Source organism: Acomys russatus, chromosome 7 (assembly GCF_903995435.1).
Source record: "Acomys russatus chromosome 7, mAcoRus1.1, whole genome shotgun sequence".
Taxonomy (NCBI): Eukaryota; Metazoa; Chordata; class Mammalia; order Rodentia; family Muridae; genus Acomys; species Acomys russatus.
In genome coordinates, this window is record NC_067143.1 from 4895056 (window position 1) to 5104124 (window position 209069).

General features: G+C 52.9%; 15 protein-coding genes, 7 non-coding genes and 2 pseudogenes across 28 annotated transcripts; 7 read left to right on the forward strand and 17 right to left on the reverse strand.

Moving 5' to 3' along the window:
• Window positions 1-13105: 13105 nt before the first annotated feature.
• LOC127191403 (40S ribosomal protein S11-like) lies at window positions 13106-15049 on the reverse strand. The gene is made up of 5 exons (XM_051148501.1): window positions 15003-15049; window positions 14112-14243; window positions 13875-13950; window positions 13460-13589; window positions 13106-13142 (listed from the first exon to the last, which is right to left on the reverse strand). The coding sequence occupies exons 1-5, from the start codon at window positions 15015-15017 to the stop codon at window positions 13106-13108; spliced, it is 390 nt and encodes a 129-aa protein (XP_051004458.1). The 5' UTR covers window positions 15018-15049.
• A 2320-nt stretch (window positions 15050-17369) lies between these two features.
• Window positions 17370-48018, reverse strand: Rpl13a (ribosomal protein L13a). Of its 6 annotated transcripts, none has more exons than XM_051148492.1 (8): window positions 47794-48018; window positions 46757-46829; window positions 46489-46554; window positions 18523-18624; window positions 18248-18333; window positions 18022-18081; window positions 17654-17777; window positions 17370-17566 (listed from the first exon to the last, which is right to left on the reverse strand). In XM_051148492.1, exons 1-8 carry the CDS (start codon window positions 48001-48003, stop codon window positions 17394-17396), a joined length of 894 nt encoding a protein of 297 aa, XP_051004449.1. In that variant the 5' UTR covers window positions 48004-48018; the 3' UTR covers window positions 17370-17393. The 6 variants fall into 6 exon arrangements, with proteins under 6 accessions (XP_051004449.1, XP_051004448.1, XP_051004452.1 ...); XM_051148491.1 differs by lacking the exon at window positions 46489-46554 and adding an exon at window positions 18744-18809 and having other exon boundaries at window positions 17371-17566; XM_051148495.1 differs by having other exon boundaries at window positions 17371-17566; window positions 47831-47894.
• Window positions 17890-17978, reverse strand: LOC127192483 (small nucleolar RNA SNORD35). Its single transcript, XR_007830970.1, has one exon. It is a non-coding gene; the product is annotated as a small nucleolar RNA SNORD35 (small nucleolar RNA).
• On the reverse strand, window positions 18146-18210 carry LOC127192478 (small nucleolar RNA SNORD34). The gene has a single exon (XR_007830965.1). It is a non-coding gene; the product is annotated as a small nucleolar RNA SNORD34 (small nucleolar RNA).
• Window positions 18404-18488, reverse strand: LOC127192474 (small nucleolar RNA Z195/SNORD33/SNORD32 family). The gene has a single exon (XR_007830961.1). It is a non-coding gene; the product is annotated as a small nucleolar RNA Z195/SNORD33/SNORD32 family (small nucleolar RNA).
• Window positions 26851-28998, reverse strand: LOC127192332 (40S ribosomal protein S11-like; annotated as a pseudogene).
• LOC127191402 (40S ribosomal protein S11) lies at window positions 40760-42858 on the reverse strand. Its single transcript, XM_051148500.1, has 5 exons — window positions 42751-42858; window positions 41861-41992; window positions 41624-41699; window positions 41209-41338; window positions 40760-40890 (listed from the first exon to the last, which is right to left on the reverse strand). The coding sequence occupies exons 1-5, from the start codon at window positions 42763-42765 to the stop codon at window positions 40767-40769; spliced, it is 477 nt and encodes a 158-aa protein (XP_051004457.1). The 5' UTR covers window positions 42766-42858; the 3' UTR covers window positions 40760-40766.
• LOC127192482 (small nucleolar RNA SNORD35) lies at window positions 45634-45721 on the reverse strand. The gene has a single exon (XR_007830969.1). It is a non-coding gene; the product is annotated as a small nucleolar RNA SNORD35 (small nucleolar RNA).
• LOC127192477 (small nucleolar RNA SNORD34) lies at window positions 45889-45955 on the reverse strand. The gene has a single exon (XR_007830964.1). It is a non-coding gene; the product is annotated as a small nucleolar RNA SNORD34 (small nucleolar RNA).
• Window positions 46149-46233, reverse strand: LOC127192475 (small nucleolar RNA Z195/SNORD33/SNORD32 family). The gene has a single exon (XR_007830962.1). It is a non-coding gene; the product is annotated as a small nucleolar RNA Z195/SNORD33/SNORD32 family (small nucleolar RNA).
• Window positions 46639-46721, reverse strand: LOC127192476 (small nucleolar RNA Z195/SNORD33/SNORD32 family). Its single transcript, XR_007830963.1, has one exon. It is a non-coding gene; the product is annotated as a small nucleolar RNA Z195/SNORD33/SNORD32 family (small nucleolar RNA).
• Window positions 48019-50764: 2746 nt separating the features above from the next.
• On the reverse strand, window positions 50765-55312 carry Flt3lg (fms related receptor tyrosine kinase 3 ligand). 2 transcript variants are annotated; one of them, XM_051148509.1, is made up of 7 exons: window positions 54983-55312; window positions 54615-54681; window positions 54233-54346; window positions 53808-53861; window positions 53094-53237; window positions 52643-52787; window positions 50766-51153 (listed from the first exon to the last, which is right to left on the reverse strand). In XM_051148509.1, the coding sequence occupies exons 2-7, from the start codon at window positions 54645-54647 to the stop codon at window positions 50849-50851; spliced, it is 795 nt and encodes a 264-aa protein (XP_051004466.1). In that variant the 5' UTR covers window positions 54648-54681; window positions 54983-55312; the 3' UTR covers window positions 50766-50848. The 2 variants fall into 2 exon arrangements, with proteins under 2 accessions (XP_051004465.1, XP_051004466.1); XM_051148508.1 differs by lacking the exon at window positions 54983-55312 and having other exon boundaries at window positions 50765-51153; window positions 54615-54699.
• Window positions 55313-62683: 7371 nt separating this feature from the next.
• Window positions 62684-77423, reverse strand: Aldh16a1 (aldehyde dehydrogenase 16 family member A1). Its single transcript, XM_051148511.1, has 17 exons — window positions 77241-77423; window positions 71257-71359; window positions 69386-69512; window positions 68719-68897; window positions 68558-68635; window positions 68228-68409; window positions 67985-68137; window positions 67438-67623; window positions 67027-67122; window positions 66691-66827; window positions 66465-66570; window positions 66239-66369; window positions 65638-65805; window positions 65271-65472; window positions 63712-63897; window positions 63411-63533; window positions 62684-62939 (listed from the first exon to the last, which is right to left on the reverse strand). Exons 1-17 carry the CDS (start codon window positions 77328-77330, stop codon window positions 62778-62780), a joined length of 2409 nt encoding a protein of 802 aa, XP_051004468.1. The 5' UTR covers window positions 77331-77423; the 3' UTR covers window positions 62684-62777.
• Window positions 77424-79517: 2094 nt separating this feature from the next.
• Window positions 79518-83493, forward strand: Pih1d1 (PIH1 domain containing 1). The gene is made up of 9 exons (XM_051148512.1): window positions 79518-79852; window positions 80301-80367; window positions 81145-81324; window positions 81850-81911; window positions 81996-82077; window positions 82410-82539; window positions 82685-82760; window positions 83089-83232; window positions 83334-83493. Exons 1-9 carry the CDS (start codon window positions 79763-79765, stop codon window positions 83373-83375), a joined length of 873 nt encoding a protein of 290 aa, XP_051004469.1. The 5' UTR covers window positions 79518-79762; the 3' UTR covers window positions 83376-83493.
• Window positions 83494-88825: 5332 nt separating this feature from the next.
• Window positions 88826-101346, forward strand: Slc17a7 (solute carrier family 17 member 7). Its single transcript, XM_051148513.1, is given in 13 exon segments — window positions 88826-88992; window positions 93871-94123; window positions 94988-95106; window positions 95374-95488; window positions 95566-95653; window positions 95807-95893; window positions 95986-96128; window positions 97110-97259; window positions 97394-97526; window positions 98228-98338; window positions 98872-98999; window positions 100330-100467; window positions 100469-101346. Coding segments are annotated over 13 exon segments (1683 nt in total). The 5' UTR covers window positions 88826-88930; the 3' UTR covers window positions 100625-101346.
• Window positions 101347-101952: 606 nt separating this feature from the next.
• On the reverse strand, window positions 101953-104517 carry Gfy (golgi associated olfactory signaling regulator). Its single transcript, XM_051149426.1, has 3 exons — window positions 103389-104517; window positions 102692-102865; window positions 101953-102146 (listed from the first exon to the last, which is right to left on the reverse strand). The coding sequence occupies exons 1-3, from the start codon at window positions 104515-104517 to the stop codon at window positions 101953-101955; spliced, it is 1497 nt and encodes a 498-aa protein (XP_051005383.1).
• Window positions 104518-107163: 2646 nt separating this feature from the next.
• On the forward strand, window positions 107164-107628 carry Pth2 (parathyroid hormone 2). Its single transcript, XM_051149427.1, has 2 exons — window positions 107164-107291; window positions 107454-107628. Exons 1-2 carry the CDS (start codon window positions 107164-107166, stop codon window positions 107626-107628), a joined length of 303 nt encoding a protein of 100 aa, XP_051005384.1.
• A 1739-nt stretch (window positions 107629-109367) lies between these two features.
• Window positions 109368-130316, reverse strand: Kash5 (KASH domain containing 5; the record flags this gene model as incomplete). Its single annotated transcript, XM_051149428.1, has 19 exons — window positions 109368-109671; window positions 109760-109879; window positions 109956-110008; window positions 110930-110975; window positions 112388-112446; window positions 114263-114373; window positions 114754-114841; window positions 115004-115068; window positions 115608-115667; window positions 115915-115971; window positions 116262-116339; window positions 122218-122268; window positions 122517-122634; window positions 123036-123197; window positions 123463-123529; window positions 125257-125324; window positions 125702-125888; window positions 126170-126274; window positions 130127-130316. Coding segments are annotated over 19 exons (1827 nt in total), but the record flags the coding sequence as incomplete, so codon positions are not given.
• A 5710-nt stretch (window positions 130317-136026) lies between these two features.
• Window positions 136027-141063, reverse strand: Dkkl1 (dickkopf like acrosomal protein 1). Its single transcript, XM_051149429.1, has 5 exons — window positions 140964-141063; window positions 140583-140751; window positions 139933-140073; window positions 139740-139829; window positions 136027-136376 (listed from the first exon to the last, which is right to left on the reverse strand). The coding sequence occupies exons 2-5, from the start codon at window positions 140733-140735 to the stop codon at window positions 136068-136070; spliced, it is 693 nt and encodes a 230-aa protein (XP_051005386.1). The 5' UTR covers window positions 140736-140751; window positions 140964-141063; the 3' UTR covers window positions 136027-136067.
• A 3419-nt stretch (window positions 141064-144482) lies between these two features.
• Tead2 (TEA domain transcription factor 2) lies at window positions 144483-162526 on the forward strand. Its single transcript, XM_051148514.1, has 12 exons — window positions 144483-144544; window positions 146030-146267; window positions 147235-147299; window positions 148626-148688; window positions 149779-149886; window positions 149982-150040; window positions 153432-153496; window positions 155583-155725; window positions 157378-157551; window positions 160628-160789; window positions 161589-161741; window positions 162207-162526. Exons 2-12 carry the CDS (start codon window positions 146036-146038, stop codon window positions 162318-162320), a joined length of 1338 nt encoding a protein of 445 aa, XP_051004471.1. The 5' UTR covers window positions 144483-144544; window positions 146030-146035; the 3' UTR covers window positions 162321-162526.
• A 552-nt stretch (window positions 162527-163078) lies between these two features.
• On the reverse strand, window positions 163079-168534 carry Cd37 (CD37 molecule). Its single transcript, XM_051148515.1, has 7 exons — window positions 168255-168534; window positions 168094-168166; window positions 166766-167055; window positions 165606-165710; window positions 164920-165153; window positions 164123-164206; window positions 163079-163448 (listed from the first exon to the last, which is right to left on the reverse strand). The coding sequence occupies exons 1-7, from the start codon at window positions 168321-168323 to the stop codon at window positions 163371-163373; spliced, it is 933 nt and encodes a 310-aa protein (XP_051004472.1). The 5' UTR covers window positions 168324-168534; the 3' UTR covers window positions 163079-163370.
• A 14930-nt stretch (window positions 168535-183464) lies between these two features.
• LOC127192395 (orphan sodium- and chloride-dependent neurotransmitter transporter NTT5-like) lies at window positions 183465-194989 on the forward strand (annotated as a pseudogene).
• A 6211-nt stretch (window positions 194990-201200) lies between these two features.
• On the forward strand, window positions 201201-206371 carry LOC127192396 (orphan sodium- and chloride-dependent neurotransmitter transporter NTT5-like). The gene is made up of 7 exons (XM_051149678.1): window positions 201201-201381; window positions 201473-201714; window positions 204348-204534; window positions 204828-205029; window positions 205150-205309; window positions 205634-205799; window positions 206003-206371. The coding sequence occupies exons 1-7, from the start codon at window positions 201271-201273 to the stop codon at window positions 206369-206371; spliced, it is 1437 nt and encodes a 478-aa protein (XP_051005635.1). The 5' UTR covers window positions 201201-201270.
• Window positions 206372-207984: 1613 nt separating this feature from the next.
• Window positions 207985-208424, forward strand: LOC127192093 (NHP2-like protein 1). The gene has a single exon (XM_051149430.1). The coding sequence runs from the start codon at window positions 208018-208020 to the stop codon at window positions 208402-208404; it is 387 nt and encodes a 128-aa protein (XP_051005387.1). The 5' UTR covers window positions 207985-208017; the 3' UTR covers window positions 208405-208424.
• Window positions 208425-209069: the final 645 nt, after the last annotated feature.

Here is a 209069-nt window from a genome sequence, read left to right on the forward strand (position 1 = left end):
ACACACCCTCCACACACACACACACCCTCCACACACACACACACCCTCCACACACACACACACCCTCCACACACACACACACCCTCCACACACACACACACCTTCCACACTCACACACACCCTCCACACACACACACCCTCCAAACACACATACCCTCCACACACACACACACCCTCCATACATACACACACACACCCCCTCCACACACACACACACCCTCCATACATACACACACACACACACACACCCTCCACACACACACACACCCTCCATACATACACGCACACACACACACACACACACACCCTCCACACACACACACACACCCTCTACATATCCCCTCCACACACACACACACACATCCTAAGCATACATTTATACTTGACAGTTATGAAAACTTTTTAATTTAATTTTACTTGTGCACACACGTATGTGAACCCAAGGGGTTGGAGGCTGAGGACAGGAGTCCATTTGCTCCACTGTGGACCCCAGGAGCGAGCTCAAGTCGTAAGGTCTGTGTAGCAAGCGGCTTTCCTAGCCGAGCCTTTCCACTGTCCTCCAAAGGCTTACTTGTTAATTTAATAACTGTATTTGCATTTGTTATTGTGTGTTTATGAAATGGGTGAACTTGTACACACTTCGTGGCAAATGTGTGGAGGTCAGAGGTCAGCTTCATGGGCTTGCTTCTTTCCTCTGTGAGCTCCTGAGAGAAAACTTGACTCACCAGGCTCGTTCAGAAGACTTTTTCCCTGCTGAGCCAATTTTGGGCCCCGTCATCTTTTGTTTTTTGGCTTTTTGGTTTTTCAAGACAGGGTTTCTGTGTAGCCTTGGCTGTCCTTGACTCACTTTGTAGACCAGGCTGGCCTCGAACTCAAAGATTCACCTGCCTCTGCCTTCCGAGGGCTGGGATTAAAGGTGTGCGCCACCACAGCCCGGCAGCCTTCATCTTCTTTATCCCATTCTATCTATCTATCCATCCATCCCTTATCTGTCTATCTGTCTGTCCATCCCTCCGTCAATCCATCTATCTATCTCTCTATCTATCCATCTATCTATCATCTATCTGTTTGTCCATCCGTCCATCTGTCTGTGTGTCTGTCTGTCTTTCAATCTTTCTATCTACATTTTTGTAGACAAGATATCACTATGTATCCTTGGATGGCTTGGAGCTCTCTTTGCAGGCCAGGCCTCTCTTGTACTGGGGTTAATGTTGCACACCACCATACCTGACCACACCTTACTCCTTCAACGAACATCTCTCCCCTACACAAAGTGGGGCAGGGGTTACTGTTGGGTATGTGTCCCCTTCTTTGTGGCTGACTCATTCCAAATACAAACTCATTATGCAATTTAACTGGTGTGGGGAGCGTACTTACCAAGACACAACTGTATAGCGGCCAGTTGGACCTTGGGGCTCATCCTCAGACCAGCAGGCTTAACAGCAAGCACTTTTACCCACCGAGTCTTCTTGCCAGTCTCCTCTTCCTCATCCCCTTAAAGAACAACTTGTTGGGCTGGAGGTTAAGAGGTTAAGAGCACTGACTGGTCTTCCAGAGGTCCTGAGTTCAATTCCCAGCAACCACATGGTGGCTCACAACCATCTAAACTGGGGTCTGATACCCTCTTCTGGCAGGCAGGTGTACGTGCAGATAGAGTACTCAGACATAAAATAAATAAATAAAATATTTTTCAAATGTATATTTGGTAAACTTTCAGGTAATACTACAGGAACAAAAATGTTTGAAACTAAGCGTTTCTGCTCTACTGTGGTAAAGCTAGGCAGAGAGAGTGAGGCATCCAACGCTTTTGGCAGGGGCAGTGACAATACAATGCTTCAGTTATATTATAATAAAAATGTTTTTAAAAAAAGAAAGAGCACTTGGGAGACAGAGGCAGGCCGATCGCTGTGAGTTCAAGGCCAGCCTGGTCTACAAAGTGAGTACATACAGGACAGTCGAGGATACACAGAGAAACCTGTCTCAAAAAACCCAAATTAAATAAATAAATGAATATTTCAAAAAATAATGTTTAGGGGGCTGGAGAGATGGCTCAGAGGTTAAGAGCACCGGCTACTCCTCCAAAGGTCCTGAGTTCAATTCCCAGCAACCACATGGTAGCTTACAACCATCCATGATGAGATTTGGTGTCCTCTTCTGGCCTGCACGTGTTACATGCAGGCAGAACACTGCATAAATACATAAATAAATATATTTTAAAGGCTTATTTATTTATTATGTATACAATGTTGTATCTGCATATACAACTACATTGCCAGTAGAGGACACAGATCTTGTTATAGATGGTTCTGAGCCACCATGTGGTTGCTGGGGATTGAACTCAGGACCTTGGAAGAGCAGCCAATGCTCTTTACTTCTGAGCTATCTCTCCAGCCCCAAATAAATTTTTTTTTTTTTTTTTTTTTTTTTTTTGGTTTTTCGAGACAGGGTTTCGCTGTGTAGCCTTGGCTGTCCTGCACTCACTTTGTAGACCAGGCTGGTCTCAAACGCACAGAGATCTGCCAGCCTCTGCCTCCTGAGTGCAGGGATTAAAGGCATACGCAACATGTCCGACCATAATTTCTTAAAATAAATTATAATAATGTTTGTTTGTTTATTTATTTATTTATTTATTTATTTATTTATTTGAGACAGGGTCTCTCTGTGTAGCTTTTTGTTTTTGTTTTTTGTTTTCGAGACAGGGTTTCTCTGTGTAGCCTTGGCCATCCTGGACTCCCTTTGTAGACCAGGCTGGCCTCGAACTCACAGCGATCTGCTTGGCTCTGCCTCTCGAGTGCTGGGATTAAAGGCGTGCGCCACCATGCCCCAGCCCTATAATAATGTTTATAGTCAGACTTACACTTAAATCCTAGCACTCAGGAGGCAGAGCCAAGCAGATTGCTGTGAGCTCGAGGCCAGCCTGGTGTCCAGAATAGACAGGGCTACACAGAAAACAAAACCAAAACCAAAACAAAACAAAAACCAAGAAACCCAACAACAACAACAATGGTATCTGCATGTGGGACATCAATGTGTGGAGGTCAGAGGTCAGTCTCCCGTCCTCTGTGTGGGTCTTAGCGCTGAGTTGATGCCACCAGGAACAAGGACCTTCACTCGCTGAGACATTTTACAGCCCTTTCCTGCTGCTTTAAGTTGGGGGTCCTTATATCCTGGCTCAGACCCCTGATTCTTCTGTGTCCCCTTCTCTGGTGCTGAGGTACAGGCAGGCGGCCTCCGTGCTCCTGATAAGAATGCGGGGGAGAATCTGTGGACTCGGTTCTTTTTCTGCCTTCATGTGCAGTGTGGGGACCAAATTATTCAAGTGCTAAGGTCCTGCCAGCCAGAGCGCCTCATTACACTAGAGAAGTGTCTTTTTTCTTTTAGTTTACTTACTCTGTGTGTTTGTGATTAGCTATGATTAGTGCAGATATTTATTCCAAAACAGGGTTTCTCTGTGTAGCCCTCGCTGTCCTGGACTCGCGTTGAAGACCAGGCTGGCCTTGAACTCAGAGATCTACCTGGGTTATCTTAGGCTCTTGGTGGACAAATTCCTGGAGGAGATGGGCCTTTAATTGCTGGCTGAGGGGACCTCATCCCTGGGTGGGGAGCGTAACTGTAGGTGTCTCTTGAGGAAGGGGAAGGCCAATTGGTGGCCCATGGGTGGCCCCGTGCAAGGCACCTCTGACTATGGGTGGGGTGAGGCTCCCTACTTGGGCGGACAAGCAACCACAGCAGTTGGGGAGTGCCTCTTCCTCTTTCTTTTGGGGCTGGGGATTTAGCTCAGTGGTGTAGGACCGCTCACCTGGGTTTGGTCCCTCAGCTCTGGGGAAAAATCCTCTTTCTTTTTGGGGGGGGGGCTTTATAGAGACAAGGCTTCTCTGTGTAGCCTTGGCTGTCCTGGAACTCACTCTGTAGACCAGGCTGGCTTCACACTCGGAGATCTGCCTGCTTCTGCCTCCATCGGGCTTTTTTTTCTTTTGTTTTGTTTTTTGTTTTTTGAGACAGGGTCTCACTGTGTGGGTGCTAAGGCCTGTAACATGCTGTGTAGATACGCCAGCACTTGGTAGGCAAGGCAGGACGATTTCTGTGAGTTCAAGGCCAGCCTGGTCTACAGACTGAGTTTCAGGATAGCCAAGGCTACAAAACAAAACAAAGAAATAAATCAAAATAAGTAAATAGCTGGGTGTGGGTGGCGCACGTCTTTAATCTCAGCACTCGGGAGGCAGAAGCAGGCAGATCGCTGTGAGTTTGAGGCCAGCCTGGTCTACAAAGTGAATTCAGGACAGCCAAGGATACACAGAGAGACCCTGTCTCGAAAAACCAAAAAAAGAAAAAAAAGAAAAAAAGGGAGAAATTAAATAATAAATTAATTAATTAAAAAAAATTCACAAGCCGGGTGTGTGTCGCACACACCTTTAGTCCCAGCACTCGGGAGGCAGAGGCAGGTGAATTGCTTGTGAGTTCAAGGCCAGCCTGGTTTACAGAGTGAGTTTGAGGACAGCCAGGACTATACAGAGAAACCTTGTCTCAGAAAAAAAAAATTCCACTATTTCCTCTTCAAGACTGGGAACCTAGCCAGGCTTGGCGGCGCACGCCTTTAATCCATCACTCCGGAGGCAGAGGCAGGTGCCTCTGTCTCGGAAAACCAAAAAAAAAAAAAACAGACAGATTGGGGAACCTACCCACTGGTATTCAACAGAATTTAGGGATCTGAGAAAGTCAGTACAGAAAGACAAGGACTTCCAGCCAGTCTTTCGCCCTTGGCCTCTCAAGGCATCCAAGACTCAGAGCAATGGGTCCCCATGGAAGGCCCCCACAGCTCTGATAAGCCACCTGTCTTCTAGACATTGTCCATGTGACACGTCCCTTCTGATTTCACGGAAGCCACGCTGTCAGCAAGACCCTGAGCCAGCCCAGCAGGTGGACACCCGGGTAGAGGAAAAGTTAAAGAAGACAAGGTTCCTCCTGGCTCTCACAGACTGGCTCCTAAGCAGTCTCAACCCGTCTTCATAGCTCAGACAGTAGTAAGTGGCTGGGGTACGGTCGGTTGTTGGCAAAGTGCTTGCAGCACCAGCCACCACACCTGACGGCCGGGACCCAACTGAAAAGGCAGGTGTTGTGTACACCTACAATCCCAGCACTTGGGAGGCAGAAGGACAGCAGGTTACAAGAGATCGCGTGTCAAAATAAAAAAAGAATAAACTGAGCTGGAAAGGCGGGCACACGCCTGTAATCCCAGCAGGGGCAGGCAGACCTCTGTAAGGTTTTGGTTTGTTTGTTTGTTTTTTAGATATTGTTTATAGACTTCTGTAGGTTTGAAGGCAGCCTAGTCTACACAGCTAGCTCCAGGACTAAATAGTAAGACTCTGTCTCAAAAATCAAACCAAGCCCCCTATTCAGATCCAGCTGATGGACAGTGCATCGTCCACAGCTGAGTGGAGAGTGGGGACTGACTCTGACATGGAACTCTGGTGCCCCCTATTGATCATTCCCCTTGGTGGGGAGACCTGGTGGCACTCAGAGGAAGGGTAAGCAGGCTACCAGGATGAGACCTGATAGGCTGTGATCATATGGTGGGGGAGGAGGTCCCCCTCTGTCACACACCTAGGGGAGGGGAATAGGGAGAAAGAGGGAGGGAGGGGGAACGGGAAGATTACAAGTGAGGAGATAACAATTGAGTTGTAATCTGAATAAATATTTAAATAAAAAATAAGAATAAAACAAAAATAAAATAAAACCAAAGGCTGCTCACGTGGACCCACACCCTAAAAGAGAGAAGTGTCGCCGAGTGGTGGCCTCTGGCTTCCATTCCTGGGCTGTGATACTTGTGCCTGCCACCAGTATCACCACACACAAAATAAATAATGTAATCAAATAAATACACCTGCCTTTGCCTCCCCAGTGCAAGGATTCTAAGTATATACCACCATGCCTGACCTCCCAATAATACTTTTAAGACAATACTAAGAGTCTGGAGAAATGGCTCAGTGGTTAAAAGCACTGGCTACTCTTCCTGAGAGCCTTGGTTCAATCCCCAGCATGCACATAACACCTCACAGCCATCTGAAACTGTCCAGTTCCCGGGAAAGCCAGCTTGATTGCTGTAAGTTCGAGGCCAGCCTGGTCTACAAAATGAGTCTAGGACAGTCAAAGCTACACAGAGAAACCCTGTTCTCGGGGGTGGAAAAAAGGGGGAAAAAAAAAGAAAAAAACCCCACAGAAAACAGATAAATAAGTGCGCGCACACACACACACACACACACACACTCTGTATTACTGTCGAGTGTTCAGTCCCCTTTGGCCTCTCGCGTCCCTTGCAGTACACCTCCACACAGACTGAGCCCCAGACGCCTTATCTGTCTCCATGGGAACACCCCATCAAGTCCCTGAGGCCAGGATAATGACAGCCCCAGGAGTACTGGGGAGACTGGATTTATCTGAACCCCTCCTCTAGGATAAGAAGCCAGTAGATGCTGTCTGGACTGACCTTACCCAGGCTTGCCAACTCCTCTACTGTAGTCAAGGTACAAGAAAGTCGACCTGTCACCTGGACTCAGTTAACGTGTCCCACTCACGGAAGGTCAAACAGCAGCTTCCTCCAAAGGCCTGGTGGGCACCACTGTCTCGTGTTCTGGTGACACTCAAGGGAAACTCACCCATAAACGCCTCCGAACTGTAATGCATCTCCAAGGTTCTTTCTCTCACCTCAGTTGTTTTCTTTGTTTTGTTTTGAGACAGAGTTTCTCATGGAACCTAGAGCTCCAAGGTCAGCTAGACTGGCTGGCCAATAAGCTTCTGGCATCTTCCTGTATCCTTTGTCCCTCCCCGCAGTACTGACTGATCTGCTCAGGCCCCAGCAGCCCCCTTCAAAGATACCACACACCCTCTACTGAATGATCATAGTTGGACGCCCTAGCCAACCGACATCCAGCCTGGGGGTGCGCGGAGGGTGGGTGCAGGACTTGAGAAGTAAGTTTACACCAAAGTGGGTATTGGTGGCCACACAGGCTGCTCCACTCTTCCTACCAGGGTCTTGCTGTGAACCTTTCTCACTCTCACAAAGGTGCAAAAAAGATCCTACTTCAGCCACTTGGGCTCTGTCTGTCTCCTTGGAGCCCATCCATGCTGTTGTCTGTCTGTCTGTCTGCCTGTCTCTCTGTGGCATTAATAACTCTACTAATAAACTCTTTACCCCCCTCCCTTCCAGCCAGTAATCCACCTCATGTCCCTCTTGAACCTTCTGAAACCTTCAGTGTGATCACAGTGTGCCAGTCGTGTGTGTGTGTGTGTGTGTGTGTGTATTAGGGTCTCTCTGTGTAGCCCTGGCTATCCTGGACTCACTCTGTAGACCAGGCTGGCTCGAACTCACAGAGATCCACATGTCTCTGCCTCCTGAGTGCTGGGATTAAAGGCGGCACCACCCACCGCCCGGCTTTATTTATTTTTATTTTGTGTGCCTGTGTACTTCGTGCATGCCTGTTGCCCATGATGTGAGAGTCCTGTCACTGTAGTAAAGATGGTGTGAGCTCCCATGTGAGTTCTAGGAAAGGAATCCAGAACCTCTGCCATGCAGCGAGTGCTCTAAACAGCCGAGCCATCTCTTCAGCCCCAGTTCCACCTTCTCCCCAAAAGTTCAGTGTGGTATGTGTGTGTGCGTGCATGTATGTGTGTGTGCGTGCATGTATGTGTGTGTTTGTCTGTGGTGTATGTATGTATGTAAGTAGTGTGTGTGTGTGTGGTGTTTGTGTTATTGTGTGTGTATGTATGTGTATATATATATGTGGTGTGTGTGTGTGTGTGTGTGTGTGTGTGTGTGTGTGTGTGCATGTAGAACTCATAGGCTAGCTCTTTGGAATTGTTTCTTTTTTTTTTGTTTTTTTTTGTTTTTTTTTTTGTTTTTTTTTGTTTTTTTGTTTTGTTTTTTTTTTTTGAGACAGGGTTTCTCTGTGTAGCCTTGGTCATCCTGGACTCACTTTGTAGACCAGGCTGGCCTCGAACCTCACAGCGATCCACCTGCCTCTGCCTCCCGAGTGCTGGGATTAAAGGCGTGCGCCACCACGCCCGGCTCTGGAATTGTTTCTTTCCTCCCCCACATGGTCTTGGGGATCAAGGTTTGCATGGATAGCACTGTCCCTGCTGAGGAGCCACCTCATGGGCCGGATGCGGCTCTAATGGCCACACTCAGAGCATTGGAATTTGACCCTGTGACCCATGCTTGCAGATAGCCAGTCCCACACTGTCAAACTTATTTCTCAGCAAACTGAGATGTCCACGTGGGCATGCCACGAGCCTCACAGGGTGTCCCCCCTGATAAGACATAAGTAACAAGCAGGGCACAGTGACACAGAAGCACTGCTCCAGAGTGGCCCCAGGGCGCCTCTGATGACAGCGCCTCTCACTTTTCAGCCCCTGTCACTCCATCTCAGTGCAGCTAATAAACTCTCCTCTGTCTTGGTGAATGCAGTCAGGGGCCTGCCTGTCAGAACCATCCTAGAGGCAGGAGAAATGTTTCTTAAATTTTGAAGGAGAAAAAAAGGACCAAAATACACCACAAAGATCTGGCAAAACGTTCATTAGCCAGAGGGGCTTGCTGCTAACCAATCCTGACATCCAAGTTCAATCCCCAGACTAGCAAACGTTGTCCTCTAGCCTTCACATGTACACTATGACACATACACACAATAAATACACGTAATAAAAATGTTCTGGGGATAGAGAGGAGGCTCAGGCTCATTAGCTAAGAATACTTACCATTTTTTTCTTTTTTTTTTTTTTTTTTTTTTTTTTGGTTTATTTTATTTTTTTTATTTTTTATTTTTTTGGGGTTTTTTTCGAGACAGGGTTTCTCTGTGTAGCCTTGGCCATCCTGGACTCACTTTGTAGACCAGGCTGGCCTCGAACTCACAGCGATCCACCTGCCTCTGCCTCCCGAGTGCTGGGATTAAAGGCGTGCGCAACCATGCCCGACTTTCTTTTTTTTTTTTTTTTTTTTTTTTTTTTTTTTGAGACAGGGTTTCTCTATGTAGCCTTGGCTGTCCTGAACTCCCTTTGTAGACCAGGCTGGCCTCGAACTCACAGGCGTGCGGCACCACGCCGGCTGTACTTGCCATTCTTAAAGAGGACCAGTGTTCAGGTCTCAGCATGCAGTGATGCTCTTTAACTTCAGTTCCAGGGCTCTGATGCATCTTCTGCTTTCTTTGGGCATAGACATAAGTGCAGGCAACATGCCCCCACACAGAAAAAAACATTTTTAAAAGAAAAAAAGGCCAGGCAGTGGTGGCACGTGCATTTAGTCCCAGCACTTGGAGGCAGAGGCAGGTGGATCTCTGTGAGTTCAAGGCCAGCCTGGTCTACAGAGAAAGTTATAGGACAGCAAGGCTACACAGAGAAACCCTGTCTTGAAACCCCTCTACCCCCCCAAAAAGAAAAAAAGAATAAAAAGATAGCTATGAGAATTAGCCACATTCATGGTGATAGTTACTAACAAAGGGGCAACATTCCTTCTTTGTAGCGATATTTCAAAGAAGACTATAGAGCTGCAACAAGCTGTAGTTTTAGGCCAAGCAAACATGACCCCTGAATTTTATCTTACTGAGTTCCCTGCTGTCAGCCTGCGATTTTCTGGGAATTTCACAAACAAGACTATGAACTTTGTGTTCTGTATAGAAGTGTCTTAAGTCCTCTGTGTCGCCCTGGGACCTGTGTCCTCCCCCGAGCCTCTCAGCAAACACACTCTGAATTATTTACCAAAAAGGGATGTCAAAATCCCTTGGGAAAATGTTTGCCCAGGGCTGAGGAGATGGCTCACGGCGTAGAAGTGTTTACGTGCAAGCCCCAGGACCTGGGTTCAATCCCTGGGAAGCATGTGGGGGAAGGAAGGGCTCACCTCTGACCACAGAAGCAGACTAAACTTTGGGCAGCGACTGCAGAAGCCTTCAACACCGTTTATACAGCTACTTGGGGACCAGGCTGGCCTTGAACTCACAGCAATCTGCCTGCTTGTATAGCTGTTGTTAAGACACCTCTTGGGAAGCCTGACAGTGGTAGCGCACGCCTTTAATCCTAGCACCCGGGAGGCAGAGGCAGGCGGATTGCTGTGAGTTCAAGGCCAGCCTGGTCTACAAAGTGAGTCCAGGACAGTCAAGACTACACAGAGAGACCCTATCTCAAAAAAACAAAAACAAAAACAAAAAAACAACCCAGGAACCAGCTGAGAGGTTTTGCCTGGGGGCAGTGTCTCTATGGTTTCCGCCATCAAACATGCCATGCCACAGAATCTTCTAGGCACATACTAAAACGACTCCATAGGGCTTGTTCTAGAAGACCCAGTCCCACAACCATATATAATCTCTGTGTCGACCTGCCAAAGGTCACTGTCCTTGGGCTGGAGTGTCCTACCTGCACAGCTGCTGCTGGTATGGACACCCCTTAGAGGAGAGGAGACTCTGAGTCTGTGCTTGAGAGGCCACCAAGTGCTGGGGCTCAGTCACAGGGCACTGGGATCTGGGGTGCCTGCTCATGTTACCGGGGACCTGGGCTGCAGGCAGACAGTCATATGGTCTTTGCAAGAAACAGGCAGGAAGTAGATTTGATTTGACTCACTGTACAGGAGAATTGAGGAGGAAGTGCGGGCTAGTGAGATGGCTCAGTGGGTAGAGGTACTGACTACCAGCACTATGGTCTACGGTTAACTTCTGGGGCCCTACATGATGAGGAGAATTGAACACCTCCACACGGGGGCTGCGCCAGGCACACATTCACGCAAACAGTATCTTCAAGTTTGGAAAAGGTTCTCGCTCTGAAGACAGGCTGGCCCCAAACTCCGAGTTGCTGGGATTAAAGATATGCATCAGCCGGGAGTGGTGGCGCACGCCTTTAATCCCAGCACTTGGGAGGCAGAAGCAGGCGGATCGCTGTGAGTTCAGGCCAGCCTGTTCTACAAAGTTAGTCCAGGACAGCCAAGGCTACACAGAGAAACCCTGTCTTGAAAAACAAACAAAAAATGTGCATCAGTGCCAGGTGGGGTGGCTCGTCCCTTTAATTCCAGCCTGGACTACAGAGCCAGTCCAGGACAGCCGGGCCTGCACAGAAGAAACCTTGTCTGGAAAACCAAAAAAAAAAAAAAAAAAAAAAAGATGTGCACCACCATGCAGGACCTTGTTTTTTTTTTTTTTTTTTTTTTTTTTTTCCCCAGTTTTTTGAGACAGGGTTTCTCTGTGTAGCCCTGGCTGTCCTGGACTCACTTTGTAGACCAGGCTGGCCTCGAACACACAGAGATCCACCTGCCTCTGCCTCTGCCTCTGAGTGCTGGGATGAGGGATGAAAGTTGTTCGCCACCAGGCCCGGCTCTCCTTTGCTTATTTTTGAACCAGGGTCTTTTGTGGCCTGAATTTTCTGGTCCTCCCAAGTGCTGGAATCACAGCTGCCTGCTGTTGGTTGTGTACGCTAGACAGACACTCTTTCACAGACCCCAGCCCCTCACTGGTAGGCTCTGGGACGGCACTCTACCTCGGAGCCACATCCCAAGACAGGGTCCAAATTGCCCAAACTTCTGACAACCTCCTGGTAGCTGGATTACAGACAGTATCTACAGGTGACTGCAGCTGGACAGTTCCCCACCGGAAATAGGTGCCTATGATTAAAGACCAAACTGGGCTTGGTGTCGCTGGGAATCTCAGCATTCCAGAAGACAAGAGGTAAGAAGACGTGCCAGTCTGAGGCCAACCTAGTTCACAGAGAGAGTGCCCCATGCCATCTAGGGACACACAGCAAGACCCTGTCAAAATAATGTGAAAGCCAGGGAGGAGACTTCCACCTGGAGTGGAGGTGCCAGGTCTGCCTGGTACTGGGGGTTTGAGCAAGCCAGAGCGCAGAGCAAGCCTGTGCTGGGCTCTGTCGGGAACGTGGCTCTTAGCTTAGGAAACTGGTATAAGGGGTCAATCAGGGGTCTTTCTCCTCACTGATGCCATCTCTTTTAACAGGTTCTTGAAATTCTGAAAGACAAAGATTGCCCCCAACCACCAGTGGGAGGAAACAAGGGAAATGGGCTGTTGTTGTAAACACAGGGCCCCACCCGGAACGGAAGCACCTGCGGGTGGAGGAGGCCACACCTCTCAACAATTGGCCTCAGATTCCTCAGGGTCTGTGTCCCCCGTAGCTGTGGAGCTGGTCCCTCCCTCTGCTTGGTCTCTCCCTTGGGTGACTGGCAGGCGCCCAGCTTGGGCGGCGGCCCCTCTGACCTGTCCCTGCCGCTTCCTGCTCGCTTTGATGCGGGCCCACTTCCTTTGACAGGAACCCCCTCCCTCACCCGGCTGGTAAAAAGGCAGAAGGCAGCCGAGCAGAGCAGCATCTCTTGCAGGCAGAGGACTCTCCTCAAGGCCCTGTCTCCCAACCCTTGTACCAGTGCTGTACCTCAGACCCTGGTGCAGGCCTGGGGGACAGGGACCTGGGGACCCTGCAGCAGCAGCTTCGGTATTTTCCCCAGGTCTATCCTCTGCCCACTCATTGGGGATGCCTTGGGGCCTTTTGCTGAGTGGGTGTCCTCACCACTCCCACACCTGGCAAACCGGGGCCCTCTTCCCATCCTCTAACAGCAGCCTGTCCTTGTCCACCTTGTCCCTGGACACAAGCTCTCTCAGAGTGGGCACAAGAAGCCGACTGTGACACTCAAGGTGAAGAACTTGCCCCTCCCTGGGTGTCTTCACCTGCAAGGTGAGTGTGGGACCCTGCTGTGGAAGATCAGCTGGAAAGCAGCATGCTGCTCCCTGGGGCTTAGACCAGAGCAGAGCCAGGGGCTCCACCCTCACTTACTTCCTCCCTGGAGGCTTGTGGGGAGAAGAGGGGTGGCTGCACCAGGTAACTGACCATGTCTACTTTGACACCCGCCCCCCTCCGGCTCAGGAAGCCCCTCAAGGCGAAAGCCCTGACAACACCCACCCTGGCCCAGGATACAAAAGAAACCAAGCCTGTTCTGTTAAGTTGGAAAATAACTTTATTTGCTCTGAGGAGGCCTGTGCCCCCTCAGAACTTCTGAAACTGCTTCTTGGTGCCGGCAGCCTTGGTAAACCTTGAGCACATTGAACCGAACGGTCTTGCTCAGGGGCCTGCACTATCCCACGGTGACGATGTCGCCGATCTGCACATCCCTGTGGGGTTAGACAAGGAGGGGTCGTCAGGAGCGGCCTCCCCAGCAATTCCTTATCCCCACAGACAGGCTGAGGGTGGCCATCTTGGCTCCACCCACCAGTGGTCACTCAGATGGTTGTTAAGACTAACACAAGATGTCATTTCTATTGCCCAGACATTTAGTACTGGCTATCCCGGAGGCTCTGCCCCTGCAGTCACCACCTGCACTGCCACAGGACACCCTACTTTCATCACCTCTCCCGTCTGGGGCCCCGCCTGGTCAGTGGTCCACTGTCCTGTCCAGGGCTGGCCCTGGCTGTCAGAGAACCATGATCACCTGAAGCAGGGCGACAGGTGCACAGACATGTTCTTGTGGCGCTTCTCAAAGCGATTGTACTTCCGGATGTAATGGAGGTAGTCCCTGCGGATGACAATGGTCCTCTGCATCTTCATCTTTGTCACCACACCTGGGGGCAAGGGGGAAGTGTCACATGCCAGAGACCAGGATGGGGCTCCCTGGAAGCTCCACTCATGACATCTCCATTGTTCCTCCCCACCCTCCAAATTTCTGAGATTGCAAAAGCAATGATTTCCAGGCTTCTCGATCCTTGTGATTAACCATAGGGGACCCTGGGAACCGAACTCGGGCTGTTGTGTTCTCTTCACTCATGACATCTCAACAGCGCCCTTGGGGACATCACCTGCCCGCGTTCCTGGACGCCCCTAGAACTAACCATTTATTTGTCACTCACCAGACAGGATCCGACCTCGGATGGAGACGTTACCCGTGAAGGGGCATTTCTTGTCTATATAGGTGCCCTCGATGGCCTGAAAGGGTAAGAAAGTACAGTCTGGACTACCACGTCTAAAACAGAACCAAGGATGTAGGCTCAGGGACCCAAACTACAATTCCCAGGAGCCCTAGAGGCAACCACTCGGAAGAGGGCGGGGTGGCTGAGCTTCCACACGTGCAGGGAAGGGTCCTGTACCTCCTTGGGCGTCTTGAAGCCTAGACCGATGTTTTTGTAGTACCGAGGGAGTTTTTCCTTGCCGGTTTCTCCCAGCAAAACACGTTTCTTGTTTTGAAAGATTGTAGGTTGCTTTTGGTAAGCACGCTCCGTCTGTAGGGAATAATAATTTGGTGAGGTTACAGATAAAATTTCAAGGAGACCAAGGATATGTATGGCCCTTTTCTTTTTTCAATCTCTTGCAAGATTCGCCCCTAAACGCCGGCCCCAGAGGGCCAATGCCCCACAAACACCCCAAATGTAGATTAGCTTACACGTTAGGTCCTAACACCGCCCACAGCTTGCAGAAATTCACGTCCAAGGCTGGAATCCCGGCCTTTTCAGCAACGCTGACTCCCGAAACACCCAAGTCCACATCTTACGCATTGCGTAGCCGAGCCGGGTGGGCCAGGCCTGTCCACCCAGGCATTTGGAAGGCAGGAGGATGGCACGTGCAAGACCTGCCCGAGCCCCGTAAGCCCAAACCCTGCGCCACGATGTAAAACCACAGCAAGAGGCCGGGCTGCAGCTCCACGGCAGAGCGCTTGCCTAGGGCGCAGGACGGGATATACGGGATGTATCCCATTACGGGATATAAATCGCTAAGCCAGTCTTCCAGTGTTTGCCCTCAAGCCTCCGCTTACCCGGGATAAGTCCTCTCCCCGCACCCCATCATCTGTTACGCCCGGAGTTTTAAGGACCGACTCCCAGAGCGCCTGAGACCCCAGGACTTAGGAAACGCCCATCAGATGAAAGCATATGCAGGCATCCTCGCTTCAGCTAATTCGTACGATAACGAAGACCTCAAGGAATAAGCTCCCCACTGAAGCGCGGAACACACAGACCCGCCGCCAGGCCACACACAGCTCTAACCTGAATGTCCGCCATCTTCCCGGCAGCCTGAGAAAAAAGAGAGCTAGGCTAGGCCACCTCCCGGGCTTCCTTATTCTCTACGCGAGGTCTAAAGCGGACGTGACGTCAGGACCAGCCCTTACGGACCTAGGAGGTACTTCCGTTGCAGAGCACGCGACGCTGGGGCTGTCCGTACGCCGCCATGATGGTGGAGGACTAAGGGGAGGGAAGCCCGCCCTCGGAGCCTATCATCTCGCGAGATCCAGGCGTCCGTTGCTGGGAGTGGTTCGTTCCGGCGAGGAAAGCGCGTCGTGTGGTATCGCGAGAGTCGTAGGTTCCGTCGTAGTCCAGGTTTTTTTCAGGAATTGGATTCACGTGGAATTTGAGAACCGGGTGGTGGCGGCGGTTTTTCAGCCGGGCACGGCTGCCAGTGGGGCTGTGCAAAGTGGGTGAACTGGGGTGTACCCTTGGATGTCATGGGCAGCCGCTGAGGTTTTAAATGTGCCTTATCTGACAGCGTTTTTTGGATTTCCTTTCACTACACTTAAGGATATGCATGCCCGCGTGGCTATGGCAGTCAGGGTGACTAGCACCGGGTTTCTGTGTCCCGACCTCCGCCGCTCGGGTGGCTGGAGCCACAGGTTAAGCCACGCAGATAGGTTTACTCGTTTGTGTTAGGACAGGGCGCGCGCATGCCAGGCTGTCCAGACCTGAGCAGGAGACCCTCAAGAGTCTCGTACATTCCATCGCCACACCCTGCTGGGCTTACGCTCTTACAACTTTCGGCTGAACATGGGACTTTTGCTTTACACATAGAAGAGCCAGGGCGAGGATTTGTGAATGGTGCTGGATGCCTTTAATCCCTGCGTTCAGGAGGCAGCTCATGGACATCTATTGAGCCTAAAATCAGCTGTAAGTCAACTAGCGCCCCATAGTGAGCCTGCTTCCTGAAAGACTCCATTGCAGTTGTGCATACCAAGCGTAGGTGGGAAGAGGGCTGGCTTCCTCCAGTTTTACAATTTAGAGGGTTAACATGGGAAGGATTCAAAGTAAAAACCCACCTTGCCTGGTAGCACTCGCCTTTAATTGCTGCACTCTGGAGGCAGAGGATGGCTGAGTTTGAGGCCAGCCTGGTCTAAAAAGTCAAGGTCAGCCAAGGATACAGAGAAACCGTCTCAAAAAAAACCAGAAAGGGGGGGGGGGGGGGGAAGCCACTAGGAAGACTCAGTCCCATCTGTTATATGGTAGGTAAACCGTAAGTGTTTATGGAAGGTGTGGGGGCTAGAGATGGCTCAGTGGTTATGAACCCTGGTCCTGGGTTCAATTCTCAGCACCCATCTATAGTGGGATCCGATGCCCTCTCCTGCCATGTGGGCCTATTTGCAAAATAGAGCACTCATGTGAGTCTTGAAAAAAGGCAGGTGTTACTGTTCATCTCCTCTAATTCCCCAACACTTAATTAAGCTGACTTAGAACAAAGATTACCAATTCTAAGACAAGATGGTTGTGAGATGTCTGTTCTGTATCCTTTACCGGCTCAAGCAGTTTCTGTAGTTCTGCCTGTTCTAGAATAAACCAGGCTGACCTACAACTCAGGTATCCAGCAGGCTTTGCCTCCAGCCTGCCAGGTGCAGCCTAAACTGGCAAGTGTACATTACATCATGGCTTTTTTTTCCGGTTTTGAGATAAGGTTTGTGTATCCTTGGCTGTCCTGGACTCACTTTATAGATCCGCCTGGGATTAAAGGCGAGCACCACCAGAGCGTGGCTTACCTCATGTTTTTCTAGGATTCAATGACAATCTTCTGAAGTGATCTAGCTTAGGGAGCCATTCATGCGTAAATACTATCATAACTTTGCATTTAAGAGTTGAGCACAGGAGAATTGCTCAGTTGGAGAGCAGGCTGGTCTAGTGTCCAGACAGCAGAGACTAAATGAGGGGGAAAAGGCAATCCAAAACTAACCCTGAGGCAAGTTCCTTCCGGATCTGCTGGCCCAACTCGGCACCTTTGTGGCCCTCTTATTCTAGTCTGAACTCCTTTGTGGTGTCGGGCCCACACGTTGCAGCTGAGTTAGAGGCAGCCTACGCAGGATCGTCCCCTCGCTCCTGATGGTGCCCTCTGCCCCTGCCTACAAACAGCATAGTGCAATGACACCGGGTTTAACAGTCAAATAATTTATTATTATCACAGACCCCTGCAGCAGTAGGGAAGGAGCAAAGGCAGCACACGTGCTCGGCCGTCAGCCCAGCCCAGGTGTGCAGGCCCCATGCTCACAGCTGCAGAGTGTGGCACCGGGGCAGATGGGCAGGGCGGCCCAGCTACTCTCTTCATTTTAAACTCTGAAGCCCAAGTAAATCCACTTTAATACAACTCAAGAGCTGTCTAAGTCTCCTCTACCCATAGGATAGTGACTAAGGCATCCTTTGTCCCCACTTCCCTGAGCGGCGGTGAGGAAGTGCAGGCCAGGCAGGCATTAGGCAAACAGTCTTTATTGGGCTCACAGCAGGAGTCCGTTGGCCTTGAGGACATCTGTGAACTTGCTGATTTTGCTCTCCACATTCTTCTCTGCCTGTTTCCGTAGCCTCTGTGGGTGAAGACAAGTGACCGTGAGAGGCGGCTCCTCACCATGGCCTCCCTAGCCCTAACCCTGGGGTGCAGAACCTGTCCTCACCAAGAGCTGCTTCTTTCTTCCGATAGTGGATCTTGGCTTTTTCCTTCCGTTTCTCTTCCAGAGTGGCTGTCACTGCTTGGTACTTCCACCCGACCTCATGAGCCAGTCGACCCAGGTAAGCAAACTGCAGGGGCACAAAGCTGTAAGGACATGGAAGGGGGCCCCGGCAGCACAGGGGTGAGCTCGAGAGCCCTAGAGAATGCATTTTAAAGGACACTCAGCCCCCAACACCAGCCCTCCTGGCATCAGCTTTGCCTGTGGCATTATCGGCACTGCCCGGTGAGTGGCATCCGCAGACCATCGTGAGAAAAAAACATCATTTGCCAGTCTGAGATCCCAGTTAGTTCACTAGGTAACCTGGAGCTTACCTTTCTGGTAGGCTTCAGCCGCACAACCTTGAGGGCAGCAGGGACCACCATCCGCTTTTTCTGTTAAGAGGAGGAGAGAGCTCAAGAGACCTGCTGTGATACCCGGGAAAGAGACTGGTGGGGCAGGCGTCTCAGCCAGTAGCGTTCTCATGAGGCTCAAACAATGTAGGTAATAACATCACAGACGCTGGAGGCATGGACTGTGAGGCTAGGCTGCAAGGCTCACCTTGTCATAGGGTGGAGGGATCCCATCCAACACCTTGAGGCGCTCGAGGGCAGCCTGGCCTCTCTTGGTCTTGTGGGGCAGCATGCCTGTGGGCATAACAGCAGGCCTACTCTTCAGAGGGGAAAACCCCTTCTTACCCCAGAGCAGGGAGAGGGGGCAGCCTCAGATGGTAGTGCATGGAGTGTCGTCTCATAGTTGGGAAACTCGAACGTAAGTGGGAGATGTTCTCATCATAGGCTGCCACCCATCCTCTGTCACCCACAGACCCAGCTCACCTCGCACAGTTCGCCAGAAAATACGGCTCGGGGCTCGGAAGTGGTAGGGGCCTCGAGAGGGGTTGGTGTTCATCCGCTTTCGGAGGAAGGCCAAATACTTTACTGTTAGGAGGGAAAGCGTGTGAGGCCTCCTTGGTCCCAGAAAAAGCTCCTAAAGACCTGTCTGTCCAGGACTTAGGGAATCAGCCTCCACCTCAAGACATCCCTCAGCTCTAACTCACACTTGTTTCGGTAGAAATTCCCAGAAATGTTGATGCCCTCACAGCGTACAACCACCACCTTGCGGCCTAGAGAGAAAATGGATTGGGGAGGGTCAGATTAGAGGAAAAGTTAAGAAGAAAGGTTCCTCCTTGGCTCTACAGACTGGCTCCTAAGCAGTCTCAACCCGTCTTCATAGCTAGACATAGTAAGTGGCTGGGGGTACGGTCGGTTGTTGGCAAAAGTGCTTGCAGCACCAGCCCCCACCACCTGACGGCCGGGACCCAACTGAAAAGGCAGGGTTGTGTACACCTACATCTCCAGCACTTGGGAGCAGAAGAAGCAGTTACAAGAGATCGCGTGTCAAAAATAAAAAAAGAATAAACTGAGCTGGAAAGGCGGCACACGCCTGTAATCCAGCAGGGGCAGGCAGACCTCTGTAAGGTTTTGGTTTGTTGTTTTTTTTTAGATAATTGTTTATCGACTTCTGTAGGTTTGAAGGCAGCCTAGTCTAACAGCTAGCTCAGGACTACATAGTAAGACTCGTCTCAAAAAATCAACCAAAGCCCCTATTCAGATCCAGCTGATGGACGTGCATCTCCACAGCTGAGTGGAGAGTGGGGACTGACTCTGACATGAACTCTGGTGCCCCCTATTGATCACTTCCCCTTGGTGGGGAGACCTTGTGGCACTCAGAGGAAGGGTAAGGAGGCTACCGGATGAGACCTGATAGGCTGTGATCATATGGTGGGGGAGGAGGTCCCCTCTGTCACACCTAGGGAGGGGAATAGGGAGAAGAGGGAGGGGAGGGGGAGAACGGGAAGATAAGATACAAGTGAGGAGATAACAATTGAGTTGTATCTGAATAAATTATTTAAAAAAAAAATAAGAATAAAACAAAAATAAAATAAAACCAAAGGCTGCTCACGTGGACCCACACCCTAAAAGAAGAGAGTGTCGCGAGTGGTGGCTCTGGCTTCCATTCCTGGGCTGTATACTTGTGCCTGCACCAGTATCACCCACCACAAAATAAATAATGTAATCAAATAAATACACCTGCCTTTGCCTCCCCAGTGCAAGGATTATAAGTATATACCCCCTGCTGACCCTCCCAACTAATACTTTTAAGGACAATACTAAGAGTCTGGAGAAATGGCTCAGTGGTTAAAAGCACTGGCTACTCTTCCTGAGAGCCTTGGTTCAATCCCCAGCATGCACATAACACCTCACAGCCATCGAAACGTCCAGTTCCCGGAGACGCCAGCTGATTGCTGTAAGTTCGAGGCCAGCTGGTCTACAAATGAGTCTAGGACAGTCAAAGCTACCAGAGAAACCCTGTCTCGGGGGTGGAAAAAAAGGGGGAAAAAAAAAAGAAAAAACCCCACAGGAAACCCAGATAAATAAGTGCGCGCACACACACACCACACACCACACACACTTGTATTACTGTCGAGTGTTCAGTCCCCTTTGGCCTCTCGCGTCCCTTGCAGTACACCTCCACACAGACTGAGCCCCAGAGGCCTTATCTGTCTCCATGGGACACCCCATCAAGTCCCTGAGGCCAGGATAATGACAGCCCCAGGGTACTGGGGAGACTGGATTTATCTGAACCCCTCCTTAGGATAAGAAGCCAGTAGATGCTGTCTGGACTGACCTTACCCAGGCTTGCCCAACTTCCTCTTATGTATCAAGGGACAAGAAAGTCGACCTGTCACCTGTACTCAGTTACACGTGTCCCACTCACGGAAGGTCAAACAGCAGCTTCCTCCAAAGGCCTGGTGGGCACACTGTCTCGTGTTCTGGTGACACTCAAGGGAAAACTCACCATAAACGCCTCCGAACTGTAATGCATCTCCAAGGTTCTTCTCTTCACCTAGTTGTTTTCTTTGTTTGTTTTGAGACAGGTTTTCATGGAACCTAGAGCTCCAAGGCAGCTACGACTGGCTGGCCAATAAGCTTCTGGCATCTTCCTGTATCTTGTCCCTCCCCGCAGTACTGATGATCTGTCAGGCCCCAGCAGCCCCCTTCAAAGAGACCCCACCCCCTCTACTCGAATGATCATAGTTGGACGCCCTAGCCAACGACATCCAGCCTGGGGTGCGCGAGGGTGGGTGCAGGATGAGAAGTAAGTTTACACCAAAGTGGGTATTGGTGGCCACACAGGCTGCTCCACTCTTCCTACCAGGGTCTTGCTGTGAAACCTTTTCACTCTCACAAAGGTGCAAAAAAGTCCTACTTCAGCCATTGGGCTCTGTCTGTTCTCCTTGGAGCCCATCCATGCTGTTGTCTGTCTGTCTGTCTGCCTGTTCTCTGTGGCATTAATAACTCTACTAATAAACTCTTTACCCCCCTCCCTTCCTGCCAGTTAATCCACCTCATGTCCCTCTTGAACTTCTGAAACCTTCAGTGTGATCACGTGTGCCAGTCGTGTGTGTGTGTGTGTGTGTGTGTGTGTGTGTGTGTGTATTAGGTCTCTCTGTATAGCCCTGGCTATCCTGGACTCACTCTGTAGACCAGGCTGGCTCGAACTCACAGAGATCCACATGTCTTGCCTCCTGAGTGCTGGATTAAAGGCGTGCACCCACCACCGCCCCGGCTTTATTTTTTTTTTTGTGGCTGTGTACTTCGTGCATGCCTGTTGCCCATGATGTGAGAGTCCCTGTCACTGTAGTTAAAGATGGTTGTGAGCTCCCATGTGAGTTCTAGGAAAGGAATCCAGAACCTCTGCCATGGCGAGCTGCTCTAAAACAGCCGAGCCATCTCTTCAGCCCCAGTTCCACCTTCTCCCCAAAAGTTCAGGTGGTATGTGTGGTGCGTGCCTGTATGTGGTGTGCGTGCATTTATGGTGTGTGTTTGTCTGTGGTGTATGTATGTAGTAAGTAGTGTTTGTGTGTGTGGTGTTTGTGTTATTGTGTTTTATGTATGTGTATATTTATGTGGTGTGTGTGTGTGTGTGTGTGTTGTGTGTGTGTGTGTGATGTAGAAATCATAGGCTAGCTCTTTGGAATTGTTTCTTTTTTTTTGTTTTTTTTTTTGTTTTTTTTGTTTTTTTTTGTTTTTTTGTTTTGTTTTTGTTTTGAGACAGGGTTTCTCTGTGTAGCCTTGGTCATCCTGGACTCACTTTGTAGACCCAGGCTGGCCTCGAAACTCCACAGCATCCACCTGCCTCTGGCCTCCCGAGTGCTGGGATTAAAGGCGTGCGCCACCACGCCCGGCTCGGAATTGTTTCTTTCCCCCCCCACATGGTCTTGGGGATCAAGGTTGCATGGCTCGCACTGTTTCCTGCTGAGGAGCCACCTCAGGGCCGGATGCGGCTCTAATGGCCACACTCAGGCATTGAATTTTGACCCTGTGACCCATGCTTGCAGATAGCCGTCCCACACTGTCCAAACTTATTTCTCAGCAAACTGAGATGTCCACGTGGGCATGCCACGCGCCTCACAGGTGTCCCCCTGACTAAGACATAAGTAACAGCAGGGCATCAGTGACACAGAAGCACTGCTCCAGAGTGGCCACCAGGGCGCCTCTGATGAGCAGGCCTCTCACTTTTCAGCCCCTGTCACTCATCTCAGTGCAGCTACTAACTCTCCTCTGTCTTGTGAATGCAGCAGGGGCCTGCCTGTCAGAAACCATCCAGCGGCAGGAGAAATGTTTCTTTAATTTGAAGGAGAAAAAAAGGACCAAAATACACCACAAGATCTGGCAACAACGTTCATTAGCCAGAGGGGCTTGCTGTAACCAATCCTGACAATCCCACGTTCAATCCCCAGACTAGCAAAACGTTGTCCTCTAGCCTTCACATGTACACTATGACACATACACAATAAATACACGTAATAAAAATGTTCTGGGGATCAGAGGGAGGTCAGGCCATTAGCTAAGAATACCTTACATTTTTCTTTTTTTTTTTTTTTTTTTTTTGGTTTATTTTATTTTTTTATTTTTATTTTTTTGGGGTTTTTTTTCGAGACAGGTTTCTCTGTGTAGCCTTGGCATCCTGGACTCACTTTGTAGACCGGCTGGCCTCGAACTCACAGCGATCCACCTGCCTCTGCCTCCCGAGTGCTGGGATTAAAGGCGTGCGCAACCATGCCCGACTTTCTTTTTTTTTTTTTTTTTTTTTTTTTTTTTGAGACAGGTTTCTCTATGTAGCCTTGGCTGTCCTGAACTCCCTTTGTAGACCAGGCTGGCCTCGAACTCACAGGCGTGCGGCACCCCGCCGGCTGTATTGCCATTCTTAAAGAGGACCAGTGTTCAGGTCTCAGCTGCAGATGCTGGCCTTTAACTTCAGTTCCAGGGCTCTGATGCATTTCTGCTTTCTTTGGGCCTAGCATAAGTGCAGGCAACATGCCCCCACACAGAAAAAAAACATTTTTAAAAAGAAAAAAAGGCCAGGCAGTGGTGGCACGTGCATTTAGTCCCAGCACTTGGGAGGCAGAGGCAGGTGGATCTCTGTGAGTTCAAGGCCCAGCCTGGTCTACAGAGAAAGTTATAGGGACAGCAAGGCTACAAGAGAAACCCTGTCTTGAAACCCCTCTACCCCCCCAAAAAGAAAAAAAAGCATTATAAAAAGAAAAGCTATGAGAATTAGCCCATTCATGGTGATTTACTAACAAAGGGGCCACATACCTTCTTTGTAGCGATATTTCAAAGAAGACTTATAGAGCTGCCAACAAGCTGTAGTTTTAGGCCAAGCAAACATGACCCCTGAATTTATCTTACTGAGTTCCTGCTGTCAGCCTGCGATTTTCTGGGAATTTCCAACAAGTACTATGAACTTTGTGTTCTGTATAGACGTGTCTTAAGTCCTCTGTGTCGCCCTGGGACCTGTGTCCTCCCCGAGCCTCTCAGCAAACACACTCTGAATTATTTACCCAAAAAGGGATGTCAAAAATCCCCTTGGGAAAATGTTTGCCCGGGCTGAGGAGATGGCTCACGGCGTAGAAGTGTTTACGTGCAAGCCCCAGGAACCGGGTCAATCCTGGGAAGATGTGGGGGAGGAAGGGCTCACCTCTGACCACAGAAGCAGACTAAACTTTGGCAGCGACTGCAGAAGCCTCAACACCATTTATACAGCTACTGGGGACCAGGTGGCCTTGAACTCACACATCTGCCGTTTGTATAGCTGTTGTTAGACACCTCTTGGGAGCCTGACAGTGGTAGCGCACCGCCTTTAATCCTAGCACCCGGGAGGCAGAGGCAGCGGATTGCTGTGAGTCAAGGCCAGCCTGGTCTACAAAGTGAGTCCAGACAGTCAAAATACACAGAGAGACCCTATCTCAAACAAACAAAAACAAAAACAAAAAAACAACCCAGGAACCAGCTGAGAGGTTTGCCTGGGGGCAGTGTCTCTATGGGTTTCGCCATCAAACATGCCCATGCCACAGAATCTTCTAGGCACATACTAAAACGACTCCTAGGGCTTGTTCTAGAAGACCCACTCCCACAACCATATATAATCTCTGTGTCGACCTGCCAAAGGTCACTGTCCTGGGCTGGAGTGTCCTCCTGCACAGCTGCTGCTGGTATGGACACCCCTTAGAGGAGAGGTAGACTCTGAGTCTGTGCTTGAGAGGCCACCAAGTGCTGGGGCTCAGTCACAGGGAATGGGATCTGGGGGCCTGCTCATGTACCAGGGACCTGGGCTGCAGGGCAGACAGTCATATGTCTTTGCAAGAAACAGGCAGGAAGTGGATTTGATTGACTCACTGTACAGGCGAATTGAGGAGGAAGTGCGGGCTAGTGAGATGGCTCAGTGGGTAGAGGTACTGACTACCAGCACTATGGTCTACGGTTAACTTCTGGGGCCCTACATGATGAGGAGAATTGAACACCTCCACACGGGGGCTGCGCAGGCACACATTACACGCAAACAGTATCTTCAAGTTTGCGAAACAGGTGCTTTGACGTCTGAGAGACAGGCTGGCCCCAAACTCCGAGTTGCTGGTTAACTTAAAGAATGCTATTCAGCCGGGAGTGGTGGCGCACGCCTTTAATCCCAGCACTTGGGAGGCAGAAGAAGCAGGCGTATCGCTGTGAGTTCAGGCCAGCCTGTTCTACAAAAGTTAGTCCAGGACAGCCAAGGTACACAGAGAACCCTGTCTTGAAAAACAAACAAAAAATGTGCATCAGTGCCAGGTGGGGTGGCTCGTCCCTTTAATTCAGCCTGGACTACAGAGCCAGTCCAGGACAGCGGGCCTGCACAGAGAAAACCTTGTCTGGCAAAAAAAAAAAAAAAAAAAAAAAAAAAAGTATGGCACCACCATGCAGGGACTTGTTTTTTTTTTTTTTTTTTTTTTTTTTCCCCAGTTTTTTTGAGGACAGGGTTTCTCTGTGTAGCCCTGGCTGTCCTGGACTCACTTTGTAGACCAGGCTGGCTCGAACCACAGAGATCCACCTGCCTCTGCCTTCTGCCTATGAGTGCTGGGATGAGTGGATGAAAGTTGTCGCCACCAGGCCCGGCTCTACTTTGCTTTATTTTTGAACAGGGTTTTTGTGGCCTGATTTCTGGTCCTCCCAAGTGCTGGAATCAAGCTGCCTGCTGTTGGTTGTGTAGCTAGGACAGACACTCTTTCACAGACCCCAGCCCCTCACTGGTAGGCTCTGGGACGGCACTCTACCTCGGAGCCACATCCCAAAGACAGGGTCCAAACTGCCCAAACTTCTGACAACCTCCTGGTAGCTGGATTACAGACGCGTATCTACAGGTGACTGCAGCTGGACAGTTCCCCACCGGAAATAGGTGCCTATGATTAAAGAACAAACTGGGCTTGGTGTCGCTGGGATCTCGCATTCCAGAAGACAAGATGTAAGGAAGACGTGCCAGTCTTGAGGCCAACCTAGTTCACAGAGAGGTGCCCCATGCCATCTAGGACACACAGCAAGACCCTGTCAAATATGTGACAACGCCAGGGAGGAGGGACTTCACTGGAGTGGATGTGCCAGGTCTGCCTGGTACTGGGGGTTTGAGCAAGCCAGAGCGCAGAGCAAGCCTGTGCTGGGCTCTGTCGGGCACGTGGCTTTTAGCTTAGGAACCTGGTATAAGGGGTCATAGGGGTCTTTCTCCTCACTGCTGCCATCTCTTTTAACAGGTTTTGAAATTCTGAAAGACAAGATGCCCCAACCACCAGTGGGAGGAAACAAGGAGAACTGGGCTGTTGTTGTAAACACAGGGCCCCACCCGGAACGGAAGCACCTGCGGGTGGAGGAGGCCACACTCTCAACAATTGGCCTCAGATTCCTCAGGGTCTGTGTCCCCGTAGCTGTGGAGCTGGTCCCTCCCTCTGCCTTGGTCTCTACCTTGGGTGACTGGCAGGCGCCCAGCTTGGGCGGCGGCCCCTTCTGACCTGTCCTGCCGCTTCCTGCTCGCTTTGTGCGGGCCCACTTCCTTTGACAGGGAACCCCCTCCCTCACCCGGCTGGTAAATAACAAAGCAGCAGGCAGCCGAGAGAAGCATCTCTTGCAGGCAGAGGACTCTCCTCAGGCCTGTCTCCCAACCTTTGTACCAGTGCTGTACCTCAGACCCTGGTGCAGGCTGGGGGACAGGGACCTGGGGCCCTGAGCAGCAGCTTCAAACCGGTATTTTCCCCAGGTCTATCCCTGCCCACTCATGGGGATGCCTTGGGGCCTTTTGCTGCAGTGGGTGTCCTCACCACTCCCACACCTGGCAAACCGGGGCCCTCTTCCCATCCTCTAACAGCCGCCTGTCCTTGTCCACCTTGTACCTGGACACAAGCTCTCTCAGCGTGGGCACAAGAAGCCGACTGTGACACTCAAGGTGAAGAACTTGCCCCTCCCTGGGTGTCTTCACCTGCAAGGTGAGGTGGGACCCTGCTGGGAAGATCAGCTTGGAAAGCAGCATGCGCTCCCTGGGGCTTAGACCAGCGAGCAGCGCCAGGGGCTCCACCCTCACTTACTTCCCCCCCTGGAGGCTTTGTGGGAGAAGAGGGGTGGCTGCACCAGGTAACTGACCATCATGTCTACTTTGACACCCGCCCCCTCCGGCTCAGGAAGCCCCTCAAGGCGAAAGCCCCTGACCACACCCACACCTGGGCCCAGGATACAAAAGAAACCAAGCCTGTTCTGTTAAGTTGGAAAATAACTTTTTTGCTCTGGGATGCCTGTGCCCCCTCAGAACTTCTGAAACTGCTTCTTGGTGCCGGCAGCCTTGGTAACCTTGAGCACATTGAACCGAACGGTCTTGTCTCAGGGCCTGCCATCTCCCACGGTGGACGATGTCGCCGATCTGCACATCCCTGTGGGGTTAGACAAGGAGGGGTCGTCAGGGGAGCGCCTCCCCAGCAATTCCTTCATCCCCACAGAGAGGCTGGGGTGGCCATCTTGGCTCCACCCACCAGGGTTCACTCAGATGGTTGTTAAGACTAAACAAGATGTCATTTCTATTGCCCAGACATTTAGTACTGGCTATCCCCGCGGCGGCTCTGCCCGAGTCACCACCCTGCACTACCACAGGACACCCTACTTTCATCACCTCTCCCGTCTGGGGCCCGCCTGGTCCAGTGGTCCCCTGTCCTGTCCAGGGCTGGCCCTGGCTGTCAGAGAACCATGATCACCTGAAGCAGGGCGACAGGTGCACCAGACATTGTTCTTGTGGCGCTCTCAAAGCGATTGTACTTCCGGTGTGTATGGAGGTAGTCCCTGCGGATGACAATGGTCCTCTGCATTTCATCTTGTCACCACACTGGGGGAAAGGGGGAAGTGTCACATGCCAGAGACCCGGTGGGGCTCCTGGAAGCTCCACTCATGACATCTCCATTGGTTCCTCCCCACCCTCCAAATTCTGAGATTGCAAAGCATGATTCCAGGTCTTTCTCGATCCTTGTGATTAACCATAGGGGACCCTGGGAACCGAACTCCGGCTGTTGTGTTCTCTTCCACTCATGACATCTCCACAGCGCCCTTGGGGACATCACCTGGCCCGCGTTCCTGGACGCCCCTAGAACTAACCATTTTTGTCACTCACCAGACAGGATCGACCTCGGATGGAGACGTACCGTGAAGGGCATTTCTTGTCTATATAGGTGCCCTCGATGGCCTGAAAGGGTAAGAAAGTACAGTTCTGACTACCACGTCTAAAACAGAACCAAGGATGTAGCTCAGGGACCCAAACTACAATTCCCAGGAGCCCTAGAGGCAACCACTCGGAAGAGGGCGGGGTGGCTGAGCTTCCACCCGTGCAGGGCAGGGTCCTTACCTCCTTGGGCGTCTGATAGCCTAGACCGATGTTTTTGTCGCTACGAGGGAGTTTTCCTTGCGGTTTCTCCCAGCAAAACACGTTTCTTGTTTTGAAAGATTGTAGGTTGCTTTTGTAAGCACGCTCCGTCTGTAGGGAATAATAATTTGGTGAGGTTACAGATAAAATTTCAAGGAGACCAAGGATATGTATGGCCCCTTTCCTTTTTTTTTTCAATCTCTTGCAAGATTCGCCCCTAAACGCCGGCCGCAGAGGGCCAATGCCCCACAAACACCCCAAATGTAGATTAGCTTACACGTTAGGTCCTAACACCGCCCACAGCTTGCAGAACTTACGTCCAAGGCTGGAATCCCGCGCCTTTCAGCAACGCTGACTCCCCGAAACACCCAAGTCCACATCTTACGCATGCGTAGCCGAGCCGGGTGGGCAGGCCTGTCACCCAGGCATTTGGAGGCAGGAGGATGGACGTGCAAGACCTGCCCGAGCCCCGTAAGCCCAAACCCTGCGCCACGATGGTTAAAACCACAGCAAGAGGCCGGGCTGCAGGCTCCACGGCACGAGCGCTTGCCTAGGGCGCAGGCGGGATATACGGGTGTATCCCATTACGGGATATAATCGCTAAGCCAGTCTTCCAGTGTTTGCCCTCAAGCCTCCGCTACCGGGATAAGTCCTCTCCCCGCACCCCATCATCTGTTACGCCCGGAGTTTTAAGGCACCGACTCCCAGAGCGCCTGAGACCCCAGGGACTTAGGAAAGCCATCAGATGAAAGCATATGCAGGCATCCTCGCTTCAGCTAATTCGTACGATAACGAAGACCTCAAGGAATAAGCTCCCCACTGAAGCGCGGGAACACACGGACCCGCCGCCGCCAGGCACCACACAGCTCTAACCTGAATGTCCGCCATCTTCCCGGCAGCCTGAGAAAAAAGAGAGTAGGCCACTCCCGGGCTTCCTCTTCTCTACGCGAGGTTCTAAAGCGGACGTGACGTCAGGACCAGCCCTTACGACCTGGGGGGTACTTCCGTTGCAGAGCACGCGACGCTGGGCTGTCGTACGCCGCCATGATGGTGTGAGGACTAAGGGGAGGGAAGCCCGCCCTCGGAGCTATCAATCTCGCGAGATCCAGGCGTCCGTTGCTGGGAGTGGTTCGTTCCGGCGAGGAAAGCGCGGTCGTGTGGTATCGCGAGAGGTCGTAGGTTCCGTCGTATAGTCCAGGTTTTTTGGAATTGATTCACGTGGAAAAATTGCAGAACCGGTGGTGGCGGCGGTTTTTTCAGCCGGGCACGGCTGCCAGTGGGGCTGTGCAAAGGGGTGAATGGGGTGTTACCTTGGTGTCTATGGGCAGCGTCTGAGGTTTAAATGTGCCTTATTGACAGCGTTTTTGGATTTCCTTTCACTACACTTAAGCATATACATGGCCGCGTGGCTATGGCAGTCAGGGTGACTAGCACGGGTTTTCTGTGTCCCGACCTCCGCCGCTCTGGTGGCTGGCGCCACAGGTTTAAGCCAGCAGATAGGTTTACTCGTTTGTGTTAGGACAGGGCGCGCGCATGCCGGCTGTCCGACCTGAGCCAGGAGACCTCAAGCGTCTCTTACATTCCATCGCCACACCCTGCTGGCTTACGCTCTTAAACTTTCGGCTGAACATGGGACTTTTGCTTTACACATAGAAGAGCCAGGGCGAGGATTTGTGAATTGGTGCTGGATGCCTTTAATCCCTGCGTTCAGGAGGCAGCTCATGACATCTATTGAGCCTAAAATCAGCTGTAAGTCAACTAGCGCCCCTAGTGAGCCTGCTTCCTGAAAGACTCCATGCAGTTGTGCATACCCACGCGTAGGTGGGAAGAGGGCTGGCTTCCTCCAGTTTTACAATTTGAGGGTTAACATGGGAAGGATTCAAAGTAAAAAACCCACCTTGCCTGGTTAGCACTCGCCTTTAATTGCTGCACTCTGGAGGCAGAGGATGGCTGAGTTTGAGGCCAGCCTGGTCTAAAAAGTCAATGTCAGCCAAAGGATACAGAGAACCCGTCTCAAAAAAAACCCGAAAGGGGGGGGGGGGGGGGAAAGCCACTAGGAAGACTCAGTCCCATCTGTTTATGGTAGGTAAACCGTAAGTGTTTATGGAAGGTGTGGGGGCTTAGAGATGGCTCAGTGGTTATTAACCCTGCGTCCGGGTTCAATTTCAGACCCATTATAGTTTTTGGGATCGCTGCCTCTCCTGCCCCCCCCCATTGTGCGAGACAGGGTTTCGCTGTGTAGCCTTGGCTGTCCTGCACTCACTTTGTAGACCAGGCTGGTCTCAAACGCACAGAGATCTGCCAGCCTCTGCCTCCTGAGTGCAGGGATTAAAGGCATACGCCAACATGTCCGACCCATAATTTCTTTAAAAATAAATTATAATAATGTTTGTTTGTTTATTTATTTATTTATTTGAGACAGGGTCTCTCTGTGTAGCTTTTGTTTTTGTTTTTTGTTTTCGAGACAGGGTTTCTCTGTGTAGCCTTGGCCATCCTGGACTCACTTTGTAGACCAGGCTGGCCTCGAACTCACAGCGATCTGCTTGGCTCTGCCTCTCGAGTGCTGGGATTAAAGGCGTGCGCCACCACTGCCCAGCCCTATAATAATGTTTATAGTCAGACTTACACTTAAATCCTAGCACTCAGGAGGCAGAGCCAAGCAGATTGCTGTGAGCTCGAGGCCAGCCTGGTGTCCAGAATAGACAGGGCTACACAGAAAACAAAACCAAAACCAAAACAAAACAAAAACCAAGAAACCCAACAACAACAACAATGGTATCTGCATGTGGGACATCACATGTGTGGAGGTCAGAGGTCAGTCTCCCGTCCTCTGTGTGGGTCTTAGCGCTGAGTTGATGCCACCAGGAACAAGGACCTTCACTCGCTGAGACATTTTACAGCCCTTTCCTGCTGCTTTAAGTTGGGGTGTCTTATATCCTGGCTCAGACCCCTGATTCTTCTGTGTCCCCTTCTCTGGTGCTGAGGTTACAGGCAGGCGCCTCCGTGCTCCTGATAAGAATGCCGGGGGAGAATCTGTGGACTCGGTTCTTTTTCTGCCTTCATGTGCAGTGTGGGGACCAAATTATTCAAGTGCTAAGGTCCTGCCAGCCAGAGCGCCTCATTACACTAGAGAAGTGTCTTTTTTCTTTTAGTTTACTTACTCTGTGTGTTTGTGATTAGCTATGATTAGTGCAGATATTTATTCCAAAACAGGGTTTCTCTGTGTAGCCCCTCGCTGTCCTGGACTCGCTTTGTAGACCAGGCTGGCCTTGAACTCAGAGATCTACCTGGGTTATCTTAGGCTCTTGGTGGACAAATTCCTGGAGGAGATGGGCCTTTAATTGCTGGCTGAGGGGACCTCATCCCTGGGTGGGGAGCGTAACTGTAGGTGTCTCTTGAGGAAGGGGAAGGCCAATTGGTGGCCCATGGGTGGCCCCGTGCAAGGCACTCTGACTATGGGTGGGGTGAGGCTCCCTACTTGGGCGGAACAGCAACCACAGCAGTTGGGGAGTGCCTCTTCCTCTTTCTTTTTGGGGCTGGGGATTTAGCTCAGTGGTAGACCGCTCACCTGGGTTTGGTCCTCAGCTCTGGGGGAAAAATCCTCTTTCTTTTTTGGGGGGGGGCTTTATAGAGACAAGGCTTCTCTGTGTAGCCTTGGCTGTCCTGGAACTCACTCTGTAGACCAGGCTGGCTTCACACTCGGAGATCTGCCTGCTTCTGCCTCCATCGGGCTTTTTTTTCTTTTGTTTTGTTTTTTGTTTTTTGAGACAGGGTCTCACTGTGTGGTGCTAAGGCCTGTAACATGCTGTGTAGATCACGCCAGCACTTGGTAGGCAAGGCAGGACGATTTCTGTGAGTTCAAGGCCAGCCTGGTCTACAGACTGAGTTTCAGGATAGCCAAGGCTACAAAACAAAACAAAGAAAATAAATCAAAATAAGTAAATAGCTGGGTGTGGTGGCGCACGTCTTTAATCTCAGCACTCGGGAGGCAGAAGCAGGCAGATCGCTGTGAGTTTGAGGCCAGCCTGGTCTACAAAGTGAATTCAGGACAGCCAAGGATACACAGAGAGACCCTGTCTCGAAAAACCAAAAAAGAAAAAAAAAGAAAAAAAGGGAGAAATTAAATAAATAAATTAATTAATTAAAAAAAATTCACAAGCCGGGTGTGGTCGCACACACCTTTAGTCCCAGCACTCGGGAGGCAGAGGCAGGTGAATTGCTGTGAGTTCAAGGCCAGCCTGGTTTACAGAGTGAGTTTGAGGACAGCCAGGACTATACAGAGAAACCTTGTCTCAGAAAAAAAAAATTCACTATTTCCTCTTCAAGACTGGGGAACCTAGCCAGGCTTGGCGGCGCACGCCTTTAATCCCATCACTCCGGAGGCAGAGGCAGGGGCCTCTGTCTCGGAAAACCAAAAAAAAAAAAAAAAAAGACAGATTGGGGAACCTACCCACTGGGTATTCAACAGAATTTAGGGATCTGAGAAAGTCAGTACAGAAAGACAAGGACTTCCAGCCAGTCTTTCAGCCCTTGGCCTCTCAAGGCATCCAAGACTCAGGAGCAATGGGTCCCCATGGAAGGCCCCACAGCTCTGATAAGCCACCTGTCTTCTAGACATTGTCCATGTGACACGTCCCTTCTGATTTCACGGAAGCCACACTGTCAGCAAGACCCTGAGCCAGCCCAGCAGGTGACACCCGGGTAGAGGAAAAGTTAAAGAAGACAAGGTTCCTCCTGGCTCTCACAGACTGGCTCCTAAGCAGTCTCAAGCCGTCTTCATAGCTCAGACAGTAGTAAGTGGCTGGGGGTACGGTCGGTTGTTTGGCAAAGTGCTTGCAGCACCAGCCACCACCACCTGACGGCCGGGACCCAACTGAAAAGGCAGGTGTTGTGTACACCTACAATCCCAGCACTTGGGAGGCAGAAGGACCAGCAGTTACAAGAGATCGCGTGTCAAAAATAAAAAAAAGAAATAAACTGAGCTGGGAAAGGCGGCACACGCCTGTAATCCCAGCAGGGGCAGGCAGACCTCTGTAAGGTTTTGTTTGTTTGTTTGTTTTTTAGATATTGTTTATAGACTTCTGTAGGTTTGAAGGCAGCCTAGTCTACACAGCTAGCTCCAGGACTACATAGTAAGACTCTGTCTCAAAAATCAAACCAAAGCCCCCTATTCAGATCCAGCTGATGGACAGTGCATCGTCCACAGCTGAGTGGAGAGTGGGGACTGACTCTGACATGAACTCTGGTGCCCCCTATTTGATCACTTCCCCTTGGTGGGGAGACCTGGTGGCACTCAGAGGAAGGGTAAGCAGGCTACCAGGATGAGACCTGATAGGCTGTGATCATATGGTGGGGGAGGAGGTCCCCCTCTGTCACACACCTAGGGGAGGGGAATAGGGAGAAAGAGGGAGGGAGGGGGGAACGGGAAGATACAAGTGAGGAGATAACAATTGAGTTGTAATCTGAATAAATTATTTAAATAAAAAATAAGAATAAAACAAAAATAAAATAAAACCAAAGGCTGCTCAGTGGACCCACACCCTAAAAGAAGAGAAGTGTCGCCGAGTGGTGGCCTCTGGCTTCCATTCCTGGGCTGTGATACTTGTGCCTGCCACCAGTATCACCACACACAAAATAAATAATGTAATCAAATAAATACACCTGCCTTTGCCTCCCCAGTGCAAGGATTATAAGTATATACCACCATGCCTGACCTCCCAATAATACTTTTAAGACAATACTAAGAGTCTGGAGAAATGGCTCAGTGGTTAAAAGCACTGGCTACTCTTCCTGAGAGCCTTGGTTCAATCCCCAGCATGCACATAACACCTCACAGCCATCTGAAACTGTCCAGTTCCCGGGAAGCCAGCTTGATTGCTGTAAGTTCGAGGCCAGCCTGGTCTACAAAATGAGTCTAGGACAGTCAAAGCTACACAGAGAAACCCTGTCTCGGGGGTGGAAAAAAGGGGGAAAAAAAAAAGAAAAAAACCCCACAGAAAACCAGATAAATAAGTGCGCGCACACACACACACACACACACACACTCTGTATTACTGTCGAGTGTTCAGTCCCCTTTGGCCTCTCGCGTCCCTTGCAGTACACCTCCACACAGACTGAGCCCCAGACGCCTTATCTGTCTCCATGGGAACACCCCATCAAGTCCCTGAGGCCAGGATAATGACAGCCCCAGGAGTACTGGGGAGACTGGATTTATCTGAACCCCTCCTCTAGGATAAGAAGCCAGTAGATGCTGTCTGGACCTGACCTTACCCAGGCTTGCCAACTCCTCTACTGTAGTCAAGGTACAAGAAAGTCGACCTGTCACCTGGACTCAGTTAACGTGTCCCACTCACGGAAGGTCAAACAGCAGCTTCCTCCAAAGGCCTGGTGGGCACCACTGTCTCGTGTTCTGGTGACACTCAAGGGAAACTCACCCATAAACGCCTCCGAACTGTAATGCATCTCCAAGGTTCTTTCTCTCACCTCAGTTGTTTTCTTTGTTTTGTTTTGAGACAGAGTTTCTCATGGAACCTAGAGCTCCAAGGTCAGCTAGACTGGCTGGCCAATAAGCTTCTGGCATCTTCCTGTATCCTTGTCCCTCCCCGCAGTACTGACTGATCTGCTCAGGCCCCAGCAGCCCCCTTCAAAGATACCCACACACCCTCTACTGAATGATCATAGTTGGACGCCCTAGCCAACCGACATCCAGCCTGGGGGTGCGCGAGGGTGGGTGCAGGACTTGAGAAGTAAGTTTACACCAAAGTGGGTATTGGTGGCCACACAGGCTGCTCCACTCTTCCTACCAGGGTCTTGCTGTGAAACCTTTCTCACTCTCACAAAGGTGCAAAAAAGATCCTACTTCAGCCACTTGGGCTCTGTCTGTCTCCTTGGAGCCCATCCATGCTGTTGTCTGTCTGTCTGTCTGCCTGTCTCTCTGTGGCATTAATAACTCTACTAATAAACTCTTTACCCCCCTCCCTTCCAGCCAGTAATCCACCTCATGTCCCTCTTGAACCTTCTGAAACCTTCAGTGTGATCACAGTGTGCCAGTCGTGTGTGTGTGTGTGTGTGTGTGTGTGTGTGTGTGTGTATTAGGGTCTCTCTGTGTAGCCCTGGCTATCCTGGACTCACTCTGTAGACCAGGCTGGCTCGAACTCACAGAGATCCACATGTCTCTGCCTCCTGAGTGCTGGGATTAAAGGCGTGCACCACCACCGCCCGGCTTTATTTATTTTTATTTTGTGTGCCTGTGTACTTCGTGCATGCCTGTTGCCCATGATGTGAGAGTCCCTGTCACTGTAGTTAAAGATGGTTGTGAGCTCCCATGTGAGTTCTAGGAAAGGAATCCAGAACCTCTGCCATGGCAGCGAGTGCTCTAAACAGCCGAGCCATCTCTTCAGCCCCAGTTCCACCTTCTCCCCAAAAGTTCAGTGTGTGTGTGTGTGTGCGTGCATGTATGTGTGTGTGCGTGCATGTATGTGTGTGTTTGTCTGTGGTGTATGTATGTATGTAAGTAGTGTGTGTGTGTGTGGTGTTTGTGTTATTGTGTGTGTATGTATGTGTATATATATGTGTGTGTGTGTGTGTGTGTGTGTGTGTGTGTGTGTGTGTGTGTGTGTGTGCATGTAGAACTCATAGGCTAGCTCTTTGGAATTGTTTCTTTTTTTTTTGTTTTTTTTTTTGTTTTTTTTTTTGTTTTTTTTTGTTTTTTTTTTTTTTTTTTTGTTTTGAGACAGGGGTTTCTCTGTGTAGCCTTGGTCATCCTGGACTCACTTTGTAGACCAGGCTGGCCTCGAACTCACAGCGATCCACCTGCCTCTGCCTCCCGAGTGCTGGGATTAAAGGCGTGCGCCACCACGCCCGGCTCTGGAATTGTTTCTTTCCTCCCCCACATGGTTCTTGGGGATCAAGGTTTGCATGGCTAGCACTGTTCCCTGCTGAGGAGCCACCTCATGGGCCGGATGCGGCTCTAATGACCACACTCAGAGCATTGGAATTTTGACCCTGTGACCCATGCTTGCAGATAGCCAGTCCCACACTGTCAAACTTATTTCTCAGCAAACTGAGATGTCCACGTGGGCATGCCACGAGCCTCACAGGTGTCCCCCCTGATAAGACATAAGTAACAAGCAGGGCACAGTGACACAGAAGCACTGCTCCAGAGTGGCCCCAGGGCGCCTCTGATGACAGCGCCTCTCACTTTTCAGCCCCTGTCACTCCATCTCAGTGCAGCTAATAAACTCTCCTCTGTCTTGGTGAATGCAGTCAGGGGCCTGCCTGTCAGAACCATCCTAGAGGCAGGAGAAATGTTTCTTAAATTTTGAAGGAGAAAAGAAGGACCAAAATACACCACAAAGATCTGGGAAAACGTTCATTAGCCAGAGGGGCTTGCTGCTAACCAATCCTGACATCCCAAGTTCAATCCCCAGACTAGCAAACGTTGTCCTCTAGCCTTCACATGTACACTATGACACATACACACAATAAATACACGTAATAAAAATGTTCTGGGGATAGAGAGGAGGCTCAGGCTCATTAGCTAAGAATACTTACCATTTTTTTCTTTTTCTTTTTTTTTTTTTTTTTTTTGGTTTATTTTATTTTTTTATTTTTTATTTTTTTGGGGTTTTTTTTCGAGACAGGGTTTCTCTGTGTAGCCTTGGCCATCCTGGACTCACTTTGTAGACCAGGCTGGCCTCGAACTCACAGCGATCCACCTGCCTCTGCCTCCCGAGTGCTGGGATTAAAGGCGTGCGCAACCATGCCCGACTTTCTTTTTTTTTTTTTTTTTTTTTTTTTTTTTTGAGACAGGGTTTCTCTATGTAGCCTTGGCTGTCCTGAACTCCCTTTGTAGACCAGGCTGGCCTCGAACTCACAGGCGTGTGGCACCACGCCCGGCTGTACTTGCCATTCTTAAAGAGGACCAGTGTTCAGGTCTCAGCATGCAGTGATGGCTCTTTAACTTCAGTTCCAGGGCTCTGATGCATCTTCTGCTTTCTTTGGGCATAGACATAAGTGCAGGCAACATGCCCCCACACAGGAAAAAACATTTTTAAAAGAAAAAAAGGCCAGGCAGTGGTGGCACGTGCATTTAGTCCCAGCACTTGGGAGGCAGAGGCAGGTGGATCTCTGTGAGTTCAAGGCCAGCCTGGTCTACAGAGAAAGTTATAGGACAGCCAAGGCTACACAGAGAAACCCTGTCTTGAAACCCCTCTACCCCCCAAAAAGAAAAAAAAGAATAAAAAGATAGCTATGAGAATTAGCCACATTCATGGTGATAGTTACTAACAAAGGGGCAACATTCCTTCTTTGTAGCGATATTTCAAAGAAGACTATAGAGCTGCAACAAGCTGTAGTTTTAGGCCAAGCAAACATGACCCCTGAATTTATCTTACTCAGTTCCCTGCTGTCAGCCTGCGATTTTCTGGGAATTTCACAAACAAGACTATGAACTTTGTGTTCTGTATAGAAGTGTCTTAAGTCCTCTGTGTCGCCCTGGGACCTGTGTCCTCCCCCGAGCCTCTCAGCAAACACACTCTGAATTATTTACCAAAAAGGGATGTCAAAATCCCTTGGGAAAATGTTTGCCCAGGGCTGAGGAGATGGCTCACGGCGTAGAAGTGTTTACGTGCAAGCCCCAGGACCTGGGTTCAATCCCTGGGAAGCATGTGGGGGAAGGAAGGGCTCACCTCTGACCACAGAAGCAGACTAAACTTTGGGCAGCGACTGCAGAAGCCTTCAACACCGTTTATACAGCTACTTGGGGACCAGGCTGGCCTTGAACTCACAGCAATCTGCCTGCTTGTATAGCTGTTGTTAAGACACCTCTTGGGAAGCCGGACAGTGGTAGCGCACGCCTTTAATCCTAGCACTCGGGAGGCAGAGGCAGGCGGATTGCTGTGAGTTCAAGGCCAGCCTGGTCTACAAAGTGAGTCCAGGACAGTCAAGACTACACAGAGAGACCCTATCTCAAAAAACAAAAACAAAAAACAAAAAAACACCCAGGAACCAGCTGAGAGGTTTGCCTGGGGGCAGTGTCTCTATGGTTTCCGCCATCAAACATGCCATGCCACAGAATCTTCTAGGCACATACTAAAACGACTCCATAGGGCTTGTTCTAGAAGACCCAGTCCCACAACCATATATAATCTCTGTGTCGACCTGCCAAAGGTCACTGTCCTTGGGCTGGAGTGTCCTACCTGCACAGCTGCTGCTGGTATGGACACCCCTTAGAGGAGAGGAGACTCTGAGTCTGTGCTTGAGAGGCCACCAAGTGCTGGGGCTCAGTCACAGGGCACTGGGATCTGGGGTGCCTGCTCATGTTACCGGGGACCTGGGCTGCAGGCAGACAGTCATATGGTCTTTGCAAGAAACAGGCAGGAAGTAGATTTGATTTGACTCACTGTACAGGAGAATTGAGGAGGAAGTGCGGGCTAGTGAGATGGCTCAGTGGGTAGAGGTACTGACTACCAGCACTATGGTCTACGGTTAACTTCTGGGGCCCTACATGATGAGGAGAATTGAACACCTCCACACGGGGGCTGCGCCAGGCACACATTCACGCAAACAGTATCTTCAAGTTTGGAAAAGGTTCTCGCTCTGAAGACAGGCTGGCCCCAAACTCCGAGTGCTGGGATTAAAGATATGCATCAGCCGGGAGTGGTGGCGCACGCCTTTAATCCCAGCACTTGGGAGGCAGAAGCAGGCGGATCGCTGTGAGTTCAAGGCCAGCCTGTTCTACAAAGTTAGTCCAGGACAGCCAAGGCTACACAGAGAAACCCTGTCTTGAAAAACAAACAAAAAAATGTGCATCAGTGCCAGGTGGGGTGGCTCGTCCCTTTAATTCCAGCCTGGACTACAGAGCCAGTCCAGGACAGCCGGGCCTGCACAGAGAAACCTTGTCTGGAAAAACCAAAAAAAAAAAAAAAGATGTGCACCACCATGCAGGACCTTGTTTTTTTTTTTTTTTTTTTTTTTTTTTCCCCCAGTTTTTTGAGACAGGGTTTCTCTGTGTAGCCCTGGCTGTCCTGGACTCACTTTGTAGACCAGGCTGGCCTCGAACACACAGAGATCCACCTGCCTCTGCCTCTGCCTCTGAGTGCTGGGATGAGGGATGAAAGTTGTTCGCCACCAGGCCCGGCTCTCCTTTGCTTATTTTTGAACCAGGGTCTTTTGTGGCCTGAATTTTCTGGTCCTCCCAAGTGCTGGAATCACAGCTGCCTGCTGTTGGTTGTGTACGCTAGACAGACACTCTTTCACAGACCCCAGCCCCTCACTGGTAGGCTCTGGGACGGCACTCTACCTCGGAGCCACATCCCAAAGACAGGGTCCAAATTGCCCAAACTTCTGACAACCTCCCTGGTAGCTGGATTACAGACAGTATCTACAGGTGATTGCAGCTGGACAGTTCCCCACCGGAAATAGGTGCCTATGATTAAAGACCAAACTGGGCTTGGTGTCGCTGGGAATCTCAGCATTCCAGAAGACAAGAGGTAAGAAGACGTGCCAGTCTGAGGCCAACTAGTTCACAGAGAGAGTGCCCCATGCCATCTAGGGACACACAGCAAGACCCTGTCAAAATAATGTGAAAGCCAGGGAGGAGACTTCCACCTGGAGTGGAGGTGCCAGGTCTGCCTGGTACTGGGGGTTTGAGCAAGCCAGAGCGCAGAGCAAGCCTGTGCTGGGCTCTGTCGGGAACGTGGCTCTTTAGCTTAGGAAACTGGTATAAGGGGTCATCAGGGGTCTTTCTCCTCACTGCTGCCATCTCTTTTAACAGGTTCTTGAAATTCTGAAAGACAAAGATGCCCCAACCACCAGTGGGAGGAAACAAGGGAACTGGGCTGTTGTTGTAAACACAGGGCCCCACCCGGAACGGAAGCACCTGCGGGTGGAGGAGGCCACACCTCTCAACAATTGGCCTCAGATTCCTCAGGGTCTGTGTCCCCCGTAGCTGTGGAGCTGGTCCCTCCCTCTGCTTGGTCTCTCCCTTGGGTGACTGGCAGGCGCCCAGCTTGGGCGGCGGCCCCTCTGACCTGTCCCTGCCGCTTCCTGCTCGCTTTGATGCGGGCCCACTTCCTTTGACAGGAACCCCCTCCCTCACCCGGCTGGTAAAAAGGCAGAAGGCAGCCGAGCAGAGCAGCATCTCTTGCAGGCAGAGGACTCTCCTCAAGGCCCTGTCTCCCAACCCTTGTACCAGTGCTGTACCTCAGACCCTGGTGCAGGCCTGGGGGACAGGGACCTGGGGACCCTGCAGCAGCAGCTTCGGTATTTTCCCCAGGTCTATCCTCTGCCCACTCATTGGGGATGCCTTGGGGCCTTTTGCTGAGTGGGTGTCCTCACCACTCCCACACCTGGCAAACCGGGGCCCTCTTCCCATCCTCTAACAGCAGCCTGTCCTTGTCCACCTTGTCCCTGGACACAAGCTCTCTCAGAGTGGGCACAAGAAGCCGACTGTGACACTCAAGGTGAAGAACTTGCCCCTCCCTGGGTGTCTTCACCTGCAAGGTGAGTGTGGGACCCTGCTGTGGGAAGATCAGCTGGAAAGCAGCATGCTGCTCCCTGGGGCTTAGACCAGAGCAGAGCCAGGGGCTCCACCCTCACTTACTTCCTCCCTGGAGGCTTGTGGGGAGAAGAGGGGTGGCTGCACCAGGTAACTGACCATGTCTACTTTGACACCCGCCCCCCTCCGGCTCAGGAAGCCCCTCAAGGCGAAAGCCCTGACAACACCCACCCTGGCCCAGGATACAAAAGAAACCAAGCCTGTTCTGTTAAGTTGGAAAATAACTTTATTTGCTCTGAGGAGGCCTGTGCCCCCTCAGAACTTCTGAAACTGCTTCTTGGTGCCGGCAGCCTTGGTAACCTTGAGCACATTGAACCGAACGGTCTTGCTCAGGGGCCTGCACTCTCCCACGGTGACGATGTCGCCGATCTGCACATCCCTGTGGGGTTAGACAAGGAGGGGTCGTCAGGAGCGGCCTCCCCAGCAATTCCTTCATCCCCACAGACAGGCTGAGGGTGGCCATCTTGGCTCCACCCACCAGTGGTCACTCAGATGGTTGTTAAGACTAACACAAGATGTCATTTCTATTGCCCAGACATTTAGTACTGGCTATCCCGGAGGCTCTGCCCCTGCAGTCACCACCTGCACTGCCCACAGGACACCCTACTTTCATCACCTCTCCCGTCTGGGGCCCGCCTGGTCAGTGGTCCCCTGTCCTGTCCAGGGCTGGCCCTGGCTGTCAGAGAACCATGATCACCTGAAGCAGGGCGACAGGTGCACAGACATGTTCTTGTGGCGCTTCTCAAAGCGATTGTACTTCCGGATGTAATGGAGGTAGTCCCTGCGGATGACAATGGTCCTCTGCATCTTCATCTTTGTCACCACACCTGGGGGAAAGGGGGAAGTGTCACATGCCAGAGACCAGGATGGGGCTCCCTGGAAGCTCCACTCATGACATCTCCATTGGTTCCTCCCCACCCTCCAAATTTCTGAGATTGCAAAGCACTGATTCCAGGCTTCTCGATCCTTGTGATTAACCATAGGGGACCCTGGGAACCGAACTCGGGCTGTTGTGTTCTCTTCCACTCATGACATCTCAACAGCGCCCTTGGGGACATCACCTGCCCGCGTTCCTGGACGCCCCTAGAACTAACCATTTATTTGTCACTCACCAGACAGGATCCGACCTCGGATGGAGACGTTACCCGTGAAGGGGCATTTCTTGTCTATATAGGTGCCCTCGATGGCCTGAAAGGGTAAGAAAGTACAGTCTGGACTACCACGTCTAAAACAGAACCAAGGATGTAGGCTCAGGGACCCAAACTACAATTCCCAGGAGCCCTAGAGGCAACCACTCGGAAGAGGGCGGGGTGGCTGAGCTTCCACACGTGCAGGGAAGGGTCCTGTACCTCCTTGGGCGTCTTGAAGCCTAGACCGATGTTTTTGTAGTACCGAGGGAGTTTTTCCTTGCCGGTTTCTCCCAGCAAAACACGTTTCTTGTTTTGAAAGATTGTAGGTTGCTTTTGGTAAGCACGCTCCGTCTGTAGGGAATAATAATTTGGTGAGGTTACAGATAAAATTCAAGGAGACCAAGGATATGTATGGCCCTTTCTCTTTTTTCAATCTCTTGCAAGATTCGCCCCTAAACGCCGGCCCCAGAGGGCCAATGCCCCACAAACACCCCAAATGTAGATTAGCTTACACGTTAGGTCCTAACACCGCCCACAGCTTGCAGAATTCACGTCCAAGGCTGGAATCCCGGCCTTTCAGCAACGCTGACTCCCCGAAACACCCAAGTCCACATCTTACGCATGCGTAGCCGAGCCGGGTGGGCCAGGCCTGTCACCCAGGCATTTGGAAGGCAGGAGGATGGCACGTGCAAGACCTGCCCGAGCCCCGTAAGCCCAAACCCTGCGCCACGATGTAAAACCACAGCAAGAGGCCGGGCTGCAGCTCCACGGCAGAGCGCTTGCCTAGGGCGCAGGACGGGATATACGGGATGTATCCCATTACGGGATATAAATCGCTAAGCCAGTCTTCCAGTGTTTGCCCTCAAGCCTCCGCTTACCCGGGATAAGTCCTCTCCCCCGCACCCCATCATCTGTTACGCCCGGAGTTTTTAAGGACCGACTCCCAGAGCGCCTGAGACCCCAGGACTTAGGAAACGCCCATCAGATGAAAGCATATGCAGGCATCCTCGCTTCAGCTAATTCGTACGATAACGAAGACCTCAAGGAATAAGCTCCCCACTGAAGCGCGGAACACACAGACCCGCCGCCAGGCCACACACAGCTCTAACCTGAATGTCCGCCATCTTCCCGGCAGCCTGAGAAAAAAGAGAGCTAGGCCACCTCCCGGGCTTCCTTATTCTCTACGCGAGGTCTAAAGCGGACGTGACGTCAGGACCAGCCCTTACGGACCTAGGAGGTACTTCCGTTGCAGAGCACGCGACGCTGGGGCTGTCCGTACGCCGCCATGATGGTGGAGGACTAAGGGGAGGGAAGCCCGCCCTCGGAGCCTATCATCTCGCGAGATCCAGGCGTCCGTTGCTGGGAGTGGTTCGTTCCGGCGAGGAAAGCGCGTCGTGTGGTATCGCGAGAGTCGTAGGTTCCGTCGTAGTCCAGGTTTTTTTCAGGAATTGGATTCACGTGGAATTTGAGAACCGGGTGGTGGCGGCGGTTTTTCAGCCGGGCACGGCTGCCAGTGGGGCTGTGCAAAGTGGGTGAACTGGGGTGTACCCTTGGATGTCATGGGCAGCCGCTCAGGTTTTAAATGTGCCTTATCTGACAGCGTTTTTTGGATTTCCTTTCACTACACTTAAGCATATACATGCCCGCGTGGCTATGGCAGTCAGGGTGACTAGCACCGGGTTTCTGTGTCCCGACCTCCGCCGCTCGGGTGGCTGGAGCCATAGGTTAAGCCACGCAGATAGGTTTACTCGTTTGTGTTAGGACAGGGCGCGCGCATGCCAGGCTGTCCAGACCTGAGCAGGAGACCCTCAAGAGTCTCGTACATTCCATCGCCACACCCTGCTGGGCTTACGCTCTTACAACTTTCGGCTGAACATGGGACTTTTGCTTTACACATAGAAGAGCCAGGGCGAGGATTTGTGAATGGTGCTGGATGCCTTTAATCCCTGCGTTCAGGAGGCAGCTCATGGACATCTATTGAGCCTAAAATCAGCTGTAAGTCAACTAGCGCCCCATAGTGAGCCTGCTTCCTGAAAGACTCCATTGCAGTTGTGCATACCAAGCGTAGGTGGGAAGAGGGCTGGCTTCCTCCAGTTTTACAATTTAGAGGGTTAACATGGGAAGGATTCAAAGTAAAAACCCACCTTGCCTGGTAGCACTCGCCTTTAATTGCTGCACTCTGGAGGCAGAGGATGGCTGAGTTTGAGGCCAGCCTGGTCTAAAAAGTCAAGGTCAGCCAAGGATACAGAGAAACCGTCTCAAAAAAAACCAGAAAGGGGGGGGGGGGGGGAAAGCCACTAGGAAGACTCAGTCCCATCTGTTATATGGTAGGTAAACCGTAAGTGTTTATGGAAGGTGTGGGGGCTAGAGATGGCTCAGTGGTTATGAACCCTGGTCCTGGGTTCAATTCTCAGCACCCATCTATAGTGGGATCCGATGCCCTCTCCTGCCATGTGGGCCTATTTGCAAAATAGAGCACTCATGTGAGTCTTGAAAAAAGGCAGGTGTTACTGTTCATCTCCTCTAATTCCCCAACACTTAATTAAGCTGACTTAGAACAAAGATTACCAATTCTAAGACAAGATGGTTGTGAGATGTCTGTTCTGTATCCTTTACCGGCTCAAGCAGTTTCTGTAGTTCTGCCTGTTCTAGAATAAACCAGGCTGACCTACAACTCAGGTATCCAGCAGGCTTTGCCTCCAGCCTGCCAGGTGCAGCCTAAACTGGCAAGTGTACATTACATCATGGCTTTTTTTTCCGGTTTTGAGATAAGGTTTGTGTATCCTTGGCTGTCCTGGACTCACTTTATAGATCCGCCTGGGATTAAAGGCGAGCACCACCAGAGCGTGGCTTACCTCATGTTTTTCTAGGATTCAATGACAATCTTCTGAAGTGATCTAGCTTAGGGAGCCATTCATGCGTAAATACTATCATAACTTTGCATTTAAGAGTTGAGCACAGGAGAATTGCTCAGTTGGAGAGCAGGCTGGTCTAGTGTCCAGACAGCAGAGACTAAATGAGGGGGAAAAGGCAATCCAAAACTAACCCTGAGGCAAGTTCCTTCCGGATCTGCTGGCCCAACTCGGCACCTTTGTGGCCCTCTTATTCTAGTCTGAACTCCTTTGTGGTGTCGGGCCCACACGTTGCAGCTGAGTTAGAGGCAGCCTACGCAGGATCGTCCCCTCGCTCCTGATGGTGCCCTCTGCCCCTGCCTACAAACAGCATAGTGCAATGACACCGGGTTTAACAGTCAAATAATTTATTATTATCACACAGACCCCTGCAGCAGTAGGGAAGGAGCAAAGGCAGCACACGTGCTCGGCCGTCAGCCCAGCCCAGGTGTGCAGGCCCCATGCTCACAGCTGCAGAGTGTGGCACCGGGGCAGATGGGCAGGGCGGCCCAGCTACTCTCTTCATTTTAAACTCTGAAGCCCAAGTAAATCCACTTTAATACAACTCAAGAGCTGTCTAAGTCTCCTCTACCCATAGGATAGTGACTAAGGCATCCTTTGTCCCCACTTCCCTGAGCGGCGGTGAGGAAGTGCAGGCCAGGCAGGCATTAGGCAAACAGTCTTTATTGGGCTCACAGCAGGAGTCCGTTGGCCTTGAGGACATCTGTGAACTTGCTGATTTTGCTCTCCACATTCTTCTCTGCCTGTTTCCGTAGCCTCTGTGGGTGAAGACAAGTGACCGTGAGAGGCGGCTCCTCACCATGGCCTCCCTAGCCCTAACCCTGGGGTGCAGAACCTGTCCTCACCAAGAGCTGCTTCTTCTTCCGATAGTGGATCTTGGCTTTTTCCTTCCGTTTCTCTTCCAGAGTGGCTGTCACTGCTTGGTACTTCCACCCGACCTCATGAGCCAGTCGACCCAGGTAAGCAAACTGCAGGGGCACAAAGCTGTAAGGACATGGAAGGGGGCCCCGGCAGCACAGGGGTGAGCTCGAGAGCCCTAGAGAATGCATTTTAAAGGACACTCAGCCCCCAACACCAGCCCTCCTGGCATCAGCTTTGCCTGTGGCATTATCGGCACTGCCCGGTGAGTGGCATCCGCAGACCATCGTGAGAAAAAACATCATTTGCCAGTCTGAGATCCCAGTTAGTTCACTAGGTAACCTGGAGCTTACCTTTCTGGTAGGCTTCAGCCGCACAACCTTGAGGGCAGCAGGGACCACCATCCGCTTTTTCTGTTAAGAGGAGGAGAGAGCTCAAGAGACCTGCTGTGATACCCGGGAAAGAGACTGGTGGGGCAGGCGTCTCAGCCAGTAGCGTTCTCATGAGGCTCAAACAATGTAGGTAATATAACATCACAGACGCTGGAGGCATGGACTGTGAGGCTAGGCTGCAAGGCTCACCTTGTCATAGGGTGGAGGGATCCCATCCAACACCTTGAGGCGCTCGAGGGCAGCCTGGCCTCTCTTGGTCTTGTGGGGCAGCATGCCTGTGGGCATAACAGCAGGCCTACTCTTCAGAGGGGAAAACCCCTTCTTACCCCAGAGCAGGGAGAGGGGGCAGCCTCAGATGGTAGTGCATGGAGTGTCGTCTCATAGTTGGGAAACTCGAACGTAAGTGGGAGATGTTCTCATCATAGGCTGCCACCCATCCTCTGTCACCCACAGACCCAGCTCACCTCGCACAGTTCGCCAGAAAATACGGCTCGGGGCTCGGAAGTGGTAGGGGCCTCGAGAGGGGTTGGTGTTCATCCGCTTTCGGAGGAAGGCCAAATACTTTACTGTTAGGAGGGAAAGCGTGTGAGGCCTCCTTGGTCCCAGAAAAAGCTCCTAAAGACCTGTCTGTCCAGGACTTAGGGAATCAGCCTCCACCTCAAGACATCCCTCAGCTCTAACTCACACTTGTTTCGGTAGAAATTCCCAGAAATGTTGATGCCCTCACAGCGTACAACCACCACCTTGCGGCCTAGAGAGAAAATGGATTGGGGAGGGTCAGAAACGTCCTAATACCCAGTAAAGCCAAACCCCATGCCAGCGGGAGGAGGGCCGGCAAGTCTCAGAGCGGTGCATGGGTTGATCTCACGGTCGTGAGACTCAAACGAAAGATGGTGATTGTTACTCATCACTGACTTCCAGGCAGCAAACAGGGAGACCCCAGTGACACTCACCCAGCAGCACCTGCTTGGCCACGATGGCCGCCAGGCGGCCCAGAAGATGGCCTCGGCCATCCAGCACCAAAACCTGTGGGAGACAGAGGGCTTAGGAAATCCTGACTCCTTCCTCAGCGCCTACAAACCAGACGAAACCAAGAGAACCGCCGGCTGACCAAGCCTTAGGCCAGTGAGCCACCTCCCAATTGTTTGCAACCCTTCAGCATTCCTGGTGTGGATTCTTTAAAATCTGCTACCTTCCCAGGCCTCACACTCCCAGCCAGCTGCGACCTGGCACTCGTAGGCACATCCAGCACAACAACAGAACTCCACACTAAAGCCTGTGGTTCTGGGAGGCAGTGCAGACGCTAGACTTCCTTGACAGTATAGCCTTAGCGTCTTCAACTCCCACCGGTGGCACGTGCCGGAAGCCCACCCCACCCACGGGAGACAGAAGCACAAGATGCCACTGCAGCCGCCCTCCTCACTAACGCTCCTGAGCTGCTCCGGGTACTTTTAAGGGTAACTAGCCCTCCCCAACAGCAGCCTGCATTTAAAGTAGCTGAAGGAACAGCAGAGGGTCAGTTCCAACTTCCCACTAGCCTCAAGCTCACGAGGCTCCTGCCTCACCAATTCATCCCGTAATACTTAACATCTTTTAAACACCTTCAAATGGATTGTAAGGCAAAACATCAAAAATACAGAAGCTCACACCATAAGGTCGCGAAAATGAGCGTCCATTCCAACAACCTCCCTTAACCTAGGACCACCCAAACATACACGAGCGACCCCACGCTCCCCCTGCCCCACTGCCTCTTCGAGGAATCCTGCCTAAGTTCTCCCGGGTGTTGGGACACCCAGCACCACTCCCGGGTACCCCAGGAGGCACGCCGCGTTTACGTCGCCCATACCTAAAGGCAGCGCGGCTTGCTATGCCCACGTTACACACTCCCTCGCGTTAAAGCGTCTCTATTTTGCTTAACTGCTGTCCTTAGGTCCCATCGCACACGCAGAGTGGAGCGGAGACCCCCATTCCAATCCCGCCAGGAGCCCACCCGACCCCACACCGCCCAGCGCGCGCAGAGCCCAAACCTGCCCCTCCGCCATCTTCGGCAGCCGCCTGGGAAAGAAGGAGGTCTTGGCGCAGGGTTTCTTATCCTTTGCTGCAGGGGCGGAGGAAGTGACGCATGTCGAATCGAACAGGAGAGTTTCTGTCTTCTCATAGGTCGAAATGGTGTGCGCGCGCCCACTGGGAGGCGGGCCATCTTTATATTGTCCAATCAGAGACTCGTGTGAGTTGGACCTCGGCAGCCATGGTTGTGCGGGGCGAGAGGTCACGTGGTTCAGGAGGCGGCTTCAGCGGGACAAGGCCGTCCTGCCCCGGCGGCCATATTTTGGAGGGAGTGCTGTTCTCCATTCATACATCCGTTCTGTAGAGCGCCATTACTACCGTCAAGCCGTCGTTGCAGAACACGTGGTGGCCATAAGGGGGCGAGCATGCGTCCTGCCGGCCCGTCAGCACCCGAGCTCCTCAACCTCATGGTGTGCATAACAATTGCTGGCCTTGCAAACCGGTGGAAGTGCCCTCCAAGATGGAAGAGTAGGGGCGAAGGAAGGACTTCCAGGTTCCCGAGACGCAGACGCACTCACTTGCTTCCCCCCCAACCCACGAAAGGAAAACAACAAGAAAACGTAGATTGGACAGTCTCAGTGATCATTTTCTCAGAAACAAAACAAAACCTCCCCAATATCCCAGCCTGAGCCCTGGAGGCTCCAACAGCGGCTTGCTTTCCTGCCACACTTCGGGGCCACGGTCATGGGGAATTAGGCTGTTTCTGCCTCACGTCAGGCTCCTCTGGATTGCTGACGCTGGACCACTGGGGGCCTCGGAAGCCGGCCTGTTGGGGCTTGTGATACGGGATTCCTGCCGTCCAGGCCAGCCTTAAACTTGAGGCCCTGCTTCAGCTTCCGGGGAGCTGGGATGACGTCAAGCACCCCACAACCAAGATTCCGAAACTTAAACAACCCACCCACCCCTTGTCCCACCCACAGATAGGGCCGGAAGATCTGGTAAAGAACAATTATTTATATACAAATTCATAGAGGCGAAGACTTGGTACAGAATGGGGTGAGTGGGGCTTTTGTTGGGTTCTGATGTTGAGTCCATCCTGGCGCGAGATCTGCCGGGCCAGCGCGGTCCAAGAGGGAGCCAGGCTCCACACAACTCTCCCTGTGTCCAGGCCGTGTACTTCTGCTTGGCCTCAGAATCCTCTGTAAAACCGGATCACCAATGGTCTGTGTCTGTCTGAAGCCTGGAGTCCCCAGCCTGCGCTCCACCACTGAGCAGCGCCCCCAGCCCCTTTCAGGAGAGACAGGCAAGTCCTCCACTACTGAGCTAGGCCCTCCCTGCCCGCCTCCCCCCCTTAGGTTAGCCTCAAACATCTCTGTACCAGCAGATAACCCAGAGTTCCTGATCCCGCTGCCTCTTCTCCAGAGTGCGGGGACTACAGACTTGCACCACAGAATCTGCTCCAAGTCTTTTCCTTTTCTTTTTTAAAGGAGGTCTTACAGCCAGGCCTCGTGGCTCAAGCCTTTAGTCCTATCAAGGAGGAGGCAGAGGCAGGTGGATCTCTTGAGTTCCAAGCCAGCCTGGGCTACACAGCAAGTCCCAGGTCAGATAGGCCTACAGGAGACCCTGTTTCAAAACAAACAAACATATCATGCCCTCCAAGCTGGCATAATGGGTTGACAGGCCTCTGCCATGACGTCTGACAGCCTGAGATCCACCCCTGGGGCCCACATGGTGAAAGGAGAAAATCAGCTCCCCACAAGCTGTCCTCTGACTTGTGCACAGGTGCCATGATACACTATGTCCCTGTCCCCCCATATGTGATTTTTATTTATTTATTTATTTTTTTGGTTTTTCGAGACAGGGTCTCTCTCTGTAGCCCTGGCTGTCCTGGACTCACTTTGTTGTAGACCAGGCTGGCCTCGAACTCACAGTGATCTCCCTGCCTCTGCCTCCCAAGTGCTGGGCTTAAAGGCGTGCACCATCACGCCCGGCTTCCTTTTTTGTTTTTCTTAAAGTCAGTGTCCCCCAGTTTCAGCATCTGCAGAAGCCCTGGAATCCAGATGTCCATCGCCATGCCTGGACACTGTGTCCCCAGGGCTGGGGATGTGGCTGAGGAGCACAGCGTGGCTAGTTTGCTCCATGTTTTGGCTCCCCAGCACCTCAAGCCCCGAGGAAAAGAGAAGAGAAAAGCCTCCCTGTGTGCAGCATGCCCATCAGCCTGGGTGGGGACAGTCTTCAAGGTACTCAAAGACAGTTTGGTCAACATAGTGAGACCTCGTCTGAAAAAAATAAGTGTCACTGAATTGAGTTGTTTTTTTTGTTTGTTTGTTTATTTTTTGTATTTGAGACAGGAGACTAGGGTTCACTGTGTGTCTCACAGTGGCCTTGAACTCACCATGTAGCCAAGGGTGGCCAGACCTTGGGGCAATCCTCCTGCTCTGGCCTCCCAAGTGCTGGGATTACAGGTGTCACCTCCATATGAGGGCGTTATGAGTGTAAAGCACACAATGAACAGCCAGGCGTGGTGGCGCACGCCTTTAATCCCAGCACTCGAGAGGCAGAGGCAGGTGGATCGCTGTGAGTTTGAGGCTAGCCTGGTCTACAAAGTGAGTCCAGGACAGCCAAGGCTACACGGAGAAACCCTATCTCAAAAAACCAAAACAAGAAACAAATTCCACACAACGAATTCTAAAATACGGATGCTTGCTGGGGAGGGGGGCGCTTCTTGCCTTCTTTCTCCTCCTTGTTCATTTTCCTCATACCAGACTCTTCCCTCACAAGCCCTCCATGGCTCTCTACTGCTTTGTGATGGTTGGAAGCTGTAGAAACCCCCTGAGCTTTGTCACACTGACAGCTTAGCAACCACTGTTCCTCCCCAGACACACAAACCACTCCCCAAGCCCCTTTCCCTCCCGTGAGACAGAGTGATACAGCCCCCCAAATCTTGGGCTGACTCCTCACCCTGGCCAGTCCAGTGTAAGTAGAGGACTCACCGAGATAGAAGCCTGGCTGAGTCAACGACGCAGAAGTGTCACCTCCTAGGGATGGGAGGTGAGGGGCACCTGAGGCCCCCACAAGATCAGCCTCAGCACACTTGCAAGGCCACCCGCCACCCTCTTCCCTTGCCACCCGCTCCATCCAACTGGCCCGGAGGCTGGGCTCACCCTGGGACGGAGCGCCGCCCTCCTTCTTGCCCTCTGCCAGCGAAGGCCCCAGGCAGCGGCCAGCAGCACAAGGGTGACAGGCAGCAACAGCAGGGGCAACAGCTGGCTGTGCTGAGGCACTGGATGCTTGGTGGCTTCTAGGGCTACAGGACTCCTGGGGGGCAGCAGGGTGGAGGATTCTGGGGAGAGAAGAACCAGGTGACTGAGGGGTTCATCAGAATACACCCCAAAAGTCCAGGAGGGCCATGGGTGATGGTGCTTGTGGCGCCTACAAACAACAGAACCAAAACCTAGGGGGGTAGGATAAACCTGGCAGCCGGGCATGGTGGCGCATGCCTTTAATCCCAGCAGAGGCAGGAGGATCTCTGTGAGTTCAAGGCCAACCTGGTCTACAAGTCTAGGACAGCTAAGGCTACACAGAGAAATCCTATCTTCAAAAACAAAAACAAACAAAGAATATAATCTGTGAGCCTGGCTGGGTATATGGTCCGCACAACTCAGAAGACAGAGGCAGGGGCATCTCAGCCTGGGCTATATAGCAAGTCACAGGCAGCCAGGACTATACAGAGAGACTCTCTCTCAAAAACAATACAGCAGGGCTGGAGAGATGGCTCAGAGGTTAAGAGCCCTGGCTGCTCTTCCAGAGGTCCCGAGTTCAATTCCCAGCAACCAGATGGTTGTGATCTGGTGCCCTCTTCTGGCTGGCAGGTCCACAGGCAGGCAGGATGGTGTATGAATAATAAATCTTTTTTTGTTTGTTTTTCAAGACAGGGTTTCTCTGTGTAGTCCTGGCTGTACTGGACTCATCTTGTAGACCAGGCTGGCCTTGAACTCACAGCGATCCTCCTGCCTCTGCCTCCCAAGTGCTGGGATTAAAGGCCTGGGCTACCGCACCTGGCTAACTACATAAATCTTACCTGAGGTCATAAAAAGGAATGTCCCATCCCTCCCTGAGCATATATGGCAGTTAAGCCTACTAGGCAGGAAGAGATGTTTTCTTCAGTAGTGGAGCCATTGGTAAGGTGCCCTGCAAATTACTTCTCAAGCACGGGTTTTACAGCCAACCGGACCTCATTGGCTTAACAAATACAAAGAAAGAAAGAAAGAGGGACTAGTTGGAGAGACAGGGAGGAGACAAGAGTCCAGGGCAGCAGGCTACATAGAGAAACCCTGTCTCAAAGCAAAAAACCATGAGGCACAGTACAATAGATAATTAACATATGATGATTAAAAATATGAAAAAAAAAAGTGAATGAAGCCAGATGTAGTGGCTTCACACCTGTAATCCCAGTACTCAAGGCAGGTACACTGAGGCAGGAGGATTGCTTTGAGTTCAAGGCCAGCCTAGTCTACATAATTAGACTCTATCTCAAAAGATAAGAAAAAGGGCTAGAGAGATGGCTCAGCAGTTATGAACACTTGATGAGCCCTTCAGCGGTGGTGGCACACGCCTTTAATCCCAGCACTCAGGAGGCAGAGGCAGGCGGATCGCTGTGAGCTCGAGGCCAGCCTGGTCTACAAAGCAAGTCCAGGACAGCCAGGGCTACACAGAGAAACCCTGTCTCAAAAAACCAAAACCAAACCAAAACAAAACAAAAAAAGTCTCACATCCCAGCTAGGGGGAACAGAAGCCTCAGGGATACAGTGAGCAAGGCTGTGGGCTGTTACCCGGCTGGCACTGCACCTCCAGGCACCGAGAGAAATTCTGGCAGGCCTTCCCCATACAGGGCTTGAGAGCGAACAGCTGCGTGCAGGTGTCCTGCAGGAGGTGGGAGATGTTGGTCTGGACGAATCGAAGACATTTTGGGAGGGGCTGGAAACAGGGAGGGACAGGTCATCACCAGGTCACATCACCGTCTCCACTAACCCTGACCTTCAGAGGACACAGAGCCAGTGGGCCCAGGTCTCAGAGACTCCAAGGCGCTGTTAAGGGAGAACCCCTTAATTGCAGCTACTGAGGCACAGACCCAGTCAAACAATGTCTAGCTGACCTCAGGGCTTGGACCACTGTGCTGTGTGCTGTGGGCAAAAGAGCTCCCTGCAAAAAGACCTGGCAGAGCTGTACTTTAGGGCCTCGGGAGGGACTTGCCTCCATTTGTCACCAAGTTCCAATGCTAACCTGGAAGGCACACGAAGTGACAAAATATATCTCCGTGTTGACAGCCTCCAGCAAGTTTTGCATTTCAGAGCCTGCCACGGTCTTCAGCTGCTCCATCCAGCGCTGGGCCAGGAAGAGACTCCACAGGGCCTTGCAGTGTTTCTCCTGCAGATCAAGAGCCCCAGAAGGTCTCAGGGAGGAGGGGCGGAGCCGGATGATCAGCGGGGCGTGGGGCGGGCTAGGTGGCTGAAGGTGATGGGCGTGGTCAGGTGCCTGGGGTTGGGCGGGCTGGGCGAGGGACCTGAAAGAGGTGGCGCCTTGCTAGAGGCCAGCTGTGGAAAGAAGGGTGGGCTTGCCGGTAAGGTGACGGAGGCAGGACAGGATCAAATGCTTGAGACAGGACCCGGCCAGACACCCGGTCAGAGGTGGTAAGGCTACAATTCTGAAGACCCGTGGAGGAGGGGCGGGGCCAGGTGCCTGAGAGGGCGGGGCCTCCTACACCGACGGGAGAAAGGAACTGTCAGGCCAGTCCTGAGAGCTTGAGTGCGAGGGTGGCAGGGGCAGACTTCTAAAAGATGGAGCTAGGATGCCGGAGTCTGGGGCGGGAGTAGGGCTGGGGAGAGCTTCCCAGGTCTGAGAGAGCAGGAGGTGGCCCACTAGCCTTGTCCCTGACGGGTGGCGCCTCTTGAGTCTGGTTCCCACCTCCATCCCAGGGCCCTCCCGACTGTGACTCACGTCCTGGAGGTTGATGGCCACAGTGACTGGGTAATCCTTAAGCAGGTGGTCAGTCTGTGGGAGAAAACACGGTGAAACAAATTACAGGAGCCGGGGCGGGGGTTGGAAACAGACCCTGAGGCAAGCTTCAAGGACACAGAAAAATGATAGGGCCCACATAGAGGGGAAGGGACCCCGAGAGAGACACCAAGAGATAGTAGGAAAGAGGCAGGGAGAGCGGTCGAGAGAGACCGAGGGAAACACGGACCTAGAGTGGAGGGCAGAAATCAAAAGACCTACAGAGGAACAATAAGAGACAGTAGGACAGGGACGGGCTGGGGGTACAGTGCGAGCACAGAGATAGAGACACTGAGAGACGGTGTGGTGGCAGCGATGCTGGCTAGGGACCCACCCCAGTGGCTTTGACTGGGTGGGAACCGGCTCACCAACTTGTTGATCTTCTTGGGGAAATCAGTAGAGATGGGACTGTGGCTGAAGTAACAGTCAGGTGTCCCCCGCAGGCAAGGGCTCAGCAGCAGCAGCAGCAGCAGCAGGGAGGACTGCAGGAGGGTGGTGTCAGCACCTGACTTCCACGCAAGAGCTCCCTTTATCTTGCTCCCTTCCTTAGCTGGGTGTGCCCGGCCCTGTCTCTGCCTGTCCTGCACCTTAACCGGTGTGACAAACCTGTGCTCATCTTTGTCTATCTCATCACCCATCATCCTGTCCCCTTTCTTCTTCTGACCCTGTGCAGTGTCTGTCTCCCCATGCGTCCATCCCCTGGTCATCTCCCTTCTCCTCCCTGCTCCATCACCCCTCAGGTATACGCACATTTGGGCTCCAGGCTGGCGCCAGCACTGTCATCTCTGCCAGGGACCCCTCATGCCTATGGCAGGGTCTTGGAAGCAACAGAAGGTCAGGCCTGGGACTCATACCCTGCAGCCCCTTCCCCACTCGCCCCGGTACCCCGGCGCCCCGCCCCACCGCCCTTGATGTGGGTGCCTTTCCGCCGCCTGCCCCCACAGGCTTCCTGCATGAGCCCCAATGACGGTGAAAAGTCATCAGCTCTTCTAAGAATCCCCGACCAACGTCCTGTCCCCAGAATCCTCCCCAGGCCTCGCACCCTGCTCCCTCGGCCCAGGAGTGGGGACCTCGGGGCCACCCCCTCGGGGACCTGGAAAGCCATTCACCCCACGCACCAGGCTTGCCCCAGCTGGGTGTGGAACGACTGAGCTGGGTGACAGCCAAAGACCGAAAGTGAAAGGAATGCTTTAGGGTAGACAGAGCCAGGGGTGAGTTTGTGCCCGGGCGTGACGCGCCATCTAGTGGTGACAAGCGACGCGGCCCCAGGCCTCAGCTTGGACGGCGAACCGACAGCCACAGGGTGCAACCACGCCTTCCAGCTTCAAAGTGCATAGAGTCCGACCCGTACCAGTCACGTCAGCTGCCACCATACTGGCCTTGCCTCCACCCTCTCCCACAAGGAATGTCACAGTGGCCTCCTTTCTGAGTTCCCAACTTCCTAGCTCCCATCTTTTCCCAGGGGCACAGGACGCGTAAACCTGTCAGCTGAGTCCCTCCAGACTGCGTTCCTGATTCATTTCGGATAAAAGTCTAATCTTCCAGCGAGGACCGATGGTGCAGACCTGTCATCACCCCAGTTACCAAGGAGCCGGAGGCAGGAGGACTGAAGGTTGGAGACTGGCCTTGGTTCAATGCTGGCCTGAGCAGTTTACTAAGACCCTGTGTCTCAAAAAGTAGAAAGAGGGAGAGGCGGGCAGCTCAGCTGGCCGTGCTCCAGGCCCATGACTCACCCATGCCAGAAAGGTGGCCACACGAGCCGCAGTACCTAAGTCCGTGCTACCCTAACCCTCCCTGCTCACCTTATGCTATGAGCCTTTCCAACCTAGTCATCCTCAGTGGATCTGAGGTGGGCATCCTCCTGCCCAAGGGCCTCCGCTCTAGCTGTTTCCTCAGATACCAGATACCTGTGCCCTCCCCCACCTCATCCAAGTCTTAAAGGCACAAGGTGAAGGCTTCATGACACCCTTTTCCAAGTTGCACCCTTGCAGCACCAGACTCACCCTGCTTTGTTCTTATCACCGTTTAGCACACCCTGCGGTCTTCTTATCGCCCTCATTATCTTGGCCTCTTCAGTGGCTGTTTCCACCCTGCAAAGTCCTTGCACCCAGAACTCCGCTGGCCAAAGCAGCCGCCGCAGGACTTTATTCAATGCATGCACTGGCAGGTGCTAACCTCTTCCTAGCTCATCACTGCTGTGTAGCACAGGATGTGTCTGGGGTTTGGTTTGGTTCCTTAGGAGATAAATCCTTGGGATTTTCCCAGTATGGGGAGTGCCTGTGTTGATCAGGGCTGGCACCTGGACTGTACCTGAATTCACACTGAGGAATTCAGAAAGGACCTGGTTGTGCCTGAAACACCAAAAATGAAGACTGGTATAGTGGAGGCAGGAGGACCAGGAGTTCAAGGTTAGCCTTGGCTACATAAGACGCCGTCTCATAAAATAGCCAGGATATGGTAATGCTACCCGCCCCCACCCAACAGGGTTTCTCTGTGTAGCCCTGGCTGTCCTGGATTTGCTTTATTGACCAGGCTGGCCTCGAACTCACAGAGATCCACCTGCCTCTGCCTCCCGAGTGCTGGGATTACAGGTGTGAGCCACTGTGCCTGGCATGATGCTACCTTTAATCCCAGCACTTAGAAGAGGCAGAGGCAAATGGATTTCTGTAAATCCAAGGCCAGCCTAGTCTACACAGTAAGCTGCAGGCCAACTGGGGCTACATGGTAAGACCCTGTCTCAAAAACATAAAACAAAAGAAAACCCAACCAACCAACCATATCCAAGGCTGGCTGGCAAGATGGCTCAGCAGGTAAAGGCACCAACTTTGAAGCCTGATAATCTGAATTAAATCCTTGGGACACAGGGCTGAGAGATGGCTCAGAGGTCAGGAGCACTGTCTGCTCTTCCAGAGGTCCTGAGTTCAATTCCCAGCAACCACATGGTGGCTCACAGCCATCTATAATGAGATCTGGTGCCCTCTTCTGGCGGGCAGGTGTATGTGCAGATAGAGCACTGTATACATAATAGGTAAGTCTTTTAATTTAAAAAAAAAAAAAAAATCCTTGGCTGGGCGTGGTGGTGCACACCTTTAATCCCAGCAGTTAGGAGGCAGAGGCAAACTCTGTGAGTTTGAAGCCAGCCTGGTCTACAAAGTGAGTCCAGGACAGCCAGGGCTACACAGAGAAACCCTGTTTCGGGAGGGGGGGTTATCTCCATTAGGTCTAAATGTTGGAGTCCAACTGGCTTTTCATCTCTACAAGACCCAGGGGAGGCAAGCCTTAGTACTGTCAACTCCTAGGGGCTTCTGGTAGTCTTTTTTTTTTTTTTTAAGGTTTATTTATTTACTAAGCACACAGTGTTCTGCCTGCGTGTGAGCCTGCAGGCCCAAAGAGGGCACCAGATCTTATTATAGATGGCTGTGAGCCACCATGTGGTTGCTGGGAATTGAACTCAGGACCTTTGGAAGAACAGCCCGCGCTCTTAACCTCTGAGCCATCTCTCCAGCCCAGCGTCTGGCATTCTTGGTTTTGTGCCAGCTCCCTCAGTCTGATCTCTAGTCTCCCCGCCCCTTGCACATCGCCTCTGCTGTGTCTTCTCTGTCACAGGCTGCTTGTTCTTGGGTTTAGGGTCAACTTGGATAATGTATGGCGACCTCATGTCAAGCTCCCAGGGCTGCAGGCAGTACAGTGCTCGGCTCCCATGTATGGAACCCTAGATTGCATCCCAATGTGGCAGGAACCAGGCTGGGCTGCGCACACTCCAACCGCAGCAGGACAAGGCTGAAGCCAGCCTGGATCACAGTGGACGTCGTCTTCCAAAACAATCCCCCCATATATGCTCCTCTGTGCTCTGCACCCCAGAACAGCCGTGGCATAGACTGTGGGGTGCACAGGCCACGGTTAGCTTGCTGAGCAGTATTGGTCTTAGAGCACCAAAGCGCCTCAGGGGCTTGTCACATCCAGTCAACAGGTGTCCACTAGTGCTGGCTTTGTCACTGTGGGAGCTGGCCCCTTGTCCTCTAGAAGCTGAGGGGTTTATTTTTGTTTTCCTCTACTCTGAGCTGGGAGATGAGGAAGTGCACTGGACGGGAGTACAAGGGATCTTATCTTCTTCTTGTACAGTTCTGGGGATTGAGCCCAGGATTTCACACATGCTAGGCAGGTGCTCTCTACTGCTGAGTCATGCCCCAGGCTCTCACTAGGGGGTTCTAGGCAAGGGCTCCATTGCTGACTCACACCTCCAAACGTGTAGTTCTCTGTCTCTTCCTGGGTCCAGCTAAATCTCTAGCTTGCCCCCAGCCTTTCCCGCAGAACCTGAGGTCCCCTCAGGGAACTCGGGCTTGCTTATGTTCTTGCTTTGGCCAATGGCTTGAGTGGAGACCGAAGGCTTGGGAATGGGTGTGAGGCGTGGGTCTGTGAGTGGAGACCGCGTGCTCATTTTCTTCCTGGTTAGAAGCTTAACCTCCACACTCACACTGTTGTTAGAGCTTTAATGGAGTCATGCATTGTGCCTGGTATCTCAGCACTTGACGGGCTGGGGCAGGAGAATCCCAGAAAGCTCTGGAACAGCTTGGGATAGTGAGTTCCAATCCCTCCAGGCTTAGGGAGACTCTCTCTTTTTGAGAGTCTTACTAAGAACGCTGTGTAGCCCAGCCTGGGACAGGACATATAGACAAGGATGCCCTCAGACTCAGGGAGACCCTCCTGAGGCACCTCCGGAGTAAAGGTGTGTGCTACCACATCCAGCAAGGTGTATCTCAAAAACCTTTAAAACATGGGACTTGAGGGCTGGTGAGATGGCTCAGAGGTTAAGAGCACTGGCTGTTGTTCCAAAGGTCCTGAGTTCAATTCCTAGCAACCACATGGTGGCTCATAACAGTCTATAATGAGATCTGGTGCCCTCTTCTGGCCTGCGGGTGTATGTGCAGACTGACATTGTATACATGATAAATAAATGAACTTAAAAAACAAACAAACAACACAAACAAACAAACAAAACACGGGACTTGAAAGATGACCGAGATTAAAATTATATACTATCGCGTAGGACCTGAATTCAGCTCCTGGCACCCACAGTGAGTGCAACTCCATGGCATCCAATGCTCTCTTCTGACACCATGTGCCCACACTTACTTACATAATTAAAAAAACAAAAACAAAAGAACCCAACCAACAAAACATGGGGCTGGAGAAATGGCCCAATGGTTAAGAGCACTGACTACTTTTCAGAAGACCCAGGTTCAGTTCCCAGCTCCCACATAGTGGTGCACAGCTGTCTGTAACTTCAGTTCCAGGGGACCAGACACTCTCACACAGACACACATACAGGCAGAACACCAATGCACATAAAACTGAAAAAAAAAAATCAGCTGGGTGTGGTGGTGCACGCCTTTAATCCCAGCACACAGGAGGCAGAGGCAGGTGGATCGCTGTGAGCTCGAGGCCAGCCTAGTCTACAAAGTGAGTCTAGGACAGCCACAGAGAAACTGTCTTGAAAAATAAAAAAACCCAAACAAATCAAGAACAACCAACCAACCAACATGGGGCAGCTGGCTCAGAGGTTAAGAGCACTGTCTGCTCTCCCAGAGGTCCTGAGTTCAATTTCCAGCAACCACATGGTGGCTCACAACCATCTATAATGAGATCTGGTGCCCTCTTCTGGCTGGCAGGGGTACATGCATGTAGGGTACTCATATAGAATAAATAAAATACAAAAAACATGGAGCTGAAGAGATGGCTTAGCAGTTAAGAGCACTGGCTGCTCTTCTAGAAGACCCCGGTTCAATTCCCAGCACCCACATGGCAGCTCACAACTTCTGTGACTGCAGAGGATCTGACACTCTCATATATAAATAAAGCTAAATAGATACTTTTATTAATTACTATTATGACTACTACAACCATCTGTAATGAGATCAAGTGCCTTCTTGTGGTAGGCAGGTGCACATGCAGGCAGAATACTGTATAAATAATAAATCTTTATAAAGAAAAATAAATAAAAAATAAAAATAAAGATAAAACCATACTGTGCTGGCTAGTCCCTGCATCCTCCTCCACCTTGAGACGGGGTTACCCTATGTAGCCCTCCCTGGCTATGCAAAAAAGCTCCTGTAGACCTCGAACTCAGAGATGCTGCCCCCACTGCCCTGGCTGTGTTGGCTAGTGTTGTCATGTGACACAAGCTATAGTCATCTGAGGGGAGGGAAACTCACCTGTCAAATGGCCTCCATTGGATCTGGCCAGAGACAAGCCTGTAGGGCATTCTCTTAGTGCCATGGGGGTGGGGTGGGGTACAGCCCTGGTGAGTGGTGTCACCCCTGGTGGTCATGGGTACTACATAAAAACCACGGGAAGCAAGGCAGTGGGCAGCACTCATCCGTAGCCCCAGCATCCTCAGCTCCTGCCTCCAGGTTCCTGCCAGGTTTAGGTTCCTGCCTTGGCTTTCTTCAGTGGCTTCTGACTCTCTGTCATGGTGCTGCAGCGCAGCAACAGCAGTCCTAACAAACACACAACGTGTGGGCAGAGGCTCTGCCCTCAAAGCTCTCAGAAAACCTGTCCTGCCACGAGGTACCCTCGATCCCATTATCCCGCCAGGAAGCACCTGCAGATGTCACAGACACAGCCCCTCCCAGCTTCAACAGCCACGCGCTGGAACCTTTGTTTTTGGCAAGTGACAGTGTCTGGTAATCAGTTACAGCCACAGGAGATGGACTACGCACCTACCATCCCATGGCAGAAGCATCAGGATTTCAAATTTATCTCTGGTGCCATAGGATGCTCTGGTCCAAACCGGGGGTGTATAAACCCTGTCTCAAAAGCAAACCAAATAAACAGACAAACCCCCAACAAACAGAAGGTCAGCATCAAACGTAACGGACAAGAAAAGAACTGGCCTCCATCCGCTGTGTTCCCGGGCAGCATTAGTGAGCAGAGAGGGGGGAGAGACAGAGAGAGAGACAGAGACAGAGACAGAGAGAGAGACAGACAGAGACAGACAGAGACAGAGACAGAGAGAGAGAGAGAGACAGAGACAGAGAGAGAGAGAGAGACAGAGACAGAGAGAGAGACAGAGACAGAGAGAGAGACAGACAGAGACAGAGAGAGACAGAGACAGAGAGATAGAGACAGAGAGATAGAGACAGAGAGAGAGACAGAGACAGAGAGACAGAGACAGAGAGAGAGACAGAGAGACAGACAGAGACAGAGACAGAGAGACAGAGGGAGGGAGGGAAGGAAACCTGGCCTTATGGGACCAGTCAGTCCCAGCTGGCTGTAGCCCACAAGCGGGGTCGCTGCAGCACAGCTGAGGCACCCTGACTGCTCTTCCTCCTACTTCCCTGCCCTGTGGCCCTTATGTTCAGCCTCCCTGGGCAGCATCATTTGTCTTGTTTTGTGACTCTGCGTGGTAAAACCAACTTGGCAGAGACGCAGGGTGGACATGTCCACACATGCAAACAATCCGAGCACTCGGGAGGCAAATGCCACAGGCAGATCACAGGGACTCCAGATCAGGATGTGAGATGGCTCAGCTGATAAGATGAGAAAGGCTTATGAGTACCAACCTAAGCTCTTGAGCTTGATCCCTGGAACCGACACGGCGATGAAGTTGTACATACACACATGCGCGCGCACGCACGCACACATGTATTATTTTGAGACTACACCAAGTCTTCCCGTTCTCTGTGTAGCCCCAGCTGCCCTAGAACTCATTCTACAGACCAGGCTAGTCTCAAACCCAGAGATCCACCTGCTTCCGTCTTCCAAGTGCTGGCACTAAAGGTGTTTGCCGCAACAGCACAGCATTAAACACTTTTTTTTTTGGAGGGGAGTTTCAAGACAGGGTCTCTGTGTGTAGCCCTGGCTGTCCTGGACTCGCTTTGTAGACCAGGCTGGCCACGAACTCACAGTGATCTGCCTGCCTCTGCCTCTCGAGTGCTGGGATTAAAGGAGTGTGCCACCATACCCGGCTGCATTAAACACTTTTTAAAAATGAAACGTAAGTAAATAAAGGAAGGAAGAAAAAGAGAAAGAAAAAAATAGTTGCAGGTCACGCAGGACTACATAGTGAGACCTGTCTCAAAACCCTAATGCTACCCAGGCGATGGCTGTATGCGCCTTTAATCCCAGCACTCAGGAGGCAGAGGCAGGCAGTGAGTTCAAGGCCAGCCTGGTCTACAAATCAAGTCCAGGACAGCCAGGGCTTCACAGAGAAACCCTGTCTCGAAAAATCCAAAAACAACCCCCCCCCCCCCCGGCAAAAACCCTAATGCTTCCATTCCAAAGCCAGAGACCTGGAGGCAAATGTGGTTAACCCAGCATTCAGGTTGAGGCATGTGGAGCGTACAGATTAACTACGCCCTAAGACATTGCTGAAAAAAGACAAAAGGAGGGAAAAAAAGCAAAACCACAAACCTAAAACCTAAAGTAAAAGCTAAGTCCAAGGGGATCTGCTGTGCCAGCAGGCACTTGGTTACTTTGGGCTCCAGGAAGTCAGGCCCCATCTCGCAGCTGTGCCCTCAGGACCAGGCCAGGCCTTTGGCCTGTTGGGCATAGTGGGGCTGTGCTGGGATACAGACCTCCCAGCTCAGAGAGAGGATTTATGGGAAGGGCGTGGCCATGTGGCCCATCCAACACACACACACACACACACAAAGCATGAAGGGAAGAGCCTTCCAGGGACTTCCCTCTACCTCCCCATGACCCTGGTGCTGGATGGGCTGACTTCCTTATCCAACCCATAAACATGGTGCTCTCCCAGAGTCTACTGGGCCACACATGAAGAAGCCACTGTTGCCACACCTTCAAAAGCACAGTCAAAGTCACTGTTTATTGGAAGCCATGGGAAGTCTGAGAGAAAAGTTGCAAGCATCTGTCGTCTCTGGGCATGCAAGATAGAGTGGGCAACTTCAGGTGTCAGTCACCCATCGGCAGCCACAGGGCCTTGGTTCGTGCTGCGTGCAGACTCAGCTCTGGTCCTGCCCCACCGACCTCCACATCCCAGGCTGTTGGGGAGCCGCCGCTTACCCACACAGGCTTGAGGTTGCCCGCAGAGGCCCACTCCACAAACTGGGAGCCCTGGGATGGGGAGACACGACGGTTAGTTGCTAACAGCTGCTTCCTTAGCAACGGGGACTTGTAAGAGACCCAAAGACCTGATAAGGCGGGACATTCGGATCCTGGCCAACATTCCTCCCAGATGCAGCGGAAGTCGGTCCCGGGAATCCCCTCTCCCACAGGGCTCCTGTCCAAGGCTCCTGCCAATGGGGACTTCCCATGCAGCACAGGTGGCTGAGGAGGGTATACCTGGAGCTGGGGCGCAGTCCTTAGCAACAGGTCTCCAAAAACATGATGTCTTAGGGCAAGGGAGGCTTTGGGCCCTTGACAGTAAGAAGACTCTCTTTCTTACTGCTGACTGGGCTTTTACCAGGGCAGGGCCTCAGCAGCTGGTGCTGAGGAAGGTGTTCCCTTGAGCAATAGGGGTCCTCAGGAACTGAGATGTGCTCCCAGCAGGGAAGTCTGTTGGTGAAACTTAAGATCTTGAAATACCTGGGCAGAGCCGAAGTACCATAGGGCCTGGACGTCCTGATGTAAGGCCAGGCAGCGGGTCAGGTGGTCCCGATCTCCTGTCACTACGTTCACAAGGCCAGCAGGGAACAGAGTAGCCATATCCTAGGAGGTGAGTGCGGGACACCCAGGGTTGGCCAGTAACGGAGGCAGGGTGGAGAGTGGGTGTTTGGGAGTGGCTGTAGGGGCTCCTACAAGGAACAGGACCTGGGTGACAGACTGAGATGGGATGCTGGGACTCAAGTTTCCATGGAGACCCAGGAGGGGAGGCACATGATTTTACCTGACAGACCTCCAGGGCCAGCAGAGGATAGGCCCCACTGGGTACTAAGACCACAGCATTGCCGTGGGCCAGGGCAGGGGCCAGCAGTGACACAAAGGCCAGCAGCGGCCACTCATCTGGGCACACCACTGCCAGCACTCCCAGCGGCTCCCGAAGCAGCAGCACAGGGCCTTTGAACCCTGTTACCTACAGGACAGATGACACATCAGGGACAAGTTCCCAGAGCCTTCTGCACTGCCTGCCCATCCTCCCACACCTGACATGCTCACACCTCAGAATCCTGGAGCCCAGTGGCCCCCTCTCTGGGTATGTGGATGTGTACGAGTTAGTTAATCTCTCTGGCCTTCTGTGTCGTCTTACTGTGAATCTGCCATGCTCCTGCCTCAGCCTATGGAGTGGCCAGGATTTTGTGCCCGTGCCATCAGTGTGCTTTGTGGTACTGCAGAGGGCTCCAAGCAGGCTAGGACAGGCAAGTGTTCCAATACTTCAACACTTCTTTGTAGCTGGTTTGTTTTTGTTTGGGGACAGGGTCTCCCTACGTAGACCAGACTGGCTTTATACTCAGAGATCCACCTGCCTCTATCTCCTGAGAGCTGGGAATTAAACGTGTGTGTCACCACTCTCAGTTTGATTTATTTATTTATTTATTTACTTATCTTTCTTTCTTTTTTTGAGACAGGGTCTCTCTGTGTAGCCTTGGCTGTCCTGGACTGGCTTTGTAGACCAGGCTGGCCTTGAATTTACGGAGCTGAGATTAAAGGCGTGCAGCACTACCGCTTGGCTTTTTAAATTTATTTTTAAACTGTGTATATGTGTGTGTCGGGGTGGGGGGGCACAACATGTGCACTTGTGTGTGCTAGAAGGAGGCGTAGACGTCCCTGGAGCTGGAGTTACAGGAGGCTATAAGGCCTTTGGCCTGCGTGGGGAAATCAAACCATCCAATGTGCTGAGTGTGGTGGCACACACCTTTAATCCCAGCACTTGAGAGGCAGAGGCAGGTAGATTGCTGTGAGTTCGAGGTCAGCCTGGTCTACAAAGTTAATCCAGGACAGCCAAGGCTATACAGAGAAACCCTGTCTTGGAAAACCAAAAAAAGCCAGGCGGTGGTGGCGCACGCCTTTAATCCCAGCTCTCAGGAGGCAGAGGCAGGTGGATCTCTGTGAGTTTGAGGCCAGCCTGGTCTACAAGGTGAGTCCAGGACAGACAGGGCTACACAGAGAAACCCTGTCTCAAACAACAACAACAACTGAACAAAGGCTGAGATTATAGGCCTGCACCACCATGCCCACTGTGCTTGAAAGAGCCTTTTTGAATACCACCAAGCCTACAGAACATGGCCTTTCCAGTGTGCCTTCCTATAAGCACTGTGGCCCTCCGTCTGCTCTGGGTGAGCGCGCTGGGCTCTCAGCCAGGCAGTGACCGCCTCCCCTCCTACCAGACATTACCCCATTGTCTAGAATTTCTAGAGCCAGGCCTGGACTTGTGTCTGGCCCACTAGACGCTGGGTGCTGACTCCCGCCTGGCTGCCTGCCCTGACCACCTGCGGAGAGCTAGCTCACCTGCAGTGTCTGGCCTTGGTCCTGAACCCGGGTGCCCCATATCTGGAGCCGCCTCACACTCATCTCTACTTCAGTCTTGGCATCCTCAGGTGCTGCTCCGTGCCTCTCTAGCTGTGTGACCAGGGCTGGCTTCCTACGCTCCAGGGCAGCTGCTAGCGCCCACAGTAGGCTTGCTCGGGCTCGTGGGGACTGCGCCCCCCAGCTGTGGGCAAACAACGCAAGTTAGGGGTATGACTTGGCCCTAGCTGCTCCCTGAGAGCCACCTCTGGCCATAGCCTCAGCCTAGGGCTCCAGCCCCAAGGCTAGCCCCCCCCCCCTGCCCCGTCCCATCCACCCTTCCCTCTGGCCTTCCATGCACCCCTCTTACCCAGGCGCGGCCTGATGAGCAGCCTCTACAGCACCCCTGATGTCCTTGGCTCCACCCTCAGCTATATAACTGTAGACCTTGCCAGAAGAATCCAGGATGGGTCTGGAGCTCTGGGTCCCGGGAGCCTGGAAGCGTCCCCCAACAAACAGCCCGTAGGGAGGAGCCGGGCTGTAAGAGTGATGTGTGAGGGGGGCCTCTGGGTCCACATAGGCCCCATTCTCCACTATACTGGTTGGGCCATCTCAGTTCCCAGGAACCTTTGCACTCTTATTTATTTATTTATTTTTGATTTTGGTTTTTTGAGACAGGGTTTCTCTGTGTAGCCTTGCCTGTCCTGGACTCACTTTGTAGACCACGCTGACTGGCAGCAATCTGCCTGCCTCTGTCTCCCGAGTGCTGGGCTTACAGAGGTGCGCCACTTCGCCCGGCTCCGTCTAAATCCTTGCTTCTGAGAAAACTCAAACCCTTAAGTAGAACTAAGATTCTCTTCACACTTGGGGTAAAGGCTGTGAAGCTACTCTAAAAGCGAGAGACCCTAAGATTGGCTCTAAGTGACCCCTTCAAATCTTCACCCATTAGACACCAGGCCGCAACAGCTCACCTAGGTGCTGTTTCCGGCCCCGATGGCAGGCTGGAGGGCACAGCAAGGCCAAATGTGTCGTAGTTGAGACTCTCGCAAAGGAAGGGCTCCCGGGACGGTGTCCCCAAGGGACACATACACTCATACAGGCTCTGTGAGAGGAGTGCGGGTACAAGAAGTCCAGGTAAACGCAAAGGGGCTCAAGGCTACTGGGCGTCAGGAGGTACAGGTGTGGGCGGGCACTCACATCCAGGCCTCCGTGCCAGGAAGACCCGCTCTCCTTGCAGCCACCTGTGGGCACCGCAGGGTCTCGGAGGCCATGGGCGTTGATCCACACGGTGCCTACCTGGAGCCTGTGGGGTAGGTAATGACACCAGGGGGAGGGGCAGGACAGGAATCTGGGTCAAGGGATGGCGAGGGAGACAAGAGTAGGAGACAGAGGATGGGCAGGGGGGGAGCAAGTGCCAACTGACCCGTAACCCAGCTCCAGGGCTTGCCCTAGCCTCTCACTCCACACACTGGCGCTGCCTCCCCGGGGGGTTCCATTGGCCAGAGCTAGTGCCTCCTTGGCTGTGCGGAAAGGGGCGGCCACAACCACGGGCCACGGTACCTAGAAGAGGTGTCAGGTGTTAGTTGCAGAGCAAACTCCCCTGTCAACACGTCACCTGTGTCAGGTGTTAGCTGCAGAGCAAACCCTCCTCACGGCCCCAGGTCACAGGGTCACTCAGAACCATCCTAAGGTACAGTGCTGTGGCCCATGAGTAACCGGGGACTAAAGGGCAGGATGTCTGCAGTCTCCGGGGCCTCACCTCGGCCTGGGCGCATGGGGCTGCGGGAGGCAGGCCGGAGACCAAGGCAGGAGAGAAGAATGGGCCGCTGGACGGCACATCGCCAGCCTGGAACACCTGGGGAGGAGGAGAAACAGAGATGCCTGTCTTCCCAAGCCCAGGGAAGCATCTCAGCCCTCCTTCCTAAACCTAGGTATCTAGGCCCCAGCCTCCTCCCTCAGTCTGGCTACCCAGACCCTAGCCCTCCTCCCTTAGACAGTAAAGTCCAGACCCCAACTTGCTTCCTCAGACTCAGAGGAGTGTAGGCCTTAGCCCTTCTCTCAGACGCAGGGGTCCAGGGCATGTCTTTCCTTCCTGACACAGCAGGCAGGCAGTCAAGCTTCCATTGTTTGAGACAGGGTCTCTAAGATTCCATTGTTTGCTGAGGCTCACCTGTGCACCCTGGCTTTGGGCCTCGTCCACAAAGCTCTGGGCCAGGTCTCGGGCAGCAGCCCCTCGAGTCCCCATGTCCACAGCCCCATCCAGTCCTCGTCCGCTCCGCAGTTGTGCCATCCTGGCCTGGAGTCGCTTCATAGCTTCATCCCACACAGATTCCTGGATGAGGAGCCTGAGCCCCCCCTGTTGGAAAAAAAGGCATCAAAAGTGGGTACAGTCAGGGGTGGCGTTGGGAGTACAGGTTCCCACAGAGAGGTGGGCCTCAGGGATGGAGGAGCAGCAGCAGGCGAGAGGTGCAGTGCAGAAAATTGGTGCCTTGCCCAGAATGGTGACATATGCCTGTACTCCAGGAGGGTTAGGAACGCAAGGGTAGCCTTGGCTACATAATAGGTTGGAAGCCAGTCTGTCCTACGTAAGACCCTGTCCCAAATAATAAAAAGGCCCGAAGAACAGAAAGTGAAAGCAAGTTGGGAATGGACACCCCAAGTGTTTGGGGAGATCTGATGGACCCCAACCTCTGCTGACCCGTGCACATAGGTCTCACCAGGCTGCGGTCTGACCAGGCGGCGTCTACAACGCCTTCCACAGCTGAGTCCACATCCGCTGAGTCCGTCAGCAGCAACAGTGACTCTGCGCCCAGCGCCAGGCCTAGCTTGGCTCCTCTGCCTGCGAGGGTCCTTCTCAGAGCACGTCCTTCCTGAGGGAGCCCAAGCCCCATGGGTTTCAGCTGTGGCCAGAGCCTCTCGGCCCATAGCCATGTCCACCCGACTCCCAGCCCTTGAGATACCTCCACAGCTCCACAGAAGGCCACCTTCTGGACTCCAGGTTGGGAGGCCAGAACAGGCCCCAGCGAGGCAGGGCCACATACCACGTTGAGGATCCCTGGGAAAGAGCCGAGCTCCCCTGCCAGCTGAGCCAGGAGGAGAGGTGTTGCGAAGGCTGGGGGCACAAGGGCCACCACAGTGCAGCCTGGGGAAGGGAGCGACTAAGGGAGCTGAAGTGCAGACTCCCGCCGGCCTCTTGCACACCCAGGGGTTCAGGTGCTAGCCCTCCTCCTTTGGACCCCAACCACCCTCTCTGAGAGAAAAAGGTGGGGGAATGACACAGTCCCACCTACCCATGGCCAGGGCAGGGCAGGCCCTCCACATCATGTCCAGGAAAGAGTAAGCTGTCGGCAGGATGAGGCCAATGACCCCTGCAAAAACAATCCACAGTGAGGGGATGGACATGTTGGTTTACTGGGTCAGGAAGTCTCTTTGGGGGCCTACAGATTCTCACCCACAGGCTCCCAGCCTGCCAGTGCCTTCTCCTGGGCATGCGCCTGGACTGCACAGTACTGGAGCAGTTGCTGGGCCAGTGGGACATCCCCATCTCGAGCCTCTCGAACAGCCCGCCCAGTGACCAGGGACTCCAGGGTCCACAGCAGTCGCTGGTGCTTCTGGATAACCTTGGCCAGCCTTGGAAAAATACAAGGAATTAGTCCTTGCCCAGAGCAACCTGGATTACAATCCCCACAAGCCTCTGCAGGCAGACGCAACATTTATCAGGGACACCAGGTACCAAAAATATATAGGAAATGTAGTCTAGGAGTCTCAAAACCTTGGGGGGTGCTACGGAATGGTCCTGGTGGACAATTACTAGCCAGTCCCAAAGATAACTGGGGACCTGAATCTTAAGTCTCTGTCCAATTGCATTATGGGAATTGCGATCTTTATAGCTGTCCCCATAGTGTGGGACAGCAGGGAGCTCAGAGTCTAGTGAAGTGCTGAGAAACAGAGCCCAAATGATACTCTGGCCCCAGTGGTGTGTGAGGGACAGCGCGGGAAACAGGAGCCACCGACTCACGAGGATCTCGGGAAATGGAGTCATTGTTGGCAGTGCTGTGGGAATTCCGAGGGACAAGGCCTCTCTCCCTCCTCTGCAGGCCCTGCCTGGGCTTCCTCACCGGGTCAGGTGTTGAGCCCGAGCAGCTCCAGGGAGTTGGCTCCATGTCTTGAACGCTGTCCTTGCAGCTGCCACAGCTGCAGCGATGTCCTCATCTTGGGCTTGTATGCAGCTGGCCAGGTGTTCTCCTGCAGGGACAAGTCGGGGCGCACAAGGGGAGCCCGTTAGAGCCAGCAAGGGCAGTGACAACGGCCCCCAGGTCCCTTGTGGGCCTCAGGCCTTCCTTCCTTCCTCAGTCACCTGTTACTGCTCTGACCAAGCTCCTCAGAGCTGACTTTCCTTTCCTTCCTCACTGTGTCTTTTTTGTTTGTTTGTTTGTTTTGTTTTTTGAGACAAGGCTTCTCTGTGTAGCCTTGGCTGTCCTGGACTAGCTTTGTAGACCAGGCTGGCCTCGAACGCACAGTGATCTACTTGCCTCTGCCTCCTGAGTGCTGGGATTAAAGGCGTGCGCCACCATGCCCAGTCTTCACTGTGTTTCTTTCTTTCTTTTTAAAAGATTTATTATGTATACAGCATTCTGCCTGCAGGCTAGAAGAGGGCACCAGATTTCGTTATAGATGGTTGTGAGCCACCATGTGGTTGCTGGGAATTGAACTCAGGCCACTTAGAAGAGTAGTCAGTGCTCCTAATCTCTGAGCCACCTCTCCAGCCCTTCACTGTGTTTCTTAAACATTTATTTTATTTATTTGGATCTAGTTATGAGTGTTTTGCCCGCGTGTATGTATTATACCGCATGAATGCAATGGCCACTGGGGTCAGAAGGTGTCAGATCCTCCGGAATGGAGTTACAGATGGTTGGGTCACCATGCAGAGGCTGGGAACTGAACCCAGGGCCTTCTGTTGAAAGAAGCAGCTAGTGTTCTTAATCGATGAGCCATCTCTCAAGTTCCTCTCTTACTATATGGTCTGTCTGTCTGTCTGTATCTATCTGTCTATTTATCTGAGAAAGGGTTTCTCTGTGTAGCCCTGGCTGTCCCAGAACACACTCTGCAGACCAGGCTGGCTTCAAACTCACAGAGATCCACCTGCCTCTGCCTCCCGAGTGCTGGGATTAAAGGCGTGTGCCATCACCACCCAGCCTTTTTAAATAAAAAAAATTTTTATTTCATGTGTATTGGTGTTTTGCCTGCATGTTATGCCCACGTGAAGTGTCAGATCCTCTGGAGCTGGAGTTACAGACAGCTGTCAGCTGCCATGTGGGTGCTGGGAATTGAACCTGGGTCCTTTGGAAGAGCAGTCAGTGCTCTTAACCACTAAGCCATCTCCCTAGCCCCCTTTACTTTTAATGATGTGTATGTGTGTGTGTGGTTTGAACATGTTAGTGCAGGTACCCCTGGGGATCAGAAGAGGTCATAGGGTCCCCTGGAGCTGGAGCTACAGGTGGTTTGAGCAGCCTGACCCTGACATGGGTGCTGGGAACTGAGTGAACCCGGCTCTCCTGAAAGAACAGTGCAAGTGCACACTTTTAACCACCGAGCTGTTTCTTCAGCCCCGTCCTTCTTCTCTTCCTCCTCCGTCTTTTTTCAGTGCCTCACTATGAAGCCGAGGCTGGCGGCCTCAAACTCATGATCCTCCTGCTTCAGCCTCTGGGCTGCGGAACGAGAGGCGCAAGCCACCACTCTCAGCTCGAGGAGGGAATTTAGCAGCAGGGGCTTCAAAGAGCCTTTTTAGGGTGGGCAAATTAGAGGAACTATAATTATTGAGACTGTCATCAGGAGAAATGAGCCCCATGGCCTCCACCGCCACCATCAGTGGTTGCTCCTGTGCTGGAGGCTTGAGCACCGGGCATCGAGCATGGCATGGCTGCAGCTCTGAGACAGGTCCCTGTCCCTCTTCCCCGCCTCCCCCCCGAATGATGGACAATTCAAAGACCTGTGCAGGGATCCTGGCAAGGGACCGGATTCCTGTGTTCTGGCTTCAGCCACATCCCATTGACATAGTGGCCCAAGAGACGGTCGTGGGTGTCCAGCCAGGCCTGGAGGAAGACAGGAGTTGGGAAAGGGGCCTATGAGGCAGCTGGGACAGCTCAGGCCTTAGCCAGGGTTCCCTGGGAGGAGACATCTGCACCCCTTTGCCCTCAGATGACTCTTCCTCCTGGCTGCTTCTTGTTTTTGTTTTGTGCTGGGGATTGAACTCAGGGCCCTGCACTCTATCAAATTATACTCCTAGCCCATTCTGAAAACAAATTTTTTTTGGTTTTTTTGTTTTTCCGAGACAAGGTTTCTCTATGTAGCCTTGGCTGTCCTAGACTCACTTTGTAGACCAGGCTGGCCTCGAACTCACAGTGATCCACCTGCCTTTACCTCCCAAGTGCTGGGATTAAAGGCGTGTGCCACCACGCCCGGCCCCCATTCTGAAACTTTTAAAAAAGACTTATTTGTTTATTCTATGTATGAGTGTTCTATCTGCATGTACACCTACAAGCCAGAAGAGGGCATCAGATCACATTATAGATGGTTGTGAGCCATCACGTGGTTACTCGGAACTGAACTCAGGACCTCTAGAAGAGCAGTCAGTGCTCTTAACCTCTGAGCCATCGCTCCAGCCTCTGTTATTTATTTATTTTACTATAGGTAAAACATTATCTGAAACTATGTTAGCCAGTACTGCTGCTATAGCATGTATGTATATGTACATGTATGTGTACACACACACACACACACACACACACACACACACACACACACACGGCCTACATATAGCCCCAGTCCTCAGATCAGCCTAGGCTACATGGCAAGGTCTTGGACTCTTCCTTCTTTCTCTGTTTCTCTCTCTTTCTAAACTCACCGAGTGTCATGAGCGAAGGCCAGCTCCTCCCGCTTCGTCTACTGTGTGCACTACTGTGCCTGGCTTAAATAGGAAAATCTAAATTAATAAAATACTTTCATCCATGCAGAAATGACCTTAAATGAACTTTGCTTCCCTGGAAACATAACTTGGCAGTGCTGGTGTTTGTTTGTTTGTTTTTTTGGTGCTGGGGATGGAAGCCAGGGCACTGAGCATGTTAAGGAAGGGCTCCACTGCTCAGCTGCATTCCAGGAGCCAGCTCTGTTCCTAAGCAACAGCGACTTTACACTGGTCCAGGACACCTGGTGTCCAGCTAGCACTCTACAAACAATCCACCCCCCCCACCTCCACCCCTACTCCCCCTAACACCCCCCCCCCCACTGCCATGTGGCTGCTGAGCCAGCCCTGCACCCACCAGGGAACCCTGTCCCTTTCCATCTCATCCATCAGCAATGGGAAAACAGCGAGGGCTGGAGGCCCAGTGTGGTCCAGCCCTGTGGAGGCTGCCAGGCTGCGAGGTCGTTGGCGTGATGCCCGCTGCGGCACAGGCACAGTCTAGGCTGGAGGCCTGGGAGTGACTGGTCAGAGCCAGTTACTACTGGCTCTAATGCTTAGCTACCATGTAACTTTGTGTGTACGAAGGTCAAACAGTGATGTTGGCTGTCTTTCTCCATTGCTCTCAACGCTATGTTGTTGTTGTTGTTGTTTTTCCCCAAGACAGGGTTTCTCTGTGTAGCCCTGGCTGTCCTGGACTAGCTTTGTAGACCAGGTTGGCCTCGAACCATGCCTGCCTCTTATTTTTGATTTTTTTAGACAAGATTTCTCTGTGTAACAGCCCTGGCTGTCCTGTCCTTTGTAAACCAGGTTGGCCTCAAATTCAGAAATCCTCCTGCCTCTCCTCCTGAGTGCCACCGCTCTTGGCTTAGCAGGGTTCGTAAGACTCTGCTCAAGCACCCGAGCCTGGGCACGAGGGAAGGCCAGCGGAGTTGGTGTGTGGCCTTCCCTCCTTCCTCTCCTGCCTTCTCGTCCTCCTTACACTTCTGCTGCTATTAAATCGATGTTTCCCCGTGATTTTGGCAGCCGGCCCTGTTGTGTCTTAGTTATTTACGTGCTCAGTGAGGCGGCACATGTCTAGAACCCCAGCACGTGGATGGCGAACCAGGAGGACATAAGGTCAGCCTAGGCCACAGGGGGAGGCCATGACTGAAGAAAGTGGCATTGTGGGGACATCTTAGTAGTGGGCCATGGCACACACATTTGTAACCCCAGTGTTGGGAAGGTGGTGGTGGATCACTGGGGCTCACAGGACGGCCAACCTCGCCCACCCTGGGAGTTCCAGATAGTGAGAGAGAGCACACACTGCGCCAGAGTGGCGGCACACAACTTAATTCCCAGCGCTGGGGAGGCAGAGACAGGTGCATTGCTGTGAGTTGGAGGCCATGGTCTAGAAAGTCCAGGACAGTCAAGGCTACACAGAGAATGCCTTGTCTGGAAGAAAAACAACAACGACAACAAAAACCAAAAAAATAAAAGTACACACTGCTCTTCCATAATACCGTGTTTGATTTTCAGACCCCACATCAGGGAACTCACAACCACCTACAACTCCAGCTCCAGGCATCTAGAACCTTCTTCTGGCCTCCCTGAACACCAGCAAGCATGTGCACATGCATGCACACACAGACACATATCATAAGTAATAAAATATAAATCTTTGCCAGGTGTGGGACTGCACACCCTTACTCTCAGCACTTGGGAGGGAGAGGCAGGGGAACTGCTTATTAAATTCTAGGACAGACAGGAAGGGACTACACAGAGAAGCCCTGTCCCCCCCCCCCAAAAAAAAACCAAAAACGAGAAAGAAAGAAAACAACAGCAACAACAAACCCCCCAAAAATCCACCCCAAAATAAATATATAAAAATCTTTTAAAAAGAAAAATTATTGCCGAGCATGGTGGCACATGCCTCTAATGCCAGCACTCAGGAGGCAGAGGCAGGCAGATCTCTTTGAGTTTGAGGTTGTAGACTTGGTCTACAAAGCGAGTCCAGGACAGCCAAGGCTACACAGAGAAACCTTGTCTTGAAAAAACAAAAAAGAAAAAAGGAAAATTATCAAAGCTGGGCGTAGTGGTGCACACCTATAATCCTGGCAGAGGCAGGCTGACCTCTGTGAGTTCCAGGCCAGCCAAGGATGTCTCAAACAAAACAAAACAAAACAAACAAACCAACAAACCCAAAAAAACAAAAAAGGAAAAGAAAAAAAGAAAGATTGTGCCCCCAAGGTAAGTTCCAAACTGCAGTGTCCACAAGGACTGAGCCGTTTGGAAGTGGGGACGTGAGCATGAGGTAGGCATTAAATAGATGACTGAAAAAAAAAAAAATAAATAAATAAATAAATAAATAGATGACTGACAGTTGACGTTATGGGAATGACTAACAGGGTGCCAGTTGTGTAATAAGACTCTTATTTGTTAGAAATACAGACTCAAATATTTATGGGAAAGTAGCACAACATCTGGCATTTGTTTAAACTAATCTCAAAAGGAAAAAAAGCACACACAAAAAATAATTGGACTGAATGTTAGTTGTTGAAGCTGAGTGATGAGGACATGGGAGCTCCTAATAGCAATTGCTGTGGAAAAGATGGAAAACTTCCTTCCAAAACGAAAAACAAACTCCCACAAGAATGTCCGCAGAATCCTGGCAGGCCACAGGGGTGGGAGAGAGTGCCTGCTGGACACTGCGAGCTCACATGTCCCAGGAGAATTGGTTCCAGATGAGTTTTGTCAGCGAACTGGAGCCAAAGGTTGCCAAACTTTGGAATTTTATTTTCAAGAGAAATTAGGATGTTTAGATGGGATTAATTGTACAACAACTGACATTTCCAAAAACAAAGCTCAAGCCAAAGAAAACATGTTTTTTTGTTGACCTGCCCACAGACTGCAAACCTGAGACCTTTGTTGGAATAATGGGGCGGGAGGGGGGGTGGCAGCTGGTGGGGGACACCAGAATCCAAGGCCTAGCAACAGGCCCGGCTCTTTCTCTCATTGTTTGAGACTGTCTAGCTGATTTGGACTCCTGACTCTCCTGCCTTGTCCTTCCAAACACTGGGATTACTGGTGTGTGCCACCACATGCAAACTCCTTTAAGCTCTGTGGTCTACAAGCAAATTATATCCCTCATCAACTATGTGTTGTTACCAAAATAACAAGAATAATCCCCTCTCTGCTGTTCTGAGTATGACGTAAAATCATGCTTAGCAGAGGCTGACACAATTCATCTGTCCACGCCAACCTTCAGCCTCTCTGTGGCGAGTCTCTGAATTTTCTCAATCTCCCCATCTGTGTTCCTAGTTACTCCGACAGTCCAGCGCCTTTTTAACTGGCATCTCCCTGGCTTATGTCTCCACTGTAATTGTTTGTCCAGAAGAGTCAAGCCCAAGCAACACTAGAAGCCATCTCCTTATGACAGGTTCACAGATCCCACGTCACCAGAGCTCAGTGTGTACCCTGTTTTGTCCATGCAGGAACAGCTGAACAGCCCTAAAGCCAGCTCCCAGGCTCGGATCCTGCCCTCTAACCCAGCATCTTGGTGTCACTTTCCTATACCTCTTGATGAGCCAGCCTGCCTCCATCTTAGGTTTGAAGACCATCTTACAGTAAAGACAAACTAGGTTTGCTCCTCTTTATGATTAAAACCTCTATGTCAAGGATCGGGCTTTACCAGGCTTGCAATCTTAACTACACACGGTTCTGTACTGCCTGTTTCAGGAAACCTCAACCACACCTTTGTTTCAAAAAGTTGCTATAGCCACCTTGCAACCCTACCTTTGTTTGAAAAGGTTGACCACCTTTTTACAACCTTGGAATCCTGTCTTCTTTTTCCCAGGTCATTTAAACGACTTGCTATGCTAATGGTCTGCTCCTGTAACCCCAACCGTTTTGCCAGCCAAATCTATGTTTGGAAACCCCCTGCTCCTGAGCTATAAAAACCTTGTATTTGGGGCTGGAGAGGTGGCTCAGCGGTTAAGAGCAGTGACTGCTCTTCCAGAGGTCCTGAGTTCAATTCCCAACAACCACATAGTGGCTCACAACCATCTTTAATCTGATCTGATTAGGCCCTTCTGGCCTATAGGGGTACAAGCAGGTGGAGCACTGTGTGCATAATAAATTTAAAAAAAGAAAAAGCAAAAAATCTTGTCTTCTTCACATCCAAAGCGCTTGAAACCAGCCTTAAGGGAAGGTAGCCCGAGTACTCAATAAAAAAGCTTGCTTTAAATAAGTTTTTTTTTTTTTTCTTTTTTTTTTTTAAAGAGACAGGGTTTCTCTGTTGTCCTGGACCCGCTTTGTAGACCAGGCTGGCTTTGAACTCACACGCCATGCCTTGCTTTAATTCTTTTTTTTGTCCATGATGATTTGGGTCAGTGGTCTTTTTCCTCGAATCTTTGGGGTTAACGCTCTAGAATAGTATATGCTCCCCCCCCCCCCCCAAAGCTGGAAGCCTCTGCTGGTGCTGGGCGTCCCCTCGGGGTCTGAAAACTTCTACTTGACCATCCTTAACACCTGCCTGGATGACGGTGGAAGAAATTGTGGGGCCATGGGCATTGTGACTGGTGCTCGGGTTTGACAGAAAACCCAAGGAACCCCACTAAATTCTACCGGGGATCCAAGAGGGTTCTGACGCCTGAGGCCATGAGGCTCCTATAAGCGAAATGTGAAAACTCTCCCAAAGTAACTTGAGAGAGAGAGAGAGCGGGGATCGAATGGGCCCTGAAAAATCATGAGAACAAATAGGACGTCCAAAGGGGCAGGGGATCATGGGAGCAACATAAGGATAGTCAGACAGACAGAGGCAGACACTTCTGAGCAAACATCACAGTGGCGGTCAGGGCCAAGAGCGAGCATCGCCGGAAATATCCCAGGGCCGGTCCAGCGGGCGCGGGAATCACGTGACCTGGAGGCGGTGCTTCCGGAAACGCCGCTGTGCACGACGGAAGCCCGCGCGCCGAGAGCGGCAGATAGGACAGAGGGAAGGAGCAGACGGCGGCCGCCGCCAGGCAAGCCCTCACCAGTGCGCATGCGTGGCTTTCCGGCACCGGGCCGTACTCCAGCGTCGTGAAAATCTCACGAGCAGAGGGTCGTACACGCGTTGCTGCCATCGCTCGCCGAGCACCTTCCGCGAAGGACTGACTGCTGGACGCACTACCTTGGGGAACTTGGAGGTCCGAAGGGCGGCCCCGCCCACTCCAATCAAATGGTCGGGGCCAACAAGACTAGGGCGGGGCGGCAAGCTGGAGGGCGGGGCCGTCCCCATAGAGCCACGCCACGCCTATGGTCTGCGGCGGACGCTGGGAAATGTAGTTTCAAGGAGAACGGAAATGGCGGGCACAGTTCCCGTAGAAGCAGAAGGGTTTAGGCTGTTGAGGTTTTGACTCTTTAGAAAAAAACTAATTGGCTCTGTTTTGCTCTTTAGAGACGGAGTCTCACTGTCTTCCTCTGGCTCTCCTGGAGCTCACTATGTAGACCCGACTGGTTTGAACTCACAGACATCCCCCTGCCTCTGCCTCCCGAGTGCTAGGATTATAGGATTAAAGGCCACCACCCGGCTAAAAATATTTATCTTTCTTTACTTTGGGTGTTTTCCCGCAGGTATGGCTGTGCACCGCGTGTGTGCAGTGTGCCTAGGGAGGCCAGAAGAAGGCGGGGAGGCACTGAGCTGGAGTTACAGCAGTTGTGAGCCACCCTGTGGATGTTAGGGGCTGAACCCCTTGTCCGCTCAAAAAACATGTGTGTGTGTGTTTTTTTTTAAAGATTTATTTATTTATTATTATGTATACAGTGCTCTGCCTGCATGCACACCTACACCCCCAGAAGAGGGCATCAGATCACTTTATAGATAATTGTGAGCCACCATGTGGTTGCTGGGAATTGAACTCAGGACCTGTTGGAAGAGCAGTCAGTGCCCTTAACCTCTGAGCCATCTCTCCAGCTCCCACAACATGTGTTCTTAACCGCTGGGCCATCTGTCCACCCGTAGTAGTTTCTTTTCGTTAAAACCAGCAAAGAATTGCTTTTTTTGTTTGCTTTTTTTTCTCCCTCAAAACAGGGTTTCTCTGTGTAATCTGTCCTGGACTTGCTTTGTAGACCAGGCTGGCCTCGAACTCACAGAGATCTGCCTGCCTCTGCCTCCCTGAGTGCTGAGATTACAGGCGTGCCCTGGCACGCGTGGGTGAAAGACTTATTTTACTGTATGTGTGTGGGTATTTTGTCAGTGTGCATGTCTGTGCATCATGCACAGGAGGCTAGAAGAGGGTGTTGGATCCCTAAAACTGGAGTTACAGGAATTGTGTGTCATGTGGGTGTTGGAAATCAAACTCCGGACTTAGGAGCAGTCAGGACTAAACCCCGGAGCCACCTCTTTAACCCTCCTTCCCCGCCCCCCCTCCCCCGCATAATTTCTTTATAAACAAAACCCTTCATTTTGTTCAGAAGGGGCAGTTAACACTATTGAGATTAAGGGGGGGGGCTGTTGGGTGGGATCATACTGAAGTTTTTCTTTTTTTAAAAAATGGTATTAAGTATACAGTGTTTTGCCTGCATGTACATCTGTATAGCAGAAGAGGCCACCAGATCTCATTATAGATAGTTGTGAACTCCCATGTGGTTGCTGGGAATTTGAACTTTAGGAGCTTTGGAAGAGCAGCCCGTGCTCTTAACCTCTGAGCCATCTCTCCAGCCCCCAAACTAAAGTTTTCAAAGTGATAGTCCATTCTGCACTGAACCACCCTTCCTGCTCCCCCCCCCCCCACAGTGGTTATGGAACCGTGGAAATACAGGTTTTTATTGATTCAGGAAGTGATTTTTGGTCTGCCTCTGCCCTTACTTTTGACTGGTGGATTAAGGGGGTGAGACTTCAGCTCTTTAAATACAAATGGTTGGTGTTGGTGCCTGTTTGGATGATAGGGCTTTGAGGTCATCGGAAGTGTGTCTCCTTTAGTTCCTTCTTGGTACAGAGGCCATAAATGTCGCTTTTCTTTGCGCACCTGCCAAAGAGGACCGATTCTGAGACCCCTCAGACTTGAGGACGGAGCCTTCACCATAATGGAACAGTAGAACATTCCCAGGGCAGATTTTAGGATTCTGGTGGAGCACTGTGTGTTAAGAATTGACTGGCAGGGGCTGGAGAGATGGCTCAGGGGTTAAGAACACTGACTGCTCTTCCAGAGGTCCTGAGTTCAATTCCCAGCAAGCACATGGTGGCTCCCAGCCATCTAGAATGTGATCTGATCATACTGTATACGTAATAAATAAATCTTAAAAAAAAAAAAAAAAAAAAAAAAGAATTGACTGGCTGGGAGGTGGTGGCGCACGTCTTTAATCCCAGCACTCTGGAGGCAGAGGCAGGCGGACCTCTGTGAGTTCCAGGCTAGCCTGGTCTATTAAGTGAGTTCTGGGACAGCCAGAGCTACACAGAGAAACTCTCTCGAAAAACAAAACAAAAAAGAATCTTGACTGAGGCCCTGCAGTGACCTGGCTTCATTTAATTGGGAAAAGTTCACATTTTGGACACCTAGGACTTTTTCCTAGGGCCATGGCGGAGTCACAGCTTCTGGCACCAGAGCTAAGCGACGCAGAGCTGATGGGTGATGAGACCGTGCGCTTTCAGGAGCTTCTGCTGCAGGTGCGGGCTGACTGGACTTGTGGGAACCTGGGTATTTAAAGATTAATGAATTGACACTCAGCGATGCAGCTTCAGTTCCCAGAGTGCCTTATGGCAGCAAGGACACCTATGGGAATTTTAGGTTTGGGCTTAAAGTTTACTGGATTGTAAAAGAAATGGACAGCACTTGGGAGGCAGAGACAGGCAGATCTCTGTGAGTTTGAGGCCAGCCTGGTCTACAAAGAGAGTCCAGGACAGCCAGGGCTACACAGGGAAACCCTGTCTTGAAAAACAAACAACAACAACAAAAACGGGGGTTGGGGGAGGGAGAGTTGCTGGTGATCTTTAGAGTCCCCATTTTTAAAAAACAGGAGGGGGTCTAGCCATCACATCGGAGTTGTCCTATAGATGTGTGAGAAGCCCACATGGCTGGTTTGACATCCTGGTAGGTTGCTTTCTTTCTCCACAGGCTTCTAAAGAGCTCCAGCAAGCCCAGACAGCCAGGGCAGGATCTACACAGATCCAGCCCCAGCCTGGTGAGGAACGATAGATACAAGTATCTCTGTCTCTCAGGGTGTTGGGGGGGGGGGATGGGAGATGAGGCGGCGGGGGTGGGGTGGGTGGGTGGATTACAGGGACCTTGAGAGAGGGCCAGCAGAGCCTGGAGGCAGGGCACACAGAGCATGAAGGAGACAGATCATAACTGGGTACAAAGGCCTAGACACAGTTATGTGAATGGTCGGGCAGGATGATCCCGTACAACTATTGGGCCACAGAAAGCAGAATGGCAAATGGGGTAAGAAAGAGGTGCCTGAGGGAAGCAGAGGGGACCAGAAAGAGGGTCAGCAGAGGCCCCAGTGGGACAGAGCAAGATGGCTTAGCAGGAAAAGGTGCCACTGAGCCTGGTGACCTCAGAGAACTGACTGCTGAGCACCGCCCTCTGAACATCCCAGGGATGCATATCAAAATAAGTGCATGTAATAAAATTAGACGGGAGTGCTGGCCATGGTGGCACACACCTTTAATCCCAGCACTCGAGAGGCAGAGGCAGGCAGATCACTGTGAGTTCGAGGCCAGCCTGGTCTACAACAAAGTGAGTCCAGGACAGCCAGGGCTACACAGAGAAACCCTGGCTTGAAAAACAACAAAATAAATGGAAAGCAGTTGGGTGTGGGGGGTGAATGCCAGTGATCTAAGGAGGCAGGAGTACCCCAAGCCTGGGTAGAGAGTGAGAGACTGGTCTCAAAATAAGGAGAGGGTGGGTGAGACGAGGCTGGTGGGGACAGATGGCCATGAGGGATGCACTTGTTCAGGTTTCTGCGTAAAGACCAACTCATCGGAAGGAAAGGTTTTCATCAACATCTGCCACTCTCCCTCCATCCCTCCCCCGGCGGACGTGACTGAGGACGAGCTGCTTCAGATGCTGGAGGAGGACCAAGCCGGCTTCCGCATCCCCATGAGCTTGGGAGAGCCACATGCCGAGCTGGATGCCAGTCAGTGCCCTCAGAAGACACCAAGTCTGAGTGATGCCTCACAGCAGGCAGTGTGCCCTGGGCTCCCCACTGAGGTGGAAGGCTTCAGAGCAGGCTATGTGGAAGATTTGAAGAGGGTTGTAGACAGACATGACACGTGAGCTGGGCATGGTGGCTCACTCTTGTAATCTTAGCTCTTAGGATGCTGAGGCAGGAGAATTGCTAAAAGCTAGAGGCCAGCTTGGGCTACATACAAAACTGACAAGGACCCACGTCTAGAGGCTAGGGATTTGTCTGCCAGTCTCTAGATGGAAAGGAACACTTTTTAGAAGTGGGTGGGATAGAGTAAAGTGGTTCTCCGGGCTGCTGGCGAGGGCCGGGGCCTGCCTTGGGGGTGTGGTCTGTAGTCAGAGGTGAGCCTGGAAGCCAGAGGGACCGGGGCTGCCTCTCACTTCCTGTGTCTTGCGTGCCTGGTTCTCGGGTGAGTTTTCCTTATGGGTGTTCTGTGGAGGGCTGTGGAGCCTCATTCCCCCTTTCTTTCCACAGAAGGCCAGGGCTGTACTGCCTATGACGTCGCCGTCAATAGCAACTTCTACTTGAGGATGCAGGTGGGTGTGGCACAATGAGGCCTGGGCAGTGGGCTTCCTCCAGCCCCAGTCCCACCGTCACAGCTCTTCTTCCTCTCACCTTAGAACAGCGATTTCTTGCGGGAACTGGTGGTCACCATCGCCAGGGAGGGCCTTGAGGACAAGTATGGCTTACAGCTAAATCCAGGTGAGGCGCAGGGGGCAATGGGCGTGGCTTGGATGCTACACTTGAGGGAGGTGAGTCCAGTATTAGGGATTTACTTGGCTGGTTTTCAGGAGGGTAGGGCCAAGAAGGTGCTAGGCCAGGAGCCTGCACGTGTGCGTGAGTGTGTGTGTGTGTGTGTGTGTGTGTGTGTGTGTGTGTGTGTGTGTGTGTGTTGGTTTCTTGGGGCATTTCCCAGGATGGGAGGGCCTAAGGTGGACAGGGCCTCCTAGAGTCAAGTTTTGTCTAGGAAGGTGGGCTAGGAAGCACCACCCGAGGGAACCTCACCTCAGTGACCTTGGACTCTGCATCCTCAGAGTGGCGCATGTTGAAGTACCGGCCTTTCCTGGGCTCCATCTCACAGCAGAACATCCGTTCCCAGCAGCGCCCTCGGATCCAGGAGCTGGGGACCCCGGGCACAGATGACTCACTGCGAACCTGGCGCGGGTGAGCCTGCATGCATATCTGAGCTGATAACTGTCCTGGGGCTCTAAGGACTCAGATGGAGCTGCAACACAGAGCTGGGTGGAGGATGAAAGAGGCAGCAAACCAAGCAGAGGGTCACCCTCAGTCTGCCCTTGTTCCCGTACAGTCCAGAGCGGCCTCACCTGAACCTTTGGTTGGAAGCCCCAGACCTCCTCTTGGCTGAAGTTGACCTCCCTAAGCTGGTGAGCGCAGGCTCTTTAGTCTAGAGTCTGGAGACTGTGGGGCTGAGGCAGGAGGTCTAGGGGCCAAATCCCTGGATCTGAAGGCAGACACTGGGGCCTGGATTACATCTCTCATGGCAGTGATGTGGGGTTGCCTCTCCTGGGCCAGAAACCAACAGGTACAGCCACTGCTGTCCTGAGTTTGAGCTCCTTGAGAGCTGTCCTTTGATTTTCTTTTTCTTCATTGTTTTGGTGCTGGGCATTGAAGCCACAACCGTGCATGCTAGGACGTTGTGGACATAGCGTCCCAGTGCTGGGGGATGTGGGCTGATGACCGTATCATCCCCAGGATGGAGCCCAAGGGCTGACACTGGAGCTCGGAGAAAATCGGCTGGTGATGGGAGGCCCCCAGCAGCTCTACCATCTCGATGCCTCCATTCCCCTGCGGATCAACACTGAGGCAAGCAGGGCAGCGTTCCACCACAGGAGAAAGGTGCCTGAAGGGACTTCAGGGACAGGAGCCCCGGGTCTGAGGGAGGACAGCCGAGACCTGGAGCCCCAAGTTCTGAATCCTCATTCTCTTTTCTTTCTCAGCAACTGATGGTGTCCATGCCCCTCCTGTCAGTGTCTTCTTGACCAGAGTGCTCTGTATTTCCAGATGTGCCTTCTCCAAGAGAGGAATAAACAGTTCTCCATTTCTTTCCACACCACACATCTTCCGATACTGACACGGGAGGGTGGACACTGATTCAGTGTCCCCAAATCGTCTGTCTTTTTCTCAAGACTCTGGCCCCCTGAGCAGTCTCCCCAGAGCGCCAGAGCTGACTGCTCCTTTTCTGTCCTACTTCATTGTCCCAAAGAGACACCCAGGCATCATCTATCCTTCCTAGATAGGATTCTTCCCTCACTGGTGCCCGCCAGTCCCACAAAAAAGTGTCTCACCTACCACTGAGTCCTGCTTCTAGATCTAGTGCCCTCTTCTCCAGAATGTCACGTGGGGAGCTGATTAACAACTGGCTGGCCCCCAGGCAATGCATGCCCTCTTGGGACTGGAGCTTGTGCCGCCTGACCTCTAAGCAGTCAGACTCAAGCAGCGTCTAGGGTCTCCTCCATACTCCATGAACTATCCATTCCTGGTGTCAGTGTCCTGTCACAGGCCCAGCCAAGTCAGGGCCTAACCCCCCAGGCTTCACTTCCTCCTGGCTCAGCACATGTGGTTCCCTCTTTTGGGACACCCCCCCCACCACCACTCTACTTCCCATTATTCTTTCCGTGTTTGTGGTGCTGAGGATGGAACCCAGGGTCTCCAGTGCCAAGCTGGGCAGTCAGTGGTGGCGCACGCCTTTAATCACTGTGTTCAAGAGGCAGAGGCGGTGGATCTCTGAGATTGCAGATAGCCTGGTCTACAGAGTGAGTTCCTAGACAGGCAGAGCTACACAGAGAAACCCTGCCTGGGAAAACAAAATGCTAGGCATGCCACAGGGTACCCGATATTTTTTGTTTGTTTAGTTGAGCAGGCTGGTTTGAAACTTGTCATGAAGCTGAGGATTCTGATGTATAATCCAGCAGGCTCTCCTAAAGTGATGGGATTTCAGGTTTGCACCACTATACAGGGTTATGTAGCTGGGACCGCACCAGAGCTTCATGCATGTTAGGCAGGCACTCCTCCAGCTGGGGAGCGTCTCCAGCCTGCACCCCCTGCTGGAGTGTACACTGCATTGGTAAATTGTCGGGTGCTATTTGTACTTGTTGCAGCCCAACTTTTGTTTTGTTTTTAACGTTTATTTTACACTAATGAATGTTTGTCTTGCGTGTATGTTTGTGGGCCATTTGTGTGTTTGGTTCCTGTGGAGGTCAGAAGACCGTGTTGCATCCCAGAATTGGAGTTGCAGGTGGTTGTGAGCTGCCATGTTGGTGTTGGGACCTGAACCAGAGTCCTCTGTGAAAGCAACAAGTATTCTTTAAAACAAAAACAAAACCTGTGTGTGTGTATGTATACACACACACATATATGTACATATACACACACACACATATGTGCATATATATATATATATATATTCTAAAATTGTTGAATTGCCTGTGAGTATGTCTGTGTGAGGGTGTCAGATCTTGGAGTTACAAACAGTTGTGAGCTGCCACGTGGTTGCTGGGAATTGAACGCAGGTCCTCCATAAACGCAGTCAGTGCTCCTAACTGCTAAGTCACCTCTCCAGCCCACAAGTATTCTTAACCAGTGAGCCATCTCTCTAATGCCAAAAGCAGACTCTTAAAGAAATAGAAGCCACAACCTTGTCTCAGACACAAGTACATGAGACGTGTCCCGAGTCAGGCTGGCTTCGGGCCCTGTGAGGGGAAGAAGGAGAACACAAGCAACTAAAGATATAAAAACACCACACCTGGCCAGTCCAGACCACCCACTCGGTGGGTATGGCCAGTCCAGACATCTCACTGAGCATGGCCAATCCAGACGCCTCACTCAGTGGGTAAAGCCACTTGCTACTAACCCTGATGACTGGAGGTCCATTCCAGGAGCCACATGGTGGGGAACTGACTCCTCAAAGTCACCCTCTGTCCTCTACACATGCGCACACAGGATTTTAGATGTATTATGTACGAACCATTCATCTGCACGTGCACTGTCTGGTACCTGCTGAGTTCTGAAGAGGCTGTGAGCTATTGTAAGGGTGGTGGGGCCCAAACCCTGGTCCTCTGCAGGAGCAGCAAATGCTGTTAACTACTGAGCTGTCTCTCCCACCCCAAATATATATGTAATTTTAGTTTTTTGTTTCTTCTTGAAACAAGGTTTCTCTGTAGCCCTGGCTGTCCTAGAATTCACTCTGTATTTTGAGGCTGGCCCAAAACTCAGAGATCCACCTGTTTCTCTGTTTTCCAAGTGCTGGGATTAAAAACATGCGCCACCACTCCCAGTTTATATATAAATTTTAAAAATTAAAAACAAAAGCCTGGTGTGGTGGCTCATGCCTTTAATCCGGGCATTTGATCTCTGTGGGTTTAAGGCCAACTGGCCTACATAGTGAACTCCAGCACAGCTGGGACTATGCAGAGAAGACCCTGCTCAAAATCTAAAATATATAACACGGCCATACAACTGTTGGGAAAAGTTGATACCGTCTCTCCCATAATCAGACATTCTTAGGAGGTTGAGGCAGGAGAATGACAAGTTCATGCTGTACAACAGCGAAATCTATCCTGCTCCAGGATTCTAGCAAGCAAACTGTCGAGCCCTGTCCACGGGAGGGCGCAAGGAAGCCTTATAGTCTAAGACTTCTTCGCTAGAAGAACTACACATCTAGAATCGACAAATAGAAACGCGGGGTGGGAAGCGCCGGATTGACTCTCCAGCGCAAAGGCCGTTGGGGCTTGTAGTCCAGACTGAGGCTGCCCGGGCAACCCAAGGACTAGTTTCCAAGTCCTGAAAGAGCTTGAAGACTGGGTGCGTTCCTCTTTCTCCGTTGCCATGGAGATGGTGCGGGCGACCGCCCGGGATTTGGCAGCGGCGGGGCCCCCCTCCCACTCCCTCCTCCTCACCATCTGCTCCTCCCTCACACCTGGCCGCGAGCCGCGGACGCCTCCTCCGCTCGCAGCCCGGGAGACTCCACGGCCACCAGGTGGCGCGTCTGCGGCTCAGCCCGCGATCCTCCCTCCCCCGGGGACTCGTCAATCAGAGACACAACTGAGACCCTCCGTTCCGTCGGCTTCTCTATCCCCTCCTGGGCCGCGCCATGAAAAATTAATCCTTTTGTAGCCTGACACGGGGAGAGAGACGGTGAGGAAACCAGCACCCTGCTGCTGAAGCCTGGAATTGGGGGTGCAACCGTGACGTGCTGCAGGGCCAGGTGCTTTAGGAGAGTAGGGGTTCCCCCCCAGGGGAAGGGATTGGAATCTACAGGTGGGGAGAGCACTTAGTGGGCGTGGTCAAATCGTGGAGCCCAAGTGGAAGGCACCTCTGGAACAGACTTAGGGAGGAGACAGACTCAAGAGGAGGAGCCAGGCCCAAGAAGACAGGGACAGACTTAGCAAGTCTGCAGGAGTAGAGGGACATACTTGGGGGGGGGGGGGCAGTGACAGAACTCACAGGGAGGAGACAGGACTCAGCTGATGCATCGTAGAGTTTAGGAGCCCGGTATATTCTAGGGGAGTGCAGAGGGGGCCATGGGGGCACGAAGGGCAGTAATGGTAAGCCTAGTTGTAGTGAACAGAATTCAAAGGGACGAAGGAGAGGGAGTTGAAAGAAGAGGCCTGAAGTGATGGCGCACGCCTTTAATCTCAGCACTCAGGAGGCAGAGGCAAGCGGATCGCTGTGAGTTCGAGGCCAGCCTGGTCTACAAAGTGAGTCCAGGACAGCCAGGGGTACACAGAGGAACCCTGTCTCGAAAAAACAAACAAACAACAACAACAAAAGCAAAACAAGAAAGAAAGAAAAGAAGGATGGAGTGCGAATAAACCCAACGAAAGTAGAACTCAAGGGGACTAGCGGGCAAGTGCGGGAAAGCCAAGCCGGAGGCATGGCCTGTAAGCCCAGCTACTCAGGAGGCTGCAGCCAGAGGACCATAAGGCCTGCCTTAGCTACAGGGTGACTGCTGGGGATGTAGCTCAGTGGACTTGCCTAGTGTGTGGGGCTCTGGGTATCATCCACAGTATGGCCAAAAAACGAAAGAAGGGTCCGGAGAGATGGCTCAGCAGTAATAGGCTGCTCTTCCAGAGGACCTGAGTTCAGTTCCAAGCACCCATATGGCAGCTCACAACTCCAGTTCCAGGGCCTCTACGGCCGCTGAGCATACAAGTGGTCCACAGATGTGTATGCTGGCAAAACACTCATATATATGTGTGTGTATATATATTATACAATTAAATGATTTTTGAGGGGCTTCAAGACAGAGTTTTTTTGTGTGTAGCCTTGGCTGTCCTCCTGGACTTGTTTTGTAGCCCAGGCTGGTTGGTTTTTTTTTTTTTGGTTTTTCGAGACAGGGTCTCTCTGTGTTAGCCTTGACTGTCCTGGACTCGCTTTGTAGACCAGGCTGGCCTCGAACTCCCAGTGATCCACCTGCCTCTGCCTCCCGAGGGCTGGGCTTAAAGGCGTGCGCCACCACCGCCTGGCTTAGCCCAGGCTGTTTTTATTTATTTATTTTTAAAGATTTATTTATTTATTTTGTGAATATGAATGCTCTGTTTTTCATGCACACCAGAAGAGGTAATCAGATTTAGATGGTGTGAGCCACTGTGTAGTTGCTGGGAATCTAACTCAATGCTCTTAATTGCTGAGCCATCTCTCTAGCCCCCAGGCTGGTCTTGAACTCAGAGATTGCCCCCTGCCTCTGCCAACCGAGTCCTGGGATGAATAACATGTGATACCAGCTCCACAAACAAACAAGCAACCAAACAAAACCTTATCTTTTTGTTTATTTTTGAGACAGGGTTTCTCTGTGTAGCCTTGGCTGGCCTGGAACTCACTCTGTAGCCGAGGATGCCCTTGAACTCACAGAGATTCCCCTGTCTCTTCCTCCTGAATGCTGAGATTACAGGCGTGTACCGACACTGCCCAGCTCAAAAAAAAAATTTTTTTTTTAAAAAAAGAAAACAGAGAGATGATTGACCAGGCAGAGAGAGAGAGAGAGAGAGAGAGAGAGAGAGAGAGAGAGAGAGAGAGAGAGAGAGAGAGAGAGAGAGAGAGAGAAAGATCAGACGAGGAAGAGAGCTCAGGAGTAGAGAGATCTGGGAAAGAGTGACCCAAAGAGCTTGGGATGTGCAGAATAATTTGAGGACTGTATTGTAGCGGGAAGCGAGGGAATTCACAGTTCAAAGCCAGGGACGTGGCCTTGAGATGGACAGGTGGAGGCTCAAGGATGGAAGAGTTGGAGAGAGAGGGTCTAGCCTGCAAGGCAAGGGGCTTAGTAGACTGGTCTCATATCTCCAGGTAGCTGGCTGGAAGGAGAGGGCGGGTCTTGCCTGCGAGGGGTGGGGCCTCGCCGGGTGGGCGTGGATGCCCCGCCCCGCCCCCGACGCTGAGTCCCGCGACAGCCCTGGGCAGCGGGCACTTGCAGCCTGGTTCCCCCCCGAGCGGAGCTGCGGGGCCGGGCCGGGCCGGGGCGGACCCGGGGATCCCGGACGCGGCCGCCCGGGCCCGCGGGCGGGGGGATTGGCAGGGGACCCGCGTGGGCACAGCCACCATGGAGTTCCGGCAGGAGGAGTTTCGGAAGCTAGCGGGGCGCGCCCTGGGGAGGCTGCACCGGTGAGCCTGGTGGGGTTCCAGGGAGGGGAAGGGTGAGGACGCCCCTTTTGCACCCGAGAGCAGACGGACAGAAGGAGAAGAGGCGACACCCTGGCATGATATGGGGAGGCCCATCCATCTGTTCAGGATTCCGTCCTGTCGATGCTGCCCTTCCATACAGACTGGTCCATCCTCTCTCTCTCTCCTCTCTCTCTCTCTCTCTCTCTCTCTCTCTCTCTCTCTCTCTCTCTCTCCTCTCTCTCTCTCTCTCTCTCTCTCTCTCCTCTCTCTCTCTCTCTCTCTGTCCCCTACACCTTACCCCACCTTGGGCTCGAGTTTTCTTTGGGACTGTGTATCCCTTCCTATTCTCTGGGTCTCTGTCCACCTGTCTTCTCTGCCTTCTCCTCACTTATCTCTGGGCCTCTTCGCCTCCCCCCCGCCCCCCATGAGGAGCCATTGCGCTCTCTGCTCACTAGCAGTCCAGCAGTCCTGACTCTGAGCCTCTCGTACTCCCCTCCCTCTCTTCTTCCCTGGACCACTGGTCCTCACGTTGATCTCTGTCTCTCTCAGCATCTCTGTTTCCGTGGGCTGTTATCTTCCCACTCTGGCTCTCTCCATCTCTCCTCTTTCTCAGGTTCTGTCCCTCGAGGCATTTAATCTGGAGCTAAAGCGGATTGGGGCTGCTGGTTCTTGTCCTTGAGAGGGGTTAAGCTGAGAGGGAAAAGCTGGGGTATCCCAGGTTCCATCCAGGGCTGGGTTGGGGGGGCATGAAGAGAGTTTCAGGCCACAAAACCAAATTAATCTTGGGGGTAATAAGGGCTTCCCAAGGGATATAGGCTAGAACTGGGCGATATTTGTTCCCACCAAGAGCCATGATTCTGGTGACCCCAATGTCCCTTGAGGTAGCCTGGGCACCTCCCAGCCTCTCACCCCCAACCCCAGCTCTGGCTCCAAGTCAGAGAAATTACTCAGCTCTTGAGAAGCCTAAAAATATCAGTGCACAGTGCGGGGAGGAGATGGCCTCGTGGGCATGGCGCCCTCAGACCCTGCTCCCTCCACACCCAGCCCAGGTCCACCTTTACATGGTCACATCCATATGGCTGGGCCACCCGAGTCTAACGTTAGTCTGCTAGTCCAGCTCGCTGTACTCACCTCCTGGACCCAAAGTTAGCCCCACCCTCTAGTGACCTGAGAGGGATGAAGGTGGACAGAGGAAGGCAGGAAGGTGCGGTGGGGATGGCAGGGTGGGGGTGGGGGTAGCTGAGACAGCTTCACCTCTCCGTTTTCCAATTCCCAGCCCCTCCCCACCCTTTTTTCTCGCCTCCTTTCACGAGTTTCTCAAAATACACCAGCGTGAAGTCAGGGGAGCTGGAGAAAGATGTGCTGGTGGAGGGGGTGACGGCAGGAGGGAGGTGTCCCTCCGGCCCCCTCCCTCAGTCTGTTCACCTCTCCTCTGGGTCTCCAGTCTGAACCCAGAGACCCCAGAGCCAGGAGAAGTAGCAGAAAGTTGGGGAAGGGGCAAGCATTTACTTTCACACAAGAATCCAGAATTCCTGTTGACAGCGGCAGGGGGGGTGGGGTGGGGGGCAACGACTAATTGGCTGAGGACCAAACTTCACACAGGTCATTTGAACACATGTCACTTTCCTTCCCAAGCTGGAAACAAGAGCTACAGATGTTCCTGGAGATGAGGAGTGCTGGCCGTGGGGTACTGGCCTGGGGGAGCGGGGAGAAGGGGTTTCCTTGGAACAGGTGAGCCAGGTGACTTAGGACAAAGAGGAGCCAGGGGTCCTTGCTTCTTACAGCCAGGCTCTGGGTAGGGCAAGGCTGGGCCAGGAGTGGATCGGGCCCATGTTGCTTTCCTCCTGTGTGACCTTGGACCTGTGACAACTGTTTCTGGATTAGGAAGAGACCAGCAAACTGCCAAGGTTTGGGAGAGAGAGAGAGATGCAGGGGTGCATTGAGAGAGCAGCTTAGACATTGTCTTCCTTTGGGGAAAACCTATGCCTAAGGTGCATAACCCCTCACCAAATCCTTGGCCTGGTTGATGTCATCCAGAGAGGGGAGGAGGGTTCTCTGTGACTCTTCTGCTATTTTGAGACAAGGTCTCCTGTAGCCCAGGCTAGCCCTTCAACTCTTGATCCTCTTGCCCCCGTCTCTCTAGTGCTGAAGTTGTAGGCATGCACTGCACCACCAGGCCCCACTTGGACGTCCCTAGTTAGTGCCGGGCCTTTTTTCTACTCTTGTGTGATATTCAGAATGCTGTTTGAAAAGCCGGGCTTAAACTGAGCATGGTGGCACACATCTTTAATCCCAGCACTTGGGAGGCAGAGGCAGGTGGATCGCTGTGAGTTCAAGGCCAGCCTGGTCTACAAAGCGAGTCCAGGACAGCCAGGGCTACACAGAGAAACCCTGTCTCAACAAAACAAACAAACAAACAAACAAACAACACCCCCCCCAAAAGAGAAAAGAAAAACCTGGCTTAGAGAGATCTGACATCTAATGTAAATAACAACTATCAAATTTCAGGGGCGGGGGGAGGGGCTGGAGAGACGGCTCAGAGGGTAAGAGCACTGGCTGCTCTCCCAGAGGTCCTGAGTTCAATTCCCAGCAACCACATGGTGGCTTACAACCCTCTATAATGTGATCTGATGCCCTCCTCTGGTGTACATGCAGACAGAGCACTGTATACATAATAAATAAATAAATAAATATTAAAAAAAAAAATCAGTCAAGTATCAGAAACCAACCTGGGTCAAACTCTGTCTCCAGGCTAATGCTCTTTGGAGGGCAGCATGCCCTATGCTGTTTAGCCTCGGGGCTTTGATGCCCAGCTCTTAGGCTCTCTTCCCTCTTTTTCTTTCTTCTTTCCCTTGGGTACTGTCTATACCCTCTCTCTTTCTATCCTCAGCCCTCCTTCCCTTTTTAAAGACAGGCTCTGGCTGTTTAGCCCTGGCTGGCCTGGAACTCACAGAGATCCTGCCTCTGCCTTAAAGTATTGTGATTAAAAAGGGGGTGCACCATCATACAGCTTGTTTTGTTTTGTTGAGACAAAAAGTCTGGGGTAGCCCAGGATGGATTCAGATCCACTCTGGAGCCAAGGATGACCTTGAACTCAGATCCTCCTGCCTCTGCCTCCCGAGGATTGTGATTACACCTGCCTGACAGTACACCTGGCATACGCAGTGCTGGGGTCTGACCCGCAGACTTGCCTGCATGCTAAGCAGGCACTCTGCCAGCTGGCCTACAACTCTGCCCACTCTCACTTGTCTCACTCTGTCTTGAAATGGCAGCAATCCTCCTGCCTCAGCCTCACAAGTGCTGGGATTACCAGGTGTGGAACAACCGTATCTGTATCTGGCTTCCACCTCCACCCCATCTCGTCCCTGCCCCTCCCCACCTCCTTAAGTCTCAGTGTGGGGCTGTGTTCCTTGGTCCTCCGCCCCCTCCCCCCAAGCCGTCTGTCTGTTCTTTCCTCCCCCGTCCCAGGCTCCCTCCATCTGTTCTCTCCCCTTCCTGGGAACCAGCCCGATCCCCTGGCTGACTAGCCACCTCAGAGGGGCCACGCCGTAAAAAAAATGTCCCCACACGTGAGGCGCATCATGGCCCCTCAGACCATTTGTCCTCCGTGTGTCTCATTTCTCTCTCATTTCTCCATTTTCTAATGTAAGAGGCTCTCTCCCCTGCCCTCACTCCACATCTGGGTCTCTTATTTAAGTGTCAGATAATTCCTACTTTCTCACCCCTGAGTCTCTGTTTCCCTTTCTCTTAGTTTCCTCAGTCTCTGTCTCTTGGTCTCTTTCTGTCTCTGCCTCTCTCTCCATCTCTGTCTCTCTGTGTATCTCCGTCTGAGTCTTTAGCCTTTCAGTAGGCTACTCCGCGTGCTTTCTGGCCCACTCGCAATAGCTCTTTGTCTCTCCGTCTCAGCGATCTCCCCACCTCTCTGGTCCTTTCTGGTCCGGTTCCCCGGTCTCCAGCAGCCTCGCTCTGGCTGGAATACAGCCCCTCCTCGAGCTCTATCCATCATCATGGACTCAATCCTGGATGCAGATCGGGGCGGAGGCGAGAGTCACGCTGGGGAATGAATGCGCCAATCTCCCTACCAGGGCCATCTGTCCCCTGCCAGGACACCAGCTATCACTCCCCCGTCCTGCCCCCTAGACTAACAGTCTTGAACCCCAGATTCCCCAGGGGTGCCTAAGCCAGACTGCTGGATTCGGCACCCCCTGAGGGGCTCCCCCAAACCGCGCCTGTGGGAATGGGCTTCAGGCAGCGTCAGCTGGACTTCAGCCCTTCATCTGGGGCCTGGAAGCAGGGCAGGGCTACCACAGAGGGGGTGGGGAGAGGGGGAGGGGTCGATATGTATAGCGGAGATGGCTCGGAAGCATCTGCTCTGTTGACACCTTTGCGCAGGCCTCTCCTTTGTACCTTTGCTGACTCAAATAGACTCGGATCTGCATCTGCTGGAGGGGGTTGGGGACAGTCTTGGAGCCTTGCGGTGGGGGCTTGCAGGAACCTGCCCTTTGATTTCAAAGGGCACTGTAGGGTCTATAGCTCCTTGGTGGAGAGAGATGAGAGGGCTAGGGAGAAGGTGTCTGAAGATCTTGACCCGAGAGTCGAGGCTGGTGGCTGGACTCCTGGGACTGGAAGGAATTCGGACTCTGGGTCCGGCAAAAGGATTCTGAATCTGGCAAAAGACGTGGGTTTTGCCATGTACTCCGGTGTCACAGGGAGGAGAGAGAACCAGATCTGAGCTCTTGGATGGATGGAGGGAAATACGGGTCCAGGGGTGCTTGCATCCTAGTAAGGGCAGCCAAGCAAGGTTAAACCAGGGGGCCCCCTGTGTCACCAGGAGGAGGGGCCTAGACTGCTGAGTCTTTGCTTCTCGCGGCCCCGCAGGCTCCTGGAGAAGCGGCAGGAAGGCGCGGAGACGCTGGAACTGAGCGCCGACGGGCGGCCAGTGACCACGCACACGCGGGACCCGCCTGTGCTGGACTGCACCTGCTTTGGCCTCCCTCGCCGCTACATCATCGCCATCATGAGCGGTCTGGGTTTCTGCATCAGCTTTGGCATCCGCTGCAACCTGGGCGTGGCCATCGTGTCCATGGTCAACAACAGCACGACCCACCGTGGGGGCCACGTGGTGGTGCAGGTAGCTGCTCTGGCGAGCCCTGCTCACGGCCCTTGGGCCAGGTCGCGCAATCCTGCCCAGCTACAACCCTTTGGCCCTGCCCATCTGAGCCTCCCTACAGATCAGATCTCACTCCCTGCTCCTGGCTTTCTCAGCCCCGCCCTGATATAAAGGAAGCTCCGCCTCCTTCCCATGCTCACATTACACCAGCATTAGGTTGGCTACTCACGATCCAGTTTGGACCTTCTAGCCCTTTCACTTACGGATGTACCCCACGCTTGCCTTCCCGGCTTCACTTACATAGTTTCACTGCTATCTCAAGCTCTTTTCCAAATTCACCTCTGCCTGTGTCCACCTGATTAATTCTGGCCCACACCTAAAGCCTCGCCCAAGCTTAGATTTATGCTATTTTACTTGTGTATTATATATATATATATAAAAAAAACAAAACCATGTCCCTGACTGGGAAAAGGAAAAAAATAATAATCTTGGTTTGGTCTGTGGCTTACCTGAAACCCTGTCCTTTGCTCCATTGTAATGAGGAACACCCCTAATTTAGCTGCTTCTTGGCCCTGCCTAGACCCCATACAGGTCTGTCCACAAACAGGAGGCAGTCACCCCAACACTTGGGGATATTCAGGGAGGGGATACTGAGGTAAGCAAGCAAGTAGAACCAGGCTTCTAGGCAGCAGCGCCTATAGCTAAAGTGGTAGGGTAGGCCCTAGCAACATAGAAGGGCGGAGCTCCGGAGAGCTCTAATTGGCAGGTTTGGGCAGAGGGAGGGGGGATCTTGTTGCTGATTGGCTGAGGTGCTAAGTCTGTGGGTGCTGATTGGTAGAGCTGATTCTGGAGGGCAGCTAGTTTGATGTGTATTTTAACCCGCAGAAAGCCCAGTTCAACTGGGATCCAGAGACTGTCGGCCTCATACATGGCTCCTTTTTCTGGGGCTACATTGTCACTCAGATTCCTGGAGGATTTATCTGCCAAAAATTCGCAGCCAACAGGTACAGTAGTGGAGTCTCAAGGTGGCAGAAGCTGCCGCTGTGTGTGGAGCAGCTAGAGGGAGTGGTCTTGGGTTTGGCTCCGGGAAATTGGGAGGGCCCTAGTTTGTGGGTATATCTTAGAGGTGGCCTCCAGTTCTGTGAACCACAAGGCCTGCTGTGGGCAGAAAGGGCAAAGGAACAGTGGGAAGGCTGGATGGCTAGGACCACATGCACACCTCACTACTTCTGGCATGGCTAGACTCCCTTTTTTCCAACCTTTCTCAACAGGGTCTTTGGCTTTGCCATTGTGGCTACATCCACCCTAAACATGCTGATCCCCTCAGCAGCCCGTGTCCACTATGGCTGTGTCATCTTCGTGAGGATCCTGCAGGGACTGGTGGAGGTAAAGACTGTCCCATAAGCCCCGTGTCCCCTCTCTGACCCCACCTCTTCTTGTTGACCTCGGTGCTCCCTCCCTAGGGGGTCACATACCCTGCTTGCCACGGCATCTGGAGCAAATGGGCCCCTCCCTTAGAACGGAGTCGGCTGGCGACGACAGCCTTTTGCGGTGAGAGGAAGGGGCTGGGGACCAGCTCCGGTGTGAGGGGGTGGTGGTGAGCTGTGACCTCAACTTAGGTGTGGCAGAGATTCCAGGGCTGAGGGTCTGCTCACCTAGATCTAGGGAAGACAGGTCTGTTCTATACCTTCTCGGACTCCTCAGGGTCCTACGCCGGGGCAGTGGTCGCCATGCCGCTCGCCGGGGTCCTGGTCCAGTATTCAGGGTGGAGCTCTGTCTTCTACGTCTATGGTGAGGCACTCGGAGGTGTGGTCCTGGGTGGAACCGGGGCTGCGGGAGCCTGAGTGTCACCCTACTCCCACCCCACTCCTGACTCCCCTTAGGCAGCTTTGGGATCTTTTGGTACCTCTTCTGGTTGCTCGTCTCCTATGAGTCACCTGCACTGCACCCCAGCATCTCGGAGGAGGAGCGCAAATACATCGAGGATGCCATCGGAGAGAGCGCCAAGCTCATGAACCCTGTCACGGTTGGTCTGGGTGGGGAGGAGAGAGGGTTGTGCAGGCTCAAACCTGTGCAGAAACTCAGGGAAGACAGGACTGCCGAGCAAAAGGCTGGGGCCAAGTGGGACGTGGTAAAAGCATGCCAGCCAGCTACTTGAGGAGCTGAGGCAGGAGGATTGCAAGTGCGAGGTCAGGCTATAAAAGGAGTTTCAAGGCCAGGCTAGGCAGTTTAGTGAAGCCTTGTTTCAACATTGGAATGTGGGTTAGAGGTTTAGCTCAGTAGTATGTGAGGGGCTGTGGATGTGGCACAACGGTAGAATGCTTGCCTAGCATGCATGAAGTTCTGGGAAGTTCTGGGTTCTGTTCCCACTACTAAAGAGAGAGAGAGAGAGAGAGACAGAGAGAGAGAGAGAGACAGAGAGAGACAGAGAGAGGGGGGCGGGGGGGTGGAAGAAAGGAAGGAAGAAAATAGCTGGGCTAGGTTCTGTATTAGGAGGGATGGGGTTTAGGAACGGCAGGTACAGGGTAGACTGATTTAGAGCCACTCATGAGGCCTGCTAAAAACAGTGGAGAGGTGGGGCACTGTGGCGCACGCCTGTAATCCCAGCACTCAGGGAGGCAGAGGCAGGAGGATCTCTGTGAGTTTGAGGCCAGCCTGGTCTACAAAGCGAGTCCAGGACAGCCAAGGCTACACAGAGAGACCCTGTAAAACACCAACAAACAAAAATATTGCTGTGGGTATGGCTAGACCTTGTGTAGTGATGGAATAGACATTTTACAGGGCTCACCATTTATGGGTTACCATGGGGGCAACATCTGAAATCCAAGGAACCTCTGGGGAGTCAGGACCCTAGCCTTAATCCTTTCAATGAATGGGACCTTAAAACTGGATTTTTAGAATTCCTAAGTCCTCACGAGAAAATGTATGGCTTATGGACAGGAAGTTCCCAGGCTCTGTATCTGTCTTAGCATGGTCTGCTCTCCTCTCCTGTCCACTCCGCCCACAGAAGTTTAACACGCCCTGGAGGCGCTTTTTCACGTCCATGCCGGTCTACGCCATCATCGTGGCCAACTTTTGCCGCAGCTGGACCTTCTACCTGCTCCTCATCTCCCAGCCTGCCTACTTTGAAGAAGTGTTCGGCTTTGAGATCAGCAAGGTGGGGGTGCAGGAGTACGGGACTCAGTGAGGGTGAGGGAGAGACTGCCTGCGTCCCCTAGGCTGGCATGGAGGAGGAGGTCGCGGTGGTCACCCAAAGGGAGTGGCTGGCTGCCCATTCCCCTGCTCTCACAGGTGGGCCTGGTGTCGGCGCTGCCTCACCTGGTCATGACCATCATCGTACCCATCGGGGGCCAGATCGCCGACTTTCTGCGCAGTCGCCGTATAATGTCCACCACCAACGTGCGAAAGTTGATGAACTGCGGGGGTGAGCTGGTGGGGCCAGGTGGAGCCGACCACACAGGGGTCTGGTGGGCGGGGGCGGGGCGGGGCCGAGGGCGGGGCCGACCAGACCCAACCCCAGCCACACAGGGGAGTGTCTGGTGGGCGGGGCCGAGGGCGGGGCCGACCAGACGCAACCTCAGTGAGTTAGGGCAGTGCGCTACAGTTTCACAAAGTCAGGTTTCGAGACCACCAGACCCGGTGGTGTAGAGAAGACACTGAATTTGAGGGTTGGGGCCTTCACGAGGCTAGCTGGAATCAGACTTAAACTAGGATGGGAGTGGCGGGGATTGGGGAGCACTGTGGATGGGGGACCTAAGTAGATCAGGCTATAACAGGTTTTAAGGAAACCGGTCATGGGTAGGACTGTGGGAACACCAGGCTGTGCGAGTGGCCATCAGGAGAGATGGAGTCGTGAGTGGGGTCTCAGGCCTCCTTAGGTGATAGTGACGGAGAAGTGAGTTTTGAGGGTCCAGAGGTGGGGTGTTGTGTCTAAGTGTCACCTAGTTAGAAGGTGGGACCACAGTCGGCCCTTTTGAGGCTGATCAGCCAAAGGCCATGGATGGGGTTGAGTCTTGGGGAAGCAGGACCCACTCCGGTTTGGTGGGACCAGAGTGAGGTCCACTGCAGGTCCGGGCTGGGCAGAAGGGGTCACAGTGGGCACTTGGGAGACATGGTCCTCTTCAGGTTTCGGAATGGAAGCCACACTGCTGCTGGTGGTCGGATACTCACACTCCAAGGGCGTGGCCATCTCCTTTCTAGTCCTGGCTGTGGGCTTCAGCGGCTTTGCCATCTCTGGTGAGAATCCAGACGGTCAGCTTGGGGCTATTGTAGTCAGCTCAGGTTCTGTAATAGGCGTCTCGGGACCTAGAGAGATGACTCCGGCTCTGTAGTTAAAATACTCTTGCTTGCCATGTTGGGTGTGGTGGCGCACACCTTTAATCCCAGCTCTCGGGAGGCAGAGGCAGGCGGAGCACTGTGAGTTCAAGGCCAACCTGGTCTACAAAGTGAGTATAGGACAGCCAAGGCTACACAGAGAAACCCTGTCTCAAAACAACAACTCTAAAGGACCTGAATTTGGTTCCCCGCATCTACCCTACTGCTCATGGCTCCAGCTCTAGTGGACTGGGCACCCTCTTCTGGACTCTATGGACACTGCACTCACATGTGCATACCCCCACACAGGCATACACATTAGTAAATACACATTTTTGAAAAATGAGTGTCTCAAAAAGCAAAACAAAACCAGGGGATGGGGTGGGTGTGGCACTGCAGTGGGTTACTTGAGTTGGGGACTTGATGTGACATCTGCCGACTTGATACCCCACCAGGGTTTAACGTGAACCATTTGGACATCGCCCCTCGTTATGCCAGCATCTTGATGGGTATCTCCAATGGCGTGGGCACACTGTCTGGGATGGTGTGCCCCATCATCGTGGGTGCAATGACAAAGCACAAGGTTAGCACACTTTTCCCAATGAGTGCCTGGAACCTTCCAGGTATCCCTTGTTCCTTCTCCCCCCCCCCTTTTTTTCTTTTTTTCATTTTTTGGTTTTTTGAGACAGGGTTCCTCTGTGTAGCCTTAGCTGTCCTGGACTCTTTTTGTAGACCAGGCTGGCCTCAAACTCACAGCGATCCGCCTGCTTCTGCCTCCCGAGTGCTGGGATTAAAGGCTTGCGCCACCATGAGTTTCCCTTTCATTAAAAAAAGTATTTATTTATGTATATTATTTTATTATTTATTTATTTATGTGTATGTACACCTGCTGGCCAGAAGAGGGCATCAGATCCCAGTGTAGATAGTTGTGAGCCAACATATGGTTGCTGGGAATTGAATTCAGGACCTCTGGAAGGTCAGACAGTGCTCTTAACTGCTGAGTCATCTCCCAAATTCCCTCTCCCTTTCTTTTATCTCTCCTTTCCCCCTTCCCTCCTTTTCTTTTTCCTTTTTTAAAAAAAGATTTATTTATTACATATACAATGTCTGCCTGCATGTATACCTGCAGGCACGAAGAAGGCATCAGATCTCATTCTAGATGGTTGTGTTGTGAGCCACCATGTGGTTGCTGGGAATTGAACTCAGGACCTCTGGAAAAGCAGTCAGTGCTCTTAACCTCTGAGCCATCTCTCCAGCCTGCCCCTCCCCCCCTTTTCTTTTGAGACAGGGTTTCTCTGTGTAGTCCTGGCTATTCTGGAACTCACTCTGTAGACCAGGCTGGCCTTAAACTCAGATTTTCTTTTATCTCTTTTTTAAAATCTAATTTTATTAATTTAATTTTTACTAACTTAATGTGTGTGAGCTAATTTGTGCCACGGAATGTGTGTAGAGGTCAGGGTCCAGCTGTTGGGTTCCTCTCTCCATCTCACGAGCCCCAGGGATAGAACGCAAATGTCGTCAGGCTTGGCAGCACCATCTCACCAATGCTATTTTCTAAGTCAGAATCTCACTCTGTAGACCAGGCTGGCCCTGCACTCACAGAGATCCACCTACCTCTGCTTCCTGAGCGTGCCCTCCCACATTGGCCTCCTGCTAGTGTTAACTTGTGTGTCTGTGCATGTGAATTCCCAGACCACAGAGGCCGGAGGTCACTGTGAGCCGCCTGGTGTGGGTGCTGGGATCTGAACTCGGTCCTTCTGCAAAAGCAGTCAGACCCCTTTGCCGCCGCTGCCGCCGAGCCATCTTTTCGAAGGCAGCGTCATCCCGTGCCACCCTGCACAGTCCCTGGGATGAAAGGTGTGCTTCCCTCCGTCCCTCTTTTGACCTTCTTCCTTGTCTGCCCCCCCCCCCAGACCCGGGAGGAGTGGCAGTACGTGTTCCTCATCGCCTCCCTGGTGCACTATGGGGGTGTCATCTTCTATGGGGTCTTTGCTTCGGGAGAGAAGCAGCCGTGGGCGGAGCCGGAGGAGATGAGCGAGGAGAAGTGCGGCTTTTGTCGGCCACGACCAGCTGGCTGGCAGCGACGAAAGTGACATGGAAGACGAGGCTGAGCCCCCGGGGGCGCCCCCCGCGCCTCCTCCGTCCTACGGGGCCACACACAGCACAGTCCAGCCTCCGAGGCCCCCACCCCCTGTCCGGGACTACTGACCACGTGCCTCCCACCGACAGGCAGTTTCCGGGACCTCACTGGACACACCTCCGGCCTGAGCGGCAGTGTGGGGGAACCCCAGTCCTCTCTGTCCGGCCTCAGGCTTAAGATGCAAATCTGCCCTTGTTCCCAGTGCTGTCCAGCCAGCCCCCTCTTTCCTTCTCAACTGCTCTCTCGGGGGTGAAGCTGCACACTAGGCAGCTTCGAGGATACCCAAGCACCCCTGAAAGTTGTTCTCCGCTTGTTCTGCCTGTGTGGTTTCAAATCTCTTTCAGGGCTTTATTTGGATGGACAGTTCAACCTCTGTCTTGTGGTTTTGAGGTTTCACCCCTTTTCCTAGGACCCCAGGGATGCTCAGGCTACCCTCCCCCCCCCCGTGATTATTCAGGTGGTCCCCAACTCAGAAAAATTCTAGTTCCAAGGCTCGCCTAACCATTTTGCACTTCCCAAGTTGGTTCAACCAACCATCAACCCCGCCATTCTTGGGGCCGATTCTCACCAGCGTTTCTGAGGGAAAATGGTGATTTCAAGTCTCCCCACTCCTTACTGCCCTCCTCCCCTCACCAGCACACTTTGCCGGACCTTGTCCTTAGCTTAGTACAACGTCCAGGGAAATGGCCGGAATGGCTCCGCTCACCCTGTGCTCTTTTTTCTGACTCAGTTTTCAGGTCTAAGTAGTGGCTGCTCAAGGCTATTATTAATTCAGTGGCTCAGGGCCACCGCTTCTCACCCCCCCCCCCTTGTGGTGGTTTCAGGATCTCCCCCCTCCCCCTAAATCCTTGCACTTTATTCTCCTGGGTGGTTCCACACTGCCCTCGGTTTCTCAGTGGCCATGTGTTGTGTCCCTCAGGGGCTAAATGACTCCAAATCTGGGGGTGCTCCCCCTCACAGACATCTGGGGAAGGAATGTGAGTGGAGTTATAGAATCCCAGGGAAGGGAGGGGGCTGGGAGAAGGGGGTCGTTCCTGGGCAGGGATGTGTCTTGGTGTCTGTCTGTGACGTAACTCCTGCCCTGCCCCGTCCCACTCCCAATAAACGCTTTGGTGTACGGATTAGGTCATCACCTGATGCGGGTCACAAGAGTGGGGGAGCAGGGTCCAGACCAAGCCCTCCCTCCCTCCCTCCCAGGGGGGCTGCAGATGGCGCCCTCCTGCCTGCGCCCCTCAGCCCCGCTACCTGCCGCCCACGCCCAACCAGGCCCCGGCTCTCCCCCTCCATCAAGCACTCGAGTGCAAGACTAGGGACCGAGGCCGTTTATTGGGAAGCTCTGCGTGGCTCTGGGGCCTTGAGGCGCTGAAGCTGGGTCGGCCGGGCCTGCGGTGCCATCTCAGACAAAGTTGGGGGCCAGCGCGGCGGGCGACAGGGCTTCCAGGCGCTGCGGCCCGCGGGGCGGAGGGGGCAGCTTGGGCGGCAGCGGGGGCGTGGGAGGTGGCTGCTGCGTGGCGATGTGCGAGGGCACCCACACATCCGGGGCGTAGAAGTAGAGGTCCAGCGGGTCCTTCGGGGCATCCAGGTGCAGGACTGCAAGGGCGAAGAGGAGAGGGGACGGGGTGAGCGGGTCAGGCAGCTGGCCAATGAGAGGGCGTGTAATGTCCCTGCGGGCTGGGGGGCGGCGTGAGGGTTTTGTGGGGGTGTGTGGAGAACTAGGCAGGGCTTGAGGGAGCTGAGGAGGGTTTGGAGAGGGTGTGAGGATGCGTGCGTGCGTGCATGTATGTGTGTAAGTGTGTTTGCACGTGCGCGTATGGTATGTGTATGTGTGCGTGCGTGTTTTGTGTGTGCGCACGTGCGTGTATGAATGTGTGTGCATGTATGTGTGTATGCCTGCGTGTGTAGTGTGTGTGTGTGTGTGTTGGGAATCTGGGATATGTAATGAGATCCTATCTCAGTGGAGGAAGAGGAAGTGGGGGTGAGGGCAGAGGAAGAATTCAGGTATAGGGGGCTGGACCAGCCCGTGGTGGGGTCAAGCCTTATACTTACCTCGGACAGGGATTTTTGTTCTTTAGAGGAATGTCCTAAGGCCCCTGTGAAGCCGGGATAAGGTCCGCCCACGGCAAGCAAGCACTCACCTGGTTCATCCCCACTGTCCTGGAGCCGGTGGTGTGCAAAGGACCTGTGTCTGGAGGCCCGGCGGTAGAGACACCACAACAGCAGGAAGACACCAATTAGCATCCCTGTCCCCGCGAAAAACAGGCATAGAGCCCCTCCGACCGAGCCTCTGGGGCGGCTGACCAGAGTCACACCTGAGGATGACACAGTTGGCTGAGCTGAGGGCCTCCTTCCTCAGACCTGAGGTCCAAACCCAGCCCCCTCTCTCAGATCCACAGGTCCAGACCCAGCCCTCCTCCCTCAGACCCAGAGTCCAGATCCAGCCTCCTCCCTCAGACCCAGGGGTCCACACCCAGCCTTCCTCCCTCAGACCCAGGGTCCAGACCCAGCCCTCCTCCCTCAGACCCAGGGTCCAGACCCAGCCCTCCTCCCTCAGACCCAGGGGTCCACACCCAGCCCTCCTCCCTCAGACCCAGCCCTCCTCCCTCAGACCCAGCCCTCCTCCTTCAGACCCAGGGTCCACACCCAGCCCTCCTCCCTCAGACCCAGGGTCCACACCCAGCCCTCCTCCCTCAGACCCAGGGTCCACACCCAGCCCTCCTCCCTCAGACCCAGCCCTATTCCCTCAGACCCAGCCCTCCTCCCTCAGACCCAGGGTCCAGACCCAGACCTCCTCCCTCAGACCCAGTCCTCTTCTTTGAGATCCAGGCCCCTCACCAGTCTCCTTCACATGCTCCACCACGATGATAGTATTGACCGTCTCTCCTCGGCTGTGTCTCTGAGGGGCCTGAGGCATGGCAACCTGATTGGAGGGCTCTAGAGGAGCAGGGGGCCCTGCAATCCGTGCTGAGGGAGGAGGGAGAGCTGGCCCCTTGGGGCCTGAGCTCTGGGGCACGCTCAGCTCTTTGGTCCCTAGGAAATCTGAGGTGGACAAGCCAGTGGTGGCAGCTGGGGTGGCAGCAGGGGCTTCTGGGGTGGGACTAAAGCCTGGCTCACTGGGAGTGGTGGCTTCCTCCCACAGGGTTGTTGTTTGGGTGGGAAGACTAGTGGTGACTTCCAAGGCAGCGGTCACAGCCATCCCTGTTGCGTTTTGGTTGTAGGTCGTGGGTATGTCAGTGGGGTTGGAGCTGTGGGCCATGAGAAGTGCTGACTGGGGAGGGTGTGCAGGGTCAGGGTGGGTGGGTGCTGGCAATGCAGAACTTAGGTTTCTGGTGGTGCCAGGGTCATGGGTCTCCAGGGATTTGGAGCTGAGGAGTTGGGTGGGGCTAGGACTTGGTCTCTTTGGCCCTTCACCAGGTGAGTGTTTGGGGGTATCTCCTTCAGGGATTTTAGGGGATTCGTGGTGTGCAGTTGGTGTCGGGTCAGGGGAGTCTGGGAGGGATGATTTGGAAGGATTAGGTTTTGGGGTTTCAGGCAATCCAGACTGGGAAGGTCCAGAGAGATCAGGCTTGGGGGTCTCAGGAGATTTGGGGAGTGCTGCTGTGGAAAGGCTCATCCATGAAAAGCCCTGAGACTTTGCTCCTGAGGTGGTAAGCTGCTCAGGCGTGGGAGTCTCTGGAGAATTTGAAAGGTTGGAGCCAGGGGTCTCAAGCAAGCTTTTTATGGTGATGTCAGGGGAAGCTGAGGGTGGTGTCTTGGAGGGCTCAGGAGGGGTGGGTGCAGGGTACCCTGGGGAAGGTTCATCTCTAGGAGAATTTTCTACAGCACCAGTGGGCATCCCAGAGGGCTGGGCTGTGCCCTGGAGGTCGGAGTCCACAGGTAGAGATGCTGAGGGAGCTGCCCGGGACCCCAGACTATCAAGGAGAAAGGGGAGGAGGAGGAGGAGGAGAGGGCTGAAGGGCTGCATGGCTCAGAGATGCTCGTAGCTGTGGAAGTAGGTAGGAAGAAGCATTAAGGCCAAAGCATCCCGCGGCCCTCCCCAGAAGCCACGCCCACTGGCTCCCAGAAGGACTAGGTCTGTTGGGGGACCCTGGCAAAAACCAACTTCAACTCCCTGGAGGCTGTGGGGGTGGTAACTGGTCACCAAGAACACAGGCGTTCAGAGATTCTTTTGAGTGGTGGTACATTTCCCAGTGGGGTCACTGAAAATTTGGGACATAATGACATCTTTCCAAGATCCCACAAAAGTGAGGTTCACCTTTGGAGGGTGTCAGATGGCTAAGGGGACATAGGAAAATCTGAGGCCAGGGATACACAGGCTTTGAGACGGGGTGGGGGAAGGGGTAGAGTGGTTGGGGAGGGGGGTGACGGGGGGGGGCGTTGGAGGAGCTGAGGCTCAGGCAGAGTCAGGGAGGAGGAAGACGCTGAGTCCCACAGAGTGGAGGGTAAAGGGTCCATGTCTCTGCTGCTAGCCAGAAATTAGGACATTTGGAGATTTTGATTACTGGAGCCTGGAAAGGGGCTTAAGGATCACAGGGAAAAAAAAAAAAAAAAAAAAGAATCACAGGGGAAAGGACATGGGGTTGCTAGACATAGCGATGTGAGGTGTAGACTCCTTGCCCGGCCTGATGTAGATGGAGACCTCTGGGACTGTAACCTCAGCGCCCTGTTTATAGAAGACGGAGCTAGGGATCCAGTAACTCCTGTAGTGGGTTGGAGATGGAGATGGAGGTGGGGCAGGGTCGTCTGGGGTCGTGGGGGTCTCCTACCTGTTCAGTGGTGTCCAAGACAACAGCAGACGATCAACGCTGGACAAAGAGGCAGGCAGGGAGTGCTGCTGAATGGCACTGGGAGAGGCAGCACTGGGAGTCCCAGAGGCACACAGGTGACAGGTGACGCACCTGACCCCCTCCCTGGGGGATCCTGAGAACCTAGCAACAAGCTGAGATTCTTAAAGAAACAGAGACATAGAATCTCATCGCTGGGGTAGAGAAGGAAGTTAAGTTAGGTTTTAATCAAGATATGTTCCCTTTGAAGGCAAGGTTTGGCCAGGTATGACGGCGCAGGCCTGTGATCCCTCTTCTTGGAAGGCTAAGGCACAAAAGTTATGAGTTCAAAGCCAGCTTGGGTGACACAATGAGACCCAGGCCAGACTGGGCTTCAGTGACTCTAAAACAAAAATAAAACCCAGCCGCTCAAACACACACAACCCCCCACCCCCATCCCCCCAAAAACCCACTACCAACCCAACAGACACAAACTCTCCGATGAGTCCTGGTACCACCTGGGCGGGGGGGGGGGGGGGGGGGGAGGTGGTGGTGGTGGTGGCACACAGCTGTAACCCCAGCACTCGGGAGGCAGAAGCAAGTAGATCTCTGTGAGTTCGAGGCCAGGCTGGTCTACAAAGTGAGGTCCAGGAAATACAGAGAAACCCTGTCACAGAAAACAAAAGAGTCCTAGGACCTCTCCCATCCACCAACCAAATCCAAGGATCTAAATCCCTGGTAACTTTCTTCTTTAATCCCACTAGGCTACTCTGTTCCCTTCAGGCTGAAGAATGCAGTTGTCCCCTCTTGCCAGAACCCAGGAGACTGGGGTTGACCAATGGGGTTGACCACCTTTAGGCTTGGGATTCCAAGTCTGGTCCCCTCCTGTCTGTGGAGGCAGGAGTCCAGGCCCTTGTCCACCTCCTTTGTCCATGGTATGGGAGGAGGGTGTCCCTCTTGGAGAGAGTCTTATGTAGCATACACAGGCCTCAAATTTGGAGTGATCCTCCTGTTTGTTTCCTGGGTGCTAGGATGACAGATGTGCGGCACTGTGGGGTGGCCTTGAGGGTCCCCTTTAAACGTGCTGGATATGGATTGGGCCGGATCTTCACTAGCCCCTGGCATCCCTTGTGGGGAGGGAAAGGAGTCATCCTGTGGAAGCCTCCTGAGTCCCACTCTACGGTGGTGACTTCCGGTCTGCACACTACCATCTCTGCTCTCCTTCCCCGGCTCTGATGGGCCTGCCTGCCTGTCTTTCCACACCCTCTCTTTTCAGCTCCCCCACCCCCATTTCCAGAGCCCCCAGTCTTTCTTCCTCCGTGTTATTCCTTTCACAGGCAGCCAGTCTTTCGTCCTTCTGTCTGGAGGTGATGCTCTGTGTCTTTCTCCTCCTGGATCCCTCTGCTCTCTTCCCTGCTGCTCGCTCCACTTGTTCTCTGATGGTCCCCCTCTGCCGACTCTATTTTTATTCCTCTGACACACCCCTTGTGTCCACCTCTCTGTCTGCCCCCCCACCCCCCGCTTCTTCAGTACCAGCTCCGGGTCCCAATTAGTTGGTGGCGGCCACGGCAGCGCAGGGCCCCACCAGACTTCTCATTACCGCTGGCGGCTCCTTAATGAGCTTGGGGTGGAGTGACCCCGCGCCCCCAGCCCGGCCTGCGTCACTGCCGCCGCGGGGGCTGTTGGGCTATATAAGATGGGGTGTGAGCACCGCTGCCCCGAGCCCACTGCACGGTAGGGGGCCTCTCGGGAGGCTTGGTGGCGGTGGGGGTGGAATGGGGGATGGGCGGTGGGCTCCAGGCTTCGGGGCGGGATAACAGCGAGATCCTGTCCGGTGTCCACAGGTGATGGAGACCTGCCAGGTGTCCAGGAGCCCCCGAGAGCGGCTGCTGCTGCTTTTGCTGCTGCTGCTGCTTGTGCCCTGGGGCACTGGCCCTGCCTCAGGAGTTGCATTGCCCCTTGCTGGTGTGTTCAGGTAGGTATGAGGCCCAGGATACCCAGGAAGGGAGGAGACACCCCCAAGGGAAGGTGAGGTACCGCGCGGGGAGGTGCAGAGGTGCTTGACGTCAGACTGTAGTGGGGACCCGCGGCGGCCCGTGGGGCCTGGCGCTCAGTCACCGTATCTCTCTTCCCGCAGCCTCCGCGCCAACAGCCGGGCCTGGGCGGATTTGGGTACCCCGCTGTCTCGGCGCAGCCTGGCGCTGGCAGACGACGCGGCGTTTCGGGAGCGCGCGCGTCTGCTGGCCGCTTTGGAGCGCCGCCGCTGGCTGGACTCCTACATGCAGAAGCTGTTGCTACCGGACGCGCCCTGAGCCCAATAAAGAGCCTTGCCTCGCCGCGACCTCGCCTCCTTGTTGCGCCGCCCTCGCGTGGGTGTGTGGGGAGGGGCCCCAGCGGGGGCGCACCGTCCCACTGCAACCAGCCCCCTCCGTGTCCTCGCTGGTTTCCGTTGCCTCCGTGGTTCTTCTCGGGGTGTCTATCCCGAGTCTCTGTTCTCTCCGGATTTCCTCGCCGCTCTGCTCTCCTAAAGTCACAATTGCGAGGCCCCTGATTCAGCTGTCACGGGAGGGTTTTCTTTTTCTTTTCTTTTTTGGCTGACAGTTTCTGTGTAGACCAAGCTGGCCTCGAACTCAGAGATCCACCTGCCTCTGCCTCCCAAGTGCTACGATTAAAGGCGAGCACCACCATGCCTTGCTGTATCTGGATTTAACAACTTTTCTGGGCCGTGTGTTCGGCCGAGGGAGGGCTCCAGGAGTTACGTCGCAGGGTCGGGAGCAGGAAACTGTTTAGAGCCAGGGGCTCCCGGGACCCCGCTCCACCAACACCTGTAGCTTGTGAGCCGGTGGGCGAGCGGACCGCGCCCTGATTGGTCTGCGGAGGATGGGAGGCCGCCCTCATAAATTTGCATTTTCTGGAGGCGGACCGAGTCCTCATTGGCCTTTAGGCTGTAAGGGCGGAGCCTGCATCTCGCCGCTCCAAAAGCCCGGCTACTGCACAGGAGCGGTTTATAGGCGGCGCCCACAGAAACCCGCGAGCGATACCTCACGCCCCGAAGTCCCCATTTGGACCGCTGTCTCGAGCGGACGGACCATACCAGGCCGCTTCGCCCTGACGCTCAGGGTGCGGCCAAAGAGCTCACCGTTCTCCAAACCCCTCCTCTGCAGGTCCCCTCCTACAACCCTCTTCGCGCAGCTCCCGTCCCCTGCGGGCGAGCACAGGCTTGTCTCCCCGACCCCACATCCCCCCTGCCCCGGCGGATTGGCTCAGACCTGGTTCCATCCACCGCTACACAGGCAGCCCCGGGCTTGGTTCCAAATGGCTGGGCCTGCCCTTCTCAGCGGTCTCCTGGGCACTGGGAACCTACCTCGGTGTCTTTCTTGCAGAACCCGCGCTGGCTGTCAGCAGCCTGCCTTTCCCGAATCACCTCACATGGGTCTCCTCCCAGTCGGTAACATCCTCCCCTGCTGCCACCTGTATCCCAACTACATGGCCTCTCAAAACCGAACGCAGGTGGCCCCGGGAGTTCTTTAAAAAGCTCCAGTGCCAGATCTAGAGAATTTCTCGTGCTCTCGAGCACAAGGTGGTGTGGAGGAGCGTGTTTTCAGGCTGCCCACCCCCTTCCCCTTGGTCCTGTCTTTGCTCGGAAGAGGCTCCTGGCATTCTAAGTCACCAGTGTTGACAGGGAAGGCGAGGGTGTAGGAAGATCCTGGCGTGCGGCGCTTATGGTCCCGGGCCCCTTCCTTCAGAGCAGTCTGCAATTTAAGAGCGCAGAGGCTGCAAGCTGCGTTTTGCGGAGTTGCCACTGGGGAGCTATCAGGGATGCCTCTTGCTTGCCAGCACTGGTACCGCCTCCCTTGCAGCAAAGAGTCCGACACACAGACGCAGCTCGGGACAGTGAGCTCTCTCTCCCCAGGCCCCTGCACTGTGGCGGTGCGGCAGTAGCAGCCTCTGAAGCCCTTTGGTCCCCTCTTACTCAGCTGAAGCGCAGCTGCCCTCCTCCCCCGACCTTGTTTGGTGAGGAAATCATCCTTTGCTCAAGTCATTACTACGTGATTTGCTATTGTTAAGAAGCGGGAGGAAGCAGGGTAGGTCATGGTCACATAAAACAACTTAGGGATGTCGGGGGCCCGCGTCCTGACTCTGAGTCAGCGACAGCGGGAGGCACGATGGTGGCACGGGGTAGTGGGGTGGTCTGTTTTCCGGGAAGGGCGCCTCACACCGGCGGGGGCTGAAGGTAGTAGAGCTGCACGTGCGGCCAGGTGGGTGGTGGGGACTGGCTGAGCAGCAAGGCGGAGAGCAGCAGCAGCAGCAGCAGGCCCAGAATGGGGGTGGGGAGCAGCGGGGGCTGGCTGATTCTGGAGGGGAGGCAGGAGAGGCTGAAGGTGGCCCCAAGGAGATTGGGCTCACAAATGCATGGCTTCTGGAGACATCTAAAGGGCACACCTGATCCCTGGGGAGTGCTGGGGGCGCAGACAGTGGTGGGCCGCCCGGGACCTCTCAACTGGCACCAACTCTCTCACCACAGGCACAAGGGCTCGTTGCAACTCTGGCAGGACTTGGCACCTGGAAAGATGGAAGGGCATTACTTTCAGGCTTGGTCTGTCCTCAGTCCCTTTCCAGTTCCCGTGTGTCCCTTTACCTCTCAGGACAGCTTCCCGGGGAGTGTTCATCCAGAAGGCTGGAGGGGTCAGCCTGGGTCGAGAAAGCACAGGGCACACCCACTCACGCATTTGCACAGCCTTGGTCAGCACCCCCGGTGCAGACTACACCCGAGGTTGCAGGTCAAGGCTGCCTGGCTCTGAGTGAAAGGGGAGGAGGGCAAGCTAGACCAGGCTGCACAGTGTCAGTAAGGGCGGGAGCCCTCGAGCACTCCTCTCTCTCCTGCCACCTGATCCTGTGCTGGGCTCACAGGGCCAGCCTAGGAGGCTTCATTCCTGAAGGCTCTGCCAACCTGTCGCCCTCCTGTCTCTGTGGGAGGGACAGCTGTCAGTCAGGGTTCTCCTATGCCCACATCTGCTCCAGATACAATGACCAGCCATGATAAACCAACTGCTAGGTCTCAAACCCACTGCTGGCCCTGAACCGAGAGCAGAGAGAAGAGCCAGGGGCCTGGGTGGCAGGGCAGCTGAGCGCTTCACCGCCGCCAGGCCCGACATTCCTCAGCATATGGCAGGCTCATCTCTCATCAGATTCCTTTCCCTTCCCTTAACAAGAGCTGGGCTGAGCCCACCACCTTGTCTTACCACAGAGCAGAGTGGAGGAGTCCAGGCCCAAGCAGCGCTGCCAGATCACTGCGGCCACCAGTTCCTTGTTTAGTGGGAGGGGGGGGGCGTTGTGATGCAGCTGGGGTATAGCCACATCTGTGAGGCCCCAGGCTCAGAGTGTGGGGACTACAGCCTGTACACATGTGGCTGGGGGCCCAGGGGAACATCCTGGCTGCCAATTGCCTCAGTCGCCCCTCTCCACCCCTGCCTCTCATTAGCTGCAGCGAGGGCCTTGTTATCTCCCGACCAAATGATTTTTCTGTCTGTTCCTGAGGAGTGTAAGTTGGGGGAAGAGCTGGGGTTACTTCCTCCGCTTCTGGGGACAGGAAGGGTGCTAGGGATTGCCTACCAGGATCCAGCTCTCGTCTTCCTGTTCTTCCTGTCTTCTGGACAACCTACAGCAGACAGAGTCACTGCACACCCTACCTCCCCACTCCTCTTTTCCCACTGGAAGCTGCAGATACAGAGGACCTCAGGGTCTGATGGCAGCTGCTCTGCATACTTTTCAGATATTAAGAAAAATAGAACCTTGGGAGTTTGTGATCCCCAAAAGGCTAGAAGCCCTGGACTCAGGCCTTCCTGCAAGAGATAAGCCCCTTCCAGCTGATGCCCAGACAGAACCATGGCTCCCTGCTTTATCTCCACACTAAACACCCCAGAGTATGTGAACTCTGGGTACCCACTGGGGGTCCTGTGCCATTTTTCAGCCTTGGCCCTTCAAGTCTTGTTAGAGACTGGATACCCCGCTCCCCTCTGCCAGCACTGGAACCTTACTATTTGGGCTCTCCCATGTCCAAATCACTTCTCTGGGTGTGCCAGCAGCCCCCTTCCCGGCCTATGCTTCAGGGAGGCCCTGGTCTCAAGCTTCAGAGGCTGACACCTCCACAGGGACCCAGGTGCCCCTGTCACCAGCCTGTGCCTCACTGAGGATCAGGGATCTAACCCTGCAGGTGCAGTCAAGCCAGCAGCCACAAGCACACAGCTGCTCCCAGCCCAGCCCCACTGAACACGGCAGTGTGAACCCCTGAAATGTTCATGTGATTTGTAGGCTATTGAGTCCCCATCCCTTTGAGGTCAGGCTCCAGTGTTTGTCACCCCCAGCCTGCTGTTCCCTAGAGGAAGGTGGGCTGGGTGCTGCCTGGGAATGTGTTGGTAGCAGTCCCACCCAGGAGGTTTAAATCCCTTCTTCCCTCCATCCTAATGACGTAGGAGGAGGTCATGCTGCTCAGAGCCCCAAGCCAGCCCAATCTCAGCTCTGCCCAGACAAGTCCAATTAGAGGTTGTGTAGGGGCCTCATTAGCACAGGAGTCTGGAGGAGGGGGGCACCACAGGAAGCTGACTGCACTATCATCAGACATCCAGCACTTTCCATCCTTACTCAAAGCCTGAGTAAGGCCTCAAAACACACCCCCATCAGTCACAGGGCTGGATTCTCAGAACCCATGGAGGCTCACACCAGCCCCTCAAGGTATCAGTGCCCAAGACTGGTCTGGAGCCTCCAGGGTCTTCCATGGCTGGGAGCCCCCAAGGCCCATCAGCCTTTTTCCTGCATCTCTGTCTTCCTCAAGGATGACAACTGCAAACCCAGCCCAGTCCTCGTGGTTCCCCCAAGATCCCTAAAAGCCTCCCCCCGGGTCCAGGTGCCCATCTTCTCTTGGAATTGCTAGGGCCAGGATGTGCTGAGGGCAGACCCAGGGTTCTGAGGCAGCCAGACAGGAATGGAGGGCAGCTATGTGACTCTTGCAAGGTCCCACCAGTCCCTACCCTCTAACTGTGGCAGGGGGAGGACTGTCAACCTGCTCCTTACCTCAAGGGTGGTGCTTGGCTTTCTTCTAGAGTGTGGCCTGGCTCTCTCTGGAAATTTCTCTGCAGAACATCAAGGGTTGGTCTCCTTGACTGCACCAGAAACCCTCCCTGCACTTCTGACCCAGCTCCATCAAGGTGCCCTCTACCTGAGGTCCAGACTGGGGCTCCCTCAGCACCCAGGGAAAGCTGGGTGTGCCACAGACTCTGATGATTCGACCTACCTCCTTCTGAGGACTAGAGAGACCAAGTCCCCACCCAGTGGCCTGTGCCTGTGACCTCACCTGCCAACGCCACTAACCTGACCTGTTTGTTATTGTTATTTTGAGAGTCTCTTGTACCCCAAGCTGCTGTGAACCTCGCCCTGCAGAGGACGAGGAAAACAGGAGCAGAAGGACGTGGAGACGGGACCACAGATTGGTGGGAGACATTAAGGAACATGGCTGCTGAGGAGTTTTCAGGGCTGGGGCTGAGGCAGAGCAAGCTGGAGCCGGGCAGGCGCTTGGAGCTGGGATATAGCTGTGCGGACACCTTGTCCTCTCTCTCTCTCTCTCTCTCTCTCTCTCTCTCTCTCTCTCTCTCTCTCTCTCTCTCTCTTTTTTGATAGGGTCTAACTCAGTAGCTCAGGCTGGCCTCAAACTCATAGCAAGCCTCCTGCTGCAGCGTTCCCAGGTCTAGAACTGCCGTGAGTCACCTCATTCTGTTCCTAATAATCAGTGACCTCCAGACTTGTGCATCTGGCTAAGTCTGGGAGCCCCTGGATGTCCTACGAGATGTCACCTTACCTATAAATTTAACTTCTTCCCCCACCTCCCTTCTCACTCTGCCTCCTGCCCTGTCCTTACCCTGCCATCCTTGCTCACAGCCAGAGACAGGCACAATCCCCTTTGCATGGTCATTCCTCACCCAAGTCACCTACACTTCCAAGACCATTGTGTGGTTCATGTCCCCGAGCTCCTCAGTCCTAAGAAAGCTCAGCTTCCCTTTGCTGTCTCCCACCTGAGACAGACACCCCTCTCTGCTCCAGGCTAACGGCCACCTGAACTGGCTGGACCATTTGGGGTTCATGGCTGTCTTGAGCGACTCAGCTGTGTATTGGGCCAGCACAGGGGGTCCCAGGGGCCTTGGCTCCATGTGCCTAGCTTAGAACAGACCTTGGGTTCCAGCCTTGAGGAGAAGAAATCTCATGATCTTGCTTAGCTGCTGAGCTTGCCTTCCTCAGGGGCCTCCGCGACCCTTCTTTTTTGAGACAGGGTTTCTGTGCAGCTCAGATTCAGATTCATTTCAAAGCTAAGCTTTTTTTCTCTCATTTCTTCCTTTTCCCCTTGAGACAGGGTTTCTCTGTGTAGCCCTGGCTATGCTAGAACTCACTCTGTAGACCAGGCTGGCCTCAAACTCAGAGATCCACCTGGCTCTGCCTCCCAGAGTGCTGGGATTAAAGGCGTGTGTCGCTCCCACTAGGCATATTTTCTTAAAGACACTTTATGTCTTTCACAATATGCGCAATTGTAAACAAGGGCATCCCACAGGGTTTCTCTAGAGCAATTTGAGACTGCCTGTCTCTTAAGGACAGGGGTGTGTCCTGTTGGTGGGGGCTGAAGACCCAGCACAAAGCAGGTTCTTGGTAAAGAATAGATGATAGGCTGGGGTATGGTGGCACACACCTTTAATCCGAGCACTCAGGAAGCAGAGGCAGGTGGGAGTTTGAGGCCAGCCTGGTCTACACAGCTCTAGGACAGCCTACACAGGCTACACAGAGAGACCCTGTCTTGAAAACAAAAAGAGTAGATGACACAGCAAAGGGGCAGAGAGCTTCAATGGGATCCTTAGAGCCTCTTGGGGGCCCTGGTCTCCTGTGGCTCAGAGCCTCTCTGCTCACCTGTCTTCTAGCAGGGTCCTCAGCCTCCTCATGGGGCTCACCCTCAGCCTCCTCCCACTGCCACACTCCACAGAGAGGATTGGAGAGGCCAGAACCTGCTGCATCCTGCTCCTGGAAGGAGAAGCTGTATTTGAGCCTGGGAGGGCCAGAGCAAGGTGGGGCCCCAGGCAGGACAGCGGTGAAGGGGGCCCAGGTGTGGGGCTGGGACAAGCCGACAGGTGGAAAAGGGCTGGGAAGGCATGGACAGTGCAGAGGGAACTAGTGATGGGACCAGGGACGGGTGGGAGACGATGTTAAGGAACATGGCCACAGAGTTGTCTTTAGGGCTGGGCTGGGAGGACAGGTGACTGGGGGCTGCTGCCCTGGCCATGGCGTGAGCTGAGTCACCAAGTACCCAGACCTTGAGGGCCAGAAGTGAGGGTCTACACAGGGGCATATGCACAGCTTCCGCCTCGGTGTCCTCCAGAACATTCCACGGGGGCAGAGCCTACCTGCCAGAGAGCCTGGATCTCCAAGTCCAGTGATGGGGGCAGAGTCATAACACAGCCCACTCTTCCTGCCTCAGCCCCTTCCAGCAGCCTGGCCACACAGAGGGAGACCTACCTTTGGGAACAGTCTGCAGCCTTCACCCTGTAGCCCAGCCTCCTCCTGACCCTTTCATGCCTAACCATCCACTTGATCCTCCCCTCCCCTGTGAGTCATCAGTCACTCATCTCTGTCCCATCCTGACTATACACTTACTGCTCTGGGTGCTCCTGGCTCTGACTCAACTGCTCCTCCAGGTTTGAGATTTCCTGCCTTAGTTCCTGCATAGAAAGCAGAGCATGGGCCCTGGTGGAGCCCCACGCACTCCTCTTCCCACATACAGACTGCCCATGGACCAGGATGAAGATGCAGTGGCAGAAAGTCAGACTAAGAGAGCACAAATGCCAGGTGTGGTGGCACACGCCTTTAATCCCAGCACTCGGGAGGCAGAGGCAGGCGGATCACTGTGAGTTCAAGGCCAGCCTGGTCTACAAAGTGAGTCCAGGACAGGAGAGAAGGGGCGGGGGGGGGGGGGGAGAGAGAGAGAGAGAGAGAGAGAGAGAGAGAGAGAAGAAAGCCAGAGCAAAAGGCACAGCAGGAACATCAGAAAGGCAGGGGAGACAGGAGCTCCCAGAGAGGTGAGGGCTGTGGAAAAGACACCCACAGAGAACCAGAGCTAGTAGCGGACAGGGATGAAGAATGCGGATGGAAGGGGCGGAGTGGAAAGGCAAAGAGATGCAGCAGTCTGACGGGGAGGGAAAGGCACACGTGCAAAGACCCTATAAAGATGGGCAGAAGAGGTGCCATGGGCACTAGTTACCTGGGTGGTGGCTCTGTACTCCTCCAGGGTCTGGGCCAGACTCTCTGCGTGGTGGGTACGCTGGGGTAGGGAACACAAAGCCACTTGAGCCAGGACTCAGTCCCCCGAGACATGAGGCCACTGAAGGGGAGCTGGCTGAGTTGGGAAAGCCTGGACCCTGCAGGCCACACTGTGACCTGGGAGGACCCTGCAGGCCTGTCTGGGTTGCTCGACCAGGGCCCAGAGCTGGGTGGGCTCCTGCCACACAAGACAGGGCCTAGGAAGACATGCTAAGGAAGGGCAGGCCTGTCCCCTCCCTGTCCCTCACCTCTGAGAGGGCTGCTTCACGCTGGCAAATGAGCTGTTCACACTCACAGAGCTGCCGCTGCCAAGGAAGGAGCCTGTCCATCTCTTCACGGCCTCCCACCAGGCCCCCACATCTCCCCCTCAGCCTCCTCCCGCCCCCCCCCCGAGCCTCCCCCGCCCTCCCGGCCAGGCCCGTCCAGGTCTCCCGTGACACCCATGGATGTCAGCTGCTCTGAAGGGGTCTCCAACTAGCTGCCTGGGCAGCCCTGCAGCACATGGATTCTGATGCAAGAGCCTGTTCTCAGAGGCTGCCCTGCTGACTCGCTGCGGGGAGGTGAGGAGGCCCCAGGACCCAGACAAATGCGGCACCTTCAGAGCATCTTTCTCTGTGGCCAGCTCCTCACTCCGCCTCTTCACTCCATCTCGCTCAGCTAGCAGCTTCCCGTTCTGGAGGGAGGAACAGCCATGCTCACCAGTCAGCAGCACTAACGCTAAGAGCTGTTCACTGCCATGTGTGCCCCCTCCCTGTCCCTGCCCCCCCACCCTGTCAGCCCTTTAATTCTCCTGCCACCATGCTGGGCCCTCAGCTGGGATTTCTCCATAGGTGGTCTCCCCATGACAGGGTGACATCAGGATTTCATGAGGTCCCTGTGAGTTAAATGAGTAATAACTTGCAAACACTTTGCCTGTGTGACTCCATTTCTTTTCCCGTTTTAAAAGATAAAAGCAACTCAGGCACAGAGGAGCTGAGTAATTTGCTCCAGGATATACAGCTCTCACTCATGCTAACACAGGCCAGTGAAATGTTAACGGTTACAGACATTTATAGCCATCAGCAGCACCTAGCACCCACCAGACAGAAATGTTAGACTCGAGCATTTATAGAAACTTAAAAGAAACTCATGTTTCCTAAAATACAAAAGTATCATGAGACCAGAACACACGCATGCACACATGAATGCGCGTGCGCACACGCGCGCGCACACACACACACGTACAGTCTCAATATATAGCTTGGGCTAGCTTTGAACTATGGGCGACTTTACCTAGTCCTCATGCCCAGCTGCAATGATCTATACGTTGGTTTCTTCTTCTCGCCATGTCTTTTGCTTTCCTGTCTGACCCAGTCACTTTAAAGCAAATCTCCCATTTCCCCTACTCATAACAACTTATTTCCGTTATCAAAACCGTAACTCCAGAATTAGCAGCTAAATCAGACAGTTTCCTTGTTGTCCATCCACCTGGGGTGGCCTGCGGTGACTCGCACACTTTGCCCTCTTCCCTGCCTTCAAGCAGGTGGGTAGACCCAGGGCTGGCACTGCCCATGTTACACTGGCTCCGTAAGAGAACGCCGTGAGGCAGGACAGCCATTCATAGCATCCGCATTCTTCCCCTCAGCTCCACAGGGGAGCCTGCCTAGAGAGTGAAGGGACAAGGAAGGCCACCCCATCTGTGTGATGCCCAGTCCCACCACTAACGCTCAGCCTTTTCTAGGAGGCCAGATGAAACCCTGGGTGACAAAAGGGATGTGAGAAGTGGTGGCACTCCAGGTGTACAGGGGGAGCTGGAGAGATGGCTCTGTGGTTCAGAGTACTGGCTGCTCTTCCAGAGGACCTGGGTTCAGTTCTCAGCACTCACATGGCAGCTGGCACCAATGATAGCTCCAGGTCCAGGGGACCCGACACCTTTACAAAGACATACATGCAGGCAAAACACCAATTCACGTGAAATAAAAATTAAAACAAAAACCAAGGTGCACAGGGGCCAGAAGTGGACACAAGGGAGAAGTGGATAACGCTATAGCCAAGGCTCACTGAGGAGGCCCAAGCTGGGCAGTGGGGCAGGACGTGCCTGGGCTGGGCCTTCCAAGGGGAGGCAGTGAGGTCAGGAAAAGGCATGCACAGCAGCTGCCCAGTGGGACCTAAGAATAAAATGGCCCAAAGCTGGGTGTGATGGCCTAAAACTATCTATCACCTCAGCAGCAGGGAAGCTGAGGGAGGCCAAGTGCTTAGAATAAGTACCAGGCCAGCCTGCTACACAAGACCTTATCTTAAAATCAAGAATAAGGCTCCTTTGATCCCAACTCTTGAGAGGCAGAGGCAGGTGGATCACTGTGAGTTTGAGGCCAGCCTGGCCTACAAAGCGAGTCCAGGACAGCCAAGGCTACACAGAGAGACCCTATCTCAAAAAACCAAACCAAACAAAAACCAAACAAACAAACCACCACAACAACAAAAACTCTGGATCCTCTAGAAGAGCAGCTAGTGCCTTTAACCACTGAACCATCTCCCCAATCCCCAGCGCATCGTTTTTTAAGAATGAAGGAGATGCCGGGCGTGGTGGCACACGCCTTTAATCCCAGCACTCGGGAGGCAGAGGCAGGCGGATCGCTGTGAGTTCGAAGCCAGCCTGGTCTACAAAGTGAGTCCAGGATGGCCAAGGCTACACAGAGAAACCCTGTCTCGAAAAAACAAACAAACAAACAAACAAACAAACAAAACCAACCAACCAACCAACCAACCAAAAAACTGAAACCCAAACCAAAAGACAACAAACCAAAAAACTGAATCAGACAAAAAACAAACTAAAAAAAAAAAAAAAAAAAAAGACAATTCAGTACAGAGAAACCCTGTTTTGAAAAACAAAAGAAAAGACAATTCAAAGTCCGAGGTCCTAGGCATCTTAAGTCTGGCAAGCCACATCCTCCTCCAGAGCCCAGGGTACAGAGGCCAGCTCTTCTGGTCCCCAGCCTCGTCCCTGTGCAGGTCATCAGTGCCTCACTCACCTCAGCAGCTTGGGCTGCTGGTGAAGGGCGACGAAGGACAGCTGGGAGTGCTGTGTCAACACCTGTCCACCTGGTGGGACCCAAAAGCCATCTCAGCACCCTGCAGCCTCCTGCGGAAGCACCGGCTGTGGGTCCTTGGGATCCAGCCAGCAGCCAGACCTTTGGAGACTGAGTGTCCCATTACTCCACCAGGCCCTGCTGTAACCTGAGATCTCAGTCTCCAGATCTCAGTGGGCAGCTGCGGCAGGCAGGCCGGCAGGCTGAGAATAGCTCCAGCTAGCAAGCCAACAAGTCCCTCTGCAGGGCACAGGGCCTGGGGGCAGGAGGCAGGGGTGAAGGTGGTCTGTTCACAGGGCTAACTCCTCTGTCTTCATATGACCTGGGGGCAGTGACAAGAAAACCTGGCTGCTATAGGAACAGCTGTCCCCAGCCCTGCAGGCTGGCTGTCTTAGTTCTAGGCTGAAGGTGAGACATCCTCCTGGCTCCCTCGCAGCTGTAGTTAAGGGATTCTCCCCAGCCAATGATATGGTGGAGCTGACTGCTGCACTGATATGGAGGTGGTGTGTGTGTGTGTGCGTGAGTGTGTGTGTGTGCGTGTGCGTGTGCGTGTGCGTGTGCGTGTCGGGGCGCTGGTGCCTCCCCACCTGCCTGGAGCCATCTGTAGTTATGAGGCCACAAGCAAGAAATAAATGCTGGTGAGGGCATGGAGGAATTTGCCTGAGGTTTCAGACTATACCGGTGTGAGTTTGGAGCCATCCTGTACTACACAGTGGTGGACTCTGTTACAAAAAACCCAGGGCTGGGGATGTGGCTCAGTGTTGCTTGCCGTAAAACATGCAAGACTCTGGGTTCCACTCTCAGCATACCCCCACTTAAGGAAAAAAGCTATCAAGCCACCAGACAACACAGAGACCAGAAACTGCTTTGGGCAGAACCGGCCCATGTTCACTGGGAGCTGGCACGTGGCAGCCCATGGTGCTGGGACATCAGAAGCCTGACAGCCACCAAAGCTGGGTACCTGTGCGAAGAGCCCTGCAGGGAGAGGTCTCCTCGTGTGTGTGTGTGTGTGTGTGTGTGTGTGTGTGTGTGTGTGTGTGTATGTGTGTATGTGAGAGAGAGAGAGAGAGAGAGACAGAGAGAGAGAGAGAGAGAGAGAGAGAGAGAGAGGGAGAGAGGGAAAGAGACGCAAGATAGAATGCAAGCGACCACCAAAGCAATGGGAATTATGGGAAGTTGTGCTCTTCACACACACACACACACACACACACACACACACACACACTACAAAGAGAGACAGAGAGAGAGAGTGAGAGAGAGTCTCTACATAATCCCAGTTGTCTTTGGAATCACTACTTACAGGCTAGCTTTGAACTCACAGAGATCCACCTGCCTCTCACTCTGCCTCCCAAATGCTGTGATTAGATTTCCTTAATTCTTTTCTTTGTTTGTTTGTTTGTTTTGGGTTTTTTTTGTTGTTTTGTTTTGTTTTTTAGGTTTTTTGAGACAGGGTTTCTCTGTGTAGCCCTGGCTGTCCAGGAACTCACTTTGTAGATCAGGCTGGCCTTGAACTCACAGCGATCCGCCTGCCTCTGCCTCCTGAGTGCTAGGATTGAAGGTGTGTGCCACCACATGCGGCTGAGGACCCAGGTTTAATTCCCAGCTCTCATATGGTGCCTCACAACCATCTGTTCCAGTGGATCCAACACCCTCTTCTGGTCTTCACAAGGCACTAGGCACTCACATGGTGCACAGACATTTATACAAGCAAGACATCCATAAACATAAAATTAAAAAAATTTTTTTCAAGACAGGGTTTCTCTGTGTAGCCTTGACTGTCTTAAACTCACTTTGTAGACCAGGCTGGCCTCGAACTCACAGTGAGCCACCTGCCTCTGCAGGACCTCTGCAGGGATTAAAGGCATGCGCCACCATGCCTGGCCCATAAAAAAAAAAACGTTCTGCACTTGGGGAGGCAGAGTCAGGCAGATCTCTGTGAGTTTGAAGCCAGCCTGGTCTACAAAGCGAGTCCAGGACAGCCAGGGCTACACAGAGAAACCCTGTCTCAAACAAACAAACAAACAAACTCTACAAGATATTATACCGACTGAATGCAGGCTTGGGGCAGCAGCCATCCCACCCTAGGGCTTCCATTGCCCTGAAAAAAGGACAACCATTCACAAAGGAGCCATGGAAGAGAGACTTAGGCTTTCAGTAAAAAGCCCAGTGCAGCACAGGGCAGAGACTCAGGGTAGGCCATGAGCTGTGGGCTGGGGCTGAAGACCCAGAGACTGGCTCAGAGGCCCTGAACCTGCCTGGCAAGGAGCCTTGGAAGCATAGGACCCCTGGGATTCTGAGTGAGCATCCCTCCCAGCTCCCAGCAGCAGAGGCAGGCCACACAGTGCCCTCATAGGAAAGCAGCCAGAGCCCAGGAGAACAGGCAGGCAGCAGGAGGTGGAGGCAGGGCTGAACCCTGAGTTGAAGGCAATTTTGGCCTCCCCATGGATGGCTAAGAAGGATAGCAGAAGATGGGCATCAAGTGAGGACCAGTGCTTGCTGCCTGGGATGTGAACCCCTCAGGGATCTGCCACCTTGAGGGAGGAGAGATGGAGTAATAGCATTTCATTCGATGAATTTCAATGTGGACAAGAAGCCCGAGTGAACAAGGACTTAAATAGGCCTGAGTGTAGGGCTAGTCCTCAGGTAAATCACCAGCACTTCGCCCTTCTCCGCCGCGACCGTGCAGGCTCCTGCTGGGGCCCGGAGAACATGCAGGCCAGGTGGCGGCTTGTCCAGCATGCCCAAGGCCCACAGCACCATCTCCAGCACCACCATGAAGAACAGGAGCAAAAGCTGAGACAGGGGGAAGGGTCGCAGCCCATGGTGCCGTCATACTCCCAGCGTGAGGCCAATACCTATGCTTAAAACATGCTTCAGAAGTTTTGCAGTTTCATTTGCATCGCCAGGGGCAAACCCATAAACAACATACTGCTATAAACAATGATATCTGACTTTTTTTCAGACAGTCTTGTTACATGACTAGGCTGGCCTTGAACTCATAATCCTGATTCAAACCCCCAAATACTGGGATGACAGGCACAGAGCACCATGCCAGCTTGCTGGGTTTTCCTGTGCACACCTTACAGCTCCTACCTTGAGTTAGGAGCTTTCTTTCTTTCTTTCTTTTTTTGTTTGTTTTTCAAGACAGGGTTTCTCTGTGTAGCCTTGGTTGTCCTGGACTCGCTTTGTAGACAGGGCTGGCCTCGATCTCACCGCGATCTGCCTGCCTCTGCCTCCTGAGTGCTAGGATTAAAGGCGTGCGCCACCATACCTGGCTTGAGTTAGGAGCTTTCTGAGCATCTGGTTTAAGCCTCACATTGTCCCATGAGGTGAGGCCATTGGCTTGCTCCCCTGATGGTGAGGGGATCCCAATGCAGATAAGGGAAGAACTGGCAAGGGACAATCACAGCATGTAGGATGCTGGGCCCATTTGGTCACGGGACAGGGGCAGGAACCCCTGAAGGTGGGCAGGCCTCAGCTCACCTCCTCTTGTAGCGTCTCCACCTCAGCCACCAGGTGTTGCTGCTCCTTCTCCTGGCCCACCCCAAAGAGAGGACAGGGTCAGTTCCAGTCCCTGCCCAGCACCCTCCCTGACCCAGGAATGCAGTCAGGGCCTGTGTCACTGAAGAGCTGGGCTGGGGAAGGCTCCTGACATTCTCTTGTCATGAGGATGGCAGGTAGGCTGGGGGTGTGGGGGGTGAGTAGGACCCGAAGTCAGGTAACCTTTGCCCCTTCACCTCTGTCCTTTCTCTGCGGCCAGATGTGCCCTGCCAAGCACTCACTGTGTGTCGAGCCTGGGCCATCAGGCTGCGGTTCTTCTCTTCCAGGCTCTTGGCCAGAGTCTTCAGGTCCTCTAGCTCCTCGTCCAAAGCCTTGGCCACCTGCAGGGCCTGCTGGGTACTGAGAGGTGGCACAGCCGTGAGGGGAGGCAGGCAGAGAAGCAGAACACACTATCCCAGACTGTGAGGGGAGACTGGGACCAGACACAAGGCCGACCAGGGGCACCACAGGGAACAGAGAGACAAGGACAGGGGAGCTGTGTGGGGTGGACACAGTGGTCACTGTTCACCTGAAGAGGGGAGCACAGGGCCATACAGCAAAGAAAGGAAAGGGGTTGGAGGACAGAGAGAGAGAGAGAGAGAGAGAGAGAGAGAGAGAGAGAGAGAGAGAGAGAGAGAGAGAGAGAGAGAGAGAGAGAGAGCGCCAAATCTGGAAGGGGACAGACTGAATCCAAAGGCGGGGGGGGGGGGCAAGAGCTGGCCAGAGTGAGATGGGGTCAGCAAGGAAGGCATGGTACCCACCTTCGCAGCTGCTTCCGCAGGGCTGCAATCTCCTCCCCTAGGCGTGCTGAGCCCTCCTCAGCAGTCTCCACGCTGCGCTGCAGTTTGGCGTTCTCGCCAGCCAGGCGCCGGTTGCTGAGTTCAAGGTCCTCCAGGCTGCTCAGCAGCTCGGCTGTGGCAGGCCTGAGGGCAGCAAGGGCCCCAGGTCACCACTCTTGCCCCTGCTCCCACTCCACCCAGCTCCCTAGGTGGGGCAGGCGCCTGCAGCTAGGAAAAGGGCTCCTCTGAGGACAACTAAGAATCTAACTCCAAGGCTCTCCTGAGCCAAAACCATCAGTCTCCCCGCTCCCACACCCCAGAGTGGCTGGAGAAAATGAAGAGGGGGTGGGGATGGGGAAGACAGGCACCCCTAAAATGAAGAGGGGGTGGGGACGGGGAAGATAGGCACCCCTCAGGCCTGGGGTCTTCTCCTCCAAAGCTCTCTAAGTTGGCTGGCTCCTCAGCTTCTGGGCATGCTAGAAAGAGACAGATAACAGGACGTTGGACTTTCTGGTGACTTTATTTTTTAAAAGATTTATTTATTTATTTATTTATTTATTTATTTATTTATTATGATGTATACAGTGCTCAGCTTGCATGTGAGTAAACAGGCCAGAAGAGGGCATCAGATCACATTACAGATGGTTGTGAACCACCATGTGGTTGTTGGGAATTGAACTCAGGACCTTTGGAAGAGCAGGCGGCACACTTAACCGCTGAGCCATCTCTCCAGCCCTTTCTGGTGACTTTAAATGTTGGAGTATCCAAGGACCCCGGGATTGCCCAGGACTCTGGCCTACCAGTTTCTTAATGTGCATCCCTGGGGCTCCCTGGGCTGAATCTACTCTTTTTTTTTTTTTTTTTTCGAGACAGGGTTTCTCTGTGTAGCCTTGGCTGTCCTGGACTCACTTTGTAGTCCAGGTTGGCCTCAAACTCACAGTGATCCACCTGCCTCTGCCTCCCGAGTGCTGGGATTAAAGGCGTGCGCCACCACGCCCGGCACTGAATCTACTTTTATTACACAGGCTGCGTGCTCATGCCTGGCTGGAGCGCAGCCAGGTCTCCAGAACCAGTCACCACGGACACCTCCACTCCCCAGCCCACTCCTCTCCTGCCCCCAGCTTTCTCTGTCTTACAGCGCCTCAGGCCCTCCTCACTGCCAGTCTGTCTTCTGTTGGAGTTCAGCCAGTTTGACCCTGTTCACCACATCCATGCTCGCTCTACTTTACTCTCTCCCTGGGAACGCTGCAGCCTCTGCCTCAATTCTGTCTTTCCCCATTGACCTGGAGCTGGCCCAGCCCCCTGTACAGTCTTCCCTGGCCCCGAAGGCTGAATACGGTTCAAGGTTCAAGAGAATGCTGGATGTGCTGGCACATGCCCTTAATCCCAGCAGTCAGGTGATCTCTGTGAGTTCAAGGCCAGCTAGTATTTTGAGATCCAGGACAACCAGAGCTATAGAGAGAGACCCTGTCTCAAAAAAACAAAACAAAAACAAAAACAAAAAAACAAACAACAAAAAAAAAAAAAAAAAAAAAAAGAAAGAAAAAAAAGGAAAAAGAAGGAAGGAAAGAAAGAAAGAAAGAAAGAAAAAGAGCCAGCCATGGTGCCGCATGCTTTTAATCCTAGCATTCAGGAAGCAGAGGCAGGCAGATCTCTGTGAGTTCAAGGCCAGGCTGGTCTACAAAGTGAGTCCAGGACAGCCAAGGCTACACAGAGAAACCCTATCTCGAAAAACAAAACAAAACAAAACAAAACAAACAAACAAACAAAAACCAAAAACCAAAAAGAACGAAAAAGAAAGGAAGGAAGAAAAGCAGAAAAACAGAATGCCAAGAGAACTGTGGTTCTGTAAAGCCACTTTTTAGTGGTACACTTCTGAGCTGTGAGGTGCTCGGTGCTGGGATACATCTGGGCAGATGCCTGCTCTCAAGGAAAGACGACGGGGTGTAAGAAGTGCAGAGGGGAGGGGGTGCGACAGCAGGATGGGGAATACTGGGAAGAAGGGATGGAAAACCTGACCCCAAAGTCTAGGATGAGAGGACTGCCCCAGAGGCACTAGAAAGCCACCACAGCTGCCGGTGGAGCAAAGGCCCCATTCACTTTAGCCCTTGCTGTGTGGAGTGGGTAGATGAGAAGTCCCTGCTAACACCGCCCCCCTCCCACTGACCCCTGCCCCCCCATCCCCTTCTATAAATAGTCTCACCAGATGGCAGGTGTGGAGAAGCCAGGGCTCCCCCGAAGGCGGCGGCCTCCTCTGCCCGCTCTAATCCCCTGTATCAAAGGCAAGAGGCTCAGGTCCCCTGCAGCCACCACAGCTATGACCTGTGCCTGCAGGGGGCTGGGGATGGTGGTGGGAGGGAGGGAGGGCAGTTGGATGAGAGTGGCTGTATGGGAGAAGGTGAGGCCAGATGGCAGGGCCTGGGCTGTGAAGAACAGCCCTTCCTGCTGTCAGCCCTTCTAGTCCTACCTGGACCCTGCACCATCTAAGGCATCTGGTCCCAGACTGCTTTACCCCTTCATATCTTTTCACATGCCTCTCCTTAGCTTTAAGCCAGCCAACTTGGGGGTTCCTGGGCCTAATTGGTACTGGCTGCAGAGCAGACAGGAAGGAACTTCCCAGGTGGGAGGCTGGTGCTGTAAGGACTCACCCCTGCAGTTGACAGGCAGCAATCCAGTCCCGCATGACCACCAGAAAGGTGTCCAACTCCACAGTGGCTCCAGCACCCTCCCCGTAAGGGTCCAAGCTCCGGGCCAGTGTTTGGAGGCGCACATCCTGAGGGCCTTGTCCTGTCACAGCCTCCAGGTAGGCCAGGAGGTGGGCCACAGCCACAGTGCCTGGGACAGAGCATGGTGGGGAGGGCTGCACTGGGCAACAGCCAGTGAGACAGGCCATGGCTTGGGAAGAGTGTCTGTCATCAGTGGGCTGGTGACGCGCCTGCCCATGCAAACACACCTGGGGCAAGTCCTGTGTCCCCCACCCCCACCCCGGTGAAGCTTTCCAGTCCATCTCAGAGTGGACCAAAGAGGATGAGCAGGCCAGAGGGCCCAAGCCCTTCCTACCCCACCCCCTTCCTCATGCCATTACTCTGCTCCTGTAGGGCCCCCTAAGGTCCTACCTGTCTTTTGAGGGTCACAGGCTTCAAATGTGGAGTTAAGGATTTGTTCCTCCAGGCTGAGCAGTGGCCCTGAATTCGCCTCCTCAGGTTGCTCCCAGAGGTACACTAGGGAAAAGAGGACCCTCTCTTTATGAGGAGACACCAGGATTTGCTGCCCAAGGCCCAGGCTCTGCTGAGGTGAGGGGGAGCTTATTCAAGGCTACCTGTGGTTGGGACTGGTGAAGGACAGCAGGAGGCTTCCAGTAAGGTGGCAACGTGAGGGCTGTTGGGTCACTGCCCTCAGTAGGTCCCATCTCTCAGACCAGGGGTGCCCTCCCTCCCCCGTGCCTGTCTAGTGTTTCGTATTCCGTGGGCTCAGAGCCGTTGATGAGCTCTGGGGTGACCCTCCCCTCCTCCCGTCTCCAGCCTCCCAGGCTATGGGCAGGGGGGACCAGGCTTGGGGAAAGCAAGGACGAGCCAGCATGAAGGTGGCTGAGGAGCCAGGAACAATCCGATAAGCCGTGGGCAGCCTCATCGATCCCACCACTGCAGCCCTTCCTCCAGCTGCCCCAGGGACCAAGCCTCTGCTCTCCACATCCTCAGCATGGCGTCATCAGAGCTGGGGCAGCTCAGGGCCAGCACCAGGATGAAGAGGAGGAGGAATGGGCTGGCTAAAGAGGGGCTGGCAGGGGACTGGCCGGGAGCTGAGCCCCTGCAGACTCCCCTGAGTCAGGAGCTCCACAGCATGTCTGTGGCGAGGCTCTTCTCCCGGAGATCTGTTTTCAAGCCAGTAAAATCCTCAAGAGGAATAAGCGGGTTGCTTCGTCCACATATGTAAAGATGTGTGTGCATGCACGCATGTGTGTGGAAGTCTGTGACTGTGTGATATGCTTGGGGTGTGGGTAGCGTATGTATGTGTGTCTATGTATGTGTCATATATGTGCATGTGCAAATGTGGAGTGTTTATGTGTTCATATATGTACGTGTGTGTGTGCACAGGCATGTGGCCCGTGTATGTGTATGTTGATAAGGCAGCTCTCACCTGGCTTAGATCCAGTGTGTGTGTGTGTGTGTGTGTGTGTGTGTGTGTGTGTGTGCGCGTGTGTGCGCGCGCGCGTGTATGCATGCACACTCACGCGAGTGCCTGTGTGTGTGCCTGTCTTCCAGGGTCTGTTGGCCTGCAGCTGTATTCACACTGCATGTGTACAGCAGGCACTCCGTAAGCAGAGCTTCTCCAAGCTGGAGGTGGCTTTCCTGCCTCTCACTGGCTGGCCTGCTGACATGACAGCCCACTGCACATGGCTGGCAGGGTTAGAGGCTGAGGACTCTGAGCTCCCTCCCTCCTAGGGAAGGGTAAGATGATGTGTGTGGGCCCTCTGCTTGGCACTTACAGACACGGGGACCCTGGCAGCCGCTAGTCCTACAGCTTAAGGGGTCACCAGAAGCTGCCACAGCTGCCGTCCAGCAGAGACCCCTTCTCACCCTGACACCTCCAGGATTTTCACCCTACTTTGACATGGACCTTTCTTGCTCCCAGGAGGGCATTCGGGGCCCAGGTTAGTTAGGGGAGGTGGACTTCAGCCACCTACTGCTCTCCATCCTTCCCGGTACAAAGAAGGACTCTGTTCTGTGGCCCAGCAAGGCCACTGCTACATGGTCCCTTCACAAGGTGCTCCAGAAAGACACCGTTTTTGTCCTCTCCTTCCTTCTTCATGCCCCAGCTCTGCTCCTGCCTCTAACTTTGCTTTCTTTCTTTTTTTTTTTTTTTTTTTTGGTGGTTTTTCAAGACAGGAGTTTTCTGGGTAGTGCCAGCTGTCCTGTAACTCTGTGGACCAGGCCGGCCTTGAACTCAAGAGATCTGCCTACCTCTGCCTCCGAGTGCTGGGACTAAAGGCCATTGATTGGCTGGCTCTACTTTTCTTTCTGGACCCTTCTTCCACTTTCCCCCAGCCTCTCTCACATGTCCAGCCTCTGTCCCATTTTCACCCTTCCTCCATCTTGTTACTCGGCTCCAAGCTCCTTCCCTCTCTGTTGCCACCCTGTCTTTCAGCCCTTGCTCTTCCCTTTGGGTGTATTCTTCCTTTTCCTTACGGCAGCCTCAGGAGTTGACCTGGCCGTGGGCATAGTTCCTGGTGGCCGCACGCCCTCTGCTGGTGCAGGTGAGGGTAGCTGGCAGTCACCCTCCACAAACCAGCCAGCCATCTCTAGTCTTGGCACGCTGCCCTTAACACCCTATTTGCAGAGGTTAGCCCTGAGGCTGGGGTGCAGCTCTCAGCCCACGTGTGGGGACACCCAGGAGCCTGGAAGACAGGGTGCTCCTGCACTGACTATGACAGCCTATATAAAGGCAGGAGGGGCTTCCTACCCCATTAGACTGGATCTCTCGTTTAGCAGTGTCAGGAGATGGAGACAGAGAAATCAGAGATGAGTGGAGGGAGAGTCCAAGACAGCGGAGAAAGGAGAGAGGCCTGGGGAGCAGAGCTGTTGAGATAGAGCAGAGACAGATAGGGACAAAACAGGAGTGAGGGACACGGAGCAGAGGCTGACCCATGGTCATCCTCAAGCTGATGTGTGCTGGCTCCCACACCCACATGCCTGCATCTACCCACAAAGCCGCAGACGCTGCTCTGGGGTAGCAGCGGCAGTGGGCAGCGGCTGCACTCGGTTCTCCTGCAGTTGAGCAGGCCAAGCTGGAACAGGGTGTCTGTTAGTGTACAGTGCATACTAGTTTTCAAAGATGTCTCAAAGCACAGGACTAACTCAGCAGAAAACTGCTTGGTTGGTTAGTTGGTTGGTTGGTTGGTTTTTCAAGACAGGCTTTCTCTGTGTAGCCCTGGCTGTCCTGGACTCACTTTTGTAGACCAGGCTGGCCCCGAACTCATAGTGATCCGCCTGCCCTAGGATTAAAGGTATGTGCCACCATGCCTGGGTCAGAAAACAGTTTGTATATGTACAAAATAAATAAAATCAGTTAATGTCATTTGCATCACCTGCTTGGTTTGACCTTGAACTTTTTACTGTCTTGCCTCTGCCCCTCAGTTCCAGGGTCACATTTTCTCTCTCTTTTGAGACAGGGTTTTCTGTGTAACCCTGGCTGTCCTGGAACTCTCTGCAGACAAGGCTGGCCTCGAAATCAGAGACTCACCTGCCTCTGCCTCCCAAGTGTTGGGATTACAGGTACACCACCATACCCGGCCAGCGAGTCCTGCCCCCCTCACTCTCACTCTTGTTTTTTGAGACAGGATTTCTGTGTAGACTTGGCTGTCCTAGACTCACTTTATAGACCAGGCTGACCTCAAACTCACAGCGATCCACCTGCCTCTGCCTCCCAAGTGCTGGGATTAAAGGTGTGCACCACCACGCCCGGCCAGCAGGTCTCTCTTTATTTATTTATTTATTTATTTATTTATTATTTTTTTCAGCAGGTCTCTCTTAAAGTTACATATATGAGCTGAGCATGGCGGAGCACACTCTCTGCACTTGGGAGGCTGAGGCAGGAGGAGTGAGAGCTCAAAGCCAGATCCTGTCTCAAAAACCAAAACCAAAACCCAGAGCTGGGGACACAACTTAGCACTGGTGGCTGTCCAGCACACACAAAACCCTAGATCCCATCTCCTGCACTGTGTCACTCACACACACACACACACACACACACACACACACACACACACGAGTGGAACACAGTCTGAAGCTATGCCCTAGGGGGGCAGTCTTTGACTAAGCAGGTGACAGTCAGATGCCAGTGTCAGGAAGAGAAGTGCAGCAGGAGGGACAGAGGTGACAGGGCACCTGTTTTACCCAAAATAAGAGGTGGGAAGTGTGGGTGTTACATTGTGTAGAGCCTTCTGTCCCCAACAGCCCTTCAGAGAGGAGATGGGGAAAGCCCCGTGGCCAGCACACATCATGTGATCATTTGCGCCTCTCCAGCTCCCAGCCTGACCCATGCATAGCTCCCTCCTTCTCCAGGCAGACACCTACTTTGTGCAGTGGGGCCACTAGGCTGGCCCGCGGGCAGGTCCATGGGCCACTCCAGCTGCTCTCCAGCGGCTGTCCAAGCGCTCAGCTTCCCCCCACGGCTCAGAGGGCTGGGAAAGGGACAGGCTGCCCAGATAGCTCCTACAAGGACAAGCAGAGTGATGGCGTCCCTCAGACCAGCCACAGTGGGGACTCAGACTGCTCCATCTCTGCCCCACGCCCTCAGGGCTCTCAGAACCTGTTTGCCATCCCCAGGCCAACTCCAACCTGTTTTTGTGGATTTGAGGTGTGGGACGGCAATCTGAGGACTAACGAGCAGGCAGTGAGATCAAAGTAGGAGGCGACGGGGTGGAGTCACCTCCTGCCCCTAGGGTTTGTGGCCACCTTTCTTGCCCATAACCTATTAAGTCACCATCCTGTCCTAGGGGCTCCACCTTGTGCCCTTCCTCACAGCCCTACTTCAGGCCCACCTTGCTCTCTGTGGGCTAAGGTCCCAGCTTCCTCCCAGGTTCTGGTCTGCTCCCACAGGCTGCAGACTTCACCTGCCTGGCCATGGCTTCCTTCAGCCATGCTGTATCTTCTAGCAACTCTGACCTGCATGCTATTCTGTGAACTGGCCTCTGTCTAGGACTCACCCTGCCAACCTGCCTCTTGTTCTCTATCTGGAGCTGAAGGCCTCGCGGAACAGGCTTGGAGGCAGACCATTTGGTCTGTATTAGGACTGCTGGCCTCTGAGCCACTTTTGGCCTTGCCCTCCTCTACTTCCAGCTGCTTTTCTCCAGGAACCACACCTTCAGCCTTTCACTGGGGGATTATAGGCAGGTGCTTTGCTGCTGAGCCCCACACCAGCCCTAAGATGGCCAGGTTGGCCTTGAGTTTGGGATCTCTTTTCCCTCAGCAGGAATGTGCATCACCAGGACTGCTTCGTTGTTTTTTTGCTTGTTGTTTTAAGGTTTATTTATTTATTTATTTTATGTGAGTGCTTTGTCTGCATGTGTGTCTGGTGCCTTTGAAGGCCAGAAGAGGGCATCAGATGCCCTGGAACGGGAGTTAGGAATGGTTGTGAGCTGCCCTGTGGGCTATGGGAATCAAAACTGGGTCATTTGCAAGAATTATAACTGTTTCAGTTCTCTCTCTCTCTCTCTCTCTCTCTCTCTCTCTCTCTCTCTCTCTCCAAACAGGGACTCTATGTAGTCCTGACCGGCCTGGAACTCAATGCTGGGATTAGAGCTGTGCGCCTGGTCAGCAGGCTCTCTTAACTACTGGGCCTTGTCCTCCCCATCAGCAATCTCCAAGTCCCTTACCCTCCGTGGCCCTGGGAACTGAGCATCCTCCCCAGACTTGGGTTCCCAGCTCCTGACTCTCTTTTCTCATGAAATACACTCTCACCCTGCCTTGCCTTTATTGCACTGGCTGCACGGTTTCTGGGGGATGTTATTACTTGGCTTTTGGAGACAGGGTCTTATTATTGTAGCTGTAGCTTTAGCGGGCCTTCTGAAGCCGTGGTGATCCTCCAGCCATCCATCCCAGCTCTTAGAAGGACCCGGGGAAGGGAGGTGTTTTCAGAGCAGGGACACCGTGGGAGGAAAGGCAGCTCTTGAAGCAGGACAACTTTTTTTTTTTTTTTTTTTTGGTTTTTCGAGACAGGGTTTTTCTATGTAGCCTTGGCTGTCCTGGACTCACTTTGTAGACCAGGCTGGCCTCGAACTCACAGCGATCCGCCTGCCTCTGCCTCCCGAGTGCTGGGATTAAAGGTGTGCGCCACCACGCCTGGCTAGCAGGACAGCTCTTGAGGAATGGGGGAGATCAGGTGGCTGGTGGGGGTCTGAGGGGCCTAGGATATGGGCGAGTCCTCCTATCTAAAGAGGAGGTCTTGCTGGGCGTGGTGGCGCATGCCTTTAATCCCAGCACTCGGGAGGCAGAGGCAGGTGGGTCGCTGTGAGTTCGAGGCCAGCCTGGTCTACAAAGTAAGTTCAGGATGGCCAAGGCTACACAGAGAAACCCTGTCTCGAAAAACCAAAAATAAATAAATAAATAAATAAATAAAATTAAAATTAAAATTAAAAAAAAAAAAAAGAGGAGGTCTCAAGGGGTCCTCGGATTAGAATTCCAGGGCTGTATTGCTAGGGTGTCACTAGAATTCAGAGTTCCCAGTGGAACTTGTAGGCGCTTCAGTACAGATTTCTAGGGTATCAGAAAGGACTTGAACACAGAATGTCCTCCAGGATTTCGTAGAAGTCTCACAGGTTTTGAGGGGGGGAACACAGAAGGGATAGCTGGTGGTATGTCGGTCTGCACCTCTGATACCAGCACTCAAGCTTGAGTGGAGCCTGGTCAATTTAACGAGGCCCTAGAGTGCCCCCTGAGAGGTGGCGTGCCCGTTTTTCTTCCAGATGGACCTGGGTTCGATTCCCACCACCGAAATGGCAGCTCCCAACCATCTGTAATTTTAGTACCAGGGATTACAACAACCTCTTCTGGTCTCCACAGGGACGCACCTGGTGCACATACATATATGCCGGCGAAAGACTCATATACAATAAAAATAAAAAAATAAAAAAAACCAAAATAATAAGCCAGGCGGTGGTATGGTGCACACTTTCAAACCCAGCAGTCAGGAGGCAGAGGCAGGCAGATATCTGTGAGTTCGAGGCCAGCCTGATCTACAGAGTGCCCTCGAAGACAGCCAGGAACACACAGAGAAACAAAAATAAAATAAAACAAGACTTCCCAGAGGGTTACTTCCAGCACTTCGGAGGGGATCTGGTCAAAACTTGGAGCGTTTATAAAGGCAGGTGAAGTTTTTGGGGGACCCCGGCACGAAAGTCGCCACAGGTAGGGCGTACCTGGAGACGCAACTCTCCGGACACAGCTGAGGGCCACCAACGACGAATGGCGGTTGCGAATGGCACGGAAGAGGCGTGCTCAGACGCAGCTTTCCCGCCAAAAACGCAAATGGGCGTGCCTCCTTCAAGTCCCGCCCCTCTCCGGCTCTAGGCTCCACGCAAGCGCACACCGGGTTGAAGGCGCCAACCCCGCGGTCGCGCATGCGTAGAACTTCCCGGGGAGGCCCGCCCGGACCAGAGGACCGAGCGCATGCGTACTGATGGAGCTAGCGGCGATGGCGCTAGATTGCCGGCAGCGCTCTTCTGTGGCACAGGATCCTTCCCTTCTGCTTGGCGAAGTAGGGCCAAGTAGGGGAGAGTTCTACTGAAGGATTCCCTGTTCACCCCTCTCTTGTCAGTCACTGAACGAGTCCTTTCTGTCTTTCGGGTCTTGGGCTCCTGCCCGCCACCGTCACAATGATGCCCAGCCTCACTTCCGCTCCATGCCCTCCTGTGGCATTAATACGTATCCAAGCTGCCATTTTCCAATTTATTATTTATACTCTCTTATTTATTGAGGCTGGCCTCGGACTTGAGGCGATCACCCTGTCTCTGCCCATCACGCTGGGCTTACTCATGCTTTTTCATTCACGGAGTAGAAGGGACATACAGCTTTTTATTTATTTAAATGGCAGTAGAGAGGGAGCGGGTCACCAAACTAACCCCCAAGGACACCTGGAATAGAAGACTCCAATCTCTCGTCCATTAGTCACTTCAGGAAACGTGATCCTCTTGTACATCCCATGTCACCTCTGGGTCAGCTTCCTCTGTTTGGAGGGGCGGGGCCCACCCGTACATAGTAAAATCTATTTGTGAGTGACATTTCCCAGGCTCCATCTCTGTGTGGTCTCTGGAAAGTGGGCACTAGGAGCATGGCCAGGCGCTTAGCCTTTTTTGTTTGGTCAAGTGTGGTCAGCACACAGGAGGCAGGCGCTGGAGGATGGAGGAAAGTGAGGCTAGGCGGGTCTATATGGTTCTAGACTGGCCCGGGTTACACAGTGAAATCCAGTTGGTGAGATGACTTTAAAACAAGGCCCGTGGCAGACCTGAGATGAGTTCTCAGGACCCACAAGGTGGAGGGAGGTCCCCTGAATTCTACATGCATACCATGTCATGTGTGTAAGCTTAACAATTTCACTTTATTATGCACTTATTAAACTAGTGGACCTCATCACCCAACTAATCTAAATAAGAGGGAAAGGAGATTAAGGAAAACAAGAATGAAACCTTCTGGGTATCAGTTCCTGGTAAACAATTCTCCTGGCGTAGTCAGCAGGACTTAAGCAGACCATCAATTCCACCAAAGATGCTGCTGGAACCTGGAGCAACCAGAACCTGAAGCCTCAGTCAGAGCCCAAAGCCTTGAAGCCTTCCCTGGAGCAGTTCTCTTGGGCAGCATCTCGAAGTGGAGTGATGAACAGCCAAAACCCATGTCCCCACCAAAAGCCCAGCCTCCTGGTTTGGGTATATGTGTATATATGCATAATCTCCTCTCAGTCTGTTCAAGGATACTTTTTAGCTGGCAACAACCAAACTCCCCCATGAAGTAGTTTAAGTTCTAAGTGGAAAAACATCATCCTGCTCTCACATCTAAGTGGTAAACATCCCGGTCTGTCTCCATTCCCACACTTGGGATCAAAAAAAAAAAAGGATTATCTCCCGTACACTTGTGTGCACCTTCCTGTGTCCCTTGTTGTTTAAAAATACACAAATGCTGCTAATGATAGGGAGCTGGACATGAAGCTCAGCTGGGACAGGGTCTGACTGAGGTGCCCTCCGTTCAGTCTCAGGACCTCATGAATATGGTGGTGTACCGGCACACAGGAGGCAGAGGCACATGAGGCCCTGTGTGTGTGCTGGCTGGTTTTGTGTTACCTTGATACAAGCGAGAGTCATATGGGAAAAGCCTCCACTAGGGAAATGCCTGGTCAGATGGCCCTGTAGGCCAGTCCATGGCGACATGGAGGGCCCAGCCCTGAGCTCACTGTGGGCAAAACCACCCCTAGGAAGGTAGTTCTGGGTTGTCGGAAACAGCTGAGCAAGCCCTGGTCCCCACTTCCTGCCTGACTCCCCTCAGTGATGGAATGTGCTGAGGCATGTAAGATGAGATAAGCATCACTCTTCAACTTGTGTTTGATCCTGATGTTCACTCGTCACAGCAGTGGAAAGCAAGCTAGGACACCTGGTCTTGGACAGGGAGGGAAAAAAAAAAAAATGTCAGGTGTTTTCAGGGCAGGTGTTGGCGTGTGGTGGACCCTATTAGCTTTGTCAATATTTAGCATCAAAGTCTTTTTCTGTGGCTAGAGACATAGATCAGTGGTTAAGAGCAACGGATGTCTTCCCAGAAGACCTGGGATGCCTTCCCAGCGCTGACATACAACTCCAAAGGACTGTAACTCACTCCCAGCAGATCTGATAATCCTCTTCCAGGCTCTAGAGATAATGTAGTGCACAGACATACATGCAGACGAAACAGTCATACGCAAAAATTAAAAATATTAATCTTTCAGCTGGGCGTGGTGGCACACGGCTGTAACCCCAGCACTTGGGAGGCAGAGGCAGGTGGATCTCTGTGAGTTTGAGGCCAGCCTGGTCTACAGAGTAAGTCCAGGACGGCCAAGGCTACATAGAGAAACCCTGTCTTGAAAAACAAAAACAAAGAAAAAAACAAAGAAAAGTCATCATCATCATCTTTCAATATTTGTTTTTCCTTTTGTGGGTTCTTGGGTCATTTTGTAAAACCTAACCAAATATATATATACAATGGCTGGGGTGGCTCAGCGGGTAGGGTACTTTACAACCTTGGGACTTGTAGGCCAGCCAGACAAGCTTGAGCAAAGGCTTCAGTACCCGGTGCCATAGGCGACCCAGCTGCCCAACCAAGAGATTTAAGCAAGAGCCGACACAGCCATTGTCACAGCTAAGTGTTTGCGTTGGAGGGACCTGACCTGTTTGGGAACAGATACCAAAAAGAGATAGTGCTAAATGTAAGAAAAAACTTTATTTCCATATGTGCTGGGGTAGGGTATGGGACATGCGGGGACAACCTGGTCCTCACCCTATAGCTGCTGGGACGGCCTGAGGATATAGAGAAAGTGTGTCTTTCGGATAGGCAGCTTGACGCGTTGGGGGACATGGGCCCCTTCCTGGAGGCTGTCCTCATGGGCGCCTCCACGGAGCCCATCCCGGATGGCCTGCAGGCGATGTCGCTTTTCTATGAGCCAGCGGCTCCCATCCTGGACGTCTGGCTGGGTCCTCCGCCTTGGCATCTTCATGATCCAGAATGCCACCCGCCGGGGCTCCGGGTGCAAGCTGTCTGTTGCTTTCGGCACCGGCACTGGGAGCTCTTTCTCCTCCACTTTGGGCACCTGTGAATGAGGCAAAAGGAGATCCTCAAATGCCACATGGCACATCCAAGATGCTTGGTCTGCCCTGGGCCACTTCAACCATCTCAGTGCACTTGATGTATTTGGGTTTAAAAAAACCCTTTTTTGGTGGACAGTTCTCTTTTCTGTCTGATCTGCTACATTCTTTGTGTAGCATATTTGTTATTTTTTTTTTTAAAGATTCCTTTATTTTTATGTGCATCGGTGTTGTGCCTGCATGTATGGGTGAGTGCCAGTGGCAGTGGCAGATCCTCTGGAACTGGAGCTAGAGAACTTTGTGAGTTGTCATGTAGGTGCTGGGAATTGAACCCAAATCCTCTGGAAGAGCAGTCAGCCCTCTGAACTACTGAGGTATCTTTCTAGCACCCAAATTTGGTTGTTTTTAAACTTCCACAGCTGCCCTAGGGATTTATCTTCTGTCTGTATGGGTGTGCCTGATGTTAAGTGCGTGCAGCACTTGTATGAATTACTAGTCTTCTCATGGAGGATATTAGCTGGGTCACAACACCCATGGCAAGAATCTCACAGGCATCTCTAACTCTAGCCCTAGGGGAATCTGATGCCCTCCTCTAGCCACTGTGTTCACCCGCACTCGTGTGCTCACACAATGTTTAAAAAAAGGTAAAAAAAAAAAAAAAAAAAAATCAAGCAGGGCTGGAGAGATGGCTCAGAGGTTAAGAGCACCTACTGCTCTTCCAGAGGTCCTGAGTTCAATCCCCAGCAGCCACATGGCTCACAACTATCTATAATATGATCTGATATGCACTGTATACATAATAAATAAATAAACAACAACAAAACAAATACCTTAAAAAAATCAAGCAGGCAAACATTAGCTGGGGTGACCGCACATGCCTTTACTCCCAGCTCTTAGGAGGTAGAGGCCAGCCTGGTCTACAGGGTGAGTTCCAGGCTATCCAGGGTTACACAGAAAAACTCAGTCTCCAAAAACCCCAAAACAAACAAGAAAGAAAGCATTACATTTGCTGTGGTGGTTCACATTTGGAATCCCAGCTTTCGAGGGGTGGAGGCAAGAGAATTGAGTCACCCTAACTCAAAAGCTGTATGTTATGCCGGGTGTGGTGGTGCATGCCTTTAGACCCAGCACTTGGGGAGTAGGGTGGGGTGGGGGCAGGCAGATCTAACAGATGGCAGCCAGCCTGGAATACAAAGAAAGTTCCAGGATGGCCAGGGCTACGTAGAGACGCTGTCTCAAAAAAACCAAAACCCAGAGCCAAACCAAATCAAAATACCCAAGTCAAAATAAAGCAAAACATAAATACAAAAAAACATGGTGTGTCACCATTCCTGGCTGCCTATGCCAAATTACCGGAACCTTGGATGGGCCTGATGGTGCAGGCCTGTTTGCCCAGCTACCTGTAGGTTGAGGCAGGGGCACTGAAAGTTCAGGGCCAGACTAGGCTCCAAAGTGAGATCTTGTCTCCAAAAAAGCTTTGTCAGTGAAGTGCTTGTGCCCAGCAATGAGCACTGGAGTTCAATCCCCAGCATTCAGGTAACGGCCAAGAGCTACAGCACATGTTTGTAATGGCCACACTGGGGAGGCAGACGCTGGAGTGTCCCTGGGGCTTGCTGGCCAGCCAGCCTATCTGAACGAATGACTGTCAGATACAGTGAGAATCCCTGCCGCTGCCCCACCCCCCACAGGCCCCCCATCTCAAAAAACTGAGGTAGGCACTGAGCATGGTGGCACATGCCTTTAATCCCAGCACTCAGGAGGCAGAGGCAGGTGGATCACTGTGAGTTTGAGGCCAGCCTGGCCTACAAAGCAAGCCCGGGACAGCCAAGGATACACAGAGAAACCCTGTCTCGAAAAACCAAACCAACCAACCAACCAACCAACCAACCAAACAAACAAACAAAAAACTGAGGTAGAGGCCTCTTGTGGCATCCCATACCTTCAATCCTAGCACTCAGGGGGTTCGGTTGAGAATCTCTGTGAGTTCAAGGCCAGTCAGGACTATGTAGTGAGACCCTGTCTCAGAAACAATAAGAATAAATAGGAGGCTTGAGGAAAACAGTACTTACTCGGGCACGCCCATGTGTGAACACGGGCAGACACATGAACCCCAAACAGAAGCAAACGAAACACCCCTGAGCTGTCACCTTTACTTCTGGAGTTGGTGGAGTTTTCAAACTCTGAGGTTCAGAAAGCTGTTGGGGGGCCCAAAAATTATCTGGAATGACGAAAAAACTCTATTTTACAAGAAGACTTTTCTTTTCTGAAACAGGGTTTCTCTGTGTAGCCCTGGCTATCCTGGACTCGATTTGTAGACCAGGCTGGCCTCGAACTCACAGTGATCCACCTGCCTCTGCCTCCCAAGTGCTGAGACTAAAGCACGTGCAACCACCAGTTGGCTACAAATAGGCTTTTTGCATTTGTTTTGAGACAGGATTTTTTTTTTTTTTTTTTTTTGGTTTGTTTGTTTGTTTTGGTTTTTTTGGTTTTTTCAAGGAAGAATTTCTCTGTGTAGCCTTGGCTGTCCTGGACTCTTTGTAGACCAGGCTGGCCTCGAACTCACAGAGATCCGCCTGCCCCTGCCTCCCAGAGTGCTGAGATTAAAGGCGTGTGCCACCACCACCCGGCTTTGATGGCTGATTTTTTTTTTTTTAAAAGATTTATTTATTCTTTATACAGTATTCTGCCCACATGACAGAAGAGGGCATCAGATCTCATTATAGATAGTTGTGAGCCACCATGTGGTTGCTGGGAATTGAACTCAGGACCTCTGGAAGAACAGACAGTGCTCTTAACCTCTGAGCCATCTCCCCAGCCCCTGATGGCTAATTTGCTGTTGTTGTTGCTGTTGTTTTGTTTTTTGAGACAGGGTTTCTTTGTGGTGGAGCCCTGGCTGTCCTGGACTCACTCTGTAGACCAGGCTGGCCTTGAACTCACAGTGATCCCCCTGCCTCTGCCTCCCGAGTACCACGCCCGGCTCTGATGGTTAATTTTAAATGTCAATTTGCCACAGCCTAGAGTCACCTGGAAAGAGAGCCTGAATGGGGGATTAACTAGATCAAGATTGTTAGGACATAGGAAGACCCAGCCCATTACAGGCAGAACCTTTACCTAGGTAACGGGGTCCTGAACCACCCAAGATGGGACAAGGCAAGGAAAGATGTTCCTGACAGTGGAAATGATGCTGTGAGTTCCCCTCGGTGATGGGCTGTCCACCAGATAAATCCTTCCCTTCCTTACACTGCTTTCGGCCAAATTACTTTATTATAGCTGCAAAAAGGAGACTGGAACGGTACGGCAACAGCAGACGTCCTCAACTCTAGAGAAATGCCTATTCTTTGACACCTGGGCGCAAGGTAGGTCTTTACCTTCCAGTCACCCTCCAGGTTCCCGTCTGATTCGATGGAGGCCACCACCTTCTTGGAGAAGAGCACCTCTCCTGTCTTGTTGTCAGTCGTCTGTGAGGATCGAGTGAGAGGGTCAGAGCGAACCTGCTTCCCTCCCTGCCCTTCCCCTTTCCCCGCCAGGGAACGCCAGCGCCGCCACGGCTGGTGGTGGCACCTTGTCTATCTGCAGGTGGCTCAGGACAGTGTGGTTCCCCAGTGTGTGCTCCTGGTTCTCCTCCTGATGGAAGTTCCTAGGAAGGTCTCGGAAGTCCACGGGGGAGGAGAAGAAGTTGTCTATTTCTCGCAGCAGGTCGTCCTAGGGCCGGAGGGAAACAGCGTGTGCACCTGCTGCTCTTCCACGGGGCCCTCCAGGTCAGCCCTGTCTGTCCCTCTCGCCTCCAGTCCTGTGGTTCTCAGAGCCTCTTGCCACCACACCCCATCTGTCTGTCTGTCCCAGGGGGTACGAGGGAAGCCCCGCACCCCCTAACTATACCCTCAGACCTCTGCTTGAGAGGGGGCTCTATCTCGTAGCCACTACAACCCCAGCCCTCTTTGTCATGTTTTGACTATATAGCTCTGGCTGACCTGGAACTCAATATGCAAAACAGGCCTCAGATTCACAGATGCTGCCCTGACTCTGCCTCTCAAGTCACCAGACCTGGCTCAAGGCTGGGCATCAAGCCCAGCACTTTCTCCACGCTAGACAACCACTCTACCTTCCGAGATGCAACTGCAGCTCTCTGTCTCTCTGTCGTTTAATTTTTTTTTTTATTTTTTTTTTTGTTAAAAATTTTGTTTCCTGCCTGGTCCAGTCGCATCACTCACTTTTAGGAACAGTCGGCTAAAGCTTTGGAGAAGACTCTGGAGGCCCAGAAAGCCAGAGGAGCTCTCCTGAGGGTCGGCATCATGGATCGGGGTAGCGGAGCAGGACAGGAGGACCGAGGGGAGCAGCAGCAGCAGGACACCCAGTCGACACATTGCGGGTGGCGGGAGGCTGTGATAAGGGCAGTTTCAGATCCCACAATCACTCCTCTGTGACCCCTTCCCAGGCCTTCCCCCGACCCCTCCTCGCCCCCCAGCCCCCCGACCCTCGCTCCCTGTGAAGGCCCCGCCCACCTGCCCTGCATCCCTCGGATGCTGTCTGTACCCTGTCCAGTTCAGGCGCCTCTCATCCGGGCTTGGCTTCACTCAGGCCCCATTCCTCACCTTTTCCTACATTCGCGCTTTCTCCTGGACCACAGGTCGGCCACCCGGTTCCGGACACCGCCGGACACGGACAGTTAAGATCCAGTTCTGGCCACGAGCCTGGGCAGACTATTGGAGCGTTCGTTAGGTGCCAAGGCTTCATGAGACCGGCCACGCCCCAATTGTCTCGCCACGCCCACCTCCGGCTGTGGCCCCGGGGAATCTTCACACCACCGTCTCGCCTCTGGCATATCCACATCTATATTGTTCATTAACCACATCTCTGTTAAACCAGAGCTCTAGTGAATGGCTATGCCCCCTCCTAGTGACTTCGCCGGTGACCCAGGCATTTATTCTATGTCATACCTGAGGGCCACCCTTGCTTTTTGGCTAACGACGTCCTTTTAACTCAGATTTTCCTCTCTGGCCGTGCCTCGTCAAAGGAGGCACGCTCTTTTCCTGACCACGCCTCCACCCGCTGACTTACTTAAATTCTCCTGCGTCGCTAGAAGACACACGCCAGCCACGCTCCTTAAGGCACAGCCACCCGTCTCCCTGCCCTGGTCCCCAGCTGAGAATCTCACGGACGAACCAGGCCTTCCTTCCGTGGACATGCCCTGCATACAGAGTCACACCTCCATTCTTCACTAACTGCGTCCCTTAAGCCACTAGGTCCTATCCTAAGCCTCTATTACCTGGCTTGGCTACCAGGCGCTGGCCACGCCCCTGTCTCAGGGACACACCCTTATTACTGGCTTCAGCCCTAGAACCCCCAAGTCCGGCCCACTGTGATGGCCACGCCCTTTAGACTAGAGCAATGATCCGCCCAGGCCACCCCTCTGTATCCCACAGCTCCCACTGTTTAATCTTATATTCTGGCCTAAGATCATTTACCTTTATTCAGAGTGTTATTCATAGAAATGTCAGGGTGTGGGGCTGGAGAGATGGCTCAGCAGCTTAGAGCACTGTCTGCTCTTCCAGAGGTTCTGAGTTCAATTCCCAGCAACCACATGGTGGCTCACAACCATCTAAACCCTATAATCCCCTCTTCTGGCATGCAGGTATACATGTAGATAGAGCACTCATATACATAAAAATAAATTTTAAAAAATGTCAGGGTGCAAATGTGGAGGCTAGAGAGCAGCTTTCAAGCGTGGGTTTTTGTCTACCACCGTGTAAGTCTCAGGCTCGGCTGCAAGCCCCTTCACCACTAAGCCATCTGGTTTGCCCTCCTTCCTTGACTACCTCTGAGCCTTACTGTACATATCTTCCTGTTTTCCAGCTGATTTCATGTAAGAAGCCAAACTAGCTGGGCATGGTGGCACACACCTTTAATCCCAGCACTCAAGAGGCAGAGGCAGGCGGATCGCTGTGAGTTCGAGGCCAGCCTGGTCTACAAAGTGAGTCCAGGACAGCCAAGATAACACAGAAAAACCCTGTCTCGAAAAACTATAAAAGAAAAACAAAACAAAATCCAATTACAGTCCTGTGTGTATTTCCCATTAACCCCAAATCCCCTCCCTCCCAAGACAGAGTTTCTCTGTGTAGCCTTGGCTGTCCTGGTCTTGCCTTGTAGACCAGGCTAGCCTTGAACTCATTGATCCACCTGCCTCTGTCTCCTGAAGAGTGTGCCACCATGCCCAGCATGTCAGCTACTCTTGGTTTATGAGTTTGTAAACAGCCGGCTGCCCTCCCCCCTTCTCATTTTCTTGCTTTTTAAATTTAGAAATAGAGTCTTTTTTTTTTTTAAAGATTTTATTTATTTATTTATTATCTATACAGTGCTCTGCCTGTATGCAGGCCAGAAGAGGGCACTAGATCACATTATAGATGGTTGTGAGCCACCATGTGGTTGCTGGGAACTGAACTCAGGACCTTTGGAAGAACAGCGGAACGGTCAGTGCTCTTAACCTCTGAGCCATTTCTCCAGCCCTAGAAATAGAGTCTTATGCTTCCTAGACTGGCCTTGAACCCTGTAAAGGAGGCTGACCTTGAACGTGTGTTTGTGTGTGTGTGTGTGTGTGTATGTGTGTGTGTGTGTATGTGTGTGTGTGTGTATGTGTGTGTATGTGTGTGTGTGTGTGTGTGTGTGTGTATGTGTGTGTGTGTAAACAAGCAGGTAGGGAGGGCAGATGACAACTTTCTGGAGTGTCTTCTCCTTTCCACCCTGGGGGAACTGGACAGACACTGAACTCAAGAAGTCAGGGGTGGCAGGCAGCAAGTCCCTTTTCTCTGAGCTGTCTGTGCAGCCCACAGCCCTGTTCTCTTTCTTTCTTTCCCTTTTAGAAAGGGTTGTTGGGCTGCAGAGGTGGCTCAGAGGTTAAGAGCCTGACTGCTCTTCCAGAAGTCCTGAGTTCAGTTCCCAGCAACTGCATGGTGGCTCATAACCATCTATAACGAGAACTGGTGTCCTCTTCTGGTCTGCAGGTAGAATACTGTATGCATAATAAATAAACCTTAAAAAAGAAAAAAAGAAGAAGAAAAGAGGTTCTGCCTGCCTCTGAGTCCTGGGATTAAAGGCATGCACCACCTGCTGTAATCTTTTTTTTTCTTTCAGTTTTTCAAGACAGGGTCTCTCTGTGTAGCCTTGGCGGTCCTGGACTCACTTTGTAGACCAGGCTGGCCTCGAACTCACAGCGATCCGCTTGCCTCTGCCTCCCGAATGCTGGGATTAAAGGAGTGCGCCACCACCACCCGGCAAGTCTGCTGTAATCTTAAATAAACCTTTTCCTCCCCAAGTTACTTTTCATCATGGTGTTTATCACAGCAATATAAACAACAATAACAACCACCACCAAACAAAAAACCTAGAACATTCCAGGTTAGCCTCAACCTCTCAAGAGATGGGAATATAGATACGCAGTGTCATTTCCCCTCAGACCTTCAATTTTAAGACTGCAAAACCCAGGACTCTCTGCCCTCAGGCACTGGGATAGGTGCCGCTTGCAGCCACTAGTGTATATGCAACTGTGGAGTCTGCCTTTCTGTGGACCTTCAGAGACACTGGGCCTGCAGCCCAACACACTTCACTCTGCCCAGGCCACAAGGAAGCTGTGTCCTCATCAGAAGCAAACAAACACACCCCCAAACCTTATTTATCAAACAGAAACAGAATGGACAGGATACAGCTCTGAAGGAAAATTTAAGCATCGAAAACCTGAATAAAATTAAAAACATAAAATTGACAAGGATTATTTTGTTTCTGTCAATTCCACATCCTCAGCAAACTCAAACAGGGCGGCCCAGGTCACGTGCCCTCCTCCATCTAGAACACCCGTACGCTCTCCTTTAGATGTGACCCAGGGTCCAGCTGCCAAAATTCCTCGTTCAGACCCAGAGTCACGGACCCCAGCCTATACCCCCGCAGCCAGGAACCCAGGCTCCCAGAAGCACCTCCTCTCCTAGGGGCCCCAGCATCCGCACCCAGTCCTTAGACGGACTCATCTCCCCCAAAGCAAGCACCTCGCCCCGAGTGGGATCCCCAGCCTGCCGCCGGGCCCGCCCCCCCCTGCGGTCCCTCCCACTTTTCCCAAACAAAGCTCCCGGCAACTTTCTCCCGGTCTCGCCCCGCCCGCCCGCGGCTCCCCTGCCCAGGCCGGGAGGTAGGAAGGCGCCGGCGGGAATCGGGATCCTGCTTGGGGTGTGTGAGTTGGGGTGGGAAGTTCCGCGCGATGAGGTGAGGTGCGTGCTCCTGGGACCGCTTGGGAATTGCCTGCCGCCCTCTCTTGCTGCCCTGGGGCCCGAGTTAGCGCTGGGGACGCAGCTCAAGTGTGGAGCTGGAACTTTCTCCGGAGTTAGGGGCCTGGAGATGGTCTGCGGCTCGGGGCGGAGGGTGGGGAGCGCGCGGGGTGGCCCGGGGACTTCGGACGCAGGACGTGGGAGCGAAGGGGCGGCCGCGGCTCTAATGTTTAGTGCGAGGCGCGCGCCTCCCGCGAGTGTCCGCCCTGTGGACATGTGGCCCCTCACGGAGCAGGGCAGGCTCGGGGGTGTCCGAGGGAGAGCAGTGGGGCCCCCTGGACCTTCGTCCGTGGCTATTCGGAGGACTGGGGACCGGGACAGGAGATTAGGGATGTCTGTCTAGCCCGGCTCGTCTGTCCCTTTGTCTGGCCACATGGGGGTGGGCTGGGTTGGGATTTCGGCCCGCGGGGGTCCTGAATGTCGCTGAGACATTGGGCTGGGCCTGGGGTCTTTGTTCGCCTAACCTCCACCAGGGTCAAGAGTCCAGAGGAGGAGGGGTGGGGCTCAGAACTCTGGGGTCCTGGGAAAGTTCTGGAAGACATGAAACCTCCAGGGAGGCGGTATCGGACTTTATGGGAAAACTTTTCCCTGTTCTTGGCCTCCGGAAAGACGATGGGAACTTGGGTTGGCGCCCAGCCCGAGGTTTGGGGGGGGGGGGACGGGGCGGGGCCTCGGAGGCTGCTCGCACGCAGGCCCCTCCCACAGCGGGGGTTGTGGGGAACTGGGGGGGGGAGGGGATGCCTAGGCTCTTTGTTCTGTCCACCAGATGGCTGGGCGACGAGTCCCAAGGCCTGAGGCTTGATGGGTGCCCTGCCCTCGCCCACTTCTGTGGTACTTTCTGGTCTCGGCCAGAAAGTCCTGTCTATGCCTCCTTTCTCAGTGCCTGGCTGCGTCGCTGTCCCTGGATCTTTCTGCTCCACCCTTTACCTGGATCTATCTGTCCCCTACTCTCTGGATTTTGGTCTTGGATTCAGCTTCTGTTTTTCCAGCTGCTGCTGCTGTTAATTATTAGTGGGACTGGAGGGTCTCATCCTGGCCATTAACCATACCCCGGTGTTCCCTGAAATCAGAGATGCCAGCACAGCTTTAGTCCAAACGGCCTCAAGCACCATCCTGAGGTGCTCAGGTGACTTTAACCCTATGTGAGTTCCTCAGAAAGCGCAGGGGAAGAACAACCTTCTAGATCTCAGGCTTAGCTTCCTCTCCTGTCTTAGACCCAGGGGTCCAGACCCCAGCCCTCCTCCCTTGGACGGAGGAATTCAGGCCCTAGCCTCCCTTCTTCAGCCAGGCTTCCTCCCTCAGAGCTCCTGCCCAATGCCATATGTAGCTGCTGACCTTTGTCTCTGCAGGCCCAGATGGGGGATCCCCGGACCGGGGCCCCCCTGGATGATGGAGGGGGCTGGACGGGCAGTGAGGAAGGCAGCGAGGAGGGCACCGGAGGCAGTGAGGGTGTCGGAGGAGATGGGGGCCCTGATGCGGAGGGCGTGTGGAGCCCCGGCATCGAGCAGAGCTTCCAGGAGGCGCTGGCCATCTACCCTCCCTGCGGCAGGCGCAAGATCATTCTGTCAGATGAGGGCAAGATGTACGGTGAGTGCCCGGTGGTGGCCATCCTGACCTCAGTGAGAAAAGTCACACCAACCCACATGTCCAGGGTCTCCAGCCGGCTGTGGGGGCACTCACCTCAAGAGTTCAAGGTCATTCTTAGCCACATTCTGAGCTCTACACTAGCCTGACCTATATAAGACCCTGTCTCAAAAGAATAAAAAAAAACGATGCCGGGTGTGTTGGTGGCAGAAGCAGGTGGGATGGATCTCTGTAACTTTGAGGCCAGCCTGGTCTGAGAGTAACAGGAAAGCTAGGGCTATGTAGAGAGACTTGTCTCCAAAAACCAAAAATAAGAGCCAGGCATGGTGGCACAGGCCTTTAATCCCAGTGCTTGGGAGGCAGAGGCAGGTGGATCACTGTGAGTTTGAGGCCAGCCTGGTCTACAGAGTGAGTCCAGGACAGTCAAGCTACACAGAGAAACCTTGTCTCGAAAAACCAACTGAACAAACAAACAAAGGATTATGGCCTTGAGAGATGGCTCAGTGGTTAAGAGCACTGAGGTTCTGAGTTCAATTCCCAGCAACCACAAGGTGGCTCACGACCATCTATAATGTGATCTGGTGCCCTCTTCTGGCATGTAAGTGTACATGCAGATAGAGCATTCATATACATAAAAATAAATAAATTTTTTTTTAAAAAGAAGAAAAAAAAAGATTATATCCTTCCCATGACTTAGACTGTGGCATTTTTTTTTCCTGCCCAGATGAGGGAAACTGAGGCATAGGAAGACTAAGTGATTTGTCAGAGGCCACATGGCTAGTATATGGCTGTGTGCTGGTGACCCTGTGGCTGAGGAGTCCCCGCAGCCTGGCTTGGCTGTAGTCGCGGGGGTGGGTGGGGGGGCAGGGGGGTGGGGGCATCCTTGCCTCGCTGACTCTCCCTCACCCCTGTCTCCTCCGGCCGGAAGTTCTGCTGCTGATTTTACTCTTTGCCATTTTGACTTCTCCAGGCCGGAATGAACTCATTGCCCGGTACATCAAGCTGAGGACAGGGAAGACGAGAACTCGCAAGCAGGTCTCAGGACTGATGCTCTGGGGCTTTGGTCTGGGGCAGGGCAGTTTCCTGAGGGCCATCTTTACGAGGGCAGAGATGGCTCATGGGATTGAAAGAGAACCAAGAAGCTTGTATGCGTTGGGGGTACCCATGTGTGTGTGTGCATGAGCGTGTGGGGGTCAGTGGGTGACCTTGGCTTTCCTCTCCGCAGCTGCCCACTTTGAGACTGGTCCTCTCACTGGCCTGGACCTTACGGATTGGACCAGACTGGGTAGTCAGCAGGCAAGCACCAGTTTGTGCCTCTCTGCGCCTGTCTGTACCCCCTAGTGCTGGGCTTATGGGTTCACATGGACTGAAGTAAAGTCCTCATGCAGGAAGGGCAAGCTTTACCGACTGAACCTCTTCCTGGCTTCTGGTTTGCATGGGTTTCCCTATGTTGCAGGAATGCCAGATATGTCTATAAAATGTTTATGTCAGCCGGGCGTGGTGGCGCACACCTTTAATCTCAGCACTTGGGAGGCAGAGGCAGGCAGATCTCTATGAGTTCGAGGCCAGCCTGGTCTACAAAGCGAGTCCAAGACAGCCAAGATAACATGGAGAAACCCTATCTCAAAAAACAAAACAAAACAAAAAATAAAGCCAATTAAACAAACAAACAAAAAAGAAATGGCTCAGTGGTAAAGGGGCTTACCGCAAAAGCCTGGTTACCTTAGCTCAGTCCCTGGGACCCACATAGTAGGAGAATCAACCCCCACAACTTCTCCCTGACCTCTGCATGAGCATCACGATGCACTTGAACCCACATACAAAAGATGTAAATAAAAAAAATTTTAAGTACATACATTTACATTTGTATGTGCGCGCGTATGTGCGTGCATGTGTGCGTGTGCGTGTGTGTGTCCATGTGCATGGTGTATACAGTAGAAATCAGAAGACAATATTCAGGAGTGGGTTCTCTACCATGTAGGTCCCACGGGTGGAATGGGTTCTCTACCGTGTAGGTCCCACGCGTGGAGTGGGTTCTCTACCACGTAGGTCCCACGGATGGAACTTTGGACATTAGGCTTGGTGCCAAGTGGCTTTACCTGCTGGGCCATCCTGTCAGTCTTGATATTTCTGTTCGAGGTTCTTTATAAAGAGAGGCCCAGAGAGACTGAAAACCCAACAAGGAAGGACAGGAGGGGCCTGGAGGTTCAGCCTCAGAGCCTGCAGCCAGCTGGCCGTGGTCTCAGGCTGTGTTACCTGTGGAAGGGCAACATGCGCAGCTACGGGAGGAAGGGAGGGTGAGGGAGGGGGAGGGGACAAAGGGTGGAAGACTGGACCCAAACCCGTTTCTCATCCCTCCAGGTCTCTAGTCATATCCAGGTTTTGGCTCGAAGGAAATCGAGAGAAATTCAGTCCAAGCTGAAGGTAAAGTTAAAGGCAGGAAGGCGGGCATGGGGGAGGCTGGGCAGGAAGAAAGAGATAGACACAAAGGAAGAGATCTAGAGAGACAGAGATGGGGATGGCACACAGAGACAGACACACATGGACACACGGGGAGATCTAGAAAGAGAGAGAGAGACTCAGATAGAGGAGAAGGGGACAGTGAGCTACCCAAGGGGGGCGGGGGAGAGAAACAGAGAAACACATACCTGGTGCGTGGGGCCAGACAAGACCCAGAGTCAGTGAAACAGGCAATTCACACTACCAATGGAGGGAGTGGGAGGGCAGAGACCGACCCAGAGGCGGGGGAGAGGGAGGGAGGGAGACCGATGGAGGGCAGAGACTCTGAGGGGAGCGGCCTGGCCTGCAGGTGTGCACAACATTTGTGTGGCTCCTGGAGCTGACAGGTTGGTTCCCTGCTATAGTCCTTCCCTCACTGCCTCTGCTGTCTCATTTCTTCTTCCTGTTGCTTCTCCGTTCTGTCCTCGCCTCCCTTGGCCCACGTCACAGCTTCCTGTGAGAGCATACCTTCACAGTATACCCCTGTGTCCTCCACCCTGAACGCCCATCACTGTCCCTCTCTGTGTGGTTACTTCCTGTTCTTTTACCTGGAAATGGTCCCTTTCCTTTTTGTAGGTCTGAAACCCCTAGATTCCGGTCTTCTCTGTTCTTTTTCAGTCCCCCCTGTGTTCTGTCTGGAATACGAGACACCACCCCCTTCCTGTTCCCAGGGGAGTCATTTCCTGTACCCTGTATCCGGAAACACTATGTCCAGCCCTTTCTAGACTTAGTTCCGTGCTTACTTGGGGTGATGTCTGGTGCTAAGGGAGATGGAGTGTAAGTCTGCAGTGCCCCCTGACCCTGGGTCAGACTCTTCCCACACCTGTACCTCACACACCGCCCTTCCAGAGGAGGCCAGCAGAGGCAGAAGGTTCTGGTGGGGAGCTGACCCCTCCCCGACCCTGTGTCACAGCTCCTTGTGTGTCTTCATTTCCTACCCCAAACCTGACTTTATCCCACCCTGGCTGTCTTACCTAGAACTCCACCACTAACCTGCACCTCAACCTTTCCCCAGGATCAAGTCTCCAAGGACAAGGCGTTCCAGACGATGGCCACCATGTCTTCGGCACAGCTCATCTCTGCACCTTCCCTGCAGGCCAAGCTGGGTCCTTCTGGCCCTCAGGTGGCCTGGGTTGTGGGCTGTGGAGATCTGGGATGGAAGGATGGGGCTGTAATGGCCAGCACAGGATGTCTGACCCTCATCTGTCTCCTCTCTAGGCCACGGAGCTTTTTCAGTTCTGGTCAGGGAACTCTGGACCCCCGTGGAATGTTCCAGAGTGAGTACTTTGTGTCGCCTGCACTTCCTCCTTCCCTTCCACCTACATTCATTTTGGACATAGATTCTGGAACTATACCATATGTCTTGGAAGTCTAGCACTGCCCTTTGCTGCCCAGGGTCTTGGTGTATATAACTCCTTCTGTGTTGAGGGCCCCCTTACCTCAACTCTGAAAAGAGGTGCATGAACATGGGGATAATGGCTCCTAACTGAGAACATCAGTCCCAGAGGCTCATGGGAAGGTAGATGTAATGCCCAGAGGCTACTAGAGGGACCTGTGGATTCCAAAGCATCATGGGAAGGTGGTTGTTTGACCAAGTACTCCCAGGACGATGGATGGACCCACGAAGGATTGCCTGGAAAGATGTAGGGGACCCAGAGGCTAATGGGAAGGCAGTCATAGACCCAGAAGCTCCTGCAAGGGGCAAACGGCGCCATAAAATTTTGTGGGAAGACAGTTACGGGTACAGATGGTCTGGGAGGGACAGGAAGGATTCAGGAGCTTATGGAGAGAGAGTTTTAAGGCTCCTCGGGGAGATGGGGGACTCCTAAGTATTATGGGAAAGGAGACTTAAGGCTCAGGGATGGATGAAGGGTTCCCAAGAGGCTTATGGGAAGACAGTATCTAGAGACACCTGGGCAGGATGAGAGGGTCTCAGAGGATCCTGGGAGGGCTGTTGCAGACCAGGAATCTCCTGGGAGGGGCTATGAGTGGCATTAGGGTGCCTGTGACGGCTCTTTCCAGACCCGAGGTAGCTCTGGGGTTTAAGGGTGGGGAAGGGGTTCCTTGATTCTTTCATACTTGGGAGGGAGAAAATGAGTGTCAGGGGGTGCCTGGAGTGTCAGGGGGTGCCTGGAGTGTCAGGGGGTGCCTGGAGTGTCAGGGGTGCCTGGAGTGTCAGGGGTGCCTGGAGTGTCAGGGGTGCCTCGAGTGTCAGGGGTGCCTGGAGTGTCAGGGGTGCCTCGAGTGTCAGGGGTGCCTCGAGTGTCAGGGGTGCCTGGAGTGTCAGGGGTGCCTTGAGTGTCAGGGGTGCCTCGAGTGTCAGGGGTGCCTCGAGTGTCAGGGGGTGCCTGGAGTGTCAGGGGGTGCCTGGAGTGTCAGGGGTGCCTGGAGTGTCAGGGGTGCCTGGAGTGTCAGGGGGTGCCTCGAGTGTCAGGGGTGCCTAGAGTATCAGGGGTGCCTGGAGTGGCCTCAGCTGTGAGACCCGTGGGCATTGAGGATAGTCAGATGTGTTCTAGAAAAAGGGCCCTAGCCAGGCTGGATGTGGGCAGTGCACCATGGCTGCATGAGGGCAACCTTCGGGAGTGTGTACTGTGAGAGAAGGAGAGGTTAGGCTGTGGGGCATGGTCCCCAGGGGCTGAGAGGACCGCAGGTGTGCTTGCAGAGGAGGATGGCTGGGGCGCTGGTGAACCATATCAAATGGGCAAGACCCGCCCTGGTTAAGCCGTCACTTTCGGAAATACAAAATGGAAGTGTGTGCAGTGTTGTGAGGAACCACAGTGGGTTTTTATGGCGAAGGAGAAAGTTCTGGGGTTTTCTATGAGATTGGTAGGGGCTAGCCAGGAGAAGGGTTGGGGTGAGAACACTCTAGGCAGGTAAACAACATGTGTAAGGCCATCAGGCAGGAAGTGGAGGTGACAGGCCTGTTTTAAGCTGCTGGGACACCAAATTATTTATTTATTTATTTAAAGATTTATTTATTTTATTTACTGCATATGAATGCTTTATCTGCAGAAGAGGGTATCAGATTACATTATAGTTGGTTGTGAGCCACCATGTGGTTGCTGGGAACTGAACTCAGGACCTCTGGAAGAGCAAGCAGTACTCTTAACCACTGAGCCATCTCTCCAGCCCCGACACCTGATTATTTACAGAACACCACTAAGTGTCTGGTGTGTGGTTAAGGAACAAAGTAGAAGGCTGTAATCTTCCTGGATTGTGTATGTGTAAAATCTCTGTGTGTGTGTGTGTGTGTGTGTGTGTGTGTCGGGTTCAATCCAGGCCCTCGCACATGCTAGTCAAGTGTTCCACCGCTGGGGTCTACCTCTAGCCTCAAGGGTCTGCTTTTGTTTTTATTTATTTGAGACAGGCTCTTGGCTCTGTAGCCCAGACTAGATCCTTCCACCTCAGCCCCCCATCCCCCACATCACAGACATTCTGTGATGTTGACTGGGCCACCCTACCCACTCAAGGCTCTGCTGTAGAAGGCCAAGTGGGCCTCTGTCAGGAGCTGAAATGTGAGCGATGGCCAGATAACAAGAGATCGTGGCATGATGAGGGATCCACTGAAGTGCACACTTAAGGGCTTCGAAGAGGAGACCCTGGGACCCCGATTGGAAGGTTCTTGGGTTTCTCACCTTGGTACGTTGACCCTTGACCTCTTCTGACCTCTGGCCTCTCGGTCTCCTGACCTCTGGAGTGTGAGTCTACAGTGATTATTTGTGAGTGGCCAGTTAAATTAGAATTGATTAAATTTACAGCTGGGAGGAGGGTGGGCTGGAGAGATGGTTCAGAGGTTAAGAGCACTGGCTGCTCTTCCAGAGGTCCTGAGTTCAATTCCCAGCAACCACATGGTGGCTCACAACCATCTATAATGAGATCTGGTGCCCTCTTCTGGCCTGCAGGTGGAACACTCTATACATGATAAATAAATAAATCTTTAAAAAAAAAATTATAGCAGGGCATGGTGGCACACAGCTTTAGTCCCAGCTCTTGGGGGCCAGAGGCAAGCGGGGTCTTGGTGAGTTCCAGGACAGCCAGGACTACCTAGTGAGACCCTGTTCAAAAACAAAAGAATTAAATTTACATAAAAAGTCCCATTCCTTAGGCATGTCAACCAGACTAGGGCTAAGTGGCAATGTGGGCAGTGGCTACTTCTTGGTACAGTACAGAGGTGGAACATTTCCATCACACAGTACCTTAGAGGCTGAGGCAAAAATCTTGAGTTTCAGGCTAGCCTGGGCTACACAGCAAGACCCACCAGCAAAAACCTAGGAACTGGGGTACAGCTCAGGGGTAGAGCTCCTGCCTAGAGTGTTGCAGTGAGGGGCTGGGGGTGTGGGGCCATGATAGGGCACCTTCCTACAGTCTCCCAGTATAGGGGTGGGGGGGTGATGATCTGTTGGGGCCACACTTAGCACACTTGAAGCGCTAGACTCAATCTTGGTACTGCCAAAACAACATCCTGGTCCTCGTGTTTGGGCCTGGCTGGGGTTGGAGTCCAGCTTTATGGCTGTGTGGCTTTTGGGCTGGTCAGTTGACAGCAACTTCAAGCCTTGCACGAGGAGCCGCCACTGCCGCCAATGTGTCGTCACTCGTGGAATGTTCTGGTGGGGGAGCCTGGCTTTTCACGGTCACAGGTCAGTCTGCACCGTTCCCTTTGTCGTGCAGCGTGAAGCCGTTCTCGCAGACGCCATTCTCCGTGTCACTGACTCCCCCATCCGCTGACCTCCCAGGTGAGAGCCTGCTTCCCCACCGATGTCGCCCCTCTTTCTCTGCGCCTGACCCCGGCGGGAACTCCTTGACCTTTTTGTCAACTGGGCACAGCCAAGCGGTTGAACCCAAACTGAATTAGCAGAAGCAAAAGGCAGAGGAGGGAAGGAGGCTGGGGACAGAAGGCTAGCTCCGGGCATGCTCAGTGTCAGCCTTAGGCCTTGCTTGCCTCTGCTCTGCGTCAGCTTCGTTTCCATGCTGAGCCTGCCAGCAGCCCAGAACTCCACACCGTTGCGACTGTGGAAGACTCACACCGATTGGTGAAAGAACTCCTTGCCCCCTCGGTTTTATTAGTTGCCCTTTGTTTGCCATCACATGGCTAACCCCATGGCCAAGGGAAACGGTAGGAGAGTTTATTTTGGGGTTCCAGAGGCCTGGAGTCTGTTCATGACACCAGAGTGGAGTCAGGAGTAGAAAGGTGAAAGTGCACTTTGTTTGTTTGTTTGTTTGTTTTGGGTTTTTGAGATAGGGTCTCTCTGTATAGCCTTGACTATCCTGGTTTCACTTTATAGACCAGGACGGCCTGGAACTCACAGCAATCCTCCTGCCTCTACCTCTCGAGTGCTGAGATTAAAGGCGTGCACCACCACCCCCAGACTGTTTGTTTGTTTTTTGAGACAGGTTTTTTTCTGTGTAGCTCTGGCTGTCTTGGAACTCGCTCTGTAGACCAGGCTGAGCAAGAACTCAGAGGTCCGCCTGCCTCTGCCTCCCGAGAGCTGGGATTGAAGCCGAGAGTACAGACTGGGAATGGTGTGGTGACACACCTCCTCCAGCAGGTGACAGCACTAGGAGAGGCAGCTTGTACAAGCCACCACACTCGGGGTCTTACAGACCATCAATTAGAAATAATGTCTGCCTGTAAATAGCAGACTATCCAAATTAGTACCCAAAAAAGGAAAAACCTTAATGGTTCCAGTTGGTGCACGGTCTAGAGGTGGGCTTACCAGCTCAGTCATCTCAGGCCATGTTGGCAAGGACTGTCTATGGCCACCTTAGCTGCTGGAGAGATGGTTCAGAGGTTAAGAGCATTGGCTGCTCTTCCAAAGGTCCTGAGTTCAATTCCCAGCAACCACATGGTGGCTCACAGCCATCTATAATGAGATCTGGTGCCCTCTTCTGGCCTGCAGGCACACATGTAGGCAAAACATTATATACATAAAAATTTTTTAAAAGATCTGTTTATTTACTTTATGTATATGAGTTCCCTGTTTTCATGCACACCATAAAAAGGAATCAGATTCCATTATAAATGGTTGTGAGCCACCATGTGATTGCTGGGAATTGAACTTAGGACCTCTGAGAGAACAGCCAGTGCTCTTAACTGCTGAGCCATTTCACCAGCCCCCCATAAATAAATCTTTAAGAAAAAATAGCTTCTTGGTGGGCGTGGTGCACACCTTTACTCACAGCACTCAGGAGACAGAGGCAGGTGGATCGATGTGAGTTCAAGGCCAGCCTGGTCTACAAAGTGAGTCCATGACAGCCAAGGATACACAGAGAAACTCGGGGGCCTTCTCCCTCCCCCCCCACACACAAAAAAGTCTATGGCCTCCTTTAGTTACACAGGAGCCTGGAGGAAATATTCTTTTATCTTTTATTTTTTTTTTATTAATTTTGTTTGTATGAGTGATTTGCTTACATATATGTAACTGTGCTGTGTGTGTGCCTCGTGTCCCTGGAGGCCAGAGGAGAGGGCATTAGATCCCCCCGGAACTGTAGTTAAACACTGTTGTGAATCCAGGTCTTTTCCAGAGCACCCCGTGCTCTGAACAGCTGAACAGTCTCTAGGACCTCCTCTTCCTTCATTTTCTTTTTGAGATTGCTTTGTAGCCGAGTATGACCTTGAACTCAGGTTCCTGTGTCCACCTCCCAAGTCCTAGGATGGTGTGTGCCCCTAGACCAAGTTGACGTGCTGGGCAGAACCCAGAGTTCCCTGCGTGCCAGGCCGACGAGCTGCCTCTCCACCCCTAGCCCTTAGAGTGAAGGTGGCCAAGAGGCTGCAGTGCCAGCCTAGCCCATCATTTTGAGCAGTTTTTCTTCTCTTTTAAGGATACGAGCCGCCCCCAGCCCTCTCACCCCTGCCCCCGCCCGATCCGTCTCCCCCAGCCTGGCAGGCTCGGGCCCTGGGCACTGCACGCCTGCAGCTTGTAGAGTTCTCAGCGTTTGTGGAGCCGCCGGATGCAGTGGACTCGGTGAGTGGAACCTGGAGCAGTGGCTGGGGGAAGCCGGAGTGCAGAGAGGGAAGGGAGAGACAATGGAGCTGCCGGGCCCCACAGGCTGAGGCCTCACCCTCGAGGCTCGGTCATGTGACCTGCATAAGTTCTCTTATTATGTGGAAGCCAGAGGTCGACCTGAGGTGTGTCTACCTGGTCCGCACCCCCTGCCCCCCCTCCCCACAGTCTCTCACTGAACTTGAGTTTGCCCAGGCTGCTTGAGTAAGCCTTGGGGATACATCTGTCTGCCCCTCAACAGCATGGAAATTATAGGCACAAGCGGGGAATTGAACACCCGTTTCTCATTCATCTAATGTCAAATTACCGCTGTTTGGCAGCCTTTGCCGTTAGGGAAATGTGAAAGTGTGGTAGCTCTGCTTTTTTTTCCTTCCCCCTGATTTGTTTATTGTTATGGCGAGTCTCTGTAGCTCAGGCTAGCCTTGAACTCTCAGTGACTTCTCTACCTCAGCTTTCTGGGGGCTGGGATGACTAAGCATGAACCGCGGTGTGGTGCTGAACGCATGCGTTGCCTCAGTGGTTTGGGACCTGGCGCTTTCCATCTTGTGGTGCTGCCGTTTTTTCGAGGGTTACTCTGAGTCTGGCCATCGGAGGGAGGAAGGATTGTCCGCCCACGTCCCATTGGCCAGGTGGTAGTTACATGCTCACACCCACCCGCTGAGGCCTGGGTCTCTGCAGCCACACGGAAGCCGTCCTCCAGGCTGTCAAGGTTACTGAAAAGGGTGAAGCTGGTGACGGAAGCCCTGGAGGCCGAGGGAGTATTGCTTTTAGTTCACAATGTCCATCTGAGGGCTGGGGGCTTAGCTCAGCTGGTAGAGAGCAAGCATATATGAAGCTCTGGGTCCCATCCCCAGAGTGGCAGCTGCAACACCCTGGAGGTGGAGGCAGGGAGGATCAGGAGTTCATGGCTGGGAGTTTTGAGGCAGCAGGAATACGCAAGATGCCGTCTCAACAAAACAACCCGGACATGGTGGTACAGAGGCAGAGGGAAGAGGGTCTCTGAGAGTTCAAGACCAGCCCTGGTGTACATAGACAGAGATCCAAGACAGCCAGAGATAAATAAACAAAAACAAAAACAAAAACAAAAAAACAAAAAACCCTGTCTAAAACAAACAAAAAACAAACAAAACCCAAACCAATTTGCACTATTGTAGCAAATTCAAAGCCAGCATGAGCCACACATTTCGATTATCTGTATGCTAATTTATGCTTCCATTCTCTGTGGCAGACTGACCTCCCCAAGTTTAGGGACATTTAGTTGTCTTTTTGCCACAGCATGGAGAGCAGTTCCAGCATACTGCCAGCCTGACTGGTTCTGTATCCGTAGGGTGATCTCCTGGGGGAGCTAGTGTGAGTTAGGCTTTGCAGGTCATATAGGAGTTTTCTCAGTGTAGCATTGTAAAATCCAGGAACCGAAATGGAATTTTCGAGAAACTTAATGACAAACTATGGTGGGAGCTGGTCAGGTTGCAGAGAGAAGGGCAGGCACTGGATTCTCAGGAATGGGTAGACTGCTGGGTGTGGCCCCAGCTGTGGCCATGTGCTGGCCAGTGAGTCTACTGGTGAGGGTCTGGGTCCGGCACACGTCCCCTCACCCTGTCACTCCTCTGCAGTTCCAGAGGCACCTGTTTGTCCACATCAGTCAGCAGTGTCCCAGCCCCGGAGCACCACCCCTGGAGAGCGTGGACGTGCGGCAGATCTACGACAAATTCCCTGAGAAAAAGGGCGGCCTCCGGGAGCTGTACGACCGAGGACCACCCCATGCCTTCTTCCTGGTCAAGTTCTGGGTGAGCGCTCCCGAGTCATGGCACTCTCAACCAGATCTGAGGAGGGTCTTGGGTCTGCCCGGGCCACACTTCAGGAACAGAAATCTGTAGGAGAGTGTGTAGGTGGCACACCAATGAATGCCTGCTGAGCGTGCTCTGTGATGGAGTTAAGTGTCTGCAGAGTTGGGGGACATGGAAGGTCATCCATAGCCAGCTGTGGCTAAAAAAGCACCTTCAGTTTTCCATACGCCCATCTAGTTTGGTGGCCAGGTGCATGACGGGCACTGAAGAACTCTGGGTAGTGGAAGGGTCTGGTATCTTTTTTTTTTCTCTTTAGCTTTTCAAGACTTCTCTGTGTAGTGCTGGCTGTCCTGGACTCACTTTGTAGACTAGGCTGGCCTCAAGAACTCACAGAGGTCCGCCTGTCTCTGCTTCCCGGGTGCTGGGATTAAAAGCGTGCGCCGTCATACCCGGAGGGAGTTCGGGCACTTTGTCTCCCTGGGGTGTCTGGTTATAAAAGCTTTCTGAGCCTTGTGCCTTGGTGCACGCCTGTCATCCCAGTGCTCAGGAGTCTGAAGCAGGAGATCCCAGAGTTCAAGGACACTCTGCACTACTCGAACAAAACGAAATAAAGTGGCTAGACAGATGGCTCAGTGGTTGAGAGCACTGGCTGCTCTTACATAGGACTGGGGTTCAATTCCCAGCACCCACATGGTGGCTCACAAGTATCTGTAAATGAAATCCAGAGGATCTCTTCTGGCCTCGGAGAGCACGGCATGTATGTGGTGCACAGACAGACAGACAGACAGACATGCAGAACCACCCATGTACATAAAAGTACATCTTGGCAAAGAAGATAAAAAACAACAGAGCCCCCAAGGTGTCTGGGTGGAGGAAAGGGATGAATCAGGCTGCCGCAGGCTGGGGGCCATAGGACTTCAGGCTCCCGGGCCGGGCCGGAGGGGAGGCAGCTGCTGAGGAACTCCAGGGACCCGCCTGCTTCTGCCTTCAAGTGCTGGGATTAATGGTGTGCGCAGCCACGCCTCTGTGGCTTCCCATTTTGAGGCAGATTCTCCCTCCCTCACAGTGTGGCCTCGCCTGGGCTGCTCAGGCCTCAGCCTTCCAAGTCCTGGGGTTTCCGCTGTGAGCCACCCAGGCGACAGGCACAAGGATTTGCCCTGCCCCAGAGTACCCTGTTGTTGGCGTGGTAGGAGGGGTCCCTGGCTGGGCACAGTGGTGGCGCACACCTTTAATCCCAGCACTCGGGAGGCAGAGGCAGGCGGATTGATGTGAGTTCGAGGCCAGCCTGGTCTACAAAGCGACTCCAGGATACAGAGAGAAACCCTGCCACAAAAACCTAAAAAAAAAAAAAGAGTCCTGGCCAAAGAGCTGTGGGACAGAGAACAGGCAATATCCACTCTGGAGGAAGCCACAGGCTTTGTGAGGCCTAGCCTGCCCTGCCTGCCTGCCTGCCTGTCTGCCCGCTGCCTGCCTGCCCGCTGCCTGCCTGCCTACTGCCTGCCTGCCTGCTCACTGCCTACTGCCTGCCTGCCCACTGCCTGCCTGCCCGCTGCCTGCCTGCCTGCCTGCCTGCCTGCCTGCCTGTCTGCCCACTGCCTGCCTGCTCACTGCCTGCCCACTGCCTGTCTGCCCACTGTCTGTCTGCCCACTGCCTGCCTGCTCACTGCCTGCCTGCCTACTGCCTGCCTGCCTGCCTGCCTGCCTGCCCACTGCCTGCCTGCTCACTGCCTGCCTGCCTGCCTGCCTGCCCACTGCCTGCCTGCTCACTGCCTGCCTGCCCACTGCCTGCCTGCTCACTGCCTACTGCCTGCCTGCCCACTGCCTGCCTGCCCGCTGCCTGCCTGCCTGCCTGCCTGCCTGTTTGTCTGCCCACTGCCTGCCTGCTCACTGCCTGCCCACTGCCTGTCTGCCCACTGTCTGTCTGCCCACTGTCTGTCTGCCCACTGCCTGCCTGCCTGCCTGCCTGCCTGCCCACTGCCTGCCTGCTCACTGCCTGCCTGCCTGTCTGTCTGCCCACTGCCTGCCTGCCTGCCTGCCTGCCCACTGCCTGCCTGCTCACTGCCTGCCTGCCTGTCTGTCTGCCTGTCTGTCTGCCCACTGCCTGCCTGCCTACTGCCTGCCTGCCTGCCTGCCTGCCTGCCTGCCCACTGCCTGCCTGCTCACTGCCTGCCTGCCTGTCTGTCTGCCCACTGCCTGTCTGCCCACTGTCTGTCTGCCTGTCTGTCTGCCTGTCTGTCTGCCCACTGCCTGCCTGCCTGCCTGCCTGCCCACTGCCTGCCTGCTCACTGCCTGCCTGCCTGCCTGCCTGCCTGCCTGCCTGCCCACTGCCTGGCCTGCCCACTGCCTGCCTGTTTGTCTGCCCACTGCCTGCCCACTGTCTGCCTGCCTGCCTGCCCTGCCTGCCCTGCCTACTGCCTGCCATTAGGATAATAAGCATGGCCAGAGACAGCTTCCACTTAGCTGCATAGTCATCACTTTTCCTCACAGCCGGTATGAGGAGGGTTGAGGGGGGGAATGAGACTTTAACCAGTTGCTAGAGGTAATGCCTGCTATTAACCAGGCCCTTGGGAGGGGGCTAAAGTCCCTTTCCCCCCTCCATTTTCTTAGTCTTAGCCCCCCTCCCCATCTTATAACACAGTCTCCCGCTGTGTGTAGACCATGCTGGTCTCAAACTCAGGCTCCTTCTGCTTCAGCCACCCAAGTGCTGGCACTGGAGGCTTGCACGGATACGCGTGGCTACAGCTGGGCCTTAGAGCTAGGAGAGTGGGGCGAAAAGGCTGGGTTCTGTGGCTCCTGGAGAGCGAGGGCCAGGGCTCTTCTGGGGACCCTAACCCTGCCAGTCCTCCCACAACAGTGGGTGGGGCTTCTGCAGAGCACAGCTCATGCTAACCTGGGAACTTTAGAAACTGAGACGAGGTGTGGGGGATGGGCAAGTGGGTGCAACTGGGGGCGGTGTGTGTGTGTGTGTGTGTGTATGTGTGTGCGCGCACGCACGCGCGCGTGCATGCGTGCCAGGCTCTGGGTCAGATTTTGTCAGTTTTCTCCCAGCTCACCTGTGCCTTCTATCTCGTCTCAGGCGGACCTGAATTGGGGCCCAAGTGGTGAGGAGGCGGGGAGCAGCGGAGGCAGCAGTGGTTTCTATGGAGTGAGCAGCCAGTACGAGAGCCGGGAGCTCATGACACTTACCTGCTCCTCCAAGGTCTGCTCCTTTGGCAAGCAGGTGGTGGAGAAAGTGGAGGTGAGGCCCGTGGCTAGGGTACTTACTGCATGCATCAAGCAGTCACAGGCATGTGGCTGCCTGTGAGGTAGGGCCATCCCAGCCTCTCTGGCATCTGGTATCTGCACTAATAATTAGCTCACGAGTTCAAAGAAGGCAGAGGATACAGTTTAGGTGTAGAGTGTTTGCCAGGCACCATGTAAGCCCAGTGTCCGGGATTTCAAGTCTATCCTCAGCAACGTAAGGATAGCCTGGGCTACATGAGACCCTGCCTCAAACCAAACACAGACAAGCAACTAAAAATCACAGGGTTGAGTCTGTAAGATGGAAAGGGCTCTTTTTTTTTTTTTTTTTTTAAGATTGTATTTATTTATTGTATATGAGTGCTCTACCTGCATGTACACCTGCAGGCCAGAAGAGGGCGCCAGATCTCACCATAGATGGTTGTGAGCCTCCATGTGGTTACTGGGAATTGAACTCAGGACCTCTGGAAGAGCAGACTGTTGCTCTTAACCTCTGAGCCATCTCTCCCACCCCAGAAAAGGCTCTTAAGGGTGTGGTAGGAGCCTGTGATAAGGTGACCCCGATGTTATACTTGCGGGGCTGAGGGGTCTTAGAGATGCTGTGGAGGGTGTGAAGGTTGCCGGGGTTTTCAGACTGTGACTGAAGAGATGGAGGCTTCCTTATTGGCCGGTTCAGCATCCCAGAGTTGGGTGGATACTTGGGCTCTGGTCATTAAAGGTGGGGTGCTGATGGAATGATAAAGGTGACCTTAGTTCCTAGGGTGGCCATCGTGTCTCACTGTGTTCCCCGTTCCCAGACGGAGCGGGCGCAGCTGGAGGACGGGCGCTTTGTGTACCGCCTCCTGCGGTCGCCCATGTGTGAGTACTTGGTTAACTTCCTGCACAAGCTGAGGCAGCTGCCCGAGCGCTACATGATGAACAGCGTCCTGGAGAATTTCACCATCCTCCAGGTGAGAGGTCGGGCGGGGCCGTACTCTAGGAAGGCCCTGTCAGCCCAGGGGTTGCCAGCCAGGCAGTGGGGGACCCCAAAGATGACACAGCCCCTTTCTCCAGAACACGATGAGGGTGGTGGGGGGCAGGGACAGGACTTAGCTGTCGCATGTCGGGAGACCTTCCCTGGGGCAGCTGAGAGATACCTCAGCTCCCAAGCGTCCTGCTTACCTCAGGAGTCCAGAGCTGAAGGGAGCCCCTTGGATTTGAGGGTTTGCTAATATGACCGGCTGATTCATCTGCCTGTGGCATGAGAGAGGCCCCTCCCTGCCAACTCTCAGCTTTACTTGGGGTACATATCATGACAGGTGCCCCTTTCTTGGGAGGTAGGAAGAGGCCAAAGGTTTCCTTGATAACTAGGGCTGGGTCGGGCAGTCCTCTCTACTCCCCCATCCATACCCTATAATGAAAGTCTGTTCTGGCAGGTGGTGACGAACAGGGACACTCAGGAACTGCTGCTGTGCACCGCCTATGTCTTTGAAGTCTCCACCAGTGAACGCGGAGCCCAACACCACATCTACCGCCTGGTCAGGGACTGATGGCGGCCCAGTGCTGGGTTTTTCTTGTTTTTGTTTTCTTTTCAGAATATCCCCTTCCCAGGAAGGACCCTTTGGCTCACCATGGGGTCTCTTTGGGGCCATGATTTAAAAAAAAGAAAGCCCTGATATCAGACGCATGAGCAATGGGGGGGGGGGCTGGCTCCTGTTAGAGGGGAGCCCAAAACTTGGTTATTGAGCTGAGTTTGAGGTTAGATCCCCCAATACGAATGACCTCACAGGGAACATTTGTCAGGACACATCACTCCTGAGTACCAGGGATCGGGGACAAGAGTGCACACCCACAGATACAGCACTGGCCTCTCACTTCCTCAAGGGCCTCTGCTTACTCTTCTGAAAAAGGGAGCTGGTCTGTGTTGGAGACGTTACCCACTGCCTTGTACCCTTTCTCTTTTCCAATTGTGTCTTCCCCCACCCCCCACCCTGGTGTCTGCCTCTCCCCCACACCCTTTCTCTGTGATCTGTGATGTCACAAATTGAAGATAATGGTTTCCCAGCGGGGGTGGGGGGACAGAGTGAAGTGAAACCTGAAAAATGTTTTTTTTTTTTTTTTAATATAAGGAGATATTTATACACAGCGTTAGGGATATAATCTTATCTCAGCTAGGCAAAGCAGTGGGGTGGGCCTTTTTAATCTCGTCCCCATTTTAAGTGAGCCACGGACCACCCTGCCACCTCCCTTTCCGCCAGAGTGATGGTTTATGTTTGAAGGAGAATAAAGCTATTTTTACCAAAAAAAAAAAAAAAAAAAAAAAAAAAAACCGAAGGGGATTTATTTGAGGTGTCATGTGGGAGGTGGCAGACAGATGGTGTGAGGGAGGAGGGAGTGGGGAAGGGACGGGAAGGAAGCCGAGGAATGGAAGTCCCTGGCCCTGCGGGGGAAGTGACAACTGTTGGTAGGGCAGCACCTGGGTCCCCAAGGGCATGAGGCCTGACCCACGGGGCTCCAAGCCTGTGGCCAGCCAGAAAGGAAACAAACATTTCCTGGTTGCATGGAGGTGCGTGGGTGCCGACGACGGGACAGGCTGAGGCCTAGCGGTACCGGGCCAGCCGGTTGTAGACATGGTCCAGATTTCTACACAGGAATATTGAGAGCGTCATGAAGCCGAGCTGGGAAAGAAGAAGATGCTTCAGAGTTGGAACCCGCAAGGAGAGGCGAAGAGCGAGCAAGCGTAAGCACTGGAGAGCAGACCGCTCAGCAGCAGTCTGCAACGGAGAAAGCTCAAGAGGCAAGCCCAAGATCCTTTATTCTGGAGGTTCAGTAGTCTCCCCCTGTGCCTCGACCTCCACCTCAGCGCCTATGCTCTCGGTCTCAGGTGGCTCCTCCTCCGTATCCCACATCGGCCAGGGCCCTAGAGCCATGGGTAGCTTGCTTTGTGGAGCTTTGTCCCCCCAGGTTGGGCAGGCACCCGCCATGCCCCAGGTGCCCCAAGAGGCGCCGCTGCGTCCACTGCTAATATTTAGCCCGCCCCAGCGCCCGCCGCTGCCGTCAGCACTCAGCCCTGGTGTAGGGCTCGAACCCTCGGCGCCCTGCAGCGGCAGCGCGGACTCTCGGCAGAGCGCTCTACGGTGTAGCTGCAGACACAGCGCCATCCCGCTCACCTATGGGAGAGGGGGCAGGGCACCGCGTATGGCCAATCAGAGTTTACAGAAGCCAGGTCTCCGCCCCATCCCATGCAATTGATGTGAAAGATAACGGTGGCCCACTAAGTAGGCTCGTTTCCTCGGCAACGGGAAAACATCTCTGGATAGACAAATCACTGATAGGGGCGGGGCCCAGTCACCTCAAGAAGACCGACTCCCAGACAGATTCCCACAATGGAGATGAGATTGTTGTGCAGCCACTTCCGGAGGCTCTGAGAGCAGCCCTGGGGATGCAGGGAACCGTGTAAAAGGCAGCGTTGCTCCTAGAGCTCCCCCTCAACCCGAGGGGCCCTTCAGTTCCTCTTCCAGGTATCCAACGCCCAAGTTTTATCCAAGCTTTGGCCTGGTTTAACCCAAGTCTCTGACTCTCAGAGGGATCTGCCTCTTTTGTTACTACCTTTCGGGGCCAGCTCAAGCTCCGCCCGCTTCTAGAAGCTGGGCCAAGCTTACTTATAAGGAACTGCCCTTTCTAGGAGCCTTCTCCCCCCGCCCCCCAACCCCTGCCGCCTGATGCCACGCCCCGTTATAGGGCCCCAACTCTCCTGGCCCCGCCCACCTTTCTACTCTCCTGACGCCAGTGTGGACCACAGTCAAGCTTCCCGCGTCCCTTCTGCCTCCGCCTCCGCCCTCCCCACCCCCATAGTATAAGATTTATTGTAGAAGCATGGGGAGAGAAGGAAAGGGGGCGCCACAGGGGAACAGAGAACAGACAGACAGACGGAGAGATAGACAGAGTAAGAGTTAAGAGCTCCTTTTTTTTCTCCCTAGCCTCTGTCTCACCTCCCGAGGTTACACCTCTAAAATTAACCGCACCCTTCCGAGCCTAGGCTTGTTTTCTTAAGACTCAGTTCCCCTAAAAGCCCCTCCTTCCGGACGGCCCACGTCTCCAGTGTCCCGCCCCGTCGGGTGAAGAGCTACCCGCCTCTGCTCGTCCTACCTCTCGGTAGATGTGGGCTTTGGCCGGGAGTGCGCACAGGTCTGCAGTGTGCCTCAGTTTCGCGCGCGGCCCGAGCCGGCTTAGCTGGGAGAACAGCTTATCAAAGCCTGTGGAGTCATTGGTCGCCGTGGCGTTGTAGCAGGAGCAGGGCACGAAGGGCTCCTCAGACACGTTTCCTCTCAGCATGCGGGCGCTGATCCAGTCCCGCGGAGAGTGCCAGCCGCAGCAGCGCAGCTGATGGGGTGGGGGACAGAGTCAGGGACCCGGTGTCACGGGTGTGTGCGTGCAGCCAGGCCAGGGAGCGGGGTAGGGACGATGGGCTTGTAAGTTGCAATGGGCTGGAGGTACGATGGGGGTGAACCTGAGCCTGTGGTCCATGAAATTTCTGTCTCTCGGGATGGGTGGATGCGGGAGCCGGACGACATGCTCCGAGGGGCGGGAGTCCCTCACATAGAAAATTTGGGGCTTGGGTGGAGCGACCCTAGGGTCTGGGGACTTAGTTACATGGGGGAGAAACGCTGTCATCTGGGGATGTTCTAGCACCGTGGCAGGTGTGGGGATGAAGGGGCAGGTGACCCCGCGGCTCACACGGAGGCAGCCTCTCTAAACCCAAGGCGCAGCCGAGACGGGAGAACCCGGAGGCTAAGTAGTAACCGTCTAGAGACTAGAGATGTGAGCTCACACACCTGGAACTGCGCGTAGTCCCAGCTCTCTTCCGCTGCTGTCTCGTCCGGATTCGTGCCGTAGCTTTGGATGGTTTGCAGCACCAACTCTTGCACCCTTCGCTCCAGCTGAGAGGGTGTAGATGAAGATGGGCCCAGGCGCCCCGCCCCCGCCCCACCCGCCCCAGCTCCGCCGATGGTCACCCCAGGAGAACAACTTAGAGAGCTGTGGCTCTCTTCCTCAGAATTTCAGACGTGTTCCAAAGGGTCTTTTAGGTCGCCATTACACCTTTCATCTATTTTCCTAGCCGAGTGTGGTCGGCCCACGCCTTTAATCTCAGCACTCGGGGAGGCAGAGGCAGGAGGCTCGCTGTGAGTTGGAGGCCAGCCCTGTCTACAAAGCGAGTCCAGGGCAACCAAGGCTACACAGAGGAACAACAGCAAAATATTTTCCTGTAGCACTCGTTGGTCTGGAACTCCTGGTCCTCCGAGTGCTGGGATTACAGGTACCCAGTGTTGGAGATGAAACTAACTACCTCTTAAGTACTAGACAAGCCAACTGAATAAATGCTACCGAGTCAGTTTGTGGCTGTCTCCACCCCCCCGCCCCCATCTCTCACCAGGGTCTCTCTATGTAACCATGGCTGTCCTGGAGTTTGATGTACTGACCTAACCGGTCTCACAGAGATCGGCCTGCCTCTTCATTCAGGGCACTGGGGCTAAAGGTGTGTGCCATGACATGTGACCTTTCTTTCTTTCTTTTTTTAATTTTCAAGACAGGGTTTCTCTGTGTAGCCCTGGCTGTCCTGGACTCACTTTGTAGACCAGGCTGGCCTCAAACTCACAGTGATCCGCCTGCCTCCGCCTCCCAAGTGCTAGGATTAAAGGCGTGCGCCACCACAACTGGCAGACCCTTCTTTTTTTAATAGATGTGGCTTCACCATGTTGCCCAAGCTGGCCTTGATCTCCACCTTAGCCTGCGAGTTGCTAGGACCACATACAACAGTTCACCAGCTTTCTCTTTCTATGTCTGTGTCCCTCTGTCCCTCTGTGACCATCTCTCCGTCTCTGTGCATGTGCAATGCCCTGTGGCCCAGCTGCCCGGTTGGTGACAGTGCCCACATGCCTTTTTCCCCCCTCTCGCCACCCTTGACCCTCAACCTCCGTGGCTGAGGTAAACTCACCCGGATACGCTGGGTGGAGATCAGGATCCCCAGCGTGATCTGTGTGGTAAACAGGAGCAGCAGCATCCCGAAGTACTGGGGACAGACAGAGGGGAGAGGTGGGCTTACCCTCTCAGGCCTTTGAGGGGCAGGACAACAGGAACGGTGATAGAGAAGATCACTCACCAGGCCCAGAAGACAACGCAGCTCCTTCAGGGCCCCCACGCAACCAAGGAGGGCCAGGGCCATGGTGAGGACACCCGAGACGGCCAGGACCTTGGACCAGGTCTGCAGCGGCACAAAGGACAAACCTGGGGCGGTGACACGGGTCAGTGAGGGTGGGCTCAGCCACCCAGGCAGGGCGGCCTTGTGTGCATTGGGCCTCTGTGCCCCTTACTCTGCATCTGCCTGGGTAGGCCTCTGACCCCACCCTCAGTTGGTTTTTCTCCCTCTGAGATTCTCCTCTGGTTTCTGAGATGAAGTTTCCTCTCTGGGCCCCTGTCCCCTCACATCTGGACCTTGGCTAGTGACACCGAACCCATTTCTTAAACTTTTTGAAGGCAAGGAAGTAAAGGATCAATTTCCTAAAAAGTTTTTTTTTTTTTCTTTTCTTTTTCTGAGACAGAGTCTCATGTAACTCAGGCTGGTCTCAAACTCACTTTGTAGCCAGGGTTGACCTGGAACGTCTCATCTTCCTGTCTACACCTCCTATGTGCTGGGACGACAGGTGAAAACCATCACGTCACACCCTAAAATTGTTCGGAGGTCCGCACGAGAACATTGTTCAAACCAGGAGTCAATGTGGTAAAAACATGAGTTGCTATGGTTTTGATGTCCACCCCATGAGTGGTTTCCTTGTTAGTAATTACTGTTTTATGTCTGCTCTTCCCTGCCGCGTGACGCCCAACAAGAGATCTCTCTCCTCTGAAACTCGACAAGGGAGGCTCTCTGAGCCGCAGTCCAGGATGTAACACAGGAAGTATTTGAGAAATGTTTACCATTTCTGTCATTATTGTCTGTTTGTAATCATGACCTCATTTTGCTGTGGTTGTTTTTGCAGCAGGCTCTCATAGTCTCCAACCCACTGTGGAGCCGAGGGTGGCTTTGAACTCCTAACCTCCCACCTCCTGGGATGATAGGCATCCACCGCTACATCCAGTTTACATATCCTAGTTGCCAGAGAAGGTACAGCATCCTAGAGGCACACTGGCGGTGGCCAGTGGGGTGCCACTACTAAGGAACCCCCCCCTTGGGCCAAGGAAGATAGGTACCAGGAGACGCCTTAGGGTGGGGTTCTGGGAGTAGATCCACCCCAGCAAGACCCTCCCCTGCTGCCCAGCCCCCCTCACCCACAAAGGACACGAAGCTGGTCTTGTCAATGAGGATCCAGGTGCCGAAGCAGAAAATCAGGCCACCTAGTACCTAAAGTAAGAGAGGAGCATGAAGCTAGGGCAGATCCAGGGACACTGGGGCCCTGGGGCGCAGGCTGGGCAGCCGCGAGGAGACTCACAAAGAAGAAGAGGTTGAAAACGAACAGGAAGTACTTGATGAGGCTGAGGCAGCTTTCTTGGGCCGACATCTTCGCCTGGATGGGGAGCGACCCACTCGAGGAACCCAGACAAAGGAGGTGTGGGCCCACAGGGGACAAGAGGGATAATGGGCAGAGAAGGAGAGACCGCTGAGAGGCACAAAGGAAGAGGGCAGACAAAGAGGAAGTTCCGGGGTGGAGCTCCACCCAGCCCTCTTCACTTAAGTGACTGTCAGCTGGGGCCCCAAATTCTCCATGGGTTCCAGAGGGCCCACAGTGGTACCTGAGGGTCCTTGGAACATGTGGGTACCACGGACATAACGGGGGTTTCCTCGCCGGTGTCCATGCCTCAGGCAGGGCACTCAGGGGTTCCTGATGGACTTCTACCCACTTTGGTCCTGGGACCTCAGGGCTGTCTCTGCAGAGGCCAACCTCACAGACACTCTGACCTCACTGCCCACTGGCTCCGCCCCCTGCATCCTCTGGTCTTCTGCTTAGAACCTTGAGCCAGCTTGTTCGGTCTCTGTCTCTGTCTCTAGGTCTCTTTCTTTCTCTGGGTCTTTGTCCCTCTCTGCCTGTCCTGTGTGCCTCTTTCTCTGGGTCTTCCCCTTTCCCCTCCCCCCTCTTTCTGGAGCAGGTGCTCCCATGTGCTTGGGGCTAGGGTTGGACACCTGGGGAAGTGAAAGCGCCACCCAGGGAGGTATGACAGTCCCTGGGGTAAGGAGGGCAGCTAGGCAGTGCCTGAACATCCGGTGGAGGAAGTGAACCTCAGGTGGCACTTTCTGCCTCTGTGGAGAAGTCTGAGGGGAGGAGGCCCCAGAAGAGGCAGGAGCCAGTAGTGGGGGGTCACTTGGGCATATCCAGAATCTCTATGGTTTCCTATGGAGTACCCAGGGGTTCCTCACACTTATCAAGTCCCCAGTTCATCACAGATTTCTAGTGGGGTGTGGGTGTGGGTGGGGCGGGGAGGGGGCTTCCATCACCCAGCTACCTATCACTCCCTAGGTCTCTGAAGGCGCTCTCTCTCTCTCTCTCTCTCTCTCTCTCTCTCTCTCTCTCTCTTTCTCAATAATGGAAATGAAAATATACCTAAAAGTGAAGCTTCTGGAAAAACCATTTGTTCTTTCCTGTCTTGTTTCGTTCCTCAAACTTGACCTTGGCCTCCCATCTGGCCTTGCATTTCAGAGCTGGGACTCTAAAGGCATCCTTGTTGACAGCAGTCTTGTCCAAGGGGATAGCCACCTTGTGGGCATGAGGCGACTGTGGTTAGAAAACTTTCACAAAGGACTTGACCTGTGACCTCTTGGCGATTTTTTCTCTTGCCCGTGGCAGCTGTCACTTTTCCGAAATAGCGGTCAATTCCAGCCACCAGGGCATGGCTGTCAGGGCGGTCTGAGGTACCGTCATTAATGTTCTTCATGATGACGGCTTTGTGTCCAGAGTAGCGTCCAGCTGGGAGCAGCAGCATTTTCTGGGTTTCATGAGCTTGCCCATTTCGACCTCAAGCAGGCCGGCACTTAGTAGAAAAGAAAGGACACTTCCGCTAACCTTTCACCAGCTCTCTGTCTTCTGAGACACATCTCATCTATTTCCTTTCTTTTTCATTTCTTTTGTTTGGTTGGGTTTCTTTTTCTTTCTTTCTTTCTTTCTTTCTTTCTTTCTTTCTTTCTTTCTTTCTTTCTTTCTGAGACAGGGTTTCTCTTATAGTCCAGGCTATCCTGGACTCTTTGTAGACCAGGCTGGCCTCAAACTCACAGAGATCCGCCTGCCTCTGCCTTCCGATTTCTGGGATGAAAGGCGTCCACCACTGCCTTTGTATGTGGTCATATACAGGGGTGAAGATGTGCATTTGAGGCCAGACAATATCATGTGTCATCTCTCAGAAGTTGTCTACCTTATTTTTAGTGGGGTGTGTGTGTGTGTTTGCGCGGGCAGAAGATAACTTTTGGGGGGGTCGAGTCTCTCCTGTCACAAGTTGTGCCCCAAACCACATTCAGCCATCCATCCTCAATAAGCCAATTAAAAGAACCAAATGAATAGTGGAAAGCAGAAAAAGATCGATGCGGCCACACTGGGAAGGAGACAAAGGCATCCGGTGACCCCTCCACTCCTTCTACGGGGTCCCGAAGTGAGACCGAGGTGTAAATGGAGGCTAATGATATGCCTGTCTAAGGAGGATGTGGTCCTAACCCACCATCCACCCAGCCTTGTCTGGGCTTCAGTCTCAACCTGTAAGGTGGTCTGGCAAGCTCCCAGAACTGTGTGAAATCTCTTTCTGGGGGACCCTGCTGGTTGGCACCTTTTCCTTCTCCCAGCGTGAGGTTCCTAGGAGGGAGATTCCCATTTCGTTGGGGTCCACTGTTCCAAAAGTCTGATGTTGAGACGCTTGGAACATCTTCCCTTCCTCCATGTGGGATCTGCATGGGACACACAATCAGGTTTGGTGTCTCATCTGACCGTTTCAGCGACTGTCCTTAACGTGCCGAATCAGCCTTTGTGGCGTGCAGGTTGATTTTGCTACTGAAAGGGAGCTTTGAGTAAATATCAATGGTTTGAAACCCACGCGGAATAACTGTGAAGATCAAGTCTTCCACCGCCTAAGAAACAAAACACAGTGTATCACACAGGGTACTAGGCTGAGCAGAGGGCGAAGGGAGTACTGCGCATGCGCGGTCAGAAGCTGAGTGCCCGAGCATGTGGTGAGTTTCTCCGCATTGGTAGAAGAGGCTGGGGGCGAGCAATGGCGTACAGGCACGGAAAGCAGCGTGGGCTCCTGATGTGAGGAGGCTGGAAGGCCAGGGGAGGAGGTTGCTGGGCTTTCACCTGAACAACCTCTGCAGAGCTTAGCAGGTATCTCGAGGCCCTGTGAGTCCTGAGGCCTGCAGGTGGGTAGGGGCGTGGGCGTGGGAGTGGGACGGCCATTATGCAGCGGTCCCCCCACCCCACCCCACCCTCGCCTGGTCACCGCAGAACACAGGGAGGGAGTCACAAGGTCAAGGGTCAGGGTTCCCTCCTCCCTCAGAAGCAGGGAAAATTGCCCCCTCTGCCCCACGCCTCCCTGAGGCCAGGCTCCCACAGCCCACCCCCCCCAACCCCGAGGGCTGCTCTTTGGGGTAAGGCGCACACATGGTGGGGACCCAGCCCAGCTTCATTTCCTGCCGGTTCCTGTTTTGGAGGAGCCAGGACACCAGCGTGCTTTCTTTTCCGAGGCCATAGTTCCAAGGAAGGAGGTAAAAATAAGGGCAGGGGGTGCTCCTGAGGAGGCTCCTAAGGGTCTGTGGCCAGGGGGTCAGCCGTGGAGATCAGGACTGGAGCTCAGCTGGAGAGCACTCGCCTAGCAAGTAGGAGGCCTAAGTCCAAGCACTGAATAGAGAAATGAGTAAGTAGGATAAACCAGGAATCAAATCTAAAGCTCAGTTCTGCGGCTGAGAGTTCCAGTTGACTAAATTTTCCAGAAAACTCATTTTCGGTTCTGCTAGTTTCGAATGTCTTCAAAAAGGGCAAATCTGTCTCTCACACAACTTGACTATTATTAAATTATTACTATTATCAGATGGATTACCAAGACAGGGTCAGTGCTAACAGTATGAATTTTGAGATTCCAATCTTTTTTATTTGGAGGTATGTCTTATTTTTGATAAGGGCAAAATATCTGCCAGTAGTGAAAATGTGTGTGGGTAAGTAAGTCTCTAGCTTCGCCAACATGCCTAACTTTTAAAAATTATTGCATTTATTAATTGACTGTTCGTGTGCGTGGATGTAACTCTGTGTAGCGTGTGCCCTGGCACGTGTGTGGCAGTCAGAGGACAACTTGTGGGAGTGAATTCTCTCCTGTCTTCATGTGGAATACAAGGATTGAACTTGGATCATAAGGCTTGCCAGCAAGTACATTTGCTTATTGAGCCATCTTGTTGCCCCCAAATTGTTGAGCTTTTGAGACTGGGCCTAGCTGGCCTAGAACTTATTGTGTGGTCAAAGAAAATAAATCCATCTCCACCTTCCAAGTACTGTGATTTCTGGCACAGGCCATCACACTTGCTCTCATGCAACGCTGGAGATGACTTTGTGCGTGCTGGGCAAGCCCTCTATTAATTGAGCCCTTAACTTGGTTAGTTTCTGAATGCATCCACACTCTTGTCCTCAAAGAAAAAGTAAAACCAAATTAAAGAAGTAATGGTAGATAATTTTTAAAGATTTATTCTCCTCTCAAGTGCTAAATTAAAAAAAATAATTTGTTTACTTATTTAAGATACAGTGTTCTGCCTGCATGTGCGCCTGCCCGCCAGAAGAGGGCGCCAGATCTCATTATAGATGGCTGTGAGCCACCATGTGGTTGCTGGGAATTGAACTCAGGACCTCTGGAAGAGCAGCCAGTGCTCTTAACCTCTGAGCCATCTCTCCAGCCCTTAGATAGCGCATTCTGACCACAGTTTCTTCTCCCTCCGCTCTTGCGGTTTCCTCCACCTCTCTTCTCCCCCAGATCCATTCCAACACACACACACACACACACACACACACACACACACACACACCCCTGTCCTGGTTTCCCCTCAGACTATAGCAGGCCTTCCAGGGACATCAACCAAACATGGCTCAAGATACAATAAGGCCAGACAAGACCCCCAAGGCTGGGTGAGGCAACCTAGTAAAAGGAAATGGGCCCGAGGAGAAGGCAAAAAGGCCAGAGACACCCCCACTCCCATTGGCAGGAGTCCCCCCCCCCAAACTTCAATCCAACAACCATAAAACACACTCTGAGGACCTAGCATAGACCGCTTCAGGCTCTGTGAGCCCCCGCGAGCCCTGCTTAGCTGAGTCTGTGGGCAGTGCTCTCTAGTGCCCTCAGCCCCACAATTCCTCCTCCTCCTCTGACTCTTTCACAGGGTTCCCCAAGCTCTGAGGGTAGGGACCCTATGGAGACCTCCAACTTGGGTTCTCTCTTCACCTAAGGTTTGCTTGGGGGGGGGGGTCTCTGCATTCTCTGCCATCAGCTGCTGGAGAGAGCCTCTCTGATGACAGCTGACCTAGGCACTGATCTGTGAGTAGAACAGAACAGCACTAGCAATCATTTCATTGTTTTTGTTTGTTTGCTTATTTGTTACTGTTGACTTCCCACAGAGATCCGCGTGTCCCCCTCAGCCCTGTTACCCAGCCTCTCTGGGTCTGGGTCGTAGCATGATTGCCGTTTACTTAACAGCTAATATCCACTTACAAGCGAGTACATACCTTGTGCGTCTGTCTTTCTGAGTCTGGGTTACCTTACTCAGGATGATTTTTTTGCTAGTTCTGCCCATTTGCCTGCAAGTTTCATGATGTCATTTTGTTAACAGCTGAGAAATACTCTGTTGTGTAGATGTACTACATTTTGTTTATTCATTCTTTGGTCGAGGGACATCTGAGTTGTTTCCAGTTTCTGGCTATTTTGAGTAAAATTGCTATGAACATAGTTGAGCAAATGCTCCTGTGGTAGAATGGAGCGTCCTTTGGGCACAAGCCTAAGAGCAGTAATAGGTGGGTCTCCAGGTAGATTGATTTCCAATTTTATGAGAAACCAACATGTTGATTTCTAAAGTGGCTGTACAAGTTTGCACTCCCACTAGCAATGGAGGAGTGTTCCTCTTGCTCCACATCCTCGCCAGCATGTTCTGTCTCTTGAGTTTTTGATCTGAGCTCTTCTGACAGGTGGAAGATGGAATCTCAAAGTTACAGGGTATTTGATCCCGTTGTGAAACTGGAGATTGTGAACTGTAAAAGCCTGTTTCTTGTTTGGTGTGGTTCAGCCCTAACACACACCTAAATCCAAAAACTTTCTGTTTATTGTAAACCAGTGACTATGGTGTGGCTCAGCCCTAGCACACACCTTTAATCCAAGAGCTTTCTGTACACAGGACTTAATAAAGTTAACCCTGGGTAAAGAGGCAGAGCAAGAAACCAGATGACAAGGATTAAACAGGAAGGAGGGACATTGAGTAAAGGGGTATGTAAGACATTGTGCAGAAGAAGAAAGAGCTTTTGGCTTTTTCCTTTTGGACTTGGACTGAATAGAAAGATCAGCTGAGTGCTTTCTCTGCCTCTCTCAGCTAGCAGCTTTTCACTCTAGCATCTGGACCCTGAGTCTTCATTGGTAAAATCGAACAGTTTGGGGTTTTATTTTTTTATAACAACATTTTGGCACTCCACTTTTTGGAATGACTCCCTTACAAGGATCACTCCAGCTTTGGGAAAGCTGAGAAGCCATCAGACTTGGCAAGGCACCTGGGAGCGCAGAGGACGGGCTCTACTCTAACAGGAGGCTTTAGGGCCCTGCTTAGTATGACTCTAGATGGCTTGAAAAAAGAGGCAGGAAATGAAAAGCCAGAGAGCTTAGCTGAAATTGTCCCAATGCCAATTATGATTATTATTTTTTTTATTTTACACTTTATTCTTCTTTAAATGATTTGTTTGTTTATATTTCATATGCATTGGTGTTTTGCCTGCATGTATGTCTATGTGAGGGTGTCAGATCCCCTAGAACTGGATTTACAGACAGTGGTGAGCTACCTTGTGGATGCTGGGAATTGAACCCAGGTCCTCTGGAAGAGCAGCCAGTGCTCTTACCCACTGAACCATGCATCTCTCCAGCCCCTGTGCTTTATTCTTAATAGCTAAAATGGCTCTCTGTACTCTTTCAAAGAAAGAGTTGATCGATAAAATACAAGCCTTAGAAGAAAAATTAGAGACTTATAAACAAGAATGAGAAAAAAAAATACTCAGACCCAGGCGAGGAATTTAGACAAGAACCTACCATGCCACTGCATAATGAAACTGAAAGGGGGTGACCCAAGATTGTTAACCCAACAACAACAACAACAACAAACAACCAAACCTTAGTTTATCCAGTTACTACATGAGACACACCAGGAGAAGATAAACACCCCTCAGGTTATAATGAAATAAATGGAATCCTATAGACATATTAGATTTGAGGAGATTTAAGGAAGTAGTTGTCACCTATGGTATGCATTAATCCTTTAGGAAGCAGATTCTAAGTTCATGGGCAACTCAGAACGGGATTATTCCCCAAGACTGGGAAGGTTTGCCTACAGCAACACTGGGACTTGGGCCTCAGTTACAACGGAAAGAGGAAGTGAAGGCCACAGAACAACGACATCAGGCCAGAGGGATTGATATTTCCTGGGATCTGTTGCTAGGTGGAGGTCAGTATGCTCATTTGCAAAGGCAGTTTGAGTTTGGTGATCACGCCTTAGCATTATGTCATCTAGCAGCTTTAAAAGTTTGAGACAAGGTTGAAGACTCAGGAAAGAGCTGGGTGCGATGGTGCACATCTGTAATCCCAGCACTTAGGGAGGCAGAGGCAGGGGAACTCTTGAATTTGAGGCCAGCCTGATCTACAAAGCAAGTTTAGCACAGCCAAGGCTATACAGAGAAACCCTGGCTCAAAAAACAAGAACAAAACAAAACAAAAAAAAACCCACAAACAACAACACCAAAAAAGAATCAGGAAAGAGACCTGAGTCATTTGCTAAAATTATACATGGTCCAAAAGAGGCCTCTGATTTTTTTTACCCCCAAAGATTAACCTCAACTGTAAAATAGAATGGTATCAGATTCAGAATTCAGAAAGATATTAGTTGAGTCTTTGGCTTTTGAAAATGCTAATTCAGAATTCAAAAGAGTGATTAGAACTTTAAAGGCCAGATCAGCACCAGCAGAGGAGTGGATTAGACATAAGGCTGATATTGGATCTGATAGAAGTAATTACTAAAAATCTTAGGAAAAATCAAAATGGCAAAGGTTTTCATTGTAGTGAGCAAGGCCATTTGAAAAGGGATTGTAGGCAAGGTGTTTCTAGAAACAGTGGTTTTTCTCCAGACAATCCCCCCAAAAGGCCCTAGCTTTCTGGAGTATACAGAAGGCATGGCAAAGGCTGGCATTGAACTAATGAGTGCAGATCAACAAAAGACAGGCAAGGTAACCCTTCAAAGCTGGAAAATGCCTCAGGGGGCCTCCTGCATGCAGGCCCCAGCATCACATTCAACCATTCAATCAGCGAATGAATGAGAAATTAATCCATAGGGTAATTTAAAGATTTAATGCTTGTTTTGTTTGTTTGTTTTTTTGAGACAGGGTTTCTCTGTGCAGCCCTGGCTGTCCTGGACTCACTTTGTAGACCAGGCTGGCCTTGAACTCAGAGATATCAGCCTGCCTCTGCCTCCCGAGTGCTGGGATTGAAGGCGTGCGCCCCCATCCCTGGCTAATGCCTGTTGTTAAAAACAACACAACACTGCTCTGGATATAATCAAGGACAGAAGAGCTTCAATAGATAAAGCAAAAGATTCAGGAAAGACCACAAAACTAATATTTTGGCAAACTTCTATAAATCATCAGAGACCTAGGCTAAAAATGCTAATAAATGGCACTGCAATTGAAGGTTTAGTAGACACAAAAGCAGATGTAACAATCATCTCACCAAAATGTTGGCATTCAGATTGACCTCTTCAGGAAGTAAATACCACGCTTCTAGGAACTGGAACTTTATCTCAGGTAAAACAAAGCCCAAGATAGCCCAGTGATGGTGGCTCATGCCTTTAATCCCAGGACAGCCAAGGCTAACACAGAGAAACCCTGTCTCAAACAACAACAACAACAACATTATCAAGAACAGTTGCCGGGCTGTGGTGGCACACGCCTTTAATCCCAGCACTCGGGAGGCAGAGGCAGGTGGATCCCTGTGAGTTTGAGGCCAGCCTGCTCTACAGTGAGAGTCTGGGACAGCCAGGGATACACAGAGAAACCATGTCTTGAAAAACCAACAAAACAAAACAAAACAAAACAAAAAAGAACAGTCATAGTCAGTCCAGGTTGTCCATAAGCAGGACATGACTGGTATTGGTCTTTCAAAGGTATCAACTGTCCTACCTGTAAAATGGTTAACTAGATGTTTTTTAAAAAGATAATATTTTCAAATGATAATTTACCTTACTGGTGTGAAATGAAAAATGGGTTTTCTTAAACCACCTGTCTTAATTCCATGAGACTAGATTTTCACATGGCCCATGCCATCTTGGACATCAGTTTTTGAGTTTTCTTCTTAAATAAAAAGAATATTTGCCAGGCGTGGTGGCGTATGCCTCTAATCCCAGCACTCGGGAGGCAGAGGCAGGCGGATCATAGTTGTTGTTGCTTGGTAGTAAAATCACAGTTAAGAGACTTAAAATTAAAGGATTACTACAGCTCAGACTTGTCCTCTAAAGCTCTAAGAGTTGGAGTAATTTGGAGCTAAAATAAAGATTTGAGCTTGGCGGTGGTAGCCAACTCCTTTAATTCCAGCAGAGACAGGTGATCTCCATAAATTAATTATTTCCTAAATTTTAGAGTCACAATGTACAGGATGATGGTAAGTCACACTTTTAATCCCAGCGCTTGAGAGACAGAAGGAAGTAGATCTCTGCGTTCAAGCCCAGCCTGAATCAGAGCAAGTTCCCAGTAGAGGAAAACTTAGGTCCAGGTGTAGTGGTTCACACCTTTCATCCCAGCATGTGGGAGGCTCACGCCTTGGACTCCAGTACTTGAGGGGCAGAGGCAGGTACATAAGAATTACAGTGGTTAAACTTAAAAGCCACTTGCAAAAGGCAGGCTGAAATCAAAGTGAATGTCCTTTGTGACCTAAAAATAAATACACTTTAAATTATATTTAGTTTCAAAAGGATTTTTAAGAATCCCATATGAAAGATAATACTTCTACTGCCAAAAAACATTTTTCCCAAGGGGAAAATAAGAAACCCCCAGAGTTAGGGGGCAGGAAGAGTTTGTTTTTACCTTTCCAGGAGACTAAAAACATCTAACAGGGGAATTCAGAGACCACTGGACAATGAAACATCTGAAGACAAATGACAGATTATCAAGAGGAAATGTCACAAGGAAAGGAATAAACCAGCCAGTGGCATTGCCCACCTCCAACTTGTGTCTTCTGCCCTCTACAGGCACAAGTGGCAAGTGGTCTTTCTGTGGTCCCAATTGAATTAAATATTAAAGCTGGCTTTGGGCTTGGAGCGTGGCTCTCTCCTTCTCTAAACCCACGTGTGCTTGTTAAAGGAAAACCCAGAATCTTTGTCTCCTATCAGAAGAGCCGCCTGGTATGGGACAGAGGAAAACCAAAGACAAGAGACTGCGCTATTGCCACTGATCTCACAGTGTTTTGGTTTTCATTTGACTCTAACTTTCTAAAGGTATAAATGTTATCTCTAAGTCTATAAGATCATTATGTATATACAAACTTTCTGTTGTCTGTGTCTAAATAAAAGGCTTTTCTCTAACCTCAATAAACTGTATACTATCAGGTAAAAACAAAACAAAGCAAAACAAAACAAACAAACAAAAAAACAAAACACATTCATACTGTCCATTAGCATTTGGTAGCCTTGGAGACGATCTATTCTATCTTGGTGAGTCCCAAAGTTAAATCCCTTTGAATCATAACTTGCATTACATTTTCTTAAATACTAAACATCTTTTTTTCAAAAAAGATTTATTTATTTATTTTAAAGATTTATTTATTATTATGTATACATTGCTCTGCCCCCATGCCAGAAAAGGGCATCAGATCACATTATAGATGGTTGCAAGCCACCATGTGGTTGTTGGGAATTGAACTCAGGACCTCTTGAGGCGCAGTCAGTGCTCTTAACCTCTGAGCCATCTGTCCAGCCCCAATACTAAACATCTTAAGCTTAATTTTAATACTATAACTATTTAGTCTTCAACCCCATCAGAGACCTGAGAATTTGTTTTTGTTTTTGCTTTTCGAGACAGGGTTTCTCTGTGTAGCCCTTGCTGTCCTGACTCACAGTCTGGCCTCAAACTCACAGTGATCCGCCTGCCTCTGCCTCCTGAGTCATGTGCCACCATGCCCACCCTGAGAAGGATAAATATTTCTGAATAAACAGGAAGTGCAGAGCAAGCAGCTTCCAAAGCCATATAAATGACAGGGACTGCTGGACACCTAGACAGTCACCCAAGACTGATCTATGACGTTGGAGCATTGTCTTCAGCCGTCTGGCTCAGAGCATCTGACAGACTGTCCTGTGAGGCAGGCAGGTGTATGAAGGACTCACCTACCTTGTTCCTGAAAAGCTCGGCAGTCAACTTTACTGCATCCAGTTTGTCCAGTATTCTGTCTGCAGTAGAAGCAAGGACATTTTCTTGTTCAGTGGCTAACTTGTTACATAGGAAGCCATTTCCTAAAGGTGATTTTTAAAAATATTTATTTATTTTTATGTATACAGTGCTCTTTCTTCGTGTACACCTGAACTCTAGAAGAGGGCATCAGATCACATTATAGATGGTTGTGAGCCACCATGTGGCTGCTGGGAATTGAACTCAGGACTTTTTGAAGAGCAGCCAGGGCTCTTAACCTCTAAGCCATCTTTCCAGACATAAAGGAGAATTTTTGATGCTCATCATCTTTGAAGCTGAAAGGAGGTGCATCCAGGATCTGACATGTCTCATTGTCTAGAAATTCTCAAATTAATAAAACATCTTTAAATGCCATATTCTATATATTTCTGAGGTGTTTGTTTGTTTGGTTGGTTTTTGGTTTTTTCAAGACAGGGTTTTCTGTGTGTAGCCTTGGCTGTCCTGGACTCATTTTGTAGACCAGGCTGCCCTCGAACTCACAGCGATCCGCCTGCCTCTGCCTCCCAAGTGCTGGGATTAAAGGCATGTGCCACCACCGCCCGGCATCTCTGAGGTTTTTGAAGACCATATATCTCTAGTTCATCTGAATTACTTGTTTCTAGCTATATACTGACTGGCTAACTTAGAAAACATCTGTAATTAACCCAAGAAAACCACAGGTTTGATTGACTATTAGTTTGCATTTCTTAATTATCCTAAACAGTTTGTGATAGTAGCTTTCAAAAGGACTAGAACTTCACATTGCATCTTTAAGAATTACATAAGCACAATACCTTAAAAAGAGTCGACACATAGTATGTTGTAACCAAAATAAAACCTTAAATTTGAATCAATAAACAAAAGATCTATAGCAATGTAACCAATTATAACCTTGATTTAGTATCAATGTACAAAGATTTATGAGGGTAGATTCACTAGTCTACCTTTTTTATTCCTATTGAGTTTTTTGAGAGTCAATCCTGAGCCATGAGCATGCTAGGCAAGAGCTATTGAACCTGTCTATACCTCTAGCCCTTGACTTAATTACTTGGCACCAGCTGCCTCCTCTTGAAGGTTCCTCCCCCTCTTAGGATTGTCTCCTTGTAAAACTCAGTCCTTAGGGGACAACCCACATTCAAACAGTAGCACAGCTGCTAACTCAAAGAAGAAATCCCAGCATTCAGGAGGCTGAGGCAGGAAGAGCAGGCAGATCGCTGTGAGTTCGAGGCCAGCCTGGTCTACAAAGCAAGTCCAGGACAGCCAAGGTTACACAGGGAAACTCTGTCTAGAAAAACTCAAAAAAAAAAAAAAAAAAAAAAATCAAGAAAGAGCCAGCCGAGCCGGGTGGTGGTGGCGCACGCCTTTAATCTCAGCACTCGGGAGGCAGAGGCAGGCGGATCGTTGTGAGTTCAAGGCCAGCCTGGTCTACAAAGCGAGTCTAGGACAGCCAAGGCTACACAGAGAAACCCTGTCTCAAAAAAAAAAAAAAAAAAAAAAAAACAAAAGAAAGAAAGAAAGAAAGAAAGAAAGAGCCAGGTATGGTTGCTCACGACTTAAATCTCAGTACTTGGGGAGGTAGGCGGATCTTTGAGTTTGGGGTCAACTTGGTCTACTAGTCTACAGAGGGAGTTCCAGGACAGAAAAGGCTACACAAGAAACCATGTCTCAAACAAACAAACAAAAGACAGACAGACTGTTATTTTGAGTCTAGAGCACTATTTTAGGTTACAGTCTGTGTTCTTTTCCTGGAATAACCCTGTGTCTGATTTTGTAATAGTCACTTTATTAGTTTTCTTTGTACTTTCCTCATAGATGTCTCTGAGGTGTTTTTTGGTTTTTTTGTTGTTGTTGTTTTGTTTTTGGATTTGGTTTTTCAAGACAGGATCTTTCTGTCCTGGACTCGCTTTGTAGACCAGGCTGGCCTTGAACTCACAGCCATCCACCTGCCTCTACTTCCTGAGTGCTGGGATTTAAGGCGTGTGCTACCATACCCAGCACGATATGAACACAACTTAATGATGATATCATTTAACTTTGCTTCTTTTTTAATTTAGATATATAGACTTAGTCTATTTGGAATTTATTTTATGGGCGTGCGTGTGCGTGGTGTGTGTGTGTGTGTGTGTGTGTGTGTGTGTGTGTGTGTGTGTGTGTGTGTCTATGTAAGCAAGCCAGAGGATCACCTCCTGTGTGTTCCCTCAGGAGTTGTCTGCCTTGTCTCATGAAACAGTGTTCCCTTGCTGTAGAGCTGGCTGGCTGGGCTGGCTTCTGTCTCCTCCCTGCTGGGGTTACACACATGCCACTATGCCCAGCCTTCACAGACCTTTCTCTTTTTCCTTTTCAGCACACTCCTTGCCCTGTCTCCTGGAACACTGGAAGACCCAACAAAGGTCAGGGTGGGGGGAGCACAGCGATCAAGGACAAAGAGACGCAGACAGGAGGTGCGGGCAGTTTTCTGGCTCGGGAGCTGGGGAGGGGGTAGAGCAGGAGGCAGGGAAGACAAGATTGTGAGGGACACCATGAGGAAGAACAAAAGTGGGTGGAGAGAGGTAGGAGATGGCTGTCTGTGAGACTTGTATGAGCTGAGCTGAGCTGGAATGTTGACAAGTGGGGAGGCTTGCAGAGGTACAGGAGGCATCATGAGCTCCTGGCCAGCCTAGGTGGTACGGTAAGTTCCATTCTCAAAACAGTAAACAGTAGCCCACTTTAGAAAGAATCAGACTGGAAGAGCCGGGCGTGGTGGCGCACGCCTTTAATCCCAGCACTCGGGAGGCAGAGGCAGGCGGATCGCTGTGAGTTCGAGGCCAGCCTGGTCTACAAAGTGAGTCCAGGATGGCCAAGGCTACACAGAGAAACCCTGTCTCGAAAAAACCAAAAAACCAAAAAAACAAAAAAAAAAAAAAAAAAAAAAAAGAAAGAATCAGACTGACTCTATCTCACACACACACACTTCCCCCATCCACACAGCCCCTCTCTCTGTAGCCCAAGGCTGGCCTCAGAGCCATGGCACTCCCCCGCCCTAGGCTCTTGAAGACTGAGCTTGCTGGTAGAAGCTTTGGAGGGCGTACATCTCTGTTTGTAGAACTCCTCAGTGCCGTTCCCGCCATCCTGCCTGTCGGTGTTTGCCATCCAGACCCGGGTCTCTTGTGTTAAAACAGTTTGAAGAATTAAAAAAAATTAATGTAAGCAATGTGTGCATGGTACGAGTGCTGTGTGTGTGGGGCGAGTGTGTGGTGGATAGGTGTGGAGCATATGTGGTGAGTGTATGTATGGGTGTGCTAATTCATTCATACGTGTGCTATATGCAGGCGCTGTGTGTGTGCATGGTGCTTGTGTGTAGGGTATATGTCAGTCTGGTCTGGGTGTGGTGTGTGGTACATGTGTGTTTATCTTGGTGAGTGTTTGTGGTATGTGTGAAGATGACCATGAATATGCTACCTTGGTTTAGTGTGTGTGTGTGTGTGTGTGTGTGTGTGTGTGTGTGTGTGTGTGTTATGATACCTTTATGTGGTATGTGTGATGCAAACATGTGTGGTGTAACTATGTACTTGGTTTTTGTTTGTTTGTTTGTTTTGGTGTTTGTTTTGTTTTTCGAGACAAGGTTTCTCTGTGTAGCCTTGGCTGTCCTGGACTAACTTTGTAGACCAGGCTGGCCTTGAACTCACACAGATCCGCCTGCCTCAGCCTCCTGAGTGCTGGGATTAAAGGCGTGCGCCACCACTGCCCGGCTAAGTGTGGTACTTATATGCGTGGCATACGTGGTGTTTGTGTTTGAATGTCAGTAAGTGTAGGGTATAGAAATGATAGTCTCCTAGAGATAGTCTGAAACTCAGTGAATCCTTAAGTAACCTAAGAGTAATTTCCTCATTAGATTTCACCTAAAATCTGTAGCTTTTGATTCTAAGGTCCACTAAGGAAAGTAGAGGCACACCTTCCCCAGCCAAACCGAGAGCCTCTCTAGAGGCTGTGCCTTCAGGATCCTTGTCAAAGTTTTCAGAGTCCTCTCTGGGAGAAAACATGCCTTCACCAACAAGGCTTTCTGAGCTGGGGCCAGACCTTATGGAGTGGGAGGAGGGGGACATAAGGACCTGGTCTCTGCCAGCCTGGCTTGCACAGACCCAGGCTTCAGAGACCCAAGTAGCAAATGCTCAGACCTGGGAGACACACGCTTTGGAGGTTCAGGCAGGAGGTACCATGCAGCTGAAGGCCAGTGCCATGGAAGAAGCAACTGTAACACCCCTGAGACAGGCGTCCTCAGGAATAAGACAAAGGTGAATGAGGAAGACAAAGAACCTTCACTCCCCGTCCGCTCTGGTCCAGCAAGGCTGGGTGCATCCTGGGCCTGATGGCCGACTTGATGACACCAACTAGGGCCTGGCGCTTTGTCTTATAGTGGCGTCACCAAGGAGGCTGTAAGTCTGGGAACCAGGACATGTGGACCCAAAAGGTTCTGACTCCTGAGACAGGGTAGGCACCAGATATGTAAAGGGTCATCCGGGGTCAGGAGGTGATAGTGCAGGGTGTGAGCATAACCCAGGGGCTGGTCAGGCAGGGTGTTGGAGGGGAGGTGGGCAACCACTAGGCATCTGACACTCCTGGAAGTACTCGGCTAGTGATAGATGTGGAACAGGCGAACCTCAAGCCTGTGGCCTGAGGAAGGCCGCTGGTGGTGCCCAGTCTTCCTTGGTGCATGAAGAAGTACAGGTACCGTGAGCCCGCTGCTCTCAGCGTCCTTCCTCTCTGTGCACAGGCAGTTTCTTTATTGGGTACATCTTAATGTTGTTCTGCTTTGGGAATCCCTCTCCTCTCCATGGAGATGGCAGTTGGTCAGAGGGCACAGCAGAGAGCATGGCCCTGGGGAAGACCCTGGGCCCCTGGTTTGGCGGAGTCGGATACAGTGTGTTGGTCCCCCAGGCCTCACAAGCCTGCCTCCACTGCTGCTCTCTGCCCACCATTTCTGTGGAGAAGATCCCAACTCTGTCCTTCCATGGGCCCTACCCTTCCAGCCCTCCCCAGGGCCCTGCTCCTCCTGCCCTCCTCAGGGCCCTGCCCCTCCAGCCCTCCCTAGGTCCCTGTTCCTCCCTCCCTCCCCAAGGCCCTGCCCCTCCTGCCCTTCTCAGGGCCCTGTCCCTCCAGCCCTCCCCAGGGCCCTACCCTTCCTGCCCTCCCCAGGGCCCTTTTCCTCCTGCCCTCCTCAGGGCCCTGCCTCTCCAGCCCTCCCCAGGTCCCTGTTCCTCCTTCCTCCCTGCCTCCCCAAGGCCCTTCTCCTCTCCTGTCCTCCCCAGGGCCCTTTTCCTCCTGCCCTCCCCAGGGCCCTGCCCCTCCTGCCCTCCCCAGGGCCATGCCCCTCCTGCCCTCCCCAGGGCCCTGCCCCTCCTGCCCTCCCCAGGGCCCTGCCCCTCTGCCCTCCCCAGGGCCCTGCCCTCCTGCCCTCCCAAGGGCCTGCCCCTCCTGCCCTCCCCAGGGCCCTACCCTCCTGCCCTCCCAGGCCCTGCCCCTCCTGCCCCCTAAGGGCCCTACCCTTCCTGCCCTCGCCAGGGCCCTGCCCCTCCTGCCCCCCCAGGGCCCTTTTCCTCCTGCCCTCCCCAGGGCCCTGCCCCTTCTGCCCGCCCCATGGCCCTGCCCCCTGCCCTCCCCCAGGGCCCTGCCCCTCCTGCTTCCCAGGGCCTGCCCCTCCCTGCCTCCCAGGGGGGGGGGGGGTGCCCCCCCCCCAGGGCCTGCCCCTTGGTTTGGCTTGCCCCCCCAGGGCCCTGCCTTCCTGCCCCCACCCCCAGGGCCTGCCCTTTCCCCCTCTTGCCCGTGCCCACCCAGGCCCTGCGCCTTCCTTCCCCCCCCCGGGCCCTTCCCCTCCTGCTCCTGCCCCTCAGGGCCTGCCCTCCTGCCCTCCCCAAGTCCTGCCCCTCCTGCCCTCCTCAGGGCACTGCCCCTCCTGCCCTCCCCAAGGCCCTGCCCTCTCTGCCCTCCCCAGGGCCCTGCCCCTCCTGCCCTCCCCAGGGCCCTGCCCCTTCTGCGCCCCCCGGCCCTTCTCCTCCTGCCCTCCCCAGGGCCCTTGCCCTCCTGCCCTCCCCAGGGCCCTGCCCCTCCTGCCCCCCCTGCCCTTCTCCTCTCCTCCTGCCCCCCCCAGGGCCCTTCTCCTCCTGCCCTCCCCAGGGCCCTGCCCCTCCTGCCTCCCCAGGGCCCTGCCCCTCCTGCCCCCCCAGGGCCCTGCCCCTCCTGCCCTCCCCCCAGGGCCCTTCTCCTCCTGCCCTCCCCAGGGCCCTGCCTCTCCTGCCCTCCCCAGGACCCTGTCCCTCCTGCCCCCCCCAGGGCCCTTCTTCTCTCCTGCCCTCCCCAGGGCCCTGTCCCTTCCTTCCTCCTCCTGCCCTCCCCAGGGCCCCTTTTCCTCCCTTCCTCTGCGCCTCCCCAGGGCCCTGCCCCTCCTGCCCTCCTCATGGCCCTGCCCCTTCTGCCCTCCTCATGGCCCTGTTCCTCCTGCCCCCCAGGGCCCTGTCCCTCCTGCCCCCCCCAGGGCCCTGCCCCTCCTGCCCTCCCCAGGGCCCTGCCCCTCCTGCCCTCCCCAGGGCCCTGCCCCTCCTGCCCTCCCCAGGGCCCTGCCCCTCCTGCCCCCCCCAGGGCCCTGCCCCTCCTGCCCCCCCCCCAGGGCCCTGCCCCTCCTGCCCCCCCCCCGGCCTGCCCTTCCTGCCCTCGCCATGGCCCTGCCCCTCCTGCCCTCCCCAGGGCCCTGCCCCTCCTGTCCCCCCAGGGCCTGCCCCTCCTGCCCCCCCAGGGCCCTGCCCCTCCTGTCCCCCCCAGGGCCCTGCCCCTCCTGTCCCCCCCAGGGCCCTGCTCCTCCTGCCCTCGCCAGGGCCCTGCCCCTCCTGCCCTGGTCCCCACGCGAGCTTCATCACTAATACCTACTTCAGCATGTCCAACTCCTGGATCCTCTTCTACATGAGCCACACATTCTACTTCATTTTTCCATGGCAGAAATGTCCCCTGCAAAGGAATTCCAATACCTTCAGTGAGGACGGAGGAGTGGGCAAGTCTTCACTTGGGAGCTGGGAAGAGGAGAAAAGAGCAAGGAGGGGCAAGAAGGAGAAGACAAGGGAAAGAGCAGAGCCATGCAGGGGTGGGGTGGTTGCCTTGCCCAAAGCCGTGTCCGCCCAGATCCTGAATGTGAACAGGCAGCATCCTGCACGTGCTTTTTGTGTCCGCAGACCTTGAGAGCCTCGGACAGAACTGAGGACTGAGGGCTGCCAGCCATCAGCCTGAGCAAGCTCCTGTTTCTGCCTTGGTGCTTCATTTGTGTTTTCATGGTCAGCGGGATCAGATCCATTGGGAAGGTGAGCTGCGCGAGGCCCTTGGCACTCTAAAGTGCTGCGACCTTGCTTCTCCCTCCTGGCCAGTCACCTCTGCAAGCTCCTTGCCTGGCTGACAGCTCTTCTGCATCCTAATCCACCCCTCTGTTAACAGGAGGGCTGACATGCTGCACTGTCCGCACAGGGTCTTTCTGTCTCCGTGCCACTTCCCTGTTTCATCACCACCTGCTTCCTTTTCCTGCTCTGCTAATGGAAGGCATAGAGCATGGGCTTAAATATCTGCTAGTCCCCAAGGTAAGGTCCTTTCTCAGTTCTCTTAACTCTGAGAACGGCACAGCAGCCGGCTGTTGTCTCCTGGGCCTCCTCCCTCGAGAGGGTGCTATCTGTGTTGTGGTTTCCCCTCCCCAAATCCTGGTGTCCCTGTCGCACTTGTGGTCCCTAATGGTGTGGTCCCGGACAGGGTTGCAGGTCATGTTTGACGTCCCCAGGCTTTGGCCTCATTGTCTCCTTGTCTTCACACACGCCTCACTTCAATGTCTGCCTTGGCAATGCTTTCCTTGTGTCCCTGATCAAGACCCTCAACTTGTCTACCATGCCTCTCATCCTCTCCGTCCTGGGCTTCTGGGCCACCATAACCACACATCGCTGCTGCAGGAAGTAAGGCCAATTCCCTGGGGAGGTCACCCAGGGCAGCTTCACACCCTAATCACACACCTCAACTACAGGGAGGCCGGAAGCTGTGCTTCCTCTTGGCTGAGAACACAGGCCATTTTCTTGGAGTCCTGGGGCCTCTTTCTGACCTTAGGGAGCTCCAGAGGTGGCCAGCCGGCATCTCAGATACTAAGAATGGCAGGCATGTGAAGGCCACCCTCGCACAGAGAGCAGCATAGGAGACTACACCACACAGAGCCATCCAGAGAAGTCTGCTTCTGAGCAGCCCCTTAGCTGCGCATTCCACAGTGTTGCAGTCCTGCTCCTCTGGCACACCCCAGGCGTCTCTCCTAGCTGGGACTGTCCACCAACTCTTCATCTTATGTTGGTCTTAGTGACAAGTTCTAGTCCCCTGTGTACACGGGGTATATTATGGTATATGTGTACATTGCATGTTGGTTTCCTTGCAGTGAAACCAAAGTTCCCTCAGGTTGCTTTGCTGAGACAGAGCCTCATTATGTAGCCAGGATGGCCTTGCACTTGACCTTCCTTCCTTTGACTCCTCAGTGCTTAGCCTGCAGCTGTGTGTCATCACTCCCAGCTCCTGTCCTTTTAAAGTTTTGTTTATTCACTTATATGCACGTGTTTTGCCTGCACAGATGTATGTATGACACAGATGTATTCCTGGTGTCTGTGGAAGCCAAGTGAGGGTGTCGGATCCCTTGAAAGGAACTGCCAACACTTCTGGGCCACCACACCAGGCCCTTTAAAAAAAAAAAGAATTATTTATTTATTTATTATGTGTACATTGGGTTTGCCTGCATGTACACCTGCAGGCCAGAAGAGGGCACCAGATCACATTACAGATGGTTGTGAGCCATCATGTGGTTGCTGGGACTTGAACTCAGGACCTTTGGAAGAGCAGTCAATGCCCTTAACCTCTTAAGTCATCTCTCCAGCCCCAGTTTAATTCTTATAAGAAGATTAGAAACATCCTTCAGCTTACCTTATTCACAATGAGAATATTAGTCCAAACGTGTAACTGGCTTGTGACCAGAACAGCATCCTAGTGTCATTTTTTAGGACATGATCAATCTATACTTTCACAAAGCTGCATTTTGCTCTTGGCAAGGGCTGTGGTCAGGGTCAAGGTAACAGTTCTTTCATGTAGCACAACATGGGACTGTCATACCCTTCAGAGTCTAGGGAAGCTGTCCTCCCCCCCCCCCCCCCGGCTCTCTCTAATGTGGAACTTAGAAGGCTGGCCTTTCCCTACTAGTCTCAGAAAAGACCATGAAGACCAAGACCACAGAGTCCCCAGGAAGTCTGTAAAACATCCCTGACCCGGGTCCCCCAGGGGTACACATGCCTCATGGCCCTGAAATGGGCATCCTCGAGATCTCATCGCAGGCTTTCCTTTGCCCAGGTCAGTAATGCAGGGCTCAAGATGGCTTTCATCAGTAAGGTGAGAGAGGGAAGGCCAGTGCCAAAACGCCGGGCAGTTCTGACTCACCCTCGTCCTCAGGAACACAGAGACACTCATGATGCTGATAGCCCAGGGGAGTCTCCCTCCTGAGGTGCAGTCCCCCTGACTTGCAGGACAACCCGACCTCCACCTGCAATTCCTGGCTCAGTAGCCTCCCACCAGCCATGAAGACTGCTGTACTCAGCGAGGTGCCCGAATGCAACATCCAGAGACGCTTCTGAAGGTCAGTGGAGAAGCTCAGGGCCAACTGGGTGCTCTGCACCACACAGAGGTCAGCTTTCATCAGTCCCAGGAGGAAATGTGGGGCGCTGTCCTGGTGACGATGCAGGACGCAGCTGGCTCACAGATGCCTTCTCGGGACTGCAGGGCCGGGGTCCTTCCAGCATGCCAGGTCCGCTCCCTTCTTCCACTCAGGGTTCCAGGAAGCATCTAGAAAAGGGAAAGAGAGCACCTCCCTTTCTGTCCTTGCAGACTGAGGAGAGCCCTCACTCTGTCTTCCTGATGTCCACTGGACATCTTGACTGTCCTCTGCTTCCTGCTGCTGCTGCTGCTGCTGTGTCTGGGGCTGTGCACCAACCTAATGTTAATGCGCCAGGACACCTTCTCCCTCTGCGGGAGACAGGCAAGGATGCTTATAGGTACCTTCACCTGTGGCCCTGTTCCCCCACCCCTCAGCCCCTGATCTAATGCTTCCTCCCAGCGGGTGCTGCCATGGTGACAGTCCTGTGTGGCCTCCTCTTCGTCCAACCATCGGGCATCTACTACTTTGGGCTACTGACTGAATCCTGGGTCGGGCTGCCCACCATCAGCATCGCCCCATGTGAGAACCTTGCTGTAGCCTGGGTCTGCGGGGCTCAGAGGTGAAGAGCTGGGCCACAGTCTAGTGCTGTAGACAGACAGCGGCAGCGCTGACAGACACAAAGACCGTAAAGGACAAGTGGGGGTGGGAAGAGGAGGCTCAGCTGCTCAAGTCCTTGCTGTGCAAGCGTGTAGATCTGAGGTCTGTCCTCAGACCCCACACAGGTGGCCACAGTGGCACCTGTTCTTCCCAGGGCCTTGACAGGCAGACAGGAGAGCGTCAAGTTCGATGAGAGACCTTGTCTCAGAATGATAAGGTCGAAGCAATAGACGCCGCCACCTGCCGGCAAGCTCTAGCGTCCGTGTTCCTGTGCGTGCACACGGGACAAAGGACAAGAAGAAACAGGAGGCTCCTTTGGTTCCAAGGAGCTGTGTGTAGTTTGGACAGGGTGATAAGGAAGGTCTTTATGGTAGGGTGACACGTCAGAAGACTGCTAGGTAACATGAGGGAGGGGCCAGGGTTTGTATGTATGTGGTGTGCGTGTGCGTGTGTGTGCGTGTGTGTGTGTGTGTGTGTGTGTGTGTGTACATGAGCATGTCCTTGTGAGTGAGTGTTCCCGCATGTGTGTACACCAGAGGAATTACCTGCTGGAAGCTCTTAAGGAGCAAATAACCCATGGAGGCTGGAATAAGTTAGGAGATTTGAGGGCAGAAGATGAGTGAGACCTTGTCAGCCATGATATGACCTGGCTCCGTGTGTAGTGTGTGCAACAAAACACTGGGTGGTTTTAAGCGAGAAGCATCATCATCAGATTAAAAAAAAAAATTTTTTTTTAAGAGACATACATATCTGTATGCCCTAGAGCTTGCTACATAGGCCGGGCTGGCCTCACATAAGAATCCACCTGCCTCTGCCTCTGCCTCTGCCTCTGCCTCCCAAATGCTCTGATTAAAGGCCTGCACCCCACTCCATCCCCCCCCCCCAAGTTTAGTTTTTAAGAAGGCACCTCTGGCTCTGTGGAGGAAAAACAAACAGAAGCAAGGAGGGAGCTCGGAGGCTGTGTAAGAGTCCAGAGTAAGAGGCAGCAGCGGCTTGATGAGGGCACCAGGGATGTGGGAGGCTGGTGGGGAGCGAGCAGACTGGAGTGGAATGGGGGCCGGGCCAACATCCAGCCCAAGGCTTTTGTCCGGTTTTTTAATTAATTAATTTATTATTATTATTGTTACTATTATTATTACTACTACTACTATTGTTATTTTGTGCTTCAAATCTGAAGTGCCAGCTACAAGCTTGTGTTTTGAATATTCAGTCTGTGTGCAGCTTGTGGGGCTGTTTTGAAGCCTGCGTAGCCTGTTGGTGATTAGGGCTGGCCAATGGGAGTGATGCTCAGCCCTCTGCTCTAGCCCCAGGGGATGGGTAGCGTGGTTTATCTTCTATTCCTGGCCCTTTAAAAGATCAGCACTTGCTTGTCAACTGGCCCTTTAAGAGTTCTTAGAACTCTGGGTGGTGGCACACGCCTTTAATCCCAGCACTCAGGAGGCACAGGCCAGCCTGGTCTACAAAGCGAGCCCAGGACACCCAAGGCTACACAGAGAAAGCCTGTCTGGAAAAAAACAAAACATTAAAAAAAAGGTGGGGGGCCAAGGTGGAGGGTGGACCTAGCAGCTAAAAGGAGAAGGTAGTTGGTGGAAACTTGAAGGGGTCGGGCCGGAAACCGGGAGGAAGATCGGCAGGGAGTTAGGAGAGCTGGGTACTGTTGCACAGTAGCCAGCTGCTTTCCGTACCTCTGTAATCATTCCTTCCCATCATGGTGGGCCAAACTCCCTTTGAAATCAAGAGCCCAAGTAATAAACTTTTCCTCCCTTAAATTTCTGTTAGGCATTTCATCACAGCGACTAGGGTGAGCAGAACAGTGCAGCACACTGGAGGCAGAGACAGGCAGAGCTCAGTGAGTGCAAGGCCAGCCTTGATCCCACAGCAGCATTTGCACACGGTCTTGGGAGTCCATTCCCTCCCTCATTTTTTTATTAATTCTAGAAGGATTTTCTTCAAGGTAAATGACACAGAGACCTGTTGATTTATTTAGCAAGCTCCATAACTGGGCAGGTGTGATTTATACTGATTTTTCTAAGCTAGAACCTCTCTTCTGCCCAGATACAGGCTTTCCAGCTTTTCTTTATTAACCAACCAGAGATAACTGGGGAGCAGAGTTTACACAACACTGCGAAGTGTACGTGGGAATGCGCTCGCCTGGACTGCAGCCAGACCTTGGGACCCAGAATTTAGTGTCTAAATACACAGAGCACCAGACCAACCCCCAACACTCATTAACCCCTTGTTTGTTTGTTTGGTTGTTTGGTTGGTTTTTCAAGACAGCATCTCTCTGTGTAGCCTTGGCTGTCCTGGACTCCCTTTATAGACCAGGCTGGCCTTGAACTCACAGCGATCCGCCTGCCTCGGCCTCCGGAGTGCTAGGATTAAAGGCGTGCGCCACCACGCCCCGCTCTAACCTTTTTATTAAGTCTCCGCACATTTAAAAAGGTATTGTTTTATGTGTCTGAATGTTTTGCAGCATGTATGTCTGTGCGTGGCATGTGTGCCTGGTGCCCATGAAGGCCAGAAGAGGGCGACAGATTCCCTAAAACCGGAGTCACAGTTGTGAGCTGCCTGTGGGTGCTAGGAATCAAACCTGGATCCTCAGCAAGAGCAACAAGCGCTCTTAATTGAACCATCTCTCCAGCCCACTTAAAAAAAAAAACAACATTTATTTTGTCTAGGCAAGTGCACGTGTATGGGCATGTGTGTGACACAGTGCCTTGGTGAAGGTTTGCAGACAACTTGTGGGATTTGTTTTTGTTTTAGTTTTTTTTTTCCTTCTACCATGTTGGTCAACTCAAGTCATCAGACTTGGCAGCAAATGTCAGGTGTTGATCTCCACTTAATTTTTGAGACAGGGTCTGTGGTTGAACCTCGAGCTCACCAATTTGGCTAGACTGGCCAGCAGCAAGTCTCTGAGATCCTCTTGTCTCCGCCTCCCCGGTGCTGGGGACTCAGGGGCACACCGCTGTGCCCGGCTTTTCTGTGTATATTGGAGCCATCTCCTTAGGGCCAGGACACCTCTGTCAGGAGACCCTTGCGGTGCTGGGATGGATTCATTCTGTTGAGCTCCTCTCAAAGCACAGGCTCTGTAGGAGAGGGCCATGTGCAGCAGCCTGGGCAGCCCACGTCCACAGTGCAGATCACGTGGGCGGCCCACGTCCACAGTGCAGGTCACGTGGGCGGCCCACGTCCACAGTGCAGGTCACGTGGGCGGCCCACGTCCACAGTGCAGGTCACGTGGGCGGCCCACGTCCACAGCAGGTAAGGGTAAACACTGAGGTGAGGATGGGCTTACTGAGGAAGGTGTTCTCAAGCAGAGTCTGAATAGGACCCAGGAGTCGAGCACCCTGGATCAAAGGGCCTTGCTGGGGTGGCGCAGAAATCCCAACACTTGGGAGGCAGAGGTAGGCGGGTCGCTGTGAGTTCAAGGCCAGCCTGGTCTGCAAAGTGAGTCCAGGACAGCTAAGGCTACACAGAGAAACCCTGTCTGGGAAAAAGAAAGAAAGAAAAGAAAAAGAAATTGCGAACATGAAAGAAACCAGGATTGAGCTCCTGAGGGCCATTTGCTTGGCTTGCGTGGCTTGCTTTGGGTACCTAGAACCTAGAAGGGTCTTTACCACATCACAGATGTCACACCAGCAAGAACGAGAGCGGGTGGGACCCATGGGAGGCATTGGATGGCAGTGAAATGGATGAGAGAAGGAGAGCAGAGATAAAGCGGCCCGAGCTGCCACAGAGTAACTGAGGATTCGGAGGCAGAGGCCGGCGGGGCTGGCGGTTCCTTGCAGACATGATGGCTTTGCTGAGCCGCCCCAACTTCCCTGGCTATGGCTGGGAGTGGCGCTCTGTGTGTCTCCCGTGGTGCTGCTAGGCCTGTTCCTGGCCTTTGTCACTCATCTCTGCAGGGGGCATCATCTACAATGCCTGGGACTCAAGACTGAGTGCGCCACTCACCTCAGGCCCTTGTGAGCCCAGGACCTGGCCACTGGCTCTGGTCACAGGACACTCACCAGCTCCCCTTTCCCCCTTCCCCTTCACACATCTTCTTCCTCTTCTGGAAACTTCGCTGTGTTAATCCCACTTCCCTCTGTCTCCACAGTCCAAAGAGGTGGTCCATCGGTTGTGGGAAAGATTAAGCTTTGTCACAGGTGGAAGCAGTCTTGGCAGGCTTTACCCTTGGGGCACCCCATGAATACCTTGTGACAGACTGAGTGGAGCCATCCTGGGCCTGGAATTCAGGAAGCAGACCTGGGAACCCCAACTGGGCTATTGTTTTTCTAATTGACCCTCAACTGGAGAAGGAGACCGCCCTTCCCACGTGACTGAGGCAGGTGGGGAGGAGAGAACAACAGGTTCAGCCTGGGCTGGAGCGCGTGTGGAGCAGCAGACCGGGCCAGAGAGACACCTAAGGGCCCGTCCCGTGGAACGGATACCGGAAGGTTCACTCTTTTGTCCCTTTAACCTTTTTTCCTTCTTGCGTAAGCTAGTTGGGTTGTTTAATAAAGTTTAGTTATTAAGAAACAGAGCCAACAGTCGGTACCGCTGTTGTCCTTGGTCCTGCTCACCCGTGCATACTGCCTCACCACGGGGATTCCCTTCAGACCTATGGCAGCCCCTAAACTCTCACTGGGAAGTGGCCAGCCACTAAGAAAGGGGCCTCAACCGGTATTCTACAAGGCTACAAAACAAAGTAAAAGAAAAAAAAAAAAAAAAAGCCTGTCAGCTGAACGTCCAACTTCCCTCATCAGGCCAGACATCTTGAATCTCTTACAGCAGACTGAAGGGGCAGCTCTGAAGAGCAGTTTAAAGCTGTCACCAACCTGGATGCCCAGGGCAGAGGACCTGTGGGGCCCGCTGGCCTTGAAGCACTTTCCTGCCTGGGCCCCTGCTTTACCCCAGTGCCTCTCCAGCCCCTTGCCAGTGCGTGTGGATGTGCAGTGAGCTCCATGCTTGGCCTGCAGCCTGTGGGCCTCCCACAGGGGTAACGGAAGCACAGGGCTGCTGCTGGCCAGTAAACAAGGCATGCAGCTCCAGACTCTGAGTGTGAGGTTTTTTTTTTTTTTCTTTCCCCTCGAGTAGTCTGCCTTCTCCACAATGCTGTCCTTTTTATTTTTATTTTAGAGTGACTTGTCTAGCCCTGAGCCCCCAAGCTTTCCCTGCCCTACCAGTTCTGATGCTGGATCCACCGCCAAGTCTGCTCCTCAGCTAAGGAGACCTGGGGATGGCCTCAACCAATGGGGAGGCCAGTGCCATGCTCGCTGCTAAGAACAGTCACCCCACTGCAGGCCACAGAGTCTTAAAATTAGTCTTGTGTTTGTGTAGTGGGGCGTGTCTATGTGTGAGCATGCATGTGGAGGGCAGAGGACAGCTTGCAGGACTTGCTTCTCTCCTTCCGATATGTGGTCCTCAGTAATAAAACTCATGCCATCAGGCATAGGCCGAGCCACTGTACCACCCCCTAAAACTCATCTGCCAGCAACTCAGCCTGCTAAGTCCCTCCCTCCTCCACAACAAGGTGTTGACAGGCCCCAGAGTGTGCAGGTGAGCACAGCAAGCATGGTAACCCTGCCCTGCCCTCCCCTCCCAGCCAAGTGACACTTTCTTTTTGTTTGTTTGTTTGTTTTTGTTTTTTGAGACAGGGTTTCTCTGTGTAGCCTTGGCCATCCTGGACTCACTTTGTAGACCAGGCTGGCCTCGAACTCACAGCGATCCGCCTGCTTCTGCCTCCCAAGTGCTGGGATTAAAGGCGTGCACCACCACGCCCGGCTCAAGTGACACTTTCTAAGCTGTCTCCTGCGGCAAATGCCCTGCTCCTCACCCTGTCATCTGTCCCCCTACCTCATAGACACCCTCACTCAGATCATATGCAGTACCAATAGCCTTCATGCTTAAGCTGGAGAGAACTCAGAGAAGCCCTTTTGTACAGCTCCAGGAGAGACAAGGCACAGCAAAGAAGATGAACAAAGGGGAGATGAAACCCGGGCATGGTGGCGCCCACCTTTAATCCCAGCAGAGGCAGGCAGATCTCTGTGAGTTCGAGGCCAGCCTGGTCTACAAAGCAAGTCCAGGACAGCCAAGGCTACACAGAGAGACCCTGTCTCGAAAAACAAAACAAAACAAACAAACAAACAATAAAAAGGCCGTACCCGCCACAAACCTGACCCAGTAACAAAGAGGTGAAAGTGGAGAGAGCCACCAAATTGTCTTCTGACCTCAATGACATTCTTGCTGTACACACACACACACACACACACACCAGCCCCACCCTGCAGTGCTCCTGCCTTTCTGCTCTGGATCCGAGCCTCACGTTGGCACAGGTGATGCTGAAGGTTCGTGGGCCTCACTCTGGCATTACAAGCTGGAGTACCGTTCCTCTCGGCCCACCTGGCCCCATCCTTGGCTTATTGTCAGCACTGCTGCTATTGTGAAGGGCAGGTTAGGAATCGCTCCTCCAGAATTTCCCATGATATATTCTTACAATTCTAAATTCAAAGGCTGTCTTTCTTCATTTTTTTAAAAATAAAATTTCATTTCCTCAAGTCGTTTAAAAAAATAGTCCTCAGACCTACATTTTCCTCGTTGTTTCTAGCTTGCTATCATCCTTAATCTTTATTATCTGTTTGGTTTGTCTCCTTGTTATTCTTCCATTTTCTCTCTCTCTCAGTCTTGTTTCCAACCCAGACCTCTACCTCTCAACTGCTGGGATGATAGGTATGTGCCCTACACTTACTTGTTATTTTTCCTGGCGTTGCCCCAACCCACCCGGTGTGTAAACGTGAAATCTGTCAACTAGTGACCTCACTCAGCCTGCTCAAAGTCAAATCTGCATAGCAACCACTGACTTCACCTAGCCCTAGAACCCTAGCTACCTGGCAATAGGTGACCTAACAGTCCACACAGGGCAGAATACGCTTGGCGACCGGTGACGTCACAGACCAGCTCGCCCAGACAGAGAGCGAGGGCGAGCCGCGGGAGGCGGGTAGGGACCGCTGCTCCTGCCCCCGGCCCCCACCCCCACCCCCGCCAGCCTCGCCCACTGGGGATCCGATCCCGGGCGAGCCGCCTTTCCCTTCGGGGCTTCCCTGTAGGCGGGACTGTCTCGGTCCGCGACGACGGGCAAACGGTACCAGCAGGTTTCTGTAAAGACTCTTGATAGTGAGCAAGTGTTTGTTAAAAGTCATGTTTTCAGGCTGGGTGGAGCTGTGCACTCCAGCACCGCCAGGGCTACACAGCAAGGCGCTGCCTGCATAAGTAGGTTCACTTCTTTAATCCCCTTGGAGGCCAGAAAGGGGCACTGGGGGTCCTGGGGCTGAAGTTATAGGCTGTTGTGAGGGCCTCTTAGCTGCTAAACTTCGTCCCTCCAGTTGCCCGGTTGACATTTGAAGTTTTAGTTTATCTAGGTTCAAGGCTTGTGCGATCTTAAAGGACACCATGATTTCAGCTGATGTGATGGCACTTCCGTCAGCACAGAACTCCCAAGGCTGATCCAGGAGGACCAAAAATTTGAGGCCAGATTGGGAGCTTGTCTCAAGAGCACCTAAAAAAAAAAAAATCAAAACAAAAATCCCCACTGCCAAACCAATGATTTTAAATGTTTGCTCCTGAAGATTTTGGAAGGGGACACGGCTTATAAACTTTCATTACATGACTTTTTAAAAATTTTGTAACACTGGGAATGGAGAAACTTTTCTTGTGGAATATTACATGTGGCTATTACTATACACAGGACACAAATCTATGTATTAGTCTCTATATATGCTATATGAATTTCTTATAAATTCTATACATTTTTCTTCTATTATATCATGAATATTTTCCTATGCCATATTTATTTTGTTTCATGTGACAGGGTCTCTCTATGTAGCTCTGGCTGTCCCAGAACTGCTGTGTACACCAGCAATCTGCCTGCCTCTGCCTCCCGAGTGCTGCTGGGATTAAAGGCATGCGCCACCACACCCGGGCATGTTTATTGTGGTGTGTGTGTGTGTGTGTGTGTGTACACGCAGTACTGGGCATATATCAGGTCAGAGGACAGCTTTCGGGATTGGCTCTCTTCTCCCACCACGTGGGTGCTAAGGATTGAACTCAGGTCGTCAGGTTTGGCCACAGACACCTTTATGGGATTAGCTATTTCACCTGCTACAGGATCCATTATAAATCAAATGCTCTCTGCACTCCCCGCCCCCACACTTCCCTGTGCTTCTCTGGATGCTGGTTCTACACAAAAGTCTGTCCCCTAAAGCCTGCCGGTTTGGGTGACCCCAAGACCCCCTCAGGAGCTGAGCCAGCGAAGAGGAGGCCATGGATCAACCACCTGAAGCATCTCTCAAGGCCAAGAAGGAAAAGCCCGCATCCAGGAAGTGGAGCATCAAACCCATATCCCTGCCCTGGGGCTTCAGGACCAGAGAGATTCGCATCACCAAGATCCCGAACCGCTTCCAGGCCAAGACCACAGAGAACCTCCTGATCCTGGTGTCCTTCTCCATTGGGCTCGGCAGCATGTGGCGCTTTCCATACCTGTGCCACCAGAATGGAGGAGGTGAGGCCAGGGCCTCTGCTCCGAGGTTAAGGGAAGGGAGGAATGGGGGATGGGGCAGGGGCTCCCAGCTGCCCCAGCAAGCCTCTCCCCTGCCCCTCTCTCACCACCTCTCTGCAGGAAGCTTTGTGCTGACCTACGTCATCCTGCTGGTGCTGCTGGGAATCCCCCTCCTGTACATGGAGATGATCATAGGACAGTGGCTACAGATGGACAACATCCGGGCCTGGAAGCGGCTGGTCCCCTGGCTCAGCGGTTTGGGCTACTCCAGCATGCTGGTATGCCGGGGTGGGGGTGTGGGGGTGTGGGTGGTTGGGGTGTGGGTGTGGGGGTGTGGAGGTAGGGAGTGGGGGTGTGGGGGGTGGGGGTGTGGGGGTGTGGGGGTGTGGAGGTGGGGTGGAGGGTGGGGTGTGGGGGTGGGGGGTGAGGGGTGGGGGTGTGGGGGTGTGGGTGTGGGGGGTGTGGGGTGGGGGGTGGGGTGGGGGGATGGGGGGAGTGGGAGTGTGGGGGGTGTGGGGGTGGGGGGTGGGGGTGGGGGGTGGGTGGGGGGGTAGGAGTGGGGGGCTGGGGGGTGGTGGGGAGTGTGGGGGTGGGGGGTGGGGGGTAGGTGTGGGGGTGGTAGGGAGTGGGGAGGTGGGAGTGGGGGTAGGGAATGGGGGTGTGCACGTGGCAGAGGCACAAGTTCCCAGCATCCCCTCTCCTCCAGGACACCCCTCAGGCCCACCTTGTCTTCACCCACAGGCTTGTGTCCTGGTGAGTCTGTACAACAGTGCCCTGGTGTCTTGGAGCTTTTTCTACCTTGGCCATTCCTTTGATTACCCTCCACCCTGGGAATACTGTCACTTTCTGCATAACGTCAGTGTGACCGGTGAGGAGAAGGACAGGCAAGAGGTAGGGGAGACACCGTGTGAGGTGGCCCCCTAGGTACCTGGATTTCTTTACACACCCCTTCCACAGACACCACCTGCCTTCAGACGATACCCCACCAGCATTTCTGGTACCACAACATGCTAGAAGCCTCCAACCAAATAGAAGAAGGAATTGAGGAGCTGGTCCTGAGCCTCACCCTGTGCCTCTTTGCCACTTGGATAGTCATTTATGTTGCCATGATCACCAGGATAAAGAGTTCAGTGCTAGTAAGTACTCCAGCGGCCACCTTCCTGCCAACCCTCAGGGCCTCCAGCTGTCCCCAGGATAGGTTCGCGTGTGTAGCCACCCGCATCCCCAGCAAGGGTTCCACGAAAGAGAAACTTAGTCTCTCACAACTCCTTAGACTCATCCTGGGCCCCAGCCTCCACCTCCATCACGAGCAAGGCCGTCTGCAGAGCCATTTTCTTCTCTAGTGCCCATGGCGGCCTCTGTCGCCACATTCTGGTGTCTGTGTCCATGTGAACATCTGGGCTCCCCTACACATCCCTGGAGGCTAACACACCTAATTCTTTTTGGTTGCGTGTTTGTTTGTTTGCTTTTCGAGACAGGGTTTCTCTGTGTAGCCCTGGCTGGCCTGAAACTCACTCTGTAGACCAGGTTGGCCTCAAACTCATAAAGACCCGCCTGCCTCTGCCTCTCTGAGTGCTGAGACGAAAGGCTTGAGCCACCACAGTCCAGCTGCACTTAATTCTTGACATTACTCCTGCAAATATAGACTCCGCTCTGACTAGACCCAGTGTGAAAGGGGCCGTTTTACTCTTCCATCACTGTGACCTGAGAAGCAGCAGCTTCACAGAGCAAGGGTTTGTTTCAGCTCACGGCTTGAGGGTGTACAGACCCCTGGGGAGGGGACAGGATGCCAGCATGCAGCCCCATGGCACTCAGAACACATGGCTGGGATGTCCGGTCTCTGCAGCACAGCAAGCAGGACAAGTTGCATGATGGCACTCAGGTGGCCTTTTCCCTGTCCCTCCTTTCTTCCACTCAGGCTCAAGGGCTGTAGACAGGGACATTCAAAGTCCCTGTTCCCATATTGGTTAATCCTCTCTCGAGAGCCCACAGACATGCTCAGAGTCACGCCTCAAACTCTGGCATGGTCAGGTTGACAAATGAGGGTTAGTCATCTCATCATGGGCTGGGGAGATATATGGCTTGACACAGAAGCATGGCCAGGCCGTGGCAGCGCACGCCTTTAATCCCCACACTCCGGAGGCAGAGGCGGGCGGATCTCTGAGTTGGAGGCCAGCCCGGTCTGAGTTCCAGGACAGCCAAGGCTACACAAGGAAACCCTGTCTCAAACACGAAAAACAAACAAAAAGACCGAAAAGCATGTGGACCTGAGTTTAATGTCCAAGACCCATATTTAAGAAAGCAGGCGAATGAGCTGGGCGTGGTGGTCCACGCCTTTAATCCCAGCACTTGGGAGGCAGAGACAGGTGGATCACAGTGAGTTTGAAGCCAGCCTGGTCTACAAAGTGAGTCCAGGACAGCCAAGGCTACACAGAGAGACCATGTCTCCAAAAAGAAAAACAAGAAAAGAAAGCAGGTGTGATGACTTGATTGGAACCCAAGAACTGGGGTAGTGACGACAGGAGGACCCCAGGAGCTCACTGGCAGGTCAGCCTCTGTTTAGTCAGCATACTCCAGGGTAGTGAGACCCTGTCTCAAAGGGCAGGGTGAACAGCAAGGAGGCATGGAGCTAGCAGGGCCGGAGGCTGAGTAGAAGGATTTGTCTAAAAGGGAAAGAAGAGAAACAGAAAAGATTTTGCAAACAGGAGCATGACTACTTGTGTGATCTGGGAGCTCGGCATTGGGGTGGCTGTTGGGAGGTTCCTGTCGTGGTCTTCTGTGCAGAAACAGCGAACCTTGGGAGCCATTCCTCAGGCACCACTCGCACCCATTCGCCCCGCCCCCTGCCTCCCGCCCCGCCCCCTGCCTCCCGCCATCCTGCAGTCCCTCTCAGGCCCCGCTAAAGTCGTCTCTGTTTCCCTCTCCCCGCGGCCTCTCTTGACGGACCCGGCCAGATGCTGATCTTCTCCATATTCTTCCCCTACGTCCTCCTCATCTGCTTCTTCATCCGAAGTCTCTTCCTGCAAGGCGCGATGGCCAGCCTCAGGCGCCTGGTGACCACAGAGGTGAGGGCAGGGCTCCAGACTCTCTAGCCCTTCGCTTCCCTCAGCACCCTGGGCCTCCCACTCCATCCCTCACTGCCCTGGTCTTCCTCAGCTCCCGGTCTTGTCATCGCTGGACATGTGGCGTCAGGCTGGAGGCCATGTGCTTTATTCCCTCAGCCTTGGCATGGGCACCATCATCACTCTCTCCTCCTACCAGACTAGAGGCGACAACTACATCAAGCTGGCATCCTGTGTGGCCATAATCAACCTGGTGACCTCCTTGCTCAGCACTTCCATCAGCTTCCTCATGCTGGGCTTCTGGGCCACCACCAGCGGCTCTAGCTGTGTTGAGAAGTGAGTGACATAGCCCTGCAGTTTAGCAGCAGAGGCCTTCTCACCTCTGCCGTCCTTCAGCCCCACAGTCCGTTGGTACCCTGCTGCACCTCATCCTCAGAGCACGCAACCAGAGGGGCAATCCACCCAATGGAAGCGGAGGTCTCAGAAACTGCCAATGAAGTCGAGGAACACTTCCAAGAGGTTGTTTAACCCACAAGGCTACCGTCACAGCTTGCCGAGGCTCAGGAGGCAGCTGCTGGCATAGCCGGTTTGAGCTGCGAAGACTTGGAAAGTACTAGAGTCTGAGCTTTGTCCCAGGGCCTCTGCCTTATTGGTCGTTCCTGCAGCGAGGCACTGGGCTTTGGTTTGCTTGCTTGCTTCTCCTAGAACTTGCTCTGTAGACCAGGCTGGCCTCGAACTCCCAAATGCTGGAATTAAAGGCGTGTGCCACGACTAGAGAGACTTCTCAGCGGTTAAGAACACTGCCTGTGGACAGGTGGTGCTGGAGCACCTGTGTGCGTGTCTGAGCATGCGTGTGCAGGTCAGGACACAGCTCTGTGCAGTCTGTGTCTCCTGTGTGGTTCCAGAGGCCACACTGAGGTTTACATGGCAAGTGGTCTGTCCACTGAACTGTCACTGGCTAGATTCTCTTTCTTTTCTTTTCTTTCTTTCTTTCTTTTTTTTTTCTGCTGTAGCCAGTGCTGGCCTTGACCTCTCTGGGTAGCTGAGGGTGACCTTGAACTTTTTTTTTTTTAACTTTCCAAGACAGGGTCTCTCTGTGTAGCTTTGGCTGTCCTGGAGTCACTTTGTAGACCAGGATGGCCTCGAACTCACTGCCTCTGCCTCCCGAGTGCTGGGATTAAAGGCATGTGCCACTACGCCCGGCTTTTTTTTTTTCTTCATATTTATTTATGTATATGAGTGCTCTATTTGCATATACACCTGCAGGCCAGAAGAGGGCATCAGATTACATTATAGATGGTTGTGAGCCATCATGTGGTTGCTGGGAATTGAACTCAGGACCCCTGGAAGAGCAGACAGTGCTCTTAACCACTGAGCCATCTCTCCAGCCCCTGACCTTGAACTTCTGATCCCACCCTGTGTTGAGATTACAGGCACGCATGTCAACCCTCCTCCCCTTGCATAAGGTCACACTGCCCAGCCTGCCAGGGTTACTGTTAACTAAGCTGACTAAAAAAAAAAATTAAGAATGGAGCCAGGCATGGTGGCACACACTTTTAATCCCAGCACTGGGGAGGCAGAGGCAGGCAGATCGCTGTGAGTTCGAGGACAGCCTGGTCTACAAAGTGAGTCCAGGACAGCCAAGGCTACACAGAGAAACCCTGTCTTGAAAAACAAAAAACAAGACAACAACAACAACAACAACAACAAAATAGAACGCACCCAGATCCTATTCTTTTGACCAGGAGGAAGCAGATTCCCTTTAATCAGCCTCAGGAGAGCTCTGATAGTCCACTCTCCACCGTTTCACACGGTACTTTAAATCTTAGAGAGATGCAAGCTGATTATGAGGGAGGAGTGTATCCTCAGTGACCCTTTAGCCTGTCTGTGCTATCTACCCTCACGAAGAGTTGAGACCCTGAAAACATTTAGGAGGGTTTAGAGGTCAAGTGCTGAGGTGGGGGCTCAGGTCTCAGAGTGAGGTCAAGGAGGACCGGTTAGATGGAATTAGACAATCTTAGAATCATCTGAGGTGGACCCACTGCAGCTCCATATAAAATATCCAAAGAGCAATAGGATCGCCCTAGACTGTAATAGGTACAAATCATTTCTACCATGAAGATCCATAGATTTCACTGCAGAGCTGCTTGCCATAATCGTGGTGGGGCGGGTGAGGTGGCTCAGTCGGTTAAAGGCCCTGGTTTGCCAAGCCGGGGTACGTTCAGTCCCTGGGACCCGCATGGAGAAAGGAGGGAACCGACCCCTGCAAGGTGTCCTCTGACCTCCACACAGGCACTGACACACACTCTGGGAATCTGAGGCAGGAGGATCTCTGCGAGTTTGAGGTCAGCCTGGTCTACATAGTGTGTCTCAGACCAACCAGGGCTACATAGCGAGACCTTGTCTTAAAGGGGGGAAGAAAGGCATGGCTGTGTCTGGCCTATTCTCAGTCTGATTTTGTAGGCCTTGTAAAGCAAAGGCGAGGTAGGCGGATCTCTGTGAGTTCGAGGCCAGCCTGTTCTACAGAACAAGTTCCAGGACAGGAAGGGCCACACAGAGAAACCCTGTCTCTAAAAACAAAACAACAAAGAGGAAGTGATGGCTCAGTTAACCAGTGGTTCTCAACCTTCCTGATGCCGAGACCCTTTAATACAGCTCCTCGGGCTGGAGAGATAGCTCAGAAGTTAAGAGCACTGGGCTGTTTATCCAAAGGTCCTGAGTTCAATTCCCAGCAACCACATGGTGGCTCACAGCCATCTCTAATGGGATCTGATGCCCTCTTCTGGCCTGTAGGTGTACATGCAGGCAGAACACTGTATACATAATAAATAAATATATATATATATAAAAAAAATACAGCTCCTCATGTTGTGTTGACCTCAACCATAAAGTTATTCTCATTCCTTGGTTGGTGATGGCTGGTGAAGCAGTCCGTTCTCTCCCTGTCTTTTTTCCCCTTACCCCGTCAGGAGTGTCTCCAACCTGCTCAACCTCATTGCCAAGGGTGTGCTGTCTCAGGCGGCCAGGCCTCCCACAGACATTGTCCATCGACCCCCACCGGAGTTCCTGGACTGGATAAACCAGCTCCCCGAGCACGTCCAGCATGAGGTGGTCCATTTTTCCCTGCCGTGCAGCATCCTAGTGAAAAAGGAAAAGGTGTGTTCATCAGGGAGGCCAGGCCTGGCAGCCTCTCAGCAGGCAAGAGCACACACACCCTGACTCTGCGAGTACATCAGTGTGCCGCAGCTAGTCTGTGGCTCACATCAGGGGACCTTGGAAATGAAGGTCACCCAGGCCACACGGCCAAGGAAGGCCAGCTTTCAACGCTTTCACCTCCAACTTCCTTGCTGGGTATCTTATGGTTCCATCCGTGACAGACATTACTAATCAAGTACCGCACCATTCCCATCCCTTCCGGATGCTCCATTGAGATCCCTTCTCTCCCACAGTTCATGGAGGGCATTGGCCTGGCGTATGTGGTCTTCTCTCAGGTCATATCACTGTTTCCCGGTTCCTCTTTCTGGGCCATCATCTTCTTCCTGGCCCTGGCCACCACGAGTCTGAGCACCATGGTAACGCTCCTGGAGGGCATCGTGCTTCCTCTGCAGAAAAAGGTCCTCGTCTTGTCAAAGCATCCCAAGCTGGTGCCAGGTACAAACCCCCTACGCCGGAACCTTCCCCATACCCACCTTATCCCAAGTATCCAGCGCCCACGTGGACACCCCCCCAGCTCAGAAACCCCAGTACAGCCCAATCCACTTCCGCCCTTAGTGGTCATCTGCTTGGGAGGATTTCTGGGCAGCCTCATCTTCACCAGCCGCTCCGGCAGCTACGTGGTATTCCTGATTGATGACCACCTGGTCCCTATGGTCCTTGTCATCATTGTGGTATTCCAGAACCTTTCCCTGGCCTGGGTCTATGGAATCAGGAGGTGATTTCCAACCCCTGGGGGGTGGGATGGGGGGTGGGGCTGTGCCTGGCTATCAAGCCTATCCTAGGCCTTTGGGGGGGGGGAACACAGGCACTCCGTGGGTCCTCAGACAGCACCAGGTCAGACCCTACAGGAAGATGCAGTCTCCGGTGCTCTGAAGGCCAAGGGCGGTAGTGGTGCCATCCCAAGGGGTGACAACATGACCAGAGCCAGGGAGGGCCTGATCCCCGACCTTAAGCATCAAGAGCTTCCAAGAGAACCAGAGATGGAGGGTCTCTCCATGTCTAGGGCCCAGCGGTCCTAACAGTCCCTTCCTCCACCCAGATTCAGGGCTGAGATATTTGGCCAGCTGGGGCATCTGGTGTGGGCACCTTTCTCCTTCCTGTGGAGCTACGTGACAATGCCCACGCTGCTGGCGCTGTTCACAATCTACTTCCTGAATATCTACCACAGTGAATCTCTCTACTATATCTCTTGGAATGACAGCATGGTGCGGCTCCTGCCCATGGGGACCTGGGGGCCCAGCACCCCACCCTTGTATCTCCTACCCACCGGGACTCGGGTGACCCCATACCCATAGCACCGGGACTGAGCCCTCACCCTGTATATCCTACCACCCCCCCCCCGGGGACCCGGGGACATTGCATCTGGACTGAGCCCCCTCCCCCTGTGGCCCACTGTCCCCATCCCCAGTCCCAGGAAATGAAGCAGCCTTACCAGAAGATAGTGCTGGGCTGGGTCACCTTCCTCAGTGTCCTGGCACTCCTGCCCATCCCCATGTACCCGCTCCAGCGCTGGTGGAACCTGGATGACGACATTATCTGCGATGTCTCAAAGGAGCCCGCATCCTCCAGAAAGGTGGTCCCAGGGAGCAACAAGGCCACCCAGAGGCCTATGTACCTCCTGAAGAGAAGTCAGGAAAAAGACAAGGCTTCGTTCCAAAACAAGAGCCCCGCAGAGACCTCATTCCTTCAGCATCAGAACGTGCTGACGAAAACAGGCAGCGAAAACTACTCCACCTTCAGCTTTCCCTATGGCTCCACTTCTCTTGTCTCTCCCTGATGCACCCAAGACCCGCTGCCCTCGCCAACAGGTGGTCTGGCCTTCTGCAGCACAGGACAGAAGGGATGCCGGCCATTAGGGTTCTGGAAGAGAGGCCAGTGAGAGCCCTGTTTAGCAGTGGTGGCGTCACCCGGTTTCGGGAACTGGTGATGTGGACCCAGCAAGGAGAAGATGAGTTACTGAGAAACACAGCCCAAACTTCCCCCAGTAGCCCCTATGGGCTCTGAATGGACACGGACCACCCAGAGGCCCATGCTCGCAGTCTGGACACATGGGGGGCCCAGGGCCCTCCTCATTCTCTGTGATATGGACACAATTTTGGCGTGTTCAGGCGGGCATATGACCCAGCCCTGGTTGCTGAGAGATGCGATTGCTCCCTGTAAGCCCTGCCCGGCCATCGCGCCTGTCAGCACTGACTGACCTCCCAGGGATGGTGGCCTGAGATGGCGCCAAGACAGCAACGTTGTCTGTCAATAAATGAGGTGGTGGACAGCACATTCTAGTAGTGGGCACAGTGTTCTCTCCCCCCCCCCCCTTTCACACACACACACACACACACACACACACACACACACACACACACGTACTTCACAGGGTAGCTGGCAGGGGGATGAACCGGGGCCCCTGCTGCTCTCAGGACACAAGCAGACGCTGTGTTTTGAAGAAGTTGCAGCAGCAACAGCAGCAGCAGCAGCAGCAGCACCTTCTAAGGTATTGTTGCTAGTGTTTAAACTCTATTTCATTTGGGGTGTTGAAGCCCCTACCTCCCTTCCGCCAACCCCTTACCCTGGGTAAGAGAGAAAGGGGTGAGTGGAAAGAGGGGGCACAGACCCCTTGACACCTACCCCCCAGCTATTGAGGGCCAGTTGGGTTCTTTTGGGGCAATACCAGGCTCCATCAACAGCAAACGCAGCAAGCAGCGTCTTCCAAGCCGCTGCATTGAAACGTTTCTCTCTCCAAGCCGTCACACCGTCTGTCTCTGGACTCTCCAAACTACTCCACACCATACGCCACCATGGCACATCTTACTCTTTATCTCTCGGCTTTCCTATTTAGCTCCCTCAGAGTCCTAGACCACAACCCTCTCCTTGCCTCACGATGCAGAGGCAGGCCATTACCAGCTGGCAAAGGCCGCACCCCTCAGGAGGCACTTATCAGCTGTGGACAAACTAAGGCCCAAACTCAAATCCCTCACTTGGGGTTAAAATAAAAAAAAAAATATTTACATAACATAACTGAGTTTACAAAGAAGGCAAAGCTTCCATTATTACACTAAGGTCTAACCTGATCTTGTCCCCCATGCTATGACCCCCCAGGAATAAGTCTGCCCCCCAGTCCATGTCACTGCTTTCACCAAGAAGTCAAGAAGCAAACCCACATCTGCCAAAGAACCCTCCCTGAGCACCCAGCTCCTAGCAGGAGTAGAGCCTGGTCCTCAGCTGCTTCAGGGCCACAGACCTTCCCTAGCAACCGAAGGCCGCGGTCCCATCTCCGTCCACCAGTTTACACTTTCCAAGGAAACACATCCCTGCTTACTAGAAAACCTACTGCACAACACACCTATACTTTCACTTATAAAAAAAAAATTGGAGTCTGTCCGAGGTGGGCTGTGCTCAGGGTCGCGGCGAGGCCGGCGCAGCGCAGCCATGACGGAGGCGGATGTGAACCCGAAGGCCTATCCCCTGGCGGATGCCCACCTCACCAAGAAGCTGCTGGACCTTGTTCAGCAGTCATGCAACTACAAGCAGCTTCGGAAAGGAGCCAATGAAGCCACCAAAACACTCAACAGAGGCATCTCTGAGTTCATTGTGATGGCAGCAGACGCCGAGCCCTTGGAGAGCGTCCTGCACCTCCCACTGCTGTGTGAAGACAAGAATGTCCCCTATGTATTTGTGCGCTCCAAGCAGGCTTCAGGACGGGCCTGTGGCGTCTCCAGGCCTGTCATCGCCTGTTCTGTTACCATCAAAGAAGGCTCTCAGCTAAAGCAGCAGATCCAGTCCTTTCAGCAGTCTATTGAAAGGCTCTTGGTGTAGGCCTGTGGCCTCTGCCCTTTCCTGTCTACTCCCACCCTATTTGTGTATCACATTGTCTGTTAGCATGTAGTATTTTCAGCCAGTTTCTATTATAAATATTTTCCTACAAAAGAAAAATTGAGCTAAAATAGTGAAAAACAAGGCACCTGAATTCCGCCGCCTTCCCCCTCTTTTTTTTTTTTTTTTTTTTTTTTTTTTTTTGGTCTTTTGAGACGGGGTTCCTCTGTGTATCCTTGGCTGTCCTAGACTCTTTGTAGACCAGGCTGGCCTCGAACTCACAGCAATCCGCCTGCCTCTGCCTGCCTCCTGAGTTCTGGAATTAAAGGCGTGCACCACCACACCTGGCCCTCTCTTCTTTTTAAAAGATTGATTTTATGTCTGCACTTGGTTCCCTCAAGCAGTGTGGAATTGGGGCCAGAGAGATGGCTCAGCAGTTAAGAGCACTGGCTGCTCTTCCAAAGGTCCTGAGTTCAATTCCCAGCAACCACATGGTGGCTCATAACCATGTATAATGAGATCTGGCGCCCTCTTCTGGCCTGCAGGTGTACATGCAGGTAGAACACTGTATACATAAAATCACGTCTTTTTTTACAAAGTGTGGAGTTGAGACAGGTCCTGGCGTTGCCCCTGGAACTGCAGTTACAGGTGTTTGTATGCTGGGAGAC

What these genes read in the sequence shown, in the direction of transcription:
- LOC127191403 (XM_051148501.1), bottom strand. An exon ending in GCTTCAAGACGCCCAAGGAG is followed by an intron (nt 13,951 to 14,111) that starts GTACAGGACCCT and finishes TTACCCTTTCAG; the next exon opens with GCCATCGAGGGCACCTATAT. An exon ending in CCGAGGTCGGATCCTGTCTG is followed by an intron (nt 13,590 to 13,874) that starts GTGAGTGACAAA and finishes CCTTGCCCCCAG; the next exon opens with GTGTGGTGACAAAGATGAAG.
- LOC127191402 (XM_051148500.1), bottom strand. An exon ending in GCTTCAAGACGCCCAAGGAG is followed by an intron (nt 41,700 to 41,860) that starts GTACAGGACCCT and finishes TTACCCTTTCAG; the next exon opens with GCCATCGAGGGCACCTATAT. An exon ending in CCGAGGTCGGATCCTGTCTG is followed by an intron (nt 41,339 to 41,623) that starts GTGAGTGACAAA and finishes CCTTTCCCCCAG; the next exon opens with GTGTGGTGACAAAGATGAAG.
- Rpl13a (XM_051148492.1), bottom strand. Translation starts at nt 48,003, where the DNA reads ATGGCCCGCCTCCCAGTGGGCGCGCGCACACCATTTCGACCTATGAGA. An exon ending in GGCCAAGCAGGTGCTGCTGG is followed by an intron (nt 46,555 to 46,756) that starts GTGAGTGTCACT and finishes TTTTCTCTCTAG; the next exon opens with GCCGCAAGGTGGTGGTTGTA. An exon ending in TTTCTGGCGAACTGTGCGAG is followed by an intron (nt 18,334 to 18,522) that starts GTGAGCTGGGTC and finishes TTATGCCCACAG; the next exon opens with GCATGCTGCCCCACAAGACC.
- Flt3lg (XM_051148508.1), bottom strand. Translation starts at nt 54,647, where the DNA reads ATGACAGTGCTGGCGCCAGCCTGGAGCCCAAAT. An exon ending in CGCCAGCCTGGAGCCCAAAT is followed by an intron (nt 54,347 to 54,614) that starts GTGCGTATACCT and finishes ACCCTCCTGCAG; the next exon opens with TCCTCCCTGCTGCTGCTGCT. An exon ending in CCAAGAAGATCAACAAGTTG is followed by an intron (nt 53,862 to 54,232) that starts GTGAGCCGGTTC and finishes TTTCTCCCACAG; the next exon opens with ACTGACCACCTGCTTAAGGA.
- Aldh16a1 (XM_051148511.1), bottom strand. Translation starts at nt 77,330, where the DNA reads ATGGCAGCAACGCGTGTACGACCCTCTGCTCGTGAGATTTTCACGACG. An exon ending in ACCAAGGCCAGACACTGCAG is followed by an intron (nt 63,898 to 65,270) that starts GTGAGCTAGCTC and finishes TCTGTCCTGTAG; the next exon opens with GTAACAGGGTTCAAAGGCCC. An exon ending in TGGCCCTGGAGGTCTGTCAG is followed by an intron (nt 63,534 to 63,711) that starts GTAAAATCATGT and finishes CTCACCTCCTAG; the next exon opens with GATATGGCTACTCTGTTCCC.
- Pih1d1 (XM_051148512.1), top strand. Translation starts at nt 79,763, where the DNA reads ATGGCGGAGTCACAGCTTCTGGCACCAGAGCTAAGCGACGCAGAGCTG. An exon ending in ACATGCCGAGCTGGATGCCA is followed by an intron (nt 81,325 to 81,849) that starts GTCAGTGCCCTC and finishes TTCTTTCCACAG; the next exon opens with AAGGCCAGGGCTGTACTGCC. An exon ending in AAGTTGACCTCCCTAAGCTG is followed by an intron (nt 82,761 to 83,088) that starts GTGAGCGCAGGC and finishes TATCATCCCCAG; the next exon opens with GATGGAGCCCAAGGGCTGAC.
- Gfy (XM_051149426.1), bottom strand. Translation starts at nt 104,517, where the DNA reads ATGCAGCCCTTCAGCCCTCTCCTCCTCCTCCTCCTCCCCTTTCTCCTT. An exon ending in GGAGCATGTGAAGGAGACTG is followed by an intron (nt 102,866 to 103,388) that starts GTGAGGGGCCTG and finishes TGTCATCCTCAG; the next exon opens with GTGTGACTCTGGTCAGCCGC. An exon ending in GGACAGTGGGGATGAACCAG is followed by an intron (nt 102,147 to 102,691) that starts GTGAGTGCTTGC and finishes TCGCCCTTGCAG; the next exon opens with TCCTGCACCTGGATGCCCCG.
- Pth2 (XM_051149427.1), top strand. Translation starts at nt 107,164, where the DNA reads ATGGAGACCTGCCAGGTGTCCAGGAGCCCCCGAGAGCGGCTGCTGCTG. An exon ending in CCCCTTGCTGGTGTGTTCAG is followed by an intron (nt 107,292 to 107,453) that starts GTAGGTATGAGG and finishes CTCTTCCCGCAG; the next exon opens with CCTCCGCGCCAACAGCCGGG.
- Dkkl1 (XM_051149429.1), bottom strand. Translation starts at nt 140,735, where the DNA reads ATGTGTCGACTGGGTGTCCTGCTGCTGCTGCTCCCCTCGGTCCTCCTG. An exon ending in TTAGCCGACTGTTCCTAAAA is followed by an intron (nt 140,074 to 140,582) that starts GTGAGTGATGCG and finishes CTCCGGCCCTAG; the next exon opens with GACGACCTGCTGCGAGAAAT. An exon ending in ACCTGGAGGGTGACTGGAAG is followed by an intron (nt 136,377 to 139,739) that starts GTAAAGACCTAC and finishes CCTCATTCACAG; the next exon opens with GTGCCCAAAGTGGAGGAGAA.
- Tead2 (XM_051148514.1), top strand. Translation starts at nt 146,036, where the DNA reads ATGGGGGATCCCCGGACCGGGGCCCCCCTGGATGATGGAGGGGGCTGG. An exon ending in AGATGAGGGCAAGATGTACG is followed by an intron (nt 146,268 to 147,234) that starts GTGAGTGCCCGG and finishes TGACTTCTCCAG; the next exon opens with GCCGGAATGAACTCATTGCC. An exon ending in TCTTCCTGGTCAAGTTCTGG is followed by an intron (nt 157,552 to 160,627) that starts GTGAGCGCTCCC and finishes ATCTCGTCTCAG; the next exon opens with GCGGACCTGAATTGGGGCCC.
- Cd37 (XM_051148515.1), bottom strand. Translation starts at nt 168,323, where the DNA reads ATGTCGGCCCAAGAAAGCTGCCTCAGCCTCATCAAGTACTTCCTGTTC. An exon ending in GGGACTACGCGCAGTTCCAG is followed by an intron (nt 165,154 to 165,605) that starts GTGTGTGAGCTC and finishes CCACCCCATCAG; the next exon opens with CTGCGCTGCTGCGGCTGGCA. An exon ending in AAGCCCACATCTACCGAGAG is followed by an intron (nt 164,207 to 164,919) that starts GTAGGACGAGCA and finishes CTGCATCCCCAG; the next exon opens with GGCTGCTCTCAGAGCCTCCG.
- LOC127192396 (XM_051149678.1), top strand. Translation starts at nt 201,271, where the DNA reads ATGCTGATCTTCTCCATATTCTTCCCCTACGTCCTCCTCATCTGCTTC. An exon ending in GGCGCCTGGTGACCACAGAG is followed by an intron (nt 201,382 to 201,472) that starts GTGAGGGCAGGG and finishes GGTCTTCCTCAG; the next exon opens with CTCCCGGTCTTGTCATCGCT. An exon ending in TCCTAGTGAAAAAGGAAAAG is followed by an intron (nt 204,535 to 204,827) that starts GTGTGTTCATCA and finishes TCTCTCCCACAG; the next exon opens with TTCATGGAGGGCATTGGCCT.
- LOC127192093 (XM_051149430.1), top strand. Translation starts at nt 208,018, where the DNA reads ATGACGGAGGCGGATGTGAACCCGAAGGCCTATCCCCTGGCGGATGCC.